The sequence below is a fragment of the Poromitra crassiceps genome (assembly GCF_964638095.1).
Source record: "Poromitra crassiceps genome assembly, chromosome: 1".
In the NCBI taxonomy this organism is placed as follows: Eukaryota; Metazoa; Chordata; class Actinopteri; order Beryciformes; family Melamphaidae; genus Poromitra; species Poromitra crassiceps.
In genome coordinates this window covers 123,127,498-123,415,855 of record NC_139623.1, presented here as the reverse complement: position 1 = coordinate 123,415,855, position 288,358 = coordinate 123,127,498, and the positions used below count along the sequence as shown (strand labels likewise).

At 43.6% G+C, this 288,358-nt stretch overlaps 2 protein-coding genes and 1 pseudogene across 3 annotated transcripts; 1 reads left to right on the top strand and 2 right to left on the bottom strand.

Annotated features, from left to right (window-relative positions):
- Positions 1–22,479: 22,479 nt before the first annotated feature.
- On the top strand, positions 22,480–72,475 carry sim2 (SIM bHLH transcription factor 2; the record flags this gene model as incomplete). The annotated part of the gene is made up of 12 exons (XM_083632907.1): positions 22,480–22,654; positions 29,339–29,421; positions 35,882–35,971; positions 39,365–39,473; positions 51,638–51,723; positions 52,901–53,103; positions 54,320–54,426; positions 55,358–55,505; positions 55,976–56,129; positions 66,220–66,547; positions 67,136–67,485; positions 72,062–72,475. 12 exons carry the CDS (start codon positions 22,480–22,482, stop codon positions 72,473–72,475), a joined length of 2,247 nt encoding a protein of 748 aa, XP_083489033.1.
- On the bottom strand, positions 60,961–63,087 carry LOC310776982 (disintegrin and metalloproteinase domain-containing protein 10 pseudogene; annotated as a pseudogene). The gene has a single exon. The product of its transcript is annotated as a disintegrin and metalloproteinase domain-containing protein 10 pseudogene (transcript).
- Positions 72,476–96,870: 24,395 nt separating the features above from the next.
- hlcs (holocarboxylase synthetase (biotin-(proprionyl-CoA-carboxylase (ATP-hydrolysing)) ligase)) lies at positions 96,871–222,554 on the bottom strand. The gene is made up of 11 exons (XM_083635561.1): positions 222,278–222,554; positions 213,334–213,477; positions 208,112–208,274; positions 202,155–203,191; positions 201,230–201,409; positions 167,990–168,270; positions 118,807–118,874; positions 116,096–116,256; positions 110,756–110,870; positions 106,551–106,764; positions 96,871–97,520 (listed from the first exon to the last, which is right to left on the bottom strand). The coding sequence occupies exons 1-11, from the start codon at positions 222,530–222,532 to the stop codon at positions 97,349–97,351; spliced, it is 2,790 nt and encodes a 929-aa protein (XP_083491687.1). The 5' UTR covers positions 222,533–222,554; the 3' UTR covers positions 96,871–97,348.
- Positions 222,555–288,358: the final 65,804 nt, after the last annotated feature.

Here is a 288,358-nt window from a genome sequence, read left to right as displayed (position 1 = left end):
AAACATGTTCGCAGAGACATCACATTCAAAGACCTTCCGAGTCTCACTGAATGCATAAGTAACATGAGGGTCGATCTGCTTTGGGAGTCGCCATTCAACTTCAAACAGGCCACACCAGGTTGGCAGGGGATGATGCACATTATTCATCAGGGAAAAGAACACCCAGGCCAGTCAGGTTCTGGAGGAGAGAGGAAGGTATCTCTCAGTTAGGTATTTACCAATGATAGACATGTACTGTAAGACCAATCAGGACAAAATAAAATGTGTTTCCAAGAAGATAAAGTCTGATGATTTAGTCTCATTGGATGCCTGTGGGCAAGTGGTGACCAGGGGCGCGGGAAGTGGGGGTGCTTGTGGTGCTGCGGCACCCTCTGCTGTTTTGTATTGGAAATGTAATGTCAATTATGTTTTCATCATTGTAAAGCCACAGCACAGTGAAGAGGATATTAATGTGAAGATTAGCCTCTTCCTTTTGCTCTCAGAGTGCATCAGATTCATGCATTTTACTTTAAAATGTACAAAATTGATGATGATAGACATGTACCCCGGGGACAAGACGTGCATTCTGTCAACATTGGAGTTCCTTTGTGGTCTTGCGTCCAAGCACCACCTTGCCCCAGTAGTTACACTTGACCAGCCCCTATATTGGAAGGCGGCAGAGATAATCCGAGATTCACCACCAGGCAGCCACCTTAAATCTGTTGTCCTGCTGCTCCACACGTTTATGAATTTGCTGACACTGATGGACGTCACAGGACTTAAGGACATTCTCGGGGTAGTCTATGGTGAAAATGCTGTAGCCCATATGATGACAAGAAAACCTTCTTTACTAAGAAGGTGGATGACATCAGCTCTTCCTTCCATCCTCCAGATACCATTAACAGCATTCCAGACTCCAATCCTGCTTCTCTGCCCCCTGTCAGATTTACTTCCTTCTCTCCCCTTTCTCCCGGTGAGGTGCTTAAACTCATCAGCTCTAACCGAGCCACCTGCTGTCCCCTCAATCCAATCCCTTCCTCTCTCCTCCAAACCATCTCCCCTGACCTATCTCCCTTCCTCACTACCCTCATCAACTCCTCTCTGTCCTCAGGTCTTGTTCCGGCTACTCTAAAGACTGCTAGAGCCTCTGCTTAAGAAACCCTCCCTTGACCCTACTGCTATTCAGAACTACAGACCTGTCTCTCTTCTCTCATTCCTTTCCAAAACCCTCGAACGAGCAGCTTCCGATCAACTTTCTCTCTATCTATCCCAGAACAACCTCCTTCGCATTAAATTCAAGACACTGGTTCTGGCCTACAGGGCAGTACACCAGACAGTCCCTCTGTACTTACAATCTATGGTCAGGCTCCAAATCTCTCACCGTTCCCTCCGCTCCTCCACCAGCGCAGGACACCTCGCCCCTCCTCCACTACGGGGTAAGTCGCTCATCCCGTTCGCGACTCTTCTCGTCCCTGGCACCTCAATGGTGGAACGAGCTTCCACCTTCGGTCAGGATGGCCGAATCACTGCCGATCTTTCGGCAAAGACTAAAGACACACCTTTTCAGGCTCCACCTGGGCCCTTAACTAACATATTTCTCTCTCTCTCTCTCTCTCTCTCTCTCTCTCTCTCTCAAAAAAAATTAAAAATAAACTAAACTAAACTTTACCACTGTTCCTTCAGACGTTGTAGCTGTCATAGACTGTGTTGCATAGTTGATTGCTCTATTGCTGACAAAAATGAGTTATTGTAAGTCGCTTTGGATAAAAGCATCTGCCAAATGACGTAATGTAATGTAATGTAATTTGGGTGAGGGGGAGAGATACCACAGTCAGGCCTAAAGGAATGGTGATGATTTGGGTGAGGGGGAGAGAGACCACAGTCATTCCTAAAGGAATGGTGATGATTTGGGTGAGGGGGAGAGAGACCACAGTCATTCCTAAAGGAATGGTGATGATTTTGGTGAGGGGGAGAGAGACCACAGTCATTCCTAAAGGAATGGTGATGATTTTGGTGAGGGGGAGAGAGACCACAGTCATTCCTAAAGGAATGGTGATGATTTTGGTGAGGGGGAGAGAGACCACAGTCATTCCTAAAGGAATGGTGATGATTTGGGTGAGGGGGAGAGAGACCACAGTCATTCCTAAAGGAATGGTGATGATTTGAGTGAGGGGGAGAGAGACCACAGTCAGTCCTGTAGTAAAGGAATGGTGATGATTTGAGTGAGTGGGGAGAGACCACAGTCAGTCCTAAAGGAATGGTGATGATTTGGGTGAGGGGGAGATAGACCACAGTCAGTCCTAAAGGAATGGTTATGATTTGGGTGAGGGGAGAGAGACCACAGTCAGTCCTGTAGTAAGATTTTCCCTATTAGGGCCAGAGCAATGTTCATCCATCAACACTGACAGGCTTGCAGAAAGTGATAGCCCAAGTATTACAGCCAATGCAAATAAATGGGCTGATTACAGTCTCCTATGAAAGCTGCCTTTAGGAGAGCAGGGACTTTAACATTTTCCCCCATCAGCTACCAATTATCCAGCTCATATATTGTGTGAGCCATATGCGTGATGATAAAGTGTTAACTTGACGTGTTAGCTAAATGTTAGCTTAGGGCAGCTGATGAAAGATTTAAGGACTTGGTGGCCTTGACCCACTTACTGTAGTTGTCACAATTAGTGCCTGTATATTATCATCATTTTTATTGCTATTGCTATTGCTATTGCTATAATAATAATAATAATAATAATAATTATTATTATAACTATTATTAAAACACATAGAGTGATTCAACAATCAAATAAGAGTAAACATCAAACTCATAAATTAAAACAAGTAAAATCAAGAACACAACACTGCAGTCTGTACTGTGCCTAAACACAGAGAGACACAGAGACACACACAGACACATATAGCCTACTACATACATACTCTTTCTCTCTCTCTCTCTCTCTCTCTCTCTCTCACACACACACACACACACACACACACACACACACACACACACACACACACACACACACACACACACACACACACACACACACACACACACACACACTTTTCATTTGTTTATTAATTGTCCCCCCCCCCCCCCCCCCCCAATATTTTCTTTTCAATTTTTATAGAACAATAATACACAAACACGAAAAACAAACTCAGGAAAGAAAGGAAAAACCAAACAAACAAAAATACATACATCATTGAAATTCAACATTAAAACATGGTGCTACCAGCCACATAAGGTGCATGTGTTTGTAAAAGATATTGTGCATGGGATCGCATGCAAGGGGTCCATGAGAAACCATACGGGCGAGCCATTCGTCACCTCTAACCTCAGTCACTTGTCATTCTTAACCTCATCAAAGTAGGTAAAAAACGGGTCCTAGATAGTTGAGAACCTTTTAAGCGAGTTGGCTCTCAGGGACCTGAGTCTCTCCATCTGTATAACAGAGATCATTCCTTCAGAATGAGTTTTTTGGCGACAGTTGTCCCGAGTGTCAGAGATTCTTGCACAGCTGTAGCGAAGTTCAAAGAGGACTCCGAGCAGCCGGCGATAGCAAGTTCTGCCTCCGGTTGCAGGGTTATTTTGTAGGCCTTAGAGTACCAATCAAATATTTTGGCCCAGAACCCCATTAGTGAAGGGCAGAACCAGAAGGCATGAGATAGTGTGCCCTCTGATACCGACACCTGTCACACAGTGGTGAGACAGAATGGTAGATCTTGTGCAATTTATGCTTGGAGTAGTGAAGATGGTGAGCAACTTTAAATTGGATCAGCTGTCTGCTATTAACTGAGTAGACAGCAGAGTTGTACCACAGACAGACTCCTTTCCCATATAATGTCAAATAAATCAATACCAATTTTTGTGATGTGAGCTACCAGAACTGCAGGAACTGTACAATCAGCGGTGCCTCAGGAGGTCCCTGAAGATCATCAAGGACACATACCACCCCCACAAAAACCTGTTCTCCCTGTTACCCTCAGGGAGGAGATACAGGTTCCCAAAAGCACAAACAAATCGCCTGAGGGACAGTTTCTTCCCGCAGGCCACGAGACTCCTTAACACACACAAATAAACAATCATGTAGTAGCTGCTACCATTACATATGTTATTTGCACCTGTGCAAACAGAATGTTTAATTATGTTTTAAGGTGTCTATGCTAGAAAAGAAAAGGAAAGGTTTACTGTTATTGCTTGTTGTTTCTCTTGTTTTACTGCATCTACTGTATATGCCCTGTTCTTGCACTGTTATTTGCACTATGTTGTAACGGAGTCTACAGCATAAGAATTTCACACGTGATACTTGTACTACGGAGTGACAATAAAAATCTTGAATCTTGAATCTTGAAATAAATCAATACCAAGCTCCCCCTGCCACGCTTTTCCAATCCTCTCAGTAGAGGCCATGTTGCAGTTGTCAAACAGACACAAATCCAGAGACTAAGATGCTTGGAGTGAGGAGGGCTCACTTCAAAGGTGTGAATCTTGGACTGAACACAATTTCTGATTTTCAGGAATCTAAGGCCTTGGCCACACTGATCCGTCAGAAAATGGACAGAATTATTGAACGGACAGATGTCTGTCCGATGCATTGTTTTAACAGGCAGATGTGTCTGAAAGCTACATGTCATGACATGAGTATGACTGGCAGACTAACGTAACGTCACGTGAGGGTCTGTGTGTGGCTGTGGCTGGGGGAGTGTCTGTGCACTCCTCTTTGACTGCAACCCGATCTCCCAAAAAATTGTAAAATAGCAACGTTGGGGTGCTATGTTACAATTTTGGCTCTGCTGTGTAAAATCAAGCGAGTACGTTATTAATTAGCCTCCTTCACCGCCTCAGCCGCCATCTTCTTTGAAAAGTTGAAACAAATCTCGGAACGCCTCCTCTCGAGACCTCGACTCTGATTGGCTAAACGGACAGTGACTATCCGACCATCCGACCATCCGATACGTACGCTTCTGAGTGCTCCACGGACAGTTGGACAGCTGTCATTGAAAATGAATGGAAGTGAACAGAGAAATGAACGCACACGGACAGACACCACGGATCAGTGTGGCCAAGGCCTAAGCCAGTTGGTGCCGGGCAACTCAAACCTCCTCTTCAGTAGATCAAGGGATGCAAAATGACCATCTATGTATAGCTCTCTGATGGCAACTAGCCCCTTCTCACTCCAGGCATGGTAGTTTTTGTCTGACCATGGAGGCAAAAAAGAGTGATTGAAACAAATTGGTGTGTGGACAGAAACATCTGGTAGGCTCAAAACACTTCTAACTTGGTTTAGAATTTTGACAGTTTTTCATGACAAAGTTTAAATTTAAATCTCCTAAGGTCCCAGGTTTCTCTAACTTAGCAAATTGCATGCCTGGCACATGGACGAAGTTTGCGTTGGTTCAGGGGGTGCACTGAAGCCCCTAGTGGCCTTAGCCAAAAATGCATGTTTTAAATATCCATTTAATTACAACACAGAAGTAATCTTATATTGTAATACCTTGCTCTAGTCTAGGATAAAGGGTAGAATAATTGTGTGACTGTAATTATTTTCAATGTTTATTATAAAACATAGCTAATATTATTCTGGTCTAATTATGAGCCATATCTCAGCAGCATAACCTTGATGTAAACAGCAGATAAAACATGTGCGTAATGACCTCTCCATGCCGTGGAGAGGTGTGTGTTCACGCTTCATTCACCAGTCTCCTTCACTCCCTCTGAGACGTGTCATCTGTGTTTAAATTCTGTTTTCTGAATTCCTATGGAATGATGGGATTTATTGAAGTTATAGGCTATCTGTTTCCAGTTTTGCAGTTTGTTTGATTGAGTTTGATTTCTAAGGTAAATTCTCACAATATTCCATCACTCATTGGACATATTAGTCGGGATATGCAAACGCACGTGCTGGTATCCTAATTATTAATTTTCCTCTAGTCTTTTTCTGCACCCCCAACCTTAAAGTTTAAACTTCGCCTATGGGCTGGCAAGGAAGAGTTGACAATGGAGCCGGCCTCCATTTTTAGCCACAGGGGGGCCCCGGAAGTTACGGTAAGTTACCTGGAGTCCCTTGGCAGCCCAGTAGTAGTGCCTAAATACTGACAAGCCCTCCCTCAGATTTGGGTTTTTGCAAGTGAATCTTAGAAATTCTGTGGTTCTTATAATTCCAGATAGGACAGAATTAAGGAGTCCAGTTCTTTGAAGAAAGCTGATGTGAGAAAGATGGGAAGATTTTGAGAAAGATAGAGGAACCTTAACTGAATTTATACGGCCAATCATGGAAAGGGGCAGAATTTCCAAGTTTTCTAAACACTGTTTAAGTCTTGAAACAAAGTCCACAAAATTCAGTTTAAATATTAGTTTAGGATCTCTGAGTCTGGTCAAGCCAAGATAGGTGAGGTGGTTTTGAATGGGAGATTTTCCACGAAACCGGGAGTGGTGACAGAGAGAGGCATAAAGTCACTCTTTGTCCAGTTAATTGTGTATCCGGACATCTTATCAAGGAGGTGAGTAATTCTAGGAGAGGGGATAGTTTATTAATTGTTTATCATTATTCATTATTCATTATTCATTCATTAGATTAGATTGGATTGGATTGGATTGGATTGGATTGGATTAGTCTTTATTGTCTCCCTTAGGTGAAATTTGTCTTGGGCATTCGAGAGTACTATAGTAGCGTACAATCAAATTACAATTAACATTCAATAACAGATATCCCTATACACCAAAATAATATCACCTATCATATCATTTGCATCCTTCGCTGAACTTCAGGTGAAATTTGGTCTCCCTTCTAGTCACTTTTTCCGGTATTTGCAAATTAGAAACTTTGTCAGACAGTCTCTCCCTCACTTTGAGAGGATGCCTGAACAATGTTATTTTTTTGAACTCATGACCAGATTGCCTACCTCTAAACACTTAATTTCACAATTTGTAGATCTATTTTCTTTACCAACCTCCTCTCACCATATAAAAGAGGCATGGATTAAGGATATTGGTGGGGAAATTTCAGATGAGCTATGGGAGGAGGGTCTGGAAAGAATAAAATCATGCTCTATTAATGCTAGACTCCAACTCATTCAGTTTAAAGTCATACACCGGCTGCACTTTTCTAAGACCAAACTGAACAGAATATTTCCTTCTGTCTCTGTTCTCTGTGACAAATGTAAATCAGGGGATGGGACCCTGGGTCATCTATTCTGGTTTTGCCCTAAACTCAAACATTTCTGGGAGCGTATTTTTCAGTTGTACAGTGAAATATATAGTACAGATTTCATTCCAGACGGTCTTGATGTGATACTGGGTTGCTCTGAACACTCTTTGACTCTTCCTCGAGCCTTACAACAAGCCCTCATGTTTGGTATGGTCATAGCAAAAAGGGTTATTCTGAGAGAGTGGAAATCAGTTTCCCCTCCTTGTTTCAAGAAGTGGTTAAATAACATGGTGTCCTGTCTATATCTTGAAGAAATTCGGTATACTCTGTCCAACACTCACCATAAGTTTCTCAGAATATGGGGACCATTTATTGAACATGTTAAAAATGAGAGGAGGAGTCAACCTGTGGCTTAATTTTGCTCTGTTTTGTATTGAAAGTTGAACTGCTGGGATTTAATCTAACCTGAACTTTCCTACCTGGTCTCTGGACTTTCCTCGACTCTGCACGGATTTTTGGTTCTGTGGACTCATTCTCTGGTCTTCAACAAATCTGTGGACAAACTGGACTTTGCACTACTCTATGGACTGATATGCATATGAGCACTTTTTTGATATGGCAGTTGTCTTGTTGTTGTTTGTTTTTTTGTTTTCCTTGTCTTGTCTTCTGTCTGATTTTGTTGTGTTAAACTCAAAAATGCTATAAATAAAATACATAAAAAAAGATATTGCACAATTGCACCGTACAAAAATATTGCACCTCTAAAGAAATAAGTATGATGATAATTATGATGATAAGTTAGATATTGCACAGTTGGCCAACAAACATACTGCTCATATGCAGTCAACACTGTGGAGTCCTTTCACTTCCTGGGTTCCATTATCAGCTGGCACCTGAAATCAGTCAAATTTTAACCAGGCTACCTACCACCCAGGTGATAAAATCTTGAGGCTCTCCCCCTTGCCAGAAGACTGAGGTCTGGCCAGAACCACAGGGACAGTTTCTACCCAACTGCCGCCACGAATAATGACTTTATCATTGCCCCCCCCCCCCCCCCCCCGATGCGTCTTGGCAACTCTGGCTATATGACATGGCCACCCGCTTCACCTCCGTGACTGCCACGTCACATCCGTGCCAGTAGCCAGAAACCTCACTCTTTGCTTTTTCAGCGACCTGGGTAGACTGTCCTTCTCTCTTGACCTTTTTGATAGCAATGGTTAGCTCTTGACTAGTAGCGGATACCAGTCCCCTTGAGTTCCACAAACTGACACGGGAGCGGCGGACGAGACTGCAGGAGGTTTTTCATCGACCCGGTTCTCTTCGCCAAGAATAGTAGGATTAGGAGTATTTCTCTTGTTGGTTTAACTGCTAGCTCTGGCAGTCTCTTTTGCTAACCAGCCTCGTGGCTCTGTGTAGCTAGTATTGTTACGCTAGCCTCGCCTAGCTTGATTAGCTTTCTCCCTGGCTGGGGAGCGTTGTTGTTAGCTAGTTGCTAACGTAGCGAGCTTGCCAGCCGTTAACACGTTCACTGCCAATGACGTGTTTTTGCGTCAAACTAAATCCAACGGTTGACTGCCAATGACGTGTTTTTACGTAAAAAAAATTATTATTTTTTTGACCGTGGGATGTGCATCTAACCCTTTTACATCTCTTATATCAATATTAGAGCCACCGAACATGTACAACCCATTCCACCGACCCACTAAGTGGCGACAGTGCTCTCCCAGACTAGAGGAAGGCAAGCAAAAAGCAGTGTGAGGAAGCCATTCTCGTGAAAATGCATTGGCGAAAACGCTTTCGTTTTCGCGCTGATTGCTGGCGGTGCGGGATTGCAAATTTGCATAATAGATTACGGGTGGAACACACTTTGAAACACGCAGCATAAATAAGACCAGAATCGCAAAAGCTTCATCAAAGCTCTCAACACAAACCACAAGAAACGAGCGAGCCGATCCAGACTTGCACAGCGGCCGCCAGCAGACAGGCAGCAGCAGCAGAAGCAGTGAGCCTGGTGACGCGAGGTTACAGCAGCAGCAGCAACGAGCTTGTGACATGCCCGCTGCAGCCAAGAAGAACACACACGGAGGGAGGAGTTTGAAGTAGAGGGGTGTTTCCTGCTGTTATGGAGGAAATTACTGTTCAAAACTATTGTTTAGATGTCTGACGTCTTACTGATGCCAAAAATGAATGGTTAAAGTGACTGTTCTATCGAATTTCACAAAAAGCCGTTTATCTCAGAATAATTTTTCTGACGCTGAAACCATGCTGTATTCAACTGCTAATGCTTACATAACTACTAACTCTACAAACTAACTCTTTTAGACAGAGAAAGCACACATTCTATTAGTTCTTTTGAGATATTGTGTGTTCACAAAATCTTAGCAGAAAAGAATCCTCGGGTCTTGAAAGATGAGCCAGAATCCTCAAAAAAACCCTCTGGCAGAACCTACCTACAGTAAAAAAAAAACGGCTGGCAGTGAATGTGTTAACCTAGCTTCCCTACGCTAGCCTTACTGTAAGTGTTGCTGTGCACCGTTAGCCATAGGGTAGCTAACTCTTCACTAGGTTTGCTAACTGTTGCTTGCCACCGTTAGCCGGCTCGCTTCGCGGCTTGCCTCACTCTCGTCCCGGACAGGTCAGCGAGTTTTCCCCTGTGCTAGTCAGGCTGTGTTTTTGGACCCGCCTCGCTCAGCTATGGACAGGGACGGACCATTCCGTCAGTGCTCCCGGTGCCGTGCTGAGCTGGCCTCGGACGACCCACACGACCTGTGCATGTTCTGTGTGGGGCCGGGGCACGCTGAGCGTGCATTAGCTGACTCACACTTCTGTCAAAAGCTCCTCATGTCGACACGCCACCGGTCCGCGAGGAGCTACCTCCTAGTGGCATACCCACCGCAGGCTGAGCCTTAGCTTGCGCCGCAAAGCATGCTACTCTCCTCCCTGCGGGGCTCGGGAGTCACGTCGCCTCCCAAGGCTCGCTGGAGTCTCGCCCACTACAGTGGGGCGACTCCCCGATGCCAGACGAGGGGGACGTGGGCAGCCTGGAGTACAATCACATATATGATCGAGAGAACCTCATCGTCGTCGTACAGGTCCAGGTAAGTGATGAGGAGGGCCAGGAGAGCATGTGGCAGAGGCCACTCCCGCCGAAGTGGCCGAGGAGGAAGCGCGCGCTTCCGCTGGCGAGCCTTATCAGAGGCAGTTCAGAGAAGTGCTGGCCAGAGCCGTAGAGAAGTAGGGCATCGCCTGGGCCGAGCCCCCTCCCCCCTCCCGAGCTCCGTGTTGCGGGGGCACTTTTTCCAGCCCCCCGCAGGCCAGCCCCAGCGTCAAGTCAAGCTATGCAGACCAGTGGGCATCCTGCTGTACAGCATGTATGCGTTGAAGAACAATCAAGTGAACATTCTAGCATGCAGCAATTATGTTCAGGAGCGTTAATAGCATGGGCGGAGTTAATGGTGGACCAGGGGGGCCAGTCCCCCACAGTAAAAAATAAATAAATACATAAATAAAATTGGCTCACCATTGTAAATCTCCATGTCACTGTCTGGCTGAATGATCATAAAATGTATATCCACTTTGACAAGCATCACAGGTATCTCTTTGCTAAAGCTGTGACGGGGGGGCATCTGACTCATTCTACTCATATTTTAATATTTCTTATATTTCCATTCTTATACTTATTAAACAATAATTACAATAATTACTCTCTGATAAATAAATAACAATAATAATAAAACAACAACAACAATAATAATGATTTTATTATTATTAGTACACTGTAGTAGTAGTAGTAGACTAGTAGTAGTAGCAGCAGCTTATTATTAGAATTAATTAATAGTTAGTTAGTTGCTGCAACTAGACCCCCTTACCTGCAGCCTCCTGCTCCTTTGAACAGTCAACCACCTCCTCCAGTTGCTGCAACTAGACCCCCTTACCTGCAGCCTCCTGCTCCTTTGACCAGTAAACCACCTCCTCCAGTTGCTGCAACTAGACCTCCTTACCTGCAGCCTCCTGCTCCTTTGAACGCTCCACCGCCTCTTCAGGTTGCTGCAACTAGACCCCCTTAACTGCAGCCTCCTGCTCCTTTGAACAGTCAACCACCTCCTCCAGTTGCTGCAACTAGAAACTCCTTACCTGCAGCCTCCTGCTCCTTTCAACAGTCAACCACCTCCTCCAGTTGCTGCAACTAGAAACTCCTTACCTACAGCCTCCTGCTCCTTTCAACAGTCAACCACCTCCTCCAGTTGCTGCAACTAGAAACTCCTTACCTGCAGCCTCCTGCTCCTTTGAACAGTAAACCACCTCCTCCAGTTGCTGCAACTAGACCCCCTTACCTGCAGCCTCCTGCTCCTTTGAACGCTTTACCGCCTCCTCCAGTTGCTGCAGATCAACCTCCTTGCCCGCAGTTTCATGCTCCTTTGAACAGTCAACAGCCTGCTCCAGTTGCTGCAGATCAGCCTCCTGATGCACCCTCATGATCCTCCTCCTTTGAAGGTCCACAGTGCAGGCATTACTCATGGGTTACATTCAATTCAGTACCCAGTACCACCACTAACATCACTCAGGTCAAACAGAGTCTCCCATGTTGCAGCCCCTTCCTTTCCATACTTCACTCAGGATGATCCCAGACAGTTTGCCCTGCTTAAGATGGCTCTTAACAATCTTCTGCCCCATGATGAAAGTGAGCAGTTCAAGTATCATGTATTATTGGACCACCTGAGGTTGGACACAGCCTGTCGCCTTGCTTTGGCCTATGGCAGCATTGGTATGGCCAGCCACAACAGCTGGTACTGAGGGAAATTACCACCATCTTGAATCTTTCCTCTGTTCGTCCTGGTGACTCCAGAAACTGTAGTGATACTATACTCCATGGAACTAACCATCCTCAAAAACAAACTCTGCAACCTGTAAGGGAGCCTACTGCACGTCATGGTACCACGTGTCCTTTCTGTGGTGTCCCTGCCACCACTTAAGTATCTGTCCAGATTTTCATCAGTTATGAACGGATGCTGCCAGAACATGAATCCGAGAGAAAGGGCATTGCTGGAGATGCGCACGGGAGCACAGAGCCTCAAATTGTGACCTAAAAAAGCTCTGCCCGAAATGTATTGGAAAACACCTTGGAGTTCTTCATGAGGTGAATCAGCCACAAAGGGAGTCAAGCACTTCTTGCCTCATTAACTCCAGCTGCAGTTCAAGAGTCTTGTTGAAAGTAGTCAGAGTTCTGCTGAGTAACAGGGGAGGACATATTGAAATGTATGCAATATTGGATGATGGTTCGGAGCGAACTATGCTATTAGCCACTGCAGCCAGCGCTCTTGGTCTTGATGGGGCGGCTGAGTCTCTGATGCTGAGACCTGTCCACCAAGGGGCTGAGACTCTAGCGGGGACTACAGTTACATTCAATATTTCCACAGCATCAAATACGGGGTACGGTGGCTCAGTGGTAGAGCTGTCGCCTCACAGTTAGAAGGTCCTGAGTTCGATTCTCGCCTGGGACACTGTGAGCGCTGTGGTTGTGTTCCCCCCCATATCTTCAGTGCCTACTGCCCAGGTGGGGTATCTCGTCGTAAGGGCCTTTCTCTCTGTGTGGAGTTTGCATGTTCTCCCCGTACCCCCCAGGGGGTTCCTCCATATATAACCCCCCCACTAAAAACATGCAGAAGATCAGATCGTCATCGTCATCCGACCAGTGACGACAACATCCGAAGTTGGTCCCCGGGCGCTGTACGAGAAAACGACCACTGCTCCTGGCCTGCCCCTCGGAGGAAAGGACATGCCTGGATGGGTTAAATGCAGAGGACACTTTTCACCGGCCACCGTCAGCATGAGTGTGTTGTGGCCGCATGCATGTATTGTGGTGTTCGTGTGACAATAAAAGACGGTCCGTCCGTTACGAGAGTTTTAAATACAGACAAGAAGTTCATGATAAAGGATGCCTTCACTGCAGAAAAATTGGGTCTTGCACCGCAGTCATACCCAGTTCAGGTGCTCCAAAGATTCAAGCATCTACATGGCTTACCACTTGAGTCTTTCCAGAAGATGGTGGGAGCGAGGATATATATACTTGTTTGCAAAATAATCTACTAATAGAAATGTCCATCCTGTTCGTGACCCCAGTCACGAACAGCCAAAATTTACAGCCAAAAGGTAAACAGCAAACCACTTGAAGAAAACGACTTGTGATCAAAAGATGGAGCCAGGAGGCAGAAGCTGTCTTAAATGATGTATTAACATCGATCTTGGCCAAGAGATGCACTCTTGTATATTCATGAATGGATACACAGCCCCCCCCCTTATAGGACACACATCAGATTACATCTGTCTTGACCCACATTTGAAGACTGATCTGCAGACAACATCTGGTATTCTGGCTCTGTACAGGACATAGTGACAGTGACAGGACACAGTGTGAAATAGAGTGGGCTGCAAATGTACGCTACAGGCTATCTGAATATGATGTCTGTCTATGTGTACAATAACTATGTGTAACTTAAATGAAAATGTATATGAATATATTAACTAGTGATTGTCCAAAAGGCTAATGTGATTTAAATTGTCCCTGTCACCACCCAATGTGTCCATATAGATCTTCTGTCCAGTCTGGACACTGACAGTTTCCTTATGTTAGGATGACGTCATCATTCCTACTTTGACGTCGTCATTCCTACTATGATGTCATCGATCACTGATGATGTCATGATTCTTAAGTGTCTCAATCATGCCTTTCGCTGGTGATGTCATCGATCACAGACGGTGATGATGTCATGATTCTTAAGTGTCTCAATCATGCCTTTCACTGGTGATGTCATAACACAGGTGATGTCATATTCGGATCTATAAAGGCCCGTTCCTGCAGGCCCTCTCCAGTGATTCATAAGCTAAACTTGAATCCCGTCAATCTCTGCAACCGTTCCCCAACCTCGAACAAGTGCAGACCTAGCTATCAAGTTCCACCACCTCCCTACTTCTCAAGACTTACCAAGTTTGCCTTGGCCATCAACTACCCGCGAATAGATCCACATGTCTTCCGACACCAACCCTGACACCTTATGTCTCTCCGCCGCTTTGTAGCTCAGCGTGGAACCCCCTTTGAGGTCATTTCAGACCTCAAAGACCATTTCAGGCTTTTGACCAATTGAGCCCTGCCTTTCAGGGACAACTGGTAAGGTCCAAAGTCCACTTCTTGAGGAATCCCTCACATGCTCCTCACTTCGGGGGCACCTGGGAACGGGAGGTGAGATGCATCAAATCTGCACTACGTGTGACCTTGGGCAATCAGACTGTCACAGAAGAGGTGTTGAAAACCGTACTGATAGAGGTGGAGGAAATCTTACACTCAAAACCCCCTAGGATATGTTTCATCGGACGTGTCAGACCCTGACCCAGTAACTCCCAATCTCCTCCTCATGGGGCGGCTGGAGGCAACACTTCCACAGGTTGTCTATGCCCGTCCTTCAGAGAGGGTGCCGGGAGAGAGGGCAACCAGCTGCAGAGCTCCGTAAACTTCATAGGCATATAGGCTTTTTTTCGTTTTGTTTATAATTTAGTTGCTTCTATTCGCTTTGTAAATATCTATTGTATATATCAGGGTCTTTTTATATAGTGTATATCGTCTTTGCACTTTTTGCAAGATAGAACAGTAGCGTGGACTATTGTTGGACCATTGTTCTCGCTGCGCCCCCAACATGGAGGACATCGCTAACTACAACAACAATAACATCAGCGTCACCAACGCCACCACTCACAGATACAACAGGGACGCGCTAATAAACATCAGGAATGCACAAAATCACCCCAACCGGGACTGGTTGGCTCCCGACCTCTCCGAATTTCCTGAACTTAAACAACAGCAACGGAAAAGAGGAAAGCGTGCCACTTTTCTCATGCCATCACAATACCCGGTTTCAGCGTTCACAGGGGAGACAGAGATGCAGAACGATCCAGTAAGATGAGGGGCGGCGGTGTTTGTCTGATGGTAAACAAGAACTGGTGTGTCAATATCACTAACATCGGGACGTATTGCTCAGCAGACTTGGGGTATCTTCTGCTTCAGTGCGTACCACACTACAGTCTGAGGGAATTCACATCGGTCACTCTCGCTGCAGTGTACATCTCACCACAGGCAAATGCCACAAACGCACTGAGGGAGCTACACCGCGCGATTAGCGCACAGGAGGTAAAACAGCCAGAAATGGCTCTAATAGTAGCGGGCGACTTTAACAGGGTAAACCTGAAAAAGAGAATGCCCACCCTCTACCAGCACATCAACTTCAACACACGAGGCAAAAACACATTGGACCAATGTTACACAAACATCCGCTATTGCTACAGGGCACCCCGCACCCCCCTTCGGCAAATTGGACCACGCCTCCATCTTGCTCATCCCCGCACAAACAAAAGCTCAAACCACAGCCCCCGGCCTTTCGAACCGCCCACTGCTGGTCAGACCAATCAGACGACATCCTGAGGGACTGCTGTGACCAAGTGGCATGGGAGGAGTTCAATACAGGAGGCCTGGAAGAATATGCAGAAACGGTGTCATGCTTCATAAAAAAATGCACCGAGGACATAGTCCTAACAAAAACGGCCCTTCACGCCCGGACCACCGCCTTCAATTCTGGAACGCCAGAAGAATACAAGCAGACACGATATGCCCTCCGAGCCACAATCAAAAAAGCACGGAGAGAATACGGCAAGCAGCTGGAGTCCAAACTTGACTCTAACAACCCCAGACATCTGTGGAGAGGACTCCTGCTGCCACAGACGGCTCCATTATCACCCCCTCCGCCCAGGTCCGCAACCTCGGTCTCATCCTCGATCCCACCCTCTCCCTCCTCCCCCATGCAAATCATATCACCAAAACTGCTTTCTTTCACCTCCGGAACATTGCCCGCCTCCGCCCCTCCCTATCCTTCCCCGCTGCTGAAACTCCATCCATGCCCTCATCATATCCAGACTCGACTACTGCAATAGCATCCTCTATGGTTCCCCCCACAAAATCATCAATAAACTCCGCTGCCCGCCTCCTCACCTCCACCCGCCGCCGAGACCACATCACTCCCGTCCTCCACAACCTCCACTGGCTCCCAGTCAAATACCGGATCAACTACAAAATTCTACTCACCACCTACAAAGCCCTCAACAACCTGCCCCCCCCCTACCTCTCTGATCTCCTCCCCCGCCACGTCCCCACCCGCAGCCTCAGGTCTGGAGACACCAACTGCTTGACGATCCCCAGGACCAAGCTCCGGACCTGGGGCGACAGGGCCTTCTCAGTTGCCGCATCCACCCTCTGGAACATTCTCCCCATCCACATCCGTCAATCAAACTCCATAACATCCTTCAAACAGGCCCTCAAGACCCACCTCTTCAACCTCGCCTTCTCCTCCTAACCTCACTCCACCCTACCTACCTTTCATGAATGTATCAAATTAAAGTATTTAATTCTGTGTGTTCTGTAAAGCGACTTTGAGTATTATATTAGTATATTATTATTATTATTAAAGGGGAAAAACAGCAAACCCTGAGCACATCACTCACCCTGTCGGACGAACTCAACGCGTCCTACGATAGGTTTGACCCCTCTGCCAGAGCGCCCACCCCCCAACCCACCACCTCTCCCCCCCACCACCCCACCTCCCCTCCTCTCCTCCCCTCCTCCTCTCCTCCCCCTCTCTGCCACCCCTTCCCCCCACCACCCCTCCTCCTCTCCTCCCCCTCACCCCCATCACCCCCACCCCACCACTCCCACCCCCCCCACCCCCACTCCCACCTACCCAACAACCCCCCGTCCCACCCTCAACCCCCACCCCCCACAGATCCGGACCGCCCTCTCACCATCACTGAGGATGAAGTGTGCCGGTCATTCTTGCGTATCAATCCACGCAAGGTGGCCGGCCCGGACGGCATCCCTGGGCGTGTCCTCAAGGCCTGCGCCCACCAGCTGGCGGGCGTATTCACAGAGATTTTCAACCAGTCCCTCTCCCTCCGGCAAGTTCCCTCCTGCTTCAAAGCAGCAACAATCATCCCCATTCCCAAACAGCAGAAAGTGACCAGCTTCAACGACCCAATACCCCTCACGCCCATAGCCAGCAAGTGCTTCGAAAAGCTGGTCATATCACAGATCCGCCCCACACTCCCCCCGGACCACGACCCACTCCAATTTGCATACCGCCCCTGTAAAATGATCGAGGGTCGAGATTCTTTTAGAACTCAGGTTTATTTGCAGTTAGTGGTACAGAGGTAAACATAGCAACCGGCTCAGTGAAAGCATGAGTTGTTCTCCCGTAAACAGCATACTGCCGTAAACACGTCACCATGGTAACTGTCATAACAACTGTCGTAACACAACATCCGACTACAGTCTATATACCAGTATATGACAGCCCCAACAGGAGCACAGCGGATGCAGTAGCACACGTACTCCACACCGCCCTCTCTCAACTGGAGGGGAAGGACACCTATGTGAGAATGCTGTTCGTGGACTACAGCTCAGCATTCAACACCATAGTACCCTCCAGGCTGGTAAGCAAGCTCAAGCATCTGGGACTAAACACAGCAATGTGTGACTGGATCCTGGACTTTCTGACAGACCGCCACCAGGTGGTAAGAGTGGGCAACCTCACCTCCTCCCCACTGACCATCAGCATAGGAGTGCCCCAGGGATGCGTCTCCAGCCCCTTCTGGTATGACCTCTACACGACTGCGTGGCGACTCAAACCTCGAACACCATCGTGAAGTTTGCAGACGACACAGCAGTTGTGGGGCTGATCTCCAGGAGCGACGAGACGGCCTACAGAGAGGAGGTGGAGGCCCTGGAACGACAACCACCTCTCTCTAAATGTCTCCAAGAACAAGGAGATCATTGTAGACTACAGGAACGGGGGGGGGGGGGGGGCACACCCCCAATCAACATCAATGGCACAGTGGTGGAAAGGGTGGACAGCTTCAAGTACCTGGGAGTCAACATCCACCAGGACCTGACATGGGCCAGCCACACCGCTACTGTTGTCAAAAAGGCCCAACAGCGGCTACACGGACTCAGGCGCCTGAAGAAATTTGGGCTAAGGCCAAAAATCCTCAGGGACTTCTACAGAGGCACCATTGAAAGCCTGCTGACTGGCTGCTTCACCACCTGGTACGGGAACTGTACCACCATGGACCGCAGGGCGCTAAGAAGAGTGAGGCGCGTGGCCCAGCACGTAACAGGATGTGAGCTGCCAGAACTGCACTAACTGTACAACCAGCGGTGCCTCAGGAGGTCCCTGAAGATCATCAAGGACACAAACCACCCCCACAACAGCCTGTTCTCCCTGTTACCCTCAGGGAGGAGATACAGGGTCCCAAAAGCATGCACAAATCGCTTGAGCGACAGTTTCTTCCGTCAGGCCACGAGACTCCTTAACATACACAAATAAACTCCCAACAATCATGTAGTAGTGGTACTGCAGCTGCTACCATTACGTATGTTTAATTATGTCTATGTTATTTGCACCTGTGCAAACAGAATGTTTAATTATGTTTAAATTATGTCTATGCTATTTGCACCTATGTGTAGTGAATGTCACTGTTTCTGGCTTGTTTGTATTGCTTTACTGTTATTGCTTGTTGTTTCTCTTGTTTTCCTGCACCTACTGTATATGCCCTGTTATTTTGTACTATGTTGTAACGGAGTCTACAGCACAAGGATTTCACACGTGATACTTGTACTACGGAGTGACAATAAAAATCTTGAATCTTGAATCTTGAATTCTGACCTTCTGGGCACAAGGAGATGGCGTCACAGTCAAGTGCTCGCTGATCAATTCTGGGCACTCTTTGTGAAACATTATCTACAAATGGACAGTGGAGAACCCTAATCTCGCCCTGAACACCATGGTCATGGTTGTGGACCCTAATCTGCCCAGGGCGTCATGGCCCATAGGAAGAGTTCAGAAATGTCTCCCAAGCTCAGACAGCAGAGTCAGAGTGGCCGAGATACTGATGAGAGGAAAAACCTATGTGCCACCTGTCAATCGGTTGGTTCCTCTTACAGAGATCAAGGATGATGATCCGGACCCTCTTCATCCCATCTAAGATTTTCCTTCAAATCAAATACGGTTCACCAATTTGAGGGGTGGCTGTGGAAAATCCCCTCATTTCGTATTCCTCCAACTGCCTCACTGCTTCCCTTCACTGCTCTCTGGATGGGTGGAGCCCTAGAGCTTATTATAGGCCAGTCAGATCACCTGTGGCAAATCCTTTGCTGCAAACCATGGGAGCACAAGCTGGCTGGCCTCCTTGCTCTGTAAATTATTTGTAAGTTTTCCTTTATTTGACTTTGCTTTGGTAATTTAGGATTATTTGTTGCACTGCTTAAGTTCCTTTTAATTGTAGAGTTATTCCTTCATTTTGGATATTATAGTAATTGGTTGGATTGTTTGGATTGAACTGTTACATTTGTTGAATCACCATTAACTTATGTTCTTGTCTTTTTCTATTACCAGCAAACCAGCAACAAAATATTGTGTAAAAATAAAAGACTGGTGTTGGAGTCAAGCCTCTGCTGTATGCTGTCCTGGCCGACAGGCCATTGTGTTGGGCCCCACCTGGAACTTAGGCCTTAGACCTGTGCTGCCCCCTCCCTCCCTCTCATTCCTTATAGAAACATTTTACAAGATATCTTGAGGTGAGAGGTCAAGGGACCCCTTTGAAAATGGTCGTTCCCTCCTTGCCAAACTTTTTGCCTAAATTTGGAGCATTATTTAGCCACCTTACTCCCGACAAGCTAGCGACATGGTTAATACCAATAGATAGCTGGCTACAGCCTCTGAAAGACAGCAAAGCATGTTGAGACCACATTTGGTGAGGTTTTCAGAGGCCTCCGGGCAATGGCCCAATCGGCCATTGGTATAGTCCAGACCCCTGCAGGAAGAGAGACACGAAGACTCCGAAGCCAAGTAACATGCATGAATGGGACAATGAATGGGCTGAGTGTATCGTGAAAACTACTTCCCTTTTAATGGGAAGAACCTGGCAATCTAAGCCTATAGCAGCATAACTCACTATGTTGAAGCACAGAACTGCCATCTTGGATTTTGAGGTCAGCACTGGTGAGGTTTCCTTGAGTTCAGAACAGGGAATCTCAGTTCAGGTGACCTCAAAAGGGACATTCCCCTGACTTCAACTTGTAAATTCCTAGTTCCCAGTACAACATGAACCGAACAAATAAGAGCTGGCATCTGTGCTGCAGGACCGTGGCACGTATTCTGTGACCCCACCACGGAATGCGGTGTTAAGAGGTCGTGGTCATTTCACAGATTTTTGTGAAATCAGGTTGTCAAATAGAGGAACATAATATTGCATTCTGAATAATAGCTCCAATATAATATTCCACTCACTCAACATAATAGCCCTGTCTGAATAAGAACAGCTCCTAATATTCCAATCTGGTCAACATATGTCTGAAGAGAGACAGCTTCAACATGATGGTCCAGTCTGAATAGCTGCAGCTCAGTGCCCGTTCTTTTGCAGGGTGCAGGTCTCCATCAGGTGATTAAATAAACAATGACTTATAATGTTTGTATGAAAAGTTGTTCAGTGAAGGCAAGAAACGGACTACGTTATGTGTTACGTTACTGTAGTCTTGGGTGAGGTTGGTGGTGCAAAGTCTTCCAACACTGATATATAGGCCTGATATTCAGTGGCTATAAAAATATGCAGTTGCACCTCCCTTGACTTTTGACAAATATTGTGCTACAAAATTCTTATAGATCCATGGTCCATTTACGCTTTACTGTCAAAGTGAAATGGAAATTTTAAACACTGTGTACACAATAGTATAAAATGCATTTGTAAGACTATCTCTGCCCTTTAATTGCGTTACTGGCAAAATGTTCAATTCATATAGGTACACTTAATCTTAAGTTATTGTTTGTATTTTATTTAAAATTGGCTCTAATTTCACCCTTCTTTGGACGTCAGGTCCCTTAATGGGTGGAGGGAGTAATTCCATTTTCTGTAGCCATTATGTGAGAGGGTGTAGTGTACTACTTGAAGACCTAACCTTTATTTTGAAAATCAATGGAAGAATTGAACAGAAAATTACTGAAAGTTCAATCCCACTTTGATAGTGACAAAAATTCAAAATAAGTTTGATTTATTTATTTATGTGAAAATCTTTATACTGAAAAGTTTATATTTTTACACTGAAAAAAGCTTCTCTAAGCAACTTCTCTTTTTAAATGCACGCATATTCCTCTGAAAGCTGTGCCTGCATTCTGTAATGGTCCTACACATGGTCCTATCCTAATGGTTTTACACAAGTTGTTTTATTTTAAGTGGGACAGGTGTGCGTTTCCCAAAGTGACAACATGAGGAGAGCAGGCTGCAAAGATCTACGATTCTAACAAGCTGTCGTCAAAAAGAATCGCGCTTGAAATTTGTTTTTAATTTATTTCTGGGGGGATTTTGAATGTTTTGGATTTATTGTGTCCAGTTCAAGGATGATAATAATAATAATAATCATAGTAATCATTATATATATATATATATATATTATTATATATTGTATACGTTTTTTTTTTTTTTTTGTTTCTTCACAATTTGGCAATGTAAACGTGTTTCCCATGCCAAAAAGCCCATTTGAATTGAGTTGGCGGATCGAGGGAGAGAGAGTGAAAGAGAGAGAGAGAGAGAGAGAGAGAGAGAGAGAGAGAGAGAGAGAGAGAGAGAGAGAGAGAGAGGCTCTGGGTAGTTTCGGACCATTTGCATTTGGTTTTCACATCGCCTCACTGCCTTCTGTAGCACACGTATAGGCTGCATTGGACATTGCATTGTCTATTAGGCTATTTGACGTTCGATCTTCGCGTCTTTTTGTATTGCTATATATGGAGAGAAGATGGAGAGAAGGAAAACGGACATCAGCGTGAACAGAGCGTGCAGTGGACTTTATAGGCTTTCTCAGGCTGTTGAACAGGTGACAGTGGACAGCAGCCATCATGTAGACTCGCTGCGCTGGACGAGACGCTGACAATTATTTGGATCCACCTTTAACAGAGAGACGGTTCACTGCAGGATGCCCAAGGATAGCCTACTGCAGGACGGCCAGTCTGAGACAACCCGCTGCCTTCTCAGCCCCACAGCAGTCTGCCCCACCAGCCTACATGGAAGATGGACAGCCAAGCCTGTCCTGTTTTTTGATTGAGAAGGGCTTAACTTGGTCCGAAGGGATGCCAGAAGAGGGCTTTCTCAACTCTTCAGTCTTCTCCAGTCACTTTTAACTGTATTGTCAATACTTGTCGATTAGTCTATGGGAACGGATCCAGTGGAGGCGTACTGTTATGCAAGAATAATTTCTATTGCTCGACCAGAAATGAAGGAAAAATCCAAGAACGCAGCGAAGACGCGCCGAGAGAAGGAAAACGGGGAGTTTTACGAGCTGGCCAAACTGCTGCCTCTGCCCGCGGCCATCACCTCCCAGCTGGACAAGGCCTCCATCATCAGACTGACCAGCTCCTACCTCAAGATGAGGGCAGTCTTTCCCGAAGGTAGGCCTATAGGACCAAGACCGAGAGCACAGCTTTTCAAGGGAAAAAAGGGCAATAAACGCAGTAGCCATATGGCTTGTCTTTCCCAATAATAATAATAATAATAATAATAATAATGATGATGATGATGATAATAATAATAATAATCATAATCATAATCATAATCATAATCATAATCATAATAATAAATGCATAAAAAGTTTGTTGAGGATGAACAGAGACGCAGCCTTGCACGAGCTCAGAGAGTTCCAACAGGTCTCGAGACCGGACTCGAAAGACGGTAAAGGCGACATATTAATTGATATAGCATAGCAGCATATTGTGTCTTCTTCTTCTGTTATTTAGCAAAGGCTATTGGCCATAATATTTCAAATATACAAATATAGTGTCACGCTTTGTGCGCTCATTTCATGTTAGATAAAATAGTAATAAAAGCAGGGATGACAACAGCTGACAGAAAGGCTTTGCAACTTGCAGGAGTTCGCTGATTCCAAAATTTAGCAGCCTTATTATTACTTTATTAGACCACACAGATTCTATAGAAAATGTGGCCCTATAGGCAGTGCGCCCAGCCTGACGCTCGGAACAAAAATCGGAAGAATAGAATAGAATAGAATAGAATAGAATAGAATAGAATAGAATAGAATAGAATAGAATAGAATAGAATATTTAAGCACTTTAAGTTACAAACACGAAAATAAACAACACAATAATATGAGCGAAGTTTTGCTGGTGAATTAACATGAGTATCAATAGATTAGAATGATGACCATAATATCTGTAATATTTAATTTGACCTCGATTAATCCCCCTGACCGAGTTTTTTTTAGAGATATCTATTTGCTATATACCCTATAGGTTAATCGCAGTGTGAACATTTGCTGTAAATAAATGTAACATGTAGGCAACAGTCAGTTAAATCCGAAGTTTGGGCTGTTGAACTAAATGTTGATAATGATGGTGTAAGTTGTAAAGTTGTTTTCGCAGCATGATTAAACGCTGCCGTCCTGTTCACATGACTCGCTCATTCATCAAGATGAATTATTTAATGAGGGTGTATATAAAGCGACACTGCGCAGGTTAAAGGGCACCCAAACAGAGCCTTTCCTCTCTGTCATCACTCATAAAGTTAGAGGAACACACAGCCTCTTATGGCCAGGCCACCCGGCACGGCACGCACAGGCCAGCTCGTACACGTAACACCGATAACAGCCCACACCTCCACAACAGGTCCAGGCATTCAGGCAACGCTAATGATTAGCCTACTTCTACCTGTCTCTGAATTCTTATGCATGTAGGCGAAAATATATGCGCCTATAAGTAGGCTAATACAGGGTCTATCCAAATATAGACCCATCACCCATCGCCCGTGTTATTGGTCGGATTATTTAGCAGATAACATAAGGCTAAATAATTAATAGCCTACATGTTTGCAGGCAGAACGCTGCATGCGGAAACCTTATAGGCTATTTATTTCTGTTTGACTGAGTCTATGCATGAGTTCAGTTTAGAAGATGTGCAACTATCCGGTCGTGTTTTAAACTGAGATTCATATTAATATGAATTGCATAGGAAGTTTTGACAGCTTGCATTGATTGCGTGTCGTGCAAGAGCAGAAATGACTCGATATGATTCTCGTTTTGTTCCTCAAGGAAACAACAGAACCTTCCTCTTGCTAACAAATGACTCGAAATAAGGTCAATATTTAGAGTATGGCTATTGTGTTTTTGTAAATAAGAATTAGATAGTCCCGTTGATTCAGGCACTAAGTGCAATGATAATTATTCCAACACCTCCAGGTTATGGCATGTGAGCAAAATGGAAGGCATTTCATATAGTTAAAATAAAAATAAAGTAAAGTCAAATTCGAATAAAAAAATCGACGCAAACATAAATTGTGAAGGATCGAAATCTCATAACAATTTACAAAAGTGTATAAAAGTAGGCGATCTTATAGGTAGGCTATACACAGCTTTTAGTCTATTGAAAATATGAAATAAGCAGTGGTTCCATGCACGTATAGGCCAGATTACTGCAATTTGTAATATAGGCTACTTGGACCTAAATGTTGCATTTATCTCCTCTCCTCTTTATTTATTTATTCATTTATTTGTGTGTATTTATATATTTATTTATTCATTCATTCAATAAGTCATTAAGTCATTAATTTATTTATTTGCAAGTGCAACTGCATTGGTTTCCCAAAACGAGATGTTGTCTGCATGGGATTTATCTGCGAAGGGCAGATTACTGATTTGAACAATTTCCCTGTCTGAAAGTTTTAAAGATGGCATGCAATAAAGGCCAACGCGAAGAGTCATGTTCCTGCAATTAATGCTCTTAAACAAGGTCAACAAAGTGTTGATGACATAGGCTATTATTATTATTATTATTATTATTATTATTATTATTATTATTATTATTATTATTGTTTTGGTCGCTATATATATTATTGTGGCTGATAGCGGGGTCATGGCTTAATTACCGGTCCTACAGTAAACACGTCAAGGCCCAAAGATGCAAAGCAACACGTAGAGAAGAAGAGAAAAAAGAGGGGGAAAATTCATGATCATAGTGAGCTATCTTGGCTACATGTTATTGCATTTGCTCTATAGGGTACAACATCGTTAACAGGAGCCTAAAGGCATTGTATGAAATGAAATCTGATAAACTGCTCAATTCTGTGTTTTGTTATTCGGCGCAGCATGCCATTCTGAATACACGTTGCAATAGCCTAATTCATACGTGTTATAATGTAGGCTAATGTAATTCTATGCATTATAATGTAACTCTGTAATTCTACTGTAATGCATTATATTGTAACCAATTCTAGGCATACTGTCATGTAATTCTGCATACACACATAGCTTAATTCTGCATAGCCTACACACACATCTTAATTCTGCATAGCCTACACACAGCTTAATTCTGCATACACACATAGCTTATTGAATTATCTTTTTATCTTGATATTGAATGACAGGCATATCAAGTAGCGAAACCGCCCTAATGTGAAGTATTTTGATCAAACACCACAAACCCCCCCCCCCCCCCCCCCCCCCACACACACACACACACACACACACACACACACACACACACACACACACACACACACACACACACACACACACACACACACACACACACACACACAAATATTAATTTATAAAATTTGCATTATGTTATTTAGACTTTGACACATCTTAAAAATATAACACTTTTAAAAATGTAGGCCGGCAACAATAATTGCATTTTTATGAAAACTGAAATTATGCAAAATATCTGTCCACAAAACCTGCCCATTGCCCAGAATTTAGAATTAGCTGATACTATGTATATTATCTTAACCATATGAACATGATTTTGAAGCATAATACATTTATATTACACGGTGTATAGGTAAATCCATCTGAGGGACACATTACACCTGAGGCGCTATTGCAGCAAGCACTCGAATGACTTGTTCAAGGGCACATTGAAACCTGCCACCTTCAGTTACCTCACTATATAGAGTCTAGTGGTGGTCTAAGACCATCATGCTATGGTGAGATTGAAGTCAAACATACCAGCATTTTGTACATAATGTAGAAGTTTGGCTTGTTGAATTCTGTGTAATAATTAAAGGAAAATTAGCTATAGGTCTTAAGCTCACCATTTTATTTGTCACTGAAGGCCTAGCTGTGTTGCCAGACATTTGAACAGGCCTGCATGGCCTCTCAATGAAGCATTTTGCTTCGATGCTGATTTTCTTTTAGAGTTTTTAGAGAGTGTTTTTAGAGTCCAACACTAACTTTTCATTCCTGTCTCTGAGTATACCCCCCTGAGCATGTCCGATCCTCAAACACACATTTTCTCATTCATTTCACATTAAAAGCTGCCCCAGGCAAGAGTTATCAGTCTAAATCGCAGCACCCAACAGTGCATGGCATTTGACATGTCTGCAAACCATTATGTACAATATCAATGTATACTTTTAAACAAAATATACATTTCTAAAACAAACAAAAACGGCTAATTTTAAAATCTCGTTGTCTTTCCTATAGTTAAACGCAAATAAAACGACTTTGGTTATGTTTAGGTGCTTGTGACATACTTCAAAATGAGACAATTATTAACGTGAATGTTAACGTTATATGCATCATCATTAGACTCAATGAGTGTATAACATTAATATGAAGTGGCTAGACATTTTGGGGGGCAGGTGCTCAAGAGAAAAAAAGGGCACCCCTCTCATAATTATTTATATATAAATGTATATCTTATATAAAAAAAACAGTGTGGGGTCCCTGGGTGACCACACTTAAAGTGCCCACCTCCTTCCAATTTACATGTAAAAAAACAACAAAAAAAACTATGGCAATAAAGACCACACGATTTGCATGAACTTATTGCTTAGCCACTTTGTCTTTGGGTTTAGACAACTGGGAAGCTGGGGCTTGGTAGCTCTGTCTTGCCACATTGCAATAGTAGCCTAAGTGTATTTATTCTATTTATATTGTTATTCTGTTTGGTACATTTTGTGTTGTGATGCTGGACTCAACTTGATGTATTAGCTGCTGCTTCAAATGCCTGCTCTAGCCTTGGCTTCGGCCTACTCCTCAGGCTTTAAGTTAGCTTGTTCTGTTAGCATGTGAGAGTAGAGAGTCCAGTGTCCCTGTTTGCCTTTTTTTACGTGTGAAAATAAAATCACAGTACCTTTTCATTGTTGTCAGTGTTTAAGTTTATGTTGTGGTCAAAACCCCTAGACCGGGTCATTGGTAGTTCTAGGAAGGTTCCTAGTAGAGGATGGGTCAAATGCAGAGGATGAATTTCCCCAAGGGGATAAATAAAGGATAACTTAACTTAACTTAACTTAAAGTAGGTATACAGGCTCAATACACATAGAAACAGTAACTACAAAAATATCTCATTTTATACAGTGATGTCAAGTTTCGAAATATGGTCTCATTACAATGAAATGGCATCATCAGAGATTAATACAATTGGGCTCATTATCCACAAGAGTCTCAGCTTGCAGTCATATCAAAATTATGTAATTCCAAGACTTTTTAGGGACACCAGTATGCAGAAATATTCAAATAGAAGGCAGAAATAGCAAATTTATAGGTTACTGCATGGAAAAAAAATCATGTTTTTGCCAAAAACTGCATGAGATTAGTATAAAGTGGGCATGTCTGTAAAGGGGAGACTCATGGTACCCATAGAACCCATTCTCATTCAGATATATTGAGGTAAGAGATCAAGGGGTCCCTGTGAAAATGACCATGCCGGTTTTTCCCTCACCAAAATTTTGGAGTGTTATTTAGCCCTTTCCCAACAAGCTATGGCATGGCTGGTATACAATAGATGGATACATTCTAGTTTCTGAGGATATCAGTATCTTCACTCTAGCTTTAAAAATGGCTCCGCTAGAGCCTCTGAAACACAGAGGCTCTAGTTGGCCGCAGGCGTGTCTTGCAAAAAGGGCAGTTATCCTTCAGAGGGCACCAGTTGGGGTTTATCTGTGCACGTCCATATTTTCATTCAGAAATGTTTATATTTTAGAAACGTATAATGCCAGCATATTCTGGCAATTGGGCTGCACACAGAGCGTCCCATCCCACCAAAATGAGATTCCATACAAATTTAAGTGATCAAGTTTATAGCCTTTTATCACAAGCATGTCTCAAAGTGCCATATCATATATCATACTGCATATGATGTACCACCTACATATACACATCTATACTACAGAATTCTTCACATATACATCAAACACACCGATGGATGATTTAGACTTTATAGAGTCTCCAATACATCTGAAGGAAGCTGAAGCACCCGAAGGAAACTCATGCAAACATAGGGAGAACATGCAAACTGCACCAGGGCCCATTAAAATCACTGAACCTCTGTGTCGACGCACTAAATCCAAACTTAAGAATGAAAGTGTTGCAATTTCCCAGCTGGTAGGTCACAATTACAACCTCTGTGCATTCCTGTGAAATGGCATAAGGATGTAGGCTAGGACTGTTCTGATGAGGTTAAAGGAACAGCTCACTCACCCCCGATGGAAGGGCAGGTGAAGTTTTTTAGAGCACAAAACATTTGTGGAGTTTCACAGCAAAACACCGTTGCATAATTCTCCTAAACAATTGAAGTGGATGGGGTTCAACTTTCAAACATAAAAAAAAATCATCAGAAAAATCAATCAATCAGAAAAGATGCCAAGTTGACTTGAAACAATATCATTCACACCATGTTTTCAGCGGAAATCTTCACTGTGCTCCTGTCTTCGACCAGCACATCATGGAGTGGATGGAGACGTTCTCCATGATGGAACGTAGCCTCAGCCTGGACAACATTCTCCTCTCCAACACTGCTGTCAGAGAGCTCAGCTCCAGCCCCAGGATGTCCCTTACTTTGAGGATCTAGAAAGGCGCTATATAAATCCAATCAATTATTATTATCATGTCTGTCCTATGTACGTTAATGCAAAATCTCAAGAATGCCTTGAGGGAATTTCTTCAAATTTGACTCAAATATCCACTTGGACTCTATGAACTGATTAGATTTTGGTCATCAAAGGTCAAAGTTCAAGGTCACTGTGACCTCACGACCACCAGATTATGGTGGTCAAAGGTCTGTCTGTCTGTAGGTTTAGGTGATGATGTGGTGTCTGTCTCTCTGTCTGTCTCTCTGTAGGTCTAGGTGATGGATGGGGTCAGTCATCCAGGTTCAGCCCTCTGGACAGCATGGCTAAAGAACTGGGCTCCCACCTTTTACAAGTCAGTACAGGAAACAACATACTATGTTCTATGCTATTCCATACTCTACTATGCTACTATGCTATATTATGCTATGCTATGTTGCGCTACACTAGCCTATGCTATGGTGACTAGAGGTCACCCGATTTTCGGGTACAGTCCCTGTTTTTGGTGACCTGTCCCTGGCTGGAGCTGTCCCCGAAAATGTCCATGATTTTCTACTGGATGTAGCAGGCTCAATTTTAAAGCTACATACATATTGATATCACATGAAACTAGAAGACCAAGGCATCCATTGGTCCCAATTATGCCATTCTAGCATGTCAGGAAGTAGTCTATGCAACGCTCCAAATTTAGGCAAAATTTTGGTGAGGGAAAACCTGCCATGGTAATCCCCCCCCCCCCACCCCACCCCAAGGGGTCCCCTGACCTCTCACCTCAAGATATCTGAATGAGAATGAGTTCTATGGGTACCAGTCTCTCCTTTACAGACATGCCCACTTTATGCTAATCTCATGCAGTTTTTCTCAAAAACAAAATGCATGCTTTTTTGCATGCTTGTGTTTGTGTTATTTTTGCCTATAGTCTATTGAATATTTCTGCATACTGGGGTGCCTAAACAGTCTTGGAATTGTATGAATTGGGTATGACTGGAAAGCTGAGACTCTTGTGGATCAATGAGCCCAATTGCACTGATGCTGATGATGTTAGTCCCCATAGTAGCCATTTCACTGTAGAGAGACCAATTTTCTAAACTTGACCTCACTGTATAAAATGACCTATTGTGACCTCTATCAGACAAACAGCCTCATAAAATTGTACAACTACAAACTAGATATGTAGGGCATTCAGGGGATGTATGGCTTTCCTAGGTATATTGACAATAAGGGGGTTTCTGAACAATTTCCAGAACAGAAGTGCTTGCCACCCAAATCTCAAAATCTCCAAAGTTTTTGATACCAAATCACAGCATGAATTTTTCTATGGTGTTCCTCAAGGTCTTGATGTCTTAATGTGGTATGAGCGATATCAGTCAGCCTGCACCATACATTTACCATTGCCAAAATATATGAAACCAGAATTGTCCCCTTTTTCATTTAATAGATAATAACAATGGATATTTTAATGATATATTGACTGCCGAACTGGAAATGCCTCCAATTATCATTTAAGACATCTGGTCACCACTACGCTATGCTATACTATGCTAAACTATGCTACTCAACAGGCACGTGCAGAGGGGGGTGCTAGGGGTGCCCGAGCACCTGCCCATTTTCCCCTTATGCCCAAAGTGGCCTTTTCTTTGGGGTGGGGGGGGGGGGGGGGGGGGGGGGTTCTTTTTACAGTGAAGGCGTGCCCAGCACCCTTCAAGAACAACTTATAACAATAAATAATAATTTAGCAATAAATAAAATGTCTGGACAGTTTACACATGTTGACCTTTCAACCGGAAGTTAAGTAATCGTATATATATTATATATTATATATATACAATATATTTTTTCCCCAGGATGGCGAAGGCATGACCCGCCCTTCTCTGCCTCTGATTGGCCTAGCGTCAAACGTTGTTGATCCAATCACATTCGCTTGGCTATCCTATCCTGCGTCTCTCCTCGTCTCCTGCGCCAATCAGAGGCAGAGATGGGCGGTGGACTGGTGGATCAGCAACAGTGAAACCGCCCCGCGCCATGGGGCTTAACATACCCTTAGGTTCAAGACAAGTCTGAATGTTCAGCCCGTCCGCACTCCCAGTGCCTCAAATTCCTCCACTTTGTCACGGCCCTCTGTGTCTGATACTGACATACAAGCTCTCCTTTAGCGTCTGTATGATACGCACCGGGCTGTGTAAAGCCATCTGCATCATTTTGAGAGGCTCAGAGCAACTGCTCCCACAGTCCATTCTGGAAACTATGCCACGGGAAGAATAAAACATTGGCCAGTAAGGGGGTTGTGGTCAGGGTGGATGAAGGGCGCAGAGACGAGGGTTTGCGTCCTGTGTGTTAAAACGTCTTATTTTCAACCCTAAGTCACATTTAACGTTTTTGTTATTTAACCCTAGCCCAAACCATAACTCTAACCTTAACCAAGTTGTTTTATGCTGACCTTACACCAAAAGGCTTTTCAAGCGATTTCACTGTCACAGACAAATGTCCAATGTTGGAATGAAATCATGAGAGATTTAGTGTTGTGGCGCTCCTGTCACCTCAATCGTTTAGGTGGTCATAAAACTCACTTCGAGCTTTCTTAACTCCGACGTTCAAACATGTTTAATATTATCGTCTTCAGTCTTGGCTCATGCAAAGAGTGAAGTTCAATAACTTGAACATTGTCAAAAAAATATACTTGCGTTCTCTCCAGCACCAAAACAGGACACAAATAAATGCAGTTATACTGTGTTGTTGCGCTCTCGAGTGGAGCTAAAATCCCGTTACTCCCTGTTTATCCTTATAACTCGTTTATCTCCTTGTTGTATGTGTTAACGTTACTGTTCCTGCACCGTTTAACATTCAGTCAAGTTGCATCCGTTACCTACCTTTTCAAAATAACAGCACTTCCGTGTTCATGGGAGTTAACAAAAGCAATGACAAATACATTACAAACTAGGGGGGACTTGGTAGAGTGCATACCTCCGCCAACCATTCTACAAAGTTTTGTGCTGTTATGTTAATCCGTTTGGAAGTTAGGCACCTTTTTGTGATTGGACATGCCCATTGCCACGCAAATCCATTCATAACCTTTTGAGACATCCTGCAGGCAAACAGGCAGACGGACAGACAGACAAATCGGGGCAAAAACAGTTGGTCCAACTCTGTGGAGGTAGGCTACCTAGTCGACACATGTGAACCGCACTGTGTCTTGGGGTCATTTATGAGAGGGGGGTCAGACTTTAGTCTTTAAGTCTTCTAGTCACTACAATCTAGAATCTAGTGTATGGTAGGCATTCTTTGCAAAATCTTATGGTGCATTCACACCGAGGCAAAAAGCTTCGCTCACGCAAATTATTCACTCAAGTGGAAAAATTTCAACTCCAGCGAACGGGTGATGAGGCGAAGGTAGCATCATCCGTGAAAATTCACGTCACTCGCCTCATTCACGCGGCCCAAGGCAAAATCTCATCTACTCACACGTTTGCATTGACTTTGTATGTAATCTCGTTGCATGAAATTGCGAAAATCGCCCCAGTGTAAATGCACAGTTATAGTCTGTGACTAAAAACTGTCTTTAGATGTGAGTTGGATGTGAGTGTCAGACTTTAGTCTTTTAAAGTATTTTCAAAGTGTTTCCTAGTGTATGGTAGGCATTGAGGGGCTAAACACAACCGTTACAGTCTCATAAAGGTGCCATAAAAAAATGACAAGAAAGGGTAACGTTACGTTCAAAAGTGACGCCATCAGGATAACATATTTCCCACTTTTCTATTCCTTTCAAGCAAATTTGACTTGCCACGTTCACGTCTCTTCAGATATTTTCAGATACGTCACTGTGTAACATCTCAGTCCCGCTCTTTCCCTTCTTTACCAACTCTGCTTCCTTGGGAGAAATTTAATCTTTCACTCGATCAGAGATCACTTATATATCTCAGATTTACTCCTCTATTATGTCATTTAATAACAAATATGTTGTGAAAGCTAAATCAGCTTGGGAGGAGGAACTAGGTATTGAGTTTTCTGATGATTGGTGGGCTAGGGTTAGCTCTACAACATCATGTGCTCAGCTGGGTCTCATACAATTCAAAGTGCTGCACAGGCTCCATTATTCTAAAGCCAGACTGTTAGAAATCTATCCCAATGTAAATAACAGCTGTGACAGATGTAGCCACGCCCCTGCCAACCCTAGTCATATGTTCTATTTCTGTCCCAATTTATGTCCATTTTGGGACATATTCTTTAAAACCCTATCCGACATCTTAGGAATTGAGCTGCAGCCGTGTCCCCTGATTGCTATTTTTGGCCTTCCTGGTATTATTTTAAACTTGCGCACCAAACACCTAGACATAATTGCCTTTTCCTCCTTCCTCGCACAAAGGAGAATCTTACTATCTTGGAAATCACCTGGTCCCCCATCAGCAGCTTATAGGTTATAGGTTTCCTTAAACTAGAAAAAATTAAGTTCTCACTAAAAGATGCTGTTGCAAAATGTACTGATAGATGGGAACCCTTTCTTTATTATGTAAATAGCCTTCAGAGGCTTCCAGCCGAGCAGCAGGTGTAACTCACCTTCCTTTTTTGTTTTGTTTTTTCGGTTATGGTTTATTTTGCCTTTCCTTATCCCCTCCCCCTCATTTAATTCCTGTATGTATGTGTGTGTGTGTGTGTGTGTGTGTGTGTGTGTGTGTGTGTGTGTGTGTGTGTGTGTGTGTGTGTGTGTGTGTGTGTGCGTGGGAGGGGTGGGGGGTTACATGTTAGTCTGTGTGTGGGGTAGCTGGGCAGGGGGATTATAAAGTGCTCCATTAAATGTTAAATGGTTGTTAGATGCCATACAACACATGATTTCAACCTGCTCATAGAGTACCCCTTGCTCTTAAAGGGATACACCACCGCCAAATACACACAAATACAATTGTGCTTCGGGTACTCACCACACGATGAAATATTAATCCAAAATGCACATAATTGGTATTTTTGGAAGGAAAATAGGTAGCCGGCACTACTTTCCAAACATGGCCGCCGACCTCTTTTCCTTCCAAAAAGACAGATTATGTGCATTTTGGATTAACATGTCATCGTGTGGTGAGTACCCGAAGCACAACATGTATTTTGGCGCTGTGAGATGTGTGTTTTGGCAGATTTTTAACAGCTGTACCATTAGCCTCCATTCTATGGCGATAATTACTAACTTCACGACTGTAGCTCATTGTAAACTGAGCGGACAGTGCCGGTAAAGCATGGTGTATCTTGGTTATTTCGGGGGGATGTGGCAAATGAGTTAAACTTCCAAAAAAGTGGTGTATCCCTTTAAGTGTTGTAAGTGTATATGTGCATGTGTATGTAAAAAAGAAAAAAGAAAAGAAAAGTGCTATCTGGTTTCTCATGGACCCCTTGTGTGGGATCCCAGGCACGGTATCTCTTACAGGCATATGGGAACCTTATGCGACTGGTAGCATGACGTAATACTGAATGTTGATGATATAGGTATGTTTTTTTATTTTTTTTATTTTGTTGTTGTTTTCCTGTGTCTGAGCCCGTTTGTCTTGTTTGTGTGTTATTCAAAAAAGTTCAAAATAAAATATTGGGGGGAAAAAAGTTGTTGAGCGGCAGAATTTGACGCCCTTGGATCAGAACGTGATGCAGCGTTATGTAGATATAAGACTAAATATCAATGAAGGAGGACTAAGACTAATGCTGTGTTCACGTGCTCCTCGGAAGCTCCTACTTACCCGTTGTAGAGTGTAAGTGCTCTTGGTCGGAAAGAGCAACAAACATGTTTGCTCATGGCTGGTGTTTTCTTACTAAAAGCAAGTAGTCGGTTATTATGGTAGCTACATAGGCCATAATATGCAACTATTAAAAGTAAATGACTATGAACAGAATAACAAAATATAACTTTTTACAGTCAATTGGTGGCACAGACTCCATACTTTCGGCCATTGTAGTCCCGAATCCTCACGCAACGTCACGTCAGAAACATGTGTATCATCGGAATTTCCGAAATTCCCACTCGTAAATACAACATTGAAGGGCCGTTCATGTGCTCACAACTCGTGAATACGGTATATCCGAGGAGCACATGAACACACGATAAGATGAGTTGCCCTCAGATAGGAGCTGTCCTGGAGTACTTAGAGACATGATGCTTTTCTACTTACAGTAAAGAGTTCATACTGCCTTGATGGCAGGGTACTTTCTTATTAGTAACATTCAGCATGGCTCTGCTGACATGAGCAGATGTTAGATGTGGACCATTCACGAAATGTCGTTTGGCAAGGCCATTTGTAAGGTTAATATGATTGACTGACTTTAGTGATACATTTATTTATCTATCTATGACTAGTTTGCCTGTTGAAAAATGTGTTGTAACGGAGCCAGTAGCTAGTGCTGTGCAGTGAGTAAACCTGACTCCCCGATGTCTTAAGAGACGCTCTAGCGACAGATGCTAGAGGCCGTGGGTTTTAGCCTCCTTGCTAGAGTGTCCCCCTCCCATGTGGGAGGTTACCGGTTCGATCCCCGGCTGCGGGGGGACTACACAACGCAGGTGACACTAATATGCAAGTAGGAAAAGTATAGAATTCTTCTTCATACAATGGTAATTGAAACACTGCTTTGTAACAGTGTGTTAAATGGTGCTATACTATAAATAAAGCTTTATTTACTTACTAACCTTAAATCTTGGCTATTTTTAATACATAAGAGTAATAGTTTAATTACACCCAGATTGAAATACCCAGAGACTAAAGGCACTATCCACTCCTACATTATGGGCATGTGTATACGCTACATCTCATTTATATTTAACATATTTAATCCCCCCCCCCCCCCCCCAGACTTTGGATGGCTTCGTCTTTGTTGTTGCCTCTGATGGTAAAATCATGTACATCTCGGAGACGGCATCAGTCCATCTCGGCTTGTCCCAGGTAAGACTCCTGTTTACCTCAATATAGACATATGGAGCCACAGTACAATAGAGAACACAGGACAACAGAATACAGTACAACCAGTGCTTGAAATTAACTATTTGGATCACCAGCCAATATGGCTCCTAGATTTTGAAGTTACCAGCCAATCAGAATATCCACTAGCTAGCCAAAATGTTTGTCTTGAAATAACCAGATTATTAGCGCCACCCAGTGGCGCTAATAATCTGGTTATTCCAGAAAGGGGTCATTTTCAAGATGGTGGCTGCCGGGAGCTTAAATGACTACATCTCATTTTACTATTCAACCATTTATGCAACTTTTTTAGGGCCCTTCAAATGTAAACAAACCTTTTTCGTTTATACATCTTAAAATCATATTCTTGAAGAGTAGGACTTCTAGATGGACAATTGTTATTTCAATCAGGAGAGACTAGAGAATGAATAAAAATAATATTACAATAGCTACAGTAATGAATGATGCATTACAGAAGATATGATGACTGATGAGAATTAGGTATTGTTAATAGTCTTTGGCACTTGGACACCACAGGGAGATATTGAGATAGAGCTGCATCAGCCCGGAGCAGCAGCCAGATATATCCCCCTGTAGAGTCTAGATACTGGTGGTGGTGATGGTGATGCCTCTCCTTCTGAAACTGATGAGACTGTTCAGACTGAAGAATCTGATGGGTCTGCGAAACCTGGGTGGAGAAGGGGAGGTGGAGGGTGTGAGACTGTCAGCAGCAAAGTTGGGAGACTGAACGGGATAGAAAAAAGCATATTTAAGAAGACAACAGCCATGTGATAGGCTTACAATGGGGGGTGAAAAGCAATGCGATAGGCTTAGAATGGAGGTGTGTGGGGTGAAAGGTGATGTAGGGTATTGTATGCTATTGGATAAAAGAGACCAGGTGACAAACAGCTGATTATTCAATGAAGCCCAGAAGTTGACAGGTTTATTTTGAGCGTGTGAGCAGATTTGAAGGGGTGGCGTGAACTGAGGAAGTGTAGAGTGCAGATTATAGTCTTCCTGACTGAACTTTCATTAGAACTCCATTACTATTGTACCATAACTCAAAACACAAGCCTGTTTTGCTCCAATGTTTACAAACAATACAAATGTAAACAAACCATTTATGGCTTTCAAGTATATATCTAAAACTCATCTGTAGCTCTTACAAACCTTGTATCAAGAGCTCTGTCAGAGCTAAAAGATACTTTAAAAATGTAAAAAAAATGATAAAAGAATAAAAATGTGCATGTTTACATTTGAATGGCCCTAAAAAAGTTGCATACTATACCTTTAGGAATTGTGATATCGATGACATCATCCTGGAGTTTTGCAACCTAGCTCTGATGAAAAATAAGCCAGAGTGGTCTCTCTCTAACATTATTGCAGTGCCGAAGTCTGGAGATCTCTCAAAACCTGACAACTACCGTGGCATCAGTCTGACACGTATCATAGCAAAGATGTACAACCGCATGATACTAAACCGAATAAGGTCTGCCATCTCCCCCTACTTGATAAGAGAACCAAAATGGCTTTGAAGAGGGGAGATGCACCGTAACCCAGATATTAGCCTTGAGAGGAGCATTGAGGAGGTGAAAAAGAACAACCCAACAGCGGTGCTGTTTTATCGATTTGACTCCATACTATACTCAAGGCTCCCTCCCAACCTAGTCTGGGCCATAGGGACCATGTACACAGGTAAACGATCACGGTGGTAACCCCCAGATGGCAACAGTGAGGAGTTTGACATCCAGGGGGGAGTGTTGCAAGGGGACACCCTCACCCCCTTCCTCTTCATTATAGTCCTGGACTATGCACTTAGGCAGGCCTTCAGTAGACGGGAGCAGGTACTCGGCCTCACTATTACACCTAGGAGGTCTAGACCAGTTGTTCTCAAAGTGGGGTCTGGGGAACTCACAGGGGTCCTTGGGGTGGGGATTCCAGGGGGTCCCCAGCAAAAAGGGGGATCATTTATTGCCACTATAATTCCATCCATAAGTAACACAATGATAGAATGTGTGACTATTTTGGTCATGGGTTTCAAAAAAGTTTGGGAACCACGGGTCTAGACGACTCTCTGCTGAAGTCCTATAGACCTAGACTAGACAGATGACATCAGTCTGCTAGCTATAGACCTAGACTAGGCAGATGACATCAGTCTGCTAGCTATAGACCTAGACTAGGCAGATATCAGTCTGCTAGCTATAGACCTAGACTAGGCAGATGACATCAGTCTGCTAGCTATAGACCTAGACTAGGCAGATGACATCAGTCTGCTAGCTATAGACCTAGACTAGGCAGATATCAGTCTGCTAGCTATAGACCTAGACTAGGCAGATATCAGTCTGCTAGCTATAGACCTAGACTAGGCAGATATCAGTCTGCTAGCTATAGACCTAGACTAGGCAGATGACATCAGTCTGCTAGCTATAGACCTAGACTAGGCAGATATCAGTCTGCTAGCTATAGACCTAGACTAGGCAGATGACATCAGTCTGCTATCTATCTGACTGATTAGAGCAGGCCCTTGGGGAAAACTAATTGGGGACCCCTGACCTGAACTCTAAGTTTCAGCTACTTTGAGTCGAGAAAGTCATTAAAGGCTTTTTTATCAGTGATCATGCAAAATATTTGAATATAGAATTAATATGAGCAGAACAAATCTTATTTTTTCCCCTCAGGTTTTGTTATTTTGCTTCTACAAGTATACAAATCAATGTCATTTTAAAAGAAAGGGCAGTTTTGCTGCACACTTTATGTATCAGACTGTAATACATTCAATTAAATTTTTCAGGTGTGTCCAAGGTTCACATTCACATGAAAAACTGAATAATCAACAGCTAGCTGTTAGGAGTATGATGGAGATGGAGTAGAGTTTCACAGGCACAGACAAAGATATGTCAGCTGTAGGAGCAGAATCCCACTATCCATATTTGTTTAATACACAATAATCCCTTTGAGCTATACTCTCTTTTTCTTTTTTACAACAGAAAGACCACTCATGGAGAGAGAGACAGATACAGAGGGAGAGAGAGAGAAGAGATGGGAGAGAGAGAACGGAGAGAGAGAAGAGAGGAGAAGGGGGAGAGAGAGAGAGAGAGAGAGAGAGAGAGAGAGAGAAATGGGGATGCTTGTCCCTTTGCCAGTTCACCTGAGCCAACCAGAAGAGAGAGATGATAACGCTGGACATGGAATGCAGCCTCAATGGAGCTGGCCCTGAAAAATGTCCTCAAAATCACACCGAACAAGACACTGAAGAAGATGAGCCGTTACACCTCCATGAGTTGATCAGTGCACTGTAAAAAATCAAAATGTAAGATTTAGAGAAAGGAGTCCTAATGTTTTGTCACAGGAGGTGTTGGACATGTGCGTGTGTTCCAGGTGGAGCTGACAGGAAACAGCATATTTGAGTACATCCACCCGTCCGACCATGATGAGATGACAGCTGTGTTGAGCAGCCACCAGCCCCCCCACCATCACTTCTCTCAAGGTACTTCAACACTTCAACCGTTTCTGCAATACACAGATACGTACGGTATCACATTTCTGAACCAAAATACATTGCACAATGTTGTATGTGTATATCAATGTTACACACGTCATAGTCCGCCATTGAAATAGTGCGGTGGCAAGTAAGGGTGTTGTGGCCGGGGTAAACTGGGAACCCAGAGTCGATCCATTTGATGACTAATATACGTTTGGGACAGACTGATGCCCAATATCTCATGGTTCCACTGTAGAGCGGACGCCCCTTCTGTCATTGTTTACAGTCCGACGATGTCTCATGCAGGTATTTATTATTATTGGACAAAATGTCATCTGGATAGATAGATAGATAAGTTTTATTTCTGTGTCATGCACCATATTCATGGTGCCCAGCCTGTCTGGGCTTACAAGACACAAATCATTCAAGTTCAACAATACAAACAAATTAACAAACAAGTTACAAAAAGTTCAAACATCCATTCTGAGTTTCCAAGCTCTCCCAATAAACCTGGCCAAGCTGAAGACTTCATCTCTAAATAGCCATTCCAACTTAAGCTGTGTTCACACCAAGATATTTATTTTTCGCTCTGTCGCTTGATTCAACCCTTTGGAATCGCTCTGTCGCTCTGTTTAAATCGCTCATCAACAGGCACACGAAATGACGGACATGTGGGGGATATAACGTTACGCAATGTCATGCTGTTTGTCCACTACGAGTCACCATCATTGTTACAAGCTAAAGCCTATCAGCGTGCTCCTAATGCGAGCTCCATACCAGTAGTACAGACTTCACTTCATGTCAGCTGTCAGCCTGTCAATGCGGTTTGTTGCCACACAATAAACCAGTGGTTTGTTCCGAGCCAGTGTGATCTTTGACTCGCTCTCACACGGCAGCCAATCAGCGTTGAACAGCGAGTGACTGATGCCAGCGTATTGTCGCTCGAGTTGGGATATTTCATCTCGAGCGACGACCGTATTTTCTCCCTATCGCTCTGTCTCTCCCGCTCGGACGCCCAGCGATTTTTCTCCCAGGCAAATATACGCTCAATCGCTCGTTTGCATTGACTTTGTATGAAAACTCGACGCCAGCGAAAAACTTTAAAGCTGCGTTCACACCGACCTATTAAAGTTTGTCGCTGGCATCGAGTTTACATACAAAGTCAATGCAAACGAGCGATTGAGCGTATATTCGCCTGGGAGAATAATCGCTGGGCGTCCGAGCGGCAGAGACAGAGCGATAGGGAGAAAATACGCTCGTGAAATATTCCAACTCGAGCGAAAATACGCTGGCATCAGTCGCTCGCTGTTCAATGCTGATTGGCTGCCGTGTGAGAGCGAGTCAAGGATCACTCTGGCTTGGAACAAACCGCTGGTTTATTGTGTGGCAACAAACCACATTGACAGACTGACAGCTGACATGAAGTGAAGTCTGTACTACCGGTATGCAGCTCGCATTAGGAGCACGCTGATAGGCTTAGCTTGTAAACAATGACGGTGGCTCGTAGTGGACAAACAGCATGACATTGCGTAACGTTATATCCCCCACATGTCCGTCATTTCGTGTGCCTGTTGATGAGCGATTTAAACAGAGCGACAGAGCGATTCCAAAGGGTTGACTTGAGCGACAGAGCGAAAAATAAATATCTCGGTGTGAACGCCCCTTAATAGGTCGGTGTGAACGCACCTTTAGCATCATCTCCTGACCAGAATAGTTCAGGTTTCTTATTTTGCATTAACTGAAATAGAGGCAATCTTGGTTCCTCGTATAGCAAACGATGAAACAAAAAATGAAATTAATCTTCCACAACACCTAATTCACATACAGTACAAAGTCTCTCCTCCTCAGCAATAGAATTGAACCTGCCCACCTCAATAGCCAGAGGGGGGGTACCCGTTCTCAACTGGGCACATAGGGGATCTTCTGGATCTATCCAGGGGTAAAGTAACATAAGGTTCTGGAGTAAACATATTTTTTAATTTGAACATATGTTCTGAGTTTTGGTTTGAGCCAGATGTCATTTGCCCATTTTTCTTTATAGTCAAGAAATAACCTATGTTTAATATAGCGAACACTATACACACACAACAATGTAAACAGTTTCTGAAAATAAATTGCTGGTCAGCTTCTGTGAAAACAGCATTCATATGATTACACCATGGATAGTTATGTGTTTTATCCCAGTTAAAAACTTGTTTTGCTACTCTACTCTCTGGCATATTAGATAGACGGTTCCACAATCTCAACACATCTTTTTGTTTGATCAAACAAGGCTCCACACGTCTCCTTGAAAAGCCAACACAGGTGCAAATTTATGTATGCCCAAAAAGCATCGGATTGCACAATTTTGGATGGCATTCACCTTGGAAAATTACTTACTTCCCCAAACTCCAGCTGCATAAAACAAAATTGGTGACACACATGCATCATAAAGCTTTGAAAATGTAGCATAACCAAGATTTCTTTACAAGTTTTCACTTTACTTATTGTACCCAGGGCTCTAACAGCAGTGTCGGCCAACACACTAACGCCCTCTTCAAATGTAAAAAATTCATCAAAAGTAAAACTGATATTTATATGAACTGGTATATGCCAATGACAAAGCTCCAACATGTAAATCAAAAGTGCTTCTCCTTGTACCTGATTTCCGGAAATGTACAATTTGAGTTTTTCTCTATGAACTAATAATCTCCATTTTCTACTCCAAAGATGAACAACATTTAACATAATCTGCAGTTCTTTCCCATTCCCTGCTATAGTAAGCACTAAGCGCACTCCCCAAGTTTGAAGGCGATCGAAGCAATGGTGTGTTAAAATATTGCCGTAGTGCCCCCTATGGGTGCATTTTTATTTCTTTATTTACTAATGATATGCCATATGCATATCCCATACCCACGTGCTCAGAGCTTAATCAGGTCCTCTAGTGAGCTTAACATATAACTGGATAAAAATGAATAAACAACATATCAAAAACAGTTTGCATAATATTTGGTTCTAATTATAGATTATCACACAATCATAAAATAAATTTACAGATAGAGGGTCAAACTATACAACAAGTAAAAACAGCAAAGCTTCTAGGACTCTGGCTTGACTGTACACTGTCTTGGTCTGATCAGATCAACAAAATAGTTGCCAAGATGGGCAGAGCAGTCGCCATTACAAGAAAGTGTGCACCATTTCTTACACCATTATTGTTTCACCAAATTGTTTGTTCAGTGGTTCTGTGTCATCTGGATTATTGCTCGCTGGTTTGGTCATCTGCTTCTAAAGGTCTACTCAGAAAGTTACAAGTAGCACAAAACAAGGCAGCCAGCCAGCCAGGTCCTGGGCTGCTCCCTCTAGCTTAGCCGATATGCATGCACATCTCACATGAGTGTTGAGCAAAGACTATCGGCCAACTTACTTACATACTTTCATAGTTATTCAAACAAAGAATCCTACATTTCTTTTCAAAACCATAATTTATAGTTCAAGTATTCATACTGTGACAGAGCGTCTGGTCCCCAAAATATAATCAAGCTCGTGTCTAGTCAAAACAAACTCGTCACATCAACACAGCACGTCTTTGCTCAGAAATCAATCCAGAAGTCTCAAAAGCGATGGGAGCGGCCTACCTTCACTGCATGGGGCGATGACATCTCAACAGCCCGGCTTGTATGGCCGACCCAATCGATAGTCTGGAGCTCCATTGGCAGCTCCCGTTCAGTAGGTTAGGGACGCTAATTACAAAGAATAGTCTGACACACACACTCACACCCATACGTGAGAACAGAAGGTAAACTAGAGAAATTGGACCACAGGAGCAATACCTAGCTCCCTGTTCAGCCTAGCAGCCAAGTGGCAGAGAGGGCTGCGCACCTGAAATCCATGGCTATAATCTCTAAGCCACTCCCACTTCCTGTTTGATCCTCTCTGATGCAAAGACGTAAATTAACATATTATAATTAAACAAAGGGGGTGTCTGACAATACATAACAGTCACATATCACTCTGTGACAGTACACACTGACAATACATAACAGTCACATATCACTCTGTGACAGTACACACTGACAATACATAACAGTCACATATCACTCTGTGACAGTACACACTGACAATACATAACAGTCACATATCACTCTGTGACAGTACACACTGACAATACATAACAGTCACATATCACTCTGTGACAGTACACACTGACAATACATAACAGTCACATATCACTCTGTGACAGTACACACTGACAATACATAACAGTCACATATCACTCTGTGACAGTACACACTCCATCAGAGGGGTGAGTGGACAGATGACTTGACCCCGACCAAAATCCAACTACATGAAGAAAGCGGTCATATACAGGATCGTCACGCAATATTTGTTCCATCAAAGGGAAGGCATGTTTTAAAAGGATACTCAGATCCCATACACTCACACACACACACACACTCACACACACACACACACACACACACACACACACACACACACACACACACACACACACACACACACACACACACACACACACACACACACACACACACACACACTCACACACACACACACACACACACACACACACACACACACACTCACACACACACACACACACACACACACACACACACACACACACACACTCACACACACACACTATCACACAATGTTTGTCACATCACTTTTCCTTTCTATGTTTGTTTTCTAGACTATCTAGAGATGTACTGACCGTATTGAATATAGGCTCCATTGGCCAGCTAGAGGGCTAGCTGACCATGCTTTTGTCTGTCTTGGTTTTTTATTCGTTCTTTTTGTTCTTTTACTTTTTGTTTTGGTATTTTACTTTATTGCTTGTTATGTAATGTGTATTGTTGTCTTGGACCCCAGGAAGATAGCTGTCGTTTTATTTTATTTTTTCCCCACGCTAGTTTCATGCCAGACCCCTGAAACGTGTTTTGGGAAAGCTTGGAGGCGATTGAGCAACGGTGCGCCTTGCAACTCTGGACATACACGCATGTATACATACATACGGCTGTGCCAATTATAGTAGTAGGATAGGATATTAGGATAGGCCAATTGATGGACTGGGAGTTACTGCTCTTGCTGCTGCTAGTTTTCACTCCAGTTGTAGCAGATTGATCTCTAATCACACTGTTGGTGGAAGCATCTGGCTAGCTAGTAGAAGAGTCATATCAGGTTTCCTGGTTTCCTGATAAGGTAAGCCATATTAAATTGCTAGTGATTCATGTTTAGCATTTTTGACGTGTATATTTTTTCCTGTAGTAGGCTACTGTTGTAGAATAGTTTTATAGTAAGAGTTCTTGAGTCAGAGATTTGGCTTACTTGAATACATATATTTAATATGATTTAAGGTATCATGAGAGGAAGAGATACAGCGAGCACAATGGTGCAGGGATACATTTCTTCAAAGAGAAAGAGATGGTTAGTGTTTTATGAGGTGCAATGATGCATACATAGAGCTGACATCATAATATATAAGCTGATACAGAGGCATGGTACAGAAAGTTGTGGTGCAGAGATTACATCATGTGGGATGAAACATCAGAGATAGGACAGGACATGATAGATTAGGATTTCTGTGAGGTCATGTGAGACTAAATGTGTGAGAATGTTGAGGAGAGATGTGTATGAAAATACATACAGTATGTGTGTATGTATTCTAATGAATAACTGAAAGCTTTAAGGGGGAAAATACTGAACTATAGTGTGTGAGTCTGATTGAGATGTGCCAACAGATTGTTGACTGTAATCTATTAGATCCTAACTATAATGGACACATTTAATAGGACAATTCGCTCCAACAGCTAGCTTTCCACCAAATGATGCACATCATAGACACAAGCATATTCAAAGTATGATAGTATAACATTTTGTGAAATAAGCATGATGTGGGTAGTTCAAATATGCTGTGAAAATGTTGATGGAGTTTGAATCAACGTTGTGGGAGAAATATGTCTTTTCGGAACGGTTGGCCTGATGGCGACAATACGAAACATGCTGAATGCTCTATCACAGGGGTTCTAAACTGGTGGGGCCGTTTTGTGGATGAACAAAGTTCTATTCTTTGAGGACGCCGGCATCGGCAGCCGACAGTACCCTATTTCAGATGCTGTAGCACGCTAATTTCTAAAGCCAGAGTGTCATATTAGTATCATATTAAACTAGAAGTTTGTTTAGAAGCTTGTTTTAGTTTTTATGTTCACTCTATGTCTATTTATAAAACGGCTCTCTCAAATCAAGCAATCTGATTGGTTCACAGCCATTGTATAAATCCAGTAACCCACTCCAATAACCCATGGCCATGGGTTATTGAGTTGCCATGGCAACTCTCTTACTAAAAGCCTTTGGTTACCTCAAAAAAAACAAATGGCGGAGACAGCTGTCAGATCCTTGTGAATCGATCTTCGCTTATAACTTTACTAATACTTCGCAGAAAATTATGTTTTGTACAAGAATAGATGCGGGCTAATGTCTTCTTTGCAAAAAAAAAGGCTGTTAACCCCGCATTTAACCCCGCATTTAACCCCGTAACGTTAGTTGGTGTCGGGCTTTGCAGAAAGCACTCAGCTTCTCAGCAAGCGCTGAGAATGCAGCGCTGCGCTCGAGCTGCCTGTCGGGGTTTCCAGAAAGCTCTCAGCTTCTCAGCAAGCGCCAGGATTGGCCAATGTCAACTTCAGTCTCCAGAACGATCCAATCAAATCACCCGCACGTCTATCTTCTTGCTAGAGGTCCCGCCTTACAGTAGTGTTTCAACTGACTCTATCAGAATACCATGCCAGTCAGACTTATAGTATTATTATTATATTTATATTATCATACAACTGATCCCGCTGATCAGTTGTTATCCCACTCGGCCTGCGGCCTCGTGGGATAACAACTGATCAGCGGGATATATTTGCCACAACACACTAGCTCTCATGCTATATTGCTTAAATATATATGAAGTCTCCAAGTCACCTTTGGACTAAAAAAATATACTTTTTCTTAATATTTTGCTCTATGCTCTTTTCTTTTTCTTTTTCTTTTTTTTATGTAACGCACTTTGAATTGCCTCTGTGTATGAAATGTGCTCTACAAATAAACTGGTGATTTGTGTCTTGTTTATTAGTTTGTTAGCCTGTTAGCTTGTTTTATTCTGGATTGGGCTTCTAATTGTGTTTTTCCTCGGATTTTGGCACAAGGGATAGTAACATCTGGTCCTGTGTATTAATTAATACTAAAGCTAGCTTAGGCTAGTGACTGTTGTGAATAGCAGCTGACAACTAGGGAAAGACCTAGTGACAGCATGGAAAGACAGCTGACAGGAGGGATTAGACCCCACCGGGGTGGGTTAGCTGCTCATTGTGGCAGTAGCCAAGGCCAATAGGCCATTGGTTACACCCAAACTTGCTATGAAACGGAATAATGTAAAAACACCCCTAGAGTCTGTGAGAGCGGGGGCGGAAGATGACTCACCTATGGTTGACACAGTTATTGACTCTGGAATGGACTTGACTATGAGTAGGGAAAACATGTCAGTCGAAGCCACCAGTTCAGATGTAGATGGGAAGAAGAGTCAGGTTTGCTTGTGTGGCTGGCAGAAGGTAACAACTTTAAAGGGCCTTAGAATCCATCAAGGCAGGAAGAGGTGCTTGGTAGAGGGAACACAGGGACCCCGCATTGATAATTATTTCTTAACAAGTTTATCAAGTCAGTCAGGTGAAGTCCAGCGACAGGAAGTAGCTCGCAGGACATCAGCACCCCTGATGAGGCAGGTCCTAGCACAGAGGAAGGCAGAGAGGCCAGCCAGCCAAAGAGGGAGAAGATTAGTGGTCAGAAGCCTAGAGTTAAGTGGCCAGGTGCAGCGGAAAGTAGGAAGTGGGAAGATATCAATAGTGATTTGGTTAGAGAAGCTTAAAGGAACTGCTGAGAGTAAGCTGGAGAAAATTGGAGATCTTATTTATGATTATGGTAAGGAAACGTTTGGCGTCTTTGAGAAAATTAAGAAACTAGAGGGTGAGGTAGTTAAATCTAGGCGTGAAGGAGCAGTTGGCAGTTTTAAGAAGAGCAGAGAGCATTAGGAAAAATAGGAAAAAGAAAGAGCGAGCTAGAATAGCATTCTATAAAGATCCATTTAGATTTGTGAAGTCATTGTTTAGTAAGGAGAAGAATGGTAGCCTTATGGTACCTAAGCAGAAGCTTGAGGAGTATTTGGAGGAGGTTCACAAAGATAGGGAAAGGTTTAGACTAGAGAGATGACAGTCCCCGCTGATATTCCACCTATTGGTGAAATAGAGAGCCAGTGTGATGATAGCCCACCAAGGTGGAAAGAAGTTCAAGAAGTAGTGAGATGTGCAAGGGCCTCTTCAGCCCCGGGTCCTAATGGAGTCCCCTACCGGCTGTATAAGAGTGCTCCAGATGTGTTGCAGTTTCTATAGAAGCTGATGAAGGTAGTCTGGAAGAAGCAGGTTATTCCTAAGGCGTGGCGCAGAGCAGGCGGAATCTTCATTCCTAAAGAAAGGGACTCGTTAGAGATAAGTCAGTTCATCGCTCTCGTAACGGGACAAGCCCCGTCTTTTATTGTCACACGAACACCACAATACATGCATGCGGCCACAACACACTCATGCTGACGGTGGCCGGTGAAAAGTGTCCTCTGCATTTAACCCATCCAGGCATGTCCTTTCCTCCGGGGGGCAGGCCAGGAGCAGTGGTCGCTTTCTCGTACAGCGCCCGGGGACCAACTTCGGATTTTGTCGTCACTGGTCGGATGACGATGACGATCTGATCTTCTGCATGTTTTTAGTGGGGGGGTTATATACGGAGGAGCCCCCTGGGGGAGCACGGGGAGAACATGCAAACTCCACACAGATAGAAAGGCCCTTACGACGAGATACCCCACCTGGGCAGTAGGCACTGAAGATATGGGGGGGGAACACAACCACAGCGCCCACAGTGTCCCAGATGAGAATCGAACTCAGGACCTTCTGACTGTGAGGCGACAGCTCTACCACTGAGCCACCGTGCCCCCAGTTTAGACCTATCAGTCTACTTAATGTTGAAGGGAAGGTTTTCTTTAGTGTTGTGGCACAGAGGCTGTCTAGTTACCTAGAAAAGAATAGGCTAATAGATACTTTGGTGCAAAAGGCTGGAATTCCCGGCTTCTCCGGGTGCTTAGAGCACACCAGCATGATCTGGGACCAAATCCAGTCAGCTAGGCGTGAGAAGAGAGACCTGCATGTAGTATTCTTGGACCTGGCTAATGCTTTCGGGTCAGTGCCGCATAGTCTGTTATGGGAGGCTTTTGATTTCTTTAGAGTGCCAGGTAGTATAAAGAGCTTAGTTAAAGCTTCTTAGATATTCAACTCTGCTTTACCACAGCAGAGTACACTACAGCTTGGCAGCAGATGGAGATAGGCATTATGGCAGGGTGTACAATTTCCCCATTAGCTTTTACCATGGCAATGGAGATCATTATTAGGGCTTCAAAATGGGTAGTGGGTGGAGAAAGGCTGCAGGGAGGGCTGCGGCTCCCTCCAATTAGGGCATACATGGATGATATGACGACTATGATGTCAACTGCTCCATGCACTAGCAGATTGTTGGATAAGTTTGAGGAGGTGAGGCAGGAAATGATTCAAGGGATTTCAAGTATAGACAATTTGCAGTGTGGATTGTTGCCTCGGTTGATGTGGCCACTGACAGTGTATGTTCCCCTTTCAAAGGTAGAAAAGCTAGAAAGGATGATTAACTCATTCATTAGAAAATGGCTCAGAGTCCCACACAGTGCAACCTTATATGGGAAAGGCATATTGGAATTGCCATTATATATAGCCTGACAGTGGAGTTCAAGTGTGCTAAGGTTAGACTGGAAATGACTCTGACTCAGTCAAAGGATCCAGTGGTTAGGAGTGTAGCGCCCACAGTTAAAACAGGGAGGAAGTGGAACCCAAAGGAGGCAGTACAGCAAGCACAGTCAGCTCTTAGACACAGGGATATCATAGGCCAGGTGCAGCGCGGGCGTGGAGGCTTAGGGTTGTGCATAGGGAAACCTGTGTGGAACAAGGCATCAGTAATAGAAAAGGGGAAGATGGTAGTTGAAGAAGTACATAGGCAAGAGGAGGCAGTAAGATGTACTAAGGCAGTGTCACAGGCAAAGCAAGGACAGTGGGTGAACTGGGAGAGTGTCGAGAAGAGAAAGTTGAAGTCGAGAGAGTTGTGGAGCATGGAGGCCAGCAGAATTAGATTTATTATAGGGGCTACTACTATGTGCTGCCATCTCCCCAGAACTTAAATCAGTGGTTGGGCGAGGCTGGTGCCTGCCCGTTGTGTTCTAGTGTATGTACACTGAGGCATATACTGTCAGGGTGTAAGGTCAGTCTCTCCCAGGGGTGATACACCTGGCCGCATCACAACCAGGTGTTGAAATGTTTGGCAGCTGCAGTTGAGGAAAAGCGGCTAGAAGTAAATTCTCTAGTTGCTAGCAAAGAGACTAGACATATCAAATTTGTACATGAGGGAGAAAAGATTAGACCAATTAAGGTCAGGCACAAGTTAGGGCAGCTAAGTGTAGGTGGAGCCTGGGAAATGAGGGTTGACTTGAATGAACAGCTAGTCATCCCAGCATATATAGTTAGCACCCGGCTACGTCCGGACTTGTTACTGTGGTGGTCTGAGGTAGAGAAGATAGTTTATTTTATCGAACTCACAGTCCCCTGGGAAGATCGAGTTGAGGAGGCTTATGAGCGCAAGAAAGCTAGGTATGCTGAAATGGCAGCAGAGGCAGAGCAGCGAGGTTGGAGGGCTCGAGTGCGGCCTGTAGAGGTGGGCTGCCGTGGTTTTGTGGCAAAGTCCGTTTTTGCCCTACTAACTGAGTTGGGCATTCGGGGACGGAGCCTGAAGCTTGCGGTTAGCAACATGTCTCAGGCAGCAGAACGAGCAAGTGAATGTCTGTGGCTAAGGAGGAAACATGCTAGCTGGGGAGCTCGCTAAGGTAAGATTGATTGTTTGTTGTCGGTCATGATTGACGGTCCGCATCAACAGGGCTGAATCATTGACAGTGGTGGTGTAGTTAAGAATGTCATACCGAACCGACCTGGATAGCTAGGCTTAGATAGTGAGGTAATATGCAGTTGTGCGGTGGTAGCATGGAGGGGGGTGTTTCCAGGATGCTGGATTACACCGTTAAGCCTTCTTGAGGTGTCGTGGGCCTAACTTAACGAAGAAGCGCCGAAGCGGCGAAGAAAATTTGACGTTTTTGGACTTTTAGCCATATTTAGAAGAATATTTAAAACAAACATGACAATGACGCTCGTTTGTAGCCCTATCAGTGTCAAGCAAGCGTGTAGAACCCAGCAGCCATAGGGGTTGCCAGGTCAGTTAAACCAGGGGTTCCCAACCTTTTTTGTACCAAGGACCGGTAGATACATGCAGGACCGGTTGTCAATTTTAATGGTTTTAGTTACATATATATTTACTCACCAGGTGGCGACAAAAGGTAAATAACAGCCTTTTGTGTTGTATGTAGCCTACAGTATTTATGTTTTTGTTTAAACTACAAACATAAATAAACGTCAACCTATGTTTTAACTACCACACACAGCCTATAATATTATAGCCTATGTTTATTAAAAAAAAAAAAAAATTGTGGGGGCCCCCCCAACTCCCGGGGCCCTAGGCAGCCGCTTGGTTCGCATATAGGGCGGGCCGGCCCTGTTAACGAAACATCGGTGGAGGAAGGTGCCCACCTTTGTGTCTTGTTTATTAGTTTGTTAGCCTGTTAGCTTGTTTTATTCTGGATTGGGCTTCTAAATGTGTTTTTCCTCAGATTTTGCCACAAGGGATAGTAACATCTTGTCCTGTGTATTAATTAATGCCTTGGATATAAAGTCACAAAAAAAATATTTAAAATAACATTCTGTAACTTTTTCATATAAATTAATGTTTGGTTTGCTACTCTCTATTGCTGATTGATATTATACAATAGTATTTCAACCTGTCCAGTTCCAAACAATCCTTGCTGCACAGGAAGGGATGTTTTATCACAATTTAGCCGCAATATAATTGTTAATTGTACTGGATTGCGTCATGACATGCATTCAAATAAGATGTTTTTTTTTAATAATTATGCAACATGGAAATAATGCCTATTTAATGTGTGTGTGTGTGTGTGTGTGACACAGAGTATGAAATGGAGCGCTCCTTCTTCCTGAGGATGAAGTGTGTCCTGGCCAAACGCAATGCAGGACTAACATGTGGAGGCTATAAGGTGGGTAAGCCACAAAGAGCGTTCCCTCTCTCACCAAAGTGACTTGGCAGTTCAGACATCAACACCTCCCGCCCAGTGCCAACAAGATTACTCAAATACGAGCTTGATTTTGTCCTTGTTCTGACTTGAGCCTTCTTTTTTTTTTAGCTTGTTAATGGTACCAGTGGGGAGGCCAGACATTTATGGCTCACCAGGGAGAAGAGCAGAAAGTTCTACCTGCAATAGCAAAAATAATCAACTACAAAGGATGGTTAGGATTATAATTTTTGTTTCATGGAGTGATAAAAGAAAAATAGATTCTCTCTGTAAAAACCTTTGGCTCTAATATGTTAACAAAATGAAACAAGAATGTTGAACTTGGCTTCATCCAGTTTTCAGATTTCTGTTCTGAAATGTATGCAAATAATACATATTTAAGTAGATAATGCCTCATTTGCAAATTTAAGCATACAATTTCAGAAAACTTGTAATACAAAAAAAATATTGGTAAGTAATCAACTGGGGAAGTTTCATGCTGATATCTATTAGTGAAAAATGTTACCCTATTCACCTGCCATGTCTCGCCTTAATAAATAATACATTGCGGGGGGGTTAGTCCTCCGGTCCTCTGTCTGTATGGACAGCAATGCTCTGTGGTCCTCTGTCTGTATGGACAGCAATGCTCTGTGGTCCTCTGTCTGTATGGACAGCAATGCTCTGTAGTCCTCTGTCTGTATGGACAGCAATGCTCTGTGGTCCTCTGTCTGTATGGACAGCAATGCTCTGTGCTCTCCAGCATGCCACCTGTATCCTTGTGGATGCAAGACAGGACAAACAGTCCCTTGGGTTGTGTAGTTTCCGGTCAAAACAGTCTCTCTCGCAGCCAAACATTGCTCTTTCGCTCGGCTCTGTGCATCCCCTCGCGAGCAGGTGAAAATAATTGTCTTTAATGGTGATTAGGCCCACCCACCTAGCCAGTAGCCAATAACATTTACTCACATTCATTCAAACATGTGGATGGATTGACAGCTAAACCAAGCTCTTACCATCTTATTTTAGCTTATTATTCGATTTTATTGTTACAGCAAAATAATTCAGTGTTGCTAATGACAATTAGCAACACTGTTTTTATCAACTCATAAAAATGGCTGAAATAAACAACTTTCAACTGAATCCTGCTGTGCTGTTCCACCCCCAGGTGATCCACTGCAGCGGCTACCTGAAGATCCGCCAGTACATGATGGACATGGCATCGCTGTACGACTCATGCTACCAAATCGTGGGTCTGGTGGCGGTCGGCCACTCCCTGCCTCCTAGCGGCATCACCGAGATCAAACTCCACAGCAACATGTTCATGTTCCGCGCAAGCCTCGACTTCAAACTCATCTTCCTGGACTCCAGGTGAAATGGCTTACTGAGTGGGTGTGGAATGGCTTACTGAGTGGGTGAAATGGCTTACTTAGTGGCCATGGAGATTGATGAAGAAGGTTGAGTGAATAAGATAGCATGAAACCTTCATGATCACCGTGGGTGAAATTTACGGTGGCCGAGACAAGCAATCGGCACTGCATAAACTAAATGGACGTGGCAAAAGTGCGCTGCAGTGAAGGAACACTACCATTCACCAAATGTACAACATAAACAAGTAGAAGTGCACTCGGAGAGTGCAGACCTCCGCCAAGGCCAATACTCTAGTCTGCTATGATATGCAAATTTTGTGAAACCCTGACCCTGACCCACCCACATCCCCCCAGCCAATCCCCCTACCCACCTCCTCCCTTTCCTGATCTCTCCTCCCCCACTATTCCCCCACTATTCTAAAGCATGGCACCCATTCTATCCTATATTTCTATATATTTTTTTCTATATTTCTCTATCATATGATTGTTCAATGTGTTATTATTACTACTGTAATTTGCTACTGTTGTGTCAGCTAGAATTAGCTAGACATATTTTCTGCGAAGCCCTCTGAGACATGCTTGTGAATTAGGGCTATACAAATAAACTTGACTTGACTTGAACCCTGACCCTACGACCGTCCTATCCCTAGCTACGGCCCCATTTCTCCCTAGGCCCATGCCTTTCGTGACCACACCCCCTCCCACCACCCAGGTACACCAAAAACCCACAACGGAAATTACTTAAATTGCAGTCGGAGGCGGAGCACTGGCCGACTCCCCCCCAATTCATCCACGTTTCATGCTTGATTTGACCTGTTGTTTTTAAAGGAAGGCGTTGCTGCTTTTCAACTGGCTTTGTATCATTACAATGTGGGTAGTATATGAACAGTATATATATATATATAACAGTATATGCAGATGAACAGTGTTTACCAGGTAAACACTGTTCATAAGGTAAACTTTACCTTCTCTCATGTTTTCTGCGGCGAGAAATCCCTGTTTGTCCGCTTGCAGAAACTCCACCCCCGCCAGCTGGTATCCTTTAATGAATATTAAGTCTCCAACACAGCTATGAGGAAGAAAAACTTAATAAATTAAACTTGTTTGTAGCGTGTATCACAGGTGGATGGATGGATTTGTGGGATGAGGTAATTTAATATCCTGGGTGTCATGATATTGACATTAGTCGTGTGACCTCTTACTGTTGTGGGAGACAGGGTGGCGGATTTGACGGGCTACGAGCCTCAGGACCTGATTGAGAAGACTCTGTACCACCATGTCCATGGCTGTGATGTGTTCCATCTAAGATATGCACACCATTTATGTGAGTCCCCTCCACACCACAATTACAAAGAGAAAACTATTTAACAAAGACAATATCTGCATAATTCAGCTGCAGTTTTCCGTGGCTTTGGTCCTTGCTACAAAACCTCTCACATCACAAAGTACGTAGTTTGTGAAAATGTGAGAAAGAAAGTACACTTATGATATCTTTCATTGTGGGTGTCCGGATAGTGCAGCGGACCGGTAGATTCCCTGCCTACCAAGATGAAGGTTGCAGGTTCGAGCCTCCATGTTACCTCCGGCTTGGTCGGGCATCCATACAGGCACAATTGGCCGTGTCTGTGGGTGGGAAGCCAGTGGGGTATGAGTCCTGGTCGTTGCACTAGTGCCTCCTCTGGTCGATCGGGGTGCCTGTTCGGGGAGGAGGGGAATTGGGGGGAATAGTGTGATCCTCCAATGCGCCACGTCCTGCCGATGAAACTCCTCACTGTCAGGTGAAAAGAAGCAGCTGATGACTGCACATGTATTGGAGGAAGCGTGTGCTCGTCTACCACTCTCCCCAGATCGGCAGAGGGGTTAGAGCAATGACTGGGACAACAGGGGGAATTGTACAACTATACTAAGTATAGTTCTATAACTAAGTACAACTATATTGATGAAAACCTATAGTAGAATAAACTGGGGTTCAACCTCACCTGCACCCTTTATTGATGTTTTTATTACATTATATATTTCATCTAGATTTCTCAAATAAAATCTAATATATAAATAATAAAATATTTTAATGAGATGTCACATCTATGCAGTAAATAAAAAAGGAATAAGAAAATTGGACCAAGGTACATTGCGGTTGCTTTTAACAGTGTTCATGTGTTTTAGGGTGGATTTTTCTTGTTTCTATCACCCTCTCTTTCCACTCTTCTGTTTCCCATTCTCTTCCTCTTTCACCATGTTCTTTCTATTCCCTGTAGTGCTAGTGAAGGGGCAGGTCACCACTAAGTACTACCGCATGTTATCCAAGCATGGAGGCTGGGTGTGGGTGCAGAGCTACGCCACCATCGTCCACAACAGCCGCTCGTCCAGGCCTCACTGTATTGTCAGTGTTAACTATGTCCTCACGTGAGTCAGAAAACACAACACTACCTCTTTTTAACCCTTTCTCCTGCTGTGCTCCCCATTGGTCATTTCTCCCGATACGGTTTCAGAGGCTGTAGCGGGCTCAGTTTTAAAGCCAGAGTGAAGCTTCTGATCATGATATCATATGAAACTAGATGACCTAAGCCTTAGGCATCCATTGGTATTAACCACGTCATGCTAGCTTGTCAAAATAATGCTAGATTTGGGTGAGGAATCTTATTTTCAACTGGGTCCCTTGACCTCTCACCTCAAGAAATCTGAATGAAAGAGGTTCTATGGGTACCCACAAGTCTCCCCTTTAAAGATAAGGTAGCATTTTTCAATAGGGTAATGTGAACATTTTTATGGGTCAATAAATAATAGACTGTGTGTGTGTGTGTGTGTGTGTGTGTGTGTGTGTGTGTGTGTGTGTGTGTGTGTGTGTGTGTGTGTGTGTGTGTGTACACACACAGTGACATAGAGTGCAAGGAGTTGCAGCTATCTGAAGAGCAGAGTGGAGCCACAAAGCCTGGCCTCAGCCTGGCTTCCTCTCAGGACCACCGGAGACAACTTAAGACCAAAGCAGTCAAGATCAAGACCAAACTCAAAACTGCTCCTTATTCTCAGGTAGGACTTTCATTTGGTATACAAGTAGTATTCAAGGTAAACAATAGGCAACGTTTTCACATATTTACGACATAAAATGTGCCAGATGATATTTCTTGAATATCTCGAGAATTTTAACGTCTAATTCAGATCTTAAGACTTTTCCGACTGGAAACACAGGACAGAATATAATAGTGTTTCAAACTAAGAACCTAACTAAGAAGAAGTTATGAAATCCCATGAAGGGATAAAACCTAATTTCATCCAATATGTGTCTGATTCAATATACAAGTCCGGATAGTGCAGAGGGTAGATTCCATGCCTGCCAACACGAGGGTCGCAGGTTTTAGATCTGAAAAAACTTGATAACAAAAAAATATATTGAAGAGATGATGCAGGAGAGGGGAGACAAGTTGCTTCTATTTTGGAAACAGCAAGCCACTGGAGCTGTTTATTCCCTAGTTCTCGCAGTCGCTCTCAGGTCGTGAATGCCTCTAGCCAGAACGTGGCAATAGCCCCTCCCCAGTCTCCCGTAATCCTTCGCTGGTCAGGTGACTGTGCAACTCAGCCCAAACCTGTAATTGTGGTTTATGTCCAATAGATGTCACCAGCATATAGTGGACTCCTCTTATAGAGCTATAATGTGACACCTTGGTTCTGGAAGCTCATTTCGCCATTCATATTCTGCGATGAGATTTTGATTCTTAGCCATAATGTCGTAACCACCCAAGTTAGACTTACCACGGGTGAGCTAGTTATGAAACTATGGTATATGTTCCTGTAGAAGCCAAAAATTTGTATGATATCATCGTTGTTTTAACATTTTTTATTTGATGTCATGGAGAAGTATTACACTAGCCACAATTCTAAAGTGTAATACCAGCATCTTTGATTGGTGCAGATCACTGAATGTCATTCATGAATGTCTGTCATTGGTGGAGCATGCTGGGCGAGGTGGCTAGCCACTGCAGTAGTGAAATATCTCTGGCGAGCTCAACAGTGATTATATATCGCAGCAGAGTGTGAAGCGGCTGGGATGGTTCCCTACAGGAAACCGATGGATTGTCTACTCCAGGTAGGCAATGAGTCCTTACCCCAAGTGAAGGAGTTCAAGTATCTCGGGGTCTTGTTCTCGAGTGAGAGGACAATGGAGCGGGAGATGGGCCGGAGAATCGGAGCAGCAGGAGCGGTATTGCGTTCGTTTTACTGCACCGTTGTGACGAAAAGAGAGCTGAGCCAGAAGGCAAAGCTCTCTATCTACCGGTTGATCTTCATTCCTACCCTCACCTATGGTCATGACCGAAAGAAGTGGCGGGAATGGGTTTTCTCAGGAGGGTGGCTGGCATCTCCCTTAGGGACAAGGTGTGAAGCTCAGTCATCCGTGAGGAACTCGGAGTAGAGCCACTGGTCTTTCGTGTAGAAAGGAGCCAGATGAGGTGGTTCGGGCATCTGGTGAGGATGCGTGTATTTTTTTGGCAACCTAGTTTTAGATGAAAACACGACTCAAACTCATTTAATTTGAAATGAGGTTGTTTTGCTTCCTGTGCGCTGATCGCTCTGTGTAGCTCTTTGAGCGCGTTGGCGTAATGACTCCGTGGTAAGATGCCTCTCTTCTTGTGGTGAGAGAGGAGGGCATCTGCTCGAACTAGGATAGAGAATCCCCCCCGTAGGGAATTCTTCAGGAGTCAAGACGTTGGTGGTGGACTGGGGAGGTGGGTGGGGCGTAACACAGCTTCAGAGGATGGGATACGATCAGCCCAGGTACAGCGACCATTGAGGTGAAGGATCAGGAAAAGAGGATGATGACACGCTGACCATGGCTATACTGCCACGTCATAGCCTCAGCAGTGACATCATTACCGACGTCATATTGACAGAGACTGAGTGATGAGTCAGGAGACACACGTCATAACGGACGTCACACTTAGATTACACTTGACTTATGCTGAGCACTGATGCCTATTGTGATATGAGGTAACATGACTGGTTCTCATCTTGAAACTAGGTCGAGACCAACATTTCAATCATGAGAGACCAGTGGGTAAAATTTTACGAGCAAGCTTTATTCACAAATGGCATGGCAACTAATTATATGGCATGGCAGCATGCCAACTGATTCTTTGGCGTAATGACTCCGTGGTAAGATGCCTCTCTTCTTGTGGTGAGAGTGGAGGGCATCTGCTCAGACTAGGATAGAGAATCCCCCGCGTTCCCTGTGTTTGCTCGAGGGGGAATATAAACGCCGGCTAGTGTTACCGACGTAATTTCCCGTGGTAGCCAAAAGAGCCTGTATTGTAGCATGAGATATTCCAGGTCAGGGGAGCAGTAGGTCCCAACAGTCACGATGTTTTCACACCATGCCTGGTTGACCATGAGACACTGATCCCCCCCCCCTCCCATCCCTTGCATTTAATGGATAGCCGCACATCTCTGTCCGCTCTGTGGATGGAGAAGCCGGGGGGCTTGATGGACTGTTCACGTCTCAGTCAGGCAGAACACATTGCAGCTCACGATGTCCGTTTGGAAGCGGATCCGTGTCCGCAGCTCACACATTTTATTGCCAGTAGCATACTGGGGAGCGGGGCGCGTTGTGCCCGTTTCCACAGCCGGACTAAAGCTCTCTTGCCCCTCTTTCGCTGGATCTTATTCAGTTCAGGGAATTCAGAGAGGTCAGGGGGAAGCCAGTCCCGGTTCTGGTTGGTGCTTGCATTTCTGATGTTCATCAGCGTGTCCTTGTTGTATGTGAGCTTGTTGTTGGTATGGTGGCTTTTTATGAAGCTTCCTCCTGAAGGGAGATTGTTGCTTTGCTCCACTGGTTTTGTAGGACCCGTTTCTTCTGGGCAACTTTAGGAGTAAAGTAGCACTTCATAAGGTGGCCAGGAGCGCCATCTATCACATGTCGGTGAAAACACGGGTTGACGTGATAGCACGTAAAATGGCGGGGAAAGCGTTAAAACCTATTCATAATTTAAGAAATTCTAAACTCAAAGCAGGCTTGCGATACTGACTCAGATGTGATATTATTGTGTATCTGCAGAGATGGGAAGTATTTGTACTTAAGTACTGTATGTACTGTAATTTTCAGGTATCTGTACTTTACGGAGTATTTATTTTTCTGGTAGCTTTTTACTTTTACTGCATACATTTAACACACATATCTGTACTCTCTACTCTACATTTTTACACCAAATCCTGGCACCACACCACCCCAGTCCTTCAACAACTCCACTGCTTCCCATCTCCTCCCGGATCACCTACAAATTCCTCGTCATCACTTACAAAGCTCTCCACCAACTGGCCCCCCCATATCTCACCATCCTCCTCTCCCCCTCTCCCGTTCCCTCCGATCCACCTCTGCCGGCCTTCTCTCCACCCCCAAATCCAACCTCCGCAGTTTCGGCGACAGAGCTTTCTCCATGGCAGCTCCCAAGCTCTGGAACTCTCTCCCCCCGGACATTAGAGAATCAGACTCCCTCACTGTCTTCCAATCCCGCCTCAAAACCCATCTCTTCTCCTCTGCCTTCTCCTAGCTCCCCCTGCCTATCCCTGTGTGCCTGTGTCGTGTTTGTCCATTGTCTGTTGCACTTACGTCATCCCCGCCCCTTTAGTGTTTTTTTCAGAGGGACAAGCCCGTCTTTTATTGTCACACGAACACTTCAACACATGCATGCGGCCACAAACACACACTCATGCTGACGGTGGCCGGTGAAATTTGTCCTCTGCATTTGACCCATCCAGGCTTGTTCTTTCCTCCAGGGGGCAGGCCAGGAGCAGTGGTCGCTTTTTCTTTCCAGCGCCCGGGGACCAACTTCGGATGTTGTCGTCACTGGTCGGATGATGATCTTCTGCATGTTTTTAGTGGGGGGTTATGTACGGAGGAACCCCCTGGGGAGCACGGGGAGAACATGCAAACTCCACACAGAAAGGCCCTTTCGACGAGATAGCCCACCTGGGCAGTAGGCACTGAAGATATGGGGGGGTCACAACTCCAGCGCCCACAGTGTCCCAGGCGAGAATCGAACTCAGGACCTTTTAGCTGTGAGGCGACAGCGCTACCGACTGCACCACCGTACCCTCTTTTTCTTTTTTGTAAAGCGTCTTTGAGTCCTAGAAAAGCGCTATATAAAACCCATGTTTATTATTATTATTACATTTTAAAAACAGACTTGTACTTTAGTTTTAATGCATGCATAACAGACAAAAAGGATGTAACATTTGTTTGTCTGTCTCTCGTCTCGTCCAGCTTTCACGCTACTACTCCCTGTCTTCATGCACGGTCTAGCTCACTCAACCACTTTTCTCTCTCGCTCTCTCTCTGTGTCTCCTGTAGTGTGTCACATCACATCAGCAATGTAGCATAATGAGGGAGGAGTATGTCATTTTAAGGATTTTAATGAGATAATTGAACATTATGTGGAAAAATCATATCACACAATTAATCAAAGTAGTTTTTATCTATATCAGGTGATTCCATCTGTCTGTATGTCTGTCCTTAGCATATCTCGAGAACCGTTTGTCCGATCGACTTCAAACTTGGTGCACTGCTGGGAACCTGACAGAGTGCAGTGCCTAATTTCATGCAATTCAGACATGCACATAGCGTTTGGATGGGGGGGTGAAGAGCATGATGTGTGAATGGGAGGGAGGGGAACGGGCACTGCAGTGAAGATGACATCATCGCTGCAATGATGATGTTATCAGTGAGTGATGTCATCGGTGATGGGTGACTCTGGTGTAGCCGCTGGCTAGTCCGAGCACGCCCAGTCCCACGCAGCCCATGTGCTGGTGGGAATGGGGGTGCTGGGTGTCTGCTGCTGGACTCGTAGCTGCTTCAAAGTGCAGTGGGGGGCAGTTATGGGTTAGTACTGGGAGTGTGCACACTGCAGGTCTTAATGAAGCCAGCCATGAGCGTAATGAGGGCGACAACCATGAACAGCACTGCCCACCAGTGGGCCACCATCCACTCTGCAATGTTCACATAGAGCTCAGGGTTGAATATGGCCTTCTTTAGCCTGGCAAGCGGTCCATCTGCATCCACTAGATGGCACTTCATGAACACATCACAGTAGCCCTTGAAGTCGTTGCAAGGTGAGCCGGCTGGCAGGGTGATGATGACATTCTTGAAGAATGGAGCCAGGCGCTCTGATCCTGTGCTGCTGCACGTGTCTGTACTCATCTTCTCCATGCAGCATACATGGCAAAGCTCAGTCTGGTCTTTGCCTGCTTGGCTGGCACAGGTGCAAACTTCCAGCCCGTGCTTCTCACAGATGGAGCCGGAGCATTCCCCGTTGAGACAGACTTGGGTCTCTCCATGGCAGGAGGTAAGGTTGGCCTTGAGCTCAGAGGTGGGGCACTCGGCTTTGCCTCCATTACACTTGGCCTGGAGAGCACACTCTGACTCCTGTCTGCAAATCTCATTATGACCCTTGTAAGTGCACTCTGGAGTACAACAAGGGCCCTGGTCAGGGCTGCAATCTTTGTTGGGCTTTAATTTGCACTTCTTGTCATTAGGCTGGTTGGCATCATAACAGCACTGGTACCTGCACTGATCGCTGTAGCCACAGTCACACTCCTCTCCCAGCTCCACCAGGCCATTACCACAGATGGGCTGGCCAGACTCTACAAAACAGTTGCCTCTTTTCTTCTCCAGCACCTTGCTGATGCTGCGCTTGCTGCAGTCAGAGAACTTATTGTTGTTGACTTTATCTCCTGACGTAGATCTGGCATACATGATGTAATTGCCCTTCTGCTTTTTGTCATGGCTCTTGGATTCCCCTGGGGTGCACTCAGATCCAGAGTCGTGCGGGGATCCAAAGTTGTGTCCTACTTCATGTGCAAAGGAGAGGTGGGAGACTTTTGGAGGAACGTGGGAGCCGTAGTTCTTTACAGTGATTATACCAGTGTTCAGAGACTTATTTTTTCCATCCGGATACAACTTGCATTTGTCACAGATTACTCCCAACCAGGCCAAACCCAGTATCCCATCACCAAAGTCTCTGTTGGTGAAGACATAGGCCAAGCAATAGTCGTCGTGGTTCTGCTCTGAGGTCAGCTTCAGAAACTTCTCCACCTCGATGTTGGCAAAACGGAATGGGTTCGACCGATCCTTCTCATCATTGGTGGTGTTGATCCTGATCCTTTTCACCATGAAATTGATGTTGCGAATGCCTGTGAAGTTTGTGCCCTGATAGATGGCATTAATAGCTTTGACATGAGTGGAGATCTGTGCGATAACAGCCTCTCTGGTCTTGTAGTACTTGTAGAAGAGGTGGTCAGTCTGAATGAAAAGCTGGCAGGTGTTTTTCTCAACAGGGGCCATCCTCTTCTTCCTTCGCTGCATGGGGTCACTAGAGTCGGCCTCAGCTTCCTCAGGATGGAGCTCCTTGGGTGGCTGCTCCAGGGTAGAGGCTTGGAACTTCTTCATCCTTTCAAACACCGAGTGGTCAGCACAGCCTCCCTCTGGGCCATAATTGTGTGGGTAGTTAATGTCGTCTTCATGGTAGATGATGGAGTGGAAGGGCACATCTTTGTCCTTCAGGTATCTCTCAGCATGCTCCACGTAGTAGGTGCCGTGGTACGTCTGGATGAAGCCCTCAAACTTGCCGTCCACTACAGAGCCATGGGTCAGTGTACCCGTCTCACCATAGACTTCTCCTGTGTAGATATGGGAAGTAGCTAAAGGAATCTCTTGTCCTGAAACATCCACCTTCAAATCTTGTGCAAATAAGGTGGTATCCCTCCTCATTCGTAAATTAAAATGCCTTCCATGGGCGTGGAAATATAAATGAAGGAACTTGTCTTCGTGGGAGAGTGCCCTCTTGGCTCTCTGGTGGTTGCTGTGCACAAGCTCTGTGTCATAGGATAGACCTTCATAGTGACGGATATACTTGCTCAGGGGATTCCTATAGTAACTTTGGGTGTAATTTAAAAAGTACACAAAGAGAAATACTTTAAGGAGAAGCATATCTGACAAATGCATTGTACCGTTATAACTTTGATTGTCGCCGATGGTTACACCTATAACATCACTGTCATCTATGACATCACACCGATGACATAATTGATGATATAATCATCGATGACATCATAATGCTCGAGTGACATCACTGATGACATCACTCACTGATCAGTAATTTTATAATCTCTCGAGATCGTCGGAAATCTGTCGGGAAGCTCATAGCCGAATAACAGACGGAGGGATTTGATATTCACACGCAGGGAGCGGAAAGGAAATCCATTAACACTTTGAGTGCCACGGCCCTTGGGCAAAAGGTTGCTGTACTGTGCCACATAGGCCGCAATGCATTTTAATATAGCCATATCATTTTTTGTGTTCCTCTTATATGGACAACCAATAGCCTCAATGAAACTTTGAACCCTTCTGTTTCATTTTAAAAAAAAACTGTGTTTATAAACCGTTCCATTTTGGAAATACACCCCTCTGAAAAAGAGTGTTTTCGACCGAAAAGAGCATGCTGAAATTAGTTTCTGAGATAATCACATCTTTATGTTAGAAAGGCGACAGAATGAATTCTGCTTTGAGTTGAACAAACATCGAGCCTGCTGCTGCCTGGGTGTGTGTGTACTGTCAATGGTTGTATGCTGTTAGTGCCCTGCGTGCCCCACCCCCCTCCTCCTCCTCCTCCGTGGTGGGAGGAGTCGAGTGTCTCTGCTGCGGTTTGCTCTGAGTTTGATCTGCACTGAAAAGTCCGCTGCCTGCATCCCCCCGCTTTTTTACAGCGTGTCCTCGGCTCCCAGCTGAGAATAATGTAACTTTTCATAAAGACGCTGGTGTCGCCGTGTCGGCAACTAAATCATATGGATGGACTATCGCAGCGGACACGGATGGGGCTCAATTGTGGCAGCAGATGACTGCTGTTCACAGGCACAGCTAACGTTATGCTTCAAGCATATCAATGGCGATTTCCGTTTCCTCATGACTTCTTCTCTCTTTTCTCCTGGCCTTTGTCTAATCGGGAGGGCACTGTCGCCACCTAGGGTTCTGTAAAATAGGTTAGACACATTCAATAGCTCCCATATTGTAAGAGGCGATGTAAGAGGCTTAGATCGACATCCCCCCGTCAAAATATGAATTCGGAGTTATTGACGCCATTTGGCGTCGCTGGCAGTCTACGGTAAATTTCTCCTGACGCCATTTGGCGTCGCTGGCACTCAATGTGTTAATGGTCAGAGCCGGTCGGTCGGAGCCAATGGCAGGGCTTGCAGGGACCAGAAAGGGATTTTCTTCCACTGCCGACCAGAGCCCCTTGAGTTCCGATTATTCATGCATTCAAACGAGCCTGCCCCCAGAGGTTAGAGAATTCTTTTTTTACCGTTGGGTTCCCAGATTGGTAATTTTATGACATCAATGATGATGTCACTGATGAACACAGAAGTCACGCGTGAACACAGTGAAATGACAAAAGTCACGTGTGAACACATCACCCGCTCAATTCTAGTACACCTTAAAACATGTTTGGAGGGGATTTCTGCATTCTATTCTCATAGTGGCGCGTTACGGCAAACATAAATGTAAGCCGATACGATAGACTTTTAATGCCAATGAGGGCAATATCGGTACCGATATATCGGTCTGCCAAGTGAATACGCCAGAGGGGTAGGGAGGGGAACGGGCACTGCACTACGAGCACTGCACTATTCCAAATGCAGGAAAAATGCCCATAAACCACTTAAAGTTTGGAAAATAGAAAAACCGGCTTTGTCACTTCCTGTCTCTTCCAATCTTCAATGCCCATGTGCAGTTTCAGATTGATTATAAATGATTGATAAATGTTGCGCAGACGGACAGGGTTTCCTTCATTCTATAATAGGATACCATGAGTTTCAGTTAGCTTTGCACAGAAACGTCTGGTAGAAATATGTTCTGCCAGGCTGGCTGCAGGCCTACATCTGGCTATGTCTGAAGGAAGATGATCAAGCTGTGCAAGTATCCGAAATGCGGATACTTGCTTAGGTTTGGTTTTAAGCAGTGCAGCCGCTTCTATAAGTGACTATGTGTGTTTGGGGGTCCACCCGCTATGCCGACCACCCGCAATGCCGACCTTAGGTTTAGGCGTGGGGGTGGGAGAGGTTAGGTTTTGGGTTAGGGTCTGGGGGAGGTTAGGTTTAGGCATGGGGGGAGGTTAGGTTTGGCGTGGGGGCTGGGAGAGGTTAGCTCCACCGACACGCTGCACGCTGCCTCGCTCAGCTGGTTCTGCTTGTGGGCTATCGGCATTGGGACCTGTCGGCACTGCGGCCTGTCGGCACATAGACGCGGCACCGTGTGTTTGTGGGTGAGATGCGTGTTGCGAGATGTGTGCACCGAGATTTGTGCGACAAGATTTAGCCTAGGTCCCACCCCCAGCTCCCCTGTCTGCACAGACAGCTGATGCACAGGTGTAGAGAGAGAGAGAGAGAGAGAGCATCTCATCTCGAGGATGATAGCGTTTCAAAGCCGGTAATGCACGCACGCACACACGCATGCACACACACACACATTCACACATGCACACGCATGTACGCACAGTTTAAGAAACGTCTGGAAATGAATGGCGAATTAATTTCCACATTGGGAAGACTTTGGGATGCTATGGAGAGGTGCGCGCACACACACAGTGTAAGAGAGAGGGGAGAGGGGGGTTGAGGAGAAGGGTGGGACCTGCTGCACACCTGCATCGCTTACTTACACAACTGGGTGTGATCTTTCTAAGCAAGGCAAGATTTGTATATAATATTTCATACACAGACTCGAGGCATTTCAAAGTTACAAATGGCGTCATCAGTCATCTGGCTGCCTGGCAAAATATTGCCAGGCCCCTGAGGACAAATGACGTCATCAAGTAGACAAAGAGTAGTAGAGACAAAGGGAGACACTCTTCTGCTTCTTTTACAACAATGTGCCTGCAGTCAATTTGCATTGGATCAAACTAGCGGTTGGAATCTTTTTTCAAATCAATGCTGTTTTGGCAGAAATCTGGGGGTTTAGTCCCTCTTTAAGTAAATAATGTGTACTTTTCCCATCTCTATCAATTTACACTTTTTTCAATTATGAATTTAGACATTTTTCCAACATTTACTCATCATTATTGCTGTTGTTTTTGGCCACCAGCAGTCCAGCAACTCGTTCCAGCCAGACAAGCCAAGTGTCTCTCCACAGAGGGGGCTGTGGAAGGAGAGCCCCCCCTATCCAGTCACCCCTTGCAGGGAGCAGAGCTCTAGCTCCACACCTGAGGCAGGCCAGGTGTCCTGCAGCGCCCCCTACAGCCTGACCTTCCCATACACCTACAGCCATCTGCATGTAGAAGCTCAGAGCAGGCTCCCCGGCTCCTCTCAGTTGGCCCAGCAGCTGTTCAGCTCTCTGCAGGGGAGAGGAGCTGTTGGCTGGAGCATCAGCAGCCCCAAGACCCAGGAGACCCTCAGTCCCCCAGACACATACACAGGTAGCCTCTTTCTCTGGACCACTTACCTTAAGGCTTTACTAGATAGATTTGCTTCGGCTACATATCAAACCACACTCTTTCCAATCCCTTGGAATAGTGGCTTCTTGATAGTTTGAATATACACAGAAAAATAAAGGTGCAAACTGGAACCAAAAATGGTTCTTCAGCGTGATGCAATAGGCATAGAATAACCATTTCTGATTTCACAAAGAACCTTTCAAGAACCCTTTAATACACTAAATAACCATAGATATTGTGGTGGGTGGTGGTATAAATGTAAAAAATAACCAACCCTCTCCATAGTATTGTGCAGTTGCAAATGAGGCTATACAAGGGCAGATAACACAAAACCCAATGCAGGAGCGCAGAAATGGATCTTTAAAGCACCATGGAAAAGGTTGTGGAACCAGAAATGCGTCTTCTATGGCATGACTCATAATCATTTTCAGTTCTTTATATCAAGTGCATGTAGGCTACTGTATTGTAATTTTTTAAAGCAATGCTCTGAAATTATCACCGTGTTAAACAGGGTTAGTGAGTGCTGTAACAGAAGACTACACTCACTATGAAGTTTGTTTCCTGCGTCAGGCCAGGTGTCAGCAGCTAACCGGAGGCCCCCCGATGAGAGCCACCACCATGTTTTCTCCAGCAGCACTGCCCCATGCCCTAACAGCAGGTTGAAGGAGGAACCCTACCAACATTACATGCTGGTCCATGGCAAGTCATCAGACGTCTGCCCCCACTCCCACCCTCACCCCCAAGCCAGCAAGGACAGCAAGCTGCCATTCAGCCAAGACCTCCGCTACCAGGCTGTGAGAGCTGGTGAGGGAGCTCGGGGTGACAAGGCTCTGGCCTGCCCCCTGCTCAGTGGCCTTGTGCTGGGTAAGGGCGATCAGGCTGGCCCCCTGCATGGCGTGGGCCAGCCTCTCCCTATGCAGGTAGGTTGTTAATGTTAATGTCTCACTACTGGTCTGCACGTTAGGTCATGTGCACTTTTTGCCCATTTATCATTATTTAACTGTTAAAAGTAAAAAAAGAAATAGTTAAAGACCCCCTGAAGCCATGTTTTAAGATGTATATAAAATACTCGACATTGAATAATAATAAATAGTTTTCCCCACAAAAACGTTAAATTATCTTGTTAAAATCCTTAAAATGACTTCCTTCTTCTGCCTCATTAAAAATTCCAAAGAACATAACTAGCCAATCTCAGCATACAAACAAGGGCCTTAACTGCTGAATACTGGAGAGGGATTGGCTCCAGTAATTGTGATGTCACAAATCATGCTAGTTGAAAATGGCCTTTTCAGTGAGCTCAGAGAATCTTTCCACTTTCAGCAGATGATTGTGAAAACAGCTTCTAGTGTCAAACTCTGTACAGACATCATTCTGCACAGTGAAGCTCAGACATCCAACTGAAGGAACACAAACAATACTGATTTTTGACTTTAGGGCGTCTTTAAAGTTAATTTATGCTTGTTTTGTTGTCTTCTTGCCTTGTTTTATCTATTTATTTTGTTTTAACCTGCCTCCTGTTTTTATTTCCTGCTGTAAAGCACTTCAGTCAGGACCACTTTAGTCAAAAACACAAGACCACTTATATCAATTTAAAGCTTTTATTAGCATGAGTTATATTTGGCGGTATGGCTCTGTTCTGTTCTGAGAGCAGCGGCAGCAGATTCTGGGAGCTCCTTGCCCCTCCATGAGCACCATGGAATAGCCTTAAGGCAAGGAGAGCAACAAAATATCCACAGGTACAGAACAGAGCAAGCAACAATGACAACAGAAATTACATTGTTTAAGTCAGACACAGCATGAAAGGAGGAGCTGGGAGGAGGTGGGTTGCAAACAGCTTGCAGATGAAGCAGCCATCTTAGGCAGCAGACTGCAGCAGAATTAAAGAGGGTGCCCTGTCTGAGTTGAGCCAATTGAATGCATCAGCTAAGCAGTCAGCTGATGTGGGCTGGGTTTGAGATCAGCTCCTAATCAGCTGTGGGCTGGGTTTAAGCTGGGCTTGACATTTGTGGCCTGCCTGAACTACTGCAGTGCTCGATTTTGTAACTCTTGTTTCGAAAAGTGCTATAGACAGTTTTACCAGAATTCTGTTGCTAGGGAACAGTTTGGATGCAAGTTTATTTCCTGTAAACAAGGACCCTTAAAAAAGCATAAGACATCACTCACGTCACAGCGTTCGAAACATTTTTCAATCAAAGGTGAAACAACACAGATATGATGGCTTATAGTGGGACTTACATTCACTTCAATAGACCTGTCCCCAATAGAGTACCGCAGGGATGACATCTTTTTGTAGTCGGAACGTGGAAGTCCCGGACTTCATGGTTCTTCACTGTTTCTGCCTATGGGATTTTTGAATGGGTTTTTGGCGTTGTTGTAGAAAATTGAAGTTCCATTGGCATTTCCTAATCAATAAGCTATAAGCTATAATTGCATACACATAATTAATGCTATGAGTTATTAGTCATAAGACATCTCACAAATGCATATTTGCACTATGCAGAGACACATAACTAGTTTATCAAGGAGGAGATTTCTCCCCTTTGCTCTGGCCTTCAGAAACTCAGCATGACAATGACCATGAGACGGGGACGCTTGCTGATAACAGTCTCCCAGTTGGACTGAGCTGACGCACACTCCAAACTATTCACACATTCCTCTCCCCTCCTCTCTCTCTGTTTCTCTCTGCCTTCCTTGCGTATAAAGCGTGTGTCAAACTGTGACATCGCTGCTGAATATTTGGACTCTGTACATTGATCAGATGGTACATTGAGATTCAGTCTCTCCTATAATGCAGTTTATAGGAGAATGTTATGGCTTTAAATATACTCTTATAAGACAACTTTCTGGCTCTTGGCTTCATTCATTTGGTTTATATTAGCTGTTATATATATTATATTGCGGATGAGGAATGGTGAAATTCTATTCTCTATTTTTTTTATTGTTTATTTAGCACATATTCAAACATACAAAACAAAAAATACTGATAGTTATCAACACGACAATAAATGTGCAAAGTGGAGGCAGGAGACCCGCAAGGGCCTATACGAGGCCTCTACTTGTATAACATAAGTAGAAATAAAATCAGTAAGTATGAAATAAAATTAAAATTTAACGAACAAAAAGAAAGAAAAGAAAGTAAAGAAGAAGAGATAAAAGCATGTATGCAGATAAGAGATGTTATTGATTTAACAGGGTTTTTTTCATTCTAGATTTAAGAATAGGCAATGATTGACAGGTTCTGATTGAAGGGGGGGTGGAATTCCATAAGGATGGACCTCTATATCTAATGTTAAATTGACCTAAATTTGTGCGGGAAAATGGAAGGTGAATGTTATGTGATTGTCTGGTTGGATATGAGTGGACATTAGAGTTCAGTACAAAGAAATTATAAAAAACAGTAGGTAAAAATAATTCTTGGTGCATACATTTGTACATAAAAACAATCACGCCTCTATCAGGCGTGATGCTTCAAATAAGGCCTCTGGCAAGCTTAAAGTCCCTGGAAACCAAAATCCACAAAAACGTTCTAACTATGTTATTTAGGGTCTTATGCTAGTAATTTTGTGCCTCCGAAATTATTATACATTACTTTCAACCCAAAGCCTTAAAATCGCCACTTTTCTACAAGATTCTAAAAAGTACTTCCTCATTGAATCCAGCAGTGCGTGAGGTGCTAAAACGCAGGAGCTTATGACGTCATAAGCTCTATATAACCTTTGTACACGCGCGCAATCTGCACCCACCTATGGCAAGTCCGTTCTTTGCCCCCAGTGACAGCGCTCCCTCGCTGTCCGTCTCCCTCTGTGTGCCGTCTGCCAGCGCTATGCTTGTGAGATTAGCAAGGTGTAGGGTTTCAGGCATGCCTCTCCCTCTCTCTCGCTCTCTCTCTCTCGCTCTCTCTCTCTCTGAGAGAGAGAGAGAGAGAGAGAGAGAGAGAGAGAGAGAGAGAGAGAGAGAGAGAGAGAGGGAGAGGGAGAGGCATCGCCTGAAACCCGACACCTTGCTTGAGAGAGAGAGAGACAGAGATCTCTTCCTCAGAGCCGCGGAGCAACGCGCGAACACACACACACACACACACACACACACACACACACACACGGTACGTGCACATCTACAATGGCAAATTCGCTTTTCTGCTGTGTCGCAGCGTTTTGTGGGCGTGCAAACCAGCTTCCAGCTTGGAGCTGTAGCCTGTAGAAACGTTGTACACAGGAGGGTGCGGGGAGGAAATGTGTAAGAAGAGCTGTCATTGGGTAGCTTCAACGAAAGGTCCCGCCCTAGTCCCGCCCCGCGAGCGTGAAGCCGCTCGGAGACAAGCCGCCTCTAGTCTGCGACAGTGAAACGCTGAAACGCTGGGGGCGGTTCCAGCGCGATGTTGAAATGGACCAATCAGAATCGAGAATACAGCAAGACAGCCTATCAAGATGCAGCGTCAAAGCGGCTTTTTCAGCAGGCAAGCCGCCGTGCCATTGTAGATGTGCACGTACCGACACACACACACACACACACACACACACACACACACACACACACACACACACACACACACACACACACACACACACACACAAGTGCTGTGTAACTTGATCTCTTTCTCCGTTTCCCTCCCCCCCCTCTCTCTCGCGCTCTCTCTCTCGGAGGAGATAAATGTCCCTGCTGCAGACGGACACGCCCACACATTCCGCGGGAGAAAGTACACTCTAAAAAATAATGAAATCTCATGCGTTTTGCCACACCTGTCAAACCTAAATTTATATACTTTGCAACGTTCATCATCGTTCAAATTTGGCTGGTAGCTTATTAACATAGGGTCCTGTGATGTGATGAACTCAAAATGCTAAATAATAAAGAAATATTTCTGGTTTCCAGGGACTTTAATCAAACGCGAACCAGTGTTCAGCGGGATAATCTTCACACATGAGGACCACTTTCATGAGTTTTGAAGCGTAAATGCGAGCCCTAGAAGTAAAAAGCTTGTGCTAAGCTAATCCAGAACTACACACACGTCAGGTCACCACTCAACCTGGAGTGTTGTTGATGTGTGTACTGCTGTGCACTGATTACCCCAGGCTGAACCAGGTGAGGGAAGGAGAATTTCCGTGTTCATCCTTTGAAGTGATGACGTTATTGACGTATAATATCCCCGTTGACTCAACAGTGTAGTCTCATTTAGCTGTTTGCTAGCTAGCCGCCCTTTTAACGGCACGTAAAAGCTTAAAAACTCATAAAAGTGGTCCTCATGTGTGAAGATTATCCTGCTGAACACTTGTTCGCATTTGAATAAGCTTGTGTTAACCACAGACCTTATTTGAAGCATCGCGCCAAAAACCCATTCAAAAATCCCATAGACAGAAACAGTGAAACTCCAGTGTTAGCATTGATGTTTTCCGGACTCATTCCTGCGGCTCTCTATGCAAAATGTGAACACTGTGACGTGAGTGATGACGAAAGGGTCTATCCAAGTCAAGTTTACTTACTTACTGTTACTACTTGCAGGTGGTGCTGGAGCAGAGGAGGAGGCTGTGTATGACGGAGGCTCCTTACGGTCACCCAGCCGCTGGATATGCACCGGCAGTGGACGGCCCCTGGCAGCGCGGAGCCCCCAAGGAGCCGCAGCCCGAGTCCCAGGAGAGGGACAGGAAAATGTGGATAGGCATGGGGGTGGGGCTGCCGGCCCAAGCCCCGTACGTGTCTTTGAACCTGCACCAAGTCTTCGGCAAACACGGTTCTCTCAAAGCTGCCCCTTACGCCACGCGGAGCCATTTGACGGACAGCTACAGTTACCATGGTAACGGGATGGCCTCTTACAGCTGTCACAGCCAAAGCCCCACCTCCAGCCCCTCCCCCGAAAGCCACAGGGAGATCCCACATTACATCGGCACGTCTGTCATCATCACCAATGAGAGGTGACCCAGGGTTCAAGCTACAAACCTCAACTATAGGAGAGACTATTTAGCTCCAACTCCAATCCAGATACTGTACACGGCTTCATTTGGAACAGCCTTCACATTGTTGGTTTGTATAAAAATCAATGCCAAACTCCTCAAAAGTTAGGTAGTGCTGAATATATTATATTTTTGCAATCTATTCCTTTAGTCTATATGGTGTGACATGCAGTGGGACGTTTGACAGCCATTTCTGATGATGAAAGTCATTGAAATACTTGATGTACACTTACTATTATTGGACAAAGTATGATTTTAAGCAGTACGAGTGCAATTATTTACAAGTTATTTTGCCAGTGCTCTCCTTCATTCATGGGAGAGTCAGAAAACATTATATTGCTAGTAGATGGGTAGATCCTTGTCATACAACAAAAGCTACACACACACACACACACACACACACACACACACACACACACACACACACACACACACACACACACACACACACACACACACACACACACACACACACATATATATATATATATACACATATACACACACTATACATATGTGTGTGTGTGTGTGTGTGTGTGTGTATATATATATATATATATATATATATATATATATATATATATATATATATATATATATATATATATATATATATATATACATATATCCATAAGGGTGTTGGATTTTCACTTGCTCTCCAAAGTTCAGAGGCAAAAACAAATAGTTGCAATGGGCAAACTGATGTTAAGTCAGCAAGTTTCTAACAGGTGGACTGTATAAATTCCATAAATAAGGATCACAGCTGGAATGTATATATTTATTCTGGTGTAAAACCTTCTAGCTTGTTTATTTATGATGAAAAACTAGAGGAAAAAGTCAACAAAATAGGGGGAACTTAAATGGAATGTAAAGCAGGATAGATTGTTTTCAATTTCAATAAATGATTTATAAGCTTTTCCCTGCCAAACGTGTTATCAAATGTTATTTTCAAGCCCACTCTATTATTTAAGCATAAATGTGTATTGCATTTTTTTTAAGATGCTGCTTTTAATTTTTCTAACAGTTATTATTAACATCTCTATATTTTCAACTATTACAAAATGATCACATCATCAATCATGCCTGAAATTTGGCTGTTGGTCAAGGCAGTATATGTATGATGTATGTATGTATATATATACATATATATACACACACACACACACACACACACACACACACACACACACACACACACACACACACACACACACACACACACGCACGCACACACACACTCACACACACATACAATCTAAATCATAGATAGTATAAATGGATAAATGGAGAAGCTTTTAAGCCAATGTTGTCACTTATCAACTGTATAGTAACTGAAGTCTAAATGATGTTTTGACAATATAGGTTGAATATTTTGGAACTTCTGCCAATGCCACAAGTCACACAGTGTGTCACAACATGCCTAATTATGTTGCTAGTGATTAACTGAATAAAACTGTTGGTTACATATGACATAAGGGGGGTTGGGAACCACTGAATAGTGACCATTCTCTGAAGGACCTTACCTAGCTGCTTATCAGCACTTGGTGCCAGCCGAGCCCTGAGTCCACTTTCCACTGACAACCTCAAAATAAATATGAGGTGTGGCTAAGAATGGCCAAAACAGCACTAAAGACATTGCAATTTCATGAGTATTTTAGTAGTGAAGAGAATTCCACAATCCCCACGCACAGCCAGTAAGAACGATCAGGTGCTGGTAGGTTGCAGGAACATCATGAATCAAGATAAAAAGTAGCTTGGAGATTGAGCGAACCTCATGAAGCTATCCGCGAAACGCTTGTTTGCCAATAAATCACAGTATTGTCATTCCAGTGTGCAGTGGTTAATTTGTATCACTATATTTAGTATGTTAAGGAAAAGCCCCTCAGATGTTTTTTCTGTTAGAGGTGGAAACTGAAAATTGGCAATGAAAACTGTCAAAACATGTGGCTAGACATGGGTTAGGGCAGGGGTGGGCAATTCTTTTTCATGGGGGGCCACATGAGAAACCCAGATTGTTGCCGGGGGCCGAACAAATATTGTCATGCCATAACCCATGGATGGGTAACTTTGATGATAGAGAGGGCCACAAAAAATGTCCTCGCTACCAGGTTTTGCTGAGGGCCGAACGGCGCCAGTGCGAAAAGTTTGGTGCATTTGAAGCCAGGTTTAGAGGAATAACTCATTTTGAATTAACAGTTGTGATGTCATTATTCAGTCTTAACCACCAATATTCGATCCTTTTCTCACTCCTATGTCACCACCTGCTCTCAGGGCTTGAAATTAACTTTTTTGACCACCTGCCAATATGGCTGCTAGATTTTAAAGTTACCAGCCAATTAGAATTTCCACTAGCTGAAATGTTTTTCTTGAAATAAATCAGAATATGAGTGGGTTAATTTAAGCATAAGTATCAGTAAGTGTCCCGGGATGATCAAAGCCTGTGTTGAGGGTCACACGAACAAAAATGCAGTCTTGAAGCTAAATAAATCCAAAACCAATGAGTTATTTGAGTTATTTAAATTTCTACTTCAATGTAGCCTTTTAGTCATAAAGATTATTGAAAGATATTCCATATTCCAGACTGAAATGCTGATAACAGAAGTGGAGTATTGGCCAGAATATGACATGAACATTTTGACACTTATTCAGCGGGTATCTTGCATGTTGCATTCAGGTGTGTGTAAAAAAAAATAAAAAAAAAAAAAAAAATTGTGTGCAATTCCATCGCGGGCTGCGGGCCGTATTTTGCCCATGTGTGGGTTAGGGTGACCAAAAAAACAACATTTATCATGCCTTAATTGGTAGCCAAAATAGATTTTCTTTTAAAATAAAAAAAGAGAATGAAAGAAAATAAACCATTCCCTTTCCATTCATTTGACTTAAAGTGATCATCTCTAAGATTTGACTTTTGTTTTCTTGGGTGACACCTATGGCTCTGAGTAATTGCAGGTGAGATCACGTTGTGTTAACTCACTATTCAGATAGTTACTTAACAGACGTTTATTTACATGAAAATGTTTGAGATGATCACTTTAAGAAAGATTTGTGCTGCGGCATAATACGTTTACTTTTTTCTTGAATTTCCTTTTCCCCTTTGTAAAACAAAATAAAATAACAAGAAAACACCCCCCCCCCCCCCCCCCCCGCCCCCCACCAAAAAAGGACCATTGTGGGACAGACAATGAGCTGCTGCTTTACACCGTGAAGGAGTTATAGTGTCAAGAAAATCTGGTTTTCCTCATTAATATGTAAATGTATGCAGCAAGATGTTCTAACATTGAATCAGCGTTGCAGTCAGTTACCTCAGAATTCACTAGCTAACTGGTCAATACAGCCTTTTCTCCATTTTTGTGCACTTAAGAAACACAAACTTTGCCATAGCAAATTCTGAAACCTAGACTGAGGAAGATAACACACTGGCCTGGAATGGCAGCCAAACTCAAGTGGAATTTATTTCGGTAACACTTTACAATAACGTACACAAATCCTATAGTAGTTACTGATAAACTAACCATTAACTAATCGCCAGTTAATCATTCGCTAATGAAAAATTTGGCATTAGTTTATCACTAGTTAATCATAGTTAATGAGTAGGTAGTCATTAGTTAATGATTAGTATCTAATTTCCTGAGTAGAGTAGTTAATCAGTACCTAATGATTACTAAATTTCAGCTCGTGAATAGAGTAGTTAATCATTACTTAATGATTCCAAAATGTCAGCGCGTGAATGTATTAGTTAATCATTAGTTAATCATTAGTTCATCTTTTTGTGTACCCTATTGTAAAGTGGTGCATCATACTCAGTAGTTTATGAATACTGAATCATTACCTGTCCATTAGTTACTCTTTTCGCACGCTAATATAAAGTGAAAGATATCCTTATCAAATAAACACTCCCTCCAGGTGAGATTCGAACCCTGAACCCCAAGATTGTTAAATTGTAAGTCTGGTTCTCTACCATCTGAGCTAACCAGACTGTTGCTTGTTCGAGCCATACTATTGAATGTAGAGCCTGAGACCAAGTATTATAGTTTAAAGGTATATTCCACCCAAATACTACTTTCTGTCCAAGTACTTACAAGTACTTAGACATAAGTAGTATTTGGCTGAAACATACCTAAGTACTTGGACATGAAGTAGTATTTGGATGGAATATACCTTTAAAACTATAAGTATTTGGAGAGAAGGTAGTATTTGGGTGGAATATATCTTAAAAACTATAAGTACTTGAACAGAAAGTAGTATGTGGATAGGACATAATACTTAGTCTCTGACTCTACAGACCTATAGTATGGCTCTACCAAGTAACAGGCTGGTTAGCTCAGATGGTAGAGAACCAGACTTACAATTTAACAATCTTGGGGTTCAGAGTTCGAATCTCACCTGGAGGGAGTGTTTATTTGATAAGCATATCTTTCACTTTATATTAGGGTGCGAAAAGAGTAACTAATGGACAGGTAATGATTCAGTATTCATAAACTACTGAGTATGATGCACCACTTTACAATAGGGTACACAAAAAGATTAACTAATTATTAACTAATGATTAACTAATACATTCACGCACTGACATTTTGGAATCATTAAGTAATGATTAACTACTCTATTCACGAGCTGAAATTTAGTAATCATTAGGTACTGATTAACTACTCTACTCAGGAAATTAGATACTAATCATTAACTAATGACTACCTACTCATTAACTATGATTAACTAGTGATAAACTAATGCCAAATTTTTCATTAGCGAATGATTAACTGGCGATTAGTTAATGGTTAGTTTATCAGTAACTACTATAGGATTTGTGTACGTTATTGTAAAGTGTTACCTACATTTCTAAACCAAGGTGTTACACAACATCGGAGAGAGAACTAACATAATAATTTATTAGTGAGTGTGCATAAGTGCACTGGGCAACACCATCTCATCCTGAAGGAATATAGATTCAATTACTGGCAAGAGGAGCTAAAAGGCCCTTTAAGTAGGGAAGGAAAATGTGCACTGGTGAAGTTGGAGTTGTGGGCATTGCAAGCTGTCCTAAATAAACTGCTCTTGAGTCTGGACTTAACCACTGAGCCAGTATCCCATTCCCTGTCAACGGCTGTTTTCAGTTGAATCTAACGACCGAGCGGCATACATTCTACAAGTGCAGAATTCAAGTAGCTAGGGAATAAATAAATCATTGTATAAATCGTTGACGTAGGCCTAGTGTAAATCTCATAGGTCTGAACAGCAGTTCCATAAAAGGCAGTTCTACGTGGCACTTTCATGACTATTCCAGCTTTTAAAAGCAGCCCATATAATGTGTTGTTTCTAATATAGCGAAGAAAATGTTTTTTTCTCTACTAATTCCAGGAATCTCTGCATGTCTCGTGTGTTTATCGGATTATCTCAAGAACCGTTTGTCCAATCAACTTCACATTTGGTGAGTGTGTTGCTGGGAACCTGAGGAAGTGCAGTGTGCAATTTGGCAAATAATTATAATTATTTTTACTAAGCACCGCGCCGCTGGGACGTGACGATTGCAGCAAACACCCCTTTCACTAAACGAGTGATGGGGCTTAAAAATACATGTGAAGTTTGCAGCCATAGTACATTAGCTAAATCTTAACTTGGTGCTGCCAGATGATCTGATCAAGATCTCACGAGAATCCAGCTGTCATGCAAGGTTAGCTAAATCTGTCTGGGAAAAAAGGATTTTCAGCAGATATATTAGTTGCAATGAAATTGAGCTAGCAAGGCAGTTTTGTCCTTATGTGTTATATGTATTATATGTATTTATTCAGTTTGGGGGGGAAAATGCAATTTGGACACACGTTCAATATGAATAAACTTGGAATGGGGTGGGCGAACAGCTCTGTGTAGCAGCAGGGCAAACGGGCACTGTATAGTAACATGAGAAAATGTTTTCAGCTTCTTCTTTTTCACAGTCCATGGTGATTTTTTACAAGCACACCTGCCATGTACTTGTCCATAATATTACACCTAACGGTGTGTAAATGGCAGTACTTCTCCAGTGACTCTTAACCTTTTTCATATGAAGGACCCACATTTAATTTGATTTTGTCTCTCGGATTCAAATCTGAGATCTTTTTTAATTTTTTTATTGTCAGATGTGATTTTGCCCAGAATTCCAAAGAAATATAATGTCATCACCCTCTTAAAATAATGGCCTATGTCACTTTTTGAGGAAAATGATATTTTTGCCTAAATCATCTCTTCATGATGCTGGCCACCTCTGGTAAAATGGCCTAAGTCCTTAATTGAAAGGATCATGCTGGTAGTGCAATGGCCGATGTCAAGCGTGTGACTTAGGCCGTTTTAATTTTGCCTAAGTCAAGACAATGTGACTTAGGGAAAAATAAAACGCTTGACATAAAATGCAACTGTAAGTCAGGCCTATGTCAGTTTTCTTTTGCCGAAGTCACAATGGCATGTTCGTAAATTGGCCTAAGTCATCTAATCAGTCATATAATCCTTTTATGTTACATAATTGACAGACAGTGTTATTTGTATGTCAATAGTCATCTATTGTTGTAAAAAAAAATTGTGGAATGATTAATAAATATCATAAATTCTGTATTTGGTTCAGTTTTTTGTTTTCTGAAAAACTTGAAAAAGTGACATAGGTCATTCTTTTAAGAGGGTGACGATGTAATGGTGAAGTTAAAAAATTCATCAATTTGCTGGGGACCCCGACTTCCTAGAAACTCCTCAAATACCCCTGATAGGCCAGAACTGCGCCGCGTCTTCAAGCGTCCAGTGCCAAGGCCGCGCTCCTTTTTACGGGAAACCATTGACATATATTTAATGGACCAACGGAGCTCATTGACTTTGACACAGCAAAATGAAGCTCACTTCCGGATATTGTTTGATTTCATTTGATTGGTTGAATGAATTAATGCTACACGGAAGTACGAGGAGAGGGGGCGGCTGCCCCTAGCGGCTGCCGGGGGAGTTTCCGAATTTGCCCAGTCTCTCTTATCGCCGTAATGCATTATGGGTAGTCAGCTACTTTGGCTAATGGTAGCCGCTAACGCTACTTACTTTACATTGCAGTAAAACGGCACTGAATTACCAAATTGATTTAACTTTTAACCATTTTGAGTAACACTGTTTCCATACGGACCCCCAGCATTGGTTAGTTGTTTATAACGTGACTATATTTATAACGTTATAACGTACTCCGGTTTCTGGGATGAATCCAATGGTCTGAATACAGAGAAGGCTTAAGGCTTTATCTAACGGTATAGATAACATTAAATGGTCCGCCATGTTATGGACGTTAGATGTATGGTATCTATATAGTTACGTGTGTCTACTAACATTATTAAAATATCATAAAGTAACGCTATTTTCTGATAATTTGCTCAACTATTACTTGCTACCTGATGCCTTGCGGCACATTGCTGCCTCTACCGGTCGGAAGTATTACTGTTCTTATTATCCAATGTTTGTCGTAAATTTTCCTCGAAATGGGGCTATCATTTGGAAAACAGAGCGCGTTAGAGCATGAAAAAGACGTGAAATTGTTTTTTCAGACCATAAACTCATTTGTAAAGTGTTTATTTAAGACATAGACCGAGAGAGAAGTTGGCTTGTTTCCCATAGAGTTGAATGGATGTTCCCGGGGAGTGCTACACAAACTGCGACCCCCACTGGCCATTTGGAAAGGATGCAATTTCCGCATAGGCATCAAAAATAGGCAGGCTGAATTGGGCACTGCGGGAAACCCACCATAGTAAAAGATGGTAGAAGAAGCCGAAACCACTTCAAACAAACTATTTAAAATGGTTTCATTTGATAGAGATATGCCGAAGAGTTGCTGTGTTGTTATAGTTTCACTAACAATAATAATAAAAAAACGGGTCTGCGACAGATGTTTTAATAGAGTAGGTATGACACCGTCACACCGTCAATGTGGACGATGCATGTAACCTGGTGGAAACTGGATACAGCGTTCATATAAGGCAAGTAGCTCGTGTCGATGTATCTTCGCATTCTATGTCTGGCCGAGTTGAAATATATTGTCATGTCATGGTGTCATTTATAAACGAAATTAATTCTGTTATTTTTCTATAGATTTTTTTGGTACTGCTATTTTACATTGAAGTCAACGTGAGTGGCTTGTGTTGTCCCCTAAAAAGGGGGGCGGGCCTTCATGTTTTGCAAATTACCCGGATGTGCTGGTCTGGTCTAGGGCATTCACGACTAGTGAATTTTACTAGTCGACTAGTCGTCCCTAAAGGTAGTCGACTAGTCGACTAGTCGTAAAGAAAGAAAAAAAAAAAAAAAAAAAAAAAAAAATTATATCTCATATCCCCCACAAAGAACATCAAAACACAACAAAACAAAACAAGAAAACTGCATAAGATACACAATAATCCAAGAACAAACAACCGAACAAAAACAATGCATTCAGCTCCTATCCTGATAAGCCTAATGACACTGGGGTAAAAAGTTCTTAAAGTCAAACTCTGTATGTAGTTGCCATATTTTGGGGATGTCTAAGAATCTGCCTTTGCTCTTGTAGTAAATGTTATCCAACGTACATGGTACATACACGTGTATGGTAGCTTGAGAGTTCTTTCCAACAGTGAACTACAGCTGGGGGATTGGATGCTTTCCAATTTAAAGCTATGCATTTCCTAGCTGCCAACAGGGCAAGATCTATGTATTTACTTTGAATGCATTGTTTTTGTTTGGTTGTTTGTCCAATAGTCTTGTTTGTTCTTGGATTATTGTGTATCTTATGTGCAGTTTTCTTGTTTTGTTTTGTTGTGTTTTGATGTTCTTTGTGGGGGATATGGGATATGGGATATGATGTCCATGTATGTCGTGTAAATACCTCATGTTCTTTCTTAAAGATTATTATTATTTTTTTTTTTTTAACGACTAGTCGACTACTAAGCACAGTGTCGACTAGTGGTTTTACTAGTCGACTAGTCTGTGAATGCCCTAGTCTGGTCTATGGTCCACGGACCCCATGATGAGAACCCCTGGTCTACTCAACTCATAAAAGGGAACTGCAACTGGTGCCAAAAGTTCTCTATTTAAATCAAGATGCATGAATAAGAACAACATGGTGAATCTTAATGATATGAATAACAGCATATTTACCGAGTCTGAAGGGAAGGACACCTATGTAAGAATGCTGTTCGTGGACTACAGCTCAGCATTCAACACCATAGTACCCTCCAGGCTGGTACACAAGCTCAAGGATCTGGGACTAAACACAGCAATGTGCGACTGGATCCTGGATTTCCTGACAGACCGCCGCAAGGTGGTGAGGGTGGGCAACCTCACCTCCTCCCCACTGACCATCAGCATAGGAGCGCCCCAGGGGTGCGTCTCCAGCCCCTTCTGGTACAACCTCTACACCCACGACTGCGTGGCGACTCAAACTTCGAACACCATCGTGAAGTTTGCAGACGACACAGCAGTCGTGGGGCTGATCTCGGGGGGCGACAAGACGGCCTACAGAGAGGAGGTGGGGGCCCTGCCAATCACCATCAACGGCACAGTGGTGGAAAGGGTGGACAGCTTCAAGTACCTGGGAGTGAACATCCACCAGGACCTGACTTGGGCCGGCCACACCGCCACTGTTGTCAAAAAGGCCCAACAGCGAATACACGGACTCAGGCGCCTGAAGAAATTTGGGCTAAGGCCAGAAATCCTTATGGACTTCTACAGAGGCACCATTGAAAGCCTGCTGACTGGCTGCTTCACCACCTGGTACGGGAACTGTACCACCATGGACCGCAGGGCGCTACGGAGAGTGAGACGCGCGGCCCGGCACGTAACAGGATGTGAGTTGCCAGAACTGCATGAACTGTATAAACAGCGGTGCCTCAGGAGGTCCCTGAAGATCATCAAAGACACAAACCATCCCCACAACAGCCTGTTCTCCCTGTTACCCTCAGGGAGAAGATACAGGGTTCCAAAAGCACGCACAAATCGCTTGAGGAACAGTTTCTTCCCGCAGGCCACAAGACTCCTTAACATACACAAATAGTGTAGTAGCCATACTGTACCGTACTGTAGCTGCTACCATTACGTATGTCTAATGTTTAATTGTATGTTTAATAAGGAATATGCTATTTGCACCTGTATGTCAAATACGCCGAATTTAAAACGCAGAGTTTAATTGTATGTTTAATAAGGAATATGCTATTTGCACCTGTATGTCAAATACGCCGAATTTAAAATGTTTAAGCACGTCTAAAGTATGCACATGACATGTGCACCTATGTGCAGTGAATATGCCACTGTCTCTGACTTGTCTTATCACTATACTGCCTTATTGCTTGTTGTGTCTCTTGTTGTTTTTGCACTCATATGCCCTGTTATATTTGTACTATGTTGTAAACGGAGTCCACAGCACAAGAATTTCACACGTGATACTTGTACCATGGAGTGACAATAAAAATCTTGAATCTTGAATGATTACATAATATGATGGCAGCCATAAACCACATCCGCAGAACATGTGTGTGTGTGATCTGGTTAGAAGCTATGTAATTAGGCTATTTTGTGGATTTCAGAGATGATCATTTACGTTTAGCTAAAATCACACTTAAAGTAATCAAAGTTTAGAATGCATATGTTTTCCCCCCTCGACACAGTCAGCATCTCCTTTTCAAAATGATTCATGGAACAGAGGAGTAGAAATAGCATGTTGTATTACCAAGCAGCTGCAGCTGGGTGAAATCTGCCAACAAAAAGCCCTTTAACTGCAGCATTTGTTAGAGTAGTTCCAAATACATTATTGGTTTCCTCGTAGAGGAGATCTATTTGAAGGTTAAGCAAAGAGCTCTGCTCTGGCTATGAGAAGGCTAGAGATGTACCATTAAGAGGCTAATGTGAAAAGGGATAGGTCCCTTTTGACCCCGGTGACCTGCCCACTCAGATTGTCTAATAGGATGGTGAGAGGATCCATTTGCTTAATAACTCTGACAGCTTTTCGCTTTGACAGCCGTTTTTATGAAGCATCGTCTTTTTTGTTAGCACTGGAAGCATGTACTTGCTCAGTGATTGGTAGGCCCTATGTGTGTGTGATTTTTCCTGCACCCATCCCCCCCCCAATTGTACATGAGAGCTGTAGACTAGCACATCCGTGCTCGGTTACATGTGCAGTCGCCGGCCGCTTCTTTTCACCTGACAATGAGGAATTTCACCGGCAGAACGTAGCACGTGGGAGGATCACGCTATTCCCTCCAGCCCCCCCCCCGAGCAGGCGCCCTGACCGACCAGAGGAGGGAGGCGCTAGTGCGGTGACCAAGACACAGGCCCTTAATCCAGCTTCCCACCCACAGACACGGCCAATCAGTGGCGTGCCGTCCATTAGGCGAACTAGGCAAATGCTAGGGGCACTTGAGCCGTTAGGGGCGCCAGAGAGGGTAAACATTTTTTTTTTTTTTTTTTTTTACAAATAATTTTTCATGATAATAGGCCTACTATTATTTTACAATAGTAGACAAAAAATAAGCAGAACAACGTCTTAAGTCTTTAAATAATAGTGAAATCATTTTTCTAATTCTGGCTTTCTGGCTGCCTGGGCTGCAGCACTTTCACCATGGTCCCTAATCCATACCACCCCACCCCCTGCGCGGCCGCGCCCCCTTCTACCTGCTCGGAGATTTTTCCCAGAGTGGGGGAAGGGAGCTGGAGGGTGGGTGCTGAGGGTGCTGCAGCACCCCCTGGTGGCAAGAAATGGGATTTTCGAAATTGTTGGATTTGGCTGTCTTGTGTTTATACCACCAACAAGATGCAGTAAAAAACAGTTTGTGCTTCCCAGCTCTAATCTTATTTCATACGCTCTGCTCTCTCTTCAAAAGTGTTTGATTTTCATCATAATCTGGTTTTCCATAATAATAATAATAAGTTCAGTGTTTATGCCTGTGTTGCTGTCTGTTGTAGTGTAAAACGACTAAAGGGAGAGCAGGTGCTTACATGAAAGTGAGTGAGAAAAGGAGAAGATACTGAATAATGACATCACAACAGTATAATCCTAATGTTAATTTAAAATTAAATATTCTTCTATATATGGATGAAAGTCCAAAAAACGTAAAATTTTCTTCGGCGCTGCCCTCGTGGGCAGCACCGAGAGTCCTTTCTTACAGCACCCCTTACCTAAAAGTACTTCCAGCGCCACTGGGGAAGGGCCATTCTGAGCCTGCACTGCAGTGGTGGAATTAGCTGCGATATAATTTTTCTTATATTTTCTTTGGGGGAGGGGGGAGGGGGGGGCACCAGCAAAAATCTTGCCTAGGGCACCAACTTGGTCAGGCACGCCACTGCGGCCAATTGTGCCTGTATCAGATGCCCAATCAAGCCAGAGGTAACGGGGGCTCGAACCCACAACCCTTGTGTTAGTAGGCAGGGAATCTCATGCCGAAGTATTCATGCCTGATACTGTAGTTGCTTAGTGATTGTGGTGCGAACATGCACTTTGTAAATGATCTTACGCCAAATGTCAAAATCCAAAACCGAACCTCAACCCGACGCCGGTAAACAATTTGCGTTTTTACAGAGAATGGGCTCTATCACCTCATGAATGAACAACTGTGATGGCTTCCATATTGGCTAGTGGAACCTGAGACCCAGGGAGGCAGCAGGCGGGGGAAGGAGCTGGTAACAAGGCGAGGGGCCGGCTTGTGTGTTTCCTCTCATATTTTCACTTCATCTGGGGAGGATGAGCCAGGAGGCTGAGGTGCCGAGGACAAATGAAGTGTCATCCAGCAGCCCGGGACGAACCCCAGAGAAATGCCCCTCCCCACACACGCACACAGACACATACACAACTATAGCTATCTTAGTGAGGACTTTCATTGACATAATGCATTCCCTAGCCCCTAACCACCTCAACTAAATGTCTAACCATAACCTAACCCTTAACATCAAGTCTTAACCTTCAAACAGCCCTTTGAAGCTGTGAGAAAGTGAGGACCGGCCAAAAAATGTCCTCACTTCCCAGGTATAAAACGCAAATTGGTCCTCACGCACGCACACGCACGCACGTGCGCGCGCACACACACACACACACACACACACACACACACACACACAATGAACCTGCAGCAGGGCTGTCACTCACCTAATCACCCCCCTATAGTGTGTACTGTACGAAGTCTGTCCTCCCCTCTGTTCTGGGCAGCTACATTTCAACAACTGCTTACTTGGAACGACTCCTTTTCTAATGACTATTTATAAAACTGGCTAGCAAATATCAATCCATCCAACAGTTATTTGCAAGTTCACTACAATAGTGAGTGACAATACCCGTTCTTGGATTGACAAATCAATGAAGTGATGCTGAAAACAAAGTAGATTCAGTTCAAGCACAATCTCTAATCATCGCACATAAACAGTCTCTGTTGCATCAATGCGGTCCCAGAGTTAAATGTGTACATTGTGGAAAAAATATATAAACTCTGGCTTATGTTCAAAACCCTTCACATATCCAGCCTCTCTTCAGTAACAGACTGCAGGATTAAAAATAAGTAAAGCATACATGAGGAAGATTCAAATGTAAAACATTGCATCCATCCTCTTAAATTGGAGGATTGGAGCACAATCCACTTCAATGGTGCAACTCTGTCTCCCTGGAAAACTACACAAATGTTTTGTGGGCTAAAAAACTTCACCCGACCTTCCACCGGCAGTGGCATCATTTGAGCAAAAGTCAAGGTATGGCAGGGGTGTGGGTGGTGTGGAAAAATCTTGTGAAATCAGTTGTGCAATAGTCAATTTTGGTGAGTTGTTTCTATGCAATTCATTTATATGCCATGTAAGTAGTAAACCATTTTTTTTTAAATTCTAGTGAATCATATTGATATAGTGTTACATTTTGTATTTTTTTTTTGTGAGAAGCGCTAGACTCTAGCGCTTCTCACAAAACATTAAATACCAAATGCGGCTAGAGGACCTCACAGGCTGTGCATAAAAATCTCTAAAAATATGAATGTTTCATTAATGAATTGACCACAAAGCAGTCACATTAAAGGAGAATTTCAGATTTTTACAACCTGGACCAGTGGACCTTATCTCTAGCTTTATTTACGCTTTTTAACTCACCCAAAAAGGAATTTTTGAAATCAATGCACTACAAAGATAAGTGCCACGAAACAGCCTGGAACAGAGGACATAGGGGCAACTGCAAAGCATGTATTTACATCCTGTAAATAGCTTATTTTCTGCCACGCAGTGGCTCATATCCTTATTAGAGACAATGAGAAAATAAACGCTCCATTGACCTTGCTGCAGCCCGTTCACCCCGTCTGTCTGCTGTCCATCACATTGGTAGAGATAGAAGCTCCTCAGTTTGTAATCCATGACATTAGTCGGCTCAAATAAATACGGGCGGCCATCGAATTCAAATACATTGTCCATATCCTCAAAATCAGATAAATATCAACCATCCTACGGTGTTTAGTGCCATGGACTGTTATGGTGGCTTGATCCACTGCTCTGGGCTCTCAACTCTCATGGTTTCACAGTCCCGGGAAGGAAAACAGAGCACTGGAGGCTAGCAGAGGTAAATACAGCGGGTCACATTTATGCCAGTATGATATAATAAGGATATGAGCCGCTGTGTGGCAGAAAATAAGCGATTTACAGGACGTTAATGCATGCATTGCACATGCCTCTATTTCCTCTGAACCAGGCCGTTGCTCCGCGCGTTATAGCTTTGTAGTGCATCGATGTAAAAAAAAAAAATCATTTTCAGGCTGAGTTATAAAGCAAAAACTTGATGAAGGTCTGATGACCGAAACGTCGTCTGATACCATCCAATAAAATATTTCTCCAGAGAAGGCGAGACAGTGTGCGGGAGCTTCTTTGTTCTATTGGCTGCATCCTCCTCCGAGACACCTATCATATACATGGGTGTGCAGAGACTTTATTCACTGAGTTATAAAGCAAAATTAAAGCTGGAAATAAGGCCCAGGTTGTAAAAAACTATTTTTTTTGTTAAACATGACCAACACAATACAGCAGTAAAATCAATATAGGCTAGTATAGCCTAGGTGTGAGGAAGTGGTACACTATAGAAATTATTCCTGTGAGAGAATCCTTTGTTGTTGGAGGGTTTATTTCTGAGTTTATGTCAAAGAGGTGGGTGTTACAATAAATTTGATCTTTTAATAACCATAAACAAACTCCACCTCTCAGACCTGGTTCGTATGATCCCCAACAAACCACACACAACAAGAGCACTTCCAAAATATAACAAGTTTTATTACAAATAAATTATAACACTTTATGCCACAAATAACACTGTCACTATAAAAATCACGCCAAGATGGCCATCAATGAGAGCTGAGAATGGTTGAATTTGATAGAGTTGAAAAATAAGATAAAACAGCGATGAATGGCGGGAAAATAACGGACCTGGCAACCCACCCGTTTTGCTGGCAACCCTCCCAAAATTAACCCAAAAGTAACAGATTCACTGCAAGCAATACACCTCCATAAGTCACTTCAAAGAATATATTCGTTTCACTGCAAGCAATACACCTATATAAGTCGTTTCAGGAATATATTCGTTTCACAGCAAACCGGTATATGTTATACAATACAGTATTTGTGATAAAGATCAAGCCCACTGCAACCAATCAAACCAAGCCCTAAGGCAGTGTGGAAAAAGGGGTTTAGACTGGGGGATCACAGTAGCACAGTGTGGCAGAGCAAATCCAATCCCAATAACATGCTATTTCAGGAACAGAATGCTGCAATGTAATTAATTATGAAACTACTAAAATTATTACATTGATGGCCAGCTGATTAAAATGGCAAGCAACAGGACATACAATTATAACAGGCCTAAAATAAATAGCTATAGCCTAGCTATTAAATGATTAAGAAGAATATTTGGTCCGGCCCTCAGGGCTCCCCCTCCCTCTCCCCCCACCTGTCCCAGAGTCCGATGCACAGACTGTCAGCCTCCAGAGTAGGCACTCACGTGACCAGCAATATGTGATTGTCCATCCAAGAGGGAACGAACGTTCGATACGGGGGGGGGGGGAACTGGCAGGGTGCATCCAGGTGGCAAGCCGAACACGCCCAGCGGCGTACCGGACAGCAGCGGCCGTCAGCGGTCCTCTAGTCTCGTCCCCACACACACGAGCAGTCACTGGAGGAGAAAGGCGAGCAGGATCAGTACAGCAACTTAATTGAAACTAGCCCACTCACGCTGAATGCTGGAGACAAGGTTAGACCGTTCCTTTTGGGTCGGCCTAGCGAGCGTTGTCTCCACACCCGGGAGTCAGCTGGATAGCGGCGGCGGTTCTGTAGACTGGCGAGCCGTCAGAGGTGCGTCTCGGCCGTGGAGAGGAGGACGACGGAGGACGTCGGGACCACCAGGCGGAGAAGACAGTGGCTGCTTTGCGGGGTGGATCGGCGTGCGTCTCGGCGGAGACCAGACGATCCGGTTCGGTGTGGCGTGGAGAGCGAAGAGATCAAACCAAACAAAGAGGACGCGCCCTTGCTGACTTCCAGTATTTATGCCCACGGCTGCCAATCTCGTTGCCGCCATTCTGACAGCCTTCCGGGTCATGGCACCTGTACAGGTAAGAAACACAAGAAACATCCTCCCCTAGTGGCACCCTCCCCAAGTTCAAGTCCATAAGTCTGCCACAGCCACTCTGATCACTCATTGCAGTCTAAAACATACAGTATGTCCACCTTAATGACAGTTCAACACAGCACGCAATATAAATATTTGTTCTCCCCATCCCAACAGTACCAAGTCATAATAATAATTATTCCATACATGTTGCCCCGCGACATTTACTTATATCATCCTAAATAGCCTACATTAGCATGAACAATAATATTGATATTGAGAAAAATCCTTATGATTATCATGATATAGATTTTAACCATAGCTATCAACCAGCCCTATTTTTGGTATTTTTGGACAAAAATGCACCAGACGCCCCTGAATAATAAGGTAACTTTTGTAGATGAAGTAAGTTATGTTAAATGTTATGTTTGTTTTTTTAATGTTTAAATGTAAATGTTGTACTGGTTTAAGGTAAATATACATCTGATAAATGCAATGCAATGGAAAATATATACGGCAATTATGGCAATTTATAGAAGTTAAAAAAAATTATATCAATTTACAGATGCCATACATGCGAGTAATTGCAAAGAGGAAGGAAGAGGAGGAAGTGGGCCCCGGAGGCCATGCAACAGGCCATGGAGGAGGTGGAAGCAGCATCACCCCTGAGTGAGCGAGTCAGTGGAAGGGTGGCCTCTGATTGTGTCTATGGTCAGAGGCCACTTCTCACCCCTGAAGATGAGAGTTCCCTGGTGGAGAACTGTTTGTACTCTGCCAGTCATGGGTTTCCACTGACGAAGCCTCAGGTGTTGGCCCACACGCTGGCTATTTATAACCTCCGCAATCCAGAGGAGCAGAAGGTCTCGCTTAGCCAGACGTGGTGGATCAACTTCAGGGACCTGCACGTGGGTGCTACACATTGGTGGTGGATGAGTTGAGTTCCCTCCGCTGATGTGTGAAGCGCTTTGGGTGTCTAGAAAGGCGCTAAATAAATCCAATCTATTATTGTTATTATTATTAGAAACAACAGCTCACTTCCCGGACCCCAGACATCATCGACCGTGGGAGGGCAGCCTGTGCCAAGAGGGGGCCCATCGATGATTACTTCAGCTAGGGGATGCATGGTATATCGGCAATCATATCGACATCAGCTGATGTTAGACATTTTTTAATATATCATATTGTCTGATGAGTAAAATGTTAATATTGGTTATTAACAGAGTCACTGCCAGACGTTTTTTTTTTACTGTAGTTAGCTTCTGCCAGAGGGTTTTTTTGAGGATTCTGGCTCATCTTTCAAGACCCGAGGATTCTTTTCTGCTAAGATTTTGTGAACACACAATATCTCAAAAGAACTAATAGAATGTGTGCTTTCTCTGTCTAAAAGAGTTAGTTTGTAGAGTTAGTAGTTATGTAAGCATTAGCAGTTGAATACAGCATGGTTTCAGGGTCAGAAAAATTATTCAGAGATAAACGGCTTTTTGTGAAATTCGATAGAACAGTCACTTTAACCATTAATTTTTGGCATCAGTAAGACGTCAGACATCTAAACAATAGTTTTGAACAGTAATTTCCTCCATAACAGCAGGAAACCCCTCTGCTTCCAACTCCTCCCTCCGTGGGCGTTCTTCTTGGCTGCAGCGGCCGTCACAAGCTTGTCACCAGTCTCACTGCTTTGCTGCTGCTGCTGCCTGTCTGCGCGGCCGCTGTTTGAGGAAGTCTGGATGGACTCGCTCGCTTCTTGGAGTTTTGGTTGAGAGAAGCTTTTGCGATTCTGGTCATATTTATGCTGCGTGTTTCAAAGTGTGTTCCACCTGTAATCTATTATGCAAATTTGCAATCCCGCATCGCCAGCAATCAGCGCGAAAACGAAAGCGTTTTCCCCCATCCATTTTCATGAGAATGGCTGCTTTTTGCTTGCCTTCCTCTAGTCAGGAGAGCACTGTCGCCACTTAGTGGCTCGGTGGAATGGGTTGTAAACGTTCGGTGGCTCCAATAATTATATAAGAGATGTAAAAGGGTTAGATGCACATCCCATGGTCAAAAAAAAAAAAATCATTTTTTTGACGTATTAACACGTTGAGTGCCAAGGACGAGATATCTCGTCTTACATAATCCAACCGTTGAGTGTCAAAGACGAGATATCTCGTCTTACATAAACATTTTTTTTTTTTGACGGTGGGACATCAATCAACCCCTTTTACGTCTTCTATACCACTATTGGAGGAAGAGAATGTGTATAATCTATTTTACCGACCACTAAGTGGCGACAGTTCTCTCCAGACAGAGAGAAAGCCACAGCCACGGGTCCGCTGGAGAAAGCCATTCTAATTTTCAAGGAAATAGCTGGGCGAAAACTCTTTCGATTTCACACACACACACACACACACACACACACACACACACACACACACACACACACACGCGCGCGCGCGCGCACACACACACTTGAGTACCTTTCCGCATAAATAAGACCAGAATCGCAAAAGCTTCTTCAAAGCTCTCAGCCGACACCTCAAGAAACGAACGAGCCCGTTCAGTAAGCCAGACTGCCCGAGAGCTGCCAGCAGCAGCAGCAGCAGCAGAGCGGAGTAGGCTGCCTCAAGATTGGAAGAAGGGGATCGCGAAGGAATTTCTCTCCCGTGTCTAACCCCCCCCCCCTCGCCTCTCCTCTCCTCTTCCCCGCTCCTGCGATTCCCTTCTCTTTTTTTGGGATCAAACTCGCCTGTGACAAAACACTGCAAAGCCACACCTACGGAGGGAGGAGTTTGGAGACACACACACACACACACACACACACACACACACACACACACACACACACACACACACACACACACACACACACACACACAAAACAGTATACAGACTTGCCCAAGGGCACCCATAATCACAGGCACGTGAGGTGGTTCTAAAAATCCATTTATCTCAAAACTGTCTGAAAATCTCTGAAACCATGCTGTACTCAACGGCTAATATCTACATAACTACTAACTCTACAAACGAACTCTTTTAGACAGAGAAAGCACACATTCTATTAGTTCTTTTTAGATGATTGGTGTTCACGAAGTCTTAACAGAAAAGAATCCTCGGCTCTTGTAAAATGAGCCAGAATCCTCAAAAAAAAACCTGGCACAACTTACCTACAGCATTGAAAAAACGGCTGGCACTCAATGTGTTAATACGTCATTGGCAGTCAACCGTTGGATTATTTTTGACGTATTAATACGTCATTGGCAGTGAACGTGTTAATATCGGCCTTAACTTTCATATTGGTGCATCCTTAACTTCAGGTTCCTCACGGCTACCCTGGAGGAGCACGCGTTGAGGGAGAAGCCCCGTCAAATCTACAACTGTGATGAGACGGTTTCAGCTGGACTCCACAAGACAGAGGGCTCTAACTTGGTACAGGCGCTATCCGCTTTTTGCGCTTTGCACACTTGTTTGCGCCTGCCTTATACTATCATCTCTGCACGACGATAGCAGTCTGCCATGCGCAAGTGTCCAGGTGTTATGCCGAGTTTTGCACCCCCGACGCCAAACGCATCCCCACCTCACGGGAGCATATTGTAACGACCGCTGGTCGGAGAGAAACGCCCCTGGTCGCGATTTTTAAGTTACGTCAAGGCGCATTCACTCATTGCCAATAAAAAACACTTTGTGCACATTTATTTCTCGCCAGAACCGATGGAATGGGCCTTTAAAAAGTGATAATGTTCACCTAGAAAAGTAGTTCAATCAAATGGTCTGTTCACCATTCATATCAATGCACCATAGTTTCAACAGTGGTATCAAGAGAGCTCTATACCACTGTTAAGGGTTAATATGGCACTTTTGTAAGTTGAGAAAAAAAATTAGTCGGTCAAAGTAAGTATTTAAATCACCCCTGTGTGCTCAGTCAAATAACTCTTATTTAGAATTTTGATTTTTGTTTCGGAGATTTCCCTCCTGACAGAATCTTCATTGCGAGCAGAACGATCAGAATGGAGAGTTCCGACATCTCCATTCACTCCAATGGACCAGTTTTTTACCTCAAAAAAGTTACAAGAAGTAAGGTCCTGGATTAAGCAGGGCTATCAAGTTACAGCAAAATTGACCCTTTGTGATGTACTTTGAAAGGGTCAGACGTTTAAAAAATTCTAATTGTATATTATCAGCTTTATTTATGCATCCAAACGTAGCCCCTTCCTGGCTAGTCATTTGGCTACATGGTTAATCATTTTCGACCTCCGCTGACGCAACTCTCCGACTAAATCGCTCTGGTCGCCCTGACTGCTTTCACTTCCTGAAATCTCTTCGCCCGTAAATGTTAATATACTTGGCCAATACGCATGTAACATACAAAATAAAGCAAGCACCCAAATGGCAATGTCTTCATTTACCGTAAATTCCGGACTATAAGCCGCGGCTTTTTTCCCGTTTTTTGGCCCCTGCGGCTTATATAACGGTGCGGCTTATCTATGGATTTTTTCAGAAAAAAAAATACAAATACAAATAAAATCTCTCTTTTTTAGCACTCTTTCTACCTATAAATCCACTTCTGTTTTAATTTCCTCTGTTGCCCTCTTTTCACCACACCGCGGACACTGTGTGCACTGTCGAAATAAACAAAGGTGGTGTTGTGTTATGTTGTTTTGTTGAAATGTTACGGTAATACGGTAAATGGGAGCTTCCTCAAACAGCCAACAATCCCCTCTGTGCGTGAACCCTTACATATGGTAATTACGGTAAGCAAACGGCCACTCGGTGACCTCCAAAATCGATGGATTTTACAGGTTACACAGCTTCATCAGCACATTTTATGTGCATTGCTTTGCTGCTTGTTTTTTCGATTATTTTTTTGTAAAGCACCTTGAATTGCCTTTGTGTATTAAAGACTTGACATCATTGGCGGAAATCAACCGGTTACTCCTACCGGTTCAAAGTTCATCAGCCGCCCGGAATCACAACAAGACGAGCAGTCTCTCACTTACCATGGGGAAGGTACGCAGAAATTCACACGACGCAGCTTTCAAGCTGAAAGCAGTCAATCTCGCAGTAAAAGAGGGAAACAGAGCAGCAGCGCGTACCCTGAGCATCAATGAGTCGATGGTGAGACGTTGGAAGAAGCAGCAGGAGGAACTGTCTCAGTGCAAGAAGACCAAAAAGTCCTTCAGAGGTCATAAAAGCAGATGGCCGGAACTTGAAGATTCCCTTGAAGACTGGGTGTTGACCCAGAGAGCAGACGGCCGAGGCGTTTCCACGGTGCAGATCCGACTGAAGGCCAAAACAGTCGCCACCGAAATGAAAATTGAACATTTCAGAGGTGGGCCATCTTGGTGCTTCCGATTCATGAGACGAAAGGGACTGTCCGTCAGGGCGCGGACGACTGTGTGCCAGCAACTCCCTCCCGACTACCAGGAGAAAATCACAAACTTCGGCGAATTCACACAAAGGAAGATCAAGGAATATTCCATCGAACCGGAGCAGATCATAAACATGGATGAAGTGCCTTTGACGTTCGACCTGCCACTCACTCGCACTGTTAACAAGAAAGGTGAATCGTCGATCACATTGAGAACCACTGGGCACGAGAGAACGAATTTCACTTGTGTTCTCGGCTGCACAGCATCTGGAGTAAAGCTGCCGCCAATGGTGATTTTCAAGCGGATTACGATGCCGAAAGAGAAAATTCCCAGTGGGATATGCCTCAGAGTCAACAAGAAAGGGTGGATGATGGAAAGTGTCATGAAGGAGTGGTTGGCTGAGTGCTACGTCAAGCGCCCTGGAGGATTCTTTCACCAAAAAAAAGCTTTGCTCGTTCTCGACAGCATGAGGGCTCATATAACAGATTCCGTGAAAGCAGCCATCAAGACCACAAACTCCATTCCAGCTGTGATTCCTGGGGGCACAACGAAGCATCTGCAGCCACTTGACATCAGTGTCAATCGTGCATTCAAAGTGGCACTACGCGTTGAGTGGGAGACGTGGATGACGAGCGGCGACAAATCATTCACAAAAACAGGGCGCATGCGAAAAGCAACTTTCGCTCAAGTTTGCCAGTGGGTCCTGACAGCGTGGAGGAGTGTGAAAACATCCACGATCACCAACGGGTTCCGAAAGGCTGGACTGCTGCGTGATGATGACGCCGGTACAGCTGGGCACCTTCAGAGGCTGTTCGATTCCGACACCGACAGTGACGAAGAGGAGTTCCTTGGTTTTGAGAGTGACAACGAAGGAGAGAGGAGAGTGGTTGACGAAGCCACCCTGAACCTGTTCGTTTCCGACACTGAAGTTGAGGACTTTGCTGGTTTCAGTACGGAGGAAGAAGAGGAAGACGATGATTAGTGACTTGACTTTGACTCTGTTTACAGCCGTTTGCTGCACCTTCACCTAAAAGATGAAGACAAGGATTACGGTACCTGGTTTCATTGTTGGCAGCACCTTATCCTTTTGAGGATTGTTATATTATTGTTTTCCAGTTAATTTGTTTACTGCACCTTACCTTAACCTTTTGAGAATTGTTTTATTGTTTACAGCACTTTATCCTTTTGAGGATTGTTTTATTGTTTACAGCACATTATCCTTTTGAGGATTGTTTTATTATTATTATTATTGTTTTATTTTTTATAGCTACGGTATTTATTTTGTTGAAATGTTAATAAATGGGAGCTTCTTATAGCCTACCGTAATGCTTGTTTTGTTGAAATGTTAATAAATGGGAGCTTCCCCAAACAGCCATCTCTTTCCCGACATTCCTCTCTGTGCACGAACCATTACATATGGTAATTAAACATCAAAACACCCGCGGCTTATAGACCGGTGCGGCTTATATAAGAAAAAAATAGTCAATTTTGGTGCTGCGGCTTATATACCGGTGCGCCTTATAGTCCGGAATTTACGGTAATGTAGAACGCAAAACACCCGCATTCCTGTGATAAAGTTAACGTTTGTGTCGGCTTTAAAACGGAGGCGCTGCCTGGTTCCCTGTTGCCAGGAAGGTGGGAGGGACTATTTTATTTCGCGGAAGACTTTGACTAACAGCCATTTAAACAGCCATTTAGACTGCTTTATTTATTACACATGGAAATATAAATGACTGGTCTTGTTTTGTTGGCAAGTGACCATGGAATAAGCGGGTTAATGCCCTTCGAGGTGTACATTATCACTTTTTAAGGGACTTCGCTGAAGTAACCGGTCCTCGGCTGTGCCTCGGCCCGGTTCTCGCTTCAGCGTCGTCCCTTAAAAAGTGATAATGTACACCTCGTCGGGCATTAACCCTTTCATAAAAACACACATGCCAATACACAATAGGCTGTGTACTGGATCCAGAGAAGACCTTGCATCTGCAGCAATAAAAGTCCTTTGAGCTATTTGGTGTGCAGATCTCTCTCTCTTCTAGTTTCCATGAGGTAATTCACAGAATCTTACACCTTAAAAGTGCAATTACCAGTAACTATATTTTTACTCTCCCATAGCACAAAGTGACCATAATATCTTCAGGGGTTGACAGCCTTGTTTATACCAAAGACCATGATTTTGCGAACGTGATACCATCAAAACCATGCAAGATGCAATCACGAAACGTTGGTGTGTAGTTGACATAAAAATTAAGGCAGAGTTTGAAAATTATGGGTGTGATCTGAGCAAGGGAGCCGCCCCCCCCCCACAATTTTGCAAACGCAACAGCGTCAAAACCGTGCAAGATAGTCACAAAACTTTACAGGTGTATAGTTGACATAAAAATTAGCTAGTAAGCAGTGAACAGCAAAAATGTAGTGGCAGCCTTTATTTTCATAAAGATGATATTGAGAGAGATAAGAGCAAGACCTGCAGCGATCAGTCACCATGTTCATATGACAGGCATGACATCAAGCTCAGCTGAAGGATAACAAGTTCCTCTGCAACATTCCTAAATGTATATTAAAATATTCAAGTTTGCCAAGACCATGATTTAAATTGGTTGTCCCTTTTACTGCACGATGTGCACATTATGAAAATTATGTAGCTGCCTTTAAACTTATCCAATACTATCTCTTCATTAAAATTTACTTACATAAGTTTAACATCTACAAAAGACTGATAACAGATGCCATAAGTCCCACTTTAAACAATGTAGTCAAAATGGGGTATTCAAAAGCAATAATTATGACTGGTATATTAATTAATTTGAAAACAAGGATATATTTAAATACATTTTGTTGCCAGATTGGTCGACTAAAATGTTCAGTTCAAAGTGATGAAGATGCTGTTGATTGTGTAGTAAGCTCTTTGAGGAGGGTGGGTCCTCTCCTCCTAGCGCTGCTTGGTGACCACCAGGTTCTTTAGCATGTCGAAGGAGTTCCCATCAGGCTGCACAGAGACCAGGCCGTGCTCCTGGCAGTGGACCTGCAGGAAGCCGTTGGGGTCCAGGCCCAGCACCTCGGCCTCCGGGCCGTCCTCACTCCACAGACGAACCCGAGTACCGCTGTGGGTCCAGAGCACAGAGCGAGCCGCCGTCACCTTTCTACATTGTGTTTACAGCAGTGGTTCTCAACTGGTCTAGCCTCAGTCACGACCTACCTTTCTCTGTAGTCATTAAGTCGAGACCCATATTTCTAGGGTGGAGACTCTGGGTGCACTCTTTTTTGGGGGTATGTGACCAAACTCATGTTGAAAGTCAGCACTGCACTTTCTTGGTGCCCCAGAAGTGCACCCGCCAAGTTTGAAGTCGATCGGACGAATGGTTCTGGAAGATAATCCATTTTCTGTGTTGCCAATCGGTGGCGCTATGACTATGCAGCGCACGTGTCCGAATTGCATGGAATTTGGCACTGCACTCTGTCAGGTCCCCAGCAGCGCACTCCCCAAGTCTGAAATCAGTCGGATGAACGAACATGGGCCAGTCTAGCGTGATGCTAAATGACCTGCGATAGCGTCCTTTTTCTGACACTCGTAAAGACAAATCTAAATTAAGTGATTAAAACGATATGTCGCTATATAAAAATAAGTTATATTTGACTTTTCCAGCATTAAAGGCGCCCTCCAGTCAGTTTTTCTACCTGTGTAACGTTGGTGTTCCATGTCAAACACACATGAGCGCACGCTGTATAAATGCTATATTACAGCTTTGCGTCTTGTCTTCATGAAACGATTTTTTTTTAATATATTTTATTTTAAATTTTACCTGGAACAATACACGAACAAAACAAATGAACAGGCTCAGACACAGGAAAGGAAAATAAAGAAAAGCATACATATAATATCAACAATTATTACAATGTACTGCTACCAGCCACATTGCTGGTGCTTATGTGCTTGTAAGAGATGTTCATGGGGGGTCCATGAAGAACCAGCCGGGCAAGTCACCCGCCGCCCTCATCGAGGTAGCCTAGAAATTGGTCCCAAATAGTTAGAAACTTTTTAAGTGAGTTGGTTCTCAGGGATATGAGTCTCTCCATCCTTATAACAGAGATCATGGGCTCTATCGTTGCATCGGCCTATAATCTGCGCCCATCACTTTCATTCACAACTTCACTCTGTTCTGGGAACGCTCCTCTTTTTTCTCTCCTGATGGCCTTCACCCAAACGCGCTCGGAGCAAAAATGCTCGCAGCTAATCTGCATCGCGCTTTGGCTGTTCAAGCTTCCACAACCCTCCCCCCCCCCAATGTTTGACTGACGGAGTCCCTTCATCCACCGGTCATTTCCGGTCAGTCCCAACATTCCTCTCCGGTCCCCGCCCAACTCTGCAATAGCTCCCCCCCATGGCCTGGTGGTCTTATTACGCCTCCTTCCTTCATTTCAATCCCTCTCTCAACCACTATTCTGCTACCTGTCCCTGTCTCTGTAGAAATCCCACATCTCATCCCTGTTCACATCTCCACTTTCTCTTCTGCCAGACCTGCTGCCTCTACTCATATCCCCTTCCCCTCCATTTCCAACTCCAATAACCCCCTTCAAATCAGTAAGCAAAATAATAACAACAATCTTCTAATCATTAAACCCCTCCCAACTACCACTCCCTCTCCGCCTTGTACTAATTTCACCATTTCAGCTGGACTCTGGAATTGTCAGTCAGCAGTAAACAAAACACACATAATTTCATCCCATGCTCTCACTCAATCACTCCATTTCCTTGCCCTTACCGAAACCTGGATCATACCTGAAAACACTGCTACTCCCGCTGCACTCTCTTCTGCCCACTCATTTTCACATACCCCTCGAGCCTCCGGCCGGGGGGGCGGCACAGGACTACTCATCTCTCCCACCTGGACCTACACAGTCACTCCTCTCACTCACCTCTCCATATCTTCATTTGAGTCTCATGCAGTTGCCATATCCCTTCCATTTAAATTTTTCATTATTGTCATTTACCGTCCACCTGCTCCACTTGGTGTTTTCCTGGATGAAATGGACACCCTCCTCTCACTCTTCCCTGATGATGGCACCCCCCTGATTCTCCTGGGTGATTTCAATTTTCACACATCAATCTTGCAATCTTCCCCCTTTCTCAATTTTTTCTCATCTTTCGATCTCTCCCTCTCTGCATCACCCCCCACTCATAAAGCTGGCAATCTACTCGATTTGGTTTTCACCCGTTCCTGCTCCACTTCTAACCTTGCTGTCACTCCCCTCCCAGTTTCTGATCACCATTTTATTTCTTTTTCTCTCCCCATCTCCCTCCCACCCCCCCACCCATCACCCACCCACACTATATCTACCAGACGCAACCTTAGAACACTTTCTCCTACATCCCTTTCCTCTGCTGCCCTTTCCCGACTCCCCTCTGCTGAGGAGTTTTCCCTCCTCTCCACGGAGGAAGCTTCCACCATCTTCATGTCCTCTCTTTCCTCTGCACTCGATTCCCTCTGTCCACTCTCTATCAAACCCGCTCGTTCCTCTCCCCCTGCTCCCTGGCTGTCCGAAGCCCTCCGAAACTATCGGATGGAGCTTCGGGCAGCCGAAAGAAAATGGAAGAAATCTCAGCACCCCAATGACCTCTCAGCCTATCAACACATCTTCTCTAAATTCACCGACGCAGTTTCATCAGCCAAATCATCATTTTTCATCTCTGAAATACAGTCATCCGCCAATAACCCCAAAAAACTATTCTCTACATTCTCCTCTCTCCTCAACCCCCCCCCTCCTCCTCCTCCCTCCTCCCTCTCTGCAGATGACTTTTCTACATTTTTCACAAAAAAGATTGACAATATACGCTCTTCCTTCCCCCCTCCACCCTCCAATATCAGTTCTCCTGTTTCCCACCCTGAGTATCTGCCATCCATTTCAAAACTCCCTTCCTTCTCTACCCTTTCCTCTGAAGAAGTCCTCAAACTGGTTCATTCTAACCCTGCTACCTCCTGCCCTCTTGATCCCATCCCCTCCTCTCTTCTCCAGTCCATCTCTTCCGATTTATCCCCTTTTCTCACATCCCTCATCAACTCCTCCCTGTCCACAGGCATCATGCCACATTCTTTAAAAACCGCTAGAGTAAAGCCCCTACTCAAAAAACCCTCTCTTGACCCCACTGACATTAATAATTACCGTCCTATCTCCCTCTTATCATTCATTTCCAAAACCCTTGAAAGAGCAGTCTCAGATCAACTTTCCCTCCACTTATCACAAAACAACCTACTTGATCCCCTCCAATCCGGTTTCCGATCTGCCCACTCCACCGAAACTGCTCTCCTTTCCGTCACTGAGGCCCTACACACTGCTAGGGCCTCATCCCTCTCTTCCGTCCTCATTTTACTAGATCTATCTGCTGCATTCGACACAGTCAATCACCAAATTCTTCTTTCCATTCTCTCTGATTTAGGTATTTCTGGTTCTGCACTTTCCTGGTTTTCATCATATCTCTCCAACCGCTCCTACCAGGTATTATGGCGAGGAGGTCTCTCAAAACCCTGCACTCTCACCACTGGTGTCCCCCAGGGCTCAGTCCTGGGCCCCCGACTGTTCCTGCTTTACATCAGATCTCTCGGCCATATCATCTCATCACACGGTTTTTCCTATCACTGTTATGCCGACGACACACAGGTCTATCTCTCCTTCCCCCCCTCTGACACCCAAATCATGATTCGCATCTCCGCATGTCTCAAAGACATTAGTAAATGGATGTCCACTCACCACCTGAAACTGAACCTAAGCAAGACCGAGTTGCTCTTCCTCCCTGGAAAAGACTGCCCACTGACTGACCTTTCCATCTCAATAGACAACACCATTGTAATACCCTCCAAAACTGTCAAAAACCTGGGTGTGATCATAGACAACCAGCTCTCCTTCTCCGCCTACATTTCTGCAACAGCACGCTCCTGTAGATTCTCCTTATATAACATCCGCAAAATCCGTCCATTCCTCACAAAAGAAGCAACACAACTCCTGGTCCAGTCACTTATCATATCAAAACTTGACTACTGCAATGCCCTTCTAGCTGGCTTACCTACCTCTGCTATTCAACCACTCCAGCTTATCCAGAATGCTGCAGCTCGTCTGGTGTTCAATCAACCCAAATTTTCCCACGTCACCCCCCTCTTCCACGACCTCCATTGGCTTCCCATTTCCTCACGTATTAAATTCAAAACACTTACTCTAGCCTATAGAGCAGTAGACCAGACAGCCCCTCCGTACCTACAATCTATGGTCAGATTCCAGCCCTCACACCGCTCCCTCCGCCCCTCCACTAGTGCTGGACGCCTCGCCCCTCCACCATTACATGTACTCAACAATCGCTCATCCCGTTCGAGACTTTTTTCATCCCTGGCACCGAAATGGTGGAACGAACTCCCTCCCTTGGTCAGGACGGCCGAAACTTTTCCCATCTTTCGAAAAAGACTAAAAACTCACCTTTTCGGCATTCCTTCATGAACTGACCTTTGCCTTGATCCTGTCACTGCCTTGTTTTACTGTTTATATTGTTTTGTATTCTTGTTGGTTGTAAATAACTTGTTGTACGTCGCTTTGGATAAAGGCGTCTGCCAAATGAAATAAAGTAAAGTAAAGTAAAGTAAAGTCATTGCATAAATGTGTTTTTATTGTAAAAGAAAATGTGAAGTAAGTCATCTTATTGGAGCGACATCACAGTAGGAAGTCACAGTAGAACCGAACTGTGTTACGGCTGTCACTCATCTCCTAAAATTACGTTAAATCTGCGAGGGATATATATACCACCAGGATGACATATATGTTTCACATAGGGTTGTGTTTTGATTTCGAGATTTTATTTTGTCCAATATTGAAATGTTCTACAATTGCATGTTGTGTTAACATTACACATGATTTCTATCTACCTTTCTATCTATTTAGGCTCATTTGGTTGCTATTTATTATCTAAATGTATTAGCCCAATGCATGCTGGGAGATTTCACATGTGTGGCTTTGTGCCTGTCTGCTGTCTGATGTGCGAGCGAGTGAGAGAGAGAGAGGGGGGACAGAGAGTGAGATGGCAGAGGACAGTCTGCGCAATTACGCACAATAATAGAACCGGCAAACTTTTTTCCCATCAGTCATTTCACGTGTGTGGCTTTGTGCCTGTCTGCTGTCTGATGCGCGAGGGAGTGAGAGAGAGAGAGGGGGGACAGAGAGTGAGATGGCAGAGGAGAGTGCACGCAATTACGCATAATAATAGAACCGGCAAACTTTTTTTCCATCAGTCATCAACCGGCGCACTGAATAGGCCTGGTTTTGAAAATCGCTAAGCGCTAAATTAACGCGGGGGCGGAAGATATCGTTAGGCCGGTATTTAAGGCCGAAATGCCCATTCTGGCACTGCGCCACGCCTCTTTGGCGTAAAGCGCATTTCGGGGCCTAAAACCATGTTGCTATATTCCCGAGGCAGGCGCAAGGCACGTTTTTTTGCGTTTAACGGCAGTTTTTGGGCCCACTGTCTGTCAACCACAGTTGGAAAGAAGGTGAAGACGGGGACTTCCATTCTTTCAGAATGAGTTTTTTGGCAACAGTTGTCCCCAGTGTCAGAGACTGTTGCACAGCTGTAGGAAAGCCCAGAGAGGTCTCCGAGCAGCTGAAGATGGCGAGTTCTGCCTCCGGCTGAAGGGTTATTTTGTAGGCCTTAGAGTGTCTCCATTAAACTCTTTTAGAAACGACAATATTTTTATAATATCAACAACCAGCCAAGAGATATAAAGCTGGTGGGTTTTATGAGAAGAGCATGACTCAAACTGGTTAACACTTATTATCGTTTTTGCAAAGCTAGCGTTTTGAGCCTTGCGAACACTTAGTTAACAAATGTAGCTAACAGCTAGCTAACGCCAGAGGCTAATGCTAGGTATTTACTGTATATACTGTATTATCTGTCTATCATACATCAATCACCAGACCATTATTGTGTCTGACACGTCATCACCCGTTTTTACCAACATCTTATTTTTTGGACATTGAGCCCAAAATAAGATTATTTGTCATCAAATACAGTGGCTAACAGTGTGGCTAATCAACAGTCCAGGTCATGACTCACCAACACATGAAATATCATAAAAATGACAAAATACACTGGAGGGGGGCTTTAAACTGGTTTTAAACATTACGTGGTCATAGCAGTTGTCCGACTTTGACTTTGGACAATAGCAGCAAAACTGACCGACTTTGCAAACACTTCTGCTATATTGAATTGATCACAATGAGAAGCAAAGCTGGCATCATAGACTGTAGCAGGGATGTTTGCAGTGCCTACCCATGGATAGAGCTGCAACGATTAATTCATTAGTCGATTAGTTGTCAATTGTTAAATTAATCGCCGACTATTTTGGTAATCGGTTTGAGTTTTTTTTTAAGATTTCCTGTAAACTCACAAATGTATTGGAAAAGGTCCGACACTGGCTGCAAAACACGTGCCTGTTGCTAAATACAAAAAAAACGGTATGCATGATGTTCAGCAAACGACCAGTTCGTATCACAAGGTCCAATGTGTTTCTGGGGGGGGAGGAATTGGAATTGGTCTCCCATTTCAAGTACCTCGGAGTCATTTTGGACTCGAACCTTTCCTTCAAGAAACACATCAAAAAAATGAAAAGCACAATTAATTTCAACTTAGTTAATTTTAGACAAATCCGGCCTTTCTTAACTCATTGAATGCCATGGACGTCCTTCGACGTCCAATTAAATAGTGACGTAGAATGCCACGGACGTCCTTCGACGTCCAATGCGTTTTTTGACGGTGGGACGTCGATCAAAGCCTTCCGCAGCTCCTGTACAACTATAGTAGCTATTGGAGGTGTATAACCTATTTTACGGACTCATTAGGTGGCGACAGTGCTTGCTCGGTGCAGTCCAGATTAGAGACAGGTCCGAGAAACAGCCTAAAAGCCGTGGATCAAAGACAACCCGATGCATGCTCCCAGAGCCATTTGCTCTGTCGCGGGAGCTGACATTGGCTCCGAACAGGAGTCAATCCGCGCTCACAACTGAGCCCCTCTGTCCCTGTCTGTCTGTCTGTCTGTCTGTCTGTATAGTTTCTCCAACCGATTAGCAGCCAGGAAAGCAGCCCCTGACGCCAAACCATTCAGCAATCCGGGTTGGCTCTTCCCTGCTGTGGCGCTGAGAGCCGACAGCAGCACACAAACGCAGCACTCCGAAAATATAATGGTTGCGTGAGGCTGTGTGCAGTGTGGGGAGGAGTTTACGGGGGGAGGGGGGGAGGGGGGTGGTGCACGCAGGGCATCACACAACAACTACGTCACTACATCAGAAAATATTATCTTCAGACTCAGTGAATGTGCTTGAAATGCTGCATTTCACAAAAGGCGGATTATCTCAGCTAATAATTTGAAAAGCCTGAAAACGCTGAAAACAACCTATCTTCTCCGGCTCATAACTAAAGAACGGAAAATGGTATCAATAAACTTTTTTTTGCTGATGATACAATAGAGCCAGCTCGTTCTTGTGCGTGTTCGGTGTTTACATAGTAATATCACACAATATTCTGTGGGCCTCGAGAAATCACTGAAAACGCTCTGAAAACTCTGGCACTGGGAGCATCCGTTCTCCAAAAGTGGCTGGCACTGAATGAGTTAACAGTTGAAGCAGCTAAAACATATCTTCACTGCATGATCTTCTCTCACATTGAATACTGCTTCACAAACTGGTCGTTTGCAGGTGCCACTGTCATAAAACCTATTGAACAGCTCTATTACAGAGCCATCAAGGCATTTGCTAGAAAACCTTTGTCATACCACCACTGTAACATTCTGGAACAACATCTCTTCCTGAGCTTTGAAAATCTCAAGGTCTTAAAGAGTGCCTGTTTCTTCTTCAAATGCCTACATGGACTAGCTCCCCCTCCGTTACAGGAATTCATCCAAAAAAATAGAACCACTGGACTCGGCACTAGATCAGACACCAGAGGTGATTGCAAGGTCCATCGTAGAATGACCACGTTTGGTCAAAATGTCCTATCGATAAAAGGCAGCCAAATATGGAATAGTCTCCCCGTCTCCATAAGGGACAGCCCCACCCTTGCCGCTTTTAAAGGTAGTCTTAAAAAATGGCTGAAAACAAACCAGTCATGTGTCCACAGGTAGTATGTTTTTTTTCTTCTCTTTTTTTGTGTGTATTATTATTATGTATTTTTATTTTTCTAAGAGTAATTACTGCCATGTATTTTAGAGTGTATTGTTGCTACTTTTGTTTTACGTAGTTTTAGAGTGTACTGCTATGTTCTATGTATGTTTTTATTATGTTCTACGTTTTACGCTCTGTTTTTTGTGTTTTATGTTTTATGGGGACAACGGATGGAAATTAGCCTCGTGCTAAATCCGGCAATTTTTACACTTTTACTATGTTCCAGGTTTTACTATCTGTTCCTGTGGTTTCTGTGTTCATTAATTTTGCACTGTCCCGTCCAAATAAACTAATAAAAAAAAAGAAAGAAAAAAAAGAAGAAAAAAAGAAGTAAAAATTATCTGATTCCAGTGAATATTTTCTGGTTTCTTTACTCCTCTATGACAGAAATCTGAATATATTTGGATTGTGGACAAAATAAGAGATTTGAGGACGTCAACTTGGGCTTTGGGAAACACTGATGAACATTTTTCACCATTTTCTGTCATTTTATAGTCCAATCAACTAATAACCGGATTTAATGACCGTGATCAAATTCCTTATAACCATACCGTTTCAAATTGTCATTATCATTAAAACCGTGGTACTGTGATTACCATGTTACTGTGATTACAGTGCTTTGAATAACATGGTAAATACTGTCCATCATCAACCAAAGTTGGCAACTGTCTCCCAGATGCAGACGTGCAGCCTTAGAGAAATGATTTTAGTGAGTGTATCAGTCCTTTTTGGGTCTGAGCTTTCAATATAAAACTTGGTGAAATTATTTCTGTGTATTAGTACTTTTTGAACATTTTCAGCAGATTTTAACAATACCGTGATAATACTGATAACGTGATAATTTTGGTCACTATAATCGTGATATGAAATTTCTACAATAAAATAATCAACAGATTAATCAACAATTAATAATGAAAATAATCATTCTTTGCGGTGCCTACCTGTGAAGCCATCTTTTGTAATAGGTGGGCAGGACAGCGTCTGCCCCACCCTGTTGGAAGGCGTGGATGAGGCCCTCCAGGGAGGTGAGCGCTCTGGCGATAAGCTGGGCCGAGCTGAGCGGCTGCAGGCTGGCCCCCTGCTGGCTGTTGTAGCGCTGCACCAGGTCATTGATGCAGATGGTGGGGTTGCTGTTGTTCACATTGAAGCCACAGCCTGTGGGGGCACAATGTCATGTCCTCTTAGTCTGAGCAGGCTCAAGCCTCGCCTGCTAAAACCACCCTGATCACCTGAACTCACATTCTCCTACCTGTCAACATGAAAGGAACACTCCGCCGATTTTCATCCAGCTTGGTATCATTACAAAATCAGTAGTATATCAGAAAACTGCAGACAGTTTTACAGGCATTTATTTAGTTTGACAGTTGATAGAGTTGATTTGAGTTAAAGGGATACGCCAACATTTTTGGAGATTCCCCTATATGCCATATTGCTGATAGTAAATTTAGAATGTGGATGCCTTTATCTTCACTGTGCGTGCAGTACAAACAGCGGTACACCCCTCACTGCTAATAGCTTAGTACTACATGGTACAGCTGCCTATTGTCATTCAGTCACCCAAAATACACATTCCAACAGCGCCAGAAACACTCACATGTAGATGTTGTGACTCATGTACTCACCACGCGATGAAATAATAATCCAAAGTTACGTGAAATGGTCTCGAAGTAAATCCATACCGAGAACTAACAGAGTTCCCTCTGTAACCAAAGTTACTTCCTTGTTTGCCATGAGGCGCATGTGCTGTAGTGATGACTGCACACAGATATTTAGATGAAAGGTCAAGGGAACCCTTTGAAAATATTATTTTCCTGGTCAAAATTTAGTCAAATGTTTTAGCATTATTTAGCCCCTTACCGACAAGCTAGGATGACATGGTTGGTACCAAAGATTGTCTTATTCTATACACCTGGTTTGGATGTTAAAGGAAAGGTGTTTTTCTGGGGTAAAACAGGTCTTTGAAAGGCCATCCTGTAATAGGGACCAATGCCTATGGTCAGTATTCGTCATTGCTCAAACCGTTTCAACTCTCCAATCTCTTGGTAAAGAGAGCAGCGTTTCCATTGTCCCATAATTGCAGGACATTGGCCTTTAAAATGAATCAAACACCTGTAAATTAAAATCTGCAGTAAATTATCTCCCGACGCAATTAATTGTAACCCCGGGTTAAATCCCCCGAGTTAAGAATATTGACCTGTCACTTTATAGTTTGGTAACACTGTCAAACAGCTCCACACGAGGTGTGACAAATTAACTTTAGCTGCTTCTGATTGGTCAGTCTAGAGAGGTACATCACATTTCTCTAAAATGCTATTGGCTAATGGGGCAGCTGCGCGGGACTGAGTGTTGGGATTTTGACAGTGCGGTGAGGTTTGTGTGTGCGCTGCTGTGTACTGATATAGCGCGTGTGTTTTCCTCTTAACATAGTGGCTAGCTACCCAAAGCAAGCCAAATCTCCTATTTTCAAGTACTCTACAATTAGCCTGACTCATTTGTAATAAGTGTGTTTGTACGGCTAAAGTTTTGCATGCTATCCTATCGTCTGAGAACTGTAGCCTGATGCTAATGTAGAGGCTAGTGTTTTCCGCCTGCTTGTTAACGTAGCTAGGCTAGTGTTTTCTGCCTGCTTGCTAACGTGGACGCTACATGGATCTATTATATTATCGTGATGCTAGTGTTTTCCGCCTGGACGAGACGACCAGCTGGACCATCGCCACACCAGATAGCGAACCGTGTGACTGGAAAAGTACGGTTACCCCTCTGGAAATGATAGCTTGCTGCTTATACTTTAAAATAAAAAATATAAATCTACATGCCTAATTATGTAATTCTTTATATAGCCTAAGCCTATATCAATTGTTTTTAAGCTCAATAAACACAGATTTAATGTGTCCTGAATTTATACCACTTGTCCTATGTTTGAAATCTTAAAGGACACAATGTCCTGCAGCTGTAGGTGCTAACGGAAACCCTGAAAGAGAGCAAGGCATATCCACTTTCTTTGTGTAATTAAGCTGTAATATCAATAGAAAAGTTATCTTTAATCAAGTAGCTGCAACATGGATGAATAATAAATATATGTAAGCTAATATTTAGGCTATTGATTCAGTCTAGTCAGTTATTAACAGGATTTCTCTTTCATTGTTTTACGTAGAATATTATATTTTGTTTTAGTTGATCAAATTGAGTTGAGCTTGGGTTAAAGAAGTTGCTATAATTTTTTTGGTGCGTTTATTAATCCAAGCTGAGTGATGGGCTGCCATGTCACAGGACAGAACACACATTTTTACGTCAGGGGCTCCCCACCAAAAAGCAACAAGGTATCTCCCACCAATGATGCATTGCCATTCTCTGGACCATTAGCAAATATGAAATTTCGATTTCATTCAAATAGCTGCAGCTGGCTGAATTTTAAAGACCCTGGAAACCGAAATCCACAAAAACCTTCTAACTATGTAATTTAGCGTCTTATGTGAGTAATTATAAGCCTCAAAACATTTGAGACATTAGTTTTAACGGTTTTAACCCAAATCTTAAATATCGCAATTTACAATTTTTCGTGAGGCAGCTTTGAATTGGGCGGTGCTGAACTGCTTCAAATTCCCCTCCTAGTGACATCACTAGGAGGAGCCAATCAGTGACGTAGCTTGCAGTTGTCCATTCAACAAAACCTTCGTGCCCCCGCAGCCCGCTGGGACTCTTTCTGAATGGTGCCCATTCATATGCGTATTCCCAGTAACTAACCAAAGCCAGCAAGGACAATCGAACTCCATTCCACCCCACCTCTCCCCCCGTGATTTGGGAGCTGGTTCAATGTGACACACCCAGACAATCCTAGACATGGCAGAGAATTCTGCTTGTTTCTCTATGTCATAGAGCAGGGGTGGGCAACTATTTTTCATGGGGGGCCACATGAGAAACCCAGATTGTTGCCGGGGGCCGAACAAATATTGTCATGCCGTAACCCATGGATGGGCAACTTTGATGATAGAGAGGGCCACAAAAAAATGTCCTCGCTACCAGATTTTGCTGAGGGCTGAACGGCGCCAGCGCGAAGAATTTGGGGCATTTGAAGCCAGGTTTAGAGGAATAACTCATTTTAAATTAACAATTGTGATGCCATTATTCAGTCTTAACCACCAATATTTGATCCTTTTTTCACTCCTATGTCACCACCTGCTCTCCCTGCAGGGCTTGAAATTAACTTTTTTCACCACCTGCCAATATGGCTGCTAGATTTTAAAGTTACCAGCCAATTAGAATTTCCACTAGCCGAAATGTTTTTCTTGAAATAAACCAGAATATGAGTGGGTGAATTTAAGCATAAGTATCAGTAAGTGGCCCGGGATTCTCAAAGCCTGTGTTGAGGGTCACACAAGAACAAAAATGCACTCTTGAAGCTAAATAAATCCAAAACCAACAAGTTAATTATTTAAATTTCTACTTCAATGTAGAACAGTCATTTCTTACACATGAGATTACTTTTAGCCTTTTAGTCATAAATATTATTGAAAGATATTCCATATTCCAGACTGAAATGCTATAACAGAGTATTGGCCAGAATGACATGAACATTTGGACACTTATTCAGTGGGTATCTTGCATGTTGCGTTCAGGAGCACTGTAAAAAAAAAAAAAAAAAAAAAAAAGTTTTTTTTTTTTTTGCAATTCCATCGCGGGCCACACAGGGGGCGCCCGCGGGCCGCATACGGCCCGCGGGCTGTATGTTGCCCATGTATGTCATAGAGTCTATGACTTTCAAACCTAAATGTATATACTTTTGCGACGTTCATCGTCGTTCAAATTTTGTTGGTGGCTTATTAACATAGGACCCTGTGGTATGATGAACTCAAAATGCATATTTATTTTGGGTTTCCAGGGTCTTTAAAATGTGTATATTATTTTACTGATGAGAAATAAAAACAATTACATAGCCTGTTAACTCGGCCTAAATGCATTTATTTGGTCTCATTTATAAAGTATTGAACACTGGTAATACTGGGAATAATACTATACAGATACTATACCAATACTGGTATAGATACCCACCTTAGTTTAAAAGCACAACGGATAGTTATACGAGTATTAGTAAATGCTGCAGTATTATGCACTTGGATAATTCCTGGGATAAAGTGGAGATCTTTACCAATGAGGAGATGGAAGGTTGGTCCCATGACTGTGGAAGTCACTAGTACTCCTCCAAGCTTTATTAGGTTGCTGTAGTAGATATCATTGGGCCACTTCAACCTCAGGTCTATGTCCTAAAAAAAGGTTGAAATACATCAAAATATCATGTGTAAGTCCACAGCAAAGCTATAAGACCTGTCAATGAGGAACATTAAAAACGAGAATGACCGCACTGTGGATATATGCCTCCGCTAACAAGTGAGCAGTCGACATGCATGTCTGTCCAGACCTTGATGTTTGAGCCAAATGTGAAGAAATTCCGTCAAGGTGTTCCTGAGATATGGCGTTACCGAGCTTGAAAATGGCGTTCAGGAGGTCACGGTGACCTTGACCTTTGACCACCAAAATGTAATCAGTTCAACCTTGAGTTAGGGGTGGGCGATATGATATTAGATCGTTAACAATTAGAATGGCTCCACGATCTGCCTTTCCAGACAGACCGTTAGTATCGTGCTACATGCAGTGCACATTCTATCAGTTGCATTTCTATTAATCTGTCGAGACAGACTTTCGACTTGCATCGAAAATCTGTCGGCAGGCTCCGTCAAAAGGTGTGTAACAGCGCTCGCATGCATGCTGTGCTTTACCCGATCAAGATGAAGTGAACGTGACCGGTGAGCAGTGGCGGCCGGCCACTAGAGGGCGCCGCCCCACCTACCCACATGAAGGAGGGGAAAATAAAACGTTATCAGAATCAGAATCAGCTTTATTGGCCAAGTATGCAATCACATACAAGGAATTGGGCTCCGGTATACTGTATATATGTATATATGTATATATATATATATATATATATATATATATATATATATATATATACACACACAGTATATATATATATTTTTTTATGAGCGAGGTGAATATTAGATAGTGAGTATATAATCTGCAATAAATATGTACCGGTAGATTCATAATGATCTACATGTGTACTGTTTTGGGTCAACTATTTTCTTGCACCCAATTGCCACGGACGCCGTCCGGGGACTTCCGGCTTCCACCAGTGCTGCAGCCAGGACATGTGCTGTTCACTCAAGACAAATGGATTCGGGGGGGCTCTGGGCGCTCGTATCTAATGACCAGGTGGAGGTGGCGTCAGGTAGAGCGAGTGTCGTGACATAGGCTAGGCTACTTATAGTGACGTAGATGGGTAGGGACGCATACAGTCGCTCTAGCTAGAAGTCCACATGGGGGCAGTCCCCCGCCGACAGTCCCTTTAGTGCAACTCTCCAGTCTGGTCGAAAATCGTATTATTTACTTTAACTTTCGGCAGACTTCCTCGAGCGGTGGGGACGGCAATGCATTCTTGACGGACTCTATATTTGCATGCATGAACGTGCTTTCCTCATAGGTAATGTAATGTAACTCATTCACATGCTGTGGGAAGTCCTTCTTCCAAAGTGTTTATGCCATGTGCTTTTCAAGTAAATATGGATGCTAAAGCTAATGAGGGAAGCTTGATGTAGAGATCAGAGGGCTGCTGACCAGGTTACTGTGCCTATTTCTGTAATCTGCTCCGTGATTGATATGCCTATTCTGTTGGCCATATGATTCAGAAGGTACTAGTAACGTCCGTTACTACTTGCTTGATTTAGGGCTGGAGTGGACGATAATTCAATAGCCAATTATTGTTTGTTGTCTTTCAGTGGAATCATCGTGATGATATAAAAACTGATCAAATGAGGTATGGCAGGAATATTATTTGAAAATGTAAGGTTTGTTTGACATCACAATTCAGTTCAATGAGATGAACACTGATTTTGCATACGTGAAACATATGATATTGATATTGAGAAGAATCCTTATGATTATCATATTGATTTCAACCCCATCGTCCAGGCCTATATTTGGTATAGCCTGGACAAAAATGCACCAGCCGCGTGTAGTCAAATCTTACAATTTTCAGCCTATAGCAAGTTGCTACTTGCTACTAGCAACGAGCTAGAGTTGTTATTGTTGTTTCATAGCGACGGATGGATTTGAGAGCGACACTCAGGGAGCGTAAAATAAATGCATTAATGGGCAGAGCCGGTCGGTTGGAGCCAATGGCAGAGCTTGCAGGGAGCAGAAAGGGATTTTCTTCCGCTGCCGACCGCGCCTCTTGAGTTCCTGTTGCACCACATTGAAACGGGGCTGCCCCCAGAGGTTAGAGAATTTTTGTTTTTTGTTTTTGTTTAACCGATGGGCATTTTTATGTCTGAAAGATGCCTCCAAAGTCCCCCCCCCCCTTTTAGTTGGCAAAGTGTGAGCAGCATGGAGGACGACAACACAGAAGGGGAGTTGGTTTTACTTGTGATTGTGAACACACACACACTTAACGTAGCAGGCTGGCATCTTCGAATGAGTGAAAGAATAATAATAATTAGCCGCCTCCACAGTTCAGACTTAATTTTTCGTTACAGCATTGGTTATCGCTGCCTGCTTGGTAGTCGACGAGAGCGAGACGTGCTGCTCGGTGATAGCAGTTCACTCGCTGTGGTAAGAAACCCAGTCCAGTGATGGGAGTTGTAGTAAAGTTAGCTTGACGAGCAGCAGCACTTTGATGTTTGCCTCCTTATTTGTGCGTGGCTTGTTAATGCCGCCGCCTCTCTCATGTTCAAGATATTGAATATTTTGACACAACACTACACAACCTGCATTTTGCTCGGCCCGGGCGGTCTGTTGCAGTTGCCCATGACATGTAGGCAGCCTATTTCTTCATTAGCCAAGCGGCTAGCTCTGCCTGCCTGCCTCCCCAAGTTTATGGAGCTGTATCAGATTCATAAAACGGCATCAACAGGATTGGCAGTTATACCAGGACTGCGCTCGGAAGGAGAATGTCAGAGATGTCTCCGTCCATCAACCAGTGAAATCCTTCATTAAAGGACGGCTTTACCGTGGGGAATATGAATATATATTAAATCTCACGCCCCTAAGGTTTTCGAATCCGTTGAAATTTTTGAAATTGGTGCTTCCCTGCCTGACCTATCAACCATCTCTCACATATTTTTCGGGCCAGCCGACGCGTTACGCGTCTTCTGGCCCGAGTCCGCCTTGCGGAAGTCGAGCGCCTATGAACTACAAGTGTTGTGAGCCATGGTCCCGCCTCTAGAGGTCCTCCACGCCCCTTCAGAGGTCTCAAAGAAAAGCAAAAGGCAGCCATCTTTTTTCAACCGCCTAGCCTATGGTAGCTAGGTTAGCTTTCCATAGCTCCTTGCAAAGAGACCATATCTCTGGAACGGAAGCACGGAAAGACACGGGACTGGCGGCATTGGAAAGCTCGTCAAATTTTACATCTAGTAGTAGGTGCGTTGAAGTAACGAAATCAACGCTGAGCAATGTACCCGATTTTACACATTTTTACATGAAATGGTTACAACATCAAACTCCTACAAAAATGCCTTAAAATGCACGAATTTTTTTTTATGAAGACATCTCCCGACATATATACTACCGTTTAAATTTGGTGCAAAAAAAAAGCGCTTTACAGTCAGTAGGTACATTCACCCATTCACACACCGATGGTGGCAGGTTACCACACAGGCTGCTGGCACACCAACGGGAGCAATTTGGGGTTCAGTGTCTTGCCCAAGGACACTTCGACATGCAGACTGGAGGAGCCGGGAATCGAACCACCGACCTCTTTTATCCAAAGCGATTAGTGAACGACCCACTCTACCTCCTGAGCTACAGCCGCCCGGATTGGGCCGATTTTCGGAAATATTGTGATATTTGGGAAATATCACAATCCTGCTAGTTTGTCAGGAAGGTAGCTAAATAACACTCAAAATTTTGGCAAAACTTTGGCGAGGGAAACATTTATTTTTTCAAAGGGGTCCTCTTTTTCACAGCCTAATGTTGACAGGTGTGTGTGTGTCCGTGTGGGTGTGTGTGTCCGTGTGTATCCGTTTTGAACTAGCTAGTAGCCTTAGGGGTGGTATACGCAGTGGAAGTGGTCCCTGGGAAATTTGGTTTGGTACGTAGTGGTACTTGGACGGAAAAGTTTGGGAACCCATGCTCTGGAGGACAAACACATCAAGCGGGAGTTGGTTTCATTGTGTCACCTAAAGTCAAGAAAGCCATCACAGAAGTCTGACCAATCAATTAACGCATCATAAGTATGAGGATAGATGCCAAGCCAAAGCCTGTAAATTGAATACAGGTCTATATGCCAACATCGACCAGCGAGGATGAGGAAGTCATGGAAGTTTATGCAGAGATGCATAAACTCCCAGGTAGGAGAAAAAGGGGGAAAAGCACTCACGTTTGTGTATTGTCCGTATTCTCTGATTAGCATCTAGTTGCTCGGCTAGCCTAGCTCAAGCTAGCAGCTCCAGTTGCTGACAGCCAGAAAATTCCAATATCTGCGTCTAGAACTGGCTGTCCGTCCAGGTCACAATATTAATCCACAGATTCTGGAGCTCTGCAATCAGAGAATTCTCCAAGATAGCTCGGGAGCCGGGGCTCTGTGCGCAGAGAGTTCCCCATCCGCGATGGATAAGAAGGACTGCGCTTTTTATAGCTTGTTGGGCAACTGCTACTCTATTAGCTTAGCTCAGAGTAGCTGGGGACAGCTAGAGAGTTCCAAGTTCTGCGGTCTTCCAATTTAAATGAATCACGCAACCAGTACCAGCGCCGGCACCATGAAGCCTCTCACACCAGCAGGTTAGTAGGTTGATACAGATCTTGGCTAAAGACCACACTGTATCGGAGGAGGATGCTGCTGTGCTGCCGGGGGCTGCTGCTAGCTAATTTGCTTCAGCGCGGCCCCGCACCCAACGGACACTCCTAGGTTTTGATTTGTTTTACCTTCTTTTTAAGTCCGTTGGGAGTCCAGCTGCTAGGCACTTGCCATCGGCACGGAACCATTCCTGGTCCATTACTGCTCGTCGGTCTTCTGTTTGTCTCTTAACGATTTCCATTAACATAAGCTGTTTAGCTGGACGATACAGATAGCTGGTAGCTACGTCAGCCAGTAGCGCAAGCAGGGTAAACTTAAGACCAGTTGTTTCCGATCACACAGAAAGTTCCATATACTCCGCCACATTGGCCGCACGATTGTTTGTAAACTTACAGTACTTACAGTACTCAAAAACTCACAAAAGTGTGCAGTGTAAAATAAGATATACTTAGTAGTATATGCTTATTTTAGGCTACTAATGGGAATAGAATCAACAACTTCTATATAGTGCTGTTCTAGGGAACTATTTTATTTGTATTTGCATGTATTAGGACGAAATGACAGCACTTGTGTACTACAGTATGGTATTTAATATAATCATGCTGAAAATGCCAGTATAGTTCAGAGTACGTAGTTTGTTACCTGGTATCCGGGCAGGGTGCGAACAGCCTCCACTACAGCCAGGGCAGCTAAGTGCTGCAGGAAGGGAATGTTCTGGCCAAGCCTGGAGTTGAGCCCCACCTGGACACTCAGAGTGAACATAGCACAGCCCAGAGGACTCAGCCATGCATTCCCTCCACGGCCTGAAGACACAGCAAACATACAAAGTACAGGAAGAGGGACAGAAACAGGGTGGGAACTAGGGGTGGCATACATTGATGTAGATTTAATCCGACCAGGCACAATAGTGACCGTAAAAAGTTACAAGTTCAGTTATAAGGCTCTAAAAATGTTACTGAATGATGTATCAATGCATTTCCAGCAAATATTGAAAGAATAAAGGGTCTCAATGAAATATGTGCCATGTCATATGTTGTATGTGTGTATGTATGTAGTGTAAATTGTCACATGACCAGGGCTGTTTACGTCCTGGTTGCACCAGGTGAAGAGCTTGGCTGCATCAAAGCTCCCAAACAAAAAGTTATTAAAGTATGTTAACATAAAGATACGTCAATTTTTGACACACATAATCTTGAAGATGTCTAGTGTTGATATATGCATTTGCAATTACTCAACTTTGTTCAATGTGGTCATAGAATGAGTAAACATGTTGACGGCAACAATAGTGACCGGTGGGATAACACAGTGCTTCTAGGTATGCACATACTTATACACATACATTAGGGATGGGTCATGATTTTCAAATGTACGTCAGCCACGCCAACAATGGTTTGTCAGAGGAGAACAAGATCCAGGCGGCGCCAGCCTTCACCAATGCAGTGCGACTCTACCGCCAGGCTCATGGACACTACAGCACCTGGGCAGCACATGTGGCATACCGTCGCAGATACTGTCTAACCTGGTGATGGAGGGCCTCCTGCCCAAATTGAGGGAGCTCATCTCCCTTCACTCAAAGGCAAGAAGCACGAGAGGCAGAGGAACTAGATGCTGATCAGTGATAGGGTGTACAACCTGTTGCAGCACCAGGGCCAAACCCAGTACAAGGCTGTGGTGCACTAGGGGAAGTAGATGCCACAGAAACGGATCAGGGGCCCATGTGGGCACCACAGAGCCGTCCAGAGGTCACGCCGGACTTCTCCCCACCACTGCATGATGACAGCAGCTTCCAGTCTCCCACTGGTGAGGAGGTGGTGGAGGAAGAAGAGAAGGAGCGGTACCCTCCAGTATCGAGACTGATCCAACTAGCACAGAGGCCCCACCATCCAAGACAGCCCCCCACACCCCCCCAATGTGTTAATAGCTGGGCTGGGATAAGCATTTTGATTAGGATTTTAATTCAGTATACACATTAGATGCACTGTGTTATCCCACCGGTAGACTCACTTGTCAGCCTCCCCTCACTTCCGTGAGAGGAGTCTGGCTGCATGGAAACAGGCTGCTGGCATAAGCCCTCCCCTACTCTACAGTAAGGCTGCCACGATTAGTCGACTAGTCGCGACTACATCGACGATTTAAATCGTCGCCAACATGTTTTTTTTGGAGCTGAAAAAAAGAAAAAAACATTTGTTTTGTTTCCGCGGAGCTGCTACCTGTGATGGCCTCACTGGCTGGCTTGGCATCCAGGCGTCTCCGTCCTGTCTTTGATGCACATGCGCAGTACCCATCATCCGGGGAAAACGTGACATCACCGTGACCGGAAAAACAAGCAGCTCCCAGTGCTTCTCCACAGAAGAAATGTCTAGCCGTCCTCATACTACATCCAAAGTGTGGGAGCATTTCACCCACAATAATGTGAAGTGCAAAATCTGCTAAATTAGCTGAACTCACGAGTATGATGCGTTTGTTCCACTGCAGCGTAATGACTGCCGCGCTGTTCTGCAAAAAGGCAAACAAACTTTGCCTCTCGCCTTCATCATAGTGTTTGTGGGCGATACAGAAGAAATGGCCGATAACAGCTTTGCCTCCTTCAGTGGCGTTGGACATGGATGTAACTCACTGAGGTGCTGTGCACATAACGAACAAAGCCCACAGCTAACAACAGCTAACAGCTTGCTAATGCCAGGCTACCATAGCTAACGTAGCTAACAGCTATGGCCATGTAGTGCTCCAACTGGTAGCCGGCATAACTGTAACGGTTCCACAATGTAAAAACCATTGTAATTCCTGCAGATGTGGTGTGGTTCAGCTCTCTGTTGAAGCACAATAATATGTGCGACCTGTGAGAGGCAGTAATCCACTGCAATGCATGGAGTCTGCCAGAAAGCCGTAGAAGAAGAATGGACTTTTAAAGGGGCAGTGTCATGGCATAGTTTTGAAAGTTTTGGCATTAAATGTAGCTTGCAGCACTTTCCAGGTGGTTCTAGGACTTTCCAACCTGCCCGGATGATAACCCACCTCCATGCACATTTTCAGGTTAATCGGTCCGGCGGTGTGGGCGTGTATAGACGACAGACACCCAGACAGACAGACAGAGGGACAGACACCTTCAACTTGATTATGTAGATATGCAAACCAGTATCTGGAGTTTTGACTGGGGTAACCTGATTAAATACTGGTATTGCTATTAAATCAGAAGCCACTCCTGACAAATAAACACCCAAACTACTTCACGTGAAACTTTGACATTACTGTCAACCTTTCAAGTACATTTTCATTTTGCCCTTTCCTTCTGCAAATACTGCTCCATACGTTTGAGGTGTGTATGAATGGTGCGTGTGTGGAGAAGCACTGACCCCTGCCCCGGCTTTGTCGAGCAGCCACAGCTATTACGCCCATTTCCTTTGGTAAGTGCAGTGTCAGTCTGAGGAGAGAAGCAAGCAGACAGAGACAACAATGAAGCAGAAGGGAATATCTAAATGTTAAAGTCAAACTGAAATGAAAAGTGACTTTTTCTATTTTGGATCACATCCCTGGTTATACACTGCACCTATTTAACAATGTATGCACCCACAAAAATCACAAAAATCAAATTTCCTTCGTTTTTCACATTTTTCCCCCACATCAAAAGTTCATTCATCAAGAGTTCATTCATAACAGTCAACTACAGTTTGCTGACGTCAGGTAGTACTATCAAATTCCTACCCCATTTCAACCAATCATACATGACAGCTGTAAATAAATCTTCATGGCTCTGAGAAAATTCTGAGCAGGCAAGATGGCTGCCTAGTGCCTACATGGGCAACATTTTCGACTCCATAAGTGTTGGCCAATAAGTATGCAACACATACAAAATAAAACACGTTGTAATACCGTCATTTAATGTAGAATGCAAAAGGACATGTAACAGGCTCGTTAACTCGCATTCCAGGAATATTATTTTGACATTTCAAGGTGGGCAGCCAACACTCTCGAAAAAGCACTATCCCTCTTCCTTCTAGGCCATGTCTACATTACCTCGTATTTGATGGGTCGGCACTTCGTTTGCACCTATTGTCCACACTACCTCTATTGTTCTGAGCATCAAGCCGTTTGATGAGACGTAGGCTATCGTCTTCGTCACCAAAATCCGCGGTAGAGTTGGAGTGTGGACACAGGGAAAACGCAGACGCTTGGAATTCCCCATTGCAGGCTATATAAGCTATATACCGGTAGATATTTTCATATTCTGAAATAGACTGTTGTCGGGATTATATGGGCTGCGCCATGAAACGATAGAGATTCAACCTTTCAACTATAGGAATTTTAAATAGGGTACTACTGGTAATCATATGTAAATATGGCTGGCAGCTAAATAAAAAAATGTAGTTTTTTTTGCCTTATTTAGCCTATTTAACTTTAAGAGAAATACAGTAGGCCTAGCCATCCTGTTAACGAGATGTCCGTTATTTCAAAATGCCATGATGTCTGCATAATAGCCTGACATTGCAGAAACACACAATTTGATTTAAAAATAAAAATGTGTTTGTTCTGATTTTATTCCAAAGATTCCGACACTTTATTTTCACTTCCATTGACATATTAACACTATATTCCTCTGAGAAAGGATTGTCGGCAAGCGGTCATACAGTACACTAATCTCAACAAGCCATGTGCTTGGCATGCAGTGCGCATTGCGCAATTGCGCATCTAGTTGCCTTTGATCTGCTGGTTATAAGGTGGTTGACAGCCGAATTTAACGGCCGCAATCCGAAAATTAGGCTACCTACTAAACAAATAAGAATTTAAATGCGGAGGAGTAATTGATGTATGTTCATATTACACATGGGTTTTCACTGCTGGTTTGCGCATTGCAAGTTGGAGAAACACTTTGGATTTGGGTTGGCCAGCAAGCAACAGGTTATGGTTTTGTTCATTTTAAATTAGTTTAAATTCGATTTTGGGCCTTGATTATGCCATTCTATAGGCCCGCATATCAATTGACGAAAGGAGTGTCGGCATTAAGTGTTAGCCTATAAACTATAACTCCTTTGATGTCCAACACGGGGTGCACAGCGAGATGAAAGCCTGCATCTGCCCATCACCAGCACAATTTTGATATATAGGCCTATTGAAATAGGCTAGAATTAAATGTTCACACATCTCCATCAATTAAATAAGCGAATATTATTTTGTGATGTGTAGGCTGCCAGGGGTTCCCAACCTTTTTTGTGTCGCGGTCGGCAATAAATATGATTATTTTTTTATTTATTTTCAGTGTTTATTCTAATTTATTTCATCTGATATGTATAGGCCTAAAACTGTAGGAAATTCATTGTGTTTATAGGTGTTGCCCCCATATGCACGTGAGTCTAATTTATTATAGAGTTAATATAATGTTAGTCTCGGTTTCCAGACGTTTGGTGAGCGGCGCCAACAGCGCCACCTAACCACCAAACGTCTGGGAATTTACTGTTCCAAATCTGGTTCAGAGCCCGGCGAGAATGGCCGGCAGCAGACACGCCTACATTTATTATTAGAATTTTATTTGGTAGCGGCAATGCAATGTTTCATAGTTCCAATATAGAGCAAGACACTGATGTGCTGCAAAGAGAGTTTATACCTGTTGTTTATTTTACAAAAACAAATCCTACCCGGAAGTGGTCCGCTTGCTACTGTGAAGTCATCAGCAGGCTCTGTAACGTAGCCTCGGGAGTCGGGTTTATCGCTGGGGGAAAGACCTCTAGCCGCCGGGGCCGGATGAAACATGTCCTATTAACAGGTTATGTTTGTTTCTAAGTGATTCATATGTTTCTCCGCAAACGCGACAGCACCGGTTCTGCATGAGCGTCACTGCCCCCAGAAAGCAGGCCCGCCCACAACACTCATGATTGGTTCTGCGATGCAAGGCTTCCAACAGCACCACCTAACGTTATGAAAAGATTTAAATAGTAATATTCTCAGTTTTACAGTAGTGAAACGGATTAAGACTGAGAGCTGAGTCTAATATAATGTAGGCTATAACTAGTCTACTTAACTTTTCAATAAAAATAAAAATAAATAGCTTAAACATATGCCTTATGTTATTTAGCCTATAGGCTATGGATGTTTTCAGGGGAGCTGTGGGAAGGGAAGGATTAGTGTAGATAGAACACTTAAATTAACATATTCTGCCCGTTTTCTGGAAAACAACCTAGTGAAGACTAACCCCTAGAGTGCTGCTGCTGGCTCCCGGAGGCAGCCAGTCGCCCGGTCCTCTGCTCTGAGACTCGCACAGTGAGCCAGCCAGCGACTACACACTCCACACCACTGTATTTACATTATATTGTGTTATAGAATGGAATTTGTATCAATAATCATCATTCCTCGTCCCGCATAAACAACAGCATTTGCAGCCAATATGAAAACGATACTGAATGAAGCCAGGGAGTCAGGACGTTGTCTTATATGAATGTATTAGCATCACACATCCCCTGTAAACTGCATTACAGGGGGACTGCAATCATCTCAGTATACATGATGTATAGAGTACAGAGGGTTACAGATGCAGTGAAGATGTAACAATTGTCATCAATCTTTATAGGCAGAGAGGAGAGAGAGAGAGGGGAGGATAATCTGTACTGTGGAGCACACATGTTTTATAGGCAGAGAGGAGGGGAATCTGTACTGTGGAGCACACATGTTTTATAGGCAGAGAGGAGAGAGGAGGGGAATCTGTACTGTGGAGCACACATGTTTTATAGGCAGAGAGGAGAGAGGAGGGGAATCTGTACTGTGGAGCACACGTTTTATAGGCAGAGAGGAGAGAAGGGAGGAGAATCTGTACTGTGGAGCACACATGTTTTATAGGCAGAGAGGAGAGAGAGGGGGAATCTGTACTGTGGAGCACACATGTTTTATAGGCAGAGAGGAGAGGGGAATCTGTACTGTGGAGCACACATGTTTTATAGGCAGAGAGGAGAGGGGAATCTGTACTGTGGAGCACACATGTTTTATAGGCAGAGAGGAGAGGGTAATCTGTACTGTGGAGCACACATGTTTTATAGGCAGAGAGGAGAGAGGAGAGGGGAATCTGTACTGTGGAGCACACATGTTTTATAGGCAGAGAGGAGGGGAATCTGTACTGTGGAGCACACATGTTTTATAGGCAGAGAGGAGAGAGGGGGGGAATCTGTACTGTGGAGCACACATGTTTTATAGGCAGAGAGGAGAGAGGGGGGGAATCTGTACTGTGGAGCACACATGTTTTATAGGCAGAGAGGAGAGAGGAGGGGAATCTGTACTGTGGAAAACACATTTTGTCTATGAGCTGCAGCAGAGGCTGGAGCCAAGCAAGGTCAGCCATGTGTGACATGACATGTTAATGTGGGCAGAATGTGAACTCTGCTTTTACCTATGTGTGTGTGTGCAGTTTATGATGATAACTCCCCCCCCCTATTTCTTTATCCCATTTTTATCCCCCATTAGTGCTAATTTTAATTTATTTATCCTGGTTGCTGCTCCACCCTCTGCCGATCTGGGGAGAGCCGAAACTGGCTCCATGCTTCCTCCGAGGCATGGGCAGTTAGCCAGCTTCTTTTCACCTGACAGGGAAAGCTTCACCGGTAGGACATAGCACATGGGAGGATCACGCTATTCCAATGAGTTCCCCTCCCTCTGAACAGGCGCCCTTAACGACCAGAGGAGGCACCACATCAGCAACCAGGGATATTGCATGTTTTTGGTGTGGGGTTCCTATATGAAGGAAACCCCCAGGGGGCATGGGGAGAACATGCAAACTCCACACAGAAAGGCCCTTTTGACGACCCCACCCGGGCGGTGGGCACTCGAGGACATGCGGACGGGCACACATTCCTTCACCGCTCACAGCGTCCCAGGTGGGAATCGAACCCAGGATCTTCTATTTGTATGCAATTATAGCTTATTGAATATGAAATGAATGGAACTTAAATTTCCTCCATCATATTGTATTTGTACATGGACTGTGATTGAAACGTGAGCGGTAGGTTTTAGATTTGGCCGGTAAAAGACTTGTTCTGCCCCCAAATCGAGTGGCATCCATCCATCCTACGCAGCATTCAAGCACCAGGATTGACCACAACGGTAAACTCCAGTGCCTGATCCCAGACATGCCCACTTTCCAACGGTCAAATCAAACTCCTCCAGACGCTATGTCCCACCTCTCTACCCTGTTTCAGTCATAGCAATGTTTGTTTTCAGTCGGAATATGTCACATTCGACTTTAAGACCAAATTACATTTACTTAGCAGGGGCACTCAATTAAAATTCAAAGAGGTCCAGATAGAGAAAATGTCCTCAAGCGAAGGTCCGGAACATTGTAACGTAGCTTGCGTTATGATTCAGTGCCATTGAACTTAGGCTACTTCGATGATTGCAGTAGCCTAATGGTAGCTAGCCTAATGGTACAATGTCTGTATGTAGTCAATGACTGACTGTTAAATCAAAATAAACATCAACAATGTTTATTTACAGTTTTCATATTTAACTGGATTAATTATAAATTACTAGCCTACACTAATAATAAATACGTTCTTTTCTCATTTCAAGTAAAATCTTACTTAAACAACAGAAAGCACTGTACTAGAATCAATGGTCATACTTCCTCACTTTCAGATTGCTCTACGGGGGTTCCCCAAGGTTCGGTCCTGGGTCCTGTCTTCTTCGGTGTGTACATAAATGACCTCCCCCACATCTGCACAGATGTGAGAGTCCAAATGTACGCGGACGATGCGGTCATATATGTACACGCTGACTCACAACAGAGTGCTTTGGAAAAATGTGCATCTTAAAATAAAGTGCTTTAATTTTAGAAAAATAAGTTCCCCCTTTTCTTCCTTTTCTTAACTCCATTTCACATTTTATCAGTCAGGCTCTCAGCCAACAAACCTCCTTTTCTCTTGATAGAAGTGAGCTCCCAGTCTGTCTGTCTGCCTGCCTGTCTGTCTTTCTATCTATCGGTCGCTCGCAATGCAAACTTCGCATGCCATTGGGCAGTGAATGTGTGTGCCCTGGATTTGAGTGTGTGTGTGTTTGCTCATGTGTGGCGCTTCCATAGACAGCTGGTCAGGATCGCATCACACTTCACGAGACATACTGGTTTTGAACTGCTCGTGAGACCAATAAATGAACATGAGTCTGCCTGCTGTGGATTAAAACTAAAGCTTTGTTTTCGTGGTCTACTCGTTTCTTTTGAGCACGCGATGTGAAATTACTTCTCTCGCATTTCTCCGAGTCTCGCCTCTCCTCCGTCCGTCCGTGTGTCAACTCTCCCGCAGCAGCAGCAGCAGCAGCAGGCAGAATCGATTCGCTTGTTGATTGGCTGAGTAGCATCACGTGTGATGATTTACAGCGCATGCATTGGTCTGTGAGCTTCCTGACAGATAAACCAGTACCGTAAAGGCTAGAAAAGCATGTGCCGGTTAAAATAGAAACGCTCCGTGAAAATGTAACTATTCAGTGATTTGTAGGTTATAGGGCTCGGTCCGGATAGGACGGCGTCTGGGTCCGGATGCGGACCGGAGTCCGGACTTTGAGGATAGCTGCTTTATAGGGTCACCCTCTTTTTTATTACACCTGTAGTGAACATTCATAACAATAACAATAATAATAATAATAATTATTAGCATAGAATACATTACGTCCTTTGGCAGACGCTTTTATCCAAAGCGACTTACAATAAAACATTTTTGTCAACAATAGTGATAGGGGAAATTTTAATCACATTAGCCTTTATTTGGACAATCAATATTCATACACATTTTCATTTGAGTTACACATAGTTATTGTACATACATAGACGTCATATTCAGATAGCCTGTAGTGCACATTGCAGCTCCTCTCTATTTCACACTGTGTCACTATGTCCTGCATGTACAGAGCCAGAATACCAGATAGGTTGTCTGCAGATTAGCCTTCAAATGTGCGTCAAGACAGATGTAATCTGATGTGTGTCTTATAAGTATCTTTGAGTTTCTGTTCATTGCATGTAGCCTGTTTATCCATTCGTGAATATACAAGAGTGCATCTCTTGGCCAAGATCTGTGTGAAATACTTCATTTAAAACGGCTTCTGACTCCTGGCTCTATCTTTTGATCACAAGCCGTTTTCTTCAAGTGATTTGCTGTTTACCTTTTGGCTGTACATTTCTATTCTATAACAAATAGAGAAATCAACTATACAACACAATCTATGACAGCTACAACTTCTAAAGGAATAGAGTGGGAAAGTGTTTTGTTTGTGAGAGAGAAAAGACGAGCATAGCATTACAGCGGCGGGTGTGAGCTTCTGGGATATGACCAAACGCCCATGCACGCAAATGGCAAGTAACGCCCGAACAGGGACTGTTAAACTGGTTTTATGCTCATGCGAAATCGCCAGCGCTGACTGTGCCAAGGGGCTCGCCGCAGCTGGCCGTCCTATCCGTGCAGCTCGGCGGAGGGGGCGTGCAGCTCCTCGAAAATGTGACTCCGTGGCATCAATGAGGACGTGACGTGACCAGCACGAGAGCTGTGATTGGACGTACTTGTTGTGAGGAATAAGGAAATGCAATTTCCTCATTTAACAGTAGAGCTGGGTATTGGTTCAAATTTCAAGAATCGATTCGATTCCGATTCACAAGGTTGCGAATCGATTAATTTCGATTCGATTCAATTCCGATTCGATCAATTTCAATATTGATTTGGTTAGTGATCCCAAAACGTGTTTTTTGAGCTGTACCCTGAATTACATGACTGTCCAGTTATGTAACACAGGGGTTCCCAACCAGCCAAGTAGATACATGGGGAAAAAAAGTTGCAGACCTGTTTTTTAATTAATAAAGTTTTAATGGTTTTAGTTACACATATATTTAGTCACCAGGTGGTGACAAAGGGTAAATAACAGCCTTTTCATCTGTCACTAAAGACACTTTCACAATTATGCACAGTGATTTTATTTCAGCATATATAATTTCTAAAAGTAGATATTAATGATCAAACATTTCCATTCATGTAGCCTACAGTATTTATGTTTTTGTTTCAACTACAAAGATAAATAAATGTCAACTTGAAACTATGTTTCAACTACCACACACAGCATATTTTAGCCTGTTTATTATTATTATTTTAATTTTTTTAATTTAAAAAAATCGATCTCTGGACATATGAATCGATAATCGAGGATTAAAATAAAAATCGATTAAAAATCGGAGAATCATTTTTTTAACCCAGCCCTATTTAACAGTGCTTGTCCCTCATGTAGCAAAGCCTTCTGCAGGCTCACCAGAATGAGTTTTGAAATGGAGGGACAATAAAATGTCCCCCCACCGACATGATTGCAAGTTCTTGGTAAATAACACGATAGCGTCATATGTAATGGACATGAGTGTACCACAAGCCACCTAGTGTTTTTGAGGTGTACCGCAGCCAATGCGCCGAGTTACGTTCGAGGTATGCACAGTCTCGCTGTCGACGCTCGGTGGTGGCAAGGCTCCAAGTCGAGGCTCCGCAGAACCCTGTCAGCGCCTTCACTGCAACCAAACAATGTTCCACAAGCATAGTAGGCATATCCACACAAGATGGTATTGGATGAATTAGCTGACGCTATTCGGACAAGATAATTCGTCCAGAATGCTGGCCTGTTCCTCTGGCTGGTACCTATGGCTATTAGCTAGATAGCGTTAGCGACCGATCATCCTTAGCAAGCAAGTTAGCCAGCTACAGTAAAACCACAATATATTTGTCCAACCAGCAGTTTATTCTGGCAAAAACGCAGGCCTTCTGCAGAGAGTTTGATGGTAAAAAACGAATGCCGCAAGCGACGGCTCTCCTGGGAAAGGGGGCGATGGAAACAGACTTACTACTTTCTTTTCAGCTAAGATGTTTGTTGAAATCAAATACTGACATCAAAACAAACTACACACTCATCTATTCATAAGATAACACTGTCCAATTTACCCATACAGGAATGCTAATAGTAAAAAGGGGAAAAAATGCATTAGAAAGTTCCACAAACCCTATCCATCTTATTTTTTGGAATTGTATGCAACTGCATCCATAATCTGTTGATGAAAAAAATGTGTATTGTCATATGATACATTTACATATTTTTCTGTGCGTTTTAGATGGTTTAGAGAGTGCGATGAGCAGTTGGCAGTTCACTGTTTTAACCAATGATTCAATTAATCATCACCACTTGCAGTTCTGTCAGGCCAGAGTAGTTCAACATGACACTGTATGCTTTCTCTAGCCACGCACCGAGCGAGGCGGGGACACAGCGCTGTATTCATCCCTGCATAGGTCTGCCTCTGTCTCCATTGGAAGACTGTTACTCTGTCATATGGGCTGTGGTCATAGGCTTTTCATCTCCAAGAGGAAAATAATTTAGAAACAGGGAGTATGGTGGAAAGAACACCATCATAAAGAGAGTGGATGGGTGTCAAACCACTCCTTACCAGTAATAAGGTTAATAAGTACTGTTCGTCCTAGAAGCCACTCGCTTTGCCCCAGAAGACAATCGATTTGGGGGTGGAACACGCCAGGATTGGCCAACGCCAACGCCCAGAACTGTCAAATCAAATCATCGACAGAGATGCTATGGCCCGCCTCCCAGTATTCTGAGTGTGCAGAGATAGATAGAACGTTAGAAATATAGCCAGCCACGTTATAAACAACTAACCAACGCTGATGGGTCCATATGGAAACGCTTTTGCCCAAAATGGTTAAAAGTTTTATCAATTTGGTCATTCAGTGGCGTTTTACTGCCATGTAACATAACTAACTAGCGGCTAATATTAGCCACAGTAGGCGATTACCCATGAATGCACTGCGCTCTTAAAGGGATATTTATCGATGAGATTTTTGCCCAGCTGGACCTGATTAGTGATTTGCTCCGTTCGGAAGCCGTTCGTTTTTGTCAAGTTAAAACCATAGACTGCAAAACAGTCTATTACACCGGAAGCGGAAGAAGCACCCATCAGGCATCATGGCAGCTAGAAATAAGGTGGATAATTTGTAATTTTGTCTTGGCTCGATCTCACTTATAAAAGAGGCTTTCATCTCAATGTGACTTCCTAGTTAAATATGTTATAAATAATGGATGGTGAGCACATTCATAAGACATTATAATGCATTTATAAGGCTTAGAAAACTCTGCCACGCAAATCGGACTGGACATGTATAGACGACGGGCCTGCGCTCAGCTGGCGCGCTGGCCAAAGAGAAAGGCAGCAGATTCCACCCGCTAGTTTGTTCCAATGCAAATTGACTGCAGGCGCACTGTTGTAAAAGAAGCAGAACAGCTTCTCCTCTTGTCTCACTACACTCTTTGTCTGCGTTCACACAGAAATATTTACCGGAAAGCCACCCAAGCCTCGCAGGCCTGGAGGTCGGTGGTATTGAAACACGTATTAGCTTATACGCCGACGATGTAATATTATACCTACATAACTCAGAAAAATCGATCCCTTTTCTTCTAGAATTATTTACCTCCTTCGGCAAGCTGTCCGGATACACAATTAACTGGACAAAGAGTGACTTTATGCCTCTCTCTGAAGCTTTCACTCCTGGCTTTCTGGAAAATCTCCCATTCAAATTGGCAAAGGACCACCTCACCTATCTAGGCCTGATCATACCCAGAGATCCGAAACTAATAGTTAAGTTGAATTTTGATGATTTGGTTTTAAAACTAAACAAGGTATAGAAAACTGGAAAATCCTGCCTCTGTCCATGATTGGTTGTATAAACTCAATTAAGATGGTATCACTTCCCAGGTTTCTCTGTCTGTGTCAAAACCTTCCCATCTTTCTTACATCCGCTTTAAAAAAACTGGACTCCATAATTCTGTCTTACATTTGGAATTATAAGAACCATAGAATTTCAAAAATTCACCTGCAAAAACCTAAGATTGAAGGAGGGCTGGCCTTACCAGTGTTTAGGCACTATTACTGGGCTGCTAACGCTAGGGCTCTAATGTTTTGGTCTCAGAGGATCCCTGGCAAAATAACTCCCGGGGCACCCCTGTGGCTGAAAATGGAAGCCAGCTCTATTGGCAACTCTTCACTGCCAGCCATGCCATTTGCTAAGTTAGAGAACCCTGGGACTTTAGAAAATTCAAGTTTTGTTGTAAAAAATTCCCTCAGAATTCTAAACCAAATTAGAAGTGTTTTGAGTCTACCAGATGTCTATACTCCAATCTGTTTCAATCACTCCTTTTTGGCTCCATGGTTAGATAGAAATTACCATGCTTGGAGTGAAAAGGGGCTGGCTTCCATCAAAGACTTATAGATAGATGGTCACTTCGCATCCTTTGATCTACTGAAGAGGAAGTTTGAGTTGCCTGGTACAAACTGGCTCAGATTTCTGCAACTCAGAAATTATGTTCGATCTAGGATTTACGCTTTTGAAGTGCTTCCAAATGAACATGCTTGTTTGACAATTGCACTTTAGCCTCCACCGAGAGGATCAGAGAAGCGCAGCAGGGGGAACTAGGCATTGACTTATCTGACATTATATGGGATAGGAGTCTGTCTGTGATACAATTCTGCTCAGTCAATAGTAGACACCAACTGATCCAATTTAAGGTCACTCACAGTCTTCACTATTCTAACTATAAGTTGCATAGGATTTATCCATCCGTCTCACCACTGTGTGTCAGGTGTCATGTGTCGGAGAGCACTCTGTCTCATGCTTTCTGGTCCTGCCCCTCACTGACCAGATTCTGGGCCATGGTATTTGACTGGTATTCTAAGGCCTACAAAGTAACCCTTCGGCCGGAAGCAGAACTCGCCATCTTCGGCTGCTCTGAGTCCTCTTTGGACTTCCCTGCGGCTGTGCAGCAGTCTCTGACACAGGGGACAATCGTTGCTAAGAAACTGATACTGCAGGAGTGGAAGTCCCCCTCCCCACCCTCTGTGGTTGGCGGACATGACCTCTGTTATACGGATGGAGAGACTCAGGTTCCTGAGGACCAACTCACTGGGGAGGTTTCTGGTTGTTTGGGACCCGTTTCTGGCCTGCCTCGGTGAGGTTAGGGGGGATGGGTAACCTTTTGAAAGATACCGCATATCTAAAAAAAAAAAGCATAATATGTCTGTAGCCTCTTGTTTTGTTTTGTCTTGTTTTTGTTGTTGTCACTGTCTAATTTCCATGGTTTTTATGATTTTTTTTCTCTCTTTCCCTCTTTGTCTCACACTGTCTATGTATTATCACAAAACTGTCAATAAAAAAAAAAATGGAAGAAATATTTACCGGAAACAGCGGCCATGACAGTTTGCCCACGTCCAGAAAAACGTTATATTAGAGCCACCACATCGTTATAAATATCAACAACTAGCCAATGCTGGTGGGCTTTATGGAAAGAGCGTGACTCAAACTGGTTGAAAGTTATATCAAACTGGTCATTCAGTGGCGTTTTACTGCCATGTAACTAACGTTAGCCCACAGCTAGCGTTAGCCACAGTACAGGAGCGGGTCATGATTACCTACAATGCCTTGCATTGCCCCAGCTCTATAGCCAGGAAGGGGGCCTCCACTTTGATTGCATAAAATAAAGCTGATAATATACAATTTGGTTGTTCAAACGTCTTACGGCCTGTGTCCATCTAGCGTCTTTTCATCAGCTCGAGCGTCTTTTTTCAGTTGTTTCCAATGAGGAGCGAGCGTATGCGGGCGCACACAGACGTCTAGAGAAAGTGCGCTGCGCCCAGCGTTTATTTTCACAGCGCTCCAGCGTTTTTGTGCGCCCGACTCCCAGCACTCCCAGCTGAAAATATTTTAACTTTTCAGAAAGACGCTGGTGTCGGGGTGCTCCTTTTCTGGCAACTAATCATATGGAAAAACTATCGCAACAGAGACAGAAAGGCTCAATTGTGGGAGCAGATTGACTAGACACTTAATATTTCTGGTGAGTGTTGAGCTAAATCACTGTATGTGTGTTGTTTGCTAATGTTAGCTGTCAGCTATCAAGCTACTACCGCACTGAACTAATGTTAGTTTCAGACTGCTTCCTTGTATTATTGTGCGCTGAGATCAGCGCTTCCCAGCGTACTTCCAGCGTTTAACGGTCGGAAAAAGATGCTAGATGGACACACAACCTTACCCTTTCAAAAGTACATCACAAATGGATAGCCCTGCTTAATCCTCGCTAAAAAACTGGTCCATTGGAGTGAGTGGAGAATGATGTTGCAACTCTTCTATTATATAGCTCTTGCGTTAGCTAATGATCACCAGAGCTGTAGTCGAGTCCACCTTGGTCGAGTCCAAGTCCAGATCGAGTCATTGGTGAATCGAGTCAGAATCGAGACCAAGACCGGGGGGGATTTGAGAGGGTCAAGACCGAGTCAAGACCGAGACCAAGGAGGGGGCAAGACCAAGACAGAGTCGGGTCGAGTCAAGTACTACAGCCCTGATGATCACATGGGTGGGAAAGGGGGTGTTCACCATGACGTAACAGTAGACGAAAATGGCGATTTTGGAGGCCCCTCCAAAAAGCAGGTTTTCAACCCAGAGGGCACTCTTGCTGCCTGAAAATTATAGTGTGTAGAATTCTAACAGTTGAGTCTCAAATGTGGAGATTTTGACCCGAAACCTTTAGCATCACACCTCAAAAGCCATACATTTGTTTAAAGCTGAAAACATTTCTTTTAGGGTTTAGTTACCCTGTAAAGGTCTTTTACTTTGCACTTCATAATTTGAAGATTGTCTATAGTCTGCTCCATATTTCTTGCTATTGCTGTGATCACTGCGCTGCATACTGCGCAAAGACAAATTCCTCATTTGTAACATGTTTACTCACTATGGCTATTAAAATGATCTTGAATCTTGAATCTTAATCCTGATTAGGGATGGGAATCGGGAACCGGAACCGTTTAGAACCGGTTCCAAATTGTCCAATTACTCAGAATCGTATGCCTCCGAGGTTATCAATTCCTTTGCTCAATGCTGGCATGTTTTTCTGACAGTTGCGCATTGCAAAAACTCATGACGTCAAACTCTGCATCAATGCTGCTGGAAACTTGCAAGGAGCCATGCTGGAGAGGAAGAGATGGTCCAAAGGAACCATAAGCAGAATCAATGATGACATTGGTATCAATAACATCTTATCAATTCCCACCCTTTGGGAAAATGAAAAGGACAGTTCTAAGGTGAGTGTGTGCTTTTTAAATGTGTTGTCCATTATCAGGAAAGTCTTTGGCTGGGGCACTGTGGTAACCTTGCAGTTCTAATGTTGTGATCACCCCAAGCTCCTAATCACAAACAGACTCTTACAGGCATCCTTTCATCCACATTGTATAGATAGTTGGGCGCAATGTTGTTGCCAGAAACCTAAGAAGAAATATTTGCAGATTCTGTCATCTCCAAAAAAAAAAGAAATTAAACTGATCCAGTGACTTAAAGTGAAAGAATTGCCTTCTGTTGGCTTGAGAACAAAGATTGTGGAGCTCGAAAAGCAAGAGAGGAGGCACTTCACTATTGTGATGCAGAGACCCTCACTGGCAAATCATCTTAGGCTCATTCCCCAGTGTTAATCTGCCCCAACTCTGGCCGAATAGTGCTTTGTAAGGGCCTTGTTGAAGATCTGTTTATCAAAGGGATTCGCTGGATGGCTTAATCTAGGTTTTGAGCGACGCGCGGGGAATGCTAATAGGCCAGGCTGTAAACTTGGCACTTAAGACCAAAGTAGCACCAGTGTTGGGCAAGTTACTTTCAAAATGTAATATACTACATATTACTAGTTACTTTAATTTGAAAGTAATAAGTTACTTTCCAATATTACTGTCTGTGTAGAGTAACTTGTTACTTATTACACTACTTTTGCATTACTTTCACCAAAACAACAGCAGAATGACATCGCTGCCCCAGAACCATCCCGATACATAATGTCAACCGCCTTGAAGTCAGTGTAAATGGTCCAAAATTCTAAATGTTATTCTTTCCCTTTGTTATTGTCATCTGTAGTGGTTATTTGCATAAAAACAGTTTGATTAAGAAATTATTGTATCTTTATTTAAATATGTGCTTTGATTTAAAAAAAATTAACTCAATTTGTAACTTGAGTTACTTGACAAAGTAACTTGTATAATATTACTCAAATCCTACAAGTAATAAGTTATATTACTGACTAGCACACACTAGCTAGGGAACACTTGAGTTCATAAAGGTTGCATACTAGGCAGATTTAAAAGTCAACATGACTAGTATAAACTACAAAATATTGCTGATTACAAAAAAACAGTACAGCTAACATGATAGTGAAGTAATTTCAGTCAGTCAGCCTTCTCAACTATAGCCGCACATGAATGGAATGTTATACCAGCCCATATCACTGACCTTACCACCTACAGGTCTTTTTCCAGAGAATTAAGGACATGGTTACTAAGTCACCAAATCTGCCCGCATTAGTTTAGGAAATCAGAATCAGAATCAGAATCAGAAAGACTTTAATGATCCCCGGGGGGAAATTGGGACAAGTTACAGTAGCTCGCTCACAGAACACACATAGCATAAATAAAATAAAAATAAACCGTAGTAAATGCAATATTAAGCAAATAAGCAGAAAAAACACAACATAGCATAGAATAACTAGTAAATGCGATAGAAGCAAAAAGCAAAAAATAAGTAGAATGTCTAAGTAGCAAAATACAAATACGTAGAGTAAGTATAGTATACATTCCGTGTCAATTATCATTATTGCACGTGACCTATTGCACATATTGCACATATTGCACGTGATTTATATTAAGTCGGCTTGCCCTATACGTTACACGTGGCTCAGCCAGGCACAGTTAACCTATCGGCTGGCTCAGTCTCAGGGAGACTGAGCGTCTCCGAGGTGCTCTTTTAAGAGAGGCATTAAATAGACCAATGGCCACAGGCAGGAATGATTTCCTGTGCCTCTCCGTATTGCATCTAGGTGGAATCAGTCTCTCACTGAACGTACTCCTGTGTTTGACTAGCACGTCGTGGAGTGGGTGCGAGTCATTGTTCATGATGGAGCGTAGCCTGGACAACGTTCTCTTCTCTGACACCGCAGTCAGAGAGCCCAGATCCAGCCCCACAATGTCCCTGGCCTTACGGATCAGTTTGTTGAGTCTGTTGGCATCCGCTGCCTTCAGCCTGCTGCCCCAGCACACAATAGCATACAGGAAGGCACTAGCCACTACCGACTCGTAGAACATCCTCAGCATGGTCCGGCAGACGTTGAAGGACCTCAGCCGTCTCAGAAAGTAGAGCCGGCTTTGCCCCTTCTTGTAGAGTGCATCAGAGTTCTTAGCCCAGTCTAGTTTATTGTCAATGTACACTCCCAGGTACTTGTAATCCTCCACTATGTCAACACTGACCCCGTGGATTGAGACAGGGGTCACCGGAGCCTTGACCCTCCTCAGGTCCACCACTAGCTCCTTTGTCTTTGACACGTTGAGCTGCAGGTGGTTCTGCTCACACCATGTGACAAAGTTGGCCACCACATCCCGATACTCATCATCGTCACCATCTTTGATACATCCCACTATCGCAGAGTCGTCAGAGAACTTCTGAAGGTGGCAAGACTCTGTCTGGTAGGTGAAGTCCGTAGTGTAGATGGTGAAGAAGAAGGGAGAGAAGACCGTCCCCTGTGGTGCTCCCGTATTGCTGACCACTCTGTCTGACACACAGTTCTTCAGGCGCACATACTGTGGTCTGCCAGACAGGTAGTCCACAATCCAGGCCACCAGGGGGGCATCCACTCGCATCGCTGTCAGCTTCTCACCCAGTAGAGCCGGCCTGATGGTGTTGAAAGCACTGGAGAAGTCAAAGAACATGACTCTCACAGTGCTGGCCGGGTTGTCAAGGTGGGCGTAGGCGCGGTTGGTAAGGTAGATGACCGCATCCTCCACTCCCAGTCGGGGCTGGTAGGCGAACTGGAGGGGGTCAAGGGATCTCCCAGTGACCTCGTCACTGGGAGACGGGGTATGGCCTGGAGGATGAGGGGGGGGGGGGGGGTGGGCCATCAGCCGGGGCCAGAGGGAGAGAGGGGGGGGGGGGGGGAGAGCCGTGTAGCGGGGGCTGCTGTTTGTATACTGCAGTCAGGGGAGTCGGGGGAGGGGGCCCCCGGGCCAGCCGTATCAAATCTGTTGAAAAACAAATTAAATTCGTTGGCCCGATCAACCCCCCCCTCCACCCCCCGCTTGGTTAAAGCCAGTAATGGCTTTCACACCTCTCCACACCTCCCTCATGCTGTTTTGCTGGAGCTTTGCCCCAGGCTTCGACCTGTAGCATTCTTTAGCCACTTTAATGCTCACTTTCAGTTCCCCCTGGATGGCTCGGATCCTATCTCTGTCCCCCGACCTAAACGCTCTTTTCTTGGCGTTCACAATGGCCTTGATGTCTTTAGTTACCCAAGGTTTATTATTCGGGAAACATTTTATTTCCTTTGTGGGTATATTGCAATCCACACAAAAGTTAATGTAGTCCGTAATGCACTCAGTGATCCCATTGATATCCTCACCATGTGGGTCACAGAGTGCCTGCCAGTCTGTTATCTCAAAACAGGCTCTAAGAGCCTCCGTTCCTTCCTCAGACCATACCTTCACTGTCCTAGAGGTCACAGGCAGTGTTTTCACTAGATTGTGGTCGGAACGGCCAAGCGGGGGGAGGGGTGACGAGGAGTAAGCATCCTTCACAGAAACCATTCTGTGTGCCCCATTGTGTTATGCTGCACATGTCTGCATGTCCTCATATGGTGCTGCTGTCTCCTGTCGCTTGTCCCTACAGTAACTATGTCTGCGGTGCTGCTGTAATGTTGTCTTGCTGTTTGTACTGTATCTACCTTACTGCATGTCTATTATTATTATTGAAAACTTGTCTTTTGTTTTTAGGATGCCATCTTTACACCTGGCCAGGGACTACAGATGTAAACTAGCCCCCGGGCTAACTCTGGCATATTTATGGTGTTTGTTAACACACACTGTTTATTAATATGCACTGTCCCTGTGAAATAAATAAATAAATTAAAATGAAATGAAAATTTCATAACATTACTGCTTGCAAATCCCTTAAATCAATACAAATGTGTCAGCCAGAGATTTGGAGGTGAAAGCAGTTGAAGCCATGTAGTAAATGTAGAAAATTAACTGTCCAAAAATAGCCCAAACTCATTTTACATTTACAGCCACAGGAAAGTGTCCACTTAACCAGTGCTAATTACAATGGACATTCTGTATAGCAGTTCTGCAGCCAAGAAACTGCCATCATGTGCTCACCTGCTCACATGTAGATGGAAGGAAAACATGTTGAAAATGGAATATTAATGCTCTATCCCTTATGCATAAAAACTGAGAATGAGATGAGAAAGGGGGGTGTTTTTCTCTCTCTCTCTCTATGTGATAGGATTTGAATATGAATCTGCAAAAATAATGGCAAATATTTCAATTTGATTTGAAAGGAAGACTATAAAGAGAGAAAAAGAGACACATGTACATGAGTGCACACACATGCACATGCACATGAGTGTGAGGATGGAAGGCGTTGGGTCTAGCACTGACAAGTGAGGGAGCTCAATGTAAGCCACATTAGCTGGAGCATGACCTCGTTGAGGCTGCTTCCAGTTAGGTGGTGGCCGGACGCGGCACTCCCCGCTGGGGGCGTAGGAGATGCCGCTGTTTGGCAGGACCACCGGAGAACCAGGCAGCTCCGTGACCGGGGCCTCTCCGCTGACAATCAACCTCCGTGGAGAAGAGGACTGGGGGCCGAACTGGCTCTCTGGAGTCCTTGAGCCTCAGAAATGAGTTTTAAATAAGAATATCTGTGCCTAACAAGGCAAATAAGTCAGCTGCTGACCTCCTCGATGAGGCTGCAACCACATTTGGGGGATGTGCGAGTTCACTGCTCAATTTGTGCGTCTGAAATGTGTGAGCGTTCATCAATTTCTTTCTACATCGATTATTGCAAAGGGGTAAGATAAGGGGCTGATGGCATTGGGATTGAATGGGCGGTGGGCTGAACATTTACTGGTAGTCAAGTAGTTGCTGCAAGTACTACATAGACTATGCAGTGAAGATAGACAGGTGTAGCTCATGGGCTGAATATGAAAAATATATGAATATGAAAAATAAAAAATATATACTTTTTTCTCTCCCCTGACATTAATGTAGCATAACAAATAAACGATCGAAAATAGATGGGGGTATAGAAATTCAGTGCTGGTGCTATTACGAGATTGTTTGTCTAATGTCTAATGTTTTCTCTTAGAATTTTCATTTTTTTGCTACTTCTGTACTTGGGTCTTGTTTCAAGTATGGATTGGCACAAGTACTCAGGTCCTCGTTTTGACGCAGCTCGGCTGCTGGGTGGCCTCGCCTGCCCTATTGGCGCACGTGGGTGTGTGTGTTGCTCACAAAATGTTATTGCCCTTAAGTTTACATGTGCACGGGTGTGCCCCATTATATCACTAATGACATCATCAGTGGGTGTGTGTGTGGATGTGTCCCCTTATGACATCACTGATGACATCATCAGTCATATGACATCACTGATGACATCAGTGATGTCACAATGCTTCCTTGTACTGTATACGCGTGTGTGTGTCTGTCAGTGCGACAGAAATTGAAACAGAGAACATCGATTCTGCGCTGTACCGAAAACAGCGGAGAATTGCACTTGACCAATCAATTCCTGCATGCAGTTAGGCTTACTGCAACGCATGAATTAATACATCAAGTCATTTAAACAGAATTACTGGTTGTGACAGTGGGGTTGGATGAAGCGGTATATCTGATACCAATCACATGTGCCTCAGTAGCTGCTGGTAGGCCTGCTAGCCAACTGGCAGACAAACATGAGCCTGAAAATGCTGTCAGCCCATCGACAGTGAAAGGACGGTCAACATTAAAGGCAGGCACTGCTGTGCCAACTCTCAACTTCCTACAGGTTGCTTGGGCTTTAGGTGCTGAAAATATCTTTCCATCAAACTATTCAGAGCTACATAACAAAGTCATTATGCTACTCTGTATGGGCTGGGTAACTGGGTAACACTCACCAACTTGAAAAAAGGCTAGGAGGACAGTGCCTCAATTTCACCAATTTATTTTGGCCATCAAACAAAACATGCTATCATTTCAGCCTAGTCAACCTTCATCAGAGCAGGGCTGACTAGCCCGAAACATTAGCATGTTTTTTTGTTTGATGGCCAAAATAAATGGGTGAAATTTAATCACTGTCCTAGCCCTTTTTCAAGTTGCTGAGTGTTACCCATACATTCAAGTTGGTGAGTGTTACCCATATAGCCACTTTCACACACAGATCGTGAGTGTTACCCATACATTCTTGGATTTTCCTTTTTTTTTGCACCACATTCTGGGAAAGTGCATCCTACTCCTCCACTGTATCATTGTGCTACTCTTTGGTCATGTTGTCCTGGTCATAATCCAGACCCACAGCAACAGTGGTTCTGATCATAATCCAGACCCACAGCAACAGTGGTTCTGATCATAATCCAGACCCACAGCAACAGTAGTTCTGATCATAACCCCGAGATCCACAGCAGCATCATTGTGCTACTCTTTGGCCATTTTGTCCTGGTCATAATCCAGATCCACAGTAGCAGTGGGTCACAATCCAGACCCACAGTGGGTCTGGGAACCAAAATTAATCCTTTCTGATTTGGAAGATGCCTCATTCAGAAACTAAAATCCCCACCCGGCCTGCCCATCTCAACATGCAAAGGAGCTCAAATTAATTTCCAGAACTCAAATATAAGATCAGCCGCAGATCACACACACATCTCAAGCCTAAATAGGTTAATGCTCTTACACACTCAATAGGAGCTTGTGAATAAAGGAGGTGATAGGCTGCTGTGGTTGTGTGCCTTAATGTGTGCATGTGTACTCAAGTGATCTCTATATAGGCCCGCTCAGGGCTGGAAAGCTTGGGGGGTGAATGCATTCCTCCAGAAAGTTAATCTCATTTTGAAAGCACATCCAGAGTGCTACAGAGGTCAGCGCTGGCTTGGAAGAAAAGCCTAAACGTATTGGGGGGAAAAATCTCAATAATGTCCATAAAGAGGGATGCAAAGAGGCCATAATTAGCAATTAAAGCCATACAAAGACCAGAAGTGAAACAAAAAGATAACAATCCTGCTGCTTGCAGAGCGAGTTGGGGAAATTCGGATCTCAGTTCACTCCGTTTCAAGATGAGCGATGTTAAGCTTCTCTTCCAGCATTCTATACAGCATAGAATAGGGTTGGCACGATACTAGAATTTCTAACTTCAACACAGATACCCAGGAAAATATTGAATATCGATAATACCATTTTCAATAGCTCAACAGTCATGTGACGTCTCCAGCCCCGGAAGAGAATTCCCCATTCATTTTCTCCATAGACATTTCGAAAAATCCTTATATAACGAGTTTTAAGGCTGGAACCAAGCAAACCAGTGACCTACTGAATCGTGAGTGACCATAAAACATTTCACTTGCAGCAAAAACAAAAAATAAAAATGGAGGGGATATCGCACATTCGATTCCCGCAATTAACACATTCACTGCCAACAGTTTTTTCAATACAGTAGGTAGCTTCTGCCAAGGTTTTTTTTGAGGATTCTGGCTCATCTTTCAAGAGCAGAGGATTATTTTCTGCTAGGACTTTGTGAACACAAAATATCTCAAAAGAACTAATAGAATGTGTGCTTTCTCTGTCTAAAAGAGTTAGTTTTTATCATGTTCTGTTATGTAGGCATTAGCAGTTGAATACAGCATGGTTTCAGCGTCTGAGAAGGAAAGCTGAGAAAAATGCATTTTTGTGAAATTCGATAGAACAGGCAGAACAGTCACTTTAACCATTTATTTTTGGCATCAGTGAGACATCAGACATCTAAACAATATAGTTCTGAACAGTAATTTCCTCCATAACAGCACCCCCACCCCCCTCTCCTTCAAACTCCTCCCTCCGTGGGTGTGTCTCTGGTGGCTTTGCAGCGTGTGTCACAGGCGAGTCTCTGCTGCCTGTCTGTGCTGCCTGGCTGCTGGTCGGGCGAGTCTGGATGGGGCTCGTTCGTTTGTTGTGAGCTGGGATGAAGCTGCGTGCGATTCTGGGCTTTCTGCTGTGTGTTTCAAAGTGTGTTGCACCCAGAGTCTATTTTTGGAACCCCCCACCGTTGTGCGCCAGCTCCCAGCTCCCAGCTCCCAGCGCCAGCGCGAAAGCGTTTTCGCCAAACCATTTTCATGAGAATGGATTCCTCACGCATTTTCCTGCTGTTTTTGCTCGGCTTTCTCTAGTCTGGAGAGCACTGTCGCCACTTAGTGGGTCGGTAAAATAGGTTATACACATTCAATAGCTCCCATATTTTTATAGATGTAAAAGGGTTTGATCCACGTCCCACCGTCAAATTTTTTTTTTTTTTTTTTGACGAGTTAACTCGTCCACGGCAGTCAACCGTTTTTTTTTTTTGACGAGTTAACTCGTCGACGGCAGTGAACGTGTTAATGGGGAATTCTCCTCCGGGGCTGGAGACGTCACGTGACTGTTGAGCTCTATACCACTGGGGAGGAATGACAACACAACGCATACATAAACAGAGAGATGGACAGACAGACAGACGGGACGCTTCTCCATAATTTAGGTGGGATAAATCTCATTAAAAACTTTGTGCTTAAACACAGTGGTGTATAAAGTACTCGAAAGCCATACTTTAGTAAAAGTACAGATATCTTCCAAGAAAAAGACTTCGGTAAAAGTCAAAGTCACTTATTAGAATATTACTTGAGTAAAAGTCTGAAAGTAGCTGATATTTTCTATACTTAAAGTATCAAAAGTAATTTTCTGATATTAAATGGACTTAAGTATTGGAAGTAAAAGTACAAGTAAATGCTGTTAAAAAAAGCGAGCAAAATATGCATTATGCATATGCAAAACATGACTAAGCTTGAGTGAAAGTCTTCTTCTTCTCGAGTCTTATACCTGTTGGCAAACAACGTTATGTTGCATTACAGCCACCAACTGGAATGGTGTGGATCGTGATTGACGTAACTTGCAAACTAGGGGCACTAGAAACATTGCCAAACTCAGATCCATTGTCTCCCACTCAGAACTGGAATTGGCTGTTCATGCCTTTATTTCATCCCGACTGGACTATTGTAACTCGCTTTTCACTTGCCTCAATAAATCATCTTTGGACCGTCTACAACTGAACTGATACAGAACGCTGCTGCCAGGCTGTTAACCCGCTCACCTAAATCCTGTCACATCACTCCCATCCTGTTCTCACTGCACTGGCTCCCTGTGGCCTTCAGGTTTCATTTCAAGGTTCTGGTGACCACTTTTAGGGCCTTGCATGGGGAAGCTCCCGCGTACATTTCCGACCTCCTCCAGCCCTATGCTACCAGCCGGTCACTGAGGTCCTCCGACCAGGGGCTCCTGGTCGTACCCCGGACCAGGCTCAAAACAAAAGGTGACCGCGCTTTTAAAACAGTAGCTCCAAAGCTTTGGAACGCTCTCCCCCTGGACCTAAGAGCCTCTGCCTCTGTGGATATTTTTAAGAGACAGCTAAAGACCTTTCTGTTCCGGCAAGCCTTCGGATAACCGGTTATTATTGTTTACGTTCCCTGTGTCTTTTATCATGTGTGTTTCTTGTTCATCGTTGCTTCTTATGTTTTTTACCTCACTGTTGTAACTTCGACTCTGTTTCTCTGTAAAGCACTTTGTGACCTCGTGCTGTGAAAGGTGCTATAGAAATAAAGAATTACTTACTTACTTACACTAATTCGCCAAACCTGATGGCTTGCAGGCTACGCAATTTTTTCTGATTTTACTTTGTAACTAAGATGCTTGGGGGAAATGTAGTGGAGTAAAAGTGAAAGTTGACAGAAATATACTCAAGTAAAGCACAGATACTCCAAAACAATACTTAAGTACTGTACTTAAGTATTAATACTTTGTTACATTACACCACTGCTTAAACAGCAGATTACCCCTGCTCTAGTCATCAGCCTATCACAACACTTTTAGCTTGTTGAAGCAACAGATATCCACCAATGTTATAGGAGGGAAAAGTTAAGTCGTATGTTTGATTTTTTCATTAATCGAAAGCACTGCTGGTATAGGTACTGTTGAAAATTAGTATTGTATCCGCTTCAAATTTGTGCAGTATTACTTTTGACAACCTTAGAATAGAGCAGATAAATTCAAGTTGTGTGGACTAATACAATTCACATTCCTCACTGACCAAGAGCTCATTTTGTTCATTTTGCTCATTGTTTTTGTATTTGTATTGCTCCATTTCCTTTGTTTGTGGCACTCACAAAGTCCTATCAGAAGGCTGCATGAGGAATCCCTTACAGTACCAGATTACATTCCACACAATAAGCTCCAAACAGCATATGTGCAGGCTCAACTTCGAGTGCACACTTTCCTATAATCTATCATGGGAGCGAGGCATGGGTCAGACCCCCCACCATTACCCTCCGCTCCAGCTCCCCAGGTTGGTTTCCTCAGTTTGATTGGGGAAAGCAGCCACATGTGCTGGGATTCCTTCCACATCCAGTTCACAGGTGGGAGGAGAAGCCCAGACTCTCTCCAGAGACTTTCCACGGGAATATTAAACCAGATACAAAAAAAACATGGCTGCAGTCCTTTGGCTACTCAGTGGGATCTGAAGGTTTTCAGGCTACAGTGAATGAACGGTTCTAAAATGGAATATTCATACTATACCTTAGATGAGGAAGACCTTTGATTAGAAGTCAGGTCAAGAGCGAAGGACGGGTTCCCAAACTTGTCAGACTAAGTACCACTATGTATGTACCAAACAAAATTTCCCAGGGACCACTTCCCACTGCGGATACCAATTTCTTTCTTCTTCTCTCCCACCCCCTAAAATAACTAAAATAAAATTTGCTGTTTTAACCATGCAATGGTATCAGAAAGGCGAAATAACAACATAAGGCTACTGGTTCAAATGAATACATTTATTAACAGCATTAACCTATTATTATTATTGTTATATGTTAGTGTATTATCTGTTATTGTGGCACGTGCAAGACAGACAGACACACAAACACACACACAATACCTGTCAACATTACCAGTTTTTCCCTCGCCAAAATTTTGCCTCATTTTGAAGCGTTATGTGTTGCAACTGCAAGAAAAGTTATTCAAGTTTTGGTCTGCATGTTGTAGATTTTGTACTTCCTGACCAGTGTTGGTGGTAACTCATTACAAAAGTAACATATTACATAGTAGGCATACGTAATATATTACTTTTAGCAGTAACTCAGTAATATAACGTATTACTTGTAGGATTTCAGTAATATTATACCAGTTACTTTGTCAAGTAACTCAAGTTACAAATTGAGTAAAATTTTAAAAAATCAAAGCATATTTAAATAAAGATACAATCATTTCCTAATCAAACTGCGTGTTTCTATGCAAATAACCACAATAACAAAGGAAAAGAAAGAATAACGTTTAGAATTTTGGATTGTTTACACTGACTTCAAGGCGGTTGACATTATTTATCGGGATGGTTCCGGGGCAGCGATGTCATTCTGCTGCTGCTGTTGTTTTGGTTAAAGTAATGCAAAAGTAGTGTAATAAGTAACGAGTTACTCTACACAGAGAGTAATATTGTAAAGTAACGTATTACTTTCAAATGAAAGTAACTAGTAATATGTAGTATATTACATTTTGAAAGTAACTTGCCCAACACTGTTCCTGACAGAAGCAGAGAAGAATAAATTAGACAGGAAGTGATGCATTTTTCAGCTGTTATCAGTGAAGTTGGCCTCAGTTGTGTTCATGAGGACAATCCACTGCCATCCCTTTGTGTACCCTCTTTTAGATGGCACCATCTGTAAGTTTTACAGCATTAGAGTGCTTTATGTTCATATCAAGTGTTTAATTGGATAAGTTAGATCGTTATTTTGCTAAATGTACAAGCTAACTTTCAGTCAATGCTAACATGCATATTCAATCAATCAAACCTTTATTGACAGACACTTGGTCCATAGATGTCACATACACAATTACAAAAAGCACATAAGAGCACAATAAAAGAACAAAAGTACATATTGAATGTACAGCAGCTAATTACAGTTAATATACTTACCTGTGGTACTTGTTTCTTCTTACTGTAGATTGAAATAATACTTACCTTGGTTAAAAAGTACAGTAGAGGAAAATTATGTTGAAAACGTGTCCGAATTAAGCTATGTACTTATCCTTTTATTCACCTATATGTTATCTTAAGCCACTTTCAGACATGAACTCCGGGTCAGGTCAGGGTTGCTTCCCCTGAGCCTGACCCAGGGAATACGTGAAGTGAACCCTTTCAGACATGAGGCATGTTGCTTTCACACATGAGTAGCACCTCCAGGTGTAAAGTAGAGAGGGGGCGGGGGTGGGGGGAATTTGGGTATGACCACACAATGGGGAGTTGTGAAAACTGACCACACAGCTGTACTTCACTGTCTGAGCATAGCTTTAAGTGAATCGCATTGACATTCAACAAACTATCACGACACGACATGCAGTCTGAAAACAAGTTGCTAAAAATACATAATTGGTGATAACTGCCTAACGTTCACGGCATATAATTGTTTGCGCATATACGTTAGTAATTAATTAAACAACCCTACAACTCACGCCCAGATGCATCGATTTCCTTGAGTCTGAAGCGCTACAAAGAAAACAGGTCTTTGCTATGTTCAGTCCTAAAATGCATCAATCCTACTAGAATTATACAGAATACAGGAAGCTAGACGTTTTTACCTTCAGAATAAAATAAATGTTGTATTACTTAGTAACAAATCAGAACGGTCGACTCACTATGGGTTAAAATTTACTTTTCGAAGGGAGCAGATATTCTTCCAGTTTATCTCTGTTCTGTATCTTTCGGATCACACACACAAAAAAACATTATACGTGCATTTACTTCAATCATGAGAGACCGGTCGGTAAGGTTTAACAAGGGACTTTATTTAGCAAGTGGCGTGCATGGCAAGTACTTTGGCATATGACTCCATTGTAAGGTGGCGCTCCTCTTTAGGCGAGAGGGCGGCATCTATTTGGGCTAGAGAGAATCCCCCCCCCCCCCCCGGGATTCTCCAGGAGTCAAGACTCGTTGGTGGTGGACTGGGGAGGTGGGTGGGGTGAAATGACGGCTTCAGAGGATGGTTTCAGTGGGAATGAACAGCCGCAATGCCGGCTGCTGCTATGATCCGCCAGAGTGGGGGGTGACGTAGAACCCTTGCTATATACATTATACTAGGGAGGACTGACGTCATGCCTGACGTCATGAACTGAGGACAACTGATGTCATGCCTGACGTCACGCTAGGGCTTGACTGACGTCATGGGCTGATCAGGTAATACAGATATGATGACCTCTCTCTCAGCTGGAAATTTGGTATGGAAACCACTTTATTTAATTGCCATTATTGCGAAGGTTATACCCGGAAGTTTTCGTTTTATACTGCCTGACTTGACGCTACTTGGAATTTGCGGTTCTGCACGTGAATCTTCACAAACGCTGTGTAAACGTTAAATCAAAGGCATGAACGCAACCACATCCAGATGGCAGATACCCTACCTAGCGATGTCCAATACTGGGAAGCAGGATGACCCTCGCGTCCAAAAATGCTCTATTTTAAATGTGTGTGCTGTGCGAAGCTATGCAGAAATGAAATAAAATCAAAGCCATGAGCGTTTCAATCCAGCAACATGTACTGTTGGCTGACGCGCACGGAGCAGGTTTGAGCTTCATTTGGAAAAACTGAAACTGCATGATGTTTTTTTTGCTCGCTCATTCACATCGACTATTTATATAATAATAATCTGTCACGCTGGCTTTCTGTCTCTCTCCCTCTCCTCATGAGCTGGCTACTTCACGGGGCTCTGGAGGGGAGGGGGAACCTATTTGCCCCTGTGACTACCTCGCACCATAGTGTCTCCTCCGGATAGTAGGAGGGTCGCGGGAGCGCGCATAGCTCACCAAAATGTGTTCATACATACACCGTCATCCGGATGCCCTTTAGATAACTCCCGAATTCCAAGGCATGTCTGAAAGCGGCTTTAGTACCCTTCCTGAAAAGGAAGAATACCATTTTATTTATGAATTTACAGCTTTGTTACTCACCTGTTTACTTTACCTGTAATACCCAGTGTCTTTACTTACCTGTTTTTCTTACCTGTACAGTACATCAGGGGTTCCCAACCTTTTTTGTGCCAAGGACCGGTAGATACATGGAAAAAAAAGTCACGGACCGGTTGTCAATTTTAATGGTTTTAGTTACATATATATTTACTCACCAGGTGGCGACAAAGGGTAAATAACAGCCTTTTGTGTTGTACTGTGTTTCAACTACAAATATAAATAAACGTCAACTTGAAAGTATGTTTCAACTACCACACACAGCTTATAATATTATAGCCTATGTTAATAAACAAAACAAAAAAAAATTGACCCGGCTCGCGGCCCAGTACCAAATGCGTTGCGGCCCGGCAGGGACGTGCAGAAAACATTAGAGGGACAGGGGCTCAAATTCTTAAAAGTGCACTTCGGCGCAGAAATGCCGCCGTCCGAAGGCCAATTTAGGGGTATAACTCATTTTAAATACCGTAAATTCCGGACTATAAGCCGCGGCTTTTTCCCCGTTTTTTGGCCCTGCGGCTTATATAACGGTGCGGCTTATCTATGGATTTTTTCAGAAAAAAAAAAAAAATACAAATAAAATCTCTCTTTTTTAGCACTCTTTCTAACTATAAATCCACTTCTGTTTTAATTTCCTCTCTTGCCCTCTTTTCACCACACCGCGGACACTGTGTGCACTGTAAAAATAAACAAAGGTGGTGTTGTGTTATGTTGTTTTGTTGAAATGTTACGGTAATACGGTAAATGGGAGCTTCCTCAAACAGCCATCTCTTTCCCGACAATCCCCTCTGTGCGTGACCCCTTACATATGGTAATTACGGTAAGCAAACGGCCACTCGGCCAACAACTCCCTCCCCCGACTACCAGGAGAAAATCACAAACTTCGGCGAATTCACACAAAGGAAGATCAAGGAATATTCCATCGAACCGGAGCAGATCATAAATATGGATGAAGTGCCTTTGACGTTCGACCTGCCACTCACTCGGACTGTTAACAAGAAAGGTGAATCGTCGATCACATTGAGAACCACTGGGCACGAGAGAACGAATTTCACTTGTGTTCTGGCCTGCTCTGCATCTGGAGTCAAGCTGCCGCCAATGGTGATTTTTAAGCGGATTACGATGCCGAAAGAGAAAATTCCCAGTGGGATATGCCTCAGAGTCAACAAGAAAGGGTGGATGATGGAAAGTGTCATGAAGGAGTGGCTGGCTGAGTGCTACGTCAAGCGCCCTGGAGGATTCTTTCACCAAAAAAAAGCTTTGCTCGTTCTCGACAGCATGAGGGCTCATATAACAGATTTCGTGAAAGCAGCCATCAAGACCACAAACTCCATTCGGGTTCCGAAAGGCTGGACTGCTGCGTGATGATGACGCCGGCACAGCTGGGCGCCTTCAGAGGCTGTTCGATTCCGACACAGACAGTGACGAAGAGGAGTTCCTTGGTTTTGAGAGTGACAACGAAGGAGAGAGGAGAGTGGTTGACGAAGCCACCCTGAACCTGTTCGTTTCCGACACTGAAGTTGAGGACTTTGCTGGTTTCAGTACGGAGGAAGAAGAGGAAGACGAGGATTAGTGACTTGACTTTGACTCTGACTCTGTTTTTGACGCTGCACCTTCACCTAAAAGATGAAGACAAGGATTACGGTACCTGGTTTGATTGTTGACAGCACCTTTTGTTGAAATGTTAATAAATGGGAGCTTCCCCAAACAGCCATCTCTTTCCCGACATTCCTCTCTGTGCACGAACCCTTACATATGGTAATTAAACATCAAAACACCCGCGGCTTATAGTCCGGTGCGGCTTATATATGTAAAAAACAGTCAATTTTGGTGCTGCGGCTTATATACCGGTGCGCCTTATAGTCCGGAATTTACGGTATTCAGATTTTAACCAGATTTAGAGGAATATCTCATTTTAGGATGACAAACATACCATAACATTCACGTTGACTGATATATCTGTCAGTGTGCGCCTGTGCTGCTGTCGTTCAGTCTGCATGTGGCTGAGTGCGCACTGCTGGAGTGGGCGGGGACGGGCCGTCTCGCTCTCAACAGTCAATGGGCAAGCCACGTGCGTTTTTTGGGCTGCTGCCTTCAGGGGTGGCTTAGAAAAACCCTGGTCCATGCAGAGGCCTATTAGAAATGGTGCATTCAAGGCCAAGAGAGCTCGGAAAAGGCATTTCTCTTTGAATGCTGCTTTCAGTGAAGGCATGGAAAGGGCAATTTCCATACAAAGCACCATTAGAAATGCTGCATTCATGGTCAGGAAAGGACACTTTTTACAGACTGAAAAAAAGGCAGGGGCTCAAGCCCCCTTTGATGTCTATGTGTGCACGTGCCTGCGGCCCGGTACCCGTCCGCGGCCCGGTGGTTGGGGACCACTGCAGTACATGACCTTATACCGTATTGTGTATTGTGCTTGTATTTTCAGTTTCACACTTTGCCATATAAAAGCCTGCCAACTACAACACTCGACTGTTCCTTGGAGGAAATAATATGGTTAAGAGTTTAGCTGTCTGTTAATCTCAACATAGGCTCACAGAGAGCATGTAAGGGAGAACAGAACACGTTATTTAGCCACCTTCCTGATAGGGCTGGGCGATATATCGAATATACTCGATGTATCGCGGCTTGTGCCACGTGAGATGTAGAAATGACTATATCGCGAACATTCGAGTATAATTGTCACGCATTGTTTATAACTTAAGCCGCCGGCATGACTCGCTTCACGTTTCCTCTTGTCAGCTCTCTCTCTCAAGGGAGAGCTCTGTCACACTCAAAAGGGAGGGGGAATCACATGGATACGTCAAACGCATCAAACCGCGTCAGACACCCGTCCTTAACCTATGTGCGATTCGAAATCACGCGTCCGCACCATAGACTGGCGAAACATGGCCGCCTCCAGTGTGGCTGTTGACAGTTTCAAATTATAACAAAACAACCACTATTGCAATTTGCAATACATGTTCCGCAAGGTTTCTGAGATTAGGGGAAAGTCTGAGCTGGCGTTAAGCTAAACCAAACGTGGGGAGGAGGCAGCGGATTTGTTTTGGCATTAACGTTAGCTGTTGTGATGATGGCTAACGGGGCTAACGTTAGCTAGCTGGTTATGCTACCTAGTTGCAGTGCAGCGCTCCACAAGCGCGACCAAAACCCCCGCATTTAAAGCATTTCATACTCCCAGAGCTGGCGTAAACCATAGAGAACCTCATGCATTAGCCTACTCAAAATGAAACGTCCAGGGTTTGTGTCTCCAAAAGGAACTAACGCTAACGTTACATGCAAGCTAACGTAGCTAGCTGCGGGGCAGTCATGATCTATTAACTCATTCATGGCCAGTTTAGGACTGCCAATATTTAGCACAGTCCAAAGATTTTCATAATTGTTGGTCATCTTTCAAGACCCACAGTAAATTATCTATTAGCACCAAAGTGATTTGCAATACCTCAAAATGAAGATGTACGTCTCTGGGTTCACCAGGAAAAAAAAAGTGAGCTTTTAGCATGTTCTGTACTCTACTTATAGCCATTTATATACACCCTGTTTTCACTAAAAAGGTCTCTCTGAGAAGACAAACAGGAGAAAAGGCCATTTTTGTAAAATACACAATCTCAGGCAGAACTCGCTCTCAATTATTTTATTTTGAACTGTATTGACATCAGACATGTAAATATTATTCGTTATGACACAAATGACAAAAAAAAAAAATATATATATATATATATATATATACACATGAAGTGCTTTTTTTACATTCAACAATACAGTTTACTCAGTGAGTGAGTGTGCAGACAGACACACAGACAGACATACAGACAGACAGACAGACAGACAGACAGACAGACAGACAGACACACACACACACACACACACACACACACACACACAGAGAGAGTTCTGTCCACAGCTGCTGCTGGATCGCACCTCTTGCCAGGGAACACTACTGATCGGCCCGCAAATTAGCATAGGAGGGGAACACGAAACTGGTCTGAGATCAGCGTCTAGCCTCCTCTGCCTCTGCATCGTTTTCCTCCTCTCGTTCGGGCTGGGATGAATGCTGCGACACAGGAACGGGGTCGGCTTGGCTTTGGGACCAGGCGCTGGAACCGGATCGATCATGTTGGTTTGACTAGCGCGAACAACTCAATCCAGGTTCGCCCTGCAGCAGAGGCGACCAGCGCAGCGCGCCGAGGGGTGTTTCAATGGTGTTTCTCCTCTATGCAACAGGCAGCGTTTCTCCGTTTTCTCCTCCTCTTCCATTTCAAAACAACAGCTGCGGTATGTGTTTGATAACGTGTTGTCGGCTTGTCTTTGAGGCTAGGGACCTGATAACATGTCACAGGCTGGGGAAGTCTTTGAACTACGCACTGTACTAATAAAAACAAAAACACGTCAAACACGTCTTTGGCGTGGATGGCTATTCCTGATAACACGTCAAAGACGTCTTTGGCGGTGAATGAGTTAAGGAAAACGAATGCGCAAGTGAACATCACATACGTATATTTTCTTTAATCTAGACTAGAGGCATCATTTTTCAGTCAAAAGTGAAACGACACAGATATGATGGCGTATAGTGAGGCTTTCCATGCCTCAATATAGAACTGGCCCCACAAAATTCAGACAGCATGTTGCCGTCATGCCAATAAGAGTCTAAATTAAAAATTTTATGTTTTATCTGCAGACTAAGCAGCTAGGCTTTCGGTTCTATAAAAGCCATTATTTTTTGTATTGACTATTGAGTGATACACTTTACTAAAACAATCATATTATATCAGAAGTGTTGCTTGTGTTCACAGTGATGTCAGATTTGCTTAGGTCAGAGCTATGGAATATTAAATCATCCATCTTTGCTCACTACATCTGCCCTTTCTTCTTTTTTACCCCAGGTGTGCATAAAATACTGGTTAAGAACTTATGGAAAAGTCATGGAAATCCATTGGTCAAAATGTGTATGAACCCTGAAGGGTTAAATTGAGCATTTATGAGAGATTTCAAAAATATCGAGATATATATCGTGTATCGCGATATAGCCAAAAAATATCGCGATATTCTTTAGAGGCCATATCGCCCAGCCCTACTTCCTGACAAGCTAGCATGTTCCAATCGATGCCTTGGGTCTTCTAATTTCATATGATAACAGAAACCTCACTCTGGCTTTAAAACTGAGCCCGCTACAGCCCCTGAAAGTAAATGTTCGAAATCACAATATTTGGGAAATATTGCAATATTCGGGAAATATCAATATATTCGTGAAATATCGCAATATTCAATATTATCGAAAATTGGCCAAAATCCTACTCCTCTAGGTTAATGTCTATGTAAAAACTATTGTTTGAAAATAAATAAATAAATTAGCAATGCTCTTGTGGACCACCAGGCAGAGTGGTCCACGGACCACAGTTTGGGAAACACTGGCATAGGAGACTGAATAGAGAGATGGAGGGAAGTAGTGGCAGGTACAGAGTGCAAATTAAGACAGGAATAGTGAGAAAGAAAGTGTAGGCAATCAAGAGCCAAAGCCAAAGAGAGATGGTAAGAGAAGGCTGTGAATGGAGAAACTAGTGAGATCCATGTCCTCTCCACTGATCACTCCAGGTCCATTATCCATCTGCTCATTACAACAAGGCCACAACAAAGACAGACAAAGTAGCATGTCTGAAGGATGAAAGAGAGGAGGCATTGCTCCAAAAGGATGAGCAAGGGCCTTTGAAGCCAGGCCTTTGTGGTGGGTGGGGTGGGGAAGCCCTCCCAAACGCCCGCTCAGGGCTCTTTGTTTTGGGGGGCAGCTAAGCCAAAGGCCGGGGTCACCCTCCCAGATCCAGCGGGTCAGCAGGATAAACGCCCAGCAGCCAAGTCCTCTGTGGGAGGAGAGGACTAGAGGAGGAACTCTGATCACAAACTGTGGCCGGCCTTCTCCACACTTAGATTAGGGCAAAGACAGACACAGCTAACCTTGTTTTGGGAGTGAGGCAGACGGATCACACCAAACAAGACAAAGGGGATTTTCTGCTTAAAGCTGCCTTCTCAGCACCATTGAAAATGAAGCTGGAATCTGTTAGCTCTCATCAAACAGACCTGATGAAGACATTTCACAAAAGCATGGTCGCTGTCACATGCAATAGATGGCGCTGGCCAATAAAGGCAAGCCAAATTTACAGACAGATCACCTGATATTATAATGAATAGTCTGATACTGATTAAATTTATTAAAAAAATGTAAATCATACAGCCATGTGCATGGTAACTGAGGAGGGGGAAATGAGAAGATTTCAAGATTTACAAAACATATATGATTTAACAAATCGAGACCTATATATTGTATATATATATATATATATATATATATATATATATATACTGTACTGTACTGTACATACTGTATATACTGATATTTTCAGAAGAGGGGTTACTATAATAGAAAAATTAAGACAAGTGTGGAGAAAATATACCCAATTATAAATATATTTGTACGAGCATACCAGAATGTTTTCCCCAAAGTTGTTGCAATCCTGTATAATTGTCTGATGGAAGCGAGAAATGAGTCAACAATATATGTGAAAGCTAATTGGGAAAGAGAGCTTAATGAAGAGATCCCAGATGAGATGTGGTATGACGTGTGGAAAATACACCAGACCACGACAATCGTTGGGTTGGAGAGAATTTACTTGGAAAAAACAAATTTGTTACTTTATTACACCCAAAATTAAGGCTAAACAAACTAAAAACCCACAATCATGTTGGAGACTATGTGGCAATATGGAACCAAATCATACACACATCTTTTGGAGCTGTAACAAAATACAATCTCACTGGGATGGTATTCATTCTGTTCTGAGTGAGGTATTGGGTTATCAGATTCCACGAACATGCCCTGTCTTATACCTGGGACAAATGGAGGGTACTGTGGCGAAGGAGGACCAGTACCTGGTCAAGCTTTCTTTTCTGCCGGAAAGAAAGCTATCACCAAGAACTGGCTCAGGACTAGGGATGTTAATGATTAATAGACAATCGATTAATCGATCATTAAGAATTTGATCGATCAAATGAGATGTTAACCGATTAATCGACAATGTAGGCTATGTGCTATTTTATCATTTTTCTTTTCTTTTCTGAAATGATTTAACACCACAAGGGCAAAATGTAACTTTCACTGCTCATACAGAGGAAGAAGAAAGCCAAGCTAGCAGACAGAAGTCCAGGGCGGGAGAATTACACCCAAAAAGACAACAGTAATCATTGTAAACATTATAATACAAAGTTGAAATATCTCACGTCCACAAGCACAATGACAGCTAATGCAGGATGTTTAGTTGGTTGATCAACTTGTTGGGTCGACCTAAAGACAGCTGTAAAACCCTGCATTTTGTATTTTTTATTTTGTATGTCAAAAGCAGTTTTTAATATAACGATTAATCGATTAATTGATCGTTAACCTGACCAATTAATCGATTAAGGAAATGTATAAAAAATTGCATCCCTACTCAGGACTGATGCACCGAATCTGAAGCAATGGATGACCATTATAGACGATATACAAGTAATGGAGAACCTCACATATAAGTGGAAAGAAAAAGATGAATGTTTCATAAAAGGCTGGGGAAAATGGTTAGTGTTCACCTTATTATTTGCCCGCATAACGTCATTTTGTAATCGTCTTTCCGTTTTAGACCCGGAAGTCTACCGTAATCATTTTTAGACTTGCCAAAAAGCTGTTTTCAAGCAAAAATACAAACTGTTTTAAAGTTTTAACATTTTTACTGTTTTTTTAATTTAATTTTTAATATTACGTTACTAGAACGTAACATTCCAAATATGTGACCAGTTTATCAGAATAACGCCTATTTGGAAATATTTAACGAGCAGCGAGGACTAAGAGCGCTGGCTGTGTGACCAGTCGGACTAGCTAGTATCTGTCAACCTACAGTAGGCTACTGGCAGTGAGAAAACATTGTTGACGTGCTTTTGTAACTAACGTTAAATGCCGACCGGGTACAGCCATCGGCTCCTTGCAGCAGTAACGCTATGAACATGTAACTGAAGTTGGCCGCAGTGTAGCTTCTGAATGTTGCCAAACTTCATTCATAGTGACGTTTTGTTTTGGAATTGGCCGTCAACTAGCGCTACATCTTGACTGTCGTCATGGGCTGAAACGTCATAGATCTTAACTGACGTCATACATGACTGACGACACGGGCTCGGGATCAGATAGATATGATTATGGAGGTGGGTTGAAATTCAGTCTGCGACTACACATATTATGTTTTGTTTTGGTTCTCTGAAATAATACTAATTGCAACAACAACAAAATGTCAATCATGAAAATTTCAAGTGGAACTTTTGATGTGAAAAAGTGTGAAAAATTAAAGAAATTCGATTTTTGTGATTCCCCACACATTATTAAATAGGTGCACTGAATACCCAGGTATTTAAAATAAAATAAGAAAAATCATTTTTGGGTTCAGCTCGACTTTAAGGGATAATTTTACTGAAAGCCATTTATCCACAAATCCATTTCAACGGGACAAAAATCCTCTCACTTTCAATCCCTATTAAATCTACAAGATCAAAATATCTCAAATTAAAAGATTATTTCTGCCATCGTTGGTCATTTTGGAAACAGGATTTGCTGTGCATAAGTGTGTTTGCATTGATCATTCACCAGCATCAAAGAGATGCTCAATAGGAGAGGACAAACTAATCTGTAAATGTGATTCATTGAGCTAATCCTGTTGACTTGGAAACAGCACAAATTATCATTTCCAAATAGCACTATTAGACATGATCAATAACAGAGGCGTGGTCCATTACTAAGGGGCAGCTGAGGCACAGAACAGGGATGACCTTGTTTTGCTACTTGCCTGGGACAGGATGGTCTGGCCGGGCCCGGTCTGCTAGAGGTTCTGGACAACAATTAATAATAATAAATAAAAAAAATCTCTCTTCAGCTGGCTACATCTTTGCCCGAGAAATAATGTGTCGCAGGAAAACTTTATCTTTGAAACAATATGCTTCAATGGCAATTTGTTATATTCTGATGAGGTCAACAGTGTTCATCTCATTTTATGCTGCAAATGTAGATCTTTGGGTTGTGTTTTTTCCAAAAATGGACCCTTTAGTCCAACGCTGTTGTCTTGGAGCACGGAGAGCCGAGACTATTCAGGTTTGGATTCCAAACAAAGACTGCACCACATGATTTCACTGATTATTTCCTCTGGTCTGGTTAAAGGTGTGCTGATCAGTTATATCACCTGCCCACTAGTGTTCCAAACCAGCTACTATAATTAACATGCTGTGTGACACTAAATGACTATGCAGTGTATCCACTCCATACATGTAGTGATGGGTACATAATATAGGCACATAATACACACAACATGTAACAGAATTGTATCCAGACAGTATCCAATTCCAGACACTCTCGGTCACTCACTCACTCACTCTGTAATTTCCAGTGTTTACCTGTATTTTTATACAGCGTTCCCAACCGAAAGCTAAGTGACATAAATTCATACCAGGGCTCCAGACTAAGTTAGGCGCACTGGCGCGCCTAACTTTTTCATTTAAGTGCACCAGCACGTAATTTAGGTGCACCCAAAATTTTAAACATGCCTTTTGGCGCCACAATAATACATTTTAAGCGTTACCTTCTTTGTCATTTTGTATACGATACAGGGAGACCAGAGAACTGGTTGGCTGGCTGCACTCCTGTGGTCCGCTAGCGATAATAACAATACGACTTCCAGTCGGATATTTTCAAAATAAAATGATTCTGCACAAGTCTAAAACACAACAGCCATTGAAAAGGTTTTCTTTTAGTATTTCTCTGTCTTTCTGTGTGTGTATGAGATTGACACAGCGCGCTGTGGGACACTCACACAGACACACACACAGACCTGCTAGATGTCAGTTGCACTGGTGCGACCAATGAAAATATTTAGGCGTACTGGCAGATTTTACGGTGGGAAAATGCACCTAAATATGAGCACTCTGGGGCCCTGCATACATATTTCAGAAGATAGGTAATACAATTGTATCAAATTTCATAAATATCTATACACATTTAAGCACATAAAACAAACAAGAAACGGAAAGCCTTAAATCCCACTTACAGTTCAGCTGGGAACATCCTCCAATGTCAGCCTCGACTTGGAGCCTTGCCGACGGCAGCTAGACCTACTGTATATACTCGAACGTCAGCTTGACGAGGGGGCCGCAGGGGAGTCCCCAACAAAATGAGTAAATTGTGTTATTTCACTAGGATTTCAAAGACTAGAAGTTAGCCCAAGGAGAGAATGTAGTCCATATACTTGGTAATCTTTCTCCACATCTTCCACATCTACAGTATATTATACTTGCGCTGTTCACGTCATCTGCATCGAGTCACATTTTCGGGGAGCTGCACACCAGCTGCGCTGGCAGGCTCGCCAGCCGTGGCACAGCCCTCGGCACATTTGGCGAGGGCTTTGACGCACAAGCACGCTTGGTTCACACCAAAAGCAGCGCTTCACGGAAGCGTCGAGCAGGAGCCTTGCCATTCACACCAGAAGCACTCTGTGAAAATAGACCACACGCCGAAACTATGGCTGCAGCACGCGTGCAGCGTTGCTTCAGCGAGGCAACGCACTGCGGCCGGTGTGATCTGTCGCCCCCGTTAACAAGGACGCCGAAATGAAAGTCCCTCCGCGTGGTGTTGCTTCAGCATTGCTTCAGCGTAGGATAGGCGTCTGGTGTGTTTGGGCTGATACTTGTGTCAGGAAATCAGTATTGGCTGATAAATAGAAAGATAAGAGCTTTGAGTACAGAGCCTGCACTTCTTACAAGTATCTATAACACTGTAAAGGTACAAGAATGGTTAATAAAGGGTTACTATCGAGTATATGAATATACTGAATATACACGGAAGAAAATATTGGTGATTCTTTGGTCATATGCTGGCCGGAATTGGATACTCTGATGCTGTAGTACATTGGCAATAATTTGAGAGAGGGACGGGTATTTTATTTTATTTCTTCCAAATGTCTTACAATTTCTAGGCTATAGCAATACGTACAATATTGTTATTAACACATTCACTGCCGTCGACGAGTTGACTCGTCAAAAAAAATCCAACGGTTGACTGCCGTTGACAAGTCAACTCGTCAAAAAAAAAGATATGGGAGCCACCGAACGTGTAGAACCCATTCCACCGACCCACTAAGTGGCGACAGTGCTCTCCAGACTAGAAAAAGCCGAGCCAAAACTGCAGGGGAACACGCGAGGAAACCATTCTCATACTGTAAAATGGATTGGCGAAAACGCTTTCGCTTTCGCGCTGGGAGCTGGCGGTGGGGGATTGCAAATTTGCATAATAGATTATGGGTGCAACACACTTTGAAACACCGGCAGAAAGCCCACAATCGCACGCAGCTTCATTCCAGCTGAGCTCACAACCGAAACGAACGAGCCGCCAGTAGCCAGGCAGCACAGACAGGCAGAGCCTCGCTTGTACCGCTGCAGCCACGGAGGGAGGAGGAGAACACACACGGAGGGAGGAGTTTGAAGGAGAGGGGGGTTTCCTGCTGCTATGGAGGAAATTACTGTTCAAAACTATTGTTTAGATGTCTGACGTCTTACGCCAAAAATAAATGGTTAAATTGACTGTTCTATCGAATTTCACAAAAAGCCATTTATCTCAGCTTAAATTTTCAGACGCTGAAACCATGCTGTATTCAACTGCTAATGCCTACATAACTACTAACTCTACAAACTAACTCTTTTAGACAGAGAAAGCACACATTCTATTAGTTATTTTGAGATATTTTGTGTTCACAAAATCTTAGCAGAAAATAATCCTCGGCTCTTGAAAGATGAGCCAGAATCCTCAAAAAAAAACCTTGGCAGAAGCTACCTACAGTAAAAAAAAAAAACTGCTGGCAGTGAATGTGTTAACGGCCTAGACATGTGATCGTACTATTCAAGTATTGAAGGAAACAATGGCTGCCATTTCTGCCAGACGCTTCACTTCAATTGATTATTATGATTATTATTTGTCGCGTGTGCGTGTGCGGGGGAGGGGGGGGTATTCAATATTGCGCAAAGTCTCGTCATATTCTATAGAATTGGTTCCCAAACTGTGGTATCCAGTATGTAGGAGTACCTACTGAGTATGTAGCATGCTAGTATTCTGGCTGGTAGGACTGGGGTATACATACAGTATATAAAAACAACTCCACTGGCTTCCCGTCTCCTCCCGGATCAGCTACAAAATCCTCATCATCACATACAAAGCTCTTCAGCAACTGGCCCCCCCATATCTCACCAACCTCCTCTCCCCCTACCAACCCTCCCGGTCCCTCAGATCCACCACTGCCGGCCTTCTCTCCACTCCCAAGTCCAACCTCTGCAGTTTTGGTGACAGAGCTTTCTCCAGGGCAGCTCCCAAGCTCTGAAACTCTCTCCCTCCGGACATTAGAGAATCAGAGACCCTCACTGTATTCCAACCCCGCCTCAATACCCATCTCTTCTCCTCTGCCTTCTTTTAAGTTCCCCCTGCCTATCCCTGTGTGTCTGTGTCGTCTTTGTCCATTGTCTGTTGCACCTTCGTCGCCCCCGCCCTTTTAGTGTATAGTGTAAAGTGTCTTTGAGTCCTTGAAAAGCGCTATATAAATCCCATATTTATTATGATTATTATTATACAGTAAGTATGGAGCCTGGGTAAACCCAGCCTCCACGTGACCTTCATGTACTATCAGTCAAGCATAGTCTGTGACGTCACGTGTGACGTTGAAGGCTGGGTTCACTCAGACTATCAAGTATGAGTACATACTGAGTATGTAGCATGTCAGTATTCTGCCTGGTAGGACTGGGGTATACAGTAAGTATGAGTACATACTGAGTATGTAGTATGTCAGTGTTCTGCCTGGTAGGACTGGGGTATACAGTAAGTATGAGTACATACTGAGTATGTAGCATGTCAGTATTCTGCCTGGTAGGACTGGGTTATACAGTAAGTATGAGTACATACTGAGTATGTAGCATGTCAGTATTCTGCCTGGTAGGACTGGGGTATACAGCAAGTATGAGTACATACTGAGTATGTAGCATGTCAGTATTCTGCCTGGTAGGACTGAGGTATACAGCAAGTATGAGTACATACTGAGTATGTAGCATGTCAGTATTCTGGTTGGAAGTATTGGGGTATACAGTAAGTATGAGTACATACTGAGTATGTAGCATGTCAGTATTCTGCCTGGTAGGACTGGGGTATACAGTAAGTATGAGTACATACTGAGTATGTAGCATGTCAGTATTCTGCCTGGTAGGACTGGGGTATACAGCAAGTATGAGTACATACTGAGTATGTAGCATGTCAGTATTCTGGTTGGAAGGACTGGGGTATACAGTAAGTATGAGTACATACTGACTATGTAGCATGTCAGTATTCTGGTTGGAAGGACTGGGGTATACAGCAAGTATGAGTACATACTGAGTATGTAGCATGTCAGTATTCTGGTTGGAAGGACTGGGGTATACAGCAAGTATGAGTACATACTGAGTATGTAGCATGTCAGTATTCTGGTTGGAAGGACTGGGGTATACAGTAAGTATGAGTACATACTGAGTATGTAGCATGTCAGTATTCTGCCTGGTAGGACTGGGGTATACAGTAAGTATGAGTACATACTGAGTATGTAGCATGTCAGTATTCTGGTTGGAAGGACTGGGGTATACAGTAAGTATGAGTACATACTGAGTATGTAGCATGTCAGTATTCTGGTTGGAAGGACTGGGGTATACAGTAAGTATGAGTACATACTGAGTATGTAGCATGTCAGTATTCTGGTTGGAAGGACTGGGGTATACAGCAAGTATGAGTACATACCGAGTATGTAGCATGTCAGTATTCTGGTTGGAAGGACTGGGGTATACAGTAAGTATGAGTATGTAGCATGTCAGTATTCTGGTTGGAAGGACTGGGGTATATAGTAAGTATGAGTACATACTGAGTATGTAGCATGTCAGTATTCTGGTTGGAAGGACTGGGGTATACAGTAAGTAGGAGTACATACTGACTATGTAGCATGTCAGGCAGTATTCTGGTTGGTAGGAATGACAACCTACATACTCTCATCCTTCCATCCCTGACTTGGACTGACCTGGCCGGGGCTCCAGAGTCCAGGGTCTAGCATACCTTCACTGGACATAAAAAAAACACTGCACCATATGCTCCCCAGAATAAGAAATGAGGACTTTAGCCATCTGCTGACAATCTTATATAATTGCAGGTAGAGCATGCAAGGTCAATTGGACCAATTTGATTTTTATGCACAAACCTGTTGCAGGAGTTATGAGGCGTCCATTTTCTCTCAACCAGATCCCTTTTTTGTCCGATGGTTTGTATTTTTTACAGGAAACAGGACCCTAATTCCATACAGTGTCAGTTTGGATATTGGATTCCCTGTCAAAACAAACACTGATTGCCAGGGCTTTGGCCCAACAACTGGGAAAGCTTTCACTAGAAGAGTCCCTTGTTCAGGTTGTTTGTCCTATTCAGACTTCCAGAGTATGAAGGTGTTACACTGCTATTAGCTGAACAGTATTCTGTTTATGTACCATGCTCAGAATTATGACTGTTTTTATTTAAATAAATTGCAGCACTCCCAAGCTTACAAGTTGTAATTTTGTAATTATGAAAGTTGAGGATCGCTTCTAAGAAAAAACATGGTAAATGGCAGAAGGAGAAAAAAAATATGCATCCAGGGGCAGAAAAGGCACAGACGGACAGAATTTGTACAACTATATCAGATGGACTGCATTAGAAATATACATCATTTAAACTCAGAGATGGGAAAAGTACACACATTCTTTACATAAATAGAAGTATAGTTACTTATGTAAAAAAAAAAGACTGGTAAAAGTACTGATTCAACTTGTTTACTCAAAAGTCAAAAGAATGTACAGGCTCTGGAATGTAATAACGTTTTTCTATTTCTACCGGCTGTTTCTGTGAAAAGCTAACTGAACCTCAGGTCATATTAATATAATTCGGAGACTATTCAATTTAAAAGATCCTCTCCAAACATGTTTTAAGATGTATAAAGAGTATACTTATAGACAGACAAACGTTAGTTTTTGTCTGTCGTGCATTAAAACTAGGGCTGCACAATTAATCGTATTTTAATCGTTATCGCAATATGAATATGCGCAATAAACACATCGCAAAGACTGCCTGAAACGCAATGAATAACAAAAGTGGTTTTATTTACATGCGTCATGCATTCCCACTCAGCATCTGATCATTTTGTCTTGTGTTGTAAATCCAGCGTACACCTTTCCCTTGCAACAGCGCGCTCCGCCCCTCTGCCAAAGCCCAAACACGCTGTGTGTAGTTTCAGCTAGAGTCAGTGTGTATTTCATTTCTTTATTCAGTGGGCATAGGCTATGTTAGCCTTATTAAAGCAGAAAGACATAGGAACTGTATAGCTATATGCATACTTTAATATTTGTTTATTTATCGCAAGTCGTATCGTCATCGCTATATTGAACAATGTTATCACACATCGCTACTCATATCGTGCAGGCCTAATTCAAACTAAAGTAACTAGCCTGTTTTGATAATGTAAGGAGCAGAAAGTACAGAGATTTGTGTTAAAATGTAGGGAGTAAAAATAAAAAGTTGACAGAAAAATACAGTACTCCGTGAAGTACAGATACCTGAAATTATTAAGTATTTGTACTTGGTTACTTTCCATCTCTGTTAAAATTTTACATCCTTCACTGTTTCTGTTCCTGTATGCCGCTTGTTATTTGAGGGGGAGAAAAATAAATCAAAGATAGAAAATGAAAAGTGGGCCCTTGGGTTTTTCTGTCTGAGCCTGGAGCTCTTAGCAGAGAAAGCCCACAAATAGGAAGTAGGTGGCTGCAGGCGCTGGGATCGAGTTCAGCCGAGCAGGAAAAGAATCATTATGATCTCTGCACCATGTGGCCGAGTGGCATTAAAGAAAACCATGCTCTCTTATCCCACCGTGCTCACAAATAAACACTTCCACACTGTTAACAAGCAGCCTGCAAGCCAATTGTCCTTAACACAACACCAACAGCCTGCTGAGATGTCTGCTGCAAGCTGACAAGCTCTCACACACACACACACACACACACACACACACACACACACACACACACACACCACTACGCTACGTAAGCCATACCATTAGATAGAAAAGGCCAAACCTATAATTCACTCTAATAAATTATAATTCACTTTCCCCCCAAAGCCCAAGATGACATCCTCAAATGTCTTCTTTTGTCTTGACCGACAGCCCACAACCCAAATATAATCAGAAGAAGACTAACGAAAACCAGAACATATTCACATTTAAGAAGCTGGAACAAGATAATTTTTGTATTTTTTTCGTAGAAATTAGTCTAAATGATGATCGATTAGAAAAATAGTTGGTGATTAATTTTCTGATGATTGACTCTTGAATCAGTCTATTAATTAACTGCTATACTTTTTCATTGCTGCTTAGCACCCAAAATGCAAGCTTTTGTGATTTTAAAATGACAATAGTCAAATTTGTGTTTTCAATGTTTTGTTTCTTTCTGATTCATTGTGTAGCCCAGTGCAGCAGATGTTTAATCTGTACAGAACGTTGGACTACACGGGGGTACATTCCTGGTTTAGGTGTAAATGCTACTCCAATTTTAAATTCAAGATGTATACAATACTGCAAAAAATACTATTATCAGTAAAGCAAGCTATACTTTTCCACAATTTCACTACAGTAGTTTAACAATGTATATAAAACAATTTAAATTGATCTCTACTATTGGAATCCCTGTTCTGATAATTGTGGTCGCAATAGGAATAGCATAGTGTCTAAGAGCATGTTAAGTGTGGAGTTGCCCAGTGAGAGCATTGAGATTCCAGTTTGGTGTGACCTTGTGAGAAGACTATCCTGGCTGTCTAGCAGCTATTCTGATCTGGTCCTGGCCAAACAAAGCACTAATACCCTGGGCAAACACGCAGCCTGCAGGCCATTCAGCCCACGCTTACAGACCAGAGGACACTATAGTGAGTCGAGCTGAGTTTTCATCAGCTCCTCGCTCGGCCCAGGGAAGCATTGACCTGTAGGCACTTCTGCTTCAAACCAAACTGTTTAGTAAGCTCTCCCTCCACGATCTATTTAAAATATAAGGAAACCTTTGTCATTGTGCATTCAAAGGACTCTAATAATGGATTCAACTTAATTCAAAATCTATCGAGGACTATGCTGGTTTGGTTAAGATTTTAGGCCAACATATCACAGTAAATAACACAAAAAAAGGACAAAAAAGTAACACACACAAAAGACACAATATAATCTAACCGCATGGGTGGAGGGCACATTTACATATAAACCACTAAAACTTGAGCACGCATGTAGCCAATAAATTTTGCTCACAGCAAGAAACTTTGTTTAGTTACCAGATTTGACCAATTCACTACTGTAGTAAAGCATTTGCATAGGAATGTGCAGTTAACCGATTCAATTACTGTATATTATTATTCAGTCTATTTTTACTTCCACTATTCCTCGGGATTAAGAAAGAAAATTGTGTTCTGTTCTCAGACACTTACTGTACACTTCCCATACACTGGAAACATCTCTTGAATTGAATGGAAACTATTTTTGTTCAGTGGATTTGATTTTTCTCAAAATGCAACAGTTAATCAGCATTCTAATCTTGGTATTACCACCTAATTTACTCATTACGCTTTGCATGTTTCTAAGTCAAACTCATAATTTTAATTATACTTCTCTCATAATTTACTATGAGTTTGTTTACATGCAAACAATAAACGGATAACTGAGAATAATCAGGTAACAGGCAATAATCTGATTTCTGCATTTACATTTCAAAGTGCGTGAGTGGAAATTGACGGCAATGAATAAACCTGATGATTCAGCAGTAACCTAGGTGTGTTTATCGGTTTTCTCATAAACTGATAACGGCCTTTATCCAATAAAGGATGTTGTTTACATGACACTTGAATAATCAGGTAACTCTAGAAATCCGCTAATAAACAGTTTACTGTATTAGTGTGCATATAAACGCACTCAATGACAATAAAAGCAAGTTGCAACAAATATCTGCAAAAATAGACAAAGTAAGGCACATTAATTTTAATGAACATATTATTCACTAATTCTAAGAAATTAGACTCCACATTTTGAACAGGATACATTGTATTAAATTTAGATTGGAGATCAAATTAGCTAAATGGGAATTAATTTGACAAGACAATTAGAGAGTATTTGGTTAATTCTTCTGGCACACCTAGAGAATCCGGATAAAAATTTCAATTCATTCAGCTCACACTAGCCTCTCTCTGAGGCAGCTTAATATCATGTATTGTACTAACTGCTAAAATAAATCAAACAAAGGCTTTCTCAATACCACTTAATCAAGCTTGTTACAGGGGGATATCTCATATATTAATGGTGAAATCAAACTGGAGAAACATGTTTTCCTTTTGCACGGCCAAGTCATTCACCCCACTTTGGTTCCTATACAACCTTAATGACAACACTGTCTGTTCCAATCAACTCAGCAGCGCTCCACAATCCATTTTTCAAACTTTATGACAGTTTTAATCGCTCCCACCTGCTGCTAGATCTGCCTGCTCACCGGCCACTTCCACTCACATGTGTGGATGCAGACAAAGACGTCTATTAGGTGCAACTTGCCTTTGCTGCAGTGAGGTCACTCAGCCATTAAATTAGTTCCAGCCCAGCTACCCTCCCACCCCAAAACACACACACACACACACACACATGCACGCACACATGCACAAACGCACGCACACGCGCGCACACACACACACACACACACATGCACGCACGCACGCACACATGCACAAACGCACGCACACGCGCGCACACACACACACACACACACACACGTGCGCACGCACACACACGCACACACATGCACGGACGCACACGTGCACACACACACACGTGCACAGACATGCGCACACACACACACACACACACACACACACACACACACACACACACATACACACTTCAATTGCCATTTCTTCCTCTATTGCTTCCGTTGTATCTCCTGTCACTGTACCTTCACCAAGTTGGTGTCAACTTAATTTTCATCTGTGGACTCCAGAAGAGACTCATTGCCTCATAATCAACAGGCAGCTGGCAGTGCTCATGTCATCATGTGTCAATCTGCATTCAAAATTCAGTCTAGAATCAATTTATACATCTCTGCCTTCGGATTGGCATAGTGACCTTATGGAGATGCCTCTCTTAAACGCAGGGACTATATTGGTCAAAACTGCATGGAAATTCTTTCAGGTATTTGAGCTGAGTTATATTTAGTGAGGCAGATTACCGTATATACAAAAGAAGAAAAGAGCAGACCAAGAAGTCCAACCACTGCCTACCTGGACTGCAGGGCACTGCCGGAAACACTGGGGCCAAATAGAGATGCACGATATATCGGCAATCATATCGGTATCGGCCGATGTTAGTCATTTTTTAACATATCGGTATCGGTCCGATGTTGCAATGTTGATATCGGTTATCGGTATCAGCCAAATTCTTCACATTGAGATGAAATAATGCAGTAAATCTAGGATTTATGGGCTTTTACAAATGTTTTTGAAATAGAGAAATGCATTACCTTTTCAAATTCAGTGTTTACATGTGTTTTTCAGTATGTACAACATTTTATTATCATAGAAATGTGTTTTTATACAGATGATATCGACATCGGTAAATATCGGTTATCGGCCATAACAGCAATGTTAATATCGGTTATCGGCATCGGCCTAAATTTTCATATCGGTGCATCCCTAGGGCCAAAGCTACCTTCATTTACAAATGGGTTCCATAATAGCAACGGTATTATCACCAAGGCAGGCAGGTGTTTGCCTATGCCACTCACAAAAGCAATATTTTGAACTCATGGTTATGGTTGAGATACAGGAGACTAAGTTGTAAGTTGATTTTTAAGAAGGAAGAAGGAAGGAAGTCATTGCATCGCAATCCCTCTTCGACCAGCTGGTACAACATCAAGAGTTCCTCCAATGGTTTTGAATGGGTCACGTTACTCTCTAGACGAGAGTAAATATGAATGTAAATATAAGACAGTGCCATTTGAAGTCCGTTTCCTCTTTCCTCCTGTCTTGACCTGGCTGCAGGGCTACTGATGGAGGCAGCTCTGGTTGGGAGGATATCTCAGTATGTTTGGTTGGGAGGGGAGGGGATATCAGTATGTTTGGTTGGGAGGGGTGGGGATATCTCAGTATGTATGGTTGGGAGGGGTAGGGATATCAGTATGTATGGCAGGGAGGGGTGGGGGGATCTGAGTATGTTTGGTTGGGAGGGTTAGGGATATCTCAGTATGTGTGGTTGGAATAATAATAATAATGATTGGATTTATATAGCGCCTTTCCAAGGCTCAAAGCGCTTACACAGAATCATTATTCGTTCACACCATTCGTACCGGTGGTTCAGAAGCGTGGCAGCCACACATTGGCGCTCAACGGGCCCCTCCAAACCACCATCATCATTCATGTCTACATTCATACCAATCATACCATTCATGTCTACATTCATACCAATCATACCAATCATACGAGGCAAGGAGGGTTAAGTGTCTTGCCCAGGGACACAGCGATTAACAGCTGGGAGGGAGCGGGGATCGAACTGCCAACCCTTGCGTCATTGGCCGACCCGCTCTACCTCCTGAGCCAAAGCCGCCCTCCCCACCCCCAAGGGGTGGGGATATCTCAGTAGGTTTGGTTGGGAGGGGTGGGGATATCTCAGTAGGTTTGGTTGGGAGGGGTGGGGATATCTCAGTAGGTTTGGTTGGGAGGGGTGGGGATATCTCAGTAGGTTTGGTTGGGAGGGGTGGGGATATCTCAGTATGTTTGGTTGGGAGGGGTGGGGATATCTCAGTAGGTTTGGTTGGGAGGGGTGGGGATATCTCAGTAGGTTTGGTTGGGAGGGGTGGGGATATCTCAGATCTCAGTGTTTGGTTGGGAGGGGTGGGGATATCTCAGATCTCAGTGTTTGGTTGGGAGTGGTGGGGATATCTCAGATCTCAGTGTTTGGTTGGGAGTGGTGGGGATATCAGTGTTTGGTTGGGGATATCTCAGTATGTTTGGTTGGGAGGGGTGGGGATATCAGTGTTTGGTTGGGGATATCTCAGTATGTTTGGTTGGGAGGGGTGGGGATATCAGTGTTTGGTTGGGGATATCTCAGTATGTTTGGTTGGGAGGGGTGGGGATATCTCAGTATTTCATCTCGGTTAGGGTCAGGGTAGTTTGAGAAAGTTGTGACAAAGATAAATACGGTACTGAAAAAAATACCTTCCTCCCTCCACTTAACAACACACACTTAGTTGATTCTTAGTTCAGAATTCAAAATTCCAAAAGCTGATAGGAGAGTACGTACCCGTCCAGTAGATCCATGGTGGTGGTAGTGACATCAGCATAGAGCAGGGTATGCCCCAGGAGGCTGGTCTTCAAGTTTTTGCTGTAGGTTTCCATACTGAACTGGTCCCAGCTCTGGGACTCGAGAGAGTGGGTAACCAGGGCCAGGGAGCCGTCAGGCAGCAGAGGCCCATCCTGGAGCTCCATGTTGGATACCATTCTGAGGGAGGCCTTGGACAACTTGACAAGGCCCTCTGGGTCTGCCTGGGTGTGCAGCCACTTCAGGAAGCTGGCCTTGCCCTCCTGTGGGGAGATAGAGGAGACAAGGAGAGAATAGCAATCTCACAATCGACTCTATGGATCTTACAAATCATATATGCCACACCTGATCAGACCAGATGTGTATTTTTGTTATCAAGTACCCCTCCACCCCCTCCCGGATCAGCTGCCTCACAAGGTTACCAATAGTCATGAATCAGGAAACATGCCCATATCCTTGTAAAAATGAACCATTCACTGTTAGTTGAGAAGTTCCAGGATTAGTCTCTTGATGGCTTCAGAGAGGAAATCTTAAGTCTACTGCATAGTTGCCGCAGAAACAATGTTTGGCAGGTCCATATGAACAAACGGACAGATTTTAACAAAGAAAATGCCACATTGACTGTGGACTTTGCAGTGTGCAGGTTTGCTGGCACTCCCTTATGCCTGGTTTAGACTAGGAGCGCCGAGCCCTCAAGCTCGGCAACAAACCCCCCCAGATCAGAGGCAAATGACGTTGGCTCGGCGCTCCCAAATCGGTGCTCACATGTTAAATGTGAACTGTCCACAGACGCGAGCGGGGAGCTCCATGAGAGCTCGCCGATGAGTCACAGAAGTCTGACAGATATCCATCCTGCTAAATATCTGGTCATGTCGGGAGACGAGAGCAGAGCATAGTGAAGCAGACACTGCCAGGGTGATATCTGCTGTCTGCAGCATGCTGTCTGCCAGGGTGATATCTGCTCTCTGCAGCATGCTGTCTGCCAGGGTGATATCTGCTGTCTGCAGCATGCTGTCTGCCAGGGTGATATCTGCTGTCTGCAGCATGCTGCCGGCCAGGGTGATATCTGCTGTCTGCAGCATGCTGTCTGCCAGGGTGATACCTGCTGTCTGCAGCATGCTGCCGGCCAGGGTGACATCTGCTGTCTGCAGCATGCTGTCTGCCAGGGTGATATCTGCTGTCTGCAGCATGCTGTCTGCCAGGGTGATATCTGCTGTCTGCAGCATGCTGCCGGCCAGGGTGACATCTGCTGTCTGCAGCATGCTGTCTGCCAGGGTGATATCTGCTGTCTGCAGCATGCTGCCGGCCAGGGTGATATCTTCTGTCTGCAGCATGCTGTCTGCCAGGGTGATATCTGCTGTCTGCAGCATGCTGCCGGCATGCAAGTGGTCTGACGGAGAAAGCCATTCTATGGGATTGGTACTAACCGCTGTCCCACAACCAAAAAAAAGCATTCAAGTAGCTACGCAAACCGTCAGTTACTCTGGCCGAGCCATTACCTGGTTTTGTCCCTCATTCGCTGAAGCCATTACTGATGTTGTGTGTGTCACCACCAGGGGCGGACTGGAACTGAAATTCAGCACTGGAGCTGTAGATGAAGAGGCCTTTTTCCGAGCGCGCAAAGGGCACCAGACCAGCCGCCAGGATCGCGCCCTTTGCGCGCTTTGCAGTCATTTTAACACCAATACAGTTTTTTGTGCTATCAAGAGAATCTGATGATGCTGAATGCCTTCAAGACACTTTAGAACACACATGGGCAAAATATGGCCGGCGCCCCCTGTGTGGCCCGCAATGGAATTGCAAAAAAACATTTATTATTTATTATTTTTTTACAATGCACCTGAACGCAACATGCAAGATACCTGCTGAATAAGTTTCCAAATGTTCATGTCATTCTGGCCAATACTCCACTTCTGTTATAGCATTTCAGTCTGGAATATGGGATATCTTTCAATAATCTTTATGACTAAAAGGCTCAAAGTAATCTCATGTGTAAGAAATTACTGTTCTACATTGAAGTAAACATTTAAATAATTAACTCGTTGGTTTTGGATTTATTTAGCTTCAAGATTTTTGTTCTTGTGTGACCCTCAACACAGGCTTTGAGAATCCCGGGCCACTTACTGATACTTATGCTTAAATTAACCCACTCATATTCTGGTTTATTTCAAGAAAAACATTTTGGCTATTGGAAATTCAAATTGGCTGGTAACTTTAAAATCTAGCAGCCATATTGGCAGGTGGTCAAAAAAGTTAATTTCAAGCCCTGCAGGTGGTGACATAGGAGTGAGTGAGAAAAGGATCAAATATTGGTGGTTAAGACTGAATAATGACATCACAACTGTTAATTAAAAGGAGTTATTCCTCTAAACGTGGCTTCAAATACCCCAGATTTTTTGCGCTGGCGCCGTTCGGCCCTCAGCAAAATCTGGTAACGAGGAATTTTTTGTGTGGCCCTCTCTATCATCAAAGTTGCCCATCCATGGGTTACCGCAGGGATACTCAACTTGCTTTGCCCGGGGGCCACTTTCGTAAAACGATAGAAGGCCAGGGGCCAGTTAATAAACAAACAATATACATTTTTCTGTAGCGGATTATAGGTTTTTGGGCCGGAGTTTAGTCTGACAATGTTGTGCACACCGGACAATCCTGAATTGCTGAGCGGGCTGTCTTAAGCCAGCAATATCAGTATAAACTTAGACTTGACCCAATTTAATAATATGGCATCAGTCGACCCAGTAGCTTAGATAGAAAATCTAATAGTTGGTGAATAAACTTAGTCCTGAACTGCTGAGCGGGCTATCACAAGCCAGCAGTATCAGTATAAACTTAGACTTGACCTAATTTAATAATATGGCATCATTCGACCCAGTAGCTTAGATAGAAAATCTAATAGCTGGTAGGGTCACTTTTTATTCGAAATTCGAATTTAACTTCAAATGTGGGGGAGGAGGGGCATGTTCGAATGTAATTTGCCATGTTCGTTTTTTTTATTATTTTTTATTAACCAAATTAACCAACTGCTGCTTGCTGGTAATGTTAATCCCATGTCAGAAAAAGTCTCCAGATTCCCCCCGGGGTCTGAAAAGTTGTCTCGAGTTGGATGCAGCCAAGTTTGTGAGGCAGTGTTGTGACTGTCAGCAGCGGGAGAGCTGACTGATTGGACCATGAGGACAGCTGAGGATTTTTTTTAAATATTCTTTAAATATTTTATATTATATTATATATATTTATACGATGTAACCGGCAGGCGTGGACTGCATAATCGGGCACGATGCCCGGTGGCCTGGCCTGCAAAAAAAAAAAAAAAAAAAAAAGTTTTCTTTTTTAATTAACCAAAAAACTTCGAATATATTCGAACATTTTGCAGGCAATTCGAAGTCCGTTCGAACTTCATTTTGGGAAAAAGTGACAGCCCTAATAGCTGGTTAATAAACTTAGTCCTGAACTGCTCAGTGGGCTATCACAAGCCAGCAGTATCAGTCTAAACTTAGACCTAGACTACCTAGACCTGAATTAGCAGTATAGTATTAGGCCCAATCCCAATTATTTTCTTAACCCTCAATCTTAACCCTCCAGCTCAACCCTCAATCTTAGTAGCCCTCAAAACTAAGTGTTAAGGGCTATCTTGCGACTTTAAAATGGGACAGCCCTTAAAGGCAGATACGTCTTCAGACTGTGGGGGGCAGCAATATGCCAAAGCTCCGGATCCAGTCTGTCAATTCAAAAGGAGAGGAAAAAAGCATCCTTACAAATATTTCCTTGATAATATAGATGTAGAAATTACGATAACCATTGTATTATCTTAGTTTAAATGTCATTTTATGGATTTCCGTTTTGGAGCCTAACACATTTGTTGTTGCTAACTATCGATAGTCAGTAGCCATGTTGTGGTCAAGCCATATTATTATTATTATATTATAACATTGTTAACGTTGTTACGAAATGCCATAATTCTCGGTGGTAATGTCGTTGTTGAGTTGTTTTTATCAAGATACAGCCTACGTGTAATGCTACGCACCACAAAACAAGTGGGGGCTAGAATGACCGTGCTTTCCGACGTGAGGGCTGGCTTGACTGCAGTTAAACCGGTTCGATATTGCTGTCTAAACCGGATCGAACCGGTATACCGATTTTTTTTTTAATTAATTAATTAATTAATTTTTTTTTTTTTTTTCAAGCAGGGCTCCCGAGTGTGGCCCATAACTGTCTGTAGTGCAACTTCAGTCCACCTGATAGCGATAATACACCTCTAAGCTGGTATTGTCAACCAGCAATGATACTGAATAAAAAGAAGCAGGACACCTGTGTAACAAACACACCCTGTATTTATTTCTCATAACTATTCAAGTCAAGTCAAGTCAAGTCAAGTTTATTTGTATAGCACATTTCATACACAGAGGCAATTCAAAGTGCTTCACATAAAATGGTTGACAGGAAAATAAAATAAAAGAAGAGAGTAAAACGGACATTTAAAAGCATCACAACAAAACTTAAAAAAAAGAGTATAAAAAGTGTATTACAGGAAAATAAACCAAAAGAAGAAATAAAATGGACATTTAAAAGCATCACAACAAAACTTAAAAAAAAAAAAAAAAAGAGTATAAAAAAGTGCAATAGGCAGCAGGCGCAGCAGTTGCAGAAAGAGCTAAAACTTATAGAGGACTCATTGGGTTTGCATAGTAGCTGTCAGCAGTTAAAGGCGACGGTAAACATAAAAGTCTTTAGTCTATTTTTAAAAGTAAGTAAGGTTGGGGCAGATCTGAGGTCTTCAGGCAATTTGTTCCAGCTAGCAGAAGCATAGTGGGTAAATGCAGCCTTCCCGTGATTTGATTTGATCCTAGGGACAGTTAATAAGCTGGACCCTGTTGACCTAAGAGTTCTAGATGGTTCGTAGCGTGGGAGCAATTCAGCTATGTATTTTGGGCCTAGGCCATTGAGTGATTTATAGACTAATAACAGTATTTTAAAATCTATTCTCTGACACACTGGCAACCAATGTAAGGACTTAAGAACTGGAGTGATATGATCAGCTTTCTTAGTCTTCGTTAGTACTCTAGCAGCAGCATTCTGAATGAGTTGAAGTTGCCTAAGTTCTTTTTTGGAGAGACCAGAAAAAAGGCTATTGCAGTAGTCTAACCTACTATAAATGAAGGCGTGAATTAGTTTTTCTAGATCCTGTCTGGACATGTATCCCCTAATTCTTGCTATATTTTTAAGATGATAAAAAGCAGATTTTCTAATTGACTTAATGTGGGAGTTAAAGTTGAGATCGGAATCAATAATAACTCCAAGATTTTTGACTTGATCCTTAGGCTTCAGGGATCGAGACTCAAGGCATGCAGTGATTTTAAGCCTTTGTTCTTTGGGGCCAAACACGATGACCTCAGTTTTGTCTTTGTTTAGCTGTAGGAAATTCTGGCACATCCAGTTATTTATTTGATCAATGCACTGGCACAATGATTCTATGGGGGCATAGTCAGCTGAGGAAAGAGTTATATACAACTGAGTGTCGTCTGCATAGTTATGATAGGCTACTTTGTTTTTTTTGCATAATTAGGCCTAGAGGGAGCATATAAAGGTTGAAGAGAACGGGCCCCATAATGGATCCTTGAGGCACCCCACAGGTCATCCTAGTTAGGTCAGATGTGTAATTGCCAATGGAGACGAAGTACTTCCTGTCTTGAAGATAGGACTTGAACCACTGGAGGACCGTACCCGATAGCCCAACCCAGTTTTCCAGTCTGTCCAATAAAATTGAGTGGTCAACAGTGTCAAATGCAGCGCTAAGATCCAGTAGCACTAGAATCGAATTTTTGCCTGAGTCTGTGTTCATTCTGATGTCATTTATGACTTTAGTAAGCGCGGTTTCAGTGCTGTGATGGGGGCGAAAGCCTGATTGGAGTTTATCTAGGAGATCATTTGAGGTTAGGAATCTATTGAGTTGTAGGTAAACAACCTTTTCAATTATTTTGGCTATAAAGGGGAGATTAGATATTGGTCTGTAGTTACTGATTACCGATGCATCAAGGCTGCGCTTTTTTAGTAGGGGTTTAATAACTGCAGTTTTCAGGGACTCAGGAAAAGTGCCGGTCACAAGGGATCTATTAACTATTTGCAATAGGTCCGACGACAGACAGTTATAAACACTTTTAAAAAAGCTTGTTGGAAGGGTATCGAGACAGCACGAAGATGATTTAAGGCCTTGCACAGTTTTCTCTAAGATGTCGTGGTCGATAACGCTGAACTGGGACAAATTTATCGAACTGGAGATAATAATAATAATAATAATAGATGGGACTTATATAGCGCTTTCCAGGGCTCAAAGACGCTTTACAATAGGCTAAACAAAACTAAACACTGAGGGGGGCGGGGGGAGACGTTAGTGAACATATAACGACAGAGATTACACTAAACACTGAGTACTATGTGGGGGGGGGGCGATAGTGGTGGGACAAGACAGTAGACAGAGACAGCACACTAGCAAGGATAGGGGGAGGGAGCAGAGGGACTAAGGGAAGGCGGTGGAAAAGAGATGGGTTTTGAGGCGGGAGTGGAAGACTGTGAGGGACTCTGATGTTCTGATGTCTTGGGGGAGGGCGTTCCAGAGTCTGGGAGCTGCCCGAGAGAAAGCTCTGTCCCCAAAGCTGCGGAGTTTGGACTTGGGGGTGGAAAGGAGGTCGGCTGAGGAGGATCTGAGGGACCGGGAGGGTTGGTAGGGGGAGAGGAGATCTGTGAGGTAAGGGGGGGCCAGTTTATGAAGGGCTTTGTAAGTGATGACCAGGATTTTATAGTTGATGCGGTAGGGGATGGGAAGCCAGTGGAGTTCTTTGAGGACAGGGGTGATGTGGTGCCAGGATTTGGTGTGGGTGAGGAGTCGAGCTGCTGCATTCTGAACCAGTTGGAGTCTGTTGATGAGGGTGGAGTTGATGCCGTGGAGGAGTGAGTTGCAGTAATCCAGGCGGGAGGAGATGAAGGCGTGAATGAGAGTTTCAGCAGTGGAGTGTGAGAGGGAGGGGCGAATTTTGGCAATGTTACGGAGGTGGTAGAAGGAGGATTTGACAATTTGACGGATGTGGGGTTCAAGGGAAAGGGTGGGGTCAATGATGACACCAAGATTGCGTGCCTGGGAGGAAGGGGAAACAGTGGTGTTGTCGATGGTGAGGGTGGGGTTGTTGGTTTTGGAGAGAGTGGACTTGGAGCCGATGAGGAGAAGTTCTGTTTTATTGCTGTTGAGTTGTAAAAAGTTTTCTTGCATCCAGGATTTAATGGCAGACAGGCAGGAGTTGATGTGGGAGAGGGGTGGGTTGTGGGGGGAGGTGGTGCTGAGGTAGATCTGAGTGTCGTCGGCATAACAGTGAAAGTCCAGGTTGAAGTGACGGAGGATCTGACCGAGGGGGAGGATGTAAGTGATGAACAGAAATGGACCGAGTACAGAACCTTGGGGGACACCGTGTGAAACTATAGAGGGAGCAGAGGAGTGGTTGTGTAGGGAAATGAACTGAGAACGGTTGGAGAGGTAGGAGTGAATCCTCTGCGGGTAGGATGATGTCACAGCATTTCTTGGTGTGGAGCCACTAATAGCCTGCCTGATATTAATAATTTTATCCGTAAAAAAGGCAGCAAACTCATTACATTTGACAGTGGAGAGGAATTCAGGTGCTAAACAGAGAGGCGGATTAGTCAGTCTATCAACTGTGGCAAATAGAGTGCGTGCATTGTTCACATTTTTGTTAATTATCTCGGAAAAGAACGATTGTCTCGACCTTTTCAGTTCGAGGTTGTAGGAGTGAAGGCTTTCTTTGTAAATATCATAGTGAATGTGAAGATTAGTTTTCCGCCATTTACGCTCAGCTTTCCTGCAATCTTTCTTTTTGCATCTAACAGATGCAGAATTTCGCCAGGGTGCTTTAATTTTGCCAGACAGCAATTTTAATCTAACAGGCGCCACACTATCAATAGTTTTCAGAATTGTCGAATTGAAGTTATCAAGAATCTCATTGACAGAAGCTGATGTGGGAGGAGATAGCTCAACTTTTCTTCTAAACATCAAAATAATAAATGAAATAAGACTTCTGCCTATAGTGCAACTTGAGAAAAAGGCTAATAAAAACACAAGCAGTGCAATCAGAATGGATTGGCTTACAGCTGAGCTGCCTTATAAACTTCAAAACTCACAAATTCACACAATATAGGGCCTAGGCATGGGTCGGTTTGAACATTTTGAAACCGGTTCGATATTCCCCAAAAAAACGTATCAAAGCGGCTGCAGTTGGTGGCGATAATGCACCTCTAAGCTGGTATGCTGCCAACCAGCACGAACACTGAATACAAATAAGCAGAACCTTTTAACTGTAACAACACACTGTTTTTATTTCTCATAACTATTCAGCTTAACTTTTCTTCAAACATCAACATAATAAACAAAATAAGACTTTTGCCTACTAGTGCAACTTGAGAAGAGGCTAATACGAACAATAGTGCAATCAGAATGGACTGGCAAAAAAAAAAAAAAAAAAAACTTAAAAAAAAAAAAAAAAAAAATCTTTTCTTTTTTAGGTTTTTTCGGTTTGCACGTGATCAAACCGGTTTGGGCTCGTATACCGAACCGAACCGGTAAAACCGGAAATCGACCCATGCCTAATTCCAGCCATTCCAAAATTCCTCATGCAGGTCCGCTCTGCTTGTCACAGCTGGTGTCAGTGAGCAGCAATACACACACACGGCGGAGAAAAAACCGAGACACATACAGTAGGTGAGAAGTATCACTCCACCGAGACAGCCCTCCTCTCAGTCACCCATGCCTTACATTCTGCCAAATCCTCATCCCTCTCCACTGTCCTTGTTCTTCTAGATCTATCCGCAGCTTTTGATACTGTAAATCACCAAACCCTTCTCTCTACTCTCTCTCACCTGGGTATTTCTGGTTCTGCACTTTCATGGTTTATTTCTTATCTTTCTGATCGCTCATACCAGGTGTTATGGCAGGCCCGGCGCCACGAGGGGGCCTAAGGGGGCTTAGCCCCCTCAGTTCAATTTTCGGCCCCCTCACTTGAATTTTTTTTTTTTTTTTTTAAAGAATAGTTAATCTATAAAGGCCAGTTAGGCAATGTTTGTACCTGACATGTTTAGGCTGCTGTTTCTGCAGTCTTCATCAAATTTGATCAGTTTAAGTTGATGTAGGCTACCCCCTGTAAACATAGCTCTGTTGTTTCAGAATTGGCAGGGAAGCGCTATTTGCTGTGCTTTGGTTGTCACAAGGTGTCAGAGATGTAGCTATTTATTAAATTTGAACCTATGAAGCCTTGAACCTCTATTAATGCCTTAATCTGCTGCTGTGAAATAAATGTTTTATTTGATTTTGAATAGTAGTCTTTCTTGTGTTGTTATTGCGCTTTTCAGAGGTTATTATGGTTAAAAAGTCCAGAAATAGGCATAGCGGGTATATAACCTATGTTTTACGATATAAAAATATCATATAAAAAAAAAAAAAAAAAATCAGCCCCCTCGCCAGTTATAACAGCCCCCTCAGTCATTTCATCCTGGTGCCGGCCCTGTGTTATGGCGAGGTTCCCTTTCCAGACCCTCCACTCTTACCACTGGTGTACCCCAGGGCTCAGTCCTGGGCCCTTTCCTTTTTCTTCTTTATATCAGATCGCTCGGCCATGTGATAGCCTCTCATGGTTTCTCCTACCATTGTTACGCCGATGACACGCAACTTTTCCTTTCTCCCCCCCCTCTGACACCCAAATTGAAGCCCGCCTCGCCTCCTGCCTCAAAGACATCGCAGCCTGGATGTCCGCACACGATCTCAAACTGAACATTGACAAAACAGAGCTCCTCTTCCTCCCTGCTAAAGACTGTCCTCTCAGTGACCTCTCCATCTCAATTGAAAATACTACCGTACTGCCCTCTCAAACAGTTAAAAACCTTGGTGTAATCCTTGATAACCAGCTATCTAACTCAGCCTTCATCACAGCCACTGCCCGCGCCTGTAGATTTTCCCTCTATAACATCCGTAGGATTCGGTCCTGTGTCTCAATAGAGGTGACTCAACTCCTGGTCCAGGCATTGGTTCTCTCCCGCCTGGACTACTGCAATGTTCTGTTGGCAGGGTTACCTGCATCTGCTATCCTACCTCTCACTAATTCAAAACGCTGCAGCCCGTCTGATGTATAACCTGCCCAAATTATTTCACGTCACTCACCTCTTCCATAAACTCCATTGGCTTCCCATCCTTTCACGCATCAAATTCAAGTCTCTAGTACTGGCCTACAGGGCACTCCACCGGTCAGCCCCTATATATTTACAATCCATGGTTAAGCTCCAACCATTGCATAGCTCTCTCCGTACCTCCACCCGTCCTGTCCGTCTAGCCCCTCCATCAATATGCGGACCCGGGGGTCGCTCATCTAGATCCCGACTCTTTTCCTCTTTGGCGCCACAATGGTGGAATGAGCTCCCCCTTTCAGTCAGTTCAGCTGAAACACTGCCTATTTTCCGTCGTAGACTAAAGACTCACCTATTTGGACTATATCTTGGCCCTTCCGGATCTGACTTTTCATAAGTGCTACTTTTTAATTGTCGATCGTTTACCTTGCTTATTGTTTGCTATGGCTTTATAAGTGCTACTTTTTATAATTGTTTGTCGTCTTTTACCTTGTTCATTGCTTGCTATATTTTTCTGTATTGTTGTTGATAATGTGTATTCTTTGATTTTATATTGTACTGTACTGTATTGTATTGTAAGTCGCTTTGGACAAAAGCGTCTGCTAAATGACATAAAGTAAAGTAAAGTAAAAGTAAAGTATGGCGTGCTCTAAAAAGAGAAAAGTGGACACAGAGAACCGAGTTTTTAATGAAGATTGGACAGATTTGTACATGTTTATCCTCCCCACGGGCAGTTCAAAGCCTGTCTGTCTGATCTGCTGCGAGACCGTTGCACTTATTAAAAGCGGCACTGTGAAACGCCACTACCAAACGAAGCACTGTGAATCATTTGAGTAAACATATCCGCTCCATCCGTGTGTCTGTGTCTGTCTGTCTCTGCGGCTGTGTCTGTGTCTATGGCTGGCTGGTCTCCCTCCCTCCCAGTACAACTACTGTCCCCAGGCTGCAAAAGTATGACTTCTTAATCAGCTAGTCATTTACTCTCAGAACAGAAGAGGAGTAAGCTGTTCAATTGTTCAAATATTTTGAGATAAGACTGCAAAAACCAGAAAAAGGGAAACTCAAGCTGCTACTTTTATTTCATTTTTCTTAAGCACTTTATTTTAAGATGCACATTTTCAAAAGCTTTTTGCTATATGTTTTTTTTTAATGTAGCCCTTATTTTACTTGAAAATAAGAATTATTTAGCCTATTATTTGGTATTTTAAAACCCCTACAGTTAAACGTGAAAACTGAAAATAAACATTGTTGAAATTAATTAGTTGTTCTTTGTTGCTGACTACATAAAGACATTGATACAACTATTAGGGTACTTCTATGGCACTGAATCATAACGCAGGTTAGACATTATGATGTTGCAGACCTTTGCTTAAGGAAATTTTCTCGAACTGGACCTCTCTGAATTCTAATTGAATACCACTGCTCTAGGCCATCTACCCACTACACCCTGGCCTCATCATCACCACCGACCCCTATCCTCATCATCCTGGTCACCTGTCGTCACTCCGGCCCACCTACCTATTACTCCTTCACCTGCCTGCCCAGGGGAAGGGGAAGGGAAGGGGCGGGGACACGCCCCCCCCCCTTGCCTCATCATCACCTCCGACCCCTATCCTCCCCTCCTCTCCTCTTAATCGATGTCACCAATGCGGACTCATGGATTCCTCAGATCACCCTCGTGGAACTCCCAATCTTTTTACCCCTTTTTCACCTAGCTAATTAGCTAGTATTCTCTGAACCTACGAACACTTAAATACCAGGGCTCGACGTTAACTTTTAAAAGTGGTTGCCGGAGGGGCAACCTGGCAAGAGCTTTTGGTTGCCCGAATAAAAATATGGTTGCCCAATTTTAGTCGCTTTATATTTTGAGTAATTAAGATACTATGCAGTCATAAGCCGGCTTAATAATGACGATGTGACAGAAAAGTAAGTATAATAATCTATAGTATATAATATAATAGGTCTATTCAGTGTGCGCACCGGGTGTAGTAGTAGTAATAATGATAATAATAATAATAATAAATTTGTGTCATTTCGTTTTCTAAACAAATCTTATTTTTTGTTTTTATAATGCATTTGCACTAAAATGATTTAACTAATATTTGTGAACTTTCATTTTCATATATTTTTCAACAGTTATTGTTCATATTGTGCTTAATTTATTAATTAAAAGCGTTATTGATAATTAAGTAGCCTACCCTCCTCCAGGCCCGGCTCCAGACCCAAGTTACAGAGGGGGCCTGCCCCTAGCTTGGGGGGGCCAAGCTACCCAAGGGGCATCCGGGGGGATTCTCCCCCGGAAGAAGATTTTGTACATTTTAAAGTAAAATTCGTCAACCTGGTGCATTTGAGAGCAAAATGAAGAGGCTAAATCTGTGAAGAACTACACACATCTCTAATGTGTTGTGACCTTACAAATAATTAGGCCTAAACAATCAATATTAAGTGTATTTACACATTGTGCACAAATTGCATTCATTGTGACAAATTTACAATAGTTAATATCCAGCCAGAATCATTGCAAATGGATGTTCAAAGTAACAGTTAGCAATAGCATTGAGTTAATCAATGCCTAATGACAGCCAGATTCCATGTTAAACTTTAAAACAGAAAAACGGAAAAACGTTTTTAGCAAAAAAAAAAAAAAAAAAAAAAAAAAAAATTAATGGGGGGGCCAGTTTGTTAAATGGGGGGGCCCGGCCCGGTCAGGCCCGCCCCTAACGCCGGGCCTGCCCTCCTCATGTTCATTCAGGGATACTATGATGACAGTGGTTTGGGGCCCCCACTCTGATGTTGCATAGGACCCCAAAAGGCCCAGAAGCGGCCCTGCAATCCCTCTCTCTCTCACCCCGTATGAGAGGCTGACAGGCCAGGGATGCAAATCATTTCTCAGCACATATACGCGGTGGTAAAACGTTTTTGAAGGATGTCCTGATCGAGGTGTATGTTGTAGGCTTGTTGTAGGCTACATGCTTTGCAGTATAGCGTTATGCTGGAATTATGCTTGAAGTTTGGGCTGTCGCACGGAAATGAGAGACACTGAATCTTGACGAGGAAACGTGTGGAGCGTTTATACACTGTGTGTGGGTTTCTGCTCGCGGAAGTGAGCTGGAGTCTTGAAAACTCCACTTTGTCCGCCCAGCCGCGTCCACGTAGTTACACAATTCGGGGTGTGCACAGCCAGGCGAAAACCGTCTGCACAGCAGCCTTGTGGAGGGGCGCGTCTGCTGATTTAACTCACTTTTCCGTGTGGACACTCGCCGATGCGGGAAGCATGAGACCTAAGCGCTTGTTGTAGGCTACATGCTTTGCAGTATAGCATTCGTTTTCCGTCCCGTTCAAAGACGCACGGGTATTTCACCTCAATGACAATTTCCTCGTCCTTTGTTTCTGTGCGGGGCTGCGGGCGGACGAGGTTCTTCTTGCGTCTTGCAGCCGCTGTGATTGTGTGCGAGCAGCCCCACCTGTCCCAGTCAGTACTCGTTAAACATACCGCACGTGCAGCATGCATCACGTAGGTTCCGACTGGTAATTAGTAACATCGTTTCGATTGTAACAGCAATAAAATGTCACATATATGTCACTCACAACAAGTATTAAAACATTTATTTGGTGTATATTTTGCTGTTTGCTGCTGTACATATTTTGTTGCATGTTAAATCGTGGTTGCCCCTGGGGCAACCAAAGACCGAGAAATGGTTGCCCCATGTTTTTTTTGGTTGCCCGGGGCAACCGGGCAGCCGTTAATGTCGAGCCCTGAATACTACATTTTCGTATTCCTTTTGTTGGACTCCTTTTTACATTTTCAATTTTCTGTTCTTTTGTAAATTTTATTTCCATAATCTGAAATGGTTTAGCCCGGCATCTCTCGGCCTGTCTCGGAGGGGGGTTCCCAGATGGAGTCCATAGCTGGACCCCTACAGTACATCGGCCTCACAAGGTTCCTCCTCAGCCAAGTCACTGAGGCAATCCATGTGGCAATCCATGTGGTGGAAAGGTTTTCTTGCGTGCACTGGGGGTGAGGGGGTGCCGCTGTGTCCCAGCCTGGCCTTCTCTCCCACACCTTATGTGTGTGGGGGCGGGGGCCGGGGTGGGGGGCATCGGTGCTCACCATCACTGGTCGAGGGCTGCCGGTAGGTTAGAATAGCTTAGGTAGGCGATAGATTAGCTACAGCCTAACTATAGGCTGTAGACCTGTTATAGTGTTCAGGCTAAAATCAGACTAGAGCAGAATAGGACAGGCCAGACTAGGCTGTAGATTAGCTAGATCCCCTGTGTCCTAATTAGATCTGGTTAATGTCTAGAGTAGTCAGTTTGTCTGATCTTCTCCCCTCCCTCTCTTTCCCCCTTCCCCTCCTCCTTCCCCACTTTCCCCCTTCCTGTTCTCTCCTCTCCCACATTTCCCATTCCCTCCCCACCTCCTCTCTTTCCATGCTCTCTCCTCCCCCACATCCCACCGCTCTCTCCCCTCCATTCTCCTGCCCTCTCCTCTTTCTCCCCTCCCCTGCTCCTTCCCCTCCTCCTCTCCTCCCCAATTTTCCCCATTCCCTGCCACTTCCTGCTCTCTCCTCTCTCACATTCCCCCTGCTCTCCCTCCCCTGCACCCTCCCACCTCTCCTTCTCCGTTCTCTCCTCCCCCACATTTCCCATTCTCTCCCCACCTCCTCCCTCTCCCTGCTCTCTCCTCCCCCACATCCCCCCGCTCTCCCTCCCTCCTCCTGCTCTCTCCTCTTTCCCCCTTCCCCCATTATTCTAAAGCATAGTACCCATTCTACTCCAAAGCATGGCACCCATTCTATCCCCTCCCACTATACCGCCACTATTTTAAAGCATGGCACCCATTCTACCCTAAAGCGAGGCACCCATAAACTCTATATGTGAACATGTGTTTATTTGGCAAAGGGAATCCCTACTAAAGGCTTGCAGCAGATTAAATTAAGCAGAGTTTGGTTGCAAAGAAATCGATATATGTCCGTTTGTAAAATGTGCGTCTATATTTCTCTATCATATGATTGTTCGATGTGTTATTATTACTACTATAATTTGTTACTGTTGTGTCAGCTAGCCCTCCTTTCCCTGTTCTCTCCATAGAGTCTCTCCCTCCCCACCTCCTCCCGTTCCCGAACCCCCCCCCCCCTCCACTTTTCTAAAGCATGGCATCCACTCCATTTTAAAGCATGGCACCCATTCTCTTTCTTTCCCCCTTCCCCTGCTACTTTCCCCACCTCTCCTTCTCTGTTCTCTCCTCCCCCACATTTCCCATTCTCTCCTCACCTCCTCCCTCTCCCTGCTCTCTTCTCCCCCACAGCCCCCCGCTCTCCCTCCCCCCTCCCCTCTCCTGCTCTCTCCTCTTTCCCCCTTCCCCACCTCCTATACTCTCCAACATTTCCCATTCCCTCCCCACCCCATCACTCTCTCACATTCCCCCTGCTCTCCTCCCTTCTCTCTCCTCTGCTCTATCCTATATTTCTATATTTTATATATCTCTCTATCAATTGTTCAATGTGTTATCTATATTCTGTAATTTGCTACTGTTGTGTCAACTAGAATTAGCTAGACATATTTTCTGTGAAGCCCTCTGGGACATGCTTGTGAATTAGGGCTATACAAATAAACTTGACTTGACTTGACCAGTTAGGTTAAGAACATACAGTACATAAGTGCCTGGGTAGCGAGCAGACAGGAGTATTTGACAATTTAGCAGCTAAATCATAGATTATTGAAAGATATTCCATATTCCAGACTGAAATGCTATAACAGAAGTATTGGCCAGAATGACATGAACATTTGGACACTTATTCAGCGGGTATCTTGCATGTTGCGTTCAGGTGCACTGTAAAACAAAACAAAAAATCTGGGTTTCTCATGTGGCCCCCCATGAAAAATAGTTGCCCACCCCTGCTTTAGAATGTCGTGCTGAGACATGCCTCTTCAGTAGGCACACCACCACTGCACTAGATCCTGTGTGAGGATTTGAAGAGATTGTGGTGGGTGGACCTCACAGTGTGAGGCTCACACCCACTAGGGCCGTGGTTCTCAAATAGGTCCTTGAGGGGGGTTCCAGGGGGTCTCCAGCCAAAAGGGGGGTACTTTTTTTTCCGCTATAATTCCATTAATAAGTAACACAATGACTATTTTGGTCATGGGTTTTATACACTTTCTGTAATAAAACATCTAAAAGCATCAATCTTATTAACATATGTGGGACTGTGGGACAAATGGGGGTCCGTGGTCTAATTTGGTCAGTTTAGGGGTCATGTGAAAAAATTTGAGAACCACTGCACTAGGGGGGTCGACATTTTAAATAAAAATGCATCAATCTGGTGCACTTTGACAGCTAAATGAAAGATCTATGAAGAACTACACACATCACATTAATATCCTCCGGTTTGTGAGCTTGTGTAGCTCACAAACCGTAAGAGCAACTGTTCCCAAATTGGGTACATAGTTTCATAGAGTACTCTTCTACTCTGGCCTAAAAAATTATACCGATTGACCTCACGGTGGTGCTATAGCTGCCCTCTTTACGTTTTGGTATCAAGGAGAAAACACGCACATCCGAATCCAGATTGGGCAGGTGCCGAGCTCAAAGGTGAACAAGCAGTAAAAAAGTGAATAAAAAGCTTGCACACTGCATGGGCTCCAGTTTCAGTGTTTTTATTTTAACACCCCAAAAGAAGTGACGTTTCGAGCGTCAAGCTCTTCATCAGACTGGCATAGGACTGTGAGACGCCATCGTAAATGCATACATTGAGGTCACATGATACAATCACAATGCAATCATGCAGGATGGGTTACAGCTGTGTACATGGTCAAAGGTCAAGTGAACTTCTTAGAAGTACTAATTGTATACAATATACATGAAAACAACTAGAGACCATAAAGCTAAAGCATGATAAATGTTAAGGTTGTTCTTTGCATAAATCAATTACGGTATAGATACCATGTACCAAACAGGTAAAGTGTGACCATGTATGATCAAGAGTAAGAGTACTACATATGAAATTCAGTGACAGTATCAAAATGTGACAGACAAAAGTAAGAATTAAAATTTAAATTAAAGACCCCCACTAGGGTGTCACAGACACCACCGTCAGGCTAAAAGGCCGTCATCACGGGTGGGACTAAGCTATTCACCTTATTCTTTGCCCATACAAGGACGCTTCTGCATGACGTCATTTTGTAATCATCTTTCCGGTTTTAGACACGGAAGTAGATTACGTCTACCGTAGTCATTTTTAGACTTGCCAAAAAGCTGTTTTCAAGCAAAACATTTTTTTTTAAGTTTTAATATTTTTCGGGTGAGAACGTAACATATACGTGACCAGTTTATCAGAATAACGCCTATTTGGAAATATTTAACGAGCAGCTATCTGTCAAACCCTACTGGCAGTGAGAAAACACTGTCGACGTGCTTTTGTAACTAATGTTAAATGCCGACCGGGTACAGCCATCGGCTCCTCGCAGCAGTAACGCTATCAACATGTAACTGAGGTTGGCCGCAGTGTAACTTAATTCTGAATGTTGCCAAACTTCATTCATTATTATAGTGACGTTTTGTTTTGAAATTGGCCACCAAATAGCGCTGAACCGGAAGAACAAATACAATTGCGTGTAACACGGAAGAGAGAAAAAGTGGGCATGGTGAATAAGGTGAATAGAGGCACCTCCAAGTGTCTCATGGGTGTATTACAATAAAACAATAAAGCCTGAGACCAACAGTTTAGAGATACCAAATAGGAGTTTACATAACTATGTAGATCGAGACCAACAGTTTAGAGATATCAAGGAGGAGTGTACATCAATGTGTCGACCAAGACCAGCAGTTTAGAAATGTCACTTATTTTGGGGTGTTAAAATAAAAACACTGAAACTGGAGCCCATGCAGTGTGCAAGCTTTTTATTCACTTTTTTACTCTTTACGTTTTGGTTCATGAGTTTAGGACCATAGCTTCTACCATCAATATTCTTTCTGCCCTGGTTTCCTTGGCTCCTCCCGCTTGTACTCACATAGGCCCGCCCACAACTACTTAGTACAACTAGCAACGATCGATGACCGATATACGATATAGCTATCAGCCGAAAACACCCTAGCAACCAGTTAACTCATTCACCGCCAAAGACGTCTTTGACGTGTTATCAGAAATAGCCCTCCCCGCCAATGACGTGTTTTTGTTTTTATTAGTGCAGCGCGTAGTTCAAACACTTCCCCAGCCTGTGACATGGTATCAGGTCCCTGCCTCAAAGTCAAGCCGACAACACGCGATCAAACACATACCGCAGCTGTTGTTTTGAAATGAGCAGGAGGAAAAACAGAGAAACGCGCTTCCTTGTAGAGAGGAGAAACGCCATTGAAACGCCCCTCGGCGCGCTGCACTGCTCGCCTTGCTGCAGGGCGAACCTGGAATGAGTTGTTCGCAGTAGTCAAACCCGTGACGAACATGATCGATCCGGTTCCAGCGCCTGGTCCCAAAGCCAAGCCGGACCCGTTCCTGTGTCGCAGCATTCGTCCCAGCTCGAACGAGAGGAGGAAAACGATGCGAGGCAGAGGAGGCTAGACGCTGATCTCAGACCAGATGGGTGTTCCTCTCCTATGCTAATTTGCGGGGCAATCAATAGTGTTCCCTTGGAAGGAGGTGCGATGGACAGAACTCCCTCTCTCTCTGTGTGTGTGTGTGTGTGTGTGTGTGTGTGTGTGTGTGTGTGTGTGTGTGTCTGTCTGTCTGTCTGTCTGTGTGTCTGTCTGCACACTCACTCACACTGAGTAAACTGTATTGTTGAATGTAAAGCACTTCATGTATATATATATATATATATATATATATATATATATATATTTTTTTTTTTGTCATTTGTGTCATAACGAATAATATTTACATGTCTGATGTCAATACAGTTCAAAATAAAATAATTGAGAGCGAGTTCTGCCTGAGATTGTGTGCTGTACAAAAATGCCATTTTCTGCAATTTCTTTTCTCAGAGAGACCTTTTTGGTGAAAACAGGGTGTATATAAATGGCTATAAGTAGAGTACAGAACATGCTAAAAGCTCACTTTTTTTCCCCTGGTGAACCCAGAGACGTACATCTTCATTTTGAGGTATTGCAAATCACTCTGGTGCTAATAGATAATTTACTGTGGGTCTTGAAAGATGACCAACAATTATGAAAATCTTTGGCCTGTGCTAAATATTGGCAGTCCTAAACTGGCCATGAATGAGTTAATACACCCTTGCAAACGCCTATACACGTCTGTATGGATACATGGGCTGTATGGATGGATGGGAGGGCGGGGTCTAAGGCAGAGGCGTTGCAAGGGGGGCAGAGCGTCACGCAAACAATTAAATTAGCTTCAGCAAATTTAGCCCATTCTAGTTATTATTATTATACATACTAGTTATGTTAATTATCATTATTATACTTATTAATAGTTATTATTATTGTTATTATTAGGGCTGTCAAACGATTAGTTTTATTAATCGCGATTAATCTTGCGATTAACTATAGTTAATCGTGATTAATCGCATCTTTGTATTGCATGTTTAAAATGACATATTTTGCATTTCAAAGCATTTTTTATTAGATATTATTATTATAGATATAATCATTCTTACCAGTGTGTCGTGATTGGGGATCAAATGAATGCAAATAAATGTACTTTGTGATCTTGAATTTTAGATTTGGAATGTAGACAGGAGGTAACAATGTCTACAAAATATATCTAGAACCGATACTTCCGGCGGCGGCGCTGCGGAGCAGTCGAAACCCAAAATGACACAGCCGAAGAAGGCTGTGTCTGAGCTAAAAACTGGCACTTCCATGTGAATATTGGCTCGGTATTGGAAACTGTATTGATAACATGTACAGTATATCGCGTGAAGCCATTGGAGCCGACCTCCCAGTGGTTAGAGGACCCGCACATCCGAGACCCTGAAGGAAGAATGAGTGATGAGTCTCGCGCTAGCTAGCTGGCCGCTAGCTACTTTTAGGTGATCGCTCGCCTCAAACTCGATGTACTTCGGTGATATTTTAATTCCGTTTTACACAAGGTGCAAAGTACGGCTCTCGACTTGTCCACTGTGGCATTTGGGGAGTTTTTTTAAGTAAAACGAGCCATTTATAAGCGTATAGAGAGCCGCAGGGATGACGTATTTTTGTAGGCTGAATGCGGAAGTCCCGAACTTCCTGGTTCAACACTGTTTCTGTCTATGGGATTTTTGAATGGGTTTTTGGCGTGATGCTTCAAATAAGGTCTCAGGGCAACGCAAGTTTAATCAAACGCGAACCAAGGTTCAGCGGGATAATCTTCACACATGAGGACCACTTTCATGAGTTTTGAAGCGTAAATGCGAGCCCTAGAGGTAAAAAGCTCGTGCTAAGCTAATCCAGAACTACACACTGTCGCATAGGCTTCCACGTCACGTCAACACTCAACCTGGACTGTTGTTGATGTGTGCACTGATTACCCCGGGCTGAACGGGGCTGAACCAGGTGAGAGAAAGAGAATTTCCGTGTTCGTCCTTTGAGTGGTGACGTTATTGACGTATATATCCCCATCGACTCAACAGTGTAGTCCCATTTAGCCGTTTGCTAGCTAGCCGCCCTTTTAACGGCACATAAAAGCTTCAAAACTCATAAAAGTGGTCTTCATGTGTGAAGATGATGTTACTACCATCTGGTTCGCGTTTGATTAAGCCAGCGTTGCCCAAGATTCAAGATTCAAGATTCAAGATTTTTATTGTCACTCCATGGTAGTACCATGGAGTACCACGTGTGAAATTCTTGTGCAGTGGACTCCGTTTACGACATAGTACAAATAGGCAACAAGCAATAAGTAATAGGCAATAAGAAATAGGCATCAATAGGCAATAAGACAGCAATAAGGCAATAAGAAATAGGCATCTATAAGCAATAAGACAAGTCGGTGGCTTATACGACAGTGGCATATTCATTGCACATAGGTGCACATGTCATGTGCATACGTTAGACGTGTTCAGACATTCCAAATTCGACGTTTTATACATACATGTGCAAATAGCATGTACCTTATTAAACATACACTTAAATTTACAATTAAACGTTAGGCACCTTATTAAACATACACTTAAATTTACAATTAAACGTTAGGCATCCGTAATAGTAGCAGCTGCAGTACGGTACGGTACGACTACTGCACTATTTGTGCATATTTAGGAGTCTCGTGGCCTGCGGGAAGAAACTGTTCCTCAAGCGATTTGTGCGTGTTTTTGGAACCCTGTATCTCCTCCCTGAGGGTAGCAGGGAGAACAGGCTGTTGTGGGGATGGTTTGTGTCTTTGATGATCTTCAGGGACCTCCTGAGGCACCACTGGTTGTACAGTTCGTGCAGTTCTGGCAGTTCACCTCCTGTTACGTGCTGTGCCGCGCGCCTCACCCTCCGTAGCGCTCTGCGGTCCATGGTGGTACAGTTCCCGTACCAGGCGGTGAAGCCGCCTGTCAGCAGGCTTTCAATGGTGCCTCTGTAGAAGTCCCCGAGGATTTCTTTCCTCAGCCCAGAGAGCGTATTAGAAGCATCGCGCCAAAAACCCATTCAAAACTCCCATAGGCGAAAACTGTGTTGAACCAGGGCTGTTAGCATCGATGATTTCCGGACTCGTTACTGCGGCTCTCTATTGCTGTCGTTTTCTTTCATGCCTGCACAAGGAGACAGGAAACCGAACAGCTTGACTACAAGTACGGGTGCCACGAAGGGACAAAATAGCGGCATGCGATTAACGCGATTAAAAAAAAAACGCGTTACGGCCCTTAATCGCATCGCGATTAACGTGTTAATGCTGACAGCCCTAGTTATTATATTATTAATTAATTGTTGTAAAAATCCCTTCCAGGCTCAACCATCCAAATTATATCAAGAACATGGCAATAACAAACCCCTATCGGCAATTTAAATGTTGTGATTAGCACCTTGAAGAGGGCAGGGGGCAAGGACCAGGGCCAACAGGCCTATATCCATATTTAGGGGTGAAGTGATAGTTAATCAATTAGATTACTCTCATTTGCATGCTGATTATCGGCCTCCTGGCAATCAGATTAGGGAAGGAGGTCCCTGCCTGCCTGGTGTTGACCAAACACAACATCTAGGATTTAGACAACGGGAAATCCAACCGATGCGTCATCTCGAAGTGTCATCTCTTTAGAGCAGAGGTTCTCAAATGTTTTTCAGCCAAGGACCCCTTACAAGATAGAAAATATACTGGGGACCCCATCATTCTGATTTGTGATTTTGGGCTAAGCTTAATTGTTTCCACGGTATAGTGCTGGACTTTTAAATTGATAGGTTTGTTAGATTATAATGTAATCCATGAACCATTTTAGACTTAAAGCATAAAATATTTTTGTTGAACTATGAAGCTTTTGGAAAAAAATATATATAATTATTTAAATTTTCCTGAAAACTTTTCGCGGACCCCCTGGCGAAGTGCCATGGACCCCTATTTGAGAACCACTGCTTTAGAGAGGTCGGTATTTTAGGGACTACATAGATTTTGATTTTTTATAAACACCCTTTATGACGAGAAGACTTGTAGCAGCTCAGTATTGAAACAGTGTCCTACATCCTAGCATGCAGTGGAAGGGAGTAAATAGCAGTCTGTGGGCTTTACAGAGCATCTAGTTGTGTGGTTACATATGAAGAGCAGCAGGCATACTGAAGAAGGAACTGCGGGGAAATATTCTGTGATCCCATTAAATAAATGAGCCAAGAGGAGCTCTGAGGAGCCAGCCAATGTCACACAGGGCAGAGGAAGGGAGGGATCACAGCAAATGTCACGTGGTGAACTTGTCTCCATATTACCGATCAATAGGCCTTTCAGTGTTCTGAATTTGAAAACGGTTTAGTAGACAAATATTTCTCCGTCTTCTGTAGGCTTAAAGGTAACCCAGGAATGACTGAGCATATCATTATCAAATAAATTCTGACAGCTATAAACACTGTTCTAGGTGCAGTGAGCCACTTCCAATTAATATATTCATTGCTACTTTTCCAAATTTCAGAACACCTCACAAATCGGGCCAAATGAGACCAAGCATATTCCTAGGGCTAGGGTTTACCGTTATTTTACCAAGCAGGTCACTTGAAGAACAAATTCTTGGTGATGTTGCAGAGAGAACATCTGCATTTGAATGAGAATACATTGAACGAATGCAATGAACATTCCAGATATAAATTATTCTGCTAAAGAGCTGCCTACCTACCATAAGGCAGTGAGTAACAGTGACCGATGACAAGTACTCATGAAAACAAACAACCCGAACCCAACACTAACATGGCCTGTTGCAAACCAAATGCACCATATCCAACCTTAGGAGTGAATATGAGGCTACTATGAAGAACCGATCCAAGCTCGAGACAAACTGATCATTTCTCCAGTCAAGTCAAGTGCCTTGTTCAGAATGGTTCACTCACTCACTATTCAACATGTAGTGTTTATAGTAGGGCTGTTGAAACGAATTTTGATATTCGAATATTATTTGAATTTAATAATTATGAACGAAATTCGATTATTATTATTTTTTAAAAACGAATATTTATTTATTTAAAAATTTTTTTTTTTTTTTTTTAGAACACTAGAACAGTGACAAGTTCTGACAACATACTTGAAGAAAAGAGTGTTAACTGAAGTTGACTGTTGAAGCTGCTATACTGATGTAAACCTACCTGTAGCTCTTAAAATGTATGTTCATTCATTGTTAACTGAAGTTGACTGTTGAAGCTGCTATACTGAATGTAAACCTGTAGCTCTTAAGTGCAATACGTGACTGATTTTCTTTGTTCATGGCTCATTGTTGTTTTGGCAAAGTTTACTTATTTGTTTATTGATAAGGAGCTCAAACAAAGGCTGTGTCTTTTTTTTATTATCAATTATTTTATTTTAGCATTTCAGACAGCACCAATACATCACTGATGAATATTATCTAATATAGTATCAATAGTATCTTGGTCACAGTTGCTGGGTGGGGGGTGTTACGATGTCTTTATTTGCCGGTGGACCGTGGAAGGGTCTGACTTGGGGACCTGAGCAGAGGCTTTGTTTGATTCCATCCATATTTGCTGTAAATCAACAGAGAAGATGCTGCTGAAACATGACTCAGGCTTTCTTTGATTTGCCGTAAATCAACAGAGAAGATGCTGCTGAAACATGACTCAGGCTTTGTTTGATTTGCTGTAAATCAACAGAGAAGATGCTGCTGAAACATGACTCAGGCTTTGTTTGATTTGCTGTAAATCAACAGAGAAGATGCTGCTAGAGCTGGATTTCTTGCCAAGCAGAAATAAGCTGCAGCTCAGGCCAGTCCCACACCCTGCTCAACAGCAGCTTGGGACTCTGATGCCCCCTAGTGGTAGGTCTATGCTATACCCATCATCAAACCCCCTTCATATCTTAAGACAGAGCAAAAGCAATGCAGCATAATCCTTCCAAGCTTCTCTGCCACTGCCACTTTGCAGGTTTTCTGGTTTCAGGAAGCCACAGGACAGAAGCTTAGGGCAGTGGTTCTCAAAGTGGGGTCCAGGGACCCCCAGGGGTCTTTGAGGGGGTTCCAGGGGGTCCCCAGCAAAAAGGGGAATACTTCAATTATTTAATTTCTCACTATAATTCCATCCGTAAGCAACACAATGACAGAATGTATGAGTATTTTGGTCACAGGTTTCATACAGGTTCCATTCCGGTGAAACAGTTTCTCAGCTAATGCACTATTTCTGTAATAGTGAACGATTTCGAACAGAGCTAAGGTGTGCACTGTTCATGATAACAGATGGAAATCCTGTGATATGTTGTGGATTGTGGGGAGGGAAAGGAAAGGAAAGGAAGATGTGATTGCAGTGTCTATTCCAGAGTGGCATTTTAACAGCAGGCACCTGTAAATGTAATGCAGCTAAATCAAATCTCCACACAATCTGGATATGACTGGTCGTGGAAAGGATGTCTGTGCCATAGAGCTATAGAGAGCTGGGGCTGTTCATCCAGATTGTAAAGTACAAGTGACCAAATCATATTTGTTGTCTAGGCAGTATTCTGTAATATTATGACAATGGTTGTCATACTAACAACGCAGTCGTGCACATACACAACTCCAACCAGCTAGTATATTTTTAATACTGTAACGTCTCCCCTCTCCCAGATTTTTTTCCCATTTTCTCCCCAACTGTACTTGGCCAATTCCCTGTTAGGGAATTGACTAGCACATGCTTCCTCCGATACATGTGCAGTCACCAGCTGCTTCTTTTCACCTGACAGGGAGGAGTTTAATCAGCAGGACGTAGTAGTATCAGCAGGACGTGCTTTAGAACGTCCATATAGAAATGGGTTACAGCAGGTTTCTGTATGAATAAGAAGCACATGCGTACATGTGCTCTCTCTCTCACTCACACACACACACACACACACACACACACACACACACAGGTGCATCCACCCATCGTCATAATGTTTTTGTAGAACTACTCTGCATAGTTTTGGACATGTGGAAACCATTTGGATCCCTAATATATGCAAATGTATGTAATGTATGCAGCAGACTAGTAGAGTGTTTCTGTGTACGGGGCCAATCCAAACATATGAAGGTAGTGCCTGGGCCTTTGATCAGCTGTCACAGTGAGCGGACAAGAGTGACAGCAGGTCAATACTACCCAACTGACAGCATCGACTACACAGCAGGCTAACAACACCTAGTTTCCCTTTAGAAATCAGTAAGTTGATCTTATCTTCAGGAGATGACTATGGACTCAAAAGGGCCAAAAACGCTCAGAGAAAATCTTTTGCCAGAATGGTCGGTCTCAGGGGCTTACGGGACTCCAGTTGTTGATTGACTCCTCATTGTTGAAACACGCATGCGTGAGTGTTGAGCAGCAGGCTGGAGCTTTGCAGCAGCAGCATCCCTATGGTTACATACATTATGAAAGGCCGTGCACTAATAACCTGTAACATGTTTCTGCTCCAAGCCCTTTGTTGTCCAATAAAAGGTGTGTGAAAAGATTAGCTGTTGTCTCCAGGGTTTTCCATAAGCACCAGCTGTCAGCCAAATGGCCATACGTTAAAACATTCCAGTTGGCTACTTTCTTACCATCACAACAACAGTGTGGGGCGAGTTACTTTAAAGTCGAGCTGAACCCAAAAATGACTTTTCTTTTCTTTTAGTTCAAATACCTGGGTATGCAGTGCACCTATTTAATAATGTATGCCAAAAAGAAAATCACAGAAATCTAATTTCTTTAGTTTTTCACACTTTTTCACATCAAAAGTTAATTTTTCAAGATTTCATTCATAACAGCAATCTACAGTTTGCTGACGTCATCTAGTACTAGAGCTGGGTATTGGTTCAAATTTCAAGAATCGATTCGATTCCGATTCACAAGGTTGCGAATCGATTAATCCCGATTCGATTCGATTCGATTCGATTAATTTCAACATCGATTTAGTTAGTAATACCAAAACGTGTTTATTGAGCTGTAACCTGAATTACATGACTGTCCAGTTATGTAACAAGTGACAGTTATGACTGTCCAGTTATGTAACACAGGGGTTTCCCAACCTTTTTTGCGCCAAGTAGATACATGGGGAAAAAAAGTTGCAGACCTGTTGTCAATTTTAATGGTTTTAGTTACACATATATTTACTCACCAGGTGGTGACAAATGGTAAATAACAGCCTTTCCATCTGTCAATAAAGACACTTTCACAATTATGCAGTGATTTGATTTCAGCCTATATCATTTCTAAAAGTAGATATTAATGATCAAACATTTCCATTTATGTAGCCTACAGTATTTATGTTTTTGTTTCAACTACAAACATAAATAAACGTCAACTTGAATCTATGTTTCCACTACCACACACAGCATAATATTTTAGCCTGTTTATTAATAAAAGAAAAAAATATATATAAAAAAAAATCGATCTCTGGACATATGAATCAATATCAAAGGATTAAAATAAAAATAGATTCACAATCGGAGAATTGATTTTTTGAACCCAGCCCTACCTAGTACTATCAAATTTCTACCCCATTTCAACCAATCATGTCACAGTACCAGAATAAACTCCCGCACACTGTCTCCACATGCAATAGCAGTGTGCGGGAGTTTATTCTGGTACTGTGTCGGGTTTTGCCCTTCTCCGACGCACCTGTTGAGCCTAGGTGTGCAAAAGCTTTTTTCCTTCAACCAATCATATCACGACATGGCAGCTGTCAATCAAATCTTCATTTCAGGATAATTTTCTCTTCCAAATGAAGGAGAAAATGGCGCCTAGTGCCTGTCATCTCTTCCCGGCTCTTCCCGAGGAGAGCGCCACAACACGCTCAATCCCACTCGATTTGGGGGTGGAACACGCCAGGATTGGCAAAATCCCAATCCAGTCCAGAGAATTGTCAAATAAAATCATCGACATGCTACTATGACCCGCCTCTCAACCTTATGTTATGTTATGTTTTCAGTCTGAAACGGACTCCTACCCACGTGCCACTATGGGTTCAGTTCGACTTTAAAAATCTAACATACTACATATTATTAGTTACTTTCACTTGAAAGTAATAAGGAACTTCAAAATATTACTGTTTGTGTAGAGTAACAAGAAGGTAAATCATCTTGAAGTCAGTGTAAAAAGTCCAAAATTCTAAATGTTATTATTTTCCTTTGTTATTGTCATCTATAGTAGTTATTTGCGTAAAAACACAATTTGATTAGGAAATGATTGTATCTTTTGTAAAAATGGAACTCAATTTGTAACTTGTGTTACTTGACAAAGTAAACTGGTATAACATTACTGAAATCCTATTGGTAATAATAAGTTATATTACTGAGTAGGGATGCAGGGGTTAACCGGTTTGACTATTAACCGTGATTTAAAACGTCACGGTTATATAACCGCAGAGGCTCCGTAAGACCGGGTGTTTTGTTGTCAAAATAAGTCCGTCAGTTTAAACTCCCATCCCAGCGCAGACAGCGCTGGAACGAGAGGAACCGGTCTCTCGCTTCGTTTCCGCACGGACTATTTAGCGGGTGCACAAAACACAGCTCTCCCACCAGTCTGCTCCCAATAGCATAGCCATGGACGTCAGCCAAACATAAACTTTTAAGAGACGTGCCCAATGTGACAGTCACCTGACACGAGCTGTGGTCTCCGTGGCCTCTTAATTTGTTTACTGAACGGCCATCGATGTAACGACGTAACTCTAGTTAGTTATTTCTCCCTTGCCTCTCCCTTGCCTACGCTAGCATTACAGCTAACGTAATGGCAGAGCCTGAGAGACCACAAGCAACTCAAAGAGATGATATCTTCCCCCCAAAAAACGTCTAAAGTCATCGGTATGGCAGCATTTTGGTTACATAAAGGACGCCCAGGGTGTTGTTAAAGATGACGGCTCCGCAATCTGCAAAACCTGCAGAAGTTGCAGTCGCAGCTAAGGGCTCCAACACTTCCAACCTTCTACAACACCTGCATAACGTTAGATGATTAAAAATGAATAATAATCAAACTAATAGGCATGGATGAGGATGACAGAGTTGATGATAACACTCAAGTGTATTACCCACATTCGTTGTATTTCTCATAGGCGGTCACTAAAAGTTAATCAAAATTTACACTAAAAGATAAGTTAGATCTGTTTTTCCACCAGGTTTTACAAGTTCTCTACTCAGGTGATCCAAAAGAAATGTAGAAAAATAATACACCTGCCTGAATATGTTTTGTTCCAAAGAGATCTACTGTCATAAATATTACAGTCAGAATTTTGTTTATTTTATTTATTATTTTGGACAAATATTTGCCTTTATTTACCTTTCAAAAGACAGCAACCTTTAAACAATGCATGGAAAATACAATAAAACCTCTGTTCAAAGAATGCTCATGTGATTTTTATACATCCATAAATAATCGTGAAACCGTGATAATCGTGTTTTTTTTCTCAGACTATAATCGTACATCAAAAAAAAAAAAAACGCTGCATCCCTATTACTGAGTTACTGCTAAAAGTAATATATTACCTGTAATATGTTACTTTTGTAATGCGTTAACCCAACACTGCACAATAACCGCAATGTTGCAATACCGTGCTATAGACAAGCAAACCATGTTGGATGCAAGCAACTGTGCTGTATCCACATTCTCCCTGTTTTCCCCACGGCACAGCTGACACACCAAAATTCAGGTCATGCAGTAATTCAGAGGTGTCACCTCGTGAGATGGCCTCTAGTTTCCTGGCTGGGCGGTGTTTGGACCTTTGGGCCAAAAATCACTGTAGCCTGGTAAACCAGCCAGTCACGTGAACTCACATTTCATTTCGTTCTTCGTTCCCGTCTGGCCTGAAGCCATCACCCAGTCTTTGCAGTGGGCGGAGTTTGGGCGGGTGTTCTTGCCTTGACAGACAACTCCTTCGGCCAATCAGCGTTGGATCCAGTCAAACCCAAATCCACTTGAGAGAACGGCAAAAACATTTTCCGCAGAGAAACTCCGCGGTTGCGGCGATACTCCTGTACTTGTTTAATTGTTTTTATTGAGTCTAATTTCTGCAATAACTGCACTTTATGGCTGTGACAAATGCAGACATTACTCCTCGAGAGGGACAGGCAAGGAGGCGGCCATTATTGTTTTGTTAGTGCAGTGCTAGTGGCGTTCCTGATTGGCCAACTTGCGCTGTCAATCACAGGGCACTGAGCATTTTTAACCAGTCCCTCTCCCTCCGGCAAGTTCCCTCCTGCTTCAAAACAGCAACAATCATCCCCATTCCCAAACAGCAGAAAGTGACCAGCCTCAACGACTGGCGCCCAATAGCCCTCACGCCCATAGCCAGTGTGTCTCCAGCCCCTTCTGGTATGACCTCTACACCCACGACTGCATGGCGACTCAAACTTCGAACACCATCGTGAAGTTTGCAGACGACACAGCGGTCGTGGGGCTGATCTCCAGGAGCGACAAGACGGCCTACAGAAAGGAGGTGGAGGCCCTGGAACAATGGTGCCAGGACAACCACCTCTCTCTGAATGTCTCCAAGACAAAAGGCTCTTTCACACCGGCCTTGAAAGCCGAAAAATGCACGGAAAATAGGATTCGTGCCTCCGATGTGAAAGTCGTGAACGCGCTTTGGTGGACAATTGTTTTACGCCTTTTGTCCCACGACGGTAGGTAGTAACAGCGCCGGGTTACCTGGCAACCCGCCTCCATTTGAAAGCGTCGTCGCAGCAAGCCGGAAAAGGTGCAAATGGTCAGCTCATTCATAAAAAAATTACAGGGGAAATCACCTCATGTATCAAGAAAGTGCAGGAGTGAAAGTAAAAAACTAGCCTATACAATCATGACTGCAGGGACGCCAGGAGGAATGCTCCGTGCGGTTAGGCTTTATGCTCAAACGATGTTGACATTAGTAGGTACAATTAACGGATATAATAATAAGCTTCAGAGGGCTATAGCTGTCTGTGGCGAGTTGGTCTGAGGTTATTCCCTCTCGAAATCAGCTCTGTGCATTCCCTTACAAAAACTACTAACGTTAAGTAGTCATGTGCATCTATAGCCTATACTATTCCCCCGACGAACGTTATGCAGACTGCAGCTGTTTGATATGCGGGCGGTCGTGTATCGTATATCGATCTGCCCGCCCACCTACTAGGAGGAGGGAAGTCTTGTTGTTGAATGAATTCGTTCATCATACAGTAGCCTAGGCTACACTAACCTATGAAAATATTCATTTGGGCTAGGAGGAGCTGGAAATCCCTCCGCTCGCCTTTCAATCCGGGAGCAGGGGATTTCACCTGAAAGTACACTGCAGCACGGGGATGTGGCCGTGCTGCTTGGCTCTGTGTGAAAGCAATTTCTGTGGTGAGGGTGCGAGCTTTGCGGGACTCCTAAACGGCAATTTTTGCGCGATCTGTGTGTGAAAGAGCCTAAAGGAGATCATTGTAGACTACAGAAGGGGGGGGGGGGCTTATCCCCCCCAATCACCATCAACAGCACAGTGGTGGAAAGGGTGGACAGCTTCAAGTACCTGGGAGTCAATATCCACCAGGACCTGACATGGGCCAACCACACCGCCACTGTTGTCAAAAAGGCCCAACAGCGACTACACGGACTCAGGCGCCTAGAAAAAATTCGGGCTAAGGCCAAAAATCCTCAGGGACTTCTACAGAGGCACCATTGAAAGCCTGCTGACTGGTTGCTTCACCACCTGGTACGGGAACTGCACCACCATGGACCGCAGGGCGCTAAGAAGGGTGAGGCGCGCGGCCCAGCACGTAACAGGATGTGAGCTGCCAGAACTGCAAGATCTGTACAACCAGCGGTGCCTCAGGAGGTCCCTGAAGATCATCAAAGACACAAACCACCCCCACAACAGTCTGTCCTTCCTGCTACCCTCAGGGAGGAGATACAGGGGCCCAAGAGCACGCACAAATCGCTTGAGGGACAGTTTCTTCTCGCAGGCCACGAGACTCCTTAACATATACAAATAGTGTAGTAGCCGTACTGTACCGCACTGCAGCTGCTACCATCATGTATGACTAATGTTCAATAGTATGTTTAATTAGGTATATGCTACTTGCACCTAACAGAATGTTATTATGTTTAATTATGTTTAAAGTATGTTCATGCCATTTGCACATATGTGCAGTGAATACGCCACTGTCTGTGGCGTGTCTACTGCTGTATTGCTTGTTGCCTCTTGTTTTTATTTTTTTATTTTAATTTTTTGCACTATGTTGTAACGGAGTCTACAGCACAATAATTTCACACGTGATACTTGTACTACGGAGTGACAATAAAAATCTTGAATCTTGAATCTTGAGCACAGTCGCTGATTGGCTCTTCCACTTTGCAGTTTCTGCTTAAAGCCCTCCCAGGGCTTGAGGCCAGACGGTCCCGCAGAACGAAATTAAATGTGAGTTCACATGACCGGTTGGTTTACCAGGCTACAATCACGGTGCTTAAACACAGCAAACTCCACTCAACCGGGACACCGAGCGACTTTAAACAAATGCACATTCAAACAACAAACACAGGCCATTTACTCTGAGCTACCGAGCTGACAGGTTGCATTGTGAAGATTTCAGTCAAGAAAAAACTACACATTCTGCCCCATCTTCAACCTAATGTGAATGTGAATTCAACCTGTTTGTTTCTATGAAGTAGGTCCATTATGAGCGGAGCTAGGCTGCTGTGTTTCTGCCTATCCACAATATTCACTTTTTCTCACCACAGGGAACAACGTGTGGAGACATATGCCTGCCCCCCCGCCCCCCCTCCTCCCGACCTGTCTGTCTTGTAGGCTGATGCAAGAGTTGCATCAGCCTATATCGAGACATATAGCCTAAGTTTTGTGGGGAGAAATACATTGAAAACTAGTCAGATATGACTTGAATGCCACTTGTAAAATCACCCACAGTGATTGACAACTATTTTGACTGGGCGGCTTTTGGGCGATGTAACAAAGGCAAGCGGTCATTTTTGGCACATTGCTACCCCTCGTTATTGCCTGAATGGTCGGAATGGATCCTCCGTTAAAACGGCATGTTTTTGAATGGAGTTTGGTTACAGATTCGCTAAAGCTGTTTCCAGATCACATTTATTTTTATCGATACACGCTACCGCACCCCCTCCCCCCGCCCACTCTACTCGCTATCGGCAGAGAGAATACAGACCATTTCCAGCTGTTTCTAAACACAGACTCCTCATGTCTAGAAAGGTAAAACTGGAAAATATCCTGCTCTGGCTAGCCGGACATGATCCAGACTTCATGTTTAGAAGAGGCTATAGCAAACACATGACTTTCCAAGATGCTGACAAGAATGTGACAGTAAGCTAGTTTCACTTATGTTCAGTGTCTCCTTCTCTCATTTCTCCAGCCTAACAAAGCGGAGTGTCTTTTTTTTGTGATGCTTTTAAATGTCCATTTTACTCTCTTCTTTTCTTTTCTTTTCTTTTCCTGTCAACCATTTTATGTGAAGCACTTTGAATTGCCTCTGTGTATGAAATGTGCTATACAAATAAACTTGACTTGACTTAACTTGACAGATGAGTACTGTAGGCCTTACCTGAGAGGTGGATAGTAGGTAGACTGGACTGGGGGCTGGGGCCTGGTTTAGTTCACAGCTAAGGCCCAGAGAGGTAAGGATCTCTGTCAAGACCTCGTAACGCTGTGCATTGCTAACTTTCAGTTCATCAAAACCTTCTGATGTCACATTCGGTGAGTCGGGAGCCATTTCCAGATGTACCTGCATGTACGTAAATTATGTCTAAGACACAGACTTTGAAACATTGACTTATACAACATAACGTAACTGGACTCCATGTGGTCATATTTAGGGATGCACTGATACCACTTTTTTGCAGACCGAGTACGAATTCTATATATACGGTATATATTACAAGATTATATATTTACAAGATTACATTTGAACACATAATTTTTACTGAATGGAGCTTGAACGCACCACCAATACAATACAAGTTTACGTTACTGTAAAGGTAGTATGGATTATACGGGGCATGTATTGCAAATATCTGGTAAGCCTTTGCTTGTTCCACAACACTGAATTGTCTGCTAGAAGAGCAAACGTTAAACTGTAAGTTTAGCAGTTGTTGCAGGCTAATGGCTAACGGCAAGCTAGCGGAGTGAGGGAATAGGCGAGCGAACGACTATGTGGCTGCAGCTGATGACTGACCTCTGATATGTTTTGTTTTTCCACATAAAGGGCTCCAGGCAGACACCAGCTTTCTCCATGCAAAACACGCTACACTATGTGTGAACAGCCAGGCTTCTCTGCAATACAGTATATTATCAGCTGTGAGCCTGTTGCTGCTTTCAGGTTAGCGTCACATTGCATGGCGTAAAGTGGTATTGGGCGCGGTCGTGTCAGTATCGGGGCGAGTACGAGTACAGTCAGTAAATGAGCACAGTATCGGTGCATCCCTAGTCATATTGGAAGAATCATCTCTCAATCAATCCCATGTCTTTACCTGACAGAGGACAGCTTCGCCTTCGTCCTCTCCGTGGGTCACCCTGACGACGACCATCTCCCTCTCCCGACGGGCGAGCTCCCCCTTCAGCTCCCCCCACAGCTCCACCTCCCCTCCTCCTCCGGGGTCCCTGACGAAGACTTTCCCTGTGGCCAACACACTGAGTTCCAGCTCTGTGCTGTCCTCCCTGGTGAAACGCAGCCGGCTGACCTGCCTGCAGCGGCTGTCCCTGACCTCCAGAGAGAGCCCTGCGGGGCACAGGTTGGAGGCCAGCCCCAGGACCCTGCCGCCCCGGGCCAGGTAAGCCAGGAAGCGTGTCTGAAGCTGGGGGGTCAAGGCTTCTTCCTCTGCTAGCACCAGGAGCCTGGTGCTGTCCAGCCAGGGCTCGCTCAGAGCCTGCTGTGGCTGCAGGGCATAAACGATGTAGCTCTCCATGTCCATGCACTCTGTTAGCAGCTGACGGATTGCTTGGAAACGCTCCTGGCAACCGCCCGTGTACACCAGCACATTGGGTGGTTTGCCACTACAGTCAACTCTGCTGCTCGGACAGAGACGACCTTTGGCATCGTCCTCAAACTCATCTAGAGTCTCGTCCCCGCTATGTAGGCCAGTTGAATTATCATGGGGAAGATCAGGAATGTTCTCCGCTGAGGCATATTTCACAGAGAGGATGGTGCTGTTCTCCAGCTCCAAACATTCATGGCAGCTGGACAGATGGAGGTGGTGGTGGCCGTGGCCCTCCATGTGGTGATGGTTCCCCAAGGAGTGCTCTTCCGAGTCACCGACTGCTCCTAGGTCCTGGGTGCCGTGGATGGGTTCTGAGCCCCTTCGCTCCTCTAACCTCCTCTTGACCTCCGGGGCGAGGAGAGGGCTGCCTTTAAGGCACTGTACATGTATGTGCTGGAGGTCAGCTGGCCGGTGACATGGCGAAGGCTCAGAGAAAACTACCTCAGTCTGGATGCCGCTGAGCAGGAGGGAAGTCTCTGGACGTTGCTTCTCCAGCAGCTCTTTAAGGGCAGATTCTTGGAGGAGGACAGCTATGGGAATGTCACAAAAGTGTAAAAGAATGTCATTGGACTATAATGATTCAGCATTTTTGCAGGAGGTGGATGTCAAAAAGACAAAACAAAAACCCCTGACAATGTGACCCATAGGACCGCTGCTGTTGCGAGGCTTAAAGTGACTTTTTAGCTCATTCTAAACATCATACCACATACATATAAATTGGTAAGTAGTTACCAATTTATGCCAAAGAAAAATTACAAAACCTATTATCATATCAAAATCTCTATTACTTTCTCGTCACCCGTCCCATCAAACTGTGTTTCTCTCCATAACTGATATACCATTGGTTTATACTTTTTATTCACAAAGGGGACAGAGCTTTTGCATTCAGGGATCCCAGACTCTGGAACGACTTGCCTGAGGAGATCAGGGCTGCAAACTGCTGTCTCATCTTTTAAATCACTGTTAAAACCCCACCTGTTCAAAACGGCTTTTCAGTGATTTGAGGGCATTTTAGGTCATTTTATTTTCTGTTCTTAATGTGATTCATTTTTTGCTTTTAAGGTCATTTATTGTGGTTTATGTGTTGTTTCTTGGGCTTTTATGTTTTATTCATTGTGCATCTTACATTTTTCTTCTGTTTTTTATTGTAAAGCACTTTGTAACTGTGTTTTGAAAAGTGCTATATAAATAAAGTTTATTATTATTATTATTATTATTATTATTGATTCCTCCCTGTCTTATGTTCCAGATTTTAATAAATCCGCAGGAATGAGTCCGGAAGACCTGGACGTTAGCACTTTTACGTGTAAAAGCCAATGGGATTTTAATATTGGGATCTTGGTTAAATGCATCAAATAAGATCTGTGGTTAACAAAAGTTTATGTTCAGCAAGATAATCTTCACAAATGAGGACCACTTTTATAATTTTCGAAGCGTAAATGCATTTTTTTACGTGATTTTCAGAAAACACTTCAAAAGTCATAAAAGTGGTCCTTATTTGTCAAGATTATCTTGCTGAACACAAACTTTGCTGTTTCAGAAACTTTTGTTAACCACAGACCTTATTTCATGCATTTAACATAAATTCCCATGCAAAAATCCCATTGCTACGATTCAGCAGTGCATAGACTTCCAGGGTAAAAGCCGATTTATGCGTACGCGAAATCGCCAGCACCGGGTGCGCCGAGGGGTGCGCAGGGGACCTCCTCGACGCAGGGAACGTGCAGCTCCTTGAAAATGTGACTCCGCGGCGTCAACGCGGACATGACCACGTGTGCTTGTCTCTCATCTAGCAAAGCCTTCTGCAGGCTCACCGGAATGAGTTTTGAAATGGAGGGACAATGAAATGTCCCCCTACCAACATGATTGCAAGTTCTTGGTAAACAACACGATAGCGTCATATGTAATGGACATGAGTGTACTCCAAGCCAGTGAAGCTACCTAGTGTTTTGGACGTGTACTGCAGCCAACGCGCCGAGTTACGTTCGAGTATGCACAGTCTCGCTGTCGCCGCTAGTCGGCGGCAAGGCTCCAAGTCAAGGCTGCGCGGAACCCTGTCAGCGCCTTAAAGCCTACAAAAATACGTCATCCCTGCGGTACTCTATTATGATACGCTGCATAATTAAACAGAATAAAGTCTCTGTTGTGGGCTCATCTTCCTCCACGAACCAGCCTATTCACCAAACACAACAAAGTGAAACAACACAACATTCATCATTCATATTCATATTAGGGATGGGCATTTCTAGCAAAAACACTATTCGAAATTCGCTGGCCAAATTCGAATTTAATTCGAAATTCGAAAATAAAAATAAAAATGTAAAAAAAATTAAAAATGTAATTTTTTTTTTTTTTTTGTGAGTGAAATGTTGCATTGTCTCCCCTGATTCTAAGTCTACGGCTTTATTAATTAATATAAAAAGCTTCTGCTGTGGATTTTTAGCTCAAACAAGCATTGCACCACTGAAGTAAAGAACATGTTACATGACATTGACATTTTCGAAAATAAAAAACAGTTTTGACAATCATGAGTGGTTCATTAAATATTTAGTAGGCTCAGGTCTGAGTGCCAAAGGGGTGCCAAAGTCACCCCCTCTCCCTCTTCATGGGATTTCATCCGCCATTCATTTTTCCATAAACCTTGCTTAAAATGCTTATAAAAATTGTTTTACTTGCTCAAACCAAGCGATTTGACTATACTTAGAATCAGGGGAGACAATGCAACATTTCACTAAAAAAAAAAAAAAAAAAAAAAAATCGAATTTCGAATTTCAATAATAAAAGTCGACCTTGATAATAACAACGATTACGGTATTCGAAAATTCGAAATTCGATGCCCATCCCTAATTCATATCCCGTCGGGGAAACCTGTGCATGCACGCTGAATTGATTCGCAAATGCGTGGCCACGGTATTGTCACAGGGTGATGTGTGATTGACATGTGATTGTCAGGGACAATTGACCTTGTTTACTTAAGATATTGTAATTTACGTCTTTGCCCAGAGAGTCAAACGGGAAGTGGGAGTGGCTTATGAGAGTATTTGACATGGCGTTTTAGGTATGCGAGGCTCTCCCCCAGTGCTAGTGTGAGCCAGCCACGTATCGCTCCTGTTCTCCAATTCTCTATTGATCCCTCCGTTTCCACGTGTATGGGTGTGACTGTGTGTGTGAGATATTATTTTATAACTAGCGTCCCCAATCTACTGAACGGGAGCTGCTGATGGCCAGCTCCATACTACCGACTGAGCTGTCCATGAAAGAGGCCGTATATAGCTGTCAACGCCCCGACCTGCTAGAAGGTGAGCTGCTCCCATTCATTTTGGGACTTCTTGTTTGATGTTTCTGTGCAAAGACGTTCTGTGTTGTTGTGCCAGGTTTGGATTGACTAGACACGAGCTTGATCCTATTTTGAGAGCCAGACTCTGTCACAGTATGAAGAGCATTATATTATTGGGTTATAACGTTACTATGTTCGCCACCCACGCTCTCTGTTGGGGAGAAGTAGAGTTGCTCCGATCGATCGGCACTTGATCGGAATCGGCCGATTTGGCCTTTTTCGGCTTTGATCGGAGTTATCAAAAGTGCCGATCAAACAAGGCCGATCAGAATGACACAAAATCTGCAAGAACTACTACCAGAGACGTTTCAATATAGAGATAGTGCACTCCCAGGCTGCCAAGTAGTATTCTTCCGGTCTCCTAAAGGGCAGCTTGTGATTGGCTGTCTCTCCGTGTCATGAAGCTTCATTGGCTCCCAAGTTTCCTTAGGGGGCGTGGTGGTAGTGGCGAAAAAGTGTTTGGAAGTTGCACTCTCTCTATAGCGAAAGCAGCTTGGGCGAGAACAAACAGCACAGCAGCTAACATGGTGTCGCCTGTCTGGCAATTTTACAACTTGTTGGAGAAGGACAACAAATTTGCCGTTTGCATTGTGTGCTCAAAGGAGATACCGCGTGGAGGAACGCAGCAGAAGAGTTTCAACACTACGAACCTCATAAGACATTTGAAGGTTTCCCACGTCAAGGAATTTGAGGAGTTTACAAAGTTGGCGAGCGCGCAGCAACCCGTACGCCACTCCCTCAGCTAACTGTAACAGAGACATTGAAACGACAGCAACCCTACAGCAACGACAGCAAGAAACGAAAAGAAATAAATGCAAAGCTAATGGAATTCATATGTCTTGATCAGCAGCCGCTGTCTGTTGCGGAAGACCTCGGGTTCAAACGCCTCATATCCTGCTTGGATCCACGTTACACGCTGCCAGGACGTAAATATTTAACTGACATTTGCCGGAATTATACCAAATTGTGTACAAGCACATCGAGAGCCTTATGAAAGACAACACCACGTCAATCAGCTTCACGACTGACATTTGGAGTTCGAGTGTCTGTCCTATGTCCATGCTGAGCCTAACTGCGCAGTTTATTGATGAAAAGTTCGACCTGAACAAAGTTGTACTTCACTCACAAGAGTTTTCTGGGTCACACACCGCGGAGGCTATCGCTGCAGCTTTCACAGACATGTTCCAAGCTGTGTTGGTGCACATGTTGTGTACATAGTATTATATTTTTTGTTTTATAAGACTATTTATTTTTCCACAGGAAAGCTACAGTATACAGTCTACTCTGTAATAAATAATAATAAAACGGTTGTCAATTCATGATACTTTCTCATCTCCTAATTTTAATACTTAATATACAATGTCGATGTTGTTAAGAATAATTAAATATATGAATAATGCGACACAATAAATAGAAGGCTTGAATTGATGGATTTGACGCGGTGATCGGTGATCGGCCATATCGAGATCGGCAGATACTGCTTCCAGTGATCGGTGATCGGTGATCGGCCTCAAAAAAGCTGATCGGAGCATCTCTAGGGAGAAGGCAGGCGGAGTGCAGGAGTGATCGTACTGGGTGTGAGGACACGCTTTGCAAACAGGGTAGCCTAATGTTAAAATACAGAAAGTTAACCGATTATTTTACCGGAGCATTAAAAGCCCTTGTCATTCCAATTCCAATGGCAATTTTTGCTGGCATTTTGCGCCGATCCCACGCTAATTTACGACCCTGCCGTGGACAGATTTTGTTAGCGCGATAGCGTCAAAACAGGGCAAGAAGCAGTCACGAAACTTTACAGGTGTGTAGTTGACATAAAAATGAACCACAGACCTTATTTCATGCATTTATTTTAAGTCATCAATGAGATGCAAAATGTGCTTTTTTAACCCTGTCCACTTGCTGCTGTAGCACAGAAATTTCCCCTTGTGGGACAAATAAAGGATTATCTTATCTCTTATCTTATCTTAAAAAGGAAAATAAGCAATTAAGCGCCCAACATGACTCAAATTCAGAAGTGAAGACATATGTAAAACTGGTATAATTAGTCATATAAAAAATACAATTGAATATAAATCAGCTATTTGTTGATGAGGATTAATTTGAGGCCACCTACGGACTATCTTTGAAGGCATAAGTCCATTGTCCAGTTGAAGGCGATCTTCAATAAAGGCCACCCCCAGGCGACTGAAGTTATCCACACTGGCCTGAGCCACAGCCCTGAATGGCTGGCCAGGGCTACAGGCCAGAGGGAGACAGTAGTCAGACCACTTCAGCACCTGAACACAGCAGAACACAGCAGACACGACTGATTAACACACACTATACTGAACACTATGGGCGAAATCTTACGCCCGGTGCAACGGCAAGGGCAAGCGTCCTCTTTGCTAGTTTCTAGCACTCAAAATCTCACTTTTTTCCTTTTAATTACCACTGTGTCGCTGAAACACGTCCTTTGATGTACTGACACAGTGGTAATTCAAATATTTTTATTTTATTTTGAGTGCTAGAAACTAGCAAAGATAATGCTTGCCCTTGGCCACTGGGCGTAAGATATTTCCCCATATTTTTATGGAGAGCCAAAGGATGCCCTCTTCCATTCCATTCTGTTTGAACTTGAAGTCAACCTGCATTTTTTACATTTTACCAAGATACCACTCATGCAAGGATTCTCTTCACAAAATGAAATAAGCGATGCCCTCTTCCAATTTAGAATTTCATCCGCCATTCTTTTTTCCATAGACATTTCGTAAAATGCTTATTCAAATATTTTTACCTGGTCAAACCATGCGACCATAGAACATTTCACTCAGATCAAAACTTTAAAAAAAAATTGTGGATTCAAAAAAATTGATATTTTGTTTTTAAGTTTTGGTCCGAGTGTTCTACTGTCTCTCGTGATTCCAAATATAGCTAAATCGCTTGTTTTGACTAAGTAGAACTATTTTTATAAGCATTTTATGAAATGTAGATGGAAAAAAGAAATCCCTTGGTTCCTATGCCTAAACCGGAAGTGGGTGTGACTTGGGTGTGGCTCTCGGTTGTTAAGCTGTGACGTATGACCTCCCGACAATACTACTTCCGGGTCCAAGCGCCAAGCCGAGAAGCCGCTCTGTGTTGTCAATATGCAGCAGTGCTGTGTGTCCCTCATTGTTGGAATAGATCCGAGACTAAAAAAACGATTAAACTGTCATACTACCGCTTTCGTTTCGTTGCGATGAGAAAGAGAAGAGGAAATGGCTGCAGTTAATAAGGTACGTTGCAATTCGGATAAAGTACATAGAAAAACAACGGTTGGCGCAAGTCGAAACAGATTATCTATAAAAAGTTATGTTAGGTAAAAAAAAATATTTATAAAAAGATATCTAAAAAGATTCACGGGATCCGCCATAGTTGTTCTGAATGAGGCGAATGAGGAACGGTGCCTCTTGGCCCCGGTGACGCGGGGTGAACGTCTGTCGTCAGTCTTAACAACCGAATAGGGTGGGATGCACGATGATATCAACATGCCATCGGTATTGGCCGATAAAGGCTTTAAAATGAATGCCGATTAATAAAAAATGCCTCTAATATTAATAGAAAATGCAGCGAAACGCTCTTTTTTAAGGTACCGTAAATTCCGGACTATAAGCCGCACCGGTGTATAAGCCGCACCTTCAAAGTTGACTATTTTTTTCTTATATAAGCCGCACCGGACTATAAGCCGCGGGTGTTTTAATGTTGTTGTTTTTTTTTTTTTGGGGGGGGGGTTTTAACTCATTGAGTGCCAGCCACTTTTGGAGAACGAACAGTGCCAGAGTTTCAGAGCTTTTTTCAGTGATTTCTCGAGGCCCACAGAATATTGTGTGATATTACTATGTAAACAATGAACACGCAAAAAGAACGATGAGACTCTTTTCTATCATCAGCAAAAACAGGTTTATTGATATCATTTTCCGTTCTTTAGTTATCAGCCGGAGAAGATAGCTTGATTTAACAAAAAAGAGCAGTTTTTTTCTAGAAGCTGAGATAATGGCCCTTTTGTGAAATTAAACACTTCAAACACATCACTGACTCTGAAGCTAATTTTCTGATGTAGTCACACCTCAAAAATAATTTCCTTCAATAAAACAGTGAAGGCCAGGGAATTTTGTTTGGCAGAATAATATTTTTAGCTGCAACCAGCAGCGCTGGCCCCTGCGTGCGCTGCTGGTTGCAGCTTCTTGCTGATCTTGATTTGCTGCTGGTGGGCATCGGATATTCTGGCTTGCGTTTGCCAACCCTGTCCTGCTGCCTGGGTCTGTCTGGGTCAGTGTTGTGTGCTGCTCTGCGTGCCCCCCCCCCGCCCGCCCCGCCCCGCCTCAACTGCACACTCCTCCTTATGGGAGGTGGCTCTCTGCTGAGTTTGCTCTGCACTGTGAAGGGTGCGCGTCGGCGACATCCAGCTTTTTCCGCGTGTGTTTGTCACCGGCTACTACTGTATGCTTCCAGTTGAGAATAATAACGGCTGATCATGCGAATGGGCTGTCGGCGACAGCCTGTCGCAGCGGACATGGAGGAGCTCAATTGTGGGAGCAGATTGGCTGCTGCCTGCTGCAGGCACATCTAACGTTAAAACGCTTCATGCATATCGATGCATACGGATGCGATGCGATTTCCGTTTCCCCAACAACTTATTCTCTGTTTTTCTCTGCCTTTCTGTTAACCTGGAGAGCACTGTCGCCACCTAAGGGTTCTGTAAAATAGGTTATAGACCTCCAATAGCTACAATAGTTGTACAGGAGCTGCGGAAGGCTTTGATCGACGTCCCACCGTCAAAAAACGCATTGGACGTCGAAAGACGTCCGTGGCACTCTACGTCACTATTTAATTGGACGTCGAAAGACGTCCATGGCACTCAATGAGTTCATGTTTAATTACCATATGTAAGGGTTCATGCTAGGGATGTCAACGGTTAACCGTTAATCGATTAACCGTCGCTAACGTCGTTGTTCGGTTATTGCTGTCGGTCTATCAGTTAATATAATTTTTTTTTTTTTTTTTTTTTTTTTTTTTTTGGACACGTTTTTTGAGTTTCCTTGCAGATTTTGCACAGTGTTTTGCATCATGCAACTATTTTGTTCAAATTTTGTTCAATTGTTGGCAGCAAATCGAAATAGGCTATATTTTGTTTAAGTTTTTATGCTGCAAAAGACAGTAGGCCTAATGTGAAAAAATCAAAAGAAATAACAGATTGTTGTTGTTGTAATGTTTACATAAACAGGAAATAAAGCTCTCAAAAATATATTTCCTTGTCATCCATATAAGAGCCAGAATGATTTTGGAATGATTACCTGATCAAAATGTGGCAATAAACTTATAAATTTCAGCAAAGCCAACAAAAAATAAAGGCATAATTCTAACACAAAAAGCATTAACATTTCAGCATCTAAATAGACACGCCTTGTTTGGGCATGAGCTCATTGAGTAAATAGACAAAAAAAAAAAAAAAAAAAAAAAAAAAAAAAAAAAAAAAAAAAAAAAAAAAAAAAATTAATATTAAAAAATTATGAATTAACCGATAGGTTAATCGATTATTAGCGTCGGTTAATCGAAAGTGAAATTAACCGAAAATTGACATCCCTAGTTCATGCACAGAGGGGATTGTAGAGGAAGCTCCCATTTATTAACATTTCAACAAAACAACATAACACAACACCACCTGTGTTGTTTTTTACAGTGCACACAGTGTCATACAGTGTCATACAGTGTGGTGAAAAGAGGGCAAGAGAGGAAATTAAAACTTATTATAGTTATATAGGATTTATAGTTAGAAAGAGTGCTAAAAAAAAAGAGAGATTTTTTTATTTATTTTTTGAAAAAATCCATAGATAAGCCGCACCGTTATATAAGCCGCAGGGGCCAAAAAAGGCCAAAAAACGGGAAAAAAGGTGCGGCTTATAGTCCGGAATTTACGGTAAATAGATAGCCGGAACTACTTTCTAAACATGGCCGTCAGGCGTACAGCACATGCGGTGCTGTGTACAGCGGAAGCGCTGTGTACAGGCAAACAAGGAAGTAACTCGGTGTGGGGATTTACTACAAAAATGACGTTTCATGTAACTATGGATTATTATTTCATCGCGTGGTGAGTACCCGAGTCACAACATGTACATAGAGCTTTTTGCCGCTGTTAGAAATGTGTATTTTAGTGACTTTGAACGGCTGTACCGTTTCCACCAATTCATTGGCGATACTAACTGGAAGACTGTAGCTCACTGTATACTGTACGGAGAGTGATGGTAAACGGTATTGTGTATCTGTGTGTTATGTACGGGCGATATGGCAAATGGGCGAAACTCCCAAAAAGTTGCCGTATCCCTTTAATTATGCGCAAATGCCCAATGATTTTCTAGCTCGAAGTAGTTTTCTTATTTTGCCCAGTGCGTACATTTTGAAAAGCATTGTATTTATGTCTGCATCTGCCAGTGGGCCATCACGATAAGAGAGTAGGCATAATAATGTGTTCATTCCACTACAGGAGAGACTTGAAATTAGGGGGGAAATGCACGCATATATCGGTAATCAGCCAAAAGAGTTGGAAAATATCTGCATATTCAACAAAAATTCGAATATCGTGCATCCCTATATTTAAAGTTTATATGAGGACTCAAAGATTAACATAGCAAGAACTCAATGGCACAATATAGTGATTATTAAGGCAATTGTTAGATCAAGCAGAAGTAAAAGAAACCCATGCATGCACAGTGAAATGTTCTTGTATTTCTTAATCTGTTGCAGTGAATTAACTGCTTCCTTCACTCATGTCTGTGAGTGAAGAATGGCTGTAAAGTTAAATGAATCAAAGTAAAACGACATTTGAACAAAATCATACTGCTGGCCAACAACAAAAATAGCATGTACAGTATCAGTATCTTCTTAAATATTCACAATGCTCCATTCTGATTGGTGCATGATCAACAAGGTGGCTGGAACTTGAGGCACATATACACACCTTATCCTGTTTCCTGTTTGTCTGTTGCCACCTGTTTAACTTGTGTTTCCTTGGTAGCAGTTGTAATTTTAAATTGAGCAATGTTTCATTTAGCAATGTAGGCCCACGCAGTTATCTGCTAAGGGTCAGTTTGTATGACAATGCATATGTGCAGTTCATCCCGAATGCAATAACTGATAGTTGGAAAGAGACATCAATGGGAACTAGACATTCCTGTAGCAGAATGCAGATAATAACAGTAGTTGACTGTTGGGGAACTCGGGACGAGCTATATCTTCGAAAAAGTTAAAATGCAAAATTGCAATTGGAATTATTTTGAGGAATGACGTTTCACTATTTGTTAAGTGATGATGTGTGATCCGTACTTTCTTATTCGATGTGTGAGGGGAATGGTAGCCCACTCTGTGTCCTGAAGTGGCATCTATGATGAATGAAATATTCTCTATTCGTGGAGCACACACCAGAGAGGACCCCAACAACACAGTCCACTTGCTGAGGTCATCACATGCCTAGGAACAGTACAGACAACATAAGACACTGACGGCTACAGACACTAGTGAAGAAAGTTGTTATACAGTCAATTAGTAATTAGTGACACAATTCATCTAGATTATTTGACCAAATCAGTCATGTAAATAGTGCATTTTCAAACTGGTGGGTTTCACAGGCTACCATGTGGTAGGCATGGGTCGATTTCCGGTTTTTTTCCGGTTTGATCACGTGCGAACCGAAAAAACTTTTATTTATTTATTTTTTTAATAAAAAAATAGTGCCAATCCATTCTGATTGCACTATTTTTCGTATTAGCCTCTTCTCAAGTTGCACTAGTAGGTCAGAACTTTCTGACCTAAAGTCTTATTTTGTTTATTATGTTGATGTTTGAAGAAAAGTTAAGCTGAATAGTTATGAGAAATAAAAACAGTGTGTTGTTACATTTAACACATTCACTGCCAGCCTTTTTTTTTTTACTGTAGGTAGGTTCTGCCAGAGGTTTTTTTTTAGGATTCTGGCTCATTTTACAAGAGCCGAGGATTATTTTCTGCTTGGACTTTGTGAACACAAACTTCACAAAAGTACTAATAGAATGTGTGCTTTCTCTGTCTAAAAGAGTTAGTTTGTAGAGTTAGTAGTTATGTAGATATTAGCCGTTGAGTACAGCATGGTTTCAGCGTCTGAGAGTGAAAGCTGAGATAATCGCAGTTTTGTGAAATTCAATCAAACAGGCAGAACAGTCACTTTAACCATTTATTTTTGGCATCAGTGAGAGATCAGACATCTAAACAATATAGTTCTGAACGCCCTCTCCTTCAAACTCCTCCCTCCGTGGGCGTGTCTGGTGGCTTTCAGCAGCTTTTGTCACAAGCGAGTGTTCTGCTGCTGCGAGTTTGAGCAGCCTCCCTCCCTGGCAGCGAGTGTGGATAGGGCTCACTTGTTTCTTGGGTTTGAGAGCTTTGATGAAGCTTTGTGCGATTCTAGGCTTTATGCTGCGTGTTTCAAAGTGTGTTTTCCACCCAGTCTATTTTTGGAATCCTCCACCGCCAGCTCCCAGCACGATAATGCGCGAAAGTGAAAGCGTTTTCGCCAATCCATTTTACAGTAGAGAATGGTTTCCTCGCGCGTTACCCTACAGTTTTGGCTCTGCTTTTCCTAGTGTGGAGAGCACTGTCGCCACTTAGTGGGTCCGTGGAATGGGTTGTACACGTTCGCTGACTCCAATATTTTTATAGGAGACGTGGGGAGCGTTGATCCACGTCCCACCGTCAAAAAAAAAAAAAAAAAATTAAGCCGAGATAACTCGTCATTGGCAGTGAACTAGGGGTGTCACAATATATCATCCCACGAAATTTCGCGATAGTAAAACGTCACGATATGTATCGTTGAGATGAAATCTCATATCGCAAAAAAAAAAAAAAAAAAAAATCTTTTTTTTTTTTTTTTTTTTTTTTAAATAGACTAAGAAACGTCTTTGTTTGTTGAAGTTCAATGTGTGGAAAGTAGTTCAGTTGAACAAGTCTCTGAAGAGACACATGAGAAGTTATACAGGAGAGAAACCATTCAATTGAGTTTCTGGCAAAACTGTTTACTTGACAGGAAAAACTGAAGATGCATAAAAAATAGATTAAGAAAAGTCTTGTTGTTTGAGTTTGAAGAAAAACTGAAGATGCATAATGAGAATTTATACTGCTGAGAAACCTTTTAGTTCAAAGTAAATCTAAGTGACGGTGTAACTCATTCTATTTCAAGATAAGCCTTATCTCCAATCTCATGTTTTTTCTAGTTGTTATTGTAATAACAATTTCCCACAACAGCATGTTTTGTATTTGTGCATTTCAAATAAAATACTACTTTTCCAGTCATATATTGTCATTATTCAAGTTTAAAAAAATATTGTTAAAATCGTATCGTATCGTATCGTTATCATGAACCCAGTATCGTGATACGTATCGTATCGTGAACTGAGTGTATCGTGACACCCCTACAGTGAACCGTTGGATTCTGTAAGCCGAGATAACTCGTCAATGGCAGTGAACGTGTTAAATGGTTCTGCTTATTTTTATTGTGTTATGCTGGTTGGCATACCAGCTTAGAGGTGCATTATCGCCACCAACTGCAGTCGCATTACAGTCATTTATGGGGTACACTAATTTTTCTTTGTGTGTAAAATTCGATATAACGGTTTGATACGGTTTTTGGGGGAATATCGAACCGGTTTCAAAATTTTCAAACCGACCCATGCCTACCATGTGGCCCCATCTCCCTGTAACACAGATGCAACAACTACAGCTACTAGCCTTGCTAGATTTCCACTCAACATTATTAAAAACACAGACCTATTGGAGACAATACTGTAGGTACACTCACGTGCACAGGGTACTTCAGCTACTGTGAATAATTAGATGAAGTTAATGGTTCAAAGGATTGAAGTAGACAACCTCCCTGGACCCTGAGCAACCCTGGTTAACATGATGGATTTATTTGGTAGTCAGGTTAGTTCATGTGATACAATGAGATCCAGCCTGTGGCCATTTTGATGTCATGAGACAAATGGCAAAACAATTTGTCAGATTTTTGGTATTTGTTGTTTCGCAATCTGGGAACTAGGGATGGGCATCGAATTTCGAATTTTCGAAAAATCGTTGTTATTATCAAGGTCGACTTTTATTATTGAAAGTCGAAATTCGAAAAAAAAGTAAAAAAAAAAAAAAAAAAAAAATTGTGAAATGTTGCATTGTCTCCCCTGATTCTAAGTAGAGTCGAATCGCAAGTAAAACAATTTTTATAAGCATTTTAAGCAAGGTTTATGGAAAAATGAATGGCGGATGAAATCCCATGAAGAGGGAGAGGGGGTGACTTTGGCACTCAGACCTGAGCCTACTAAATATTTAATGAACCACTCATGATTGTCAAAACTGTTTTTTATTTTCGAAAATGTCAATGTCATGTAACATGTTCTTTACTTCAGTGGTGCAATGCTTGTTTGAGCTAAAAATCCACAGCAGAAGCTTTTTCTATTAATTAATAAAGCCTTAGATTTAGAATCAGGGGAGACAATGCAACATTTCACTCACAATTTTTTTTTTTTTTTTTTTTTTTTTTTTTCCAAATTTCGATTAAAAGTCGACTTTGGCCAGCGAATTTCGAATAGTGTTTTTGCTAGAAATGCCCATCCCTACTGGGAACCCAGAGTCTATCAGTCTGACGGCTAATATGACTCTGGGACAGACGGCCGATATGTCAGGGTTTCCACTGTACAGCGGACGTCCCGCCCCTCCCGTCATTGTTTACAGTCCGACGACATGTCATATGCAGCTATTTATTATTATTACAGTATTAGCTGAAATGTCGTCTGGACCTTCAATCGATTAGCTCCAAATCCATTCTCGCGTCAATTGGACTGTAAACAACACGCACGCCGCACGGAAGCAGAAGTCTTGGCGTGGACATCCACTATACAGCAGAAACCCAGAAATATCAGCCGTCTGTACTAGAGTCATATTATATATATATATATATATATATATATATATATATATATATATATATATCAATCAATCAATCATATTTAATACATGTCCCAGAAGGGCACTTTGGTTTACATCAGGCAGTAGTGGTTATTACAACATCATTACTAGTTTGAAAGTAATAAAGGCACACTTCAGAATTATAGTAACATTATTACTAGTTTGAAAAGTAATAAAGGCACACTTCAGTATTATACAATACATATACATTTGTTGCAATATGTACAGATTCCAAAAGACCATCTACTCCCTTCTGCCAGGTCGCAGCGTGCGCTGCGCCATCATATATATATAGATATATATATACAAATAGATATATATATATATATATAGATATATATATAGATATATAGATATAATATAGATATATTATATATGTACTAGAGTCATATTAGTGGTCAGACAGATAGACTCTAGAGTCATATTAGTGGTCAGACAGATAGACTCTAGGTGCCCAGTTTGGTTGTTATTGGCCTTGTTACAGAACAACTTAGTAGCAGTTTTGTTCTCAGTGATAGCAGAAAGCAGAAGCTGCTGCAATATACCAGTCTCCATGCAGCGCCACTGCATCCACATCAACTAGAGTCCAGTGATTCTCAAACTTTTTCGTATCAAGGACAACTAAACTGACACAAATTAGACCACGGACCCCCATTTAAAAAGATTTTGTCCCAGGGTCCCCCATCTGATAAGATTTTTGGTTTTAGATATACGGTAGTATTACCCTAGGCATCTCGCACGCTACGCTACGTGGCCTCGTCCGTAGCTCGGCTTCTGCGTGGCCTCGCCTGCCCTATTGCCACGCGCGTGTGTGTTGCTCACTAAATGCTATTGCATCAGTGATATCACAATGCCTCCTTGTGTGTGTGTGTGCCCCATTACTACTGTATATCACTGATGACATCATCTATCTCTGTGTGTGTGTGTGTGTGTGTGTGTGTGTGTGTGTGTGTGTGTGTCCCCTATGACATCACTGATCAGTCTTGTCACAATCTGGGAACCGATCGGTTAAACAAAGAAACGACCGCACCGTGGATTTATGCTAGAGATGCACCGATTGCCATTTTCTTGGCCGATTCCAATTTCTGATTTTTGAATAGTCTGACTTGCCGATACCGATTTTGGCCGATTCCGATTTTCAATAATTGACGGGTTATTTTTTTACGTTTTTTTTTTTTTTTTTTAACTTTGCTTTAATAGAAAATTAACATTTATGTCACATTTCTTATCATTTGCATGAGGTAGGACGATCTCACTCAAAAACATCTCAAAATAAAAGTGTTCCAGGTTACTGGAAAGAGCTTTTCTTTTTTGTGTAAATACAATGAATATAAAACAACGGCTATCATGCATGTACTTTTCCAAAAGAAAAAAGGTGCAAGTTAGAACAGGGGCTCCAGATGGAAAGTAGCCTATGGCTAAATCTGTTACAAAGCATATATTCCCCTATGGTGTTTAATGTTTTTTTTTGTATATGTCCCTGCCAAATAAACTAATAAAATAAAATAAACGTCAGAATGTCATCCATGGACAAGGAGTTTATAGCCTATAGGTCTGGAGTCCAGAGACCTTCGAAGCCATGCCCACTCTACAGTTGTGGATTTGGCTGAGTAGATGAGGAAATGAGTTTGAGTTGACTCACAGTCTTTTTTTTTAAATCCGCCATTCGAAAAAAAAACATCTCGCACAGAAAACTTTGCACACTGGTCCGATGCATTTTATTATTATGTTCGTCGTTCTATTCGCAATACGAAAACAAATAGTCCTCTCCTGTATCCATGTTACGTGACTGACAGATAGCAGCAGGCAGCGGTGATGTGGACCGCAGCTGGTCGGGGAAGAGGGGCCGGTGACTGCGGTGAGGTGAAGCGAGCCACTCAGACTGGAGTGGACTCCAACCTACCCTGGCCCTCCACGGCTTATTTTCGACTTGCATGTGTGACAAACTGCAAGCTTTGTATCGTCTTCACTGACGGTGAAAAATTTCTGCACCGACGAAGACATGCTGTGGCATGTGTGTAGTGGCTGCTTTTGTTTTGGCTGCAACTCATCCGTCTCGGTCTCGCTGCTTTCGGGTGCGCGCACGTCACTTGAAAATCGGCTCACAGAATCGGCTATTTAGAGTGACCGGCGCAGATCACCGGTCGAGGCCGAACACGTGGAAATCGGCCATTTCCGGTCACGTGCCCATCGATCGGTGCATCCCTAGTTTATGCCTCCGCCATTAGTTCATTCTTGAGTTCAAATCGCCATTTGAGGCAAGTTGGAAGAAATTCTGTCAAGGCGCTCCTGAGATGTTGCGTTACAGAGCTTGGAAATTGGGTGTGTGAGGTCACAGTGACCTTGAACTTTGATAACCAAAATGGAATCAGTTCATCCTTGCGTCCAAGTCGATGTTTAAGCCAAATCTGAAGAAATTCCATCAAGCCGTTCTTGAGGTATCACCTTAACGAACTTTGGAATGGCGTTCATGAGGTCACAGTGACCTTGAACTTTGACCACCAAAATGTAATCAGATCATCCTGGAGTCTAAGTCGATGTTTGAGGCAAATTTGATGCATCCATGCAGACTGTCTACATCATGCAGGGCAAAACACACCAACGACCAATGGTATAATAAGGATAAACAATTTTAAACAACCAACAAGCATAGAAGAATTATAATAAGCTGTAAATGCAAATGGAAAGCCATTTTTATAAAAAAAATATAGTTTTTAAAAGTGGATAGTATGGCCATATTGTTAGACAAACATGACTACATAAAGGTTTATTATAATTAAATTAGAACAATAGCCAATGAGCTGTATTGAGTCATTCTGTAGGAAATGCATGTTGTATCATAATACTTAGTTTGAATTAGGGCTGCACAATTAATCGTATTTTCATCATTATCGCAATATGAACATGCGCAATAAACACATCGCAAAGACTGCCTGAAATGCAATGAATAACAAAAGTGGTTTTATTTACATGCGTCATGCATTCCCACTCAGCATCTGATAATTTTGTCTTGTGTTGTAAATCCAGCGTACACCTTTCCCTTGCAACAGTGCGCTCCGCCCCTCTGCCAAAGCCCAAACGCGCTGTGTGTAGTTTCAACTAGAGTCAGTGTGTATTTCATTTCTTTATTCAGTGGGCATAGGATATGTTTGGGGTCTATGTTAGCATTATTAAGGCAGAAAGACATAGCTAATATGCATACTTTAATATTTGTTTATTTATCGGAAGTCGTATCGTCATCGCTATATTGAACAATGTTATCGCACATCGCAGATTTTCCTCATATCGTGCAGGCCTACTTTGAATTGAATTAAACTTAATTGTAACGTATCAGAGATTAATATAATCATATCGAATACATGCTATATATTGTTCTGTATCAAATTTTAATTGTGCTCCTAAAATTCTTCATGTGCTCCTAACTTTTTCAACTCAGTAGCACATGTGCGCCTTGGGAAAATGGTAAGCGTCAAGCCCCGGCAGTGGTTTTAAGGACTATGGTCAGAGTCAGTTGGAGGTAGTATTAACAGGGTTATTGTTTAAGGGCTGTACCGTATGTTAACTTTTTTTGCACATACCAGCACTGGTGCAACAGAGGCTGATCATTTTGTAGTACATGCCATAGAATTGTAGCACGCGTATAAATGTATGTTCCTATCTCTAAAAACAACCACAAGTAGAGCACTTCATCACTTCAAAAGGTCTGTGACTGGCAAAGGACATTAATGTTCCATACAGGCCAAACCTGTATGTGTGTGCTAAAGGACATTAATGTTCCATACAGGCCAAACCTGTATGCGTGTGCTATCGTGGTACATTTATTCATAGCACAGACCGATCTTTTTGGCAGCATGTACAGCCCTGTGTTATGTACATGTATAGTTTAAGTGTTATGTTAATAGGGTTAACAAATGGGTTTTGGTTAATTGCTAGGCTATATCAATATAAAATTATTGGTCAATTAGCTAAATGTTTATGGTTTGGGTTTGTATAGTTAGGCTGGCTTTACACGGTGAAACTGTCACGCAATTTTAGTTGGTTCAAACTGAGGTGAAACTAAGTTGCAAATTATTTGCATGGTCTAAAGCCCTCTGCAACACTCTACAACAGTTGCAAAACTCTCAACTTGTGAAATTATAGTTTCATGCAACAGCCAATCAAAATGCTGATAAGTAGGCTATTAATGCACTGATGGCTCTCTTCCTATTCTCCGGGACAGGCATACTGAAATGAATTTCTATGGAATGAAATGAAAGAAAGTAGCCAGCCAGTGGCAGAGGAAAACCTGATACAACACCTCCGAATTGATATTAACCAGCTAGAAAATTATACAAAATAAGATACAAAGATGCAAGTTACAATAATGACACTCCCCACTTGATACAGCTACTGTGGCGAAAGAGAAAAGGAAAAACAGTGAAATATTACCAATCTAGCTGCTTGTTTTAGTGTAACAAACTACTGTGTAGCATGATACTTGATTATTTTTTAATTGCTTTGCGTAAATGTCAAGTTGCATGACAATTTCATGCAATTTGCAACCTGCAACTAGTTTCACCGTGTAAAGCGAGTCTTTAGTTTAAGGACAGACTTCCACCAAAGGTCAAATTAAGTATTAGTCCAGTGGCTCTCAATCCTGGTCCTCACGATCCTGAGTAGGCTACTGCTGGTTTTCTCTCAGGGTTCCCATGGGTCCTTGAAATCAATCAAAGTCTGTGAATTTGAAGGGTGGGGGGGGGGGGGGGGGGGGTCAAAGCCTTGATCCCCCCCCCCAGTTTTTGAAAATAGACAAATACTGGTAGGCATGGTTCATTGAAAATGCTTGACTTTATATATTTTGTGCAAGTATAGAAATTTAAGTTCTATTGATATTTATTGTTTTGCAGTAGCCTACTTAACGTACATACAGTAGCATAGATGACAAGTGTTGACGCATCCAAGCCACTCTCTCTTTTTAATTGTTGTGTGAGCTTCTGTAAAGCCTGCTACTTCTCACTATAAAAATCCTCAGTGTTGGAACAGTAATTAACCTTGATCCTATGCCATGTTGGATCTTTGAATTTGAGGCAATTTGCGCCTGAAAAGTAATTGGATTTGATTTAAGGTGTGGGGACCCTGTTAATTTCATTCGGTGTGTATCACAAGTGTAGCATAAGGTTGAGTCCTGTTCAGAAACGTAAACAAAACTGTGACAGGCCCAGACTTTGCCCACCCACCCCAGACTATATGAACACGTGATGAATGCATATACTCAATAAATGCACTAAGCAGCTCCGTTAGCTCCAACCTGAGGCTGCGTGACATAGACGACCTTGTCTCCCAGCTGGAGGAAGACGTGTTCCCCGGTCAGAGGCGGGCTGGCTGGCCGCCGTGCAGCGGCTGTGTGGCGACCTGTCGGCGGGGCTGTGGCCGTGGTGGAGCGGAAGCTGAAACCTCGGCTGTTGCTGTGCAGTCTGGATAAACTGTTCCGGATCAACACCGAGTAGCACTTGTGGAAGCGCACCCACAGATAGACGTAACACAGCGTTATGAACATCTTCATCAGCCTACATGTAGAAGGCCATTATGCTCCTCGCCATGAAGACAGCGAGTGGACACATTAAAGCGGCGAACAGGAGCACAGATAGCTTCCGGCCACGGCCTTCAAAATAAAGCACTTACTGAATACTGACAAATGCGTTTCAATGTTTTTGACGACTACAAAAGTGTGAACTTTTTTTATTTTGTATATCCCTTTCACATAGATCTCTCTAGAGAGACTCGCTCCATGTCTATTACTACTTGGTTCCACTATTTAATTGTTCTGCGCTTTGTTTTGAAGGCAACATCACCTTACATCCGGTCTAGCTATTGACTTGACGCAGCACACTCCCAAAACAGATGGCGGTAATGCACCATCATTGTTTGCCAACCGCCATAAAATACTAGTAGCAGAAGAAGAAGAAGACTCCCAAAACACCGGTCGCACATGCGATGCAAAACAACCGATTACTTTTGTTCCCTCACCTAAGGTCTGTCAGGTAGGCGTGATTTCTAACCCCACATAGGATAAGCAATAACCACGCCCTGTGGCGCCGGGATTGGCCAAATCGCTGGGCTGCGTGCCCTCCAGTGTTGCTACTGGCCAATCCCGGCGCCACAGGGCGTGGTTATTGCTTATCCTATGTGGGGTTAGGAATCACGCGTCAGGTAGCTGCCTCCCACAAGCCAAGTGTTGAAAATTGTAAATTGGTGAATATCAGTTGTGTCTAGGTGATTCCAACATCACACTCCAACAGAGCCAGCAGAAAACTAACAGCAGCAACTCGACACGTTGCTGACATGCCGGATATAATCACAGGGTGGCGCTGTTGACTAACCAGTTACAACACGAGACACTATAACTTTTTATTTTAGTTTATTATTGATTAATTCCAAAGCATAGCCTACAAGTCGACAAGCATACATTCAACATCAACACAGAAAGTATGCCACTTCAACAGAAATAAAATAAATAAAAAACAAAACAAAGAGGGGTATCATGTTAGAATAAACTCAGCCATTAATAAAAATATTTAAACTATACTTGTTTTTCCCCGTATAGTAAGGCAGAAGTAAAAAGCATATAGTCAAAGGATAAATGAAAAAGAAGTAGCAGGAGGAGTGGAATAAAGAAACTAAAGGTAGGCATTCTTACAATATCCAAAAGACAGTAGGAAAAATGAGACATGAGCAGAACTAAAAAAGACGAAGATGATATATCAAGGATGAGATTTGGGCACACTGGGCTTAACAGTACACTTACAATCATGGGAAAGCATGAGACTGGTATGTGTGAATATTGCAATAGGCAGGAAACAGTAGAACATGTAATGATTGGTTGTCCGTAGGCCTACCTACCAACAGGAAAGACAGGTCCTCAAGAACAGATTGGAGACCAATCGCATCAAGCTGGAGTTAAAATAAATATTGCAGTTGAATTCAGGGAATGTGGGGTATAGAGATATATTTTCATTTTTAGAGGAAACTGGACTAAACAGAAGAATATAGTCAGGATAGTGTTTTTGAATAGAATAGAATAGAATATAGAATAGAATAGAATAGAATAGAACTTTATTTGCCATTTCAACACATGGTTGATTGGAAATTGTCTTGGTGCAGAAGTGCTCACATAGAATCACATAGAATCACAGGAGACATAGATGCAGAGAGTTCCATACATACAAAAACAAGGAAGTAATAAAAAGGATAATAACGACATTAAAAAAAACAATTCATGGAACCTGTTAAAAAAGCAGAGTGCCGCAGTGCCACAAAAAGCTAAAATAATGCTCGATAAAGTGCTTAAAAAGTATTTAAAAAAAAGGAAGTGCTAAACTATTTTTTAAAGTGCTTTTTAGTGATAAAGTGCAAAAAAAGCCTAGCTGGTGTTGATCCTTCTAGCACAAAGTGCCTGTGCTCTTGAGGTAGAGTTGAGGTGACGGACAGCCTCGGGATATGTACTGTTTTTGAAGCGAGAAGTCCTACACCTAATGCTCTGGAGCCTCCTACCAGAGGGGAGGGGCTTAAAGAGGGAGTAAGCGGGGTGCGAGGGGTCTCGCATCACCTTCTCTCCCTTGCGCTTGATGCGTGTGGCGTATAGGGAGGCCACAGAAGGAAGGTCGCAGCCGATGATCTTTGACGCCGTGCGCACTATTCTCTCTAGCCGAGCTTTATCGTGTTCGCTTGTGTTGCCGTGCCACACAGACACTGAGAAAGTGAGGACACTCTCAACAGTGACTCTATAAAAGCAGAGCTTCCCCTCCTTGGACACTCCAAACTTCCTGAGCTGTCACAGTGAGTGGAGCCTCTGGTGGGCCTTGTTAATAATGAGGTCGGTGTTGGCCTCCCATTTTAAGTTTTCACAAATGGTTGTGCCAAGGAATTTAAAACTGTTCACTCGCTCCACCTGCTGGCCGTTGATGAGCAGAGGAGGGTGAACTGCTTCACCGCGCCGGAAATCTACAATCACTTCTTTTGTTTTGGAAGTGTTTAGGTGCAGGTCATTTTCTTTACACCAGTCGACAAGCCTTAGAAGTCCATTCTGATCCACACTCCATTTCAGAAGGTGGCGGTAATGCACATACGTTACCATTTTACAATTTCTGAGCCGAAATTGTAAAATAGCAACGTTGCTCCACAAACGTTGCTATTTTACATTTATTTTTTAGATCGGGTTGTCAGGGCATGACTCAGAAAAATATGAAATATCTTTAAAATTACTTTGTTTTGTTTTGTTTGCTCCATAATTCACATGAGGCATAGGAAAATGTGCAACAGTTTGTAGCATGCAGTGCATGCACCTGCCACACGCCACAAGACAGAGTGTCTGAGGAGACACACAGTCAGGACACTGTCAGGAATGTGTCTTTGACATGGAAATATAAAGAACATTTTACTGACAAAAGTGCTGAAGAAGACATTTCACAGGGCCATTTGGTGCTTTGTGTGCTCTCTGTTTATGCTCTCTAATTTGAAAATACCTCGAAGCAAAGGTTTTCTGTCAGTGAGGCTTAGTCACAGCTCTTTGTGACAGAGCCATGTTGACACCTTCCAAACAAATATTCAGATTATGATGCGGGATTCTTTGGGGCTTTGGTAAATAAATGAGTGATAAAGCCCTTTGGCTGTGGGCTAAATAAATGAATGATAAAGCCCTTTGGCCGTGGGCTAGTAAATAAATGAATGATAAAGCCCTTTGGGTGTGGGCTAGTAAATAAATGAGTGATAAAGCCATTTGGTTGTGGGCTAGTAAATAAATGAATGATAAATCCCTTTGGCTGTGGGCTAGTAAATAAATGAATGATAAAGCCCTTTGGGTGTGGGCTAGTAAATAAATGAGTAATAAAGCCATTTGGTTGTGGACTAGTAAATAAATGAATGATAAAGCCCTTTGGCTGTGGGCTAGAGAGCTGCGCGGGCCTGAAATCTCGGCCCAAGCCCTCCCCGGCCCGTGACATGCAGACCCGTGCCCGATCCGGCCCGGAGGAGTTATGAAAAGAATTGGCCTGAGCCCGTTGCGAGGCCCGAAGCCAATATTACGATATAATGACACATCTCTCCCTCTCTCTATGTTCCTCAACTGCTGCGGTGCTCCTGCAGCCTCTCTCTCTCTCTCTGTCCGCTGCTGTACGGACGCACACACGGCGTGTTTCTCTCTCTCTCTCTCTCTGTTCGGGAGCAGTCTGCTGCTGTACACCGACGGACACGCGGCACACACACTGACAGCACGCTGTCTGTCGGCGGGGAAAGCTACATGTCATGACATGAGTCCTGGCAGACTAACGTCACGGGAGGGTCTGTGTGTGACTGTGTGGCTTTGTGGCTGGGGGAGTGTCTGTGCACTCCTCCTCTTTGTCTGACTGCTCTGCTGTGTAAAATCAAGCGAGTAACACAACGTTATTTAATTTAATTATTGAAACGGCCCGACCCCGGGTCGGCCCGGACCTACAGTATTAATAAAAAATAAATAAAAAACAAGCCCGGCCTCGGCCCGTATTGGCAGGCCCGAGGGCCCCGCGAGGGTACCCTCGGGTTTGCAGCTCTCTACTTTGGGCTAGTAAATAAATGAGTAATGAGCTCTTGGGCCCCAGGGTCTGTAATCCATCTGTGTACAATATTTTTAAAGGGCCCATATTTTGCTAATATAATGTATTATTATTTTATTGTTGGCCTCCAGTAGAGTAACTTATTGCATCAGTCATAGTTTAAAAAACTCATTGTTTATCTTGTACTGGCTCTCACTGCCCCCTTCAGTTCACCCTCTGTCTGAAACGCTCTGTTTTTAGGTCCTGTCCCTGAACCCCCACCCTCCGGAAAATACTCCAGGTGGGCAGCGCGAGGATTTTTTGCGTTTGCAAACTTCTGCCCAGAGAGCTATCGCTGTTAAGCGACTGTCTGTCTGTCTGTCTGTCTGTCTGACTATCTATCTATCTATCTATCTATCTAGATAAGATAGATAGATAGATAGATAGATATTAATTAATACACAGGACAAGATGTTACTATCCCTTGTGCCAAAATCCGAGGAAAAACACATTTAGAAGCCCAATCCAGAATAAAAACAAGCTAACAAGCTAACAAACTAATAAACAAGACACAAATCACCAGTTACCTACCCTAGCCAACAGCAGTATGAAGCATGTCATTGGGGTTTTCAAGTGGGCACCTTCCTTCACCGACGTTTCGTTAAGTTAGGCCCACGACACCTCAAGAAGGCTTAGCGGTGTAATCCAGCGTCCTGGAAACACCCCCCTCCATGCTACCACCGCACAACTGCATATTACCTCACTATCTAAGCCTAGCTATCCAGGTCAGTTCGGTATGACATTCCTGACTACACCACCACTGTCAATGATTCAGCCCTGTTGATGCGGACCGTTAATCATGACCAACAACAAACAATCCCTAACTACACCACCACTGTCAATGATTCAGCCCTGTTGATGCGGACCGTTAATCATGACCAACAAACAATCCCTAACTACACCACCACCGTCAATGATTCAGCCCTGTTGATGCGGACCGTTAATCATGACCAACAACAAACAATCCCTAACTACACCACTACTGTCAATGATTCAGCCCTGTTGATGCGGACCGTTAATCATGACCAACAACAAACAATCAATCTGACCTTAGCGAGCTCCCCAGCTAGCATGTTTCCTCCTTATCCACAGCCATTCACTTGCTCGTTCTGCTGCCTGAGACATGTTGCTAACCGCAAGTTTCAGGCTCCATCCCCGAATGCCCAACTCAGTTAGTAAGGCAATAACGGACTTTGCCACAAAACCACGGCAGCCCACCTCTACAGGCCGCACTCGAGCCCTCCAACCTCGCTGCTCTGCCTCTGCTGCCATTTCAGCATACCTAGCTTTCTTGCGCTCATAAGCCTCCTCAACTCGATCTTCCCACGGGACTGTGAGTTCGATAAAATAAACTCTCTTCTCTACCTCAGACCACAGTAACAAGTCCGGACGTAGCCGGGTGCTAACTATATATGCTGGGATGACTAGCTGTTCATTCAAGTCAACCCTCATTTCCCAGGCTCCACCTACACTTAGCTGCCCTAACTTGTGCCTGACCTTAATTGGTCTAATCTTTTCTCCCTCACGTACAAATTTGATCTGTCTAGTCTCTTTGCTAGCAACTAGAGAATTTACTTCTAGCCGCTTTTCCTCAACTGCAGCTGCCAAACATTTCAACACCTGGTTGTGACGCCAGGTGTATCGCCCCTGGGAGAGACTGACCTTACACCCTGACAGTATATGCCTCAATGTACATACACTAGAACACAACGGGCAGGCACCATCCTCGCCCAACCACTGATTTAAGTTCTGGGGAGATGGCAGCACATCATAAGTAGCCCCTAGAATAAATCTAATTCTGCTGGCCTCCATGCTCCACAACTCTCTCCACTTCAACTTTCTCTTCTCTACACTCTCCCAGTTCACCCACTGTCCTTGCTTTACCTGCGACACTGCCTTAGTACATCTTACTGCCTCCTCTTGCCTATGTACTTCTTCAACTACCATCTTCCTCTTTTCTATTACTGATGCCTTGTTCCACACAGGTTTCCCTATGCACAACCCTAAGCCTCCACGCCCATGCTGCACCTGACCTATGATATCCCTGTGTCTAAGAGCTGACTGTGCTTGCTGTACTGCCTCCTTTGGGTTCCACTTCCTCCCTGTTTTAACTGTGGGCGCTACACTCCTAACCACTGGATCCTTTGACTGAGTCAGAGTCATTTCCAGTCTAACCTTAGCACACTTGAACTCCTCTGTCAGGCTAGATAATGGCAATTCCAATATGCCTTTCCCATATAAGGCTACACTGCTTAGGCAGCGTGGGACTCCGAGCCATTTTCTAATGAATGAGTTAATCATCCTTTCTAGCTTTTCTACCTTTGAAAGGGGAACCTCATACACTGTCAGTGGCCACATCAACCGAGGCAACAATCCAAACTGCAAACACCACAACTTTAACTTTCCTGGGAGCCCTGACTTGTCTATACTTGAAATACCTTGAATCATTTCCTGCCTCACCTCCTCAAACTGTCCCTTATCACTGAGACTTGCATCATACCATCTTCCCAAACTCTTGACTGGTTTCTCTAACACTGTAGGCACCACCTCATCATTTATAACAAACTTCTTACCTACTACCCTCCCTTTAATGATTGAAATACTCCTTGACTTACTTGGCTTCACTTTCATTCTAGCCCACTGCAGATTACTATTTAACTTATCCAACAATCTGCTAGTACATGGAGCGGTTGACGTCATAGTCGTCATGTCATCCATGTATGCCCTAATTGGAGGGAGCCGCAGCCCTCCCTGCAGCCTTTCTCCACCCACTACCCATTTTGAAGCCCTAATAATGATCTCCATTGCCATGGTAAAAGCTAATGGGGAAATTGTACACCCTGCCATAATGCCTATCTCCAGCTGCTGCCAAGCTGTAGTGTACTCTGCTGTGGTAAAGCAGAGTTGAATATCTAAGAAGTAGGCTTTAACTAAGCTCTTTATACTACCTGGCACTCTAAAGAAATCAAAGGCCTCCCATAACAGACTATGCGGCACTGACCCGAAAGCATTAGCCAGGTCCAAGAATACTACATGCAGGTCTCTCTTCTCACGCCTAGCTGACTGGATTTGGTGCCAGATCATGCTGGTGTGCTCTAAGCACCCGGAGAAGCCGGGAATTCCAGCCTTTTGCACCGAAGTATCTATTAGCCTATTCTTTTCTAGATAACTAGACAGCCTCTGTGCCACAACACTAAAGAAAACCTTCCCTTCAACATTAAGTAGACTGATAGGTCTAAACTGACTTATCTCTAACGAGTCCCTTTCTTTAGGAATGAAGATTCCCCCTGCTCTACGCCACGCCTTAGGAATAACCTGCTTCTTCCAGACTACCTTCATCAGCTTCCATAGAAACTGCAACACATCTGGAGCACTCTTATACAGCCGGTAGGGGACTCCATTAGGACCCGGGGCTGAAGAGGCCCTTGCACGTCTCAGTACTTCTTGAACTTCTTTCCACCTTGGTGGGCTATCATCACACTGGCTCTCTATTTCACCAATAGGTGGAATATCAGCTGGGACTGTCATCTCTCTAAACCTTTCCCTATCTTTGTGAACCTCCTCCAAATATTCCTCAAGCTTCTGCTTAGGTACCATAAGGCTACCATTCTTTTCCTTACTAAACAATGACTTCACAAATCTAAATGGATCCTTATAGAATGCTATTCTAGCTCTCTCTTTCTTTTTCCTATTTTTCCTAATGCTCTCTGCTCTTCTTAAAACTGCCAACCGATCCCTCACATCTAACTGCAAGCAATCAATGCCTTCCTTCTCAACCTCTGTAGCTTTCCTCCACTGCCTCTTAAGCTGTCTTCTCTCCTGGATAAGTCTATCTATCTCTTGTTGGCGCCTAGATTTAACTACCTCACCCTCTAGTTTCTTCCTTTTCTCAAAGACGCCAAACCTTTCCTTACCATAATCATAAATACAATCTCCATTTTCTCTAGATAGATAGATAGTCATGCATAACAGAAACAGACAGGCGATCTCTGCTATGGCTACTAAATTTGGTAGTTGTAAAACAATTATATCAACGAGCAACTGATTGTCAAAACGAATTTGACCATCGATGAAAAACGTGACTTGGACATAAAGCAAGCTATCAATTGATTTATCAACATCCCCCTAGCTATCTACAGCTCCGCTAGGCCGGGCTGCACCCGGACATTTCCTTCAGTGGCTGGCCAAGCAGGGATTCTATTACCACGGCCTGCCATAACGTTACACCGGGAGCTTCACACTAGCTAATGTAGCTAGTTAGCTAACTTCCCAAATGCTTGTGACTATAGTGTGCCTCTCCTAGCAAAGGCTACACGGACCAAACCAAAATGAGGACTTGGAGAAGTCAGCAAGTTGGACTAACGTTACAAGTTCTGAAAATATGTGCCTTTCGTCATTCATCGGTTGTTCATGTCTATAAGGCAGCTGTGCTGCTAGGCTAAATAGCAAGTGCTAACGTTACCCAGCCGGTAAGTAACGTTAGCGCTTCCTAGCAGCACATTGGACCGATGCTGGAATGAGACACATATTTTCAGAACTTACCACTTCAGTCCTACATCCTGGCTCACTTCCATGTAGTCTCCTTGTTTTTGCGGTCTGGAATCCGTTATTCCATGAGACTACTACTGTTGTGTTAGTCCCAGACAGCCAGGCTAGAGAGAGCCTGGTGAGTGGTGACGCCGCCGCGGGTTACTGAAACACAGAACAGGGAAGACAGGGGAAGGGTGGGAGCTAGCGTGCGCGCGCTGCGCGCCGGCCGGCGGCAACGCTTTGTTGCCAGGGTAACAAGTCCTTACTGACGTCACAAAAATTATGGTTCTCGCACAAAATCGCCATAAATCCATGTCATCTCGTCTACGAGAGTTCATAGGCGCGAGGGGTGGTTCATGGGGGTAACATTAAAACACTTTCACATTATTTATTTGAAGCTTAGCCCATGTTTAATATGACCATCCAAGATTGTAACAACATATATATGATACAAAATTAAGAAATGCATAATATGGCCCCTTTAATTGCATTCAGAGTAGCAGACAATAGGCTCAGCAAGACGATTTGGAGGATTCCAAAAGTAATCCAAAGTATCTATATATAAAATTGAGTATGTGTTGTTTGAAACTTTCAGGAAGTGTAAAGGACACCCGTGCGGGTAACCTGACAGAGCCGGATTTTTTAATTAGGCTAATTAGCTAATGATGTGATGTCCTCAGTGATGATGTCAAAAGTGATGTCTCACACACACACACACACACACACACACACACACACACACACACACACACACACACACACACACACACACACACACACACACACACACACACACACACACACACACACACACACACACACACACACATTTTAATACCTTTATTTGTGTTCACATTTAGACAAAAAATCCTTGAACACAAACATTAATAGATGCACAATCAATGGGAAATCTTATAGTGACAGATGTATCTAGTCTGAATCTATGGATAAAGGAAACGGTGCCTCCTCCAAATGTGGCGACTGCCAATTATTGCAGAAATAGAGCAGAATTTGGCCAGAGCCTTGGCTCTCGGTCTGGGCAGTCCTGCCCTCTGCAGGCCACTTATGACCAGCCTATGGACATTACCAAGGCTTCCAAATATGAAAACAAGCAATTTACAATTATACCCAAGCTGTAAAATGGCATCCTTGAGCAGTTGGTATTTCAAAACCTTGGTGATAAATGCTTCTTCCAGACTGGAATCAAAAGCACACCCCACTTCCAAAATGGTGGCATCTCTACTGTCCTCATTGACAACAACAACATCAGGTGTATTAGCTGTCACATTTGAAAAGATGTCATATTCAGTATTACACAGTTTGAACATGGCAGTTGAAACACGGGAGTGTTTATGGATTTCAACAGAGGATGGCACATATGACCTTCCCAATTTCCCCCCGCGGATCATTAAAGTCTTTCTGATTCTGATTCTGATTCTGATTATGTCTTTAACTAACAGGTCAACAATTCTGTCATGTCTTGCAATATACATTCCCTTATATACAAAGCAACCATTCAGAATATGAGACATGGATTCAATTACTGGATTATGATCATGGTGCAGACAATGAGGAGAAAAAGTGTTAGGATACCAGAGAGAGAGATTGAGCCTGGTCAGAAAGACTTGTAATCTGGCTTTAACTGTGAAAATGATTATGTCCTCATCAACTGCATGATTCTTAAATATTGAGTGTGAAACATTATGATCTGCAGCAGGGAGGCAAGCAAGCTTTCCCTGTAATTTTAAACCAGTCCAATGTTGTTGTCTCTGTTGTTGTAAACCTACGAGGGACCTTCGTGTACTAGCTGGTGCTAGATGTTGTTGAGTGTCAATAACAGTAGCCCTTACTGAGGTCAGACAGTCAGTTATAATATCCTCAGATACTACTTAATACAGTACACACACACACACACACACACACACACACACACACACACACACACACACACACACACACACACACACACACCCAATGGGGATGTCATCAGTGATATCATAATGGGGCACACACACACACACAAGGAGGCATTGTGACAGGCATTGAGCGTGTGTAGCTGGGTGAGAGAGAGGGAGAGATAGAGAGAGAGGGAAGAGAGACACAGAGAGAGTGAGAGAGATGGAGAGAGAGCGAGAGAAATAAAGACAGAGAGCGAGAGAGAGAGAGATGGGACTCATGACAGTGAAGATGCAGTTCCCCTTTCTATCCAGTAGATGTCACCATAGCAACAAAGTTCAGCAGCAGTGACCGCTGTGCATCAATGAAACCAAACAGGCACTTGAGTCTATCCAAAACTAGTCTCGCAGTGCCAGCCGTAGATTATATCTACAGCTGGAACACAACTCTGAAAAGTGGTTACCGCTCACCCTCAAGCAAAAAAAAGATTAAAGATGCGTGACAGACATATAAATTGACCACCAGGGACCTTGTGGGCGGTGCATTCGGAATGTGTGCATCAGCTAAATCAAGCCCGGGTGAACTGCAACAACTGCAACAAACATGTCCTTGAGAGCATCTACGCCGTGGACCCAGCACACTTTCTGTAACGCAGCCGTTAAATTATCTTGCCCACTCATTCTTCCCGCAAGACAGCCTATCGCCAGTGGTGTAGCAGTCCCTGGAGAAGTGGGTAGACTGTAATTTACATATATATATATATATATATATATATATATATATATATATATATATATATATATACCGGTATATATATATATACTGTATATATTGTGAAGGCACACAAGGTCTTAATTATAGTTAGTTTCCCGCTGAATGTGTCATTACTTTATTAATATCTTACCTGGATAAGCTCAAATGATGTTGTTTATATTATCAGTCTGACTTGGAAACACTTTCTCCCGGCCAGTCAAGCGGGAGAGAGTCGCATGCTCATGCACGATCCCCAAGCTCCGAGCCACGGGGGCGCGCGCAGCAGCAGCAGCAGCAGTGCTCTGAGCCTCTCATGGCCGAGGCGGGGGCTTTTGCATGGGATGAGAACAGTCTGACATAACGTAGCGTTAACGTTACTTTATTCTCGTCAGAAAACACTCCGATTTGCATGTTAAAACAAGTTTGCAGCCTAGGAATAACTGGAAAACATTTGATTGATCTATTAATGTCAGAGGAAGCCAGGATAAGTCAAAACGATATGAGAAATACACAGCGCGTCTGCCGTGTGACTTTTCCGGGTTTATTGTCCTGCGCGGCGGGGTACAGACGGAGGTAGGGGACTAATTTCGAGGTTTGACTGACAGATTGAGGGCGAATGGCGTTACGAGATTTACTCACAAGCTCGTTTTAATGCTTTTCCATTGGTTGCATTTGATAAAAACCACACAGAGACGTGAAGGGTGACCAATGGCACTGATTTATGACAAAAAGTAAAAAGGTGAAAAAAGGGACATTCGAGGTCCTGGAACGACAGCGACGATATATATATATATATATAGTTTAAACTACTCTTTGCTGGTCAGTCGTTATTGGTGTCTACAAAAACAACATTTTGATTGAATTATAGGGTACAATGTAACAATGAGAACAATTAGGCTACCATAACCTGAACATTAGGCTACTGAATTTAGTTAATTGATACACAAATTTCAAACCAACTCATGAAGTTAATTTGAACCAAAGTAGCTGCCAAAATAATGGAAGCATTCAAGTAATTGAGGGATGCATTATTATAGAAAGCAGGCCAAATTGCGCCCCCCCAATGTGTGACTGTTTCTCTCTTGACATAGCCTAAAGTAACAAGTTTTATTTTGAAAATCGACAGTTTGTTTTATTTTATTATTCTCGTGAATTCCTGTCCAGCTCGAACTGCTCTGTGCTGCTTGACGCAACTCAAAGAGAGGAGCGAAAATACACAGGCCGATTTGTTTAGAGAGCCACTTCGGGGATGCCTCTGGTGAACACAGACGTTCACTAGACAGGCTGCGACCAGCTCCAGTGTCTGCCTTGTGGTCGTAATGCAACGTTTCCTGGTGGAATCTCAATCTGCCCAGCAGAGACTTTAGGCAGAAAAGAGAAAAAATTTGAATGGATGCACGTCAAAGGAGATTTAGAAGTGAGTAGACGCAAAGCCGTCTGAAAAATAAGTAGGTAGATGGCGTCTACCTCTGTCTACCCGCCACTACACCACTGCCTATCGCTACACTAGATAGTAACTCTCTAAATAAGCCTCCCAGAGCAGTGAAACTGCAGGAAAATGCTTTTCAGGCCATTAGGTGCAAAAATGTGGTTGTCTTCATTGTAGTATAACTGCCTAATTCAGGCTTTCCCTGCACTTACACTAGATACCTCTCTAGATACTAGGTAACTCTCTATTCACTAGCAAGGACCACACAAACAACCAGGAACGTTTGACCATTTATTTGAATGGATAAAGGGCCAGGTGGGGTTATATAGGAGGTTAGGTTCACCTGGGGAGGCGTGGCTTCGACAGACCCCTTACTTCTAGTTACCTATACAGGAAGACAGAATGAGGAGGAGACAGAGAAATGAAGGAGAGAGAACACAAGAGGGTGGGGGGGAGGGGCGCAGAATTGAGAGCCAAGAGGAGACAACGGGCCAGGTAGGGTTATATAGGAGGTTAGGTTCACCTGGGGAGGTGGCTTGTGAAGGCCTGATTGATTGCGTGGTCCTGCTCCCGAAACTCGCTTAATAAGCTTCCATTCACTAGCAAGGACCACACAAACAACCAGGAATGTTTGACCATTTATTTGAATGGATAATGAGCTCCGTCTCGGCGGAGTATATGGGCTCCATCTCGGTGGAGCGTGGGATCCGTCTCGGCGGCTCGTCAGTGGTTTGGGGAGGTTCGGCGGGGTCCGGCCTACTTCCGGTCTCCGGGCAGTCCAGCAGTCGAGCGGCTTCGACAGACCCCCAAAAACCTCCCCTAGGTGAAGAGAAAGGACTGAGCAGAACGGAGATCTTTGAGATCTGATCGTAAGTATCGACGGTAGGTCTGGGAGGACCAGTGGCCCATGAGTTTGATGAGGTGTTCCGGGGTGCCGTTGCGAGGGATGAAGTGGCGGCACCGATTCTGAAAGAGTGTCCGGAGTAGTGGATGGGGGAGATACCGGATGAGGAGAAGACAAGCCGGAGGTGATAGTGGAGTCAGAATCCAGTGGCCAATTGGCCGGAACTGAAGACGAAGAGAGGATCGTGGGTGTACAGCTAGATGATTTCAGGTAATTTAGGTAAGGTGAGAGGACCTCGAAGGATTCGGTGGTAACGGGGCTTTGAAATAGACGTCATCAAGATGTCTTCTGAGTGATGATGTAGGTCGGACGTGCAAACATGGCGGCGTGGGTTGAAGAGAAAAGTCCAGGCGGTGAAGTTGGATCACCGAAGGAAGTCAAAGAACGCCAGTACGAACATGGCCTCCAAGGTACAGGCTATGCGAGGAGTGTCTTAGCCGGAGCGGTACAGATACATGTTGAGGAGTGTCGTAGCCGGAGCGGTACAGATACAGGTTGAGGAGTGTCGTAGCCGGAGCGGTACTTGATTTTGATTTTATTTTATTAAGGATCCCCATTAGCTGGTGCCATAGCAACCAGCTAGTCTTCCTGGGGTCCAAACATACAAACAAATTAGTACAATTGCAAATGCAAAATTATTAAATGTCAGTACTCAACACAAAATACATAATGAACTAACAAATAAGATAGCTAAAAATTACATCGAAAAAAAAGAAACAGAAAACAAAAAACAAATACAGATACTTTACAGTGTTAAATAAACTTTAAGATTCTTTTTAAATGTTAATTTACTGTAAATGCAACACAGGTTTAGAGGCAGGTTATTCCAAAGTGTCAATGATCTAAAAATAAAAGATCTCCTTAAAGCATTGTTTTTCGGAGACGGTAATACAAGCTGCCCATTGCTGGATCCTCTTGTGTAATGGTCATGCACAGTATTACTAAAGATTATCTGTTGATGTATAAAAACTGGAGTTTTACTGCTCATGACTGACTTAAACATCACAAGTGAATTGAAAGACAACCTATTCTCAACTGTAAGCCAGGAGAGGCAGGCATGCATACGGCTCACATTAGACCTTAGTGGGCAGCCCAGGACCAGCCGTGCTGCCCTGTTCTGGACCACCTGGAGCTTCCTAAGGTCACCACTGGCAGCAGATGACCACACCATGGAGCAGTAGTTAAGATGACATAAAACTAAACTTTGGACTATCTGACATAAAAGGGGACGGGCAACAAAAGTAACACATTTTCTGGAAACACCAATAGCTCTTCCCATTTTTGAAACAATATAATTGATGTGGTGAGACCAAGACAGAGTGGAATCCAGCATTACTCCAAGGAGTTTAGTACTTTCAACTTGTTGAACTGCCGAATTACACAAGTTTAAATCAAGCTTTGGGCTTGTAGATAACCTGTGCCTTGTTCCCAGCACAATACATTTAGTCTTGGAGATGTTAAGGACAAGTCTGTTACATACTACCCAGTCATGCACAACTTTTAGTTCTTTGCTCAAGACTTCATTAAGTACATCACATGATGGTGCAGCGTAATACAATGTTGAATCATCGGCATAAAGAACTGTTGTGGCACATTTTGTTATCCAGGATAGGTCATTAGTAAAAACTGAGAAGAGCAAAGGTCCTTCCCTGCGGAACACCACACTCTAGACCTCTGCTACTAGACAGGCTGCCATTTAGATACACCTTCTGTGATCTGGAGGACAAATAACTTAATATCCACTTTAAAGCAGAAGAATTAAAACCATAACATTTAAGTTTCTCAACCAGTAGAGAATGGTCAAGAACATCAAATGCAGCACTAAAATCTAACAGCACAGCTCCCACCAGCATGGAGTTATCTATAGCTTTAAGCCAATCGTCAGTCATCTGTATCAAAGCAGTAGAAGTTGAGTGGCCAGCTCTATAGGCATGTTGATTGTTTGTTGCAAGCTTATTTGATATAAAATAATCTTGAATTTGGGAATGCACCAACTTTTCCATAATTTTGCTCAAAACAGGTAAAATACTAATGGGTCTAGAATTCCCCTCATTAAAAGCAGCTTTGGTATCCTTAGGTAAAGGAATAACCTTAGCCTCCTTCCACATCTTTGGAAATAGGCCCACCTCGAAACATTTATTAATAATATGACAGACAGGAGAAGCTATGATACCAGCAGTCATTCTCAGCAGTTTACTATCCAGGTTATCTAGGCCTGCTAACTTACTATCAGGAAGAGAGCGGAGTAACCTCTCCACCTCACTGACTTCAACCTGAAGAAATTCAAATTCACAAACCTTATTTTTCATTATAATATTCTTAATACAGTTATTTGCTTTGATATTGTTTGAAATATTCATAGCCTTCCTTAGTTTAGATACCTTACCCACATAATAGTCATTGAAATGATTTGCAATATCACCTGGTTTAGTGAGAACAAATCCATTTGATTCCACTAAGGGTGTGCACACAGTTGTCTTTCGACCCATGATTTCATTAAAAACATTCCATATCTGTTTGCCATCATTTCTTGCATCATATAACCTTTGTTTGAAATAGTCCCTTTTTTTCACCTTGTTTAGTTTTGTGACCTGATTACGTAAAGTACAGTATTTATGCCTGTCATCAATGGATCCAGAACTAACTGATGCTTTTTTGGCCATGTCTCTCTCTGTCATTAGGGTCCTAAGACTGTTGTCAAGCCATGGAGCAGATCTATTTTTTACTATGAACTTTTTTAAAGGAACATGCTTGTTTACAACATTCATATATATTGACATAAATAAATCCAGTGCAGCTTCAGCGTCACACTCACTACACACCATGTTCCAGTTTATACTAGATATTTCATCAATAAATAAAACCATCAAATCTCTTATAGGACCGTGTTAAAATGATTTTAGCTTTAAGTTTTGGAACCTTTGTCAGTCTAGTGACAGCTATTATATTGTGGTCACTGAAACCTACAGGGACAGAGACGGCCTTAGAGCATTGTTTAGAAACATTTGTGTAAATATGGTCAATGCATGTCCCAGAAATAATACCATCACTGCCTACACTTATTCTTGTAGGAGATGCAACAATTTGAGACAAATTACAAGCATTTGATATAGAGAGCAACTTATTCTTGTTGGGACATGACTGCACCAACCAGTCTACATTCATATCACCCAACAAGAAGATTTCTCTATTTTCATCTGATATCTTGTCAAACATCTCACACAACCCATTCATATACATAGTATCGCCACTAGGAGGCCTATAGAAACAACAAACTAGAATTGGTTTTAAATGAGGCAAGTGGACTTGCACACAGTTAGCTTCAATGTCTTCCCTCATCAGATCATAACGTATTTTAGCAGGTAAATTATTTTGAACATAAATAGCTACTCCACCTCCAAACCTGTTTCTATCTTTTCTAAAAACTGAGAAACCCTCAATAGCTACATTTGAATCAGAGAAAGAATCATCAAGATGGGTCTCAGAAATAGCAATGATGTTGATACAGTTATCTCTGACAATGCGCTCTACATCCTGGTACTTATTACGCAGACTGCATACATTTACATGAGCTAAAACCAGGCCCTTATGCAGGCCCAGCTTAATGCAGGGCATATCAGTATTGGATGTAGTCATAGCAAATTAGAGTCAATCAAATGAAATAAAAAACACTCAGCATACTCAATCTAAAAGAGCCAGGGGGTCACCTGTGAGTCTCTATACAGTTGTCCGTTTATGTACAGCTTATCGACTGCCAAAGCCACTCTGTGATTCAGGACCCTGTGTTCCCTCATGATAGGTAACAGTTTTTTTCTTCTGTCATTGATCTCCGCAGGAAAGTGGTCATTTAACCAAAGAGAGGACCCCTTCAGTTCCTTACCACGGCTTTTCACCAATTCTTTGTGCTTGAAGTGCTCAAAATGAGCTATTATTGGTCTGTTTTTTCCTTCTGCAGGTCTGCCCAGTCTGTGAACTCTAGAGAAGGTTATGTCCCTAACCACCTCAGGGGGCAGTTTGAGGTTTTTGGACATAAAGTCTCTAACAGTTTTTTCGGGCTCAGTTTTATCCTCATTGATGCCAGAGAATATCAAGTTGTCTCTCATCTCTCTGCACTGTATATCCAGTAAGGTCTCTTTCATACGCTTCTTATCCAAGGTGAGGGAGACAGTAGATTGCTGTACCTCTTCCACCACACTTTTAAGGAAGGCATTTTCTTTCTCAAATCCTCAATCTGCTTTTGACTAAACTCCAAGCTGGTCTTCAGCTCATGGATGTCATGTTGTAACGCATCAAGCATATCCAACTTGCTTAGTCTAGCATTGATTGATTCCAACACTGCTGCATCCACCTCCACAACACGTTGACTTGTTATGGTCGCCATTTCAGCCGTCATCATGCTCATTGTAGCTTTTAGCTCCTCCATGTCTTTCTTGAGTTCCTTGGTCCCCATCGTGCCTCCAGGCTGCTGCAGGGGCCTGGGCTTGACCTGATGGTATCTGGCTGCTCCTGGAATCTGGGCCTGTCCTGATGGTAGCTGGCTGCTGCCTGGGCCTAGCCTGATGGCTGCTGCTTGATCCTGGCCTGGTGGTGGATGGCTGCTGCTTGGTGGATGGCTGCTCCTGGAGTCTGGGCCTGGCCTGGTGGTGGATGGCTGGTGCTTGATCCTGGGCCTAGCCTGATGGTATCTGGCTACTCCTGGAGTCTGGGCCTGGCCTGGTGGTGGATGGCTGCTGCTGGAGCCTGGGCCTGGCCTGGTGGTAGCTGGCTGCTGCTTGAGCCTGGCCTAGCCAGGTGATGAATATCTGAAGCCTGATCTCAATCTGGCTTCATTCACAGTTTTAACTTTAAGTCGCAAATTTCACTCCGTTATAGTGTACAAAACACTTAACACATTCACTCCTCCCTCCGTGGGCGTTCTTCTTGGCTGCAGCGGCCGTGTCACAAGCTCGTTGCTGCTGCTGCTGCTGCTGCTGCTGTGCCCGTCTGCGCGGCCGCTCTTTGAGGAAGTCTGGATGGACTCGCTCGCTTCTTGGAGTTTTGGTTGAGAGCTTTGATGAAGCTTTTGCGATTCTGGTCATATTTATGCTGCGTGTTTCAAAGTGTGTTCCACCCGTAATCTATTATGCAAATTGGCAATCCCGCACCGCCAGCAATCAGCGCGAAAACAAAAGCGTTTTCGCCAATCCATTTTCATGAGAATGGCTTCGAGGAAGCCATTCTCATGAAAATGCTTGGTAACCCTTTATTTTACAGGTACCCTAGTTACATATGAACTATTTGTAATTACACATGAACACCAAATTAAATTACACAGTAATTACCAATAGTTCTAAATTACGTTCATATGTAGTTACATTGTAACAGACCTGTAAAATGGAGTGAGTCTGTTCAACTGTAGTTCATATGTAGTTACATTGTAACAGACCTGTAAAATGGAGTGAGTCTGTTCAACTGTAGTTCATATGTAGTTACATTGTAACAGACCTGTAAAATGGAGTGAGTCTGTTCAACTGTAGTTCATATGTAGTTACATTGTAACAGACCTGTAAAGTGGAGTGAGACCGTTCAACTGTAGTTCATATGTAGTTACATGGTACCGGACCAGTAAAGTGGAGTGAGACTGTTCAACTGTAGTTCATATGTAGTTACATGGTACCGGACCTGTAAAGAAGCTCTGGCCTGGGACAGAGATTGCTAAAACCCACTGGTGGATTCGAACCACTGAACTTCTGATTGCAAAGCAGGCGGCTTTAACCACTCAGCCACGAGGGCTTTCCAAATTTTATGGTGGAGTTTAAGAGGATAACTGTATGTCAGTCAGATGTAGTTGCTGTCACTTCATAGCGTTGTTATTATACACAGAGACTTGGGGGAAAATATTTATACTTTATTTAGTTGTAGGTCTGATTTTGTCCAGAATTCCCATACAAAAATTCTAATAACAGTCACACTGCAGAAATGCATTCACATTAATCAATATTGCCTGTCTTTCAAGCTACAACTAACAAAGTATCAACATTTTCCCCCAAGTCTATGCTTATAATAACAAAGCTAGGAAGTGACAACTACATCTGACTGACATACAGTTATCCTCCCACACTCCACTAAGAAAGTTGGAAAGCCCTCGTGGCTGAGTGGTTAAAGCCGCCTGCTTTGCAATCTGAAGTTCAGTGGTTCGAATCTACCACTGGGTTTTAGCAATCTCTGTCCCAGGCCAGAGCTTCTTTACAGGTCCGGTACGGTACCATGTAACTACATATGAACTACAGTTGAATAGACTCACTCCACTTTACAGGTCCGTTACAATGTAACTACATATGAACTACACTTGAATAGACTCACTCCATTTTACAGGTCTGTTACAATGTAACTACATATGAACTACAGTTGAATAGACTCACTCCACTTTACAGGTCTGTTACCATGTAACTACATATGAACTACAGTTAAATAGACTCACTCCACTTTACAGGTCCGGTACCATGTAACTACATATGAACTACAGTTGAATAGACTCACTCCACTTTACAGGTCCGTTAAAATGTAACTACATATGAACTACAGTTGAATAGACTCACTCCACTTTACAGGTCTGTTACCATGTAATTACATATGAACTACAGTTGAACAGACTCACTCCATTTTACAGGTCGGTTACAATGTAACTACATATGAACTACAGTTGAACAGACTCACTCCATTTTACAGGTCCGTTACCATGTAACTACATATGAACTACAGTTGAACAGACTCACTCCATTTTACAGGTCTGTTACAATGTAACTACATATGAACTTCATTTATAACTATTGGTAATTACTGTGTAATTACATTTGGTGTTCATGTGTAATTACAAATAGTTCATATGTAACTAGGGTACCTGTAAAATAAAGGGTTACCAAATGCTTGCCTTCCTCTAGTCAGGAGAGCACTGTTGCCACTTAGTGGGTCGGTGGAATGGGTTGTAAACGTTCGGTGGTTCCAATAATTATATAAGAGATGTAAAAGGGTTAGATGCACATCCCACGGTCAAAAAAAAAACATTTTTTTGACGGAGTAATACGTCATTGGCAGTGAACCGTTGGATTTTTTTTGACGGAGTAATACGTCGTTGGCAGTGAACGTGTTAATAGCAAGTGATGAAACTTGGATGGAAAAAAATGTTGAGGATTACAAAGATTTCCAATAGATTCACAGTAGATTCACTCCACTGCTGCTCTGCTCTGCTGCTCTGCTGCTCTCTCTCTCTCTGATACTGGTACTGATACATGTTGAGGAGTGTCGTAGCCGGAGCGGTACAGATACATGTTGAGGAGTGTCGTAGCCGGAGCGGTACAGATACATGTTGAGGAGTGTCGTAGCCGGAGCGGTACAGATACATGTTGAAGAGTGTCGTAGCCGGAGCGGTACTGATACATGTTGAGGAGTGACGTAGCCGGAGCGGTACTGATACATGTTGAGGAGTGTCGTAGCCGGAGCGGTACAGATACATGTTGAGGAGTGTCGTAGCCGGAGCGGTACAGATACATGTTCAGGAGTGTCGTAGCCGGAGTGGTACTGATACATATTGACGGCAAGTCAGAGGTGAGAGGAAGGCGGCATGACTCTCTGGTTGCTTCCAGGCGAAGGAGACCACTGCGGAGAGAGGCTACTTGAGGGTGGTTAGAAGTTAGGCTTAGAATGCCGGTTATGAGTTTGACGCCACTGATATGAGTCCTGACGGTTGAGTTTGGATGGCCGGACGGAGGTGGTGAAGCTGATCAAGGTGAATAGGTTGAATGTTGGGAAGGCAATCTTGTATCGGCGGTGGAACTGCTGGAAGCTTTTCCAAGCTGACCAGTATGATAGCGGAGTCGAGTGAGACAGGCTGTTGATGATGGTATTCTGAGATTCGCGGATGAAGGGGAGTAGTGCAGGAATTACACGTTAAAGGTCAATACTGAATAAGGAGGAGGCGTTGGATGAATTTCGGCATGAGGAATCAAGCATCTGAACTTGTGACCATTCATGGCCCCACAGAATCACGGCGACTACTATGGGGTAGATTTCATGAAGGGCGGAGAAGGTGACCTGACGCGTGTTTGTGAGCTCTGGGAGCAATGCTGCCGCGAACCATCTGTCACCGTAGAACCCCCAAAACCGATGGAAGGAGAGTAGTTGTATAGGGTTGGTGCTAACTGAAAAACAAAAAAAAGAGGATTTTTCTAGGTGGGCGTGTTTTAGGGCGCCTTACATCATCAAAGGGGCGTGGCTTCTTTTTGGGTAAAAGCGTTTTTTCAGTAGTTCCTCAAAAAGGGCACTTCTCCATTTCGTCCTGTGTAAATCACTTTCTTGTGAAAAGTCCATTTTTCAGTAGTTCCTCAAAAAGGGCACTTCTCCATTTTAACCTGTGTTTAAAGCCATTTTGAGCAAAAAGGCTTTAATTCGCTACTCTCAAAAAAGGGCAATTCTGCATTTTCCCCTCATACCAGCAGATCCCAGCAGTAGCGTTTTTTTTTTTAGCAATTTAATTATCACCCCCTATCAGCAGAGCGTTGCAACATGATGTTTTTTTTTTAACACAGGGGCAAAAGTTTTAACCATAGACAAATGTAATTAGGCCATTTAACAACTAGTTGTTAAATGGATCACGGTATACCGCATCACGCGTCTGTGTCACGACTGGGGACCCCCACACTCATCAATGACGCAACTACAGGAAGCCCCTCGCCTTTATAAACCAGTAGGCTAGTCAGCTGACGACGAACACACAGATTTTTATCTCGGCCAAATACATTTGGCCCATTTTAGGAACTGAAACTAGTATTTTGTTAACAGCGGCGACCATTTTCACTGTCTACAGATTCCTCTGCTTGCTCATGTATTTCTCTGACTCACCCATAGAGACCCAGGCTTCCCCTGCCAGCCCATCCCACCCCATCCCCCACGTTTTATCACTTCCGTTTTAAATAAACTTGTTTGTTTTTTGACCGTCAGGTGGGTCGTTCCCGACAGCACGTAACGCCCCTTGAAAGCTACGAATAGCGGCGAGATCAGGGGGCGTTCCCGGCAGCACGTAACGCCCCTTGAAAGCTACGAATAGCGGCGAGATCAGGTGGGCGCCCCCGGCAGCACGTAACGCCCCTTGAAAGCTATGATTAGCTGCGAGTGAACACACAGTTTTTTCCTCCCATGCCCCCTTATATCCTTTGCGTGCCTGTCAAGGACACAGACCTAATATTTTGTATTTTATTTTATTTTTGTCCACCATTCAAATATTCCATAATTGCATGCTGTGCAGGCTATCTTATACCAATGTATACAGCAAATTGATGCATTGATAAAAGTTAGGCATAGCAAAGCATTCTGGGTATTCCCAGGCTATTCTGTAGATTCCCTATGCGCAACACACACACACACACACACACACACACACACACACCCACCCACCCACCCACTCACGCACACACCCACCCACCCACCCACTCACGCACACACAGACATATTCACAGCCAGCCACAAACACACGCACCCACAAATTCACAGGTAAACATGACACACTGAAACATTCCAGTTTCACCATCTCAGATTCTTCCCCATGTTTTTTCCCACTCCGGATCCAATTGTGACATCACCATGATCATTTTGATATTGTCTGATTGGCGGAATGAATTAAATTTGATTAACACGTTGAGTGCCAAGGACGAGATATCTCGTCTTACATAATCCAACCGTTGAGTGCCAAAGACGAGATATCTCGTCTTACATAAACATTTTATTTTTTTGACGGTGGGACATCAATCAACCCCTTTTACGTCTTCTATACCACTATTGGAGGAAGAGAATGTGTATAATCTATTTTACCGACCACTAAGTGGCGACAGTTCTCTCCAGACAGAGAGAAAGCCCAGCCACGGGTCCGCTGGAGAAAGCCATTCTAATTTTCAAGGAAATAGCTGGGCGAAAACTCTTTCGATTTCACACACACACACACACACACACACACACACACACACACACATACACGCGCGCGCACACACACACACTCGAGTACCTTTGCGCATAAATAAGACCAGAATCGCAAAAGCTTCTTCAAAGCTCTCAGCCGACACCTCAAGAAACGAACGAGCCGGTTTTACAGTAAGCCAGACTGCCCGAGAGCCGCCAGCAGCAGCAGCCCAGAGGAGCAGCAGCAGAGCGGAGTAGGCTGCCTCAAGATTGGAAGAAGGGGATCGCGAAGGAATTTCTCTCCCGTGTCTAACCCCCCCCCCCCCTCGCCTCTCCTCTCCTCTTCCCCGCTCCTGCGATTCCGTTCTCTTTTTTTGGGATCTGTGAGGCAACAGAAACTCGCCTGTGACAAAACACTGCAAAGCCACACCTACGGAGGGAGGAGTTTGGAGACACACACACACACACACACACACACACACACACACACACACACACACACACACACACACACACACACAAAACAGTATACAGACTTGCCCAAGGGCACCCATAATCACAGGCACGAGGTGGTTCTAAAAATCCATTTATCTCAAAACTCTCTGAAAATCTCTGAAACCATGCTGTACTCAACGGCTAATATCTACATAACTACTAACTCTACAAACAAACTCTTTTAGACAGAGAAAGCACACATTCTATTAGTTCTTTTTAGATGATTGGTGTTCACGAAGTCTTAACAGAAAAGAATCCTCGGCTCTTGTAAAATGAGCCAGAATCCTCAAAAAAAAACCTGGCACAACTTACCTACAGCATTGAAAAAACGGCTGGCACTCAATGTGTTAATACAGACTATGGTGTATGACTATGCCGTTTACCCGTCTCTCAACCAGACCAGAGTTTCCCAGCATGCACTAGTGTGTTTCAACACTGTGTTTTTGGAGATTACTTATGTGCTACGTTAGTTATGTTATATGGCAGTAAAATGCCACTGAATGACCAAATTGATTTATCTTGATTTTTTATTTAACACCAGCGTTAGTTTGTTGTTTATGCGTATGCAATAACGGATGCGTTATTATATTTACTGGCTATGGTTATTTCGAACCCCACATAGGTTACGCCAACCTATGTGTCCTATCAGAGTTCGTTACGTTGCACTAGTCTTCCTCCCCAGTGACGAGTTGGATACAATAAACAAAACAACATGATAGCATCAGCTGCATCACTATACGTGTGAGCGTAAGTATTAATGGTTTGCAACTTGTTTGTGTTGTACAGCATTTGGTTCAAACATATGGCGACATTGAATCAGTGTTAGCTTAGCGCTAGCTAGCTAGCATACACTACGATCTGTGAATAGAATTGACCTGGTCTTGGTCGATATGACCAAAAATTGATATAACGTTACAGTAGCATGGACCCCTCTCTGTCACGATCAGATACAGAATTGGACCCAAAAGCACGACCAAGAGGCAAGGTGTTACAATCCGACTCTTTACTGAAGTCAAACAAAGCAGAGAACAAAACAGGACAGGATAGCTGGATGTGACTGGCATGAACGACAATTACAATCTGGCAGAGAAGCAGTGGAATGGGCCTGTAGATATGCTGGGGAGCTGATTAGGGAATGAGGAGCAGGTGAGTGGGATAATTACAGCCAGGTGAAACTACTGAGGGGAAGACAGGCAGGTGGGAGTGGCCGGGTCTGAAATGACAGCAGAGTTAGAACAGAAACAATAATAAATGAATGTCTGAATGCAAAACATCATAACAGAAAAATAATTATTAATTCCAAAACCATGACAGAGCCCCCCCCTCAAGGGACGGCTCCTGACGTCCCACCGGGCTGGTCGGGATAGGTGCGATGGAAAGTTGAGATGAGCTCCGGGTCCAGGATGTTGCGAGATGGGACCCAACAGCGCTCCTCAGGGCCGTAGCCTTCCCAGTCTACCAAGTACTGGAGCCCCCTCCCTCGACGTCTCGACTTGAGCAGACACTTGACCGTATAAGCCGGCCCACCACCAATGAGCCGGGCGGGGGGCGGGGGTCTGGAGGGTGGCTGCAGAGGACTGACCTTGACTGGCTTAACACAGGAAACGTGGAAGGTGGGATGAATCCTCATGGGAGGTGGGAGGCGCAGGCGCACCGCCGCAGGGTTGATGACCTTGGAGATGGGGAACGGGCCAATGTACCTGGGAGCCATCTTCTTAGACTCCACCCTTAAAGGTATGTCCCGGGTGGATAGCCACACCCGCTGACCGGGTGCGTACTGGGGGGCTGTGGATCGCCTCCGATTAGCTGCTCGCCGATATCTCTCAGAGGTCCGTAGGAGAGCAGAGCGGGCCCTGAGCCAAGTGCGGCGGCAGCGTCTGATGAATGCCTGGACGGAGGGGACACTGGCCTCTCTCTCCTGCTCAGGAAAGAGTGGAGGTTGATAGCCGTAGGCGCACTGGAAGGGGGACAGGCCAGTGGCAGAGGTGGGAAGGGTGTTGTGGGCGTATTCTACCCACATGTGAGCATGTGAGGCGACGCACCGCAGAGCCGTTTCCATGTCCTGGTTCTTCCGTTCAGTTTGGCCATTGGACTGCGGATGGAAACCTGAGGACAGGCTGGTCGAAGCTCCCAACAACCTGCAAAATTCCTTCCAGAAACAAGAGGTGAACTGAGGCCCCCGGTCAGAGACTATGTCACTGGGGAGGCCGTGCAGGCGGAAAACATGGAGTAATATCAGTTCAGCAGTCTCTTTGGCAGAGGGGAGCTTAGGCAGGGGAACGAAATGTGCAGACTTGGAAAAGCGGTCAACAACAGACAGAATAACTGTGTTACCTTCTGAGAGGGGCAGGCCTGTGACAAAGTCCAGCGATATATGGGACCAGGGACGATGCGGTACGGGAAGGGGTTGAAGGAGACCCGCAGGGCTTTGGCGGGAGGTCTTGTGTTGGGAGCAAATAGGACAGGCGGCCACAAACTCCTGTGTGTCCTCCTCCATGGAGGACCACCAGAAACGCTGACGAAGAAGGGCCAGGGTGCGCCGCACCCCCGGGTGACAGGCCAGACGCGAAGAGTGTCCCCACTGGAGGACCTGAGAGCGGAGATGATCAGAGACAACTAGACAGCCCACAGGACAGTTACTGGGTGCAGGGAAATCAGAAAGTGACTGTTTGACTTTACCCTCAATGTCCCAGACCAGAGCACCAATCACACAGGAAGGAGGAAGGATCCCTTCCATCTCAGTAGGGTCCTCCTCCTTCTGGAACTGGCGGGAGAGGGCATCAGGTTTGATATTCTTGGAACCTGGTCGGTAGGAGAGAGTAAAGTTAAAGCGGTCAAAGAACAAGGCCCACCGAGCCTGGCGGGAACTCATCCTTTTGGCGGTGCGTATATATTCTAGGTTCTTGTGATCTGTCCAAACCACAAAGGGGAGTTCCGCTCCCTGGAGCCAGTGTCTCCACTCCGTTAAGGCCAACACGACCGCCAGCAGCTCCCGGTCGCCTACGGTGTAATTCCTTTCTGCCGGTATCAACTTCCGGGAGAAGAAGGCGCAAGGGTGCACCTTCTGATCCTCCGCTGAGCATTGGGAGAGGACAGCCCCCACCCCTGTGCTAGAGGCATCTACCTCTACCACAAATTGCTTGGAGGGGTCAGGGTGTGTGAGAATGGGACCACTGGTGAAACGTCGCTTCAGCTCCTGAAACGCTGCCTCCGCGGTAGGAGACCAAGAGAAGGGCATTTTAGTGGAGGTAAGGGCGGTGAGGGGGGCTGCCACCGAACTGAAATTCCGGACAAAACGTCTGTAGAAGTTGGCAAACCCTAGGAAACTGCCAAGTTGTGTACGGGATGTGGGCTGAGGCCACTCTGTAACAGCACGAACCTTGGCCAGGTCCATCTCGACGCTTCCTCCCTTGAGCTCCATCCCCAGGAAGGACATTTCAGAAACATGAAACTCGCTCTTCTCTGCCTTCACAAAGAGGCGATTCTCCAGGAGTCTGTGCAGGACCCTCCTCACATGACCCTCGTGCTCCTTTAGGGATCTGGAAAAGATTAGAATGTCATCGATGTAGACATAGACAAACTTGTGTAGCATGTCCCTGAGCAGATCATTCATTAGTGCTTGGAAAACTGCAGGAGCGTTTGTTAGTCCAAAGGGCATGACTAAATACTCATAATGGCCACTGGGGGTGTTGAAAGCAGTCTTCCATTCGTCCCCCTCCTGAATGCGGACCAAATGGTAAGCGTTTCTGAGGTCCAGTTTCGTGAACACTGTGGCACCTTGGAGCTGTTCAAAAGCAGAATTCATGAGTGGGAGGGGATACCTGTTCTTCACAGTGGCGTTGTTGAGACCTCGATAGTCGATGCAGGGACGCAGAGACTTATCCTTTTTCTCCACAAAAAAAAACCCTGCTCCAGCAGGAGACGAAGATGGGCGAATGATGCCAGCTGCCAGTGACTCACTGATGTATTTCTCCATGGTCTGCATCTCTGGAGCTGACAGAGAATATAACCGGCCCTTGGGAGGGGAAGTGCCAGGGAGCAGGTTGATGGCACAGTCGTAGGGTCGGTGAGGAGGCAGAGAAGTGGCACGGGACCGGTTGAAAACCTCCTTCAAATCTAGATATGTTTGGGGCACTTTAGACAGATCTGGAAACTCGGAAGGAGAAGGAGGGCTAAAAACAGGAGACAGGGCATTCGTCAGACAGACAGCATGACAGTGCTCACTCCAGCCTAAAATTACCCCTGTAGCCCAGTCAATGTGGGGATTGTGTCTCAGGAGCCATGGGTAACCAATAATTACTGGGATTTGAGGGGCATGTAGTAAATGAAAAGACAGAGTCTCATGATGGTTACCTGACATGCTGAGGTTCACCGGAGCAGTGCAGTGGGTGACTGTGGCAAGGAGGTGGCCATCAAGGGCGCTGGCTGGAAGGGGAGACTCCAGGGGAATCTGCGGGATGTTGAGCTGCCGAGCGAACTGGTAATCCAGAAAGTTGGCGTCCGCCCCAGAGTCGATAAACACAGACACGGTGTGTAGGTGTCCATCCAGGAGGAACTGAGCATGGGTTACTGGTCGAGAGGGCATTTCAGGGAGACGAGCTTGGCCCACCAGTGCCCTCCGGATTACTGGTGAGCCCCTTCTTTTACCGGGCAGGAAGCTACGAAATGTCCCGGTTGGCCACAGTACATGCAGAGATTCCCCATGCGACGCTGAAGGCGCTCCTCCGGCGTGAGACGGGTCCGTCCCAGCTGCATGGGCTCCGAGTCATCGGGGAGGTTTGAGGGCAAGGTGAGTAGCTGCTTCACGGGCCCTGTGGGAACAGAAGAGCGGACAGGTGCACGGAGAACAGCAGACTGGAATCTCTCCCTCTTTCTCTCTCTCATGCGGTTATCAATACGCAATGTCAGATCAATGAGAGAGTCAAGCTCGCTGGGCAACTCTCGAGCGGCTAGTTCATCCTTGATTTTATCAGACAAGCCATGGTAAAAGGCATCATACAGTGAGGGAGAGTTCCACTTACTTTCTGTGGCGATTGTCCTGAATTCAATTGAGTAATCAGCCACCCGTCGCTCCCCCTGTCGCAGGTTCAGCAGACCTCTCGCTGCCTCCCGGCCCGAAGCTGTGTGGTCAAACACCTTCCTTAACTCTGCTGAAAACATCTCAGCAGAGGAGCATGCTGAGGACTGCTTCTCCCACTCAGCCGTTCCCCACAGCTTGGCTCGGTCCGTGAGCAGAGAGATTATGTAGGCTACCTTGGAGCGTTCAGTGGGGAAAGCAGAAGGCTGAAGCTCAAAGGCCAAAGAGCATTGAATCAAAAAAATGGACGGCAGCTGCCGGGCTCACCCGAAAAGCGTTATGGAGGGGGCACACGAGGTTCTGAGCCAGAGATGGCCCGAACCGGAGGACTGGTAGGTGGTCCGCCCATCTGTGCTGGAGCCGATGCCGCAGCCCCTCCTTGGCGGTGTAGACTGAGCTGCTGTATCTGGTCATGGAGAGCCTCCAGGTTCTTGTCGTGGCGTGCAGAGGATTCCTGGAAGGCCCCGGAAATGGCCTGGAGTTGCTTTTCATACTGGCGTAAAGCACCAGCTTGTGCCTCCATCTCTCTCTTTAAGTCGGCTGGGTCCATGACGGGCCAGATTGTTCTGTCACGATCAGATACAGAATTGGACCCAAAAGCACGACCAAGAGGCAAGGTGTTACAATCCGACTCTTTACTGAAGTCAAACAAAGCAGAGAACAAAACAGGACAGGATAGCTGGATGTGACTGGCATGAACGACAATTACAATCTGGCAGAGAAGCAGTGGAATGGGCCTGTAGATATGCTGGGGAGCTGATTAGGGAATGAGGAGCAGGTGAGTGGGATAATTACAGCCAGGTGAAACTACTGAGGGGAAGACAGGCAGGTGGGAGTGGCCGGGTCTGAAATGACAGCAGAGTTAGAACAGAAACAATAATAAATGAATGTCTGAATGCAAAACATCATAACAGAAAAATAATTATTAATTCCAAAACCATGACACTCTCGTTATGACAACCCAGACCCCGGATATCCGTGACCTACGGGTATTATTTCAAAATATGGAATATGGAACGTGAACAAACATCTTAGCAACCCAACAAACCCATTGTTTTTATTTTTCGTATTTTTATATGATTATTTTAATAGTTACTAACTATTAATAGTAACTAACTAGTCCTCCTCACAGAATTGGCTAATTTACTGTGCGACTTTATGTTTTGTAGACAAGCACCAAGTATATATAATAATGGTATATAATAATAATAATGGTATATAATAATAATAATCTTTGTAATACAATTGCTATAAAATTAAAATGTATATCACACTTACAATATGTTTGTTGTATGTATTACAACTTAATTCAACTTTGCCTCTCCTCTCTTCTTGCTTAACATACACAAATAGTGTAGTAGCCGTACCGTACCGCACTGCAGCTGCTACCATTACGTATGTCTAATGTTTAATTGTATGTCTAATAAGATACATGCTATTTGCACCTGTATGTCAAATACGTCGAATTTAAAATGTTTAAGCACGTCTAATGTATGCACATGACATGTGCATCTATGTGCAGTGAATATGCCACTGTCTCAGACTTGTCTTATCACTATACTGCCTTATTGCTTATTGTTGCTTATTGGTGCTTATTGCCATATTGCTTATTGTTTTTGCACTCACGCCTTGCTATATTTGTACTATGTTGTAAACGGAGTCCACAGCTCCCCTCTCCCCATCCTCTCTCCTCTCCTCTCCTCTCCTCACCTCTCCTTGTCTCCTCTCCAGGAGGGTGATTGAGGTGAAATTTGGATCCAGATGTTAACTGCATACATAATGTTATGTCTCGAAAGACAAGAGCTATGTAGCCTACTTTAAATCAGATCACTCCGGTGCACAAACATACATTGGTTGTCTAATAAAGTTTTACAAATCAATTAATTTGGTTGTCAACCACCGTTAAACGAAACTTAGTAGTTGTAAACTAAGTAGTTGTATCGATAAAGACTCTAATCGTTAAGCAGTCTCGAAAGTGGGGTCAATATCAATCTAGAATCTAGATTGATTTGATTCATTAATTTGGCGTTCTCTCATGCAAAATATCCAACATCCAATATCCAGAAGTAGTGATTACTACACAGAAGTAACTTTAGTTCCACCATTTGCTCTTTGCTTCAAACATAATTTGGATCAGTTGTAACTTTGACCATTTCTAACAATTTCTAGACAGTGAATTTACACAAGCACTTGAGTGAAATTCATGTGAATTCAATGTGAACATGCATGAGCTGTGATTGAATGAACGCAGATTGTCAGATTTGTATACCAAACCCTTATCCTGGTGCCTGCAAGGGTCGTCTGTACCACTAATGTCAGCCACTATGTGTTACAATATTGGGCTGGTTTCATAGACCTGGCCCAAAAGTACATACATCACATATATGTGTGCTGCATATATCCATATATGCCTCTACCGTATGGGTTAGTCATAATAGTCAAACATGGTTTTTCATGTTCTGACTTGCTGAAATGTGTGCTGCATATATACATGTTAGTTACACATAATAGTCAAACAGGGGTTTTCATGTTCTGATGTGCTGAAATGTTTTACACGTCACGTAAAACAGTTTTTAAAACAGTTAATTAGCCTACACAATGTGTAATTTCAGGTTATTGTAAGTTATTGCATAGTTGCAATCTTTCATACTTGCATACTTACAAGTGGGTTGTTTTTAATGGCATGTGATTTGCGGTTCTAATTACCCAATGTGTAATTTCAGGTGATTGTAAGTGTGTCATATAATTAAGTGCGGGGGTATTGACACAGCTTCAGAATACAGCCTGCACCCCTGTAGTTATACTGTAGTTACTATGTAAGTGTGGGCGAATTGACACAGCTTCAGAATACAGCCCGCGACCCCGTAGTTACCCTGTAAGTACAGGTGTGGTACCCCGTAATTACCCTATAAGTACAGATCTTGTTACCCTGTAGTTATGTAACCGTGCCAAAACAGCAATAAATACACCATGGGTAGGAGCACCTCAGTAAGTATGGGAGACAGGACACCAGGATAGATTGCCACAATGATTTACTTAGATTCAAGGAACAATGATATACAGTACAATGATTGGATAAAATAAGGTGGGCAGTCCACACAGCAAATACTGAACAAGCAATAATACAAACAAACTGAGAATACAAGCTTAAGACTCAGGTAAGAAATAGGTTCAGAGGATTGCGTGGGTTACGTGGGCATTGCATGGGTTGCGTGGGCATTCTCTTTAACAGGGTAAACCTGAAAAAGAGAATGCCCACCCTCTACCAGCACATCAACTTCAACACACGAGGCAAAAACACACTGGACCAATGTTACACAAACATCCGCCATTGCTACAAGGCTACACCCCGCCCCCCCTTCGGCAAATTGGACCACGCCTCCATCTTGCTCGTGCCCAGGTATCAACAAAAGCTCAAACAACAGCCCCCGGCCTTCCGAACCGCCCACTGCTGGTCAGACCAATCAGACGATATCCTGAGAGACTGCTTTGGCCAAGTAGTATGGGAGGAGTTCAAGGCTGCAGGAGACCTGGGCGAATATGCAGAAACTGTGTCATGCTTCATAAAAAAATGCACTGAGGACATAGTCCCAACAAAGAGAATCAAAATAATGCCAAATCGGAAACCCTGGATCAACAGTGATGTTCGGGCTGCCCTTCACGCCCGGACCACCGCCTTCAACTCTGGAACACCAGAAGACTACAAGCAGACACGATATGCCCTCCGAGCCACAATAAAAAAGCACTGAGAGAATATGGAAAGCAGCTGGAGTCCAAACTGGACTCTAACAACCCCAGACATCTGTGGAGAGGACTCCATGCTGCCACCGACTTCAAAGGGGTGAAACAGCAGAACCCTAGCACATCACCCACCCTGCCGGACGAACTCAACGCGTCCTACGCTAGGTTCTACGCTAGCACCCACCCGCCAACACCCCCCCCCCACACACACACACACACACACACACCATCAACCCACGCAAGGCGGCCGGCCCGGACGGCATCCCTGGGCGTGTCCCCAAGGCGTATTCACAGACATTTTCAACCAGTCCCTCTCCCTCCAGCAAGTTCCCTCCTGCTTCAAAGCAGCAACAATCATCCCCATTCCCAAACAGCAGAAAGTGACCAGCCTCAACGACTGGCACCCAATAGCCCTCACGCCCATAGCCAGCAAATGCTTCGAAAAGCTGGTTACAGCACAGATCCGCCCCACACTCCCCCCGGACCACGACCCGCTACAATTTGCATACCGCCCCAACAGGAGCACAGCGAATGCAGTAGCACACGTGCTTCACACCGCCCTCTCCCACCTGGAGGGGAAGGACACCTATGTGAGAATGCTGTTTGTGGACGACAGCTCAGCATTCAACACCATAGTACCCTCCAGGCTGGTAAGCAAGCTCAAGGATCTGGGACTAAACACAGCAATGTGTGACTGGATCTTGGACAGACCGCCGCCAGGTGGTGAAAGTGGGCAACCTCACCTCCTCCCCACTGACCATCAGCATAGGAGTGCCCCAGGGGTGCGTCTCCAGCCCCTTCTGGTACGACCTCTACACCCACGACAAAATCGCCTTCCGCAGTCTAAATGACTGCGGAAGGCGTACTCTACTTCTGTGTTTAAAACCGGAAAGACAATTACGAAATGACGTCATGCAGAAGCGTCCTTATGGGCAAAGAATAAGGTGAATAGGGGGGTTGAAACTGAATGAGTGACAGCTCGTAGCACCAATGAGAGAGCGGTTCAAAAAATGGGCTGGGCCTTCCCTGTTGTCTGATTGCAAACTCGTTATCTGATTGGGGAATACTGAATCCACCACTGGCCAATCACTGGCCAAGTGAACGGTTCACTTCCGACCCCAGCTGGCTGAGGAAAAGTGTCCCAGACCCAGAGAGAGCTCTGCACCGTGCACTAACGTAGTGTAAAAGCGTAAGAACTCTCATGGGTCTGGCATTGAGACTAGGTTGTACGTCACTTTTTCGGGGGTAAAAAATAAGTAACTAGTAATGTAACTAATCAGTAAAGTGACTTATTACTTTTTTAAGGAGTAATGAGTAATCACTAACTAATTACATTTTCCGGGTACTGTTACAGGTACTTGCCCAACACTGTTTACTTTAGGCGACACTTGTAGTAGTTAATGTAAATGTTTAAATGTACCTCTGTTTTGTCCTAACCTGTTCATACCTTTTTTGTATGTCTACATACTTGGCCAATAAAGCTGATGCTGATTCTGATTCTGATTACATTTTCATTTAATCCAATGTCTACCGCTGTTAGTCATTTTATATGAATTGCTATTCTTCTGTCAATTTAACAGTCTTTTATTTTTCTTTATTTTCCTGAGTGTGTGTGTGGGGGGTTATGAGTGAGTGAGAGTTAGGAGTATGAAGAGAGAGAGACGGAGAGGGAGAGACAGAGAGAGAGCAGTGTGCGGTCTGCTGTGAAGGGGAGGAGAGAGAGACTACAGAGAGAGGGATGGAGGAGAGAGAGACTAGAGGGAGGGAGGGAGGGAGGGAGGAGAGACTACAGAGAGAGAGCGATGTGCAGACAGAGGGAGGTGAAGCAGTAGCTGGTAGATCGTTCAGTCTTCACATCACAGCAGTCTCTCTCTCACACTCTTTCTCCCTCTCTCTCTCTCTCTCACACACACACACACACACACACACACACACACAAACACGATGGACGAGGTTCGGTTTGGATTGTTTCTTCTGTTTCTGCTGCAGATCAACTGTTTACACTCACTCTACATTACTGACCACAGAGGTGAGCCTACACAACTACTACTACTACTACTACTACTACTATAGATTTTACTACTACTACTACTACTACTATAGATTTTACTACTACTACTACTACTACTACTACTACTATAGATTTTAGTACTACTACTACTACTATAGATTTTACTACTACTACTACTACTACTACTATAGATTTTACTACTACTACTACTACTACTACTACTATAGATTTTACTACTACTACTACTACTATAGATTTTACTACTACTACTACTACTACTACTACTACTACTACTATAGATTTTACTACTACTACTACTACTACTACTACTACTATAGATTTTAGTACTACTACTACTACTACTATAGATTTTACTACTACTACTACTATAGATTTTAGTACTACTACTACTACTATAGATTTTACTACTACTACTACTACTACTACTATAGATTGTACTACTACTGCTACTACTACTATAGATTTTACTACTACTACTACTACTATAGATTCTACTACTACTACTACTACTACTACTACTACTACTATATATTCTACTACTACTACTACTACTATAGATTTTAGTACTACTACTACTATAGATTTTACTACTACTACTACTACTATAGATTTTACTAATACTACTACTCCTACTACTACTACTATAGATTTTACTACTACTACTACTACTACCACTACCACTACTACTATTACTACAGTACCAGTGACCTTAGGGTCAGTTGCATAAAGATGGACCTGGTCTTGACTTAAATGTGACCTTAAGTCAAACTTGCTACAGACATTGACCTGTTCCTACTACCTCCTTGTTGTTGTAGATCTCTGATGGCTTGTCTCTGTAAAGATGTCTCTCTTCAGAGATTTGTTGTCTTGTCTGAAACAGAGTTAAAGGAAGACTTTTTCAGCTAGCTTTGTTCAACAGTTTTGCAGTCATTCATTTAGTTTGACAGTTGTTGAGAGTTGATTTGAGTTCAGTTGTGGACTAGTGATGTCATACATGATATGAATGACATAACCGGTCCTCAAATCATCAATCTCAACACCTGTCAAACTAAATGATTGACTACAAAACTCTTTACAGCTTTCGGATATACTACTGAAGTAGTATATACTACTGATATACTACTGAAGTAGTATATACTAGTTGGAAATCACCAGTGTTCCTTTAAAAGTGAAACACTTTGTTGTTATGGCAGCAAGTGGGTTTGACTGTCAAGAGAGCGAGATGTTTAAATACAGCTCTAACAGTTAGGCCCACAACAAACTTCTTAATGGAGAACTTCGCAGAAAAACAATGCTCACACATATCCCAAGCTGTAAACAGTTTTGCAGACATTCATTTAGTTTGACAGTTATTAGCCTTTTTCGCTTCCCACCCAATTCACCCATTTTGTGTCTAAAAGGCAGGAAGTACCACAGGTGCAAGGGAAACATTAACGAGGGCCCCGGCACTGGATCACCTAAATGGATTGGAATTTGGAAACCTCATTAATGTTTTGCAGACCCAAACCAGACAGAGATGGAATTGCAGAGGATGGACTGGATGATAGCAGTGTAGAATTGGATCAGCAGCTCCTGAGGCAGTTTTTACTTCTGGAGCTGGCGTAAAAACTACATCCTCTGCTGGGCCTGTTTGATGATTGTGACTACATTGGACTCCCACGTTAGATTCTGGATCCCAGAAACTTAGGTTTCCACTGTAGACACAGTGCTGCAGAGTATGTTTAGGGGGTTAGTGCTGGGGGGCTCCTCCTGAAGTCCACTATCATCTCTAGAGTTTTGAGCTTGTTCAGCTCCAGGTTGTTCTGACCGCACCAGAGGGCAAACCGTTGAAGCTCCCGTGTGTATGCAGACTCATGGCCATTGTGGGTGAGGCCGATGAGCGCCATGTCGTCTGCATACTTCAGGGGCCAGTTGCACCAAGTGGTCTTACGACTGGTCTTAAGCTACGCCGGTCGTAACTACGACCTAACAGCTACGCCGGTTGCACCAAGAGGGCTTAAGCCTTCTTTTCACTACGCCCAGGTCTAAGGGTAAGGGTGCCTGCCTGTAACGGATATCTCCGTGTCTATCAGCGGAGACCTGCTGTAATTGAGTCCTTACCGTCCTCATCGTCGTAACGTCGCCATCGAAGCATGATGTTAGATTATAACGAACTAGTTGTGTGGCTTAGCCTTCCCAAATGTTGAGGGTCTTTTAGAATTTAATACATAGAATTGGGAATGTTACATTCAATGTTATTCAGACTGCTTGGCACTAATCACCGCCATTTCCCCCCCGGAGTTTCCACAGGAGGAGGGGGGTGGGAGGAGGGAGAGTGTAGTGACGCACATACAGTAGTGGGTGACGGCGCGAGGCACATTTTTGGGCCAATCGGGGCACATTCCCCGGCAATTCACATGGACGCGCATTGCTACGACCAGCGTAGTTAAGACCAGATGTAAGCCCTATTGGTGCAACAGGCGTAAATCCACTCTAAAGACTGGTCTTAACTAAGACCGACATAGGAGTTACGACCAGGCATAGTTAAGACCACTTGGTGCAACCGGCCCCAGGAGTTTTACAGATGCAGGGTTTCCTTTTATGCATTTAGTAGTGGCGACCCACCGCTGCTAAATCCTGGCCACCGCTGCTTCAAAATAAGATAACATATTTTTGGGGGAACCTGGCCAAGGTGCTACAAACATCATTATATAACATCACTTTTATAGATAAATAAATGGTGCAAAGCACAAACTGTTATAGAAAAGTAAATCCGGGCAATTCTCCCGGGCCGGCGTCGTCGTACGACACTCGCTTAACCACTATCCCACCCTACCCTACTGCTGCTGAAAAAAACCCTGGAGGAAACACTGCAGATGGGTCCCCTGAGATACAGTCATTCTTCATGTAGACTCTACTGTACCTGAATGAAGTGTGCTGTGAGCCACCAATGAAAACGTAATGAGCCGCATGTGGCTACTGAGCCACGCAATGAGTAACACTAATGTAGAGGAAGAAGAACCAGGGAAACAAACAGGATCCCCATCATGTCCCTGGGGAGTGGAGATGTTGCAGGATGTGATGCAGTCCTATGTTGACTGCATCATCCACCCACCAGTTTGCCCGGTAGGCAAACTGCAGGGGGTATAGCAGCTGTCCTGTGGCGTCCTTCAGATGGGCCAACACCAGTCATCATCATCCCTGATGATGGTGCCTTCAGGTGCCTGCTGTAGACTTTGTAGACCACTATCTTTGTCCTGGCCTGGAGGTCATATCATATCTGACAATCATATCTGACAATAAAACTATTCTCAGATTTGTGTCAGGAAGACAATCTCATCAGATGTGTGGCTCTAATGTGGACTGGTCTTTGATATGAACAAAGTTGAGAATCAGTGTTGTAGTGAAGCAGTGAATGGAAACAGTTGCTCTGACTTTCCGTTCTCCATAATAAACCGGCCGCAGATCGCCCTGACTCTGATTAAATGACGGAAACAGAAACTTTTTTTTTTGCTGGAGGAATATTTTCTCTCTTCTCTCTCTCCGTGTCTGTGTGTGTGTGTGTGTGTGTGTGTGTGTGTGTGTGTGTGTGTGTGTGTGTGTGTGTGTGTGTGTGTGTGTGTGTGTGTGTGCGTGCGTGCGTGCGTGCGTGCGTGCGTGCGTGTCTGTCTCTCCGCGCGTGGAACTTTCCTCGCCACGTTTCCCCCATAAATCCTTATGTTTATGCAGCTCTGGCGTGTGGGGAATGTGAGGGATCCAATGTGTCTGTGTGAGTGTGTGTATTTGTGCGTGTGTATGTGTGGGGAATGTGAGGGATCCAGCAGTTATTGGATCATATTTCATCACATCCCTGTGTGTGTGTGTGTGTGTGTGTGTGTGTGTGTGTGTGTGTGTGTGTGTGTGTGTGTGTGTGTGTGTGTGTGTGTGTGTGTGTGCGTGCGTGCGTGCGTGCGTTTGTGTGTGACCTATAACCTGGAGCGTTCCTCCTTGGTTTTTTAGAAAGGTTCACAGCAGTCAGGTCAGAATGCCCACAGCCCAGTCAGATACATTCATCCCAGAATTACTCATGTTTTCGCATGCGTGCACGCATGCTTGTACATGCGTGTGTGTGCGTGTGTGTGTGCGTGTGTGTGTGTGTACGTGTGTGTGTGTGTGTGCGTGCGTGCGTGTGTGTGTGTGCGTGTGTGTGTGTGTGTGCGTGTGTGTGTGTGCGTGTGTGTGTGTGTGCGTGTGTGTGTGTACGTGTGTGTGTGTGTGCGTGCGTGTGTGCGTGCGTGTGTGCGTGTGCGTGTGTGTGTGCGTGTGTGTGCGTGTGTGTGTGTGTGCATGTGTGTGCGTGCGTGTGTGTGTGTGTGTGTGCGTGCGTGTGTGTGCGTGTGTGTGTGTGCGTGTGTGTGTGTGCGTGTGTGTGTGTGTGTGTGTGTGTGTGTAGGTTTATGGGCAATAGGGCTGTCCCGACGCATCGACATAGTCAATGTCAATGACTAATTAATTGCGTTGATTTGCTTAAAGGCCCTAGAGTCAAAAAACTTCTTGTTCCTTCAGTTGTATATCTGAGCTTCTCTGTGCAGAGTTTGACACTAGAAGACTGTTTTCAATCATCTGCTGAAAGTGGAAAATGAAGTTTCTCTGAGCTTCACTAAAAAGGCGATTTTCAACAACTGTGATTCGTGACATCACGAATACTGGATCCCTGTCCAGTATTCAGCAGTTAAACCCCTTGCTATGATTGGCTATTTATGTTCTAGAACTTCTAGATACTGTATCTCTGATTTGTTGCTTTGGATTTTTTTGTGTGGGAAAAATCATCAGACATAAATGATGATAGATCTTAAAACATGACTCTAGGGGGTCTTTAAGGTGCATCAATGCATCAAAATTAAGTGAGGCAAAGATCATTAACACTATAATCTAGTGTATTAATTATCTTTGCCTCACTTAATCTAGTGACTAGATAGCTCCGTTCCAATATCAGATTTTTAAAAAAGGACGTGAAAAAGGCTTCTGTGTGTTTTAGACTTGTGTAGAATGGCTTTTACTTCAGGGAAAATCTGACCGGAAGTCATATAGAGAGCCCCAGAAACGAGTCCGGAAATCATCGATGCTAACAGTCCTGGTTCTTCACTGTTTTCGCCTATGGGAGTTTTGAATGGGTTTTTGGCGCGGTGCTTCTAATAATCTCTCTGGGCAACGCTGGCTTAATCAAACAGTGTTTAGTAATATCATCTTCACACACGAGGACCACTTTTATGAGTTTTGAAGCTTTTACGTGCCGTTAAAAGAGCGGCTAGCTAGCAAACGGCTAAATGAGACTACACTGTTGAGTCGATGGGGATATATACGTCAATAACGTCACCACTTCAAAGGGCGAACACGGAAATTCTCTTTCCCTCACCTGGTTCAGCCCGTTCATCCCGGGGTAATCAGTGCACACATCAACAACAGTTCAGGTTGAGTGCTGACGTGACGTGGAAGCCTATGCGACAGTGTGTAGTTCTGGATTAGCTTAGCTCAAGCTTTTTACTTTTAGGGCTCGCATTTACGCTACAAAACTCATGAAAGTGGTCTTCATGTGTGAAGATTATCCGACGGAACTCTGGTTCGCGTTTGATTAATCTTGCGTTGCCCAGAGACCGTATTTGAAGCATCGCGGCAAAAACCCATTCAAAAATCCCATAGACAGAAGCAGTGAAGAACCAGGAAGTCCGGGACTTCCGCGTTCTGACTACAAAAATACGTCATCCCTGCGGCTCTCTATTGTTGTCCTCGCTAGCGGAAGCCAGCTGGCTGACAGAGAAGATGTCCTCTCCAAGCGAGAGGACAAGCTGCAGCTACAAAACCTCGTCCATTGTGGGTTCTTATTTATTATCATTACATCATATACCTGGAATTGTCAACGGCCTGTGTTCATGGGGCCAAAGAGCCCACATTGGAAATGTGACAAAACCTTAAAGGTCTTTTAAAGTGATTGTCGCTTCTCTGTCATGCCCAGCATCTACAAATCCCCAAGGGGTGGGTTGGTTGTGGGGAGAGGGGGGTATTTTATTTTTCTGTTGTTTTGTTGTTTGTTTTGGCTGTCTTTTTTCCTTGGTTTAGCCGTTTATTATTGGGTAGGCCTACTACATTATTCCCACATCTTGTCATTGAATGTATATAGCATTATGCCTTTGTTAGGCTTCACTCCTTATTATTTCATGCTGCTATACCTCCAATAAAAGAAAAAATATATCACGAAAAAAAAACTCGTCCGTGATCATCTAAAGTGTGGGAGTATTGTAGACCCAATAATGTGCTACTCTGTAATGTTAAATACTGCAAATTGGAAATGATGTAACCGTAACGATGTGTACACCCGGAGCGCATGTGAGCAGCAGACAGCAGCACCAAGTCAGTCCTGTTTAATGTACTTTTTGGCCACACATAGGATTATCAACACACAGAACGTGTTTGTTACTATAACGTTAGTCACTTACAGGGATGCAAACTAGTCACCTTTAGGTGACTAGTTTAGGTTAGTTTAGGTGACTCAGAACCTTTAGGTGACTAGTTTAGGTTAGTTTAGGTGACTCAGAATCTTTAGGTTCTCCCCTGGTATCTGTCACCTTTTTCACTACCGATGATTTGCATCCCTGCCCTTAAATTAATGTAAGTTAAATCATTTCAATTACTTGCGCAGAGAAACCCTGTATGATGGCCTGGATGGAGGCAGGAGCTCTCAGGAGGTCAGTGATGAAGGCTGGAGGTCAGGGGATGCAGCGGCACTGGAGAATTGGGCTGCAGTTGGGAGCAGTTTGCAGGTGGGAGCAGGTTGCAGTGGGAGCAGGTTGTGTCGTGGAATACAGGACGCTCTCTCATGGATGGTCAGAGTTTGATTCCAAATTTATTATGAGCACAAATCATATTTATACTGCCTCTTGGACGCACAGGAAACTACTGGGCAGGAACACCACTTACAACTATCTAATGACCCTTCCTCCAGGGATTCATTGTTTTGAGCAAGACTCCAGATAAGATCATTTGGCATGTGGACACACCAAACCTCTTTGCACGTATATTCCCACACAGCAGCATCTTCCATACTGGTAAAAGTCTAATCTATGTGTTCGTGCAGATTATATTTAAATGTGTAAATTCTACCATAGTTGCAGGTGGGAGCAGGTTGCAGGTGGGAGCAGGCTAGAGGTGGTTTTTGAGGCGTTTTGTGAGAATTTAGATTTTTGGTGGTCGCATTCATGCTTCAAAGATCATAAGAGTGCTCCTCATTTGTGAAGATTATCTTGCTGAACACAAAGGTCTCAGTTTCATATAGTTTTGTTCAAGCTTGTAACCAACATCCCCATACAAAAACCCCATTGACTTCCAGGCGAGGGAAGCAAGCCTGATGCTAACTTCCGGGTTGGCCTACAAAATTATGTCATCCCTGCAGCACTCTATCATAGGGTGACCAGACGTCCCCGATTTTCGGGGACAGTCCCCGATTTCGGTGCTCTGTCCCCGGCTGGAGCTGTCCCCGAAAATGTCCCCGATTTTGGCCACAAAGTCAAATAATAATACTGGCAAGAAACTCGATAACAAAGCATTTGCGGCACCACAAAAGCCCGTTGTGCTTGTGCACGTTGTGCAAAGTGCTGCCTGTGTGTGACAGAGTAGATCACAGAGTAGATGTTCTCCCTCTGCCCGTGCCGTGGTTTTCCCAGGACCCAGCCGCCCGCAACCGAAGCCCCAGAGGTGGCGAACGAGAGGCGGCGTCTGCTTGCTGCTTTTGCTACTGTCCTTGTTTACCGGACCCCATTCAGCGGGTTATCCATCCCAGTTGTGTTGAATAATTAAAAGTAGCTACAGTAAAACTATCTGGTAAGTAAGTGCAGTAAAACGTTTTTGCAGAGAAGTCAGTAACGTTTTTATGTACACCAAACTCCATTGAAAAAAATGTCAATTTTTAACATGATTGGCGATGGATCATTGTTATCTAGTCATTAGCCTACTGTTCCCTAAATTGGCCTTCAGCCATCAAAACTTTGATAACCCCTGGTTTAAATTAACACAATAGGTCATATTTATCTCTAGATTACAATTTTAATCATTAAAATTGCCTTTTAGTATTAACATGATTTTTTTAATTATTTTGTCAGCATTTAATATTAAATTAGCAGTTAATATGGTCATGTGGCCATTGAATACTTGAAACTGGTGAGCGACACCCTAAACTCAAGGAAAGTGTTTACTGAGGTAATAAATCACTACTGTAATGTTTTTGTTTTGTGGAAATAAATTATCCACCAGTTGGTGAGGTCAAAGAGAGAAGTTGTCCCTCTCTATGTTCCTGCCACTCTACACAATACACCAGTAGCCTATTTCTCATACCAAGGCTGTCTTATTTGTGGTAAAATGTGCCAGATAACTAGTAGGGCCTAACCATTAGTAACCACTGCTTCTTTTTCAATTGTTTCAAAATCACAAAGTTCTTCATAGATCTAGCCTCTTACTTTTGCTCTCAAAGTGCACCAGATTTATACATTTTACTGTAAAATGTACACAATTTTCTAACAGCCGGGGGGCCACAGCCCCCCCTGGGCCCCCCTAGCAGACCACTAAATGTCCCCGATTTTCATTTGGGAAATCTGGTCACCTTACTCTATCACCATCATTTTACTTACCTTTATTTTTTACTGTACTTTTTTTCTGTTTCACACTTCCTAAATCTGTATAAAATGAGTTTAGCTGGCTGTGAAAACTCTCTCTCTCTCTCTCTCTCTCTCTCTCTCTCTCTCAGACTCTCTCCATCAGGTCCTGTCAGAGTTTGGTGTCGTTCGCCCGGTCAGGACAGACTCAGAGGGGCATTTCCTGTCTCTGTCACTCTCCGCCCACCACCTGCACCGGAGCAAGAGACATGTCCCCTGCACGCCACACACGCCCACATTACACAAAGACACTCCCACATCACATAAGGACACGCCCACATCACATAAAGACACGCCCACATCACATAAAGGCACGCCCACATCACATAAAGACACGCCCACATCACATAAAGGCACGCCCACATCACATAAAGGCACGCCCACATCACATAAAGACACGCCCACATCACATACAGACATGCCCACATCACAGAAGCACACGCCCACACCATGGACGGACATGCCTCTAACAACCTCAGACACGCCTACAGCTCCAGGCAGAGGAGGGGAAAGGTATGGAGGGAGGGAGGCAGAGCATAAGCAGGGTTTCATTTAAAGTCAAATCCGATAATCTGAATTTTAAGCCTTAAATTGTCTTAAATTTGACTATATTTAAATAAAACGTCTTAAATATGATTATGCCAGGTTTTAAATTCTTTGGTTTATGAAGTTAACGTTATAAAGTGCATTAAAGTAATAATGCATAACAAATTTGAAGTCTCACCGGCCAAATTTGAAGACTCACTGGTTACTTCTGACACAATGTAGAATGATCAAGTGTAGAGTTTCTTTTATAACTTATTCATCAGCATTAACTGCATGTAAACATTGTGACCAAAATTCAGAACTGGCTACGGCCACTTGGGATTTGTTTTGCATTTACACCCTTAAACATTGTGATGGGCTTTCTGCATGAGAACTGCCTCCAGGTGGTAAACACAATTATTCTATTAGGGAAAATGTATTATTATTTTCATTTTTAACTCATTGAGTGCCAATGACGACTATAGTCGTCAATTCAAATAGTAACGTAGAGTGCCAATGACGACTAAAGTCGTCAATTGCGTTTTTTGACGGTGGGACGTGGATCAAAGCCTGATACATCTCCTGTAAAAATTTGGGGCATGTTGAATGTGTATAACCTATTTTACGGACCCATTAGGTGGCGACAGTGCTCTCCAGATTAGAGAAAGGTGAGGAAAAACAGCAGAAGAAGCCCCGTGATGAAACGGAAACCGCATCGGTATGCATCAATATGCATGAAGCATAACGTTAGCTGTGCCTGCAGCAGCCAATCTGCTCCCACAATTGAGCCCCTCCGTGTCTGCTGCGATAGCCCCTCCACATGATTAGTTGTGGAGTTGTTATTATTCTCAACTGGAAGCGCTGGGAGCCGGTGACAAATACACGCGGAACGCTGTGAAAAAGCTGGGTTTTCAGTGCAGAGCAAACGCAGCAGAGAGCCACCAGAGCCACCAGAGACACACCCACGGAGGAGGGGTTTGCAGTAGAGGGGGGTGGGGCACGCAGGGCAGCATACAACACCGACCCGGACAGACCCAGACAGCAGGCTCGATGGACAGATTGGCAAGCTAGAATATCTGATGCCCACCAGCAGTAAATCAAGACCAGCAAGAAAGTGTAGGGTCTGCGCACGCAGGGGCCAGCGCTGCTGGTTGCAGGTAAAAAATATTATTTTGCCAAACAAAATTCCTTTGTTTTCACTGTTTTATTGAAGGAAATTATTTTTGATGTGTCACTACATCAGAAAATATTAGCTTCAGAGTCAGTGATGTGCTTGAAATGCTTCATTTCACAAAAGGCTGATTATCTCAGCTTCTAGTTTGAAACGTCTGTTTTTGCTGAAAACAACCTATCTTCTCCGGCTGATAACTAAAGAACGGAAAATGATATCAATAAACTTTTTTTTGCTGATGATACAATAGAGTCTCATCGTTCTTTGGGCATGTTCGGTGTTTACATAGTAATATCACACAATATTCTGTGGGCCTCGAGAAATCACTGAAAACGCTCTGAAAGGGCTGGCACTGGGAGCATCCGTCTTCCAAAAGTGGCTGGCACTCAATGAGTTAAAGCTTGAACCCAAACAGATTTGAATTTAAGTTTCTTTAAAAAATTTAGTGAGAGGCCAATTTCTTTAGGAGAGTATTGTGGCTGCAGGCGGTTGCAGTGTGCAACACGACACAAAGTGGGAGAGGGTCTCCTCCAGTGAGGAGTGGGACAATACTAATTCATGTTGAAGGGATCCTACCAAGATAAACTGTAGTTCTGTTTGCTTTTTTGTATACTTTTTAGTTATTTTATTTGTAGTTGTTGTCTTTTTTCTTTTGTTTGTGTGAGGATGTATTGTGCTGTCATATTGTTGTAGTGTCTGTTATCTGTGTGAAAAATATTATATATATAAAAAAACAACATTGTGACTATCCTGGAGTAAAGCATGTGTTGTTCTGCCGTAAACAGCCTCCTTCCGTAACATGTCACCATGGAAACTGCCGTAACAACTGTCATTCGACTACTGCCTATGTATATCAATTTATGTATGACAGCTGCAGCTTGGGGAAGAAAATGGTGAAATGAGGAACGTTGGTGTAAAGGCATTATGTATGATAAATCTTTAAAGGCATTAGGGTTGAACTGTATGTCAGGTCTTAAAGACATAGAGCAGCTGTATAAAGTATACAGTAAAGGCATTAGAGTTGTACTGTATGGGAAGTCTTAAAGACATGAAGCCGCTGTAAAAAGTATAAAGGCATTAGAGTTGTACTGTATGGCTATCTTCCCGACGGCGGTAATTTTTCGTTAGCGCCCGTTTTGCGCTGGAATAGCAGCGCTATTATAGCGCTATTACCAGCGCTATTCCAGCGCAAGCCCTAAGGGCTTTGCATGGCGTCATCTCGGCACACATCTCCGTATAGGCGTGTTTATGCCCAAAAGCATTGTGGAGGTGTGGTCATGCCCATAAAACCACAGCGTCACCAGCTTCCTCCTCACTGAGAGTAGACTCAGTTCTCAGTCTCTATCCACTTCGGGACTAGAGTGAGAGAGAGAAAGAGGGAGAGAGAAAAGATAGCCTAGAGAGTCAGAGAGAGAGAGGGGGGGAGAGAACGAGAGAGGGAAGAGGGAATTGGAGGATGAACCAGTTCGGATTCGTAACGGAAATTGATGCTTTTGTAAATAGTAGCCTTTTAATTAGTTGTTTCGCTCATATAGGCTATAACATACACATTTAAAAATAGCCTATTCGTTTAATAGGGTAGGGATGTGTGAGATTTTATTTCAATAGCCTATACCAGAATTGTCCACTCGGGTTAAGCTATTGTTGCATGGTGCAATGATTCAAGATTTTTATTGTCACTCCGTAGTACAAGTATCACGTGTGAAATTCTTGTGATGTAGGCTCCGTTACAACATAGTGCAATGGTGCAGGGAGAGAGGTTACTGTATACTATCAATGGTTACTAACTGTATAGCCTAATAGCCCGCAAGGGGCCCGCCGGAAAAAAAGAATTTATGTTTTTTTTTTGTTTTTTTTGCCATATTTAGAGGAATATCTCATTTTAAATTAACATTAGGATACTGTTTCTCCTTTTCTCACTCATTCAGAGCAAAGAGGGAGATATATAGCATGATGATAATGCTCTATATCTCCCTATTTGCTCTGAATACACCAGTTAACATGACACAGACTTAACATGATAGAAATATTATCAGCAAACTTAATGACTAATTATTCTGATCTGAATGGCATATATCAAGAAACATTGACTCCTCTCTTTGCTGTATAGTGGGAGGTGCATTTTTGAGTAGGCTATTAAAATAGCATGTCAAGTTCACATTTCTTTATTGCCAGATTAAACAATTCGTATTGGTTGTTGGTTGGTTCAACACAACATGTGCGTGCATGCGCGCTTCTTCTTCTTCTCTAGCCTACAAGCATGTAAGTTCCTTGATTGTTATTGTTAATAATTTAAATAGGCTAAATTTTCATTTCCCTAAACATTCTTAAACAAGAAAGGAACATAGTGCACTGCAAAATATTTTTAATTACATTTGTAAAAAAAAAAAAAATTGAAAAAATCTAGCATCTAGCTGCACCCTACTTCCCGCGGCCCTGCCCCCGGCCTGCCTGCCCGGCCCAGCTCACGCACCTTCTCCGGGGAGACCCCCCTTCAGGACACGGCACACTAGCCGAACACAAAGCACCCCTCCCCGCGCTACACACAGACTCCCGCCCGGCCAGACCCTCGTTCCCCTGGTAATCCAATTCAAAATGCAAATCACTTTTTCGCACAAAACCATAACAAACGAATTATCATTGTTAAATCAAGGTGTGTTTTTTTCTGCAGTGTAGGTTAGTTGAAAATCAACGTGGCATTCTGAGGAGGGAAGTGTGTCCGCGCGCGAGCCGTGCGTAATGATCCTATCCAAGCGAGGATTTCTTGCACTGCGCCGGAGAATACTGTCTGCACTCAGGCATACGCCTGGCATAGTGGGGTTGTTTGCGCTAAGACCAGCTATTTGCTGGCGTTAAAATTGAGAGCACCCAAGGCCTCTTTTTCTAACACATTGCGCTGGAACGCCTATTTTGGAACGGGCAACACCCAGACCTCTCTTTGCTCTTGCGGCACATACCGATGGTATCTTCCCCACAGCGCTAAATGACACTTGCGCGAGACACATGATAGGCTAGAGGCCCACGGACACACCTGGGCCACGCCTACACCTGTGTCATCCCAGTGCAAAACTGGACGGTGGAGGCAGCTTAAGCTTAAGACGCTGGGAAGATAAGTTAACAGGCAATAAGAGGCGCGCAAACGCAGCGCAAACGATAGCGCCGTACGAAGATAGAGCCCTTAAGCTTTTCTAAACATGCAGTGAATTCCTGAACATTCCCAGATGCTAAACTAGAACGACCGCACCGCGGATTTATGCCTCCGCCATTAGTTCATTCTTGAGTCCAAATCGCCAAATTTGAGGCAAATTGGAAGAAATTCCGTCAAGGCATTCCTGAGATCTCACGTTAACGAGTATGAAACGAGCGGTCGTGATGTCACAGTAACCTTGAACTTTGACCACCAAAATCGAATCAGTTCATCCTGTGACGTTTGAGGCAAATTCGAAGAAATTCCATCAAGACATTCCTGAGATATCACGTTAACAAGCTTGAAAATGGCATTCGAGAGGTCACAGTGACCTTGACCTTTGACCTTTGATAACCAAAATGGAATCAGTTCATCCTTGCATCCAAGTCGATGTTTGAGCCAAATCAGAAGAAATTCCATCAAGCCGTTCTTGAGATATCGCTTTAACGAACTTGGGAATGGTGTCCGTGAGGTCACAGTGACCTTGAACTTTGACCACCAACATGTAATCAGTTCATCCTTGAGTTAATGTTTGAGGCAAATTTGATGAAATTCCATCAAGGCATTCCTGAGATATGGCGTTAACAAGCTTGAAAATGGCGTTGGAGAGGTCGCAGTGACCTTGACCTTTGACCTTTGATCACCAAAATGTAATCCGTTCATCCGTGTGCCCAAGTCGACGTTTGAGCCAAATTGGAAGAAATTCCATCAAGGCATTCCTGAGATACCGCGTTAACAAGCTTGAAAATGGCGTTCGAGAGGTCACAGTGACCTTGACCTTTGACCACCAAAATCGAATCAGTTCATGCTTGAGTCCAAGGCGATGTTTGAGGCAAATTTTATGAAATTCCATGGAGGCATTCCTGAGATATCGCGTTAACAAGCTTGAAAATGGCATTCGAGAGGTCACAGTGACCTTGACCTTTGACCACCAAAATCTAATCAGATCATCCTTGAGTCTAAGTCGATGTTTGAGGCACATTTGATGAAATTCCGTCAAGACGTTCCTCAGATATCGGGTTAACGAACTACGTACGTACGGACAACCCAGATCCATAATGCCTCTGGCCTGGCTATCGCCGGCGGAGGCATAAATAGTATAAAGGCATTAATTAGAGTTGTCCTGTATGGGAAGTCTTACAGACATAATATGCTGTAAAAAGTATAAAGGCATTAATTAGAGTTGTCCTGTTTATTGTTGTTTATTGAATGGATCCCCATTAGCTCCCCATTAGCGACAGCTAATCTTCCTGGGGTCCACTGTATGTACCTGTATGGGAAGTCTTACAGACATAAAGCTGCATGAAGTCAGCAGCAAAACCCAGCAGTTTCACATCGGGAGCTGCCTTATAGCCCTCGTAACTGTTTTGCCAGTATGGACGTGAAATAGCTGTTAAATTCCATTCATAATGGTCGTAAACAGGTCTTAAAAAGTCTTACATTTTCCTTGTTGAAACCTGCAGAAACCCTGATGAGGAGGAGAGGGTGAAGCCTAATCCACGGGTGGAGCTGTTCTACAACGTGACCATATTTGGACGTCGGCTACACCTGCGGCTGCGTCAGAATGTGCGGCTCGTCGCACCCGGCGCCACAGTGGAGTGGTGGGAGGAGTCGGGCCAGCGGCACTCCCAGCCATTAGGAGGCGCCGGCTGCCTCTACACCGGTGAGGTCACCAACATGGAGGACACCTCTGTCGCCATTAGCAACTGTGACGGACTGGTACGTCTCACCTCATTTTGTGTCTGCCCACCTGTCCGTCTGCCTGCCTGTCTGTCTGTCAGCCTGTGTGCCTCTCTGTCTATCTGTCCATCTGACTCAGACTCTAATATGATGACTCAGACTCGGTTGGTGTCATTAACTCATTGAGTGCCAGCCACTTTTGGAGAACGGACGCTCCCAGTGCCAGAGTTTCAGAGCGTTTTCAGTGATTTCTCGAGGCCCACAGAATATTGTGTGATATTACTATGTAAACACCGAACACGCACAAAGAACGATGAGACTCTCTTCTATCATCTGCAAAAAAAAGTTTATTGATACCATTTTCCGTTCTTTAGTTATGAGCCGGAGAAGATAGGCTGTTTTGAGCAAAAAGACAGGTTTCAAATTATAAGCTGAGATATTCAGCCTTTTGTGAAATGAAGCATTTCAAGCACATTCACTGACTCTAGCTAATATTTTCTGATGTAAGTTAGTTAGTTATCCTTTATTTATCCCCTTGGGGAAATTCATCCTCTGCATTTGACCCATCCTCTACTAGGAACCTTCCTAGAACTAGGAGCAGTGGGCAGCCACTGTGCAGCGCCCGGGGACCAACTCCAGTTCTTTTGCCAATACCTTGGTCAGGAGCACTGACAGGAGTATTAACCCTAACATACATGTCTTTCTTGATGGTGGGAGGAAACCGGAGCACCCGGAGAAAACCCACACGGACACGGGGAGAACATGCAAACTCCACACAGAAAGGACCTGGGACGGACCGGGGTTCGAACCTGGGACCTTCTTGCTGTGAGGCAACAGTGTTAACCACTGAGCCACCGTGCCGTCCATTGTCCATGCCGTCCATGTAGTGACGTGGTGTAGTTGTGTGGTGCCTGCGTGCCCCACCCCCCTCTCCCCCCCTCAGCTGCAAACTCCTCCCCACACTAACACACAGCCTACACGCACCCAGTCTATTTTCGGAGCGCTCCGTTTTTTGTGCGCCGGGCGGCTCCCAGCGCGACACGGAAATGCCAAACCGGACTGCAGGGAAAGGTTTGGCCCTTCGGCGTCGGGTGCTGCCTTTCTGACGGGTAATCGTGTGGAGAAACTATATGCAGACAGACAGACAGACAGAGGCAGAGGAGCTCAGTTGTGGGCGCGGATTGACTGATGTTCGCAGCCAACGTCAGCTGCAGACAGAGCAATCTATATGGCTCTGGCTGCAGCATGCATCAGTTTCTCTTTGATCACGGCTTTTTCCTGCTGTTTTCCGGACCTTTCTGTAATCTGGAGAGCACTGTCACCACCTAATGAGTCCGTAAAATAGGTTATACACCTTCAATAGCTCCCATATTTGTACAGGAGATGCCTGAGACTTTGATCCACGTCCCACCGTCAAAAAACGCAATTGACGAACATACTCGTACTTGGCACTCTACGTTACTAAACGAAATGACGAACATACTCGTCCATGGCACTCAATGAGTTAATGTAAAGTAATGAATGACTACTTATTTACTCCCTGCAGAGAGTAATGTGCTACAATACTCATTACTCCGTACTACGCAACATCACCCATTGGCATACACTCGGCTGCACTCTGGGTACAAGAGTCTTTGGCTGCTAGATTTGTGGTAGCATGTTGCCATGTGTTAGCTGTCTTCCAGGTGCACATGTTAATGCAATAGCTAGAACACCTTCGGTATGAAGCGCCTCTTCAACTGCAACCAGCAGCACACAAGGTTTGACGGTGAGAAACCATTTGCGTGGGGGTGGGTGGATCTATAATAATAATACTAATACATGGGACTTACAGTATATAGCCCTTTTCAAGGACTCAAAGAGGCTTTACACTATACACTAACACAGTGGTTCTCAACTGGTGGGTCGGGACCCAAAAGTGGGTTGTGGGGCCGTTTTGAATGGGTCGCAGATGTGTGCATGAAAAGAAAAGTTCTTATACTCATTGAGGATGCCGGCATCTGTGGCCAACATTACTGTCTTTCAGAGGCAGTATCAGGCTAATTTTTAAAGCTAGAGTGAAGATACTGGTATCCCCTGAAACTAGAAGACTTAAGGCACCCATTGGTACTAAACATGTCATGCTACCTTGTTGGAAAGGAAAGGGTAAATAACACTCCAAAGTTTGTCTACATTTTGGCGAGGGAAAAACTGCCATGGCCATTTTCAAAGGGGCTCCTTGACCTCAACCTCAAGATATGTGAAAGAGAATGGGTTCTATGGCATGCCCACTTTATGCTAATCCTTTATGCTAATCACGTTATGATAATCCCATATACATACATATATATACATATATAATCCCATGCAGTATAAAGCCCACTTTATGTTAATCCCATGCAGTATAAAGCCCACTTTATGTTAATCCGATGCAGTATAAAGCCCACTTTATGTTAATCCGATGCAGTATAAAGCCCACTTTATGTTAATCCCATGCAGTATAAAGCCCACTTTATGTTAATCCCATGCAGTATAAAGCCCACTTTATGTTAATCCCATGCAGTATATAGCCCACTTGATGCTAATCCCATGCAGTATAAAGCCCACTTGATGTTAATCCCATGCAGTATAAAGCCCACTTTATGTTAATCCCATGCAGTATAAAGCCCACTTTATGTTAATCCCATGCAGTATAAAGCCCACTTGATGTTAATCCCATGCAGTATAAAGCCCACTTGATACTAATCCCATGCCGTATAAAGCCCACTTGATACTAATCCCATGCAGTATAAAGCCCACTTTATGTTAATCCCATGCAGTATAAAGCCCACTTGATGCTAATCCCATGCAGTATAAAGCCCACTTGATCTTAATCCCATGCAGTATAAAGCCCACTTTATGTTAATCCCATGCAGTATACTTGATACTAATCCCATGCAGTATAAAGCCCACTTGATACTAATCCCATGCAGTATAAAGCCCACTTGATACTAATCCCATGCAGTATAAAGCCCACTTTATGTTAATCCCATGCAGTATAAAGCCCACTTGATGTTAATCCCATGCAGTATAAAGCCCACTTGATACTAATCCCATGCAGTATAAAGGCCACTTGATACTAATCCCATGCAGTATAAAGCCCACTTGATGCTAATCCCATGCAGTATAAAGCCCACTTGATGCTAATCCCATGCAGTATAAAGCCCACTTGATGCTAATCCCATGCATTATAAAGCCCACTTGATGCTAATCCCATGCGCCCTGCGGTCCATGGTGGTACAGTTCCCGTACCAGGTGGTGAAGCAGCCAGTCAGCCGGCTTTCAACGGTGTCTCTGTAGAAGTCCCTAAGGATTTCTGGCCTTAGCCCAAATTTCTTCAGGCGCCTGAGTCCGTGTAGTCACTGTTGGGCCTTTTTGACAACAGTGGCGGTGTGACCACGACCCGCTACAATTTGCATACCGCCCTAACAGGAGCACAGCGGATGCAGTAGCACACGTGCTCCACACTGCCCTCTCCCACTAGGGAAGGACACCTATGTAAAAATGCTGTTCGTGGACTACAGCTCAGCATTCAACACCATAGTACCCTCCAGGCTGGTACGCAAGCTCAAGGATCTGGGACTAAACACAGCAATGTGCGACTGGATCCTGGATTTCCTGACAGATCGCCGCCAGGTGGTGAAAGTGGGCAACCTCACCTCCTCCCCACTGACCATCAGCATAGGAGCGCCCCAGGGGTGCGTCTCCAGCCCCTTCTGGTACGACCTCTACACCCACGACTGCGTGGCGACTCAAATGTCTAACACCATCGTGAAGTTTGCAGACGACACAGCAGTCATGGGGCTGATCTCCGGGGGCGACGAGACGGCCTACAGAGAGGAGGTGGGGGCCCTGGAACAAATCCCCCTGCAGTATAAAGCCAATTTGATGCTAATCCCATGCAGTATAAAGGCCTAAAAAATAAGAAACACAACCTGAAATTTGGGTAATACGGAATATTTCAGTTTTCGTGTCTTTGACAACACCTATGGCCATAAGCAGTAATTGCAGATGAGATCCACAGAGTGACGCATGACGTGAATGTTTCTTTCTTCTTCTTAATACATTCAAGTGTACCAGTGGGGGCGATAATGCAACGCTTGGACGCCAACTGCGCGCACATCTCAAAAGAAGAAGAAGTTGGTCTGCGGTAGTTAGCAGAGCTATATAATAGAAGAGTTGCGACATCTCATTCACTCCAATGGACCAGTTTTTGGATTAAAGGATGGCTTTACTGGTTTTCAACCAGATTTGTATCCTTACAATGTCAGTAGTATGAGTAGATGGGCAGCCTTTACCTTCCCTCAGTAAACCCTCTTGGCTGTACTCCCTTTTCATTCCCATTCACAATGCACCGCTCTGACGCGTTTTATGTCACGACCGCGTCAGAGCGGTGCATTACACATGGGCTGTAGATTAAAACTACAACTCTTTTGTGTGTGTGCCGCCTCTAGGGGGCCTCCACGCGCTGAGAGAGTGGCGTCACAGCTCCGAAATCAAAACACTCCGTCAGCCATCTTTACTGCCCGCATCGGTCTGCTAGCTAACTTAGCTCACACTGCTAAAGCAAAGCTACTACGACTGAACCATGGCTGAAGGAAATATTCCTGATGAAATTGAAGAGTTTGATATGGATGAAGATGATTTCCAAAGTGTGCTAATAAACTCTGACATTCAGGGCTACTTAACGCCATATGTACGGCAACCATTTTAGGGCATCCTCGTCCGTCAGAGTATAGGTTATCGTTCCTCAGTCTAAGCGTTGTCAGTTGTCATGTCTCCTATAGTAAACCATGTCGAGTGCTCTGAAACACCTTCAGCCCTCACACGAAAACGCTGTCATTCTTCCTGCATTACTGTTTCACTCCTCACGCGTCAGTCATCGCACAATACCGCGTCACTCGTCAATCATCAGTCCTCACTCGTCAGGCATCACTCCTCACATCTCACACGAAAACGTTGTCATTCCTCCTGCCTCACTTGGTGCCATGGCACGAGTCCGATACCTCACGAGTCCGACACCTCACGAGTCCGAAAAAAGAGGCTAACTTCCCCCAGACCCTAACCCAAAACCTAACCTCTCCCACCCCCACGCCTAAACCTAACCTCCCCCAGACCCTAACCCAAAACCTAACCTCTCCCACCCCCACGCCTAAACCTAACCTCCCCCAGACCCTAACCCAAAACCATGAGGTGTCGGACTTGTGAGGTATCGGACTCGTGAGGTATCGGACTAGGGGGCAGTCCCCCCTCACTTATCACTCAAACTAGCTGTCAGGCATCACTCCTCACGTCTCACACAAAAACGTTATTGATCCTCCTGCAGACTAGCTGTCAGGCATCACTCCTCACGTCTCACACAAAAACGTTGTCGATCCTCCTGCAGACTAGCTGTCAGGCATCACTCAAACTAGCTGTCAGTCATCACATGAAAACGCTGTCATTCGTTGTTTTTGGTTGTTCTTCCGTGGGTGATGGGGAAACCGCAAGAATGCCTCTGTGAAATGAGCAACAATTTCTTACAACTTGTCTTCAAAATAAAAGTGAGTTTTTTTTTAAATATTTACAATAGATTAAAGTAGTAATCCATGAGACCCAACATAATTAACATCGTAACACTAAGAGGAACATCTAGTTTAATAATCAAACATTAAACTAGATGTTCCTCTTAGTGTTACTATGTTAATTCTGTGTGGGAGGAGAATTAACATAGTAACACTAAGAGGAACATCTAGTTTAATCTTTTTTTTATTTAATCTCAGTTGAGAACCACTGCACTAACACTAAGGTGACGACGATAGTGCAACAGACAATGGACAAACATGACACAGACACACAGGGGTAGGCGGGGGGACTTAAGAGAAGGCAGAGGAGAAGAGATGGGTCTTGAGGTGGGATTGAACAACTGTGAGGGAGTCTGATTCTCTGATGTCAGGGGGGGAGGGAGTTCCAGAGCCTGGGAGCTGCCCTGGAGAAGGCTCTGTCACTGAAACTGTGGAGGTTGGACTTAGGGGTGGAGAGAAGGTCAGCTGAGGTGGATCTGAGGGACCAGGAGGGTTGGTAGGGGGAGAGGAGGTGGTGAGATAAGGGGGGGTGCAGTTGGTGTAGCCTGTAGGGCTTTGTATGTGATGACCAGGATTTTGGAGTTGATCCGGTAGGAGACAGAAGCCAGTGGAGCTGTTTTATGTTGGTGCCAAAGAGAAGTGAGTTGCAGTAATCGAGACAGGATGAGATGAAGGCGTGGATGGGTATTGCGGCAGCAGGATGTGCAAGGGAGGACTGGATCTTGGCGATGTTGTGGTGGAGGTTGGTTGAGGTGGTAGAATGAATATTTGACAGTTTGACAGATGTGGGGCTCAAGCAAAAGGGTGGGGTCGAGGATGACACCGAGGTTCAGGGATTCCGCTAGGCTTTTTTCTAGATGACCAATGTAGCCGGCAACATTCCAGAATTCCATATAGAATATTTACCGGCCCAGTCAAAATGTATTGAAAAAAGGTAGATGTAATAATTTCTTAAATAATTTATTTTATATTTTTATATTTTTAACATATTTTTTAACAAAATCTTCATTTTAATTTTTTTTTGTTGGTGTTTATTTCAAAAATAATTATCTAACTATTCACTGCAGTCTGCGCTTGCGAGTGCAAAGGGAGCGGGCCACACGCCGCTCCTTAATTAATTAATTCTGTCTATTTTGTCACAGCCATGTTTATGTCTGTATGTGCGAAGTTGGAGCCATCCAACCCCTTTGCACAACTTGCGATTCTTATCAACCTTGTGACTTTTTTGTCGCTGAAGCGGTTTCTCATGGCTGTTTGGATCCTGTTCTGAAGCGGTTTCTCTTGGCTGTTTGGATCCTGTTCTGAAGCGGTTTCTCATGGCTGTTTGGATCCTGTTCTGAAGCGGTTTCTCATGGCTGTTTGGATCCTGTTCTGAAGCGGTTTCTCATGGCTGTTTGGATCCTGTTCTGAAGCGGTTTCTCATGGCTGTTTGGATCCTGTTCTGAAGCGGTTTCTCATGGCTGTTTGGATCCTGTTCTGGACCATCGTTACATTTTAAAAAGAACTGGCCCAGGAATGTCTGCTTTGACATTGTGCAGTGTGCGGCTTTTGAATGCACACTACAGTTAAAGAGCGTCTGCTATATTTTTCCCTTTTTCACCAAACACTCAACATAACAGCAGGGCGAAAATATACATATGTCTACATTTAAGTTGTAGCCCATGGCAACATCACTTAGGCTGTAGGTCACACAATATTAGGCTATTCTATATAAGGAATTTATTTATTTGTCATATTTCCAACCGGCCACTTGAGCCAGCAACCTTCTAATTTGCCGGCCCACGGCAACAAATACCGGCTAAAAGCCGACAACTGCCGGCTAACAGAATCCCTGCCGAGGATGTATGCTTATATCTATAAAACATACAGAGTGAAACACAATGCAAACAAATGCAAAACAGAAAATACAAAAACCGTATATGCCCTCCAGCCTATCTCAAAATAAAATACCTTGCCCTCCAGCAGTACTAAAAATGAAATCAAAATGCCCTCCCCCCCTTTTCAACTCACCCCACCTAAATATTGACTTAAATATTGAAGGGAGGGAAAACAACAACAACAAACTTAGGAAACAATTGTATTCTTGAAATTAAAGTTATCACATTTTTAGATTTTTTCCCTTAACTTTAAGACAGCCCTTCCCCTGTCTTAAAATTCCTACAGTGAAAAGGTAAACCTCTCATATCATATGTATTTGAACTCATTTTAGACAAGTAGGTTCTAGTTCAAAGTCTTAAGGTTCCCCAACACCTAACATTAAGATGTGTTCTGAACGTTCTGGCGCAGACTGGCTACCGTGCATCATCTAGGTGGGTGCTACACATCACCCAGGTGGGTGCTACCATAGACAGTAAATATATGGACATTGCATACACAGCTGGTTTTTGGACTGCCATATTGAAGCCTGTGGCTCTACAGCCTGTAATTGTAGGTTTGACCAGAAAGCTCTGCATGTTTACTGAGGATAAACAACGCACTGTGTCTGTGTGTGACTGTATGTGTTAGTGTATGTGCGAGTAAGTGTCTGTGTGTGTGTGCATAAGTGTGTGTGTGTGTGTGTCAGAGAGAGAGAGAGAGAGAGAGAGAGAGAGATAGTGCATGTGTGAGTGAGTGAGTGAGTGTGTGTGTAAGCCTCACGTGACTCACCTCCATGTTTTGTCTGTCTGCTAGTGATGCGCGGGTCAGGGTTTTTTAAGACCCGCCCCAACCCAACCCGTCATTGGAGCCAGCCCGCCCCGCCCAGCCCGTTAAAATATCTGAATATTCTGAACCCAGCCCAACCCAGCAGTCCGCAACGGCCAATTTAAAGCAGCTACGAGCAAGATTTTCGATTGTTATTAAACAGTCGAAATGTAATATCGATGCCTCACATCTTACCTCTAATATTAGATGAGACCAAAGAGTAGTCTCGCTTGAAAGCCGAGTGAATCGGCGAGTGTTGTCTTGATGATTAGTCTGTCTGCGGGCGGGTGTCATCAGGAAGTGAAATGAAACGGTTTGCGGCAGCCAAATTACTTTCGAACAAACTATAACGAGAGATGTTGGCGAGAGTAGAAAGTAGCGAGGACAGCTGTTTTGGGTCTGTTGCTACGGCCGTAAACCGTTTCGCTCTGTCTAGCAACTGTTTACAGCTGCCGTAAACCGTTTAGCTCTGCCTAGCAACAGACCCAAAACAAGAAGGACGGCTTTCCCCGCTATACATCAAAAGGGCTTTCTACTGGCAGGTTCTGGGTGACCCGCACATCACTACTGTCTGCCTGTGTCCCCACTCCCTCATGAATATTAATGAGCATATTCCATCAACACAGCTAAGTAAAGCATGGCACTGATATGTGTATTTTGTGCATTTTTGCTCTTAAGGACAAAATTCCACAATTCTTGTTTTATTGATGCTTCTAAAGCATTTGATCATGTCAGCCACGGAAAACTATTCCACAAATTATGCCAACGAGGGGTCCCTAGCTCTCTGTTGAGGATTCTGCTTTATTGGTATGCTCACCAGACGATGCACGTTAAATTGGGAACCTCTGTATCTATTCCGTTCCATGTCAATAAAGGGGTCCATCAAGGAAGTATTTTGTCCCCTTTTCTTTTCAATATTTTTATGGATGATATATCTTCTCAGTTAAATGCCTGTGGAACAGGTTGCATTGTTGGAGACTTTCTCATCAACCACCTTATGTATGCAGACAATTTGGTGATTTTCTGTCCATGTAGTGCTGGTCTTCAGCAGTTTTTCAGCAGGATTTGTTCACAATATGGTATAGATTTCAACATCAAATATAATGCAAATAAGAGTAATACTATGATTGTAAGAAGTAGGGAGGACAGAAAATTTGTCTTTCATGACTTTTTCCTGTCTGGTGTTTCTCTTAATGAATGTAATGAGGCTAAATACTTAGGCCATTACATAACATACATACAGTACATAGAGGGCAGTACATAACATACATACATAGAGGGCAGTACATAACATACATACATAGAGGGCAGTACATATCATACATACATAGAGGGCAGTACATAACATACATACATAGAGGGCAGTACATAACATACATACATACAGGGCAGTACATATCATACATACATAGAGGGCAGTACATAACATACATACATAGAGGGCAGTACATAACATACATACATAGAGGGCAGTACATAACATACATACATACAGGGCAGTACATATCATACATACATAGAGGGCAGTACATAACATACATACATAGAGGGCAGTACATAACATACATACATAGAGGGCAGTACATAACATACATACATAGAGTGCAGTACATATCATACATACATAGAGGGCAGTACATATCATACATACATAGAGGGCAGTACATAACATACATACATACAGGGCAGTACATATCATACATACATAGAGGGCAGTACATAACATACATACATAGAGGGCAGTACATAACATACATACATACAGGGCAGTACATATCATACATACATAGAGGGCAGTACATAACATACATACATAGAGGGCAGTACATAACATACATACATAGAGGGCAGTACATAACATACATACATAGAGTGCAGTACATATCATACATACATAGAGGGCAGTACATATCATACATACATAGAGGGCAGTACATAACATACATACATAGAGGGCAGTACATAACATACATACATAGAGGGCAGTACATAACATACATACATAGAGGGCAGTACATAACATACATACATAGATGGCAGTACATAACATACATACATAGAGGGCAGTACATAACATACATACATAGAGGGCAGTACATATCATACATACATAGAGAGCAGTACATAACATACATACATAGAGGGCAGTACATAACATACATACATAGAGGGCAGTACATAACATACATACATAGAGGGCAGTACATAACATACATACATAGAGGGCAGTACATAACATACATAGATAGAGGGCAGTACATAACATACATACATAGAGGGCAGTACATAACATACATACATAGAGGGCAGTACATATCATACATACATAGAGGGCAGTACATAACATACATACATAGAGGGCAGTACATATCATACATACATAGAGGGCAGTACATAACATACATACATAGAGGGCAGTACATAACATACATACATAGAGGGCAGTACATAACATACATACATAGAGGGCAGTACATAACATACATAGATAGAGGGCAGTACATAACATACATACATAGAGGGCAGTACATAACATACATACATAGAGGGCAGTACATAACATACATACATAGAGGGCAGTACATAACATACATACATAGAGGAAAGTACATATACATACATACATAGAGGGCAGTACATAACATACATACATAAAGGGCAGTACATAACATACATACATAGAGGGCAGTACATAACATACATACATAGAGGGCAGTACATATCATACATACATAGAGGGCAGTACATAACATACATACATAGAGGGCAGTACATAACATACATACATAGAGGGCAGTACATAACATACATACATAGATGGCAGTACATAACATACATACATAGAGGGCAGTACATAACATACATACATAGAAGGCAGTACATAACATACATACATAGAGGGCAGTACATATACATACATAAAGGGCAGTACATAACATACATACATAGAGGGCAGTACATATACATACATAGAGGGCAGTACATAACATACATACATAGAGGGCAGTACATATCATACATACATAGAGGGCAGTACATAACATACATACATAGAGGGCAGTACATAACATACATACATAGAGGGCAGTACATAACATACATACATAGAGGGCAGTACATAACATACATACATAGAAGGCAGTACATAACATACATACATAGAGGGCAGTACATAACATACATACATAGAGGGCAGTACATAACATACATAAAGGGCAGTACATAACATACATACATAGAGGGCAGTACATATACATACATAGAGGGCAGTACATAACATACATACATAGAGGGCAGTACATATCATACATACATAGAGGGCAGTACATAACATACATACATAGAGGGCAGTACATAACATACATACATAGAGGGCAGTACATAACATACATACATAGAGGGCAGTACATAACATACATACATAGAAGGCAGTACATAACATACATACATAGAGGGCAGTACATAACATACATACATAGAGGGCAGTACATAACATACATACATAGAGGGCAGTACATAACATACATACATAGAGGGCAGTACATAACATACATACGTAGAGGGCAGTACATAACATACATACATAGAGGGCAGTACATAACATACATACATAGAGGGCAGTACATAACATACATACATAGAGGGCAGTACATAACATACATACATAGAGGGCAGTACATTTTGTCGGTGTGATTTGTTATCTCCGCCAGGAGATCATGTTTTCGGCCACGTCTGTCTGTGTGTTCCTCCTCTCCTCTAGCTTGGCCTTCGCGTATCTCGAGAACCGTTGGTTGGATCGACTTAAACTTTGGGATTGTGCTAAGGAATGGTAACGGAGTGCAGTGACCTGTTTTCATGCAATTTGGCATAGTGCCACCTACTGGCAATTTTTTAAAATCTCAACAACTTATCTCAACAACTGTACGTCCGATCTATTTCATATTTGGGGACTACGCTGATGGGAACTCGACACAGTGCAGTGCCGAATTTCGTGCAATTCGGCACAGCGCCACCTACTGGCAACACAAAAAGTGATTTATCTTGAGAACCGTTCATCCCATTTACTTCAAACTTGGGGAGTGTGGGGGTACGGTGGCGCAGTGGTAAGCGCTGTCGCCTCACAGCTAGAAGGTCCTGGGTTCGATTCCCACCTGGGACGTTGTGAGCACTGAAGGAGTGCGTGCCCGTCCGCATGTCCTCGAGTGCCCACCGCCCGGGTGGGGTCGTCAAAAGGGCCCTTCTGTGTGGAGTTTGCATGTTCTCCCCATATAGAACCCCACATCAAAACATGCAATATCCTGGTCACTGAAGTGGTGCCTCCTCTGGTCGTTAGGGGCGCCTGTTCAGAGGGAGGGGAACTCATTGGAATAGCGTGAACCTCCCACGTGCTATGTCCTACCGGTGAAGCTTCCCCTGTCAGGTGCAAAGAAGCGGCTGGCTACTGCCCATGTCTTGGGGGAAGCATGTAGCATCTCAGTATGACAACACTCACTAACACATTGCATTCAGGCGATGTCTCATCACACACGGTCTATGGGTCATCTTGGGGGGAAACACGGTCCTAGCGGAGATATGCACTGAAGTTACAGAGACAGAGAGAGAGGCATGGCATCATTATGAAGCTACAGAGAGAGAAGAGAGACATGGCATCATTATGAAGTTACAGAGACAGAGAGAGACGTGGCATCATTATGAAGCTACAGAGACAGAGAGAGACATGGCATCATTATGAAGCTACAGAGACAGAGAGAGACATGGCATCATTATGAAGCTACAGAGACAGAAGAGAGACATGGCATCATTATGAAGCTACAGAGACAGAAGAGAGACATGGCATCATTATGAAGCTACAGAGACAGAAGAGACACATGGCATCATTATGAAGTTACAGAGACAGAAGAGAGACATGGTATCATTATGAAGTTACAGAGACAGAAGAGACACATGGCATCATTATGAAGCTACAGAGACAGAAGAGAGACATGACATCATTATGAAGCTACAGAGACAGAAGAGACACATGGCATCATTATGAAGCTACAGAGACAGAGAGAGACATGCCATCATTATGAAGCTACAGAGACAGAGAGAGACATGCCATCATTATGAAGCTACAGAGACAGAAGAGACACATGGCATCATTATGAAGCTACAGAGACAGAGAGAGACATGTCATCATTATGAAGCTACAGAGACAGAGAGAGACATGCCATCATTATGAAGCTACAGAGACAGAGAGAGACATGGCATCATTATGAAGCTACAGAGACAGAAGAGAGACATGGCATCATTATGAACCTACAGAGACAGAGAGACACATGGCATCATTATGAAGCTACAGAGACAGAAGAGACACATGGCATCATTATGAAGTTACAGAGACAGAAGAGAGACATGGCATCATTATGAAGTTACAGAGACAGAAGAGACACATGGCATCATTATGAAGCTACAGAGACAGAGAGAGACATGCCATCATTATGAAGCTACAGAGACAGAGAGAGACATGGCGTCATTATGAAGCTACAGAGACAGAAGAGAGACATGGCATCATTATGAAGTTACAGAGACAGAAGAGAGACATGGCATCATTATGAAGTTACAGAGACAGAAGAGAGACATGGCATCATTATGAAGTTAGAGAGACAGAAGAGAGAGATGGCATCATTATGAAGCTACAGAGACAGAGAGAGACATGGCATCATTATGAAGCTACAGAGACAGAAGAGAGACACATGGCATCATTATGAAGTTACAGAGACAGAGAGAGACGTGGCATCATTATGAAGCTACAGAGACAGAGAGAGACATGGCATCATTATGAAGCTACAGAGACAGAGAGAGACATGGCATCATTATGAAGCTACAGAGACAGAAGAGAGACATGGCATCATTATGAAGCTACAGAGACAGAAGAGAGACATGGCATCATTATGAAGCTACAGAGACAGAAGAGACACATGGCATCATTATGAAGTTACAGAGACAGAAGAGAGACATGGTATCATTATGAAGTTACAGAGACAGAAGAGACACATGGCATCATTATGAAGCTACAGAGACAGAGAGAGACATGCCATCATTATGAAGCTACAGAGACAGAGAGAGACATGGCATCATTATGAAGCTACAGAGACAGAAGAGAGACATGGCATCATTATGAACCTACAGAGACAGAGAGACACATGGCATCATTATGAAGCTACAGAGACAGAAGAGACACATGGCATCATTATGAAGTTACAGAGACAGAAGAGAGACATGGCATCATTATGAAGTTACAGAGACAGAAGAGACACATGGCATCATTATGAAGCTACAGAGACAGAGAGAGACATGCCATCATTATGAAGCTACAGAGACAGAGAGAGACATGGCGTCATTATGAAGCTACAGAGACAGAAGAGAGACATGGCATCATTATGAAGTTACAGAGACAGAAGAGAGACATGGCATCATTATGAAGTTACAGAGACAGAAGAGAGACATGGCATCATTATGAAGTTAGAGAGACAGAAGAGAGAGATGGCATCATTATGAAGCTACAGAGACAGAGAGAGACATGGCATCATTATGAAGCTACAGAGACAGAAGAGAGACACATGGCATCATTATGAAGTTACAGAGACAGGAGAGAGACATGGCACCATTATGAAGCTACAGAGACAGAAGAGAGACACATGGCATCATTATGAAGTTACAGAGACAGGAGAGAGACATGGCATCATTATGAAGCTACAGAGACAGAAGAGAGACACTTGGCATCATTATGAAGTTACAGAGACAGAGAGAGACATGGCATCATTATGAAGCTACAGAGACAGAAGAGAGACACATGGCATCATTATGAAGTTACAGAGACAGGAGAGAGATATGGCATCATTATGAAGCTACAGAGACATGGCATCATTATGAAGTTACAGAGACAGAGAGAGACATGGCATCATTATGAAGCTACAGAGACAGAAGAGAGACACATGGCATCATTATGAAGTTACAGAGACAGGAGAGAGACATGGCATCATTATGAAGCTACAGAGAGAGAAGAGAGACATGGCATCATTATGAAGCTACAGAGACAGAGAGAGACATGGCATCATTATGAAGCTACAGAGACAGAAGAGAGACATGACATCATTATGAAGCTACAGAGACAGAAGAGAGACACATGGCATCATTATGAAGCTACAGAGACAGAAGAGAGACATGGCATCATTATGAAGCTACAGAGACAGAAGAGAGACATGACATCATTATGAAGCTACAGAGACAGAAGAGAGACACATGGCATCATTATGAAGCTACAGAGACAGAGAGAGAGACATGGCATCATTATGAAGCTACAGAGACAGAAGAGAGACATGACATCATTATGAAGCTACAGAGACAGAGAGAGACACATGTCATCATTATGAAGCTACAGAGACAGAAGAGAGACATGACATCATTATGAAGCTACAGAGACAGAAGAGAGACACATGGCATCATTATG

Excerpts from the sequence above, each read along its gene's own strand:
- hlcs (XM_083635561.1), bottom strand. The coding sequence starts at position 222,532 with ATGAAGATGTTCATAACGCTGTGTTACGTCTATCTGTGGGTGCGCTTC. Across the intron at positions 208,275-213,333 it reads CTCACACATCGAATAAGAAA|GTGCTGAAGTGGTCTGACTA; the intron begins GTACGGATCACA and ends TGCTGTGTTCAG. Across the intron at positions 203,192-208,111 it reads TATGCCTTCAAAGATAGTCC|CTGTCCTCCTCCAAGAATCT; the intron begins GTAGGTGGCCTC and ends ACATTCCCATAG.